The 256,096-nt window shown below is 35.3% G+C and overlaps 7 protein-coding genes across 14 annotated transcripts; 3 read left to right on the forward strand and 4 right to left on the reverse strand.

The window, feature by feature from the left end:
• Window positions 1-17,876: 17,876 nt before the first annotated feature.
• Window positions 17,877-52,943, forward strand: LOC106130481 (LIM/homeobox protein Awh). Its single transcript, XM_060953641.1, has 6 exons — window positions 17,877-18,050; window positions 40,465-40,646; window positions 50,171-50,388; window positions 50,835-51,077; window positions 51,673-51,768; window positions 52,071-52,943. Exons 1-6 carry the CDS (start codon window positions 18,045-18,047, stop codon window positions 52,148-52,150), a joined length of 825 nt encoding a protein of 274 aa, XP_060809624.1. The 5' UTR covers window positions 17,877-18,044; the 3' UTR covers window positions 52,151-52,943.
• Window positions 52,944-53,104: 161 nt separating this feature from the next.
• LOC106130608 (protein henna) lies at window positions 53,105-61,050 on the reverse strand. The gene is made up of 6 exons (XM_013329500.2): window positions 60,932-61,050; window positions 58,246-58,549; window positions 57,674-58,033; window positions 57,084-57,346; window positions 56,546-56,775; window positions 53,105-55,661 (listed from the first exon to the last, which is right to left on the reverse strand). Exons 1-6 carry the CDS (start codon window positions 60,986-60,988, stop codon window positions 55,505-55,507), a joined length of 1,371 nt encoding a protein of 456 aa, XP_013184954.2. The 5' UTR covers window positions 60,989-61,050; the 3' UTR covers window positions 53,105-55,504.
• A 2,043-nt stretch (window positions 61,051-63,093) lies between these two features.
• On the forward strand, window positions 63,094-71,257 carry LOC106130545 (ATP synthase subunit gamma, mitochondrial-like). The gene is made up of 5 exons (XM_013329400.2): window positions 63,094-63,185; window positions 63,547-63,761; window positions 66,883-67,046; window positions 67,612-67,776; window positions 70,991-71,257. The coding sequence occupies exons 1-5, from the start codon at window positions 63,094-63,096 to the stop codon at window positions 71,255-71,257; spliced, it is 903 nt and encodes a 300-aa protein (XP_013184854.2).
• Window positions 71,258-72,251: 994 nt separating this feature from the next.
• On the reverse strand, window positions 72,252-77,008 carry LOC106130535 (glycine cleavage system H protein, mitochondrial). Its single transcript, XM_060953627.1, has 5 exons — window positions 76,780-77,008; window positions 76,268-76,391; window positions 74,119-74,198; window positions 73,500-73,628; window positions 72,252-72,932 (listed from the first exon to the last, which is right to left on the reverse strand). The coding sequence occupies exons 2-5, from the start codon at window positions 76,374-76,376 to the stop codon at window positions 72,768-72,770; spliced, it is 483 nt and encodes a 160-aa protein (XP_060809610.1). The 5' UTR covers window positions 76,377-76,391; window positions 76,780-77,008; the 3' UTR covers window positions 72,252-72,767.
• A 2,480-nt stretch (window positions 77,009-79,488) lies between these two features.
• Window positions 79,489-89,418, reverse strand: LOC106130540 (uncharacterized). The gene is made up of 9 exons (XM_060953604.1): window positions 89,319-89,418; window positions 88,846-88,935; window positions 87,364-87,502; window positions 83,585-83,753; window positions 82,920-83,108; window positions 82,327-82,565; window positions 81,436-81,642; window positions 81,005-81,200; window positions 79,489-80,551 (listed from the first exon to the last, which is right to left on the reverse strand). The coding sequence occupies exons 2-9, from the start codon at window positions 88,924-88,926 to the stop codon at window positions 80,416-80,418; spliced, it is 1,356 nt and encodes a 451-aa protein (XP_060809587.1). The 5' UTR covers window positions 88,927-88,935; window positions 89,319-89,418; the 3' UTR covers window positions 79,489-80,415.
• A 1,845-nt stretch (window positions 89,419-91,263) lies between these two features.
• Window positions 91,264-228,348, forward strand: LOC106130562 (protein furry). 5 transcript variants are annotated; one of them, XM_060953642.1, is made up of 59 exons: window positions 91,264-91,435; window positions 92,725-92,769; window positions 92,998-93,101; window positions 93,583-93,798; window positions 94,669-94,820; window positions 95,141-95,340; window positions 95,699-95,914; window positions 96,196-96,319; window positions 96,633-96,854; window positions 97,150-97,384; window positions 97,634-98,255; window positions 98,684-98,867; window positions 99,050-99,255; window positions 99,565-99,764; window positions 99,953-100,026; window positions 100,130-100,251; window positions 100,340-100,427; window positions 101,621-101,712; window positions 103,270-103,398; window positions 106,673-106,840; window positions 107,197-107,346; window positions 107,762-107,925; window positions 108,158-108,315; window positions 108,623-108,733; window positions 109,461-109,615; window positions 124,585-124,745; window positions 168,321-168,440; window positions 179,449-179,582; window positions 181,230-181,331; window positions 185,829-185,963; window positions 191,343-191,534; window positions 192,170-192,261; window positions 197,700-197,817; window positions 198,906-199,087; window positions 199,485-199,601; window positions 199,836-200,005; window positions 200,905-201,000; window positions 201,354-201,545; window positions 201,827-201,993; window positions 202,394-202,652; window positions 202,885-203,007; window positions 203,210-203,313; window positions 205,826-206,029; window positions 207,582-207,779; window positions 208,173-208,352; window positions 208,467-208,595; window positions 208,928-209,062; window positions 210,745-210,889; window positions 213,864-214,027; window positions 215,475-215,549; window positions 219,838-220,011; window positions 221,575-221,712; window positions 222,099-222,264; window positions 222,605-222,747; window positions 222,963-223,196; window positions 223,814-223,960; window positions 224,535-224,665; window positions 225,409-225,539; window positions 225,934-228,348. In XM_060953642.1, the coding sequence occupies exons 3-59, from the start codon at window positions 93,032-93,034 to the stop codon at window positions 226,038-226,040; spliced, it is 9,123 nt and encodes a 3,040-aa protein (XP_060809625.1). In that variant the 5' UTR covers window positions 91,264-91,435; window positions 92,725-92,769; window positions 92,998-93,031; the 3' UTR covers window positions 226,041-228,348. The 5 variants fall into 5 exon arrangements, with proteins under 5 accessions (XP_060809625.1, XP_060809627.1, XP_060809628.1 ...); XM_060953644.1 differs by having other exon boundaries at window positions 124,585-124,742; XM_060953645.1 differs by having other exon boundaries at window positions 93,589-93,798.
• Window positions 228,349-232,523: 4,175 nt separating this feature from the next.
• On the reverse strand, window positions 232,524-254,935 carry LOC106130588 (H(+)/Cl(-) exchange transporter 3). 4 transcript variants are annotated; one of them, XM_060953647.1, is made up of 18 exons: window positions 254,791-254,935; window positions 254,173-254,249; window positions 248,910-249,072; window positions 245,414-245,446; window positions 243,246-243,275; window positions 242,434-242,570; window positions 241,699-241,902; window positions 241,284-241,434; window positions 240,816-240,974; window positions 240,142-240,281; window positions 239,853-240,035; window positions 239,435-239,649; window positions 238,757-238,962; window positions 238,045-238,182; window positions 237,357-237,567; window positions 233,925-234,088; window positions 233,092-233,302; window positions 232,524-232,910 (listed from the first exon to the last, which is right to left on the reverse strand). In XM_060953647.1, the coding sequence occupies exons 2-18, from the start codon at window positions 254,239-254,241 to the stop codon at window positions 232,820-232,822; spliced, it is 2,505 nt and encodes an 834-aa protein (XP_060809630.1). In that variant the 5' UTR covers window positions 254,242-254,249; window positions 254,791-254,935; the 3' UTR covers window positions 232,524-232,819. The 4 variants fall into 4 exon arrangements, with proteins under 4 accessions (XP_060809630.1, XP_060809631.1, XP_060809632.1 ...); XM_060953648.1 differs by lacking the exon at window positions 245,414-245,446; XM_060953649.1 differs by lacking the exons at window positions 245,414-245,446; window positions 248,910-249,072; window positions 254,173-254,249; window positions 254,791-254,935 and adding an exon at window positions 244,772-244,874.
• Window positions 254,936-256,096: the final 1,161 nt, after the last annotated feature.

Below are 256,096 nucleotides of genomic sequence, written 5' to 3' on the forward strand. Positions count from 1 at the left end.
TTTATGTACAAGTATAAGTACTTAAATGGGCTAGCAACCTGTCTCTATTTAAATCTCAATTCTGATTCAAGATTCAAAGCTGAACGTGGCCTATTAGTCTTTTCAAGACTGTTGGCTCTGTTTACCCCACAAGGGATATGGACGTGACTATATGTATGTATTAGTACTTAATAAGTAAAAGTGAGAACATTTCTTCGTGCACAAAGTATATGGAAAGGACGCCCTAAACTTCAGCAGCTTCAGCGTCCAACTTTGTCTCCAAGATATGCAGGGTCGGTTGACTAAAACCGCTCGATAAGTAATTCTGTTGAACATTATGCAAATAAAATAAGGGATAGACTGCAGCTTCAAAGAGTTCTGAGGATTTGCGATTTTTCTCCGCCCGCATACCTTTGTTTGCACTTGCAAACACGGTTAGGGGCAGCCCCCTAAACACCCCTATCTTTACCGTCTGCTTGAGGAGTTTCAGTGCTAAAAAGTAGGTGTGTTCTTTTAAACTTTTGTTTAAACAGTTTTTGGTAACCATTTGTGTCATCACATCACAAAAACATTGGCAACCTGGCTTGAAGATGCATCAAATAGCACACAAACCAGGAAGCTAAAGAAAAATCCATTTTACTCAAATGAAAAACAAACTTAAAGTGAAACAAATAAAATAAATAAATAAAAAAAAAACAGTTTTTGGTTTCATGGTTTAAATAAAAGTGTAAAGCACAAGCCAGATTGGAGTAGCTTCGTGTAAAAATGGTCTTACCCAATCCAACCGCGTAGTAAGACATGCGCGACGCCATTTTTTATCGCGTGAAAAACTATCGCTGTTTCGCTTTTTAATATGACGTGAAACGGGATAGTGAAAGGTTTTCTTGTGATAAAAACTGCGTCTCACGTGCCATGTTACGGGGGTTGGATCATGCATGGTCAAAGGCCCATAACGGGTGCCTTGAATACTAAAATGATAATAGGAATTCGTAGCTGGTTATCAAAGAAGTAAGAATATAGACTTGCTTGTGGCATATTATGCGATCATATTAGTTACAAGTACCTACTACATAGCACTTATAATTTTTCGATAACGAGCCGCGACTCAGAGAGGTAGGCAGGGTCTACGTCATCGAGGTCTACACCTGCTGTTTCTTGACAAAGAAATTTTAGTTCCTAATGTAATTCTGTATACTCTTAATCTTCATAATATTTATTAATTTCCTGATGAATTAACAACCAAAACCACACATATCCAGCGATGCTCGCCAGCGCGGCGGGGGCTACTCGTACGAGCGGTGATTACACATTCCTAATTCGATAATAGGGCCTCCCACCCTTCCCGGTCCATTGTTACAAGGAGCTACAATACCATCGAGGTTATACTTTAGAATTTGCTTTTTTATATTGGACTTAAGTACCATACCATGAAGTTTTCATTATGTTTTTATTTTGTTTTTTATGTGACAGTTTACAACTGCGCAGAATACTGAGTGCGTTGCAAGACAAACACAAAATGGCATTTCTATTATCATCTACCTGGCTATTGACCCTGTAATACTCTATCCTCACTACTCTGGAGAGGAGCCCGGGATACGCTTTTGACTATATATCCTGGATTGGACGAGTCAGGTTTTTATACGAATCGACTCCCGTCTGACCTCCGCAACCTTTGCAGGGGAACCAAACCTATTATTGGATCATGGCTGCCTGAATATATAGGATTTTTCACAATGATTTTTGATTGCTTATAATATTCTGTCTTCTAAACATAAGACACAGCGTACCCAATGGTACGTCAATACGTAGACTACCAATTAGATCCTCTATAAGTTTCGAGGCTCATTTTTAGGCGCCTTGTTACAACCTCGGTCTACTCGAGATAAACTTGATTGCATCATTTGTTTCATTCGCCATCATCAATTAATTCTTAGTGTGAATTGCACGCCGTGTGGTGCTCAGTACTTCGGAATAAGTCTGTTTCTTTCCCGTGGATGACGAAAAAAAAAATATGCAAAATGCTGATCTGGGAGTAAAGAAAAATGTAGTACCTATAGCTGCTTTTCTTCCCATGCTGATTGGAAAATTCATTTAAGACAATGGCTCACAACATTCATACATTTAATCACGTCTATGTTCCTTGCGGGGCAGAGAGAGCCAACAGTCTCGGAATGACCAATAGGTCACATTCAACTCTTTGACTTGATGATAGAATTGAAATTTAAATATTAACAGGTTGCAAGCCCATCGCATAAAAGAAGAATCCCAAGTTTATAAGCCTATCCCTAAGTCGCCTTTTACGACATCCATGGGAAAGAGATGGAGTGGTCCTATTGTTTTTTCTATTGGTGCCGGGAACAACACAGCAATGGTTTACAAACTTAGGATTATCCTTTTAGGCAAGTTTGTAAGCTTCTATACGACACATACATACATACGACATTAAAATTACTAAATCAGATCATTCACTTTTTTATTAACATGATGATATAAAACCTCGACAGTAGCCACATCATTGTAAAGTGCAGAGCAAAATTGGTCTAGAATCTAGATTATCTATTCAACATCTGTAAAGGTGTGGTCATTATGTACGTTTTACAGCAGCACTTAGGTACGTTTATTACCTGTAAATTCTGAAATATAATACTGCTAGCATTCACCATGCTGAAATTACGAGGCACAGACGCGCAGCTAAGGGCTGTAATAGGAGGTTGTAGAATTAAGAGTACTTAGTAAGTAGCACTAATATAACTGATATAATGAAACAGGGTGAGAAAAACTGAACGTGGCCTTACTGTCGAGCCTTGAAGGTTGTTTATTTTGTCTACCTTTTAAGAGACCTTTTGTTTACCTTTCAGAGATCAATCTTTAAGTATGTAGGTGTTTTAAAGGTAGTTAGGTACATTCAGGTAACTGGATATGTAGTCACGAGAGATAAAGAGGTAAGACGGGGGTCGCTTCCTCTAAAAACCTGACTTGCTCAATTCAGGATCGTGATTGATTGAATTCTGGATCATCGAAGTGTAGATTAAAAAGATTTACTTATATGAGAAAAAGAACAAGGTTTCATTATTTTTATATTTTACCGAATCTATGAAGCTTGAAGCGATACTCGCATGCAGCCCGCGTGGGCTGCGAGGGCCCGCCGACGGTCAGCGCACGCGCCGCCGCGCCACGCTTCGTTACCAATAAGCATGATTTAACTCGATCGCGATCTGACACGCCGCGACCGCGATTTATCCCTTCCACACTCTTCGCGACGCCCGCGCACCACGATTTACTACCACGCTCCGATTTTAGGAATATAAGCTGTCAGTGATTTACACCAGATAGCGCAAAGCGAAACTGTTTTTCAATTACCTTACATTGTGACAACGGACCTTCAAAAATAACCGGTCGAGCAGAACTAAAGGGATTTTAATAAACCGGCGGGCAGTAAATCAAAATTTGATTATGAGAATACAGCAAAAAGTGCGACGGATCTCATCTCTTCGCAGACGCTCGTAACTCAAGCGGCCGGGCGTTGATAACAGCTTAAAATGTTGTCCAACGCGAGGAGCCCTTGTGTTGCACTAATTTATTATATGCACAAATACTAAATATCTAAGTATTAAAAGAGAGAGTAAGGAATAATGTGCCTGCTCAAATGTGCTGCCGGAAAAATGTGGTATTTGAATTGGGAATCATTGGATCCGTAGAGACAGAATTTTTATACATCGTGAATTTCTGGACAAGGGAAATTTTAAGGATGTCGAAGTATAAAACACTAATAGATACTAGGTACCTACTTACTTGAAAGTTGACTCGTGATAGCCGTTCTCATAGTAAGATAGAGGGTCTTATGTGTCAGACCTGAAATGCTAACTATGTACGTACCTACACTGACGTCATCATCGTCAGGAATGATTATTTTAGGGTGTAATTTGTGAAATTAAGTACTATAAGTAGGATAGCTGTTATTGTAAAGTCAATCCCCTGGCCAATGTGATCCATTAACAATACTCCGTATGCTCTTTAAAAAATATCCTGTAAAATACTAAAAACTTTCCATTCCATTCACTTAACAATTATATTTATACGCAAAAGCGTCTGATGACATGTCAAGCCTTATCCGCCGGTCTCCTGCTATCCGTACGCGGATTACGAACAAACAGCAATAAATACAACCGACCATATTTCTGTCCGCGCGAGCGACGATAATTTACGACTGGTAGGGAATAAATCGCGCGGTGTGTAAACACCCTGCCCCTGCGCACTCCCCTGCAGCCTGGAGGCGGAAAATATCTTGTGAACAGATGTGAAACTCGATCGGGATTCAACTATTAGTATATTAAAAAAGCTAGAAGCTAAGCTAAGTTTTAGGAACGAATAGAAATGATTATACCGTCTGTTTATTCATATAATAACTAGTATTGTTTATAAATATCCTTGATTCAATTTTCTATGAATGGCTTCAAAGTACAGATATATTTTATATTATAAGCGTAAACTTTAACATTCTACTAATCCTATATGTATAATATACTTATACATATTTTTTGTCAAATTCCAACAACTACGTCTTTTGCCTTTAACTCATACATGTACATATTTTCCTATGCTATTACATCTACTTACATTATATTGGGTTGGTGAACTTGAGCACCTGAGTAAACGCAAATGTGTCGAGACTTGGCAATATGAAAATAACTGCGCTAAGTAAACTACTAGCAGCACTGAAATTGGTATAATTAATCGTTTCTTAATTCGATTTAAGGAGCAGTAGGTGAGAAATCTAAACATCGATAAGTAATGTAGCAAGCTACACATCACAGCCATTTTTAATTTGTTCTATGAATTTGAGACACACGCACATCGTTGGCGCATCCTATCGATACTTCGCCGATAGTTCTGAATGAATTTTATGAAAAACAACTATTTGAGTAAGTCATGTCATGTTGAGTATCTTTAAATTGTTAAGAAATTGACGTTCTTTTCTTAAAGGTTAAAGCTTATTATATTAAAAGAAATGTAATAGAAGTACTACCACCTAACTATAGTCAAAACCAATCAATTTCTGTTTGGGTGATTGTTGGAAATCCTTTTCCGCCAATTAACTTTTTGCGTTAATAAGTTAATAAATTGAATTAACTGAAGAATAGAAATGAGTAAATAAATTTAAAACAGATTAGTAAGGGCTCTAAGAAAGAAGAATCTTTAAGTACCTACCTAAATTTAAATCGAGGGAAAGCCTAAAATACGCTTCTTCTTTGAGACGATCAATAGACATCACGGTAGCATAGCCCTGTGCAAAAGTTACTTGAAAATTATGCACAAGTTCAAAGAGTTATATCTTCGCTTTTCTGTCAATCGTTTTAATTCTAAAAATCGATGCTAACAATCGTCGAATTTGTTCACCAAATTGCTAAAAGGGGCGGTTTTGGCAACAGTGGCATGAATTATTTAGCCAAAAAGGATTACACAATTGGCTTACGGGCGAATGAATGACAATTGTTTAGTTTCGGGGTCTATCGCTGATGAGCGGCCGTCATCCCGAATCCCGGGCCCTGGGTCCTCATTACCGCCTGTGTTATTCAAATTTATTCGTTTCGCTCGGGGGAGTTCCTATTTATTGGAACGCGGCTACCTACTGCTATAGATTCATTCAGAATTCGTAATGTGGGAGGTTTGTGTATTGTTTGAACAATAGAAAATAACGTTGTCTTCAAGACTCAGAGAGATAAAAGTTTACAAATTGTACATTATGGCTTTAGGCTTTAGTCCCGGTTGCATCTCTCTTTCCATCCACCACCGCGCACTTGTACCTATTCTTTATACGTAAATAATTATAATACATTAGTCCAATAAAATAAGCCGTAAAAATTTGATAAAACAAGGGATTTTTTTCATTTGGATTGCTTTCTTGTTTCATTTTGAAAAGTCCTTTGGTTTCAATCTGCAATTTTTTTATATTATCTACAGTTGAAATTCACGAAACTAATAATATATTTTGGACTTTTCATATGCTTTTCATAAAAGAAATGGATATTTTTTTTTGTTTTTTCTTCGCTACGAAATCAACACCAACTATTACCAGATCAAATTGAAAAAAGTAGTTTGCCGTTATGTTTGTTCTGTGGCGTCTAGGTAGGAACCTACTAATTTTTACCAGCTACAATATAGATTCGTTATCATTTAAAACGAGTGAGCAATCCTCGGTAATGATATTACCGGCAGGCGTAAGAAAGCCCTGGTAGAATTCGTTACCCGTCTTGTGCCATAACGAACTGTTTGCAACCCACCGGGCAGGTAATCTAATCTACTGTCTCCCTCCTACTCTGTGACATAGTATAGAAATGTCAGTGAGTCAACTGTTTAAATTTTAATAACTCTTTCTAGGACTGGAGACTAAAGATTTTCTTTTGCCACAATTTGCTTTTACTTTATACACATTCAGTTTTCAATATGACTTAGTACCAATGTTTTAAGAAAAATTAAATTGCATACCTGTACCTATTATCTAATAATAATGCTAATAATTTCTCTGGGTGAATTTTTATACACATTTTATATGTTATCTGGAAGAGATCGCTTTTAGGAAGGAAGACGCCTTTTGCTGCTATGTTTTTAATACATGTGAATTTGCTGTAATTTATTGTGGTTATTGTATTGTATTGTACTTACCATAGACCGACTTCTATGCATTGTACTATGCCCACCCCGCTGCCACCCGCTTCGCATGAAACTGTAGCATTTTTCCTGCTGTTTATTCCAGTATCAGAGACGATTGGCGCGTGAGCGGCGTGCGTGATCGATACGTGGTCAGAATACGGCGGCCACGTTACATTCAATTGCCAAGTGGCATTTACGCCAGATACAGCTCCGAGGTTTTGTTGTTCAAACTTTTTATTAGTAACTGCAGATGATATAGCCCAGTGTGAGAAAAAAAAATTCATCATTTCCCGTTTCTGGAATTTGGAGAAATCCTCACATTAATAGTATACTAGACAAGCAGCTCGCGACTTCGTCCGCGTGTAATCAATCCCGCGGGAACTCCGGGATAAAAAGTAGCCTGTATGGGATTCTGGGTTTTCAGCTACCAACATACCAAATTTCATCGTAATCGGTTCTGTAGTTTTTCCGTGAAAGAGTAACAAACACCCATACTGACATCCTGACATAGTCATAAATTTTTGCATTTATAATATTAGTAGGACTACATTATATACACAATTCAAAGAATATTCAGGCAAATGGATGTGTTTCGATGACGAAATACAGGCTATTCCATACAAAAGGGTGCGGTCAGACAGTTAGTCTCTTCATGTAAAAATCTGACGTATTCCTAAGCGTAATAATAAGCGGATCCTGTAAAGAGGCTACCGGGACTAACACCACGAGATTAATGATAAAAGAACTATCAATATTAGGTGAGAATAGACTGGATCAAATCGTTGTCGTCCAAGAATAATGAATATGGATCAAGTTAAAAAAGAATGCAGGGATTGTGGCGGGAGGAAAGATGCAGCTCCTATCTACCCGTGGAAGAGGCATGTTACCCGTCAGTAGAAGATGTATGATTTTAATGGGCATTATCTTGGTATGATTATATTCTACTCTTTGCATGTCGAATAAAGAACACCGGTCCAAGGAGACCAGGAATATTTGATATTCTGAACGGTCTTCGGTATCTTTTTCGAAAAATTTGATTGCATTGCCTCACGTAATATCATCCTTGTCGACAAGAATTGCAGATTGTAGTCCAGTATTATCATAGGATAATGCGAATGGTGAGACCGATTCACAATGAGGTGGCATGCCTAAAGCAAACTTTATTCTATTGCACAAAATGACCAATAATTTGCCAACGACCCCTACCTGAACCGTATTGTTATAAGATTTAAAATAGCATTTACTGTCTGCAACCATCGTTGTTCTAATACACGAGAAATCACCACGATAGTTTTGCTATAACTGTTTCTTTACTGCATCGTAACAAGGTTTAAAATTCAATATGTATTGTATAACAGTGCAGGTGCATTAAAGTGTAGAAGTGTCGCGTGCCAATAGAAATCCCACGCGAATCATTCATTATTTTTTTATATGTCATTAAGTAGTGGGTGATTCTTCATGTTCATTTTCAGTGGATGAGCGCGAACAATTTAATTCGGAAATTACCGGATGCCACGTGTATTATTTTGATTTGATGTTAAAATAAATACATTTGGACAAAATCACGATTGAACAGACCCGCTAAGTTATCGAGTTATGAGATACTGACAAAACGATACGACACTATTACTTTTATCTCGCTGAATTTAGCTTTTTATTCTAGTAACTTTTATTCTATGTTAGAATGTCCGTCCATAGACATTTAAAATTAATAAATTTACTATGTATGAAAATATACAACACATTTGAATAATATATTTAATAAATGTGAGCATACAATGTAATACACTTAGAAATGTAGAAGGAGTTATTCGATTAGGTATTATGTCATACTAGCTTCTTAAATTGAGATCTAAAATGCTTCTACGATAACTATAGCTTTCGTAGCAAACAAGTTCGTAGCGCACAGACTCGTAGAATGTCTACAAACGTCTACAAAATTTTTATTCAATTAAGAAAAGTAGGTAGGTATACCTATTTCATTCGCGCTTTCTTTCCTGGCGAAACAGAAACTGTATCTTTCCAGGCGCCATGAACCCTACATACTTTTTTTGTTTTATCCATGATGAAATACAGTAATTGTGAATTTCATAAACTGTCGGTTGTAAAAATATAAACGGCCCAGTATTTAAATATCACTTTAATATAATAATTATTTTGAATATGTAATAGTTTACGATTAGTCTACCTATGAGGAAAGTGCGTAGAGGTGTTGTGAAGTACTTACAAAGCCATTTTTATAAACAATTGTGGTTCTTTGGTAGTCAAGTAAACGTAGAAATGGGATAAAAAACAATCATACTTCTTTAGAAAATATAATGCTAAAATATTAGTTAGGTCTTATTTTTAGTTATTATTTTGCATCTTAATTTTAAATGTTAAAACTAACCGCAACATAAATATATACTACCCCACCTGACAACCAAACAAATAAAACATTTCTACAAATCCAAAAACATCGAAATTTCAAAGCAGACCGTCGAATTTTATTCACCCCAGAGTTGCTATCAAATCCAGTTAGAAATAAAAAACGGGGGTTGCTCGTTGCTCTTGCAGTAAGGGGTGTGTGGGGAGGGGGGGGGGGGGGAACACAGGGTGTAATAATCGCATTGCCCGGTCGGCTGCGCGCGCGCCTCCCGTATAATCTCGTTGTCCTAATAGTCTTAAGGCGCACAAAGGAATTGTGAAACCGAGCAATTTGACGCGCCAAATGTCGGCGGTCAGCGTTGTTTGCGAGAACTGTGGACGTTTTTATGAAGAAGGGTGTGTTTTGAAACTTATAAGTTTCAATCTTTGTTGCGACGATCTTGGTGGTAGTGTGACCTGATCACATGGTACCAGTTTCGATCCCCGGTCAGGTCATGCTGTCTATTTTTAATGATTGGTTTTGGATGTTTACTTTGGAGCTAGCTGTATATATGCACATTTATTCATTTATTTTATATACATAAGTAAGTAGTATTTTTTAAGAGTCTCGTTTGACCTCCGTGATACAACCATTCTTTCCCTTGTATCAAAATTAAAACCTATGCATTAGGCTTGGAACCCGAGTACCCTGGAGGTAAGTAATCTGGCAAGCTAATGGTAATTTAGTACAAAAGGTTACAAAAATTGATCTCAGAATATGCTCCACAAGACTTGGGCCGTGTGATTTTTGGCATATTAAAATAAAAACACATCATATCATTCTCATGGAAGGCGACTTATGGATAGCTTATAAACTTGGAAATCCTCGTCTAGGCGGTAAGCTCGCAACCTGCAACTATTTGTATCTCAATTCCATCTGAACGTCCCTTTCAATCTTTTCAAGAGTGTTGGCTCTGTTTACACAGCAATGGATATAGACGTCACTATATGTATGTAGACTTGGCAGCCGTCTATCGATAAAAGTGAACAACAGTTTTACACGTAAATTTATAACATCACATCGAAGGGGACGATTTAGAACAAACAACATCACATACAATGGAATAATCACAACAACAAACAAACGACAATGTCAACAGAAATTTCTCTGCAACATGCTGCAGTGCTGCACTTAAACCGAATCACGCGAGTGTTTACTGAATAACGAATGACCTGAATTCGGGTTAAATCTGACTTGAATTGTAAGATTGAAAATAAGGGGTAGACGAAGTAAGTCTACCCCTTAAGCCTAAAGTTTTAGTTGGATGTTTTTCGAAATCCAATGTTAGAATAGGATTTCAACATTGACGATTATTAAAAACAAAATATTGAATACAAATATTTTATGTTTGGTGTTTGGCCTTGTCCGCTTGATTGATAATTTTTATGGATTACTCATAATAATTTTTATTGCCGATCGTTGTATGATAACTTTTTGTTAGGACATAAACTCCGACGTAAAATGGTATAATGACCCCTCTGGAGAGTAACCCTAGCGTTTGCTTCAGATAACGACCCTAGAGCGGCCAAGTCAGTCAGAAGTAAGGTTTTGATATAATATGTATATTATAACTCTTACGAATGTACTTACTTCATGTTAATAATAATAAATTAAAGAAAAAAATTTAGGTAACTAACATTCCGACCCCACGTGAGTGCGAAAAGGTAGCGACGACAAAGAAGAAAAAGAATAAACTTGATATAATTGATAATGTATAAAAACTGCAAGGACTTATATTGTGGCAATAAAAGCGAAAATGCAATGAATTTGATGTTCTATAAATGAACAAACATGGGGTGACGATCAACTGTGTCCCACGAGACTTGTTACTGCAATTGGTTGCCAAATTGTGCTGTTATTGTTTCTAATATGACCTCCCAGGAGACGCCTGGTGGCGTGGATCGCATGACCAACTTGTTTGTAGACCAATCCGTCCTTTAGTTGTAATTCTTTGTATTTAATTATGACGTGTGTTAGACAGGCGTAATGTTTAGGGATTCAATGAAATCCGGGATGTTTTAATTATCATAAAAACGGTTCATTTATTAATATTAAGCCAAAAGGTAGCATACCTGTACTGTGACCTATAGATCAAAATATATTTCTTTATATTTACTACACTTTTACTATCAATATTAAATAGATTTCGAAAAATAATTAATTTTTATAGTGTCAGCTAGGATCTAACTAAGTAACAGTTTTTCTAAAAGTTGTAACATAGGTAGGTAATGATTTACAAGTATTCAATGTTCACGCCACTCGATATTCTGACCTCGCAAAACATAATAAAATAAAGTTAACACCGGGCCCACTCCCCGCTTCTCTAAATGTCGTTAATGGTCCCGCGGAGCCCCATTGTCCCGCTCCCATTGTCCCACACCACATCCTATGTCCACCAGATATGACACTTTATTAAAACCCACTTATATCTGTGTTCCGGCCCATTGTCTCCTTTTGACTTTTGTCAGCCACAAACCATAGTTTGTGTTCCGTGTTTTTCGTGATTCACGTAACACGCAAAAGGTGAGAAAGTTATGAGTTATGATGCGTTTTGTGAAGAAAGTTACACTGTATTTGTATGTATTTTTAGTTATCAGTAGATAGCTATTTTCTGCAATAGGATAATTGAGGTTCGACAATGTTAATTTTTAACGTTTATGTGAAGTAAAATGCTCTTCTTTGAGAAAAGAGAGACACTCATTGCGAATTTCTAGATTTTTTTACTTTTCTACTTGCGCACCTCAAATCGGGCTCAATTATGGAGTCCAGAGTCCGCTTTCAGATATTAATCTCGTCTTAAGTACATCCCTAGTCTTTTAGTCTACCTAAGCCCAACAAATATAACATTAACCATGACATGGTATTATGCAACATGTTCCTAATCAAATTACAGCATTGTATCTTTGCATAAAACTATACAACTATCCGCGCCTATCTCAGCCTCCGAGGGCGTAACAAGAGATAACTTAATATAGGAAAATACCATCGTCGGTAGTTTTCCCCGACTTTCCTCGTTGTTCGGTATTCACCGGGTCTGGGGTGCAGACAAACCAACAGTTGATTATTAATTCGACTCGTCCAGGGGCGCGGCGTTGGGGGCCGGGGTTCGTGCTTTGATCACGACTATTCTTGGCGACGGCAATCTCGTATTTTGCTTTTATAGTTTAACGTGAATAGTTTCGTGTACTCGTATAACATTTTGAAGTAATTAGTTTGTTTGTTTGTTTTATTTTTTTTTAATAATATTTCTATTGCACATAAATGTACACAGTTACAAGATAGTACATAGATATAAAAGAAAAAAATCACTTGCAATGACGGACTTATCCCGTGAAGGAATTTATTAGATTAATTAGTCGTATTTTTATAATCAAGGATTTTTAAAGGCGGACTTTCATTCTGCATAAGACCTACTTACAACGAATCAGAAATATACTAAATTATACCTACATAGATACATATAATCACGTCGATATCCCTTGCGAGGTAGACAGAGCCAACAGTCTCGAAAAGATTAATAGGCCACGCTCAGCTATTGTTGAGGTTCAAATGTGACGTGAAATGATTCACAAATCCTTGCTTTATCATACATATCTAAGTACCTATGTAACTGATACATTTAATAACTTATCTAACTGCTAGATCTTATTACATTAAATGTCCATATAAAGATGAATACATTAATATAAATACCTTACCTTAGTATAATAATAATATAATCCTTTATTTTCCTCCACAATAACAATACTTTTACATGTAAAACAATAGTATGACTTCTGTTACATAATTATATTGTGGAGAACTGGCTCCTAGGTCTTAGGAACTAGGTCCTAGAAGAACCTGTGTTACAGGTCACCGATATGTATGATAGAAGAAAACCTAAAAGAATGACTACAATTTTCAATGACGCAAGTGCACTTGATCTGATAAGTATTATCTATTTATCATTGGTTAGTTATGCACCTGCTAACCGCCAGATTGCTTCCAAACATCAGCATATCATCCAGATAGCGTAATTGTCATAACGAGCAGCTTTGTAACGAAAGGGGTAGATTGTAATCGGGCTCCAATCGTTCTATTAGTTAGTATAGTTATATCAAAATTGTTCTATTCGTGATTATTTATGTTACTAATTTTATATGTGTTTATTGCACACAATCTAAGATTGAAAATAAAAAAACATAACTTACCTAATGTTATTGTTTTTTCAGTTAATCTTTAGGAAAATTGTAAACTCGTGACTTTTCACTAATTATGTTTGTTGATTTTTTCAGAGAATCATTAAATTCAAGAATTGAGATTACACATTCATTCATATAATCACGTCTATATCCCTTGTGGGGTAGACAGAGCCAGCAGTCTTGAAAGACTTATATGATGTTATGTTTAATGATAGAATTGAGAAAGAGAGAGTCAAAATAGAGACAGGTTGCTAGGCCATCGCCTAAAAGAAGAACCCCAAGTTTATTAGCTTATTCCTTAGTCACATTTTACGACATCCGTGGGATAGAGATGGCGTGGTCCTTTTCTTTTTTTATATTGGTGCCGGGAACCACACGACTCCTGAGATTACACAATATAACTATTTATCTTCTTGAATGAATTATTAAGAAATATATCACACGAGTAAGTACTTAGTACGAATACCTTTGTGAGAGAATGTGGATAATTAATGTGCTATGAAATAAATATAAAATGAAATTAAAATATTGTAACAATTGGTTTATCTAGTTGTTTTTTCCAACCTTATCTCAGCTCAGCGTTCGTTACTCGACTCAATACAAATAATAACTATAAATTATAGAATTAGCTAACAACATACAAAAATATTTACGACTTTACAAAATAAAAACCAGGTATTCCAAAAGCGCCGTTGAGTTTCCCGAAACTCTGTGAATTAAAAGATGAAACATCTTCCAATCAGAATTTCAAATTCTTGATTTGCAATTTTAACGGCACGAATCGATCCTTCCGGCCAATCCGGCGCGCTTCCGGTGGTATCAAATATTCCAAAAAAACATTGTTAGGGTCTATTCACATAGGTTTAATATTAAATATATTTAGTTATAATTTAATGACTGACGTAACTCTTAAAAAAAGTGCTAAATGACAAGTGATATTAAAAAAATCAATTAATTTGTTTAATCTTATGTTAAGTTTAGTAGTTATAATTAGATTTAAGTTATGTGACGTCAATAAGTGATACCTTGTATCCAATTTTGAAAATAAATCTATTCCATTCTATTCTAAGTATCTGAGATATATCAGGTATGAAAATGAATAAGGTGAGAATATTGATAAATGGAGAAATACATTCCTCCAAGGAGGAGTTGGTAAGAGAATGAGACGGAGACGAAAATTATTCTTTTACGTATTTAGTATTCGTTTATTTTAAATAATCCCTGAGTTGCATTAATCTAAATAAGATTATTAAGTTTATAATAAATTTCTCTTATATTTGCCTCACTTTAATTTTTTTTTAAAAAGAAAATTTATAGGTACCTATAACATGAATTTACAGTTAGTGATTCGCGCTAGATATAGAAGGATAAAATATTTAGATTTCCAAGAGAGATCACGTATCACAATGATAATGAGAAGATATTTGACCAACCGACTGATTAAAAACGATAAACTCCGCTACAGAATACATACCTACATGATCACGTCTTTATTCCTTGCTGGGTAGACAGACCCAACAGTTTTGAAAAGACCACAAAAATATTACTGAAGACAAATACTGTCGATTCGGCAACTGTAAAAATGTAACAGTCAATATGAATGGACCTGAAACGTGAAAATTAAAAGTGTAAGCGTAGCGGAAGCCCTCTCTGAAATCTGGATGAAGGGTGGGGTGGGGAGGGGTAATTGGTGGGGGTAGGGGGAATCCCCGGCCGAAATATACGTATATGAGGAAGGCCAAATATCGGAATATATCCAGATTAATATTCATCAATTGATGCAGCCACTTCTGTTTTACATATTATTGGGAATTGTTTGTTTTTTACGTAATTAATTTTTATTGTTTCGAATAACGATGTTTTTGAATGCTGTTTTATTCGCAGTATATTTTGGTGTTTGAGTATTGGTAATTTTTGTTTTAAAAGGCAATTACTTATACAGATTAACTGGTTTTTTTAACATTGTCATTTGTTTTTCTTATAATACCATTTCCTATAGGTTTTTTTTTCTTTTCTTTTTCTTCTATAGAATTGAAACCTGCACATATCTAACACGAAATATTTTTAAAAGTTAGCCTTTTAGCCAGCAACATGTCCCTATTTAAATCTCAATTTACAGCTGCATGTGGCTTTTCAGTCTTATCAAGACTGTTTGCTCCGTCGAACGCGCAAGGGATGAACACGTGAACATTTGTCTATATGTAGCCATTTTCATTTTCTAAGCAAATGCCATCATAATCAGTAACTGTACAGCATTTAACTTTATATATAATAAGATAGTTAGTCATATCAAGATTTTTGATCAAATCAAATCAATTTTTTTGCATAGGTAACATAAGAAGTACAACAAGGTTATGATATAACATTTACAAATTTAGTTCATACAAAGTTAAACCTATGTCTAACTTTCAAAGGCTTATATTAGTGATCTAGATTCGTAAATTCCTCTTAAAAAACTCGACACACTTGTAGTGTATAATAGCGGTGGCTGTGACATAATCCTCACTCGGCCACAGTCAGGAGTGGCAATTAGTCAGTCATTGATGAGGCGAGTCACATTCACAAGCGCACTGATTGCAAGCCCCTGTTAATGCCACTCATTAAGGGATGTGCATGTTTCGTAGGGCGAGACTACACTGCACTGGCTTTCTGAATTTCCCTCTTTTGTATCTCGCATTGTCTTTTTATCAATGCATTTTTCTGTTAAATTTTTCACAAGTATGCGTCATTTTCTTTTAAGATCATACGAACTACCCAGAAAAGACTTAAAAATATTAAATTTTTAAGTCTTTTATTACATCATTATAAAAATAATCCAAATAATGTTTAATGATCTGGTTCTATTTTTTTTTTATTTCTGGTTCTATTTATTAACCTCGGCCTAGTGTACACAATGAACCACGGGCCGGTATTTTTTTCCGGTATTTTAATTCCACATACGATACATTTATCTACTAGCCGTCCGCCGCGGCTTCCCCTGTGCTACCACGGGAACCACTACATAGCTTATAAGTAGGTAATATCCGCAGATAATGGACTTTTGTTGAATTTGCATAATCGGTAGGTAGGTATAGTATATCCGAAGGTAAGCCCTTTTAGACCTTACAAACAATCACTGTAACAAATTTTAGCATTAGATAAGGTTAGGTAACCTTGATAACATGGTTACGGAAGTCAAATTGGAGTCGCTCGGTGCTATTCCCAGAATAACCCACTCCTGAATCGTGGTCGAATGCACATACCGGGTTCTTCACCAGAGATGACTCATTAGAATCTTGAACAAAATCATGGAATATTATGACTGCTAAATTAACTAAGAAAAAAAGGAGATATTACTGCTTACGGCTTCTGTAGGCTTAGGTATTTTGTCCCTATAAGCGTGGGTAAGTTACTTCTATCTAGGGAATCGTTGACAAGGATTTTAATTCTTACAATATAACAGGATAAGCAGTATAAAGTAGATTATAACATAAGTACTTCTCCCACGTACTAGCCTGTTATGGTATGAGCATTCTGCGTGGTTTGTCAGAGATATTACAGAATGGGAAGTTGGGAGTGAATAGATATTATCGCATGTAAGATGAGAGTAGTGCACACGGGTGATATCTATTAGGTAATATAAGAACAAATTATTATAAGGAAAGTAAGTAGGTTAGACCAAATTTCGAATATCTTGAAAAAGGGAGATGTTATGAGTGTAGAGGAAGCGGGAGAGGACTGTAAGGATCGTAGCAAGTAGAATTCCATAGTCTCTGCCTGCCCCAACGGGAAACAGGCGTGATGCTATGTAAGTTTGTAGGTTAGACCTAATTGGGTCGTTTCTTAGACTTCCAGGTTTAGTTGCAGAAAATGTCTATAAGGTTTCAACCATTAATTAGATGTAAGTCTTACTTAAGTGTATTATTAATTAATGACGAGAAATTATTATTTTTTGTTTTTCATTACATATTATTTTTATTTTTAATATTAATATTGAGAATAGGTAGGTACTTAAGTCATAAGCATAAAATCTTATTCTTTTATTTATTTTTGACCAAAAATCATCTTCGTTTTTATATTAAGTAAGTAGGTCCTACCGGTTTAGTGTCTATATTCCTTCTTAATCAAATGAAATTACCTCATCTAAAAAATCCTGTGAGTTGTAATAGGTATAACATAGGTAGGTAATACTTACTTACCTACCTACATACGTTATAAATTAAGTTTTCCATTTAAAATGGACTGCAAGTCAATATTTATCACAATAAGTTACCGCATTAAACTTAATACATTTTTAGAACAAATACCTAATTGAAAGTTAATGTTACAAATGAAAACTTTGTTAAATATAGGTAGTTAACACAACATATTTTATTCAATACGCCAATATAAACATAATGAAGTTAAACCTGTGCGTGCTAGTTAAAATTGTGCGAAAATATCGATAAAATAATTTAATTCAGTCGAGATGGGAATACGACTTTGACTGCATTAATCGAATACCTTACATAGGCGATGTCGAGTAGTGTTGTACTGAATAAAATAAGTGCATAGCCACGCCCTAGCGCCGTTGAAACAGCCAATGGTAAGTGGCGGGTAGAGTTGTGAACCTCCCGTGCGCCGCCTTTTACCCGGTAAAAACTTAGTTCACACGAATCCACAGTGACGCGCGCCCGCGTCTGACCCAAAGTGTAAATGCCATATACTGTGTTTTACCGTTGAAGTGTTATCCCGATGTAAAAGTATAACAGTTGGATGAAGGTGCGAATTAGGACATCCGTAGATGGTTTTGTTCTATTTTTTTGTGAATAGCTGAAGCCGGCAAAGTGTTGGGCGTAAAGTTAGAAATGAAGGTGAGTTGGGGGGGATGGAGAATATTATTATTCAGTGCCTACCTACTTACTATGTATATAAAATGTCGTTAAATGTTTAATATCTTATTTATCTTTAAGTCACTAGGTATCAACTATTCGTAAGATCTACAAATTAAATGATTCCTTTGATTAGTAAAATAGTCATGTATATTACTGAAAATGGGGATATTACTGAAAATGTTTTTGTATCTAAGTATAATTTTATTATCATTTATTTTTGTTTATATAAAGGATACTTACCTACAGGTGAAGATGGCATAAACATTTTTAAGGAATTAATGACTAATAACACTTGATCAAAAAGGTTTTTTTTAATACGTTTAAAACATATTTTTCATAAAAAAAATAGTTGCGTACCTACTATAGAGCCGCTCGCTGCTAACTTACTAAACACCAACGCAAGAACAAAACATTAGGATGCTCGCGCACTTACATTTACATGCATCACAAGTTACAATAATAGAAAAAAATGGTAAGTATTAATAAACTATACTATAGATTTTTTTAATTAGTAATTTATATCTTTTGAAATATACATAACTTAACTTCTTAAAATAATTTATAGTTCGTAGTTTGATATAATTACCAAATTCTTATCGTTATTTGTCACATATAATACAGGCTTTTCATTTTAGTTACCTCTTCTACTATTTACAGTTTTTTTTTTTTTTTCAATTTTATTTGTTTAGACTTTAGGCTGTTGTGTCACATTTGTTTTTAAGTCTTTAAAAGGCCTTCTAGTTTTACAATTAGGTTCTACTTACAACAACGGATCATTGCAGTCTTTAAGTAATTCAAGGTAGAAAGAATAAAATACAAATTAATCCCTGATATTAATAAAATAATTTTGTAAGAATAATAATAAAAACAATTGCGTTATATTTTATTACAGAATTAACAAAATTGTATATGAAAAAGCGTTAGTACCTACTTACCAATTTTTACATTTTGTCAATAAAATTATGCCTAGAAGAACTAGTGATTTAATGTTAACAATTTTGTTAGGTAGTTTACAATTATGTTAATAAGTTGATTGTATCATAAATTACATATAAAAAAAACTTTTAACTTTCTCCCTATACTCGAAATAATAACTATGTATTATATTAGATAAAAAATTAAGTAGTTTTGGAAGAGCATAAACTATACCTAGCTATACCTACCTCAAGATGAACAATGTCTTGCACATTTTTTTAATGCTTTTATTTGATGCACCCTTATTCCTGCAGTTTTATTGTTTGTTTTAATATGAACATGAACAATAAATATTTCCTTCCTTTTATTTAATAGGTAACTTTTTGTATAGGTAAATATACGTAGGTAGATAAGTACCTACCACGAGATTTCATAATTATAAACGAAAAGCATTAAATTTTCAACGAATCAATTTTTCACGGATAGTTATTTTAAAAAGAGTTGTCGATTAAGACATTATAGTTAAGGCATTAAGACGAAGGGAATAACGATTGAAAAAAAATATTTGAAGTACCGGCAAATTGATATTACACGTAAGTACATACAAAGAGGTAACGGTATCCAGATTTAAAATTAGTCAAGTATGTTTTATTTTTTTACTAGGCACATTTTCTACGATTTAGTACTAAGGGTTAGTTCTAGATTTTAGAGGCATATGCTATTTTAAACATTAATTTTTCTATTTATATTGAATGCGAATATGCTTTTAATAGAAAAAAACAATTGAAAACAATTGTTTTTTTCTATACACTAATAAATATTTAATTATAGTATCAAGGTAAAATATTAGTCAAAGAAGTAATAAAACCGAAATTTAATTTATCGAAATGTAAAATTACGTGAAAAAGTGCCTTCAAAGGCCTATAACTATGTTCTTGAAGTGATAGTTATTAAGTATATTTCAAATTTTGTCCCTATTATTCTAAACACATATTTTTTTAATAAATTTATCAATAGTTTGCCTTCAATTACGTATAAACACGCTATTAAGTATTTCCGGAAGAATAGGCAGAGACAATTTTTCAATTAGAACACGAACTCCTGCCCTCTACAACCTTTCCAGGACCTCACCTAATATGTGCTTATTTCCTTAGTCGACTTTAAAAAGAGATGGTGTGCTCCTATTCTAAATATCGGGAACCACACGCTATCAATCCACACCATAATTACGTTGCTAGGTCATGTTGTCTTCATGACCGAGGTCATACGATTTTTGTCCAATTACGAGAGAGTAATAACCTCCTAGGTATTACGGGCTAGACTCACTTATAGTATTTCCAGATTTAGCCTATTCATAAGTTTACTATAAGTGCCATTGACGTAGGATATTATCTTCTATCATCAGTTTTTCTATTCAATATTTTTATATTATATTAGGCGTAATACAGAATGCTAGAAAAGTGCCGTGTGATTTTCGGCATTTTAGAATAGAACCAATCTATATTTTTCCCATGGATATCGTAATATCTAAGGGATAGCCTTATAAAATTAGTATTCCTCTTGTAGGCGATGGGCTAGCAGCCTGTTACTATTTGAATTTCAATTCCATCATGAAGCCATACAGCTTAACGTGGCCTTTCAGTCTTTTCAAGACTGTTCTATCTACCCCATAAGGGATATAGATGTGACTATATAACAAGCGTTTTAATTAACAAATTATTGTAATAGAAACATATTTTAATAAAATTGGTTACTTACATTGCACTATAGCTTGCCTGGCCTTATATTATGAAATATAATGTTTGAGTTAGCTTTATTTTGGAGTTTTCTCGACCTTGTTATTAGTTTGTATTCTCAATCTATTTATTAAATTTTACTGTTATTATAAACATATTATTAGTGATATTTTCTCATCATATATAAATATAATTAGATAGTTTCATAACAATGTTTACATTCAAATCATGTATAGGCATTCGTAGCCGCGTAGCATCATATGAAAGACTTCAACGATCACTCTAAATTATTATAAATGATTTAAAATTATAAATATCAATTCTTATAAGTGCACATTTTACGTATTTATTTATAATGGAGAAAACGGAGCTAAAATTCACAAGACTAAATGATGGAATTCAGATTCAGAGACAGAATAAAATATTTTTAGCCATATTTGTATTCTGTGGATTATTGGGCATTGAATTTAACCGATATCGGTGACCAAGTTTGATAACAAAATAAACGCATAATTGGTTTTAATAATCCCACGAGAATAGTATTTTTTTCTGAAAGATACATAAACACAACTAGGTTAGTGCGAGTGCAAATTTCCAGAAGAGTCAATTTCAAAAATCATGAAGACCTGACAAAAGAAATAAGTACTGAAACATGTTTTCGCATTTATAATAGAATACAGTTGGTATAGGTACCTTATACATTCTCAGTTCTTGATTTTTGTGATCCGTGTGTATCGTGAAAATACACCGAATGCCGTTTCATAAGCGGTGAAATGATAAGTTAAAGTTTCAGATTCACATCAGCTTGCCTTAAAAGGCGTTCCCCTAAATGAAAGCGAATGTTTTGTTAACCTAAAGTTCAACTTTTCTAACGTACTGGTTTTTAATATCTTAATAGGATTCTAGTTCTAGTCTTTCTTATTCACAAATTTCGATTGTCTGATAGGTAATTGTTTTAAAAATCATATTACAAATAGGTGTTATAAATTCGATTCAATGTTCAAAAAAATCAATATAGGCGAACTCAGTGGCGCAGCGGTCGTGCGCTTGTCTGTGACACCGAATCCCGGTCAGGGCATGATGAGAAACGAACTTTTTCTGATTGAGATGGGGTCTTGGATGTTTAACTATATAAGTATTTATTATAAAACATAGTATACTTCGAGGCTAACTAAATCTGTGTAATCTATTCCGTAGGTATATACTTATTATTTGATAAACGATTTTTTTTCCATACACCTACCATAATATCTTACTGATACAGTTGGAGTAATGGTAGGATTTCTATAGTGAGGATAAACATTTCTGCAATAAATAACCCCGGTATACATTTATTTATTAGCTTTTATCCTGTGACCGACGGACATTGTTTTTCATCTTAGTTCGCCATACATCAGCAACAAACTTAATCCCGGCCAGGCCGGCACGCCTTCAAATCCGATTACTGTAGAATCGGGTGCTCTCGATAAATCGTCCACTGTCGTCGGCATCGATTCGTTACGATTCGATTTACCGAAAAACTTATTGGAGGAATATGCCGGCGGCTTTGGACTAATGTTGTAAAATAATGGGAGTCTAGAAGAGCAACTTAGTACCTACGTATATACTTAGTTTATCTGCAATGAGTGTGACCCTAGTTTCTTTAAAGTAAGAGAATATTGACTGATCTTTCACTTTACATAGTCAGGGTCGCACGCCAAGTCTTCTCACGTACTTAGTAATATTTTTAATAAGAATTCTCAAAGCAGCAATTACTAGTATATAAACATATAAGTATTCATGTCATCTTAAGGACACCAAATGACTCTGAATGTAAATGAATAATTATGTTGTTTGTTCCATTGCTTCTTCTACACGATTATTTCAACAATTTATTACTTTTTTACTTATATACAGTCGTAGAAGTCTGCTTTATCTTATTATTAATCGTTACCTTTATCTTCTTTTTCTCGTTGCGTGTTGTTAGCACATTTGATTAAAATTTTGACATAAAACAATACTTAGGATGTTTTCACATTTTTATAACAGAATCACTATTTTTTTTATATCTTCACTATATACAGAATAATTATTTCTTCACAGGGTTAAAAACACTACTGTAAAGTTTGTAAAATCCATAGTTTGAGCTAATATGTTATTTAAGGCCTCGCGAGGAGTCCCGCCGCGCTGCCATCGACTCAATGCCCATATTAATGAGCGCATGTATCAGGCGCGAACGTCTTCTTCCTTGGGTAACGCTTGACGGGTCAAATCGGTGCCCACCCGCCTCGTCGTGCTTACACGTCTTTGTCCCTAATGGGGTAGACTAAATACATAGGACAAAGTTAATAATGAACATGCTTAACTTTATAAAATACCAGTGACCCGCCCGGGCTTTGCACGGGTAGCATTTATACATATGTACACCTTTCTCAGGAAACCATCTTTCCAATATTTCAAACACGAACAAAATCCGTCCACTACTTTACGGGATTAGCGCATACATACAGACAGATAAAATATAGTGGAATATAATGATGAAAATATGGAGGAACGTCATTGCGATTTTTTTCTACTACCTATAGCGCATGTATCAATGCATGCGCAAACGAATTCTTGCTGGGTAAAGCTTGACGGGTGAAAGTGGTGCCCAGCCATCTCACCATGGTTACTCGAGAATAGCGTATTACGACTTTATCCCATACGGAGTAGACAGAGACAAGACTCAAATTGATAACTTCTTTCGTACATAAAAGTTTGCAAGGAAATGTTTTTATGTTCCCGTCGGTGACGAACACTTGGACAGTTCAGCTGCAAGGCTTTATCAAATGTAAAAATATTTTTTTATAATAGGTAGGAAGTAGGTTTTTTAATCTGGCAACATACACGTGAACGTGCTGAAAACAGAGACTTTTAAGTTATCATCCATAAAGCGTTTTAACTTTTTTTGCTGTCATTGTATTTCATAGACGAAACTATTCCATATTTAAATCGTCCTATATAACTGGCTGTCACCGGGGCCTGAGAACGGCTACTGGGGCCTTTAAAAACTGCCCGAGAGATGACAGGAGATGGCCGGGTAAGAATTGGGCTGTTTATTGAATAAACAAGGACGAGATGGACGGGCGCGGGTGTCGGGTCCATTGTGATGGGATGACTCGGGCGTTCTCCTTAGGGATCCGCGGTGTATGCAAATCTCGGAAAAAAAAACTTAAATAAATAAAAACATTTCACCGATTGAGCCTTTAAGCTATTAGGTATTATACTATTGAGGAATAGGTAGTAACTTAAAGATACTTAATATTAAGCAGTTGCATTGTATTCACTTGGTTCAACATGTGAGAAGTAATAGTACCTAATTCTGCCATACTTGTTTTCATTTGACAATAGTTATGAAATATTTTTTTTCCACCTACAAAATGTATATAAAGAAATTCTGAATTGATGAAGGATCTTAATTAATGCATAGTAAATAAAAAAATAATATTATATCCATGACAATTCTATTACATTCTTAGAGAATCTCAAACTTATTTTGAGAGAATTTTATTTAAGGATCCTAACGGAACCATAACCATAATGCGTTTCACCCTTAGTGGGTTTTAATAATAAGCCCGCCTCCCAGTTTCGACGTGTTGATACGTGGACGAGCATCTCACTAATCAATTGTCCTCTCAGAGGTCATTATAAAGAGTAAAGAAAAAAAAAACTCTGACAGGGCTTTGATTCCAATAATATTTTACATTTGCCTCGCAGTCTGACGTTCGGTCTTTGTCCAGTTCAAACTCTGCTAGTTGAAATGGCATGATTGGCTAGAGATCTCATCTAGCTGTTGAATCACTTACATTGTAACGTAATAGCTTCTTATCTTCCCTTTTTCTCTTATTCTGTCGTTAAAAACAAAGATAAGACATAATTTAGCCTTGTAAACGTTCGTGAAAAAGGAGCTGGTCAGTGTGAGCCTATTTTTAAACTATGTTCTAACTTAACTGTCGAACGAAATTCATCGTGACACGCAATAAAAATCAAATAATTTACCAGCATCAAGAATTAATATCTATCTTTTTCCATTAATTACCGTTAATTTTAAGAATCCAGCGCATCGTAACTCCGAAAATATCTTTAAACGCATAACTTTATATTATGATTAAATAATTATAATCAGGACATATTACACAAATTGAATTAGTCTCATTTCGCTCTTGGACATAATATTTGACCAAAGTGCACTTACAATCTTACTTGTTCAATTAACTCGTCCATTGTAAACATCAAACTTATTTTCTTTAGGTATTGGCATTTGATGAGGATGCATAAAGAATTTTAATTAATTTGCCGGCCGCGGTTTAACATGCAACGACTTTTAGTTATTTGTTTTTATTTTCTTATAATACAAATTAAAACAGATTTAAAATATTAATGGAATATTCATAATCAATAATATGAAATAGGAATATTTGTAGGTACATTTACGTACCTACGGTAAAATAAATTTCGGACTTTATTAGTTTTGCTGCATGTTAAGCAAATAAAAATATGTCTTTGATAATAATTCTGCATGAGATTACCCACCTACCACAAAAAAATTTACCCGTAAAAATGATTCATTCATACTCCCAAGCAAGTGTTGCGGCTACACGGTACACCACAAAAGACTAATCGTTTGTTAGACAACAAAAAACATTGCACAAATGTTACGGTCCGTAATTAATAACAATAGAAATCATATTTGTGAGATTGTATCGCGATTGAGCGGTCAAACAAAAAACAATCGACAAAGTCTACCACGCGATTTTAAACAAAGATAAGTAAGAGATGGTAAGGCGTTTGATCTTCTAGAATGCTTGGAATCAATCATGTAGGTGGTATGGCAACGTTTTGTTCCATAAGAGTGATTTGCAAGGAAATAATGAAAAATGAGGAAATCCTGTTAAGACATTAAATACTTATAGGTAGGTACTAAAAATGAATAATCGTTATAATAAGACATCGAAATAACATTAATTTTATTATCCCGCCTATTAAAAGCGCTCTCTATTAATGGCATTATCACATATAACAATTTCAACTTTAGAACTTCAAATAAAAAATAAAAACTGCTCAATATTTGAACATTTGTCTCTATCTTCTACATATTATTCACTTTTAGTGCGGCCAGTTATGAGGCCATAAATAATGCCATTGAACACGTCAAAATACGAATTTGACTTGACTGTCAGAAAACAACAGAAAAAAAGTTAAAGCGTCCGCGGAACGTTGTTTAATCAGCCCGCGGTCAATATAATTTATAAAGATTGATTGCAAACAAAAACTAACAACTATATAGCATTGTTTCCAGCGCCAGAAGTAGCGAGGGACTTAACAAAGTCATGGATTTCTTTATGGATGGATAGAGAATTTGGTTTTGATAAGTAAACTTTTATATTCGTAACAGTATAAATATTTCATAATAAGATTTGTTAGTTAGTATTGTGCATAATTAGATTGACTTAAAATATTAATTTAAACCTTTTTTTTAAGGACGACTTAAATAATTATTATTATTCAAACTTTTGCTGTTCATTTTCTAATAGGGTTTTTTTCGGTAAGTTAATATCTACCTACGTTTACATTTATGGATTGAGTTATTATTTTTCTTAAACACTTCCCTTTTTCTCTCTTCACATCACGTCTGTTACAACTACAAGTCTATGACAAAGAGGTGAGGGTCTGGAGTGTGTTTGGACAGTGACAGATGTATGTTGGTCGGCTGTAAACATTTAACACCTCTGTTTAATAATCGTGGCGGACGCGTTTAGGTGCGGGCGGACACGTGGGCTGTGCCACAGATTATAACTATAATTGTTCGATATTCAATCTCGAACGTAATACCTACCTACCAACCAGTATCTTTATCTTAATCAAATCTTTGCCTATTCATACATAGCTATTTGTAAAATTTTGTAGATTGTATTTTTTACATAGTTTATTTCGTAAAGATAGTTACCACGAAAGAACAACATGCCAAGAAAATTTATGAAAATGTTAAGTCGTCAGAACTGTTTTTAGAGAAATCCGATAATATATATCAGTTCATCATAATCCAGCACCTTCATCACTCAAATATAACTCTCAATTTTCACTTTCAATAAATAAGTTAACTTATTCTTCCACGATACGTTTAGCCAATGATCGTTCGTCGTCCGGAGCGCACTGTCCGCTCTTTTGATCATTTTCCCGCCACACCATCGAACAATACTCAAATGATTAATATGACCGCGGTCATCGCGTGCTCTATGCCCTAACACTCGCACCATAGACTACAGGAATCCAACCCTATTAATATTTCATCAAACAGATGGAAGAATGTGTCTCGATAATATTAATAGTGATCTCGATTTCTGCTGTCGGCTCCATTTATAAGTTTTATTCGGTGCGTGTGATTGACAAAAAAAAAAAGAATTGGAAACTTCTTTTTGATATTTATTTATATTGGTTGAGATTTTGATGTAAAATATTTTCATAAACGCAGATTCTTTGAGTGTTGATATTTAGAACTATATCCTTTTACAAAACACACAAGGAGACATTGTGAAAGTCATCATTTTTGATTGGAGAGGAATGTTTGAAATATTTGATATATTTTGGAGTAGATTTAATATTTATTTATTGTCCGTGGATTGTTACTCTTATATATCTCTGGTTCCTAGGTTATGGTACAGTTGTGTATCTTTGAAGCGCAGTGGTGATGTATATTGCGTCTGAGTCTTGAGAACCCAGGGTTCGGTCGCCGGTATAGTCAATCTAAAATTCGTCTGATTTATCTATTCTTATTAAGGTTTTAATTACGTCATTGTATAATATAACCCTATGGAAATCGTTCGATATCAAAAATTCGAACCTCGTAAAGTTAGAAATACAACCATAGTCCTTATACTTAGTTAACAATGAGGCGTGTAAGATGATTTACTATCCAGTTATAACTTACATGTACCTTCTTTTTTCCTTTACGGCATAGCAACAAGTGGCGAACTTTTTCAAATAATTCAGTTGTATAGATACTGACAAAAATATTTCAAATAATAGTACTGAAATATTTTAGGACACCTTTTTCTATAGAAAAAAAATTTAATATCTACATGCTAAGTATTGGCCCATTTTCTTGATATTTATCAATATTTGTTGAGAAAAACCCTGGATAAAAACTCAGTTAAGTTATATAGTATTTTTGTCACTTAAAAAATCTTTATGATTTTTTTATAAGGCTTTAATTGGCGGAGCTTGCTTGTTTTTAACATTAAGGTTCAATAAAATTTTCAATAAATACACACACTTACCATCATTTCGCCGGCTCTCAGTAACGTCTGATCGTTTTCATTACCTTAATTCGATTCTTATTTACTTTAGTGTCGTTAGTCAGGCGATGCTCGCTGTAATCCCGGATAAGTGGTCATTTCGTGAGGATTATGTGTGTAATTTATCAATTTTTGTTGTAACCGCAGATATCGGCTATTGTAAGTATTGTAGCCTTAGAATTATTACACCGCCGCGGTTACATGCAAACGGGGAGAAACTAGTTCTATGTTATAAATGTTCTATAATTTATAACAAAGTATTAAAGCAATGTATATTTAATCCCCGATCGATGAGAACGGGTGTTAAAGTTTTAGGTGTTTGTTTTTTTCCACAAAGTAAGTTTTAGTAAAACAGAAACATTGTCAATAATGATACATCTAAACGTTATAAGTAATTGACTAAGTTAAGGGTTTAAAAAAATACATATGTTCTTTTAGTGTTTGTTGTTAATTACTGACTATAAAGACCTCTATAATTGACTTGAAAATATTGAGACGTCTTTAATTAAATGCAGAAGGCAAATGATATCTCTTCAATACGATGCTGTTACACGAAAACTTAGCATTTGACTAGAAGTATACCTAACGTACCACACTATATTGCGTTTTATGAAAGATAACTTGAATAAAATACCTCAACAAGATAAAACAAATGTTAGAAAAATGATTTTGGTCATAGTTTGCTTCGTTTTTATACCATTTTTTGTATGACACTGGTGCTATTAATAACACATTACCTCTCATATTTCCAGCAGAGATACTTCGATATCTATTTAGTCGAGTCAATCATTATATAGTGATGACATCATCGCAAATAAATAATGAAGGATCATAACAAATATAAGTACTTAAATTACCGTAAAATTAGTTCATTCGTTATATTCTTATTTTTGAAACATACATATTTTATTAAAGGAATGTAGGTCGGCAGTTTGATCAGATACAAAATTGTATCGTGAGAAACGCAAACGATATATGCGTGTGCGCCGACATCAGTGACATCTATATTACTGCCATCTATGTATCCATAAGGTAACAACTAAAACTTCCCGACGATCTAATTACATCTTTAGCTTAATTAATATACGTTTCAAATTAGGATAGCTGCAGTGTATGTGTGTACAGTGTGTTTGCGATGCGCGAGAGTCACTTGTGTCAATTCTTTCATTCTTTCAGCTCGATCATGCTTTGTTTGGATATTGAATAAACAATGTCAGTTTCTACGTGTGTTATTTGGAAAATTCGCTATTTCTATTCATTTACCGCCATCATTTTATTTATTGAAGCGGCTTCTTTGTAGCAAGGACAACGAATAGCTTCATTATTTATTTAGAGACATCTGTTACTTACACTTAGAAATGTGCTTATATATAAGTCACATTATTTGTACAACTACTAAGTATTATAACTTTTGGCTCGGTTTTGCCGTTCTGCCAGCGATGTCAAAAACACAGAATTCATTTTAGTATTGTATATAGGTAGTTCCTCTCTTTATACACTCTTTACACTCTTATTTTTAGCTACATCAAAAAGAACGTTGCCTGCTTATCGCTAAGTCACTCAATAGATTCGTACCTACTACTTAATTCAACTATCGTAACATCAATATACTTATTATAGAATCTAGCCAGATTTTTTCACTTTTCACACTTGAGACTAAGATATTATTTTATAACTTATTAAAAAATAATTTCTTCAACGCGGGAATAAAATGGCAAGGAATAAGCTTCTTTACATGATTAATAGTTGGAAATAACCAATGAATATTTACGCAACCTAAAAATAAAGAGTGAAATATTATTTCAATTTTTACTGAATAAAGCGCAGGAAACATGATAATGAGATTTTTATGCGAGGCGTAGTTTTCATAGAGGTTTAATCTTACATATACATACGCTCCCGTGGGAATTTAAAAATAAAGTACTTTGTTACTCCTAAATGTTTTGTCTTTGCTAATGCCAAATACATATCATCAAAATCGGTGCAGTAGTTTGTGAGTTTATTAGTTCAAAACAAAATTGTATAACATTAGTGTGGATATTATTATTTTCTTTGCGTGGGGGGTTAAAAAAAGAGTGTGAATGGCGGCAGGTGTGTGAGCGATGCGCACGCGCGGCGACGTCCCGCTGTGCGTGGCGGCATTACGCGATGTTGCAGATGCCTTTGCAACAAACTCGTCATATACAAGGAAAATAATTAAAAATAATTCATCCGCTTATTACTTAATTTGAAATTACTAGCTGTTGAAATAATGAGAAAATAATATGAAGCCCTTGCGGCGAGTACTAAGGGGACCAATACTGGAAGAGTTTCTGCAGCTGGTGCATCTTCTCCTACCGTCGATTTGTTTGGTCGAAGTACCAGCACACTTTTGGGGAGAGTGTGTGTTTTGAGGAGCGTTTCGTTCTGTTCCTTGAAGCGGACGCTAGCCTCAACAGGGTTATGTGCTCAAGTGGTTTCTAGCTTTTTGACAAATACTAATATATTAGATATCACTTAAATGTTACTTATTGAAATGTAAAATGATGGGGAATGATGCCTGCGAAAGCCTATTTTCTGAATTAAATATTGATTTTGATTTTGTTGAAATGGAAATTTCAATATAGGTACTCATGTATAAGGATAGAGGCATTATAACACATGATTTCCCAAAATAAATCAAAAATACAAAAAAAAAAAAACACTTACGCACGTACACTTACATACCAAGTTTCATCTTAATCGGTTCAGTAGTTTTTATGTGAAAGGGTAACAAACATCCATAGTAGTCCATCCATTAGTAGGATTATATAGAAGGTAGCAATTAAGGTCTTATAAGCCTTGGGCATTATACGTATTATTGCTCTTTACTTAATGAAGTTATTTTATAGACTGTGAATTAAATTATGAAGCTGCTATATTGAAACCTAGGGACCTATTTAATGTACTTTTTTACTACGCCATATATTCTTCATATGAGTACTTAAGTTGCATAAGTTATACTTATTTTAATGTCTTGTGAAGTTATCGATGAAAATGAAGGGATTCTATTCTGTAAAGAATTACTTCATTTCTATGTCGTGTATATGGTAAAAGGCGTGAATGTGAACACGACGAAGTACTGTTTGGAAGGCAATTTTGCATAGCTACATGTAGACGTGTGTGAAGACGAAAAAGGATTAACTTTCTCACGCAGAGCCGACGGCGAAAGCTAAGTTACCTAGGTATTATAGATACTTACACAGGATAGTTTTAAAATAAAGTTTTCATTTATACATAAAAATATGCATTGCATTGGTTATCTCATTAAAAAAATCGTAAATGCCTAGTTAAGAAAATATCTACTTAGGTATATGACATAGGTCCAGTTAAATTGGATAATTTATGTAAAAAAATCGAGTTGGTAGATTCAGTGCCTCAAAGTAATCGAAATTGGTATCAATAATCTCGATTATTACTACGCCCAAACCGTATTCCATCCGGTCTCGATATATCGATATTATAAGCTATTCCTGTCGCGGCAACAAACGCAAATAAATGGAAAGGCCCCGAGCGGCTTCGACGAATATTAACACAAGTTTTAATTAGTTTAAAATTTTGTTTGAAAACGCTATGAATATTTAAAAGGGGCTCGCCGACCGTTAAATTTACTACTTTCCACTCATCGGTCGGTATCGAATCGCCGGCTCTGTCCGATGGACGCAATTAAACCCGAAAAACAGAACTAGCATGGCATTATTAATATTGAGAAACAACTGGCGCCTGCGGCTGTTTTTGAAGAAAAAAAAATTGGAATTTATACGTCAATAAGAGTTTGTTGGGCATTATCGTAAAATGTGAATAGTGTTTAATAGTTGGCACAAGGTAAGCCGCTCCTATTAACGTGTGAGTTATATGACAGTGGTGATGTGCCGCCTGGAACTACGACTAGGAGCGCTGCCCGACTCTCCTCCTGCTGCTACTCACAGGGGCTGATCAGCATCAGAACTATATATATGGATTATTTGAAAGTGTTAAGTGCAAAAAACAGTTACTTGTCAAGTGGCGAGTGGGTACTTGAAGCAAGACAATTTTTTTTTATAAATTCATGCTAGATTCCTTGAAATTATTTTGTAGGTGGTGCTAGTTAGGGCGAAGCTGCGAGGTGCTAGGTAGGAGTTGTATTTTTGGTTAGTCCTTTTTCTGTATTTTTGGCTTAATAATGATTCAATTGATTTTATAACGAATCTAGTAATAGAGATAGATTACGAATCTTTAATACAAGTAAAAAGTGAGTCTCATCGTTGCAATTCACGTGGTTAGTTGCATCGAGGACGTACTTATAGAAAAAAAATTTTGGATTTGTTAAAGCGGTTGAAAATGAGTTTAAATTCATTAAATAATATATAAACAAAACGCGCAAATATCGCGAGCAACCTGCGAGCAGTCTGATCAATTTTAAATTTCCTCAACACTTAATTAAGTACCTACTTACTTACTTCAATGATGTATTTCTTTGTTCAAGGCATCTGCTGTTAATAATTGTAATTTATTTGTTTTCACTTTGCCAAGATATATATGCCTACAAAATTTACATCTATAAGCGTATTTTTATGTAAGTAACGAAAGCTTTCAAAATCCCCAAAATCAAATCAATAATTAATATACATCCTTTTCCATTTAAGAGTATTCATTTTTATATTAGAAATGGATGTCTAAAACAATAATAGACGCAGGTCATTCTTTCCAATATGCAATAAATAGAGTAATAATGTGTGTTGAAGCGCGCACGCGCAGCGGGGGGCGGCAGTATGGCCCTTAATTGTTCGTAATTAGCGCTCCGGCGCTTGTCCCTTCTTCTTTATGGGCTGTTTATTGCTTAATATGTTGTGATTGTGTTTCTGATATCGAGCAACCCATCCCGAATGGGAACTCGATCGATTAGGTGTAGAAAGTTTTACTTTTATGGAAATTCGAGTATACTTAATAAGGTTTCGGAGTGCGTCATAAAAATGATTGTATGGCGTGTGTACCTAAGTACTTCCTTATGGTGATGGAAGAAAGTCAATCTCATTTAAAGACAAAAAAATGGTAGAAATTGCAGTGTAAATTGTTAACCTACCTAAGTAGATACCTAATTTTATGATAGGGATAACTATTTTGTTTTAATATTTCACAAACATAAACACACATCTCGCAATCCATTTAATTATATCTTATAATACTTAACAGTTTTTGTTAGCTACATACTTATAAATAATAACGACTTTTAATAATAACCGTCGGTCTTTGAAAATAATACAATCTTAATATCAAATGAAAAGTACTTAGATACTTACTTACCTACGAAATTGAAACTGTGAGAAAGACTTAATTACGAAAATTACGAAAAAGTTAATATGAAAAAGAAAACTTAATTCATTTATGGTTTTTACACACAATCGTGAGATAAAAGGATTGACAGAAGGTGTTCTAAAGGTAGCTAAAGTCAGTAATAATAGCCACGTAAAGCGAATCACGAAGAGTCAGCGTTTTAGCACAAGAAAACCAAACCACGCTACATACGTCTATACATATAATGGTCCATGAAACCGCCTGAAATCGCCCTTACACTCACACTGTGACGTCAGTACGCACACATCGACGCCGTGACGTCACACAGAGCAAAGCCACGCCCCGCCCCGCCCGCTGATGACAGGGGCTGCCGCGTACGAGACGAGTATCGTAAGTACTTACGGAGCCTTGGCGTATTGTAAAACTAGTTTATGCCCGCGTGTTCGCTCGTCACTTTTTTTTAAACCTAGAGCCTTTTCTGAAGTCGATTCGTGGTGGTATTGAACTCTTTTGGATTAGGTACAATGGTTACTCATAATATTTCTTTATAAAAGGAAGTAAGTTTATTAAATAATAACTTCTCTCTCTATCTAACTAAATGTAGTAAATGCGGTAGAACAAAATAAAAACAACTAATGTCTCTCAGTTTGCGCTCTGGTAAAAAAATATTCATATAAGTATTTCTTTCTTCGACACTACATTTCATAAAGGTCTGAATTTTTTAACTAAACAGATTCTTTTTTTAGAGGTCTGCCTATTTTGTTTACCAGGAGATCTTACAACCGATAAAATATAAAAGTATCACGATTATCAAAGTAAAATAGGTAAACAGTAGGGATAATTCGTGGAAATCTGTCTATTAGGAGTGAGGTTGATACACACATTTGCATCTGCATAGTCTGTGCATACCGTATGACGGATGGTCGCCCGACTGTACCCCCATCATAGAAAAAAGCTGGCCAAGCGTGAGTAGGATTTGTGTAAAGGGTTCAGATGAAGTTAAAATAATACCACCATAGAAATTTTCCTTTGTCCTCTTTCATATTATTACTGAAACCCATATTATGTTAAAAAAATATCTAAACTTTTTTGTATGTGCCACTAAAATATGCGTAATTATTTTATAAATTTTGTTTGCTACGTTCAAAGGTTTTATTTACTTAAAAAAAATAATTTCACTAAGTTTTTAAAAAATGTACAAACAAAATACATTTCAAACTAAAATTAAACTAAAGTTATGCTTCATCAAAAAAATGCATCATTAAATTACGTTTCCGTTCGTATCACTCCGCCGCGGAACCACAAAAACTGGAGTGCGATTGTGAATGGTGTGAAACTCTCTCCTTTATCCTGCGGCCGGCCCCCGCTGCGCTATTCTCCTCGGCTCTTTGTGCCCATCAGACACCTCGGCGAGATTCTTACACCGCTCATGTACTCACAATTTATATCCAATGATTTTTTGTTAACCTTTAAACATACAATCCGCCTTTGAACCGATGATCGATGAAAAACTGCCAACAAACTCCGACCCCTGCTCGGATCAAGGCGAAAACAAATAAGAAACAAGTATTGTATCCGCGAGACGTAACGGCCATCAATTTGCAAGCGAAAGAGTTGTTGCGGCAAATATTTTGAATAAATCACAAGCAATTTCCGCGCGATTTCTCCCGCCGACCGAAAAATTGATTCCTACTGAATACAAAACGGTTCCCGAACTTTCAAGTCGGTAATAAAAATTGCTTACTGTTATGGAAATAAGAAAACCGTTTCCGTTTTGCACAAACACATTCGCTTCCAAATTTGAATCGTTTTCGAATATAGCACCGTATGTGCTGACTCGTAACAAACGTCCGACTATAAATTAGTCTGTTGAACGAACATTATTTATGGAAAACGTATTGTGGCTGGCGATCGGAATAAAAATAAAGGATCGCTTCACACTTCACGCATACTTTACGAACACCGAATAACATTCTTTGAAACATTTGAATAGCTAAGCGCGCCCATCGAAAATACTCCAAAGCACACCCACCCACCGGAGTTAATCTCCCAAATACATTTATCATGTTCAGCCGATAAAAATGCCATTGAGATCAGCCGTACACAATGAGATACAAGCTCTCGGTACCTGATACGGGGCCGAAAGTCAATTATATTCAAATATAAATCGGATTTGCAAACGTAAGCTCATGACAATGGCGTAGGCAGGCGCCGTGATGGTACTTGGATCCCAGGGTAATGATCGGAAAGCGACAATAGTCGGGTGGCGCAGTTTGCTTCCCGGCACAATGAGAGTCCGGCCTCGGGACCCTGTCACGCCCGTCACGCCGTCACCCGCAGATATTGTGCCAAAGTGTATTCCGCTTTGTAAGTTATGGACTCAGTTAATATTCTGACATTTGTAATGCCTTTTGTGCTATACCATCGATATGATTTTTTTACCGAACAGATGTTTGTAATGGAGAAATTATAACCACCGTGCGATAGTGTCCTACGCAAAATGTCAACTAATCGAATTTTGATTAAGTCAGTAATTGTTGAAGATAATGCATGTTTAGGATTATGTCATTTTATTAATTATGTGTACCTACTGTTTCAACTGTAAAATCTCATTTAACATATATGTATAAAGAAATATATATTTTCAATTTGATCAATCAGTGTAACGTTTGAAAGTTTAGCTTTACCTACAAAAAAATATAGGTATTTCGAAAATGCCACGGTATCTATAGGAATTATCGGGATGATAGGGACTTTATGTTTTCTCCAAACTCTTAATTGTACATATCCAATGAAATTTCAAGAAGATTGGTTTAGTAGATAACGCATGAAGAGACAACAAACGTACTTTCGCATGTTTAATATTAGTAAGGATTAAATTTTTAAACAGATTTATTATCTAATTTCATGCATATAAGCCCGAGTAACTTTTGACGGACCTTGGCTTACAAATGTATCACATTTGCATAATTTCAACGAAAAAGCAGAGCAAACAGTCCCTTCTAAATGACGCGTTAAATACATACACTCAAACAACATTATTATACACGAGTAGCTGAATCTACGGTTTGGCAGAAAAAATGTCAGAAAAACACGTATCAGTCAACCGAAGTCATCTTACGACAAAAAGGTCTACAGGGGTTCCATTGTGGTATATGGGGCCCCTTAAGAAATTTGTTACGAAAAATTTTATAGGTAGCGCCTATTGTTCGTGAAACGTTACAAGTCCACATATCCCTTTTGAAAATGATTAAATCGAGACACACTGAATGATGCGACACGACACGACAAGATAAGTCGCACTATGTGAGCGTGCTAGAGACACAAAATCTTTGCCAAACAAATGCTTATACAGCGGAAGTAGTCATAGATAGCATGTGTCATCAAATCTTTGTTAAAAATTCAGGCAAGTAGGTAAAAACCGCACCTACTCTTAAAGGAATTCACAGAAATCAAAAAGCACAAACGTAGGGTTTTCCAAATAATTGGTCGAATTTTAGTTGCCGTATAAAGATTATTCTGCGCGTAAAATTCTGTGCCCCATTTTCAACGAACCCAACCCAACTCGACTTTAAGTTGTGTTGCTTGGCAGATGAGGTCGCGCGTCGCATCGTGTCGCGTCGCTTAGTGCGCTCAGAGCTTTATTATTTTATTTGGTGTAACGTAGGGCGATCGACAACTGCAAGTAGGGGCGGCTGCTAACATATTTATTGCTTACAAAACGCCGTGAATTTGTTTTAGGGTGGCTGAGCGTCGCTAAAAGTTAATGTTGTGGTATTGTCTGAATTGTTATGGGTTATGGGCCGGGTGTGGCTCTCGAATGGCGCCGGGACGGACCTGTCATAATAACGACACCGATATTATTTGGTTGTATCCCCTGTTAATGCCGCTTCATAAATAAATACTAAGGTGGTGTGCGATTTATGTTGCACGTTTGCACAGAAAATAGTTTTTATAACTTTTGACTGTCATAGATTATTTTATGTTATATTTATTTATGTAATACATAATAGCTTTCGAAACGTAAGTTTATTAAAAATCACACTCGTGGCTACAAGAACTTTTTAGATAAGATTGTAATACGTACAACATTTAACATTATTTACGTATTATTAAATTAACTTTGACGTCGGTTTCACCCAATATTACAAGAGAAATTCCTCTCTTTGGATGTCCATTTTATTTATTTATTTACTTTTATTTTATTAAATATATTTGGATGACCAAAAGAAGTTTTACAATCATTAGCTTATAATATAAACACATAAGAGCCAATTCACTGATAGAAACAGTATAAAAAATTAATTTTCCAGAACGCCATCTACACTTTCAGTAAAAAGAATGTATATTAAAACAAATGCATAAGTGGATACATACTATGAAAATGTAAAAACGTAAAGAAGAGAAATGTATAAACTTAATCGCTAAAGAATATACAAACAATAAACGTTTAGCCTTGTTGGAGAAGTATTGAAAAAATATCAATGTCTATTTTGTGTTAAAAGACTCGCCACAAAAATGAATTCTGCCTGTAATTTGTCGATACTACTGGAAGACTTATTACCACCTATGTTTTTGCAAATAAGCTTCGCATTTGCAAAAACTCAAATTGATGTATTTACTCACAGATAGAAAGAGTTAAAACAGCATTTGTCATGTTAGTCACAATAATCACTCTCTTACTTTCTTACTTCTCTAGAGATGGAACCGGGGTCCACCTGTGACCACGAACCTGGATTAATTTATAAATTGGATAAACCGGTGTTTCACTCCACATGCTTGCAGGGAAACCTGACTCATTTTGGAACCAAAGCATTTGTATTATACGTTGGAAATAAATCGCAATAGTTCGATTTATGATTGTGCTTGTAAATCTTATTAAGGCTGGCTGCGACAAGCAACAAGTCACCGCAACATTCATTGTTGTGTTGTCTCCTGCCTGTATTCTTAACACCACTCACCTGACTTAATAAGCTGACTTTACTAAGATAAGTGATTGGAGTATTTTGTTTCGTTCAAATGTTTATGTACCTTACCTGTATGTAGATTTAATACCTTTGAGATATAAACATGTTAAACCTGCTGAAGTTTTCCGAAGACTGGAATCTTAATGATTGAGGAGGGTATTTCTATTCGATGTCTAAACCGACATTTTTGTGTTTCATCTGAAACATTTTATATTACTTATTGCATCAATCAATAATGTAACTGAACAAAATCTAAACTGATTTGAGAAAACTGCAACTTACATGTTATTGAAAATATAAGTTAGTACATAAATCTTTTTAATTTTTCTCATAAGCAAAACTTATTACCTCATCATCTCCTCAGTTACAGTCAGATCGTCTATGACTACCTTCTTGGAATAAATAATAAAATAAATAATTCCCGTCTGATTTTCGCAACTTTTGCAGGTGACCTAACCTATATTGGAATATGCACGTTAACCGACCAGTTGCCTGAATTAGCTGGTTTTTTTACGATGTTTTCTATCACCGTAAGAGCATCGTTTGTCAGTAAAGTACTATTAGCCAAAGAAAAGTAGACCATCTTAGAAAGATCTTAGTTTTTTTACAAGGCGGCTTAATAATTCGACCGCCAAATCTCCTGCGTCCTAAATCCTCCTTAACAAAACCATCACTTTCGCCGATGTCACTTTGTGACGGACCGAGATTCCCATCTCTAAGCTATACTGTATTGTTGGCACGTGTCCAAACTAAATCTATGATAATGACTTGGTAGTTATCTGTCTTCGGCTCTGGGTTGTGTTCGTTCGTATAATCATACGAGTACTTCGTTCGCCTTAAATCTCTTTAATTTTTTTACTCATAGTGACATTCTAATGTCAAAGCTAACATAACTTTAAAAGTTTTGTGAAAATTTGTCTAGATAGTTTTTGCGTGACATATAATATAATTTTAACAAACTTTCGCATTAATAACATTAATAGGAAAAAGAATAGGAAGTTGGATTAGTAGGATTTACTTTATTTATGGGAAACCTACAAATAAAACTGTTATGGGGAAATATCGAGCGAGATTTACGTCTAATACATGCCTCTGTCACTTCTTGTTATTTTTTTTGTAGACCAGCCAAAGTGTATCGAAAAAATACAAAGGCCACATTCAACTGAACGACTTAATGACAAAATTGAGTAAAGATATTAACAAAAGCACATCGCCTAAAAAGAATCCCTAGTTTAAAAGCCATTCCTTTAACTGAATGTATATAAAATCAAAACTATTTATCTGGCTGGATGATTCTTTTTGAGTTAATAAACTCGACGTTGCGGTTCCCACTTCTCAAAGCCACACGATAAATAAATTAAGACTGTCGAACTTAACTAATAACAAGATTACACATAATAACAGACTGCGAACTAAAATCGACCGAGTTCGCAAGCGACGCGGCGGGACGCGACATGTGTACCGAGAGGGCGAAGTTACAGTTTATTGAATTGCACAGGGAGTGTCGCGGTAATTTAATAGAGCTGTTGCATAAATAGAACACCCTTTGCTTTGATTCGGCTATCAAACTTTAAATCCGTTTGAAATTCGCAAGAGAAGTGCTAATATTGACACTCTCTATCGATTTTGGGAGTTGTTTGCGAGTGTTTTGAATAAGAAATTTTCATCGTAATTACTACAATCAGCTACTCTTTGATTAGGATGAAAGGGGAGGAGCCCGGGGGCTGGATTCCACGTTCAACCGTATAGCTGATGGAGTTGAGATTCAAATAGAGACAGGATGCTAGCCCATCGCTTAAAGTTTGTTAGCTTTTCCTTAGTCGTCCTTTACGACATTCATGTTAAAATTAGAGTGGTTCTATTCTAAAGTACTGGGAACCACACGGTTTCTTCAATGTGCACGTGTGCTTATAATCACTGATATAATAGGCACATTAATTTAATGCAGCTTTTACCAAGATTCAATATGGATCAGGTTCCCCTACAAAGGTTTGGGAGGTCAGACGGCAGTCGCCCTGTGTTAAATCCTGACTTGCTCAATTCAGGAATATGGTTAAAAGGCGCACCCCGCGCTCCAGAGAGGTGAGGATGTAACCGTTCTTAACGCCAGGAAAAAGGAGATCTTTGATGTAATGCTAGAGAAACCTTCACCTAAACCCTAATTTTTCAGACGGAGCACCGCACATGCTGCGCGTGCGGCGAGCCAATTGCGGACCGCTTCCTGCTAGAGGTGGGGGGCGGCGCGTGGCACACTGGCTGTCTGCGCTGCTGCGTCTGCGCAGTCCAGCTCGACAGGCACCCCTCCTGCTTCCTGAGGGATCGCCAGGTCTATTGCAAGCAGGATTACGCCAAGTGAGTTGTGAAGTTGGCTGTTGTAGAAACTGTGGGGTTAGTGCGCGTTGCACCCGGTCAAACGCGTCGAGAAGTAAATGCGAATTTGTATGGAATTTGTATGTGGTGCCACCGCGTTACCACTAGTTAGCGCTAATTAGATCACATAAAAATTTACTGACTTGACTTGTTTGATCGAATTAGTCTCGCACTAATACCCCTGTACTGGGTGACCATTTAAACAACAGTAAAATTATCATGCAATTTGATTGATTACTGATGTTTCTTGGAATGGATTTTTTTTTAATTCTACATACAATATAAATCTTTCTATCGAAGTTTTTGCAATATATATACTTATATATGACCTAATTTAAAAAAGGCTGATGATTAAAAGGTTACCCTTTAAAATGTGAACTAGGATGCCGTTATGTAGCCTTTACTAGCGACATAATAATAGGTCAAAAGCTTTTTGATGTCGTAATTTTACCTTTATAGCACCTCCATATGTAATCGAAATAGCACTGTTACCTAATCATTATCCCATTTTCCTTGTTTTTATTTCTCGGATAATATTGTCACCATATTTCTATGATTATTATTAAGAATTATTACTTTTGTTATCAATAACAATATCAGATACCAATAAGTACCGACCAACCAACAAAATACCAAGCAATTATAAAGTGACACTTACTACGCAAATCACAATATACCGACGCGGATTATGCGCCTTCTGTTTTTTGAAAGCGTTTTTGTGTTACACAGACTAAAAAGGATGTTACTTTGTCGATTCTCGTCCTTTAAAAAGACATAAACGAGTCTTTAAAATTTTCTTATCAATAAAATTTCTGGCATTTCTAATACGGATTTTTTTCAAGTAGTTAGGTTTCAAATCCATTTATAGATCCCAAAACACCAAAAGATTGGATTGGAGACGATGAAATCCTAGAACAAAAAGTATAGTGTAGACGGAGCCACGGCCAGAAGTTAGTTGTTTATAAAACACGCACGTCTCCACACATCATCGTTTAGCTGGCCGCACGTTAATTCTTTTACAATACACTGCCTACGTCCAATTAACCTTCGACGTATTACAAATATCCATAGTCATCATTTTCCTAGTCATCCGTGAACGAAACAGCCGGCCGATTTCAATTGTGGTGTGCGATAGTGAGCGTGTTTGAATTATAGTTGTTCTTTACATGGCTGGGTAATATTTGGTATGTGGCGAGGAATGTGCAGGGTAGGCGGTCCAGTGTTCAAATGACCTATGACCTGGGCTCGCTGTGTGGCACCGTGATGATGCACTATCGACGCCTGCGCCGGCCTTTTTGTGCGCAGACATGGATACTGTGTTGGAAAATTTGGAATTGATATAGGCCCGTATCTGATCGATGTTCTTTTTTTGTTTCGACGTTGCTAGTCGACGGTAACGATAGTATCGATAATCGTCATGCGTACATGTATGATGAAATGTCAACAGGGACTGTGTGTGGTGAGGCACTGTGGTAACTCATAAAAGAAAACTGAGTAGGTATACTATCAAAATTATCGTAGTTAATTATAATTAATAAGTAATCACAGTAGGAGATAGGTTAAAACCTTGTATTTATCTTTCTTCATATTTCTATCTTAATATCCCATATCTATTTATCTATTCCTAAAAATAAAAAATAAAAATATTGAAACATATGGTACTAACGTCAAATAATTTTATTCCTTTCTTAAAGAAGTGTCTACAATATTATCATCAACTGCGTATAGCATTGCACTTGAAAACACAATGGTCATAAATAAACCCGAATAAGATCTCTCTATCTCACCTATTAGCATAAATACACTAAAGATTCTTCGCAACAGGTGTATGAGAACTCACTTTTGGATTCCAAAAGAAAAAAAGAGGCCATCGTCCCAAGGAGAGGTTTTATTGAAAATCTGTCGGCCAAGTGTGGCCCAACAAAGACGCACTGGGAATGTTGCTAGCCTAAAAAATACACCGGCGGGATGACTTGCAACACTGACGCTTTCATTTGTCATTTATTTTGATTGTGATAACTGGAATTAACTGGCCGCGACGTGAAACCATATTTTATTGGTATCACCGGGCGTGATAGTATGAACTAGATCTAAGACCACACCGGACGTTGCATGTATTTTGTATGCCCTTTTAAAGTTATTAAGTACATGGTGAAGCACCTTTGTTTATAAAAATATTTTTTGCAAAAAAAAATAATATTTTTTTTATATATTTACTTAAAGACACTTTGAGAACCATGATATAATATGGTTTCCCGGCAAAGGATGCGGAGACCAGGCGGGAGTCGCTATATAGTTTAGTATGTTATTATCAGGTAGTAGTAAAGTAGTGCAGAGACTATATTTAATTCGTGTCTAAGCCTCAAGCAATGTTATAACTTCGGGTTACGCAATTATATTGCATTTCACAGGGATAAACAATATTCTGCTAATAATATTTCAAAATTCGCATAAATTTCATTAGAATTTTAAGTGCTGTCATATTTCATTGTTAGCACCTTCGAGGTTTCAATAAAGAAATTTATATGAATGGAAAGCATGTCTTTTAAACAAATATCTTCTTCGTCTTGGCGTTTACCCTGGTTACATCTTGCTTACCCCTCTAGACAGGAGTCCGTGAAAGACAAGAGAAGGAGGATGATGATGACCCAGACAACGTGCAAAACCAATTTCTTATTCTCATTACCAGAGTCGAGCCAATAATGTTGCCAAATAAAAAGCCAAGCTCGAGCTCGTTAAAACGCCGTGTCACAGATTAAATAATATTTGTGTTTTGAGCGCACATAACGAGTGGTGTTGCCAGCACGTAAATCGACGGTCGCCGTTGGCTATAATCGTAATTGCCTTTGTTGATATATCATCTGTTTATTGTTTATTTAGCGCGCCTTTTTGCCTGGTAGCCGCTGCCACGCGTCTGGCCTTACTTTGGATCTTTACGATTTTATTTTTAAATTTCGTGTTTGTTTTGTCATTAAATGGAATTTTAATTCGAGGTTTATATAGCTAGTGCCGTGTGATTCCCGACACTTTTGAAAAGGATTATTACTTCATCTCTTTTCCTGAATGTAAAAGGCGTGCTTCTTTACCCGAGCAAATTTTTAAAAACCAACCAAATGGGCTAATGAAATTGAAATATGTGTGTGAAGTTGGGTTGCCAGTTCATCGCCCACAATTCCAACTTCAACAGACTAAAAGGCCACGGTCAGCACGCACAGACTTTTAGTGTTATCAATATTTATTTATCATTTGCAACCCTTTTTGGACCACAAAAAGGTTGCAAATGATAAATAAATATAATAGGTTTAGTTTACCTAGCAAACAGTCTTGTTTGACATCGATACACCTATATATTTTAACCATATTCTTGGATTTGAGCAGAATTTGAATCCACAACCGGATCCCAAAAAAAGGGTATAGAAAGTTACCAGATAATAAGTTATAGTTATAAGTAAGTTACCAGATACTAGTATGTGCAGATAATTATTAAAAGTAGCGACGGACTTCGGCATACGTGTTATATGTATAATTCAAATGGGGTGCAATTTTTAAATTGACTCACTCGAATGTGGGAGACGAATCGTTTTGATTCGGCGACGAATTTCTTTTTCTATCTGAAGTTATCTCATAGCGAAACCCTAAGCAGATTTCCCAATGGTCGATCGATTTTTACACCACATACCCAAAAATTAAATGAATAAAGTATTAACTTTGGCCCGCGGCTTCGCCCGCTTGATAAGTACGTATGTAAAAAAACATTTCACGGAGATCGGTTTATTATCGGAGGATGTGGTTTTGACATGAAAGTCGGACAATCAAACGTATTACCATATTTAGAAAAATTGTATTGATGATTCAGGATATTATTGATTACAATAGTCCAAAAACACGGATCGTATTCCTGTCATTTTCGCAACTGCACAATTCAAGAATAGGACCCCAAGCCGGGCGAGTCGCGGAACTCGGGAACAGTTTTCGCTCTCACGCGATGTCTTCGCCCACACTGTTTCACTGCAAATGCGCGCACCATGTCTTATGTTAATCCACCATGTCCCCTCAGAGTTTAATTAATCTCTAGCCGCATAAATAAACTCGCCCGAGATTAAATTCTGAATATTGAATGATTATTTTTCTCGATTTTGAACTGGTGCAATTGGCGTGTCAATTCAATGAAAAATTTTGCGACATGGCATAGGTGCATTATGCATGCAACTCACGGTTAGAAGACGAACATAAAGGTTCCTTTTGAATTAACAAATAACAGTCAGTCAAGTGCGCATACTTCACAAAATGAAGTCCCAAACTACATACATATAGTCACGTCTATATCTATTGCTGGGTTGACAGAGCCAACAATCTCGAAGAGCCGAAAGACTGAAGGGCCACGTTGTAAGGCTTGAAGATGGAATTGAGAGTCAAATAGTGACAGATTCCTAGCCCACAGCCTACAAGACTATACCAGCCTTTTTTATAATAAAAAAAAATGCAACGCAGATTGTAGTTTACACTATTTTATTTCTTCTGCGTCTAGACATGTGCTTTCTTTATTTCACTACCATCTCACCTGTACTGCGGCCTGTAATACCGCTGCTCTTGCGCATGTAATTCATGCCACATAAATAAAAGTGACCATTAAGTTGTCAATTCTACAAGCCATTTGCAAGTTTAGCTACTTTTTGCCATTTCATTTTTTCGATATCCGCTCCACACTTCGTAGACGCAATATAAATTAAAAAAAAAACTGACCAATTAAGAGTTCCATTCGCGTGTTGATGATTCCGTACGTTAAACTTTGATCATAATTTTATGGCGACTATTCTGTAAAAACACTAACAACTGTAAAAACAACATATATATTATATAACTGTATCGAGGGATTAAATTCACAAGGAGCAATAGTGTATGGCGTATCGTAAATTCTTAAACACCTATGCCTATTCAATAGGTGACTATCTTAACGGACTCCAAGCTTTATAGACAGATGATTTGAATATCTTTACGTTAAATAAAATAGTATCTATTTATAAAGTGAATCCCGTTTAATAATTTCGTAGCAGAATTCAATAGCAATTTTGCATTTATACTTATAAGAATAGGTGTCCCTAATTTGAAGAAGATACCAAATTATTAAATGATGACAGTGGATTCGACGATCCTACAGAATCATTTTCACCGCAACATCGAGTCTTACATTTTCTTACACGGAATCCTAAAAAAATATAACTTCTTTAGTTACGCCGCTTGCTTCTTATCGACACATTAATTTATCAGTTTTTGACAACTAATATTGCATTCCTGAAATGGACATGGACATGCCTTTTGCTGATAATAAAGGTAATGCAATTCGTGCATCTTTTTTTGACGGAAAATATTTAAAATCTATATAGGAATGTATTTATCGCTATTTAATATAACCATAAAATTTTTTCTTCAGCATCACACACACTCATACATGCATACATATAACCTCGTCTTTATCCTTTGCGGAGTAGACAGAGCCAACAATCTTGAAAATACTGATAGGCTAAGTTCAGCTGTTTGGTAAGAATTGAGACTCAAATAGGGTCCGGTCGCTGGCGCTGGTCCATCGCCTAAAAGAAGAATCTCAAGTTTATAAGCTTCTCCGTCAGTCGCCTTTTACGACATCCATTAGGAAAGAAATGGCGTATTCCTATTCGCATCACACAATCACGACAACATTATAAACCGGAGACCTACAAAGTAAAATAAAATAAGAATTTGACATATTTATTATAACGAAAGTAATTAAAAACGTTGAAACACACCGATACCTAATCGTTATTCGTAAAGTGCAGTTTATTGTGTCGGCACCATTCGTCAGACGAGGATCGAGCGCCCAGGGCTCATAACAGTGCTTGGAAATTGTTCAAACAAAACATCGTATAATATTCCAATGAATCTCAGATTGGACTTGTATCTAAAACAAATAACTTAAATCATGTCGTTGGATGAATGGATGCGTTGAATGGCTATTAAATGGGGGGTGCTGGGGGTGCCCGTGAGGGAGGGGGGAAAGCAATCAACGAGTAAGGATTTATAGCAGGCGCCTGAGGCGGAACGGGTCGAAGCTGGACGAGCGCTGCTCCCATCACTACGGTGCAGTGTTTTGGGTGTATTTTTATGGATCTTAGTCCGTTCAGAACAGCCTTTTGCCAACTGCCTGACTTAGTCTGATCAGTCTGATCAAGTGCCTTTTTAGTAAGGTGTTTGCTTTTCGGAATAGTAGGCGATCAAGAGGTGTTTTTTTTTGGTTGCCATCTCTAAGTTGAAAAGATACTTTGTTTCAGTTATAAATTTTGAATTTTCGGTTACATTTATCAGGCTTTTTAAACATTTAAGGTGGCTGAGGAATCTGGACATAATAATTTTCATTCACGCAGGATCAACTCAATAATGCGGAGAAGACAAATCCTTACTTCGATCTATGATCTTTACAAGTTTTAATATTATTATAAGTCTTATTCCTTATTAGTTTCAACTTATCTACTAAATACTGCATCTTTCAGAGGATTTTGGTTATTCTGCTTTACTCTGCCGAAGATCACTACTCCAACCAGATTGATCTTAACAAGGTCATATCAACGTGAGTAAAACTACAAAAAGTATTAAACATGTCTTATCATACTCCAGTTTGTGCAATAATTTATATGAAAGAGAATTGGTGCTCGGCCTCATTGTCGCGAATTTCATATACGCTCTGATAAAACTTATGCAACCAAAACAGTAGCGCTAGTACGAAATCGCGTGTTACCCGAATATCAATTTAATTTGGCCACTCCGCTATCAACGCTATCCAGAGCAATGTTTCAACTCTCGATTTGCATTTCAAAAACTCGACCGCACCACTTCTGCCGTTATCAACACTTATTAACATTTTGTCGCCGGCGGAATCAATTAACTGGCTCTCTCGCATTATAATTAACCAAGTGACAGACTAACAAGTTTTAACACTCTTCGTAATGAAGATGTTGGGTACCCCTGCCGATAAACATTCAACCCGTTGACTATTCATGGGGGCTCGGGTGGTCTTGAGTGCGCATTTTGTGTAACTTGGCTACTGTTATCATGAATGTTGGTTCCGTAACGTGTCGTGTAGGACACAGAGCTAGGTTACGCCGCGGATGGGCATTCTGGCTTCTGTGGTGTACCAGAAGAGGCCTGAATATTTTATTCTTCCATTTAACATTTTCCTATCTCAGAATAGTCTAGAATAGTCATTTTCCTGGTACTGTATTAACAGATCGATTTTCGATTGTCAGATAACATACAATAAATTAAATAAAAAGGTGTCCTAAGTTCCATAGTCGCTATAGTCAGGACGCCACATTGTTGTCGCAAGGCTCACCTATGCCTACGATCTATGGTTGAAAAATTATAATAAGTCGGGATTTCGTTATTCTGTCAAGAGTGACCTGACCCAACCCGGTTTAGGACCTAAACCGCACTGCCACGTACCTATATGTGAGTGTAATTTATTATGATTACCGACCCACTGCGCCGCACTTAGCTTCCAGATACATAATCAAGTAATAATGAATTACTTTAACATAAATTTAAAGTAACTCAAGCCGTTATCGATTGCCCGACTACATGCAAGGTGCATTTGGGAAACCCTTTTAGGGTTCCGAGTATCGCGGAAATCATAAAGTGCATACATATATAATCACGTCTTTATCCCTTACAGGGTACACAGAGCCAACAGTCTCGCGGGTTAGCTGTATAGATGGAATTGAGATTCATATAGTGACAGGTTGTTAGCCCTTTGCCTAAAAGAATCCAAAGTTTATTAGCCTACTCCTTAGTCGCCTTTTATGACATCCGTAATAAATAGATGAAGTGTTCCTATTCTAAAGTACCAGGAACCGCACGGCACCATAATAAAATAACATTTTAGGAACACAGAGCAAATAATACACTCAATGATGCTTAACTCTGCGGTCTCTCAAACTTTTGGACTATAAATTTGGAATGGGCGTTCAGGCTTATTAAAATTGTAATAAAATATGTAATAACAAAGTAATTGGAAGCACTGACCACCGTTGCGGAGCGTGTTTAAGGCGGTGTTCCACTGTTTGTAGAAGACATTAAAAACTACAATGCGTTTATCCAATAGGTAGGCTGTATAGGACTTGCCAAACTAGTAAAGTTACCGAATTCTTTTCTTTTGTAGCATACGAATAAATTGCATTGGAATATTCTTGGATTTATATTAAAAAAATATTCTTTCCAAACCCCATCACGAGTTTAATTTGATTTACTTTGTGTAAAGCAAAAAACTTAAATTTGAAGCACCATTGGTGCAAAAACAGTGCTATTTTGATTACCTTTTTCCAAATTGTAACAAAACAACAGAATCATCTTGTGAAAGTTCAAAAACTAAATATTAAATTTAGTTTTTGAACTTTCACAAGATGCATAAACAAATATATTTCCAGCCACGCATTAGCTATGAATTGTGACCTTACTTTAACACGCACAATAGCTAATCGTTATTCATGGAACAACAATGTTTTAATTTTATATCTGTAACGTAGCAATGCGAAATAACTTTTATTAACCACTCCATACTACGCTGGGCGAATTGCAATTATCCATTTTGTCAATAATGAATTGAATTCAGGCTTCACTGTTGCGAAAAATTGATTTTCATTTATTTGTATTCGAATTGGCAAATAATAAATGTGAAATGGGATTTCCATGTTTTAGTTGTATTTTCTTTCGGTTTCTATGCAGCTAGCAGCGGGATTATATCCGAGCTTTGATAAGAGAATGTCTCATCTTCTCTTTTGTGTCTCTTTTCTCTCTCATCTATTGTTCTCTGTCACAACAATGATAGATGAGCCCTGATGAGACAAAAACCTTAGCAGAATAAAACTGTATCGGTGATGATTCTTACCGTTTTATATCAAGTACCGGTCTACAGTACCAGCACTTACATTAGCATTAACAAATTAAGAAATTCTATTTCCAATTAGTTCAAATTGCAATATCTGCCTTGATGCCTCGGTAGAAGACTTTGCGTGCAATTCTTGACCTGATTTGTGCAATTATTAACTATTTTTGGAACTGGTATCTCTTTGTAATTACACCATAGATATAGGGTGTCAGTGCTCAAATGTATCTACCGGTATATAACCCTAGCCGTGGACCACACCGCATTTTCAGCTAATTATATCTTAAGTTTTGAACACATTTGAGAAACGACACGACAACATAAATTTCAAAATCGTAGATGTTGTGAGATGGAAATGCAGACGCACACTTCTCACTTTGTCTACTACTACCAAACAAAATTACTAAGTTATCTGTAGTCGCGTCATAAATGTGTTCAGTTTGACTTTTTCCGAATGTATACAGGCATGTGCCTTATTTCCACTTTTCGGTTCCGATTTAAAGCCTAGAAACACATAACATATCAAAGCCTTGAAAACCTTATCATAACGCCAAATTGTTATATATCACGAGTGACTGAAAAATGATGTGCGCAGGAGTTTCGGTGCGAAATGCTCGAAGTGCTGCCGGGGGATCTCATCTTCGGACTGGGTGCGGAAGGCCAGGGAGCAGGTGTACCACCTGGCCTGCTTCGCGTGTGACGCCTGTGGGAGACAGCTATCCACTGGCGAACAGTTCGCCCTCCATGAAGACAGGGTGCTCTGCAAGCCACATTACTTGGAGACGTTAGACGGCGGGTCTATATCTTCTGATGGTAAGTTGGCAGTGCATGTAAGTTTTCCTAAATAGACTTATATAAATCCTTTAGTACTGTTAGTTTTATAGCTAAATTATTAAAGTTTTGTACTTTATGCTTAATAATGTTGATCATGGGACTCGATAGTTGCTCATATACAAAAATCCCTATCACTTAAATGTCATGCCAAACAATTTTTAACTAGCTATGATTATACTTAATCAAATAAAACAGAATCACATCATCAAACAAATTAAAACATACTTATTCGAATAAACTTGTTTGGTAAATAAACTACCTTATTATGGGTATGCTAACTTTGAGATGTATTTGTATGAATGAACTAAAAACTTTCTGTACTATTTTCGCTTGAAAATAGAATATCATCAATGAATATTCATTTAATTATTTATCAGTTGGGTCACTAGAAATATATGGCATAATTTGCATATTTCAATTTGTAGATGGCTGTGATTCAGAGGGATACCACAAGAGCAAAGCGAAACGCGTCCGAACAACCTTCACGGAAGAACAGCTGCAGGTCCTACAGGCGAACTTTCAGCTGGATTCGAATCCCGACGGGCAAGACCTGGAGAGGATTGCCCAGGTCACAGGCCTGAGCAAACGGGTCACCCAGGTGTGGTTCCAGAACAGCCGGGCGAGGCAGAAGAAGCACCAGCACACGGGCAAGGGGAAACAAAGTCAACGTTAGTATGAGAAGATAACGTTTTCAAAGAAGCCTGAATAATAAGCAAATATTATTCGGTTTTTAATCTTAGCGTGGGGTCAGGAAGTTATTTTTGCCACTCTTGTCGCACAGTTCCTGAGTTAGCTCTCAAAGATAGCATACCAGAGGCACTTTTGGTTTTATTTTCGAAGGCGATTTTCACACGATGATGGAGGAAGTTTAATCGCAAATATTTTTATCATCTATAAATCTCTGCATGTTAATTGACTTTAAGTGATGAGATCCAACAATAAAAGTCACCCTGCTTGATTACATCCATCGTCATGAGAAAGTCGCATGATTGCACCTCTTCTAAAGTTCATAAAGTATGTTGATAAACTTCAATTTCAGATGGTGCAATAATTTTCCACTGTAAGTGGATGCTTTGCAAAGAAAGATTATTATAAAAGGCAATAATAATCTTTATTCAAAATTCTTTACTCTGTGCTTTGAAATTCTGTGTCTGCATTTTTGCGAAGTACTGCTGATGCGAAATTTATTACATTTTGTTGTTTTTTTAGTTTTAATTTATACTTTGATTATTGTTTGACCTGTAATCGGTGTGTTGTCAACAGTGCTGTCTCGCGAGGCCGACCCATCGGGGTTTGGGCGCCCTATCAATCTACATCTCACGTACTCTTTCCAGAACAAGCCTCCTTTTGTCCCAATAGGTAAGTACACATTTTTGCTTACTTCCTTACCTATGATTATTCAACTGCACGTTTTATATAAATATTTCGTGAGTAAATTACATCAGGAGGAAGAAGATATTATCTCTTGAACTTGAAAGTACAATACTCTACTGCAACCAAAGCCGTCATTCGGCATGCAAATTACACTACATTCTTAGACTTTACAATCGCATTCTCTTTTTCTCATTTTTGGGTGATCCCAGTTTCACCACAATAGGTATAACCTTACATCAAACTTATTTACACTGACAGTTTAAAATATCAACTTTATTTCGTTTCAGATGGAACTTCTTTCACCGATTCCTCGATGGATGAGCTGTCTGAAGACTCTTCCATCCACTGCATGCAGAGCGAAGTGTAACGACAAGACGGAATCTTTCAGACATTTTCAGGAGTCTGAAAGTAGTCACGAGTATGAGCAGATCTGAACGTGCTTCTCGAATTTTATGAAAAGAATACTGCCCCCTATGTCGTGGGAAGCTGTAAACATATTTCTGCTCCCGTAGCATGGCTCTGAATGCGTCAGTCTTTCGGCGTTCCGCTGTAGGAATCTTTACTTAGATTGATGATGATGATGATTTGTTTATTTATTTAAAGTTTAAAAAGAATAAAAAGGTAAACAAACGTGAAAAACGTACCAGCAAAGTCAGTGTTCCATTCAATTCTTTTGTCTATGTATTTTTTATATGTTTGAGAGAATAAATGAATGATCTAGTTAAATCCATGAATACACGTAAAATACAACTAAAACTTGACTGCGAGACTTGAGTTTTTTTACAGGATTTTTTGATGGCATTTAGATTTACTTACGTTCACTTTCATTCAAAGCTTCATGCATACAGTTTACCATCTCCTGTAACTCTTCCGTTGATGACGCCAGTATAACCTGATCGTCGGCATAGAGCAGTCATTTGACGAGTAACTCATTCATCCTTAATCCACTTTCAGAGTCTTTCAAATCTGTCAAACAACTATCCATTAATGGATTGAACAGCCCAGTGAACTTCGTACACCCGTAGTTTTACTCGTATTGAAGATTACCTTTTTGATTGATGAATGATTAATTAATGTATCCACAGCCATAGGATATATAAAATTTCTGTGATTATTTTCAAGTCTCAGTCTAAACTACCCACTTCGCAATATTAAGGTCTTTCTCATGCACTTCGAAATTTCAGTTTATATTTCGATTAAAGTTTTACAATTTGTTTTGTGAACTGTTGTAGATTACGTAGTTAAAAATGAGGAATGTATTATATAAAATTTGAAATTTATTTCTTTGTAATGGTTTTTTGGACTTGGTGTAGATAACGGACACCTTCGAGTCGTAACGTTTTATTCGTTCAATCATTCACAGTAAAAAGGAACAGGAACAATATGCAAACTTTTTAACAGAATCAGAAAGTAGCACATTTGTCACACTGTTTAGATATCGTAAAATACCTACATCATAGTAGATATAAATTATGTACCCATTCTTATAATGCCATGTCATTTTTGTGCTTCAATAGATTCATAACGAGATGTCGTCTTGCCGTCATATACAAGATTAAAGTAACATAATTATTTTTCATTCAATTTCAACTTAATATAACAATATTCCATATTTTCTTCACTACCCAGTATTGACTTGCGAAAAGTAATATATATAGAATACATACCTATGACAAATTTATTTTCTTTCACTAAAGTTTTTTTTTCCATGAAAACTCCTTTCTTCATAACCTAGCTTAAGTTACAGTCATCCTATTAAGCATCTTAAGCCTAGACTAAGTCTTAGCTTTTACTTTTATATGATGGAATAATGGATTTATGCAATAATTAATCAGCACATTTGTAAATGTACAGCTTTGAAAATCACTTAGTTTGTAAGTAATCTAAAAATATGTGTAATTACTTGGTAATTTATACTGTATTATTATTTATTGTAAAAAGTTTATATTTATTTATTTATTTCTAGTAACTGTGATACGTTCGCTGTCTTAACTTCATTGGTTTAATGTTTTGTCTTAATAACTTATTGTCGTAAGGATTCTTATAGATTTTTATGTTATTATTTTAAGTAGAATAGTGCCAAATTCTAACTTAAATCCTGTATCATATATTCGGAACATAGAAGTAGGTAAATTCAGAATATTTGAAATTAATCGTGATTATTTCACAGCGTCACATGCTCATACTTTAAAGTAATAATAAACAAGAGTACTTAGTAAAAAATGTACTATTAATTTATTATTACGAAAGTGAAAAATTTTGTAAAAAGTAATATAGAAATTTAATTTGCAATTTCAATAGTTTGTCAATTAATAAATTGATAGTGATCATCGAAATGTAGCTTATCATTTGTTCAGTATTGTATATAAACAATGACTTTTACTTTATTTTGTAAATTTATAAACAACTCTATTTATATTAATTAGTTAAGGTGATATGCGCAGTTAAAAGCTTCATCAAAATCGCAACGTTTTCTTTTTCTGGATGTCGAAAATAGTGAAGTTAGAATTTACTTCCGAGATTTTATGTACCTATATCTCAATGGTTTTTCTGTAACAACTGTATTTTTTTTATATTATACGCAAATCTTTCTTTTATGGACTTATACATACATAAATAGACATTTACGGTTCAACGAATGGCAAAATTTTTGTGAAAAATAACCTGGAGTTATTGTTATATAGGCGTAAAGGAGTAAAAGTAAACTAAATTATACATTATATAATAATTATACTTTAAGTATAAACTGCGTTCCGGTAATTCTTCTTAGTTTCAACATATTTCCATTTTGTCATATAATTACTATTAATAACTACTTAGAAATTACTAGGTAGGTATGTGCGAGTTTACTATGTACAAATTTATTATTGAATATATTATGTTGAATAAAAATTGAATGGTGTTTTGATATTCTAAAAACATAAACCTTTCGAAAATCTTAATATTTCGCTTTATATACTGTAAGACTAAAATTAGATTTTTTTTAATAAAAAATAATTAAAAATAAGTTTATAATAAGTAAGTATTTTCTTTATTTGCTTAATTAATTGAATTTCTAATTTATACGTCCTACATAAATAAATTGTTGACGTGTTGATTAGAATTTCAACCGTATTATATTATACATTAATTAAAAAGCTCTTTTAATAACAAAATAAATAAAAATAATAATTTCCATTTCAAAAAAAGTCAATATGTAATATTTTATTGTAAAGTAGGATAACGTATCAACCAAAATAAATAGGCATTAAAATTAAGGCATAATATTGATTATATAAAACTATACTACTATAACTTAAAATATAATAATAAATTCGACGAATTATAGTAAAAATTCATATTTTATACAGGTTACAATATTAACCTTTGTCACAGTCACAAAATTGTCAAGGAAATAACTAACACAAATAACATTAATGGATGAATTCCTACACCGAGGTAAGTAAATGTACCTACGCTGTTACTTTATTTAAAAATACTAAATTTATTAATTTAAAAAATTTGAAAAGTGGTCATGAAAGGTCACTCATGGTTTACCAAAACAAAATCTGGAATAAATAACCAAAATAGATACTGTCAGTGCAAGTACTAAGTATTTAGCTAAACGACCTTCATTTTATCGATATACATGTACACTGCGCATGCGCACGTATAAGTTTCCTGCCGCGAAGTGTACTGCATCCAAACATTCTTAAGCCTACAACAAAATACAACGTATTCTCTAAAGTTTCTCCATAGTATTCAGCAGTAGTCCCATTTCTTGGTGTAACTGCCTCATGAGATCCTTCATTTGTCGAGGGGAGTCCAAGATGTCTATGCTTTGGGTGTAGGGGTTGTATCTCACGCCGAAGTCCCTTGGGATCGTCTGGGCGAATTTACTGAAACATTAAATATTTTGTTAACAACTAAGGTCGCAATTTCTTCTTCACAAGAAGTATACAGACGTTTACATTAATAATTCGGATAAGTCCGCCATTGTGCATATTATTTTAATTCCAACGACTGTTTATTAATTTGTTTTATTATTTTCTATATACATTAAAGAGTTTACAAACAAACAAACAAACAATTTTTTTACATAAAACTAAACGATAGGTCCAAGTTTTCATTAAAAAAAGTACTGCAAATATTTTCTTTCTACAATATTAGTATGGATCTGGTTTGACGAGACTATAACTAGTTTTGGCCTTGAAACAAACAACATTGCAATTTTTCCCTTTCAATTCATCGACGGAATAGAACCAGTTTCAATGGTGATACAAATAAAAATTATAGTCGATGAATAGATTGATTGTGTGAAGTAATTTTAAAGCCTGGTATGTAAGCCTATATTTTTACACAAGCTCTTGCTTACAGCTTCGCCCGCGTTGTAACTTCATGAACGAGAAAGCTTTAACTATTATGTTTATCAGTTGTAGTTTTAAGGATCAACAATATACATACAAACATACGTACTATACTGTGTATGTCTTAAACTCTTACGGGGTAGACAGACCCAACAATCTTAAAAAGACTGTAAGGATCCATATATTTTGTTAAAAAATATATACTCTCTTGAGATAAACGCATCTAACGTATACTTGTAACTTACCAACAAATGGATAGTTTATGTTGTGTATATAAGAGTATTGTTTGTATTTCGAATAAAATGGAAATGTGTTGTATCCTGTTAGTTTCTGGAACACACCCTTACCCACAACGCATATACGACTCGTGGGTAAAAAAACAAAACAAAATAAAGGTAGGTATGTAAAATACTTACATCATTTTCTCCTTAGCGTCTTCAAAACTATTAGCGACGAAGTATACCGGTTGGTACTCGGTGATCGGATACTTAGTTATACCCGTGGTCTCAGGCTCGAAGTCTCTCAATTCTGGCTTGTCTGACAAGCAGTACTGGAGCTCTCCGAAAGAGGAAAGGAGGCCGGCCCCAAAAGCCTTCAGCTTGTCACCTTGCCGGCACAGGCCAAACTCCACGGTGAACCAGAAGCACTGAAAACCATTGTTCTTTATAGAAAATCATTTATTTCGTGCGTACCTACTTCTTTGGTAAGTATATAAGCATATGAAGCACACAATCTAAGCTCTTGATTTTTCTTGTGTTTGTGAAGACGCGCTTTGTCATAGCAGTCGCCATGTCGTTACTAATACATGGTTTAATTTTGAAAAAAAAAAGCTAATAACTGTACTGTATATTGACCTTCACTAAGTTATAGTACCTACCAGTTTGAAAGAAATGCACTACGACCATATTTTGCCTAATTTCCAATTAACTTTGAAACGGGTTTTCTTTGACTTACCGTTGCAAGTTTCTCGATATAATCATCGGGCGCTCCCAAAGACGCTAGTCCAATTTCCTGCGAGAATTGAGCGAACGCTGGATCAGCAAAGAGAGGCGCGTGTCCAAGTAGTTCGTGACAGACATCTGGTTCCGGCGTGTAGAGGGGGCGGGAGTGGTGGCGGATGTACTGGGTGCTGTGGAAGACGCGGAAGGCCAGCCCTGCGAGGAAGTCTCTGGAGGAGAGGAGGCCTGCTACTGGACGGAGGGTGAAACCGGTGCAGTCTGAAACGCGATAACGTACAATATTTAATATGTTATTTAGGAAAAGAGTAACTGCCTCTCCGGAAAGAGGCGCCATTTTTTGCATATATGAAGAGAAATTATTACAAAGTAATATTCATAACATTAGGCGTAGACATGTAATATCTATCCACTTTTCTTAAGTAACATAAACGTCTTTTATTAATTGTAATTCTCATAGGGATCAAGCACTAAGCAAAAGCGAAAGAACCATTACAAATGTAAAGTTGACGCCTTGAAAGGTATAACAAAACATGGGGATATAATTTACACAAAACTTAAAGTTATGATGAAGAAATATGTTGTTACCTTTCAGGAAGTTGGAAACATCTTCCAACTGAGGAATATTATCTTCCCTGTAACCGCAGTTCTCGATCAACAATGGGAACACGTGGTTATGTTCTTTGCACGCATGAGTTGGATATAACTCAGTAAGTTTCCTAAAGACCACCCCCCAAGTAGCCACTTCTTCCTTTGTATAATTGACATGAGGCAATGGTTGCCCATGCTTGTAGTTATAAGCGATATCAGCGAAGTATTTCCTGCGTGCGCGGTACACTGGGTCGGTGAATCCGGGGTGGTCAGAGTCTAATTCGGCTCCGTATGATAAGATTTGGTTTGCGAATCTGTCTAAGTCGCGGATACGTCGTGGGAACCAGGGCACGGCAGCTGAAATTAAGGTAAACGTCAAATTTGCCAGAGTTAGAAAACATTTTTGAGCAGAAGACCTTTTGAACACAGATTGATTTTAAAAGGTCAAATATGCTAATGCAACTATCAGTTTGCATTTACTTAATAAGATGCAAAACTTAACTGAAAATAGATAATGATTAATTTTATTTGTTATGATTATAGAAGAAACAGTCAACAATTCTACTTACAACGGTTGTCTTTGTAATTCCTGGAAATGATGTTCAAATAACCAACATTCTTTTTCAGCTCTTCAAGGGCAGCCCCGAAATCTCCGGCTCCATGCTCGCACTCCACCATGAACTCATACCCTGGTCTCCTCACAGAAGACCTGGATTCAATATGGCTGAGATTGACCCCATGGGAACAAAAGATGCTCAGGTATTTGGCGAGGTTTCCAGCCTCGTCTGGAGTTTGGGGGGAGAAGAGTAACCACGTGGACTTTGTGGAGTCCCTCCCTTCACGGATGTAGTTGCCACCTTCCATCAGTTTGGGCTGTAACAAATTACGGTGGTAAGAATAATTTGTCATTTATTTGAGAGGAAGCTCTGTGAAGCGTTCTCCATTCTATTCATTTTTCTGTAATTATTTTTATTTACTGGTAATAATTGCAGTGCAACTACCTTAAGTTTTGCTTTATTACAGTCGCTAGTGAGCGTTGTAACTTGTTTGGAACCAACTTGGAAGAAAATAAAATTATATACATTTTGACTAAAAGACATTGATTCATTTGTGTTCGAGAACAATACTATGAGCCTCCTGTGAACACGAAATTCTATTGTGGTTTCCTAGTCATATAAGAATATAAAAAATTATCAATACTCTAATGGAATATTAAAGAATGTTCTAAGCATAATAAGATCGGCGTAGATCCCCGGTCCATTTAGAATCGGTATTCGGGTTATGCGAGAAATTGTGCGATAACCCCCGACTCGCCCATTCACCCGCGAACGCCGGCCCTCGTTTCAATAACAATTGATAAAAATACTGTTATCGCTGGGATGAACAGCTCAACGCTAATCGCTATTAAGTTGCATCAGAATAAAAAAATGTGATTACGGAGGTTGGACGAGTATTACTATTTATATTTGACTCGGACCAATGATTCTCAGGTTCGAATCACAGTGAAACGATGCCTTTTATTTTTTTATTTAAACTTTATTAAGGTAAAATGTACAACAGGTGGATTTAATGCCACAATGCTGAAACTGGCCTTTGGCCTTTTGGGTAAATTAAATTAGAAACTATACATTTAGGCAATTTATTGACCATGCTCAAAGTTCCATTGAGTAGAACCAAAGCTAGGGCGTCGCAGTGGACTTCGATCCTGAGTACTTGGGTAAGGCTGCTTTTAAATTCAGGTCTCACGGAAATTCGAATTTCTCCTGGATTAAAAATCCTAAAGTTCTTAAAACGCAATCGAACCAGGTTACGAAAAAAATAATTAAAAAGTTCCCAGAAGAAGACAAGAAAAAGAAATGTAGTTGGCTACATTCCTCCCGGATTTTTAATTTAAACATAGTTGTGTTAAAAAAGTATAAAGGTACTACCAACTACCAAAAATAAAAACACCTAATACACTGTATTACCATGCTGGGAAATAAGAAATAAGTTTGGCAAATTCGTCCCGACTGCATCTGCATAGTTGGAAACCCTATTAATGGGGTCACGAAGTTCACGCGGCAGCAGCTTTGTTTAATTAAGTAAGTTTCACACTTCTGAATCGTGTTCATAGGCGGACCCCGGGCTCCTCCGTAAGAGGGACCCGAGACAAATGCTTGATGTATGATAGTAAAAATATGTTTTCTGTAAAGATAAGTTAGGTTTGACCTGTGCTTTGCTTTATCTATTTTATTTCTAAAGAATTTTCTTCTACTGCGAGTAACGATAAGATATGCCGCGCAGAAAGTTGTTATTCTTAAGAAAAAACTAGCTTGTACGCCGGGCTTCACTCCCATGGGACTTTCCAGTAGCCTTTTACTTTTTTAGGTTTAGGTATTCTATCTCTGTACCAAATGTTGTCCAAATCGGTCCGTAATTTTTTAATTACACACAAAAATTCCATCAATTCATTCTTTTTATTATTACTAGAATAGATTTGCTTAGGTATTCATAATTCTAAAAAGTAAATCGATACCAAATCGAGACCGTTCCATCAACAAAAGCTAAATAATAGGTATGTTCATTACAATAGAAATTGGGATAAATTTCAATATTCTTTACCTATCTGCCAGCATAAAGTCCAATACTTTTTATTCAAATGTAATTGAGAAGAATAAGTATAATATTAAATTCTGGTAACTTTTTAAAACAATTGAAGAAATGATTGCTACATATTTTGTAATAAGCAAAATAAAAAGAGGCAGAAGAAAACGATTTTTTATCAGTATCTATTATTCCTTTTAGAAAAGATACATTCGTGTCAATAAATCTTCTAGGTATTTACACAAGATTGCAAATTACAAAGAAATGTACATACCTATACACTTTACACAAAAAAATTTCGCTCACATGCAAAGTATTTCGTCAATAGTTTTGGATAAAATATTACGTATAATTATATCATATGAAAAATCGCATTTATTAGCGAAGCATAATTATTTAAAATAGTTATTAAGATACATTGATATGTATTAAAATAAAGATATTAAGATTCATAAAACTGCATTGCATAGGTTAAATTTTCCTCAACTTTTATATCTAAATAAGTTGCGTGTGTTTATTATTATACCTAATTTCCCGTACATAATAAAATACATCCAATACGCCAGTCATGCTACGTACACAAAGCTTATTTAAAAAGAATAAACCTACATATATTGCTCAATTTAATCCCAAAAAATACTACTGTTTTTCGGTGCAGTGAGAAAAACTCACCTTATCTGGTGGCGAGGTAGACAGCTCCTCCTGATTCGGTTGCACGGCTTTCATCATTTTTCTAATTAATTAAAAACTTAAACAACGAGTGTATGCGGCGTGCGTTCTCAGTAAACAAACCAACGCAGCGCATGCGCAGCCTTTATGAGAGGAGTCGGAGTGACGTCGCCGGGTTCAACAGATCTAACTCTCAATCGATAATAAATAATGGTATACGCAAATATTTGTGTTTACTTTTGTTTGTTGTGGGTTTTTTTCTTACTCGAAAAAAATAACCGTAGCTACTTACTAATTTAAGTACCTAGATGAAAACAAATAATATAATAGCTTATTCAATACTCAATGGTCTTCGGATACATGCATATAATCACGCACTTCCTTTACCGTTACTTGGTGATAGAATCGAGATTCTAATAGTGACAGGTTGCTAGCCCATCGACTTAAAGAAATATCCCAACTTTAAAAGCTCATCCCTTAATCGCCTTTTAAACAACATCCATTGGAAAGACATGGAGTAGTTCCTTTTTTCCATTCGTGCCAGGAACCACACGGATGTAGGTACATAATAATTAAAGTTAAACATCAAAAGCAGAAAGATTAGAGACACAAAAGTAAACTATCATCTTTTTAGTATATCTCGAAGTGTGCTATAAGCAATATCTGGGTTCTAAGAAATTGTAAAAGGGAGCAAATTAACATTTCTTGGTTATAACTTCCGCGCAAAGTCACAAGTCAAGTTATTAGCAACAACTGGCCGCTCTTTATAGGAGCAAGTTTTGCAATCAGTTTTCCTGTTACCTACTTATCTTGGCGTATCAATCGATCTTGCACATCTTGGTGTCACTTCCTTAAATTTATATATAATAAATAAAATTGCGCTACGGCTCCGCTTGCATAAAACGAAAAATCCCGTTAATTGGAAATTTGCGGATTTTTTTTATTTAACCAAAATACCCTGAATCTTGGAAACCTACTGGTATTAGTGCACCTTTAGGTCACATGAAACTTACTAGAGTTTAAATCGGTTTCCTCTTTTATCTTTGTAAGTTATGAAGGTAGATTGCATAGATTGTTACCAAATATTTTTGGGGCACTTTTTGTAATGTAAACAGCGGAATATTATAAAATAATATGATAAGTTTATAAACAGCGAAATATACCACATAGTTGAAGAACGCTAACTCTCTAATTGTTTGGTATAGTTAAAAATATTAAAAGCACAAAAATGGGATATTAAAAACACCCAGTATGGCGGGATACAAAAGGTACAAATATAATTACAAGTTTAATTTTTAGTTTTTGAGTATAGTTGCAAAAAACAGACAGACAAAAAAAATTTGTTCAAATTTTGTTTTAATCAAATTGGTTTTGTTATCAATTTAGGACCCTAGTGCTCTTTTTTATTAAGTACCTTCCAAATTAACATTTTTACTTATTTATTATTTTTGGCAAGGAATAATACAAGAAAAAACAACACAATGCATTATGATAAAAATAAAAACCAATGTCCGACTGAGACATACCTGAGCTGAACTGTATGTAGGACCAGTCACTAACTCGTTTGAGCGAAAAATGCAAGGCTCGATTGTAAAAATAATGACTAGGTTCAATTATAAACTAGATTTCCGATTAAAGTAGGTAACTGGATACCTATTAATTATTTGTTTCCTGTAGTCTTGCTTTATAAAGATCGCGCTTATAACTGGTCAAGAGCGAGTTAACTTGTGTAGAAAGGATTCCGTACCTTAATTATATACGCTACTTATAGTTCTTTCTTGGCGTTTGTATTGTCTTTTGATTTTTGAACAGCATAAAGCAAAATATAGCTCCTAAATTAAAGACCCATTGAAAAATTGCCAATATTTTTTTTATTTGCCATCAAACAAAGCTTTAATATTATTGATAATATTAAAATTGAAATACTATAGGTATATAAATAAGACAAAAAAAAGGTTTCAGTTTCAGTCGTTTCATTTCGACACTAATGTTTAATATATTAATAGCTCCGAGTATTTTTTATAGTCCACGGATTTCATTATTGACAATGTAAGTCAACCTATATACCTACAATTGACATACGATTGACATGAATTTATTCATGCGATAATTTGACCAGGACAAATGGTAATTTCATGTATTGGAAAAAATTATAAAATTCTACAATGGTACAGTTAAAACAGGTTTCCCTACGGCTCAAGTCGATCAAGAACATCCAAAAAATTACCAAAACCATGAAGATGGTGTCAGCCAGCAAGTATGTTATTTTGAAGGATTCTTTATCATACCCAAGTTTGTTTTGGCATTAAAATCTTATGCTGACGAAAGTAATGTAGTTGTTCGACAATAACATACACCTCGCGATCTCTTAATTATTTTCCAAAATTGTGAATATCTTAAAAACTACTTAACCGATTTTGAATTTTATCAAAAACGGACCAAAGATACATACATACAAAAATGCATTTTCGCCCCAAGTAGATTGGTAGTTAGTGGTCGAGAACACTCGCTTCGCCGCTCGGTCATCAAAGGAGCTGTAGGTATCAGAGTCTGGGATCTATTTTGAAAAGTCTGATAGGCCATATAACTGTGTGTTTTTGTCATAAACCAATCTTTAGATTCACAAAAGCTGAACGAGAGCTCCAAGCGGCGCGACCCTTTGGGTACGGACCTCGAAAGTTCTACGAGTCCAGTCATTTAGTCAAAGGTGCCGTAGACGCGAAGAAAGGAGACGCCAAGGATGCACCCCCTGAACCAGTGGCTCCGGAGAAAATTGAAGAAAAAGATGAAAAGAAAATTAGGAGGCTTTATATTGCTATGACGTCTGACAGAGGTATGTTTACACAAAATGTATTCATTTCAATATGAAGTTCAATAAAATTTTATGATGGAATATTCGCTATGATATGTCTCATCATGGCGTAAAAAGTAAATAAGCAAGATATGTTCAAACAATCGAGTTGAAATTATTCTAAAAATTTCATATAGAATAAGTATTTTGGTATCTAAGTATTATTAATCTGCTGTGCTCGCGAAAAAAGCCAGCTTCTTCTTTCCCGGCGAAGATTGTATAATTTAGTCTAGGGTTAAGCTTCTGGTTGAAATTCTATGTGAATCTCAATTCCATTATGAAGCCACCTGAAAGTGGACTTCTATTCTTTACGGGATAAAGACGTGATGTATTTATTATATAAGTCCTGCTGGGATCGCAAGGGCCGGCTTTCAAAAAGGGCACTCTTCGACTGGCATATTTTAACTAGAATTAATTAGTTCATGTAAAGCTCGTTCTCAAACACGTACCTACCTACGTGTATGTTTTGTAAAAACTTATGCCTATAAGTTTCAAGGATCTGGACACGCCACAACAATAAGTCATATTTTTATATTTGCATTACAACATTGTGACTCGCGATTGGTGTCAATGTCAACAAAAATGGAACAGCTCAAGGCAGGGAAAGATAAAGTATTCAGACGGCACTTGTTACGTACTCGTGTCCCTCTCATCTTGAATGGTAACTGATTTCTGAGTATCGTGACTCCTGAATTTGTCAACCAACTGTTTCCATCGGTTGCGATACGACGCTTGTAGCATCGCTGATTGCTTTTCCCAATCTGTCAGAGATCTGATCCGACCACTGTTTTGGACTCGGGCCTCTAGTTCTCGTTCTAAATTACTTCTTTTTTTATATATTGTTAATTGTGTTTTCCGACATTTTAAAATATTTCCATGGATGTTGTGAAAGGCAACAAAGGCATGGTTATGGTCCCCTGCAAATGTAACGAAGGTCAGACGCGAGTCGCATCGTGTAAAAACCTGACCTACCTAATACAGATAGGTACATGGTCAAAAATCAAAATGCACATTACGGGTGCTTCTTTAGAGAGGTAAGGATATAACCGGGATTGATCATTCTGAATTAACATTTTCCTTGTAATTGGGGATCTAAAGTTTCAGATTCAATCCCCAGCTACTGATGGTAACCATTAGGACATAAGCAATAACTCATCATCATCTAATAACTTCACGCACAAACAAAACGCTACGTAATTCATTTTATCTATGCTTTTAATGTGCTACGTGTGGCAAAATCACATTATTAAACCAAGTTATCAATAAGAAGGTCACAGTATAAATCTATTAGCGGTGATACTGCTGGCGAATACGTACGTACAGCTTGGATGTTGTTCGTTTAAGCACATTTTTATCATCATGTTTTGCAAACCTTAACCCTGGATTTGCCCGACTATGTTTGAAGATGAGTACCTAATGGGTAATGGGTAATTTTTTTCACTGTTAATATTGTGTGTTGTTGATTATCTGTTAACTCAACTTTACGATATGAATTCTATTGGGAAGAATCGAATTTTAAAGCATAGGTTTTGATGAAAAAAATATCTTAAAAAAAAAATTAAGGAAGAAAGTTGGGGGTAAAATTATAAGTTCTACCCGAATTTGTACATTTAGTACTTGTACCTATGTAATATTGACAAATTAGGATAGAAAAGTCTCAGATTGACAGACCAGCGTCAAAATTTACGAAAGCGTTTATAGTTAAAGACAGTATAATATAGGTATTGTCCGCGGCTTCGCTCCTGTGAAAATTTCTGACAAATACACAAGATATTATACATGTGACTACTTTAGATACTGGTCGGTATTTCAATAGCCTTCAGCAGGGTAAGATAATCAGTATTCTATAATAAATTCTAAATACTTAATCCAATTTTCCTTTCTCACATACATCACATGTTTACATTGAGTAAGGTAGTTATTTAGTTTAATTTGTAGATAGATTTATCATTGCTGGGTGGAAAGATTAACACTCTGAACTTTTTTAATTTTGTTACGCAAATCAAAAAAGGGGAATGTATAAAGAATCCTTACGAGAAAAGACACACATACAAGTAGTCACGTCTATATCTCTTGCGGCGTAGACAGAGCCAACAGTTTAGAAAAGACTGATAGGCTACCTTCAGCTGTGATAGAATTGAGATTCAAATAGTGACAGGTTGCTAGCCCATCGCCTAAAAAAAGAATGCCAAGTTTATAAGCCTATCCCTTAGTCGAAAAAGATATCGTGAGAAAACTTGAACATTCAGGCAACTATGTATACCTAAACATAATCGGAATATGTTTCCTTAACAAGGTGATGGCTGTGGCACGGGACGGGGGTCGTTTCGCGCAAAACCTAACTCATCACCTATGACCACGCAATCCTAAATATGATTGCCACTTCTTCAATAAGAATCCTTTAATGATGATGAAAAGTAGTACACTTGCTTATTTTCTCTCGTATCGTAGGTATCGCTGATAACTTACTATTGTCAGCTGACAAAATATTATTATTTTGTTGCCTGTATCTGTATGACAATAACAATGCGTTTGTGTTTGGACATATCTTTTTACGTCATTTTTTATACAAGGTTTTAAGTAGGTATATATAAAAACTGACGTAAAAAATTAATACAACGCAGACTTACCAGTAATAATATGACGAAATATAGTCATACTCTTACAGTTTCCAGTGAAACTAATTGAAAACAGCTCGTGGCGACCTGACATAGTTTTATCTATGTAAGCATAATGTTGTTAAACAAGTGCAAGATAAAATTATCGTTCACGACATATCCGAATAAAACCACCGCGATCCAATTAAAAGAGCCATTATGACGATTGAGAAAATGCCAAGAGAATTTTGATAATATAAATATTCTGTAGGACCGGATTTGATGCTACTTGGTCAGAGTTAATCTTCACTAAGTCCTATATTTGTCCTAAGTATACCTACATTTTGCAGTTTATTACACCTACTCAGGTCATTGATAAGTTTTCACATAGATAGCAAAATTCTGTTAAGGTCAGGACATTGAGGATGGCGGTAAGGCCTCCATTTGGAATTAGAACACGCCCATCAGGCCAGAAATATTACCCGATATTTTGAATACTACAACAGGACTGTGCGGTGGCGTCCACAGCGGAGTGGCGCGCCGTATTCGCCGCGAGATGGCAGCACGGCAGGCGGACGGGCCCAACCACAAGTTGGTCTGCGTGGGGGATAAATCACGCACGATGCTCCGGCGCACCTACGCTGATAACATGCTCGCCAGCGTCAAGGATGTAGGTTTATGCCTTTCTAATACCGTAGGGTTAGGTGGTGACAGCGAATCACCGCGTCGTATACCTACGTCGCAAGATGGCGGAAAGGCAAGCGTACAGGTATAACCTAACTAGAAGTTGGTCTGCGTGGGAGATAAATCACGCCCGATTGCCTGGCGCACATATGGTGATAAGACAACATGCTCGCCGGTGTCAAGAATGTCTAATGTTGCCTCTGTTAAAATTTAAATTGAAATTTCCCTTTTTTCAATCTTCCGTAAATATTCCATGAAAAAAAGAAGCCACGTAAACATTATTCAAATTCGTCTCGCGGTTGCCGGCGAATGTGAAACCTTCGTACACCGCCGCCATTTTAGGTCAACTTGTGAACCGGATTGTACTGAACTATACAGCACATGCCTAAAGCTACAAGTTAAACTGAAATGTTTTATGGATGGAAATTCATTTTAACTACATAAGAACAAATTGCTGCAACAAAACTTGTAGGCGTAACAGCAGGCTCATACTAGCGTCTGGTATATCGTTTAATGGGTTTTTGTTACCTGGATTTAATTAATTATTACAGATCGGGCGGATAGCCCCAGTGTTTGCGGACGCGTCGGTGATCGCGGCCCACATCACAGACTCTGGCTACATGTACGATTCCGGAGAGATCTATTATAACAAATACTTCTCCCCAGTCAAGTACGAGATGACTATAGTACCGGTCTTCAATAAATTCAAGATCGAGGTGTGTTCAAATATTGTTTGGTTTCCTTATATTTAAATGTCGTTGAAAATATGGTTACATTAGTGCTAGGCTACTATATAATCATTTCACTATCACTGTCACTACATATTATGAAGTAAACTCCCCCTATTTTATTTGTCTGTATGCATGTGCTAATCTCGAAAAGTTGTGAACGGATTTTTTTCCTGTTTGAAATGTTGGAAAGAGGGTTTTCTGAGGAAGGTTTATATCTGTTAATGCTACCCGTTCGAGGCCGGGTCGGGTCGCTAGTTCTAAATAAACTGCCTAGTTTAAAGCGACTCATTGAATACTAGATGTATTCAATTTTCAACCATAGTCTAGTATACTCCAGAAAAAAATGGTTGAAACATACTGACGGACGAGTTCCGTTTTTTCCATTCCGAATTTGCTATAGAATCCAAAAAAAAATCAAGTAAGTAACAACGTAACAGCGGACATTCACAGATAAATTTTAGTTCCTATCGATCACTAAAGATGGCGCTGTTCACAAGTTTTTTTGCAATAAAAATTCTATTTCTCAATTTATTGAAAATTTCATTTTTAAAATTTAATTATTAGGTATCAAAATAATTGGCACAATCGAACCTAATTCAATTCTATCCAAAGCAAGTACTGTTAATTAATCCTATTTCCAAAGCATGGTTGAAGGGTTCCTACATTTCAGTTTAATTTTAGTTCTCTTAATTTTTTTTTAGCTTTTTTCAGATATTGCATTGTTCCTTATAACTGTTAGTCCTACGAATTAAATTAAACCATATTATATAAAGACATAAAAATGTAGTGTCTGTGTTTTTAATATTTTAAAAAAGAAAACTGGAAAGAAACGTAACAGTAACCAAATAAACAATTTTTGGATGTTTTTTGCCTGACTGTCAGTTTGTCTGGTATGTTAAAACTTCAAAACTACTCAACACGACGGTAGGTAGGTTAAAAATAAAGTAGTCACTATGATTGTAGGTAGAAATATCAAAAGTCCCAGATTATTCATCTACTAAAAGATGGCGTAAAATTAAATATCCCTTATCAGAAAATGCTCTATGGGCTGAACAACATTTGCTAAAAGTACATAATTTCAATCTAAATTATAATTAGCGGGTGCTAAACGAAAGGTTTTTTTAAATTAATTCTATGTAAAGACACATTTTTTAACTGTTCTTCTGTTACTTAATAAATTAAGGATAAAATACGAATTGATTAAAAAAAAATTTTTTCTTTCAAACAAATAATTTTAAGATAAGCGGTTATAGTTAACAGTCTGATTCCTTCTTCCTTTTGAAGTCGGTTGATTTAAAAATATAAATGTAAACAAGTTTATATCGATCTTTTACTCGTTAATAAGTCAAGAAATAAACATTAGTCAACATAAACTGAAATCATCAATTTTGCCAAAAATCAAAAAAAAAATATGAAAGCCTAAATCGCGCTTTCAATATTTTTGACCGTTTTGAATATTTAACAAATATTTTTCTGTTAGTATGTCGGGTGATCCGTTTCTACACAGTAAGGCAGTCACTCGAGGAGCTGTTCAAATTCCTTGACGACTAATGTGACTATAGAACTCACCTGACATCGTACATGTTCCACGTATATATATATATTGGAAAAAAAAAAAAAAAAAAAATGCGCGAACCTAAACGAGATACGGTCTCAACCCCACTGCTATAGAAACTTAGATCACCCTTTTTTGGTTTTATTTTAATATGTTTTCTTTTATTACTTATTTGGCTCACTCATCTTTTTGCCGCCAATTTAATCATCCGCGGTAAATGTATGAAATAGGTAGGGATATGTCGTGTGGCCCCCAGCACCAATACAAAAAAGAATAGGCCCACTCCATCTCTTTCCCATGGATGTCGTAAAAGGTGACTAAGGGATATGCTTAGAAATTTGGAATTCTTTTTTATGCGATGGGCTTGCAACCTATCACTATTTGAATGTCAATTCTTTCGTTTACTGAATGTGGCCTATCAGCCTTTTGAAAACCGTTGGTTCTGTCTATCCCACAGGGGATACAGAGGTGACTAAATGTAGGTGACTAATGTAGGTAGGTATTGTTTGGTTATTCATCTTCTCTTAATTTGCATCCATACTTGAATGTTTGGTAGTATTAAATATTCAAGTTTATTTTCTCATCTTAAAGAATGTCACAGAAATAGGTATCTCTGTCCTATCTCGCTGTAATTTTCCTACTTTATATTCTTATTAAGGAATATATTGAGGAAATAGTAGTTCAATACTCTTATTAATTAATAAAGCTACGTATAAAAATCTTTTCTTTAAGTTATAAAAGCATATGTGCCGCCGGACTTTAAATTTAAAATAAAAACTCGTAAAAGCCAATCCAGAAAAAGGCTTATAAGCTTGGGATAGCAACCTGTCCCAATTTGAATCTCAATTATCTGGCTATCTACCCCGTAAGTGATATAGACGTGATATATTTAAATTTACAGCCATGGCGCGTCCGAAGCCAAGCATGCAAGCAAGGATTATTAATGTTATGTATGATAAAATCAATACATATATAAAGAAATGTAGTGTCTATTTTTTATATTTTTTATTTTTTTATTAAATAGGAAAGAAAAATAATAATAATGTTATATACTAAGCCACGGGTGAAAAGCATCAACTTTAATTTTTATTTTTATTCTTTGACTAACGTGCTTTCCCATCCCATGTCGTAAATATTAATCAGAAAGATCAACTTTTATTTACACGTGTCTCTTCCGTTGTAATGATTTACCTTTTTACTTACTTTTTTTTTATATGAAATGCCACGACATTACAGACCATTCATCACAAATTAAAAAAAATGCAAAGGCAAAGATAAAACTTTTACTTACGCACATAGATACGTCTTTATCCCTTGCGGAATAACAAGAGCCAACTGAAACTTATCATTATTTAAGTACGTGTAAAGTGATTTTACTCGTATTTATATACCAACAACTCATGAACACAAATATATACCCCTATAGACAACCTTTTTGTGTAACGTATCCTAATATTTCCACACGCAATACTCAATATGAACGCTTTTGACGACGATCAGCTATAATAGAATGGAATAGAATCTTTATACGCTACGCTAGAATGCTACGCTGAATGGACACTCGCTGCGTTGCCACACTATGCGCTGAAGGAAAGCGCAGCTAAGCTGTATATTTGTGTATACCGTATCCTTATATTTCCACAGGCGGCACCCAACATGAACGCTTTCGACGACGTCGACGACGACCAGCTAGAATGCTACGCTGAATGGACACTCGCTGCGCTGTTGTACTACGCGCTGAAAGAAAGCGCAGCATCCGAACAGTCAGCAAGGATGGCCGCTATGGACAACGCGACGAAGAACGCCGCAGAAATGATTAGGAAACTAACACTACTCTTCAACCGCACGAGACAGGCAGTGATCACCAGGGAACTGATAGAGATCATATCTGGAGCTGCCGCCCTCAAATAGGTTAATTTTGATGAACAATTAGGTACTTTGATGTTCAAATTGATTTGACGTCACGAGAAATTGGTTGCACAGTTTTACGCGGCTTAGTACTAAATTACAGCAGCTGCTATCCATTAGATGGGTCGTAACCCAGTCCGTCTTGAAACAATCAGGTTGCAAGTAAATACAAGTAGCAATACTTGACAAGACTCGTTATTGATTTTAGTATTTCCAAGGCGAAGGTTCAATGTACTAGAATACAACTTCTTTACGCTGGCATTAAGCAATTTAGTAATTTGATTGATAAACTAGAACCGCAAGTAATGGGAATACCTATGGAGATCCGCAGAAAATGTTTTGGCTTAAGAGAAGATAATAATTTCGTTAAGTAACCCCTGCTGATATAAAAACACCATAATGATGGGAGGTGAACGCACGACGTAGTATTTACTTGTAGGAATATACGTACAAAAATAAACCAATTTTGTTTAGTACTTTAATCCTTTCTATAATTTATGTTTACCTATTTATTCGCATTGTGAATTTGTGACTAAAATGTTATTAAATGAATAAACAAGTTTGATTTCGCTTTTTTAGCATGTCTCAAGGTCTTGAGAAGAATCACATGGATTGGAGGCTTCTGTGGCGAAGCGGTAGTGCACTTGTCTATAACACCGGAGGTCCTGAGTTCGAAACCCGGCCAGGACATGATGAGATGAGAGATGAAATGGCTTCTCTGATTGTCCTGGGTCTCCAATATTTATCCTAAAAATATAATATTATCATTGAATTAGTATTTCGTAAAACAAGTCTCGAACTAGTCTACTTCGAGGCTAACTTAATCTGTGTAAACTTTCCCGAAAATATAAGGAACTAAAAAAAATTGGAAATGAAGTCGTAGTAGACTTAGTCGTACTCTAGGTATATCATCCCCTTCCGTACAAAGGTGTGACGTTTTAAATATGTAGGTATGTCACAGTGTGTTGATAGTGATGTAAATGAGAAACACTGAATTAAAAAGTAAGAAAATTTAATTAAGTCACAAAACATCTATCACCAAGTTAAAGGTTACCCTGTTGTTTTAGCAGATGTAATTTCTATTATAATAAGGTACAATACATATCGTTAGCATCCTTTGATAAAAGTTATGGAATGTAATGTTACTAATTAAAAATCACATAGGCTTTTATTTAATAAAACTTAACTACTTAATTTTAAATTAATAGCTACAGTTTGTTCCCACGGGCAGCGATTAAGCGACTCTGGCAATTAGTGTTAGGCGTATGTTTCACAAGACAAATAATAAACAGACGATGTTAAGTGCAGAATTAGTGTATCGTAAACCCGCCAAATTTCACAGTACTGCCATATGCCGAAGAACCCGCGGCTTTAAGAGTAATAAAAAGTATCAAAAAGGAGGCAGGCCAAGCATACTAAAAGATCATACAATGGATGAAGGAAATTCTTGTCAACCTCTAAAGTTTAATTTTATTTCAAAATCGCAGCCCCCGGCCCCAAAAAGCCTCAAGTGTCAGTGATGCTCCTCTTCCAAGAATTTGTCGTAAGCCGCCTGGTCCATCAGTGCTTTGAGCTCGTCCGGCTTGGACAGCTTCACTCGGAACAGCCAGCCGTCTTGGTAACACGACTGGTTGATGAGCGCTGGGGAGGATTCTACGGAGCTGTTCTTTTCTGTTATCTGTAATTAAAATAATCACAACATAATATAAAGTAAAGTCGCTTTCCGCGTCTGTTCTTATGTCTGTTTGCTTAGCTGGGGCGGGTCGCCAGTGATTTATAATGAATCTCTTTTTGAGTTACTTCCACTTAAAGAAATTGGGTTATTATACCTAGTATAAAAAGTACTTTTGCAGTTGGAAACCCAGCTAACTCAAGGAATCTCTTTCCCGTGGATGTCGTAAAAGGCGACCAAGGGATAGGCTTATAAACTTGGGATTTTTCCTTTAGGCGACAGGCTAAGCAACCTGTCACTATTTGAATCTCAATTCTATCACTAAGCCAAATAGCTCTAGAGTTTACATTTAATAGCTATGACGAAATATAGTACCGTACGAGTTATTATGTAGGAAGTACTCTATGGAAAATTTAAGAAAATCCCAATTCACTTGCTCAACGCTGCTTTTATTTTCTTACAATATGTAAAATAACTCGTATCATATCCATAATAAGCAATTTAAAAAAAATGAGATTTTATTATCTTAATAACAGAAATGAGAATACAAAAAGTGAAAAAGGAGGAACTCACCGTGCCAGAGACAGGTGAGTAGATCTCGCTGGCGGCTTTGACACTCTCCAGGGCTCCACACTCCTCGCCCACCTCCACCGCATTGCCTACCTCCGGTAACTGCGCGTAGACCACTTCCCCAAGCGCGTCCTGTAATTCAAAATAGGAATATATATTGGCTTCTGTAAATCAGTAGATTTTAAAAAGTTTCTGGCTTAGAAAGGCTGTATAACTCTATCTGATACATCTCGGCCTTCTTCCATCCATGAAATTTTTAGTCACTTGACCTTGGCTCGAAGAGAAATGTGAGTTTGCCAAGGCAAGCAAATAAAGCTTTTCCCAACGTAATGGTTATCTCTGAGGTTTGAAAAGGTTTTTCTTTGGTTCACACCGAACTTTCAAACCAATGTTATTTTACGATTCTATCTACATAAATTAGTTGTACTTTAATAAAAATAAAGGCTTCTATGTTACGTAGGTATGTTAAAGTTCGCCAGCTTATTCTCATACCAATTGTAACCAACAACCTATCGTATCATAACACCATTTAAACGAGGCTTTTCAGTCTTTTCTAATCTGTTGGCTCTGTCTACCTCATAAGAGATTTATACTTTATAATATGTATGTAAAAAATACTAACCTGTGCATAATTAGATATTCCTACTGTGCCTATGTTGTCCGTGACTGTTACCCACTCGTGCTTTTTTGTGTAAAATCGGGCTGAAACAAACACAAATGCATATTTAATCCCTTGACAAAACTTGTGATTATTTAATTTTAGCTTTTCACCACAGACTATAATCACAGCTTAGTTATATAAACATAAATTCCATATTACTTCGATTTACTTTAACAGAAGTCTGGGAATATTTTTTTTTAAACAAATTATCTAAAAACCTGTTAACGGGAAAACGTTATGAATGGATTGTTTGTTTAATATCTAATTTAACTAATAATTTTATATCGTAAATTATTAGTAACGAAAACAAACAATATATTCATATGATAAATAAAATTAACTTAATTCGAATTATATCAAATTAAAAAGAATATTTCGCAGTATAAACCTATATTCCTAATTATTAAATTACGTTATCCTAAATAGTCGTAAAAATCACGCATGCGCAGACATAAACCAGAATCAATGAAATTCGCATTGGCACATTCGCTTGGCAGTTAATGTAATGTAGCTAATAATTATTTAAAAAACCACTAGAATATCAGTATTTCATTATATAGTAGACACTCGAATCTCATTCCTTATCAATAAAGGCCGGTCTTAAAAGTTATCAAAATACTACCATGTTAATATCTTTGCAGTATATTCTCGGATAGATGAGTCTATGTACCTATTACATCATGATTTTTAATAAACAAATTTGGTATGAAATGCGGTTGACAATCATCTGGCATTAATGAATACCTACATACTGTTGCCACAATAAAAAAAAAATCGGTGAAACCAGGATAATACGCAGAATATAACCTGAGGATATAGGTACTATCTAATTTACCTTTATTAACTTATAAACAATTGATAAAATATTTAAATGAGTAACTTTAAATTTATGGTTAATAGCTGCTAAGTTGGACCAATCAGACTTTAATAAAGTATTAAAACAAGAAATGCGCACAACATAACACGTATGCAAAAGGTCAGAAGAGTACCTACCTGGAACCGCCAACGCCATAAATGAAGCGAAATAACATACTTATTTCGCTCGTAGTAGTAGTAGTAGTAGTAGAGATCGTAGCAAGTGGAAAGATGTAGTCTCTGGCTATCCTTCCGACGATTTTTTAAGTATGTTTCTATGACATTTTCCAAAGATTCGATATTTTAATAAATGCACGGGACGTCGTAAGTACGTTAGTTAGTGCCGTTGTTCTCCCTGGTCTCATTGAGTTATCCCATAGTGGGACAAAACATTGTCCCACATGTCTAGCCAAAGCTCGTGTCAGGTCGTCGGATCCAGTAGGTACGAATTATTTTATCGCTAATTACCGCGGAGCATTTTTTAACTCTGGCCAGCTGTCAACCGACCAAAAGGTCAAATGCTGATGCGTTATCATTGTTCAAGTACTCACTATTTGCCACAGATTAGGGAACTTCGTAATTGGTATTTGAAATAATTTAATTCATAATCACGTGAAATGTTGGGAGTTAGCGCATGACATCAGATTTCTAATACATATAGACTTTTTGTTAAGCGGGTAGGTATGGCCTTTTGTTATCTTACTGTTATAGCAAACGTTTTGTATAATGAGTATTATTTTATAGTAAATGAAATATACAATACATGGTATAATTTTATGTCACTGACACTAGTTTAGTGAAAAAAGTAGGTACCTTAGTGTAATGAAAATATCATATCGCATTCGCACGAATAAACTTCATAATACGAGTATTTAACTTAATAAGAACTAAATTAACTAAACACAAAGAAATATACACTCTATAACTGCCAAAAACTTAACAGTATAAATGATATGAATGATTAAAGATACCATAATTTTTAAAACGTAAAATACCTAAAAGTCAACACACGTTTGATGCTTTTTTGTATACCGTTAAATGTTGACAGCCTGTTTTAACTAACACCATAGAAATTAAATTTATATTACTCCACTTTATCATTAAAGTTTGTATTAATCCTTTAATCAAACTTTCTGTCACTTTTCTAGGGCGGTTTCATTCAAATCAAAAAATTAAAATAAAAAAAATATATGGGTGAAATGAAAATATTTGATGATGAAAATAAATAAATAAATTTGGTTTCATGATTTCTTACCTCTGCTATCTTTTGTGGTGCTGAAGAAAGCAGCCTGTCGGCAGCAGTGAGGCTGCACCATACTCCTGGACATCTGCTTCGCTACACGGACCATGCTACGTAACGCCATTTTGCTTCGTAAGTACTGCAATAGCGAAGCGTAAAAATATTTTACTAAATATAAACTTTAACCATTATGTGAAAAATAAATTCTAAACTTCCATGAACTATATTATACAAATAGAAATTTAAAAGTACAACTGAGGAAATATCACTTTCAATTGTTTTTATAATACAAGTTTATTAGGAGTTTTCGTTCAATTACAACAACCAATTAAGTCTTCGTGGATGCTAATTTAAAATTCAATAATTACCGTACTTTTAACACCGATTATCTTAAATTAATACTTATTTAAAATAAAGGAACGAGTACCTATATCCCTAAAATTGCAGGTAGTTCATAAAATTCTGGTAAACACAAATACCCAAAAACCACAACCTGAAAATTTAAAAATCAATAAAGCAATCCTTACCTCGTGTTCTTAAAACAAATCAGTCTAGGCACGTGAGGTCCGTTACACTGTAGGTAGGGTAATGTGGTCAAAGAAGTCACGTTAACTCGCTGTCTTATCGACTATCTGTCTTTATTTTGTGTCAATGCTTCGATCAAGAGTTGCCCGCTGATCTTGTAGCAATGTTGTCGGGTAATCACACAATTAATTCAATTTATACGCAATGCGAATGCGGTGAGGACACCCAGGCGTCTCACTTACTGACTTGTCTTGTTAGTTGTAAAAAGATATGGAAGCAAAGCCAAAATGCTTTCTCGCACTGAGTCTATAAATTTTTGTATTATCGACACAAAGGAAGATAATAAAACAGAAAATTCATTTCATCGCACCTCTCTGCTTTGCAGATTTAATAATCCACAAAACAAAACCCAACTCAAACTGAACACGATTGACCTTTTTTATAGAAATAAAAAAAATTGTGCTCGTTTAGAACTAGTATATGAGTATTTTTATTGATAGATAGTAAATAAAAATAGTACATAAAAATTTTACTTTATTCTTGGTATAAATAAAGCATAGGCATCACGTTTGGTTGGCTGGTTCCTGAAATTTTTGTGGACCCATATCATAATGAATAGTTATAGAAAATAATTTTTTAGCAATAAGTCCGATTTGTACCTCATAACCCGTGTTTTTTTCTGTTTTTCTTTTTCTTATGGTGCCATCAAATCTCTATCTTTCTATATACCATGATAAATAGTTCCAGTACGAATAAAAATCTACCAATAATCGATACATTCTCATCGAGCATTACCCCATCCCATCTTGTGATCTCAAAACACATTTATTTGTTCCTTATCAGCGTCCTGGAAGCTAGTCCGCTGGGGGTCGGCTGATGTAACCGTTTACGTCAAAATATCGCCGTATTTTTCTAAACTAGTGGTTCGCCCTGGCTTCAGACAGATATTTACATATATAAAAAAAATCTGATAAAAGCATCAAAAATTTTGGGGGTTTAAGGTCGATTGCATTGAGCTGAAAAGAAACTTCAACAGGTCAAATGGAAGGAAATCGGGGAGACACTTTCGTATTTGTGGAACGTAACTATATTTATTATTCAGTGTTTTTATTTATTCGACTGTAATATTTCAAAGTTTCTTCTCTCTATGAAATGTATTCCCAATGTCTTGCACATACCTACTTCTCAAATGTTTTTTTCCATGCTGTCAAAAGTTTAATAATATTTTAACTATACTAGTAGTAAGCCTGTATGATGTTGATCCACCTTATATAAGATATTTTCGATAAACTAAGTGTTATTATGAGTACTTTTGTCTTTTAGGTGCTCCCGACTACAAGGATATATTTAGTGAATCTATTCTGGCTTCTAGCCACATAGCTATTCGGATGTTAGTGCTAACCAATAAAATAAATGTTAGAATCACTGTTTGAATCGTCACAATTTACAATGAAAACCAAGGCGCTGTATCTATAATTTGACTTGGGACGACAGATACGTCCATTCTCTTCGCACAATAACGAGTAGGTATTCATTAATGTTCGTAAACAAAATATGTATCTCTTAAATACAAAAGCACTATAAAAAAACCAATTACGTAAGGAAGTTTGACCCTGATTCAGCAACGTGACAAAATATAACATAATTTTTCCATCGATATTGTTTCGCCAAGCATTGTCAATATATAAGTTTACATGTTTACTCGTAGACATGTTATCAGTTTATATGTGCGTTATCAGTCCATTGGGGGTCGTCTGATGTAATTACGTCAGTACTAAAAGTCTTGAACATGCAAACACCAAGTACCCGGCTGTTCAGGTTCGAATCCTACTGCGGCCATTGCTATTTTTCATTATTTTGATTGTTCACAGAAAATATTATTTTAAAACTAGAGATAGGTAACTATGGGATAGGTTCCCCTGCAAGGTTGCGGAGGTTAAGCAGATCTAGCTTGCCGCAGATCTCGTTTGCCGCAGAATCATGATTATAGGCGGACCTCGGGCTCTGCATTAGAAACTGTGCAAATGGAACAAATAAAATGTTAGTACTTGTTTTTAGGAGTATCAAAATTTTATGTTGACGAAAAAAGGAGTTACTTATGAAAACGACCTGCACTAAAATTAAATGTAGGTATTTTGGCTTTCAGGTAGAAAATACTGATCTTGTAATAAATATCTTGAAAATATCAAGATATTTTGAGCTGACCTTTGGGGCGATCCCATTTTCATGTGTGTTATGAGATAATTAAGCACAACGCCATCTAAGTAAATTAGAATGTACTTATTAAACTTACTTTTAAAATAAACAGTACCGTTGAGTTAAAATATAACCTTACTAAATAAGCTTATCCAATTAACTTAGATGTCACTGTTTTCAATTTATGATTACTTTCCTCAATGTCAGAAGTACTTCATTCATTCAACCAAATACCCAAAGGTTTAGTACCTTTGGGTATTTGGTTCCTCCGATAAATCCAATTGCTACCCTCTATTTAGTTTTCTGTTCAACCAGGATTTTACCTTTTTTATCATTATCATTCCTTTTTGCTATTATTAAAAAAGTACATTATGTAATTCACTTGGGTACACAAACAATTCATTTTAACATTTGTACTTACTTTGAAGTATAAATTCTGACAAATTTGAATGTGCTTAATAAAACAATTTTCAAGATAAAAAACATTTATTGAAAAAATTATAATAACACGAAGGGCATTAAAAATATCTAACTTATTTGCCTTTAACTTACTAAATTCCTTGATATGGCATTTATCGTTAAGTCTTACATACATTGTAGGTACCTACACTTTTAGGTAAAATTAATCTTGTCTAAGTTATGGAATATACCTACAAAGAAATGTATGCAAACCTATTAAAAATAGACCCGTTTTTATGCTTTGATTGAGTAACTAACAAAGCTTTTTTTATACATAAGAAGTTTAATTAATATATAACAATAAAAGAATATTTCGATATTTATATCGGCTTTATACTTCAGGACTAAAAATGAATTTGTTAAACGGAAACCCATTTCTCTGTATTTGGGAAATGAATCCTTGGCAATTTAGCATTCGAGAAAGAAATAAACCTATACTAGCATATTGATCCAAATAAGGTTTTTCAAATATACAAAAAATATTAGGTTTTGGTTTACACTTAGACCAATAACCAAGGCTTTATTTAAAGATTGTACAAAAATACAACAGCTTAAATCTTGATTGGCACAATAACATTCTGTGATAAAACCACGTTTCCCTAACGAACGCTTTCTAAATATAGAAACCGAAATATTATAAGACAATAGAAATGCCAAATTGAACTTGTGACTTGCACGTGTAAACTTTAAATACATTTCATTTCATCATTTGCGCAATCTGCGCAGTTGTAAAACTGTCAACTTCACATTCTCCAGTGCTTACGACTTCTATATTATTAGATTTTGAAACGGTTGTATTATTAATGTTTAATTTCAGATGCCTTGTATCTTTTTTTAATTCAATATTGGATTAGACATTTGTCGTTCATATCACGAAAGTAATTTTATGAAAGTAATTACAGACGCAGGCAGTTTATTGTATATATATGAAATCCATTTCTATAGCCTTAGATTATTTCGCACTCTATGTGTCAGCTATAACTCTACCGAAGATAGCATGGCGTGGCCTGAGCAGTGCTGAAAATGGCGCTGACGGCACTGTACGTAGCTGCGATGCCGCCGATCACCCCCAGGGCTATCACCTCCCAGCACACCATCTTCATCCACCCGGGGGTCTCACTGGAATACATAGAATTTTATATAAATAGACAATCCTTTAGTGTAAATTCTTAGAATGTATTAGAAGATTTCTTTCTTATTTTCATTAACCAAAAGTTAAACAATACATAATTTTTAATTACAGGCCTGGTTGCATCCTCGCTGGAAAGGAGTCTGGTGACTGACTAATGGCATTCTTTTCTCTTATATGAGACTTGAGTGGGTAAGTCACGCTATATTGCAAGTTCTGTCTATATTCCGCTTTGGATCATTTTTGATAATTATAAACATTTTGTTTTGAAGCCTTGTTTTTTAAAATGTTTTGAAACTTTTTTTATCCTAGTTATCCGAGTACGTTGCGGAACAACTAACAAAATTTTGATTCAAATTCTATACCTACGTTATCATAGGTATATGTATACCAACTTATTTATTTCATAAAATTCTTTGTAATTGCATAAAAAAATAGCATACACAGGACTCTGTCCCTCCCTGGCGGGTTGTTCCACGAGGCGCAGATAACACAGCGAAGGCAAAACAAAGGTCAGCAGAGCGACGCTGGTGCCGCCAATGAGGGCCAGAATGGTGTAGAAGCGAGGGATGCTCTCGCCGATGAAGAGGATCCCGGCCATTATGGACAGACGGACGGCCATTTTCCAGCCTGTAGAGTCTGTAGAGAGAGGCATTGTGCGCATAATTTATAAGGTAATTTATCCTACATCAATATCAGAGTGTATAAGTTGCATTCTCATTGGTATGCTTTAAAGCTCGAATCCACTTGCCCCTTTTTTCTCGAATATTGAAAATTATCTAACCTTTTCCCTTTCTTATTAACTAGACTAGAAAGAGAGAGAAGATTAATACTAGTCTAGGTGTTTAACTTTGAATCATTGCAAAAATGTTACCTCTAGGCACATTGTACAGTTCCTCCATCTCCTGGCAGACGGGGTTGATGATAATGATGAAGGCGGCGACCAGGTGGAGGGCCATGAGGATGTTGCCCACCAGAGTGAGAGGAGTGGCTGAAAGGGAGGTGCTCACGTTGGGAGCCACTGCCTCGCCGTAGACTGCGTAGCCGGCGATCGCGATCGGCAGGTACAGCAAGAGAATGGCTGAAACAATGAAGACATTTAAGAGAATTGTGATAAGAGTATTGTCTTTACATATGTATCGAAAAAGATAGTCATTTTAGTTTAATTCCGTTGTTTTAAACCATTGGCTAGATTTCGTATCCTGATGGAACTAAGCCTTTGAAAATATGCAGTTAAAAATTATGAATCTTAAGGGATTAGAATATAAAATCTAGATAAATAGATAGGTATGTACTAGCTGTCCCGGCAAACGTTATTTTGCCAAATAAATAATTTTTAAGTAACTTCTAGTTAAAAAATAATGTTAAGGGTGACAAGACAATCCTTATCACTAAGGCATATGAAAAATAGATGTTGGCCGATTCTCAGACAAAATTTCTTGCAATCGGTCAAGCCGTTTCGGAGGAGTCCGGGTACGAACATTGTGAATTTTATATATAAGATATAAATAGTACCCTATAGCCTTTATTGCACATGAAATTATAACAATAAATTTATCCTAAGCTTATCTTTCTAGGTGTTTATCTGTAAGTTATAAAGTTTATTTTAAAATAAATTCCACTAAAATACACCAGCAAAGCTACTTGTATTATATTGCTTTTGCTGGCTTCGGCTGGCGGGTACTAGGCACTTTGGTTATTTTTTAAAATACCTATTACATACTTAAAATAATAGTTTCAGTTACCGTTTAACCCAAAAACTTACCAGCAAAGCTATATTGCAGACTATTGCTGAATTTGCTCTTATCAGCCATATCATTTTGGATAGTTGGGAAGGTAGAAGCTCCTCCGAAGGCAAACAAGATGGTGCCAAAAGCCAGGAAGAAGTCCTGGAACCCGTGGATGCCGTAGCGGTAGACAAAGGGTCTCACGTCATTCATCATTTGGATAAAGTACAATAAGCACGCGACGAATGTTGCCCCGAACGCTATCACTCCGGTGAAACTGAAAAATAGACATAAAAGCAGTTAGTTGATGAACCGATGAACAACAATTAATTTCCGTTAATGACATGATTAAGCGTTAGAAAATATTATTAGTTTTAGAAACATGAAATCTCCGCCAGTGATGACTCAATGATTTCTTCAGAACTTTATGTGTTCAAGAAAAATAAAAAATAATCGTTCTAAGAGCATTTGTAATTCTAGTATCAAAAAAAGAGGATCCATCACTAGCTATTAAGATACGTACTTACGTTTTCAAGCTTTAGAGCAAGCATGAAAGCAATAAAAATCTTTAATTACTATATAGGTTAATTATTCAAGTTAATTTTAGTGAATTATGATGATGAAAACTCACGAGATATCCTTAGGCGTTCCGTACAGCATGAGCGGGGTCATTGCCCCGGCCACGATGAGGTACCAGGCGCAGAAGGTGACCGAGGGGACCAAGGACAAGAACACGTGTTCTATGATCTGTGCGGCTAGCAGGAGGTACACCACCGCGCCTCCAAATAGAGTAACTGTCACTGCCATTGAGACGGCCACACTGGAATCAGTATTAACTATTACATTAAAGCCGAACTTACATTAATGAGGATTGATCATCAATCATCCAACTTGACATATAATACAGGTATGTGAAATCAAACGTTGGATGAAAATTAAGACAATTACCAAATGTACTTAGTTAGGTATGTGCCTTTATTTCATCTATTCCTACCAGTAGTTCGAAAGTCGAAATATTTGGTATTTTTTTTGGGAAGGGTACGAGGTTTGCTTGTGACGAAGTAAGTTTAAGACGTCACACCTCCGTGATCCCAGACGGACTCAGATTGGACTAAGCTTGTTACATACTGTAATAGGGCTTAGTCGTCTCTTGAGACAGATGGAATGATCTTAAGTGATGCGAGTGCGCAAAACACTTTAACACTGACATTTATACATAGCAATCATTTATTAGTATGAATAAGTACCACAATTTGAAATTAATGCGCCCACATGTGGTCACACAAAAATACTTGCCTCCATTTCTTGCCTAAGGCCTGATCGGCGATGATGGCGTAAGGATTCCTCTTCCTGCTCCTCATTTCAGGGTCTCTGTCCTCGATGATGGACCAGCAATCGCCGAGTCTTTTCCCGCTGAACGCCGCAACTGCCCCCATCAAGATGATGATTGGGACTCCTACCCAGCCTGATTGAAAGGAACCAAATAAGATACATATATATCAAATGTTTATACCTAAGCGGTAGACAGAGTATTGAAATAAGTTTTTCTATTACATAAAAAAGCTTCGCATAAAATAAAAAAAGATACTTCGCAAACAAAAGTGTAATTAGGTAGATACTTTGTTTATGATTATTGGCATTTCCCGCGACTTTTCCTCTGGGCTTGAACTAACACAAAATTTCTCAGATATCGGAAGTACCTAAGAACAGTTTAACCATGATAACAAAGTATGGAAATTTAATGTAACTAATTCTATAATATAAAAATGAATCGCTAAATGTGTTGGTAAGCGCATAACTCAAGAACGCCTGGATCAATTAGGCCAATTCTTTTTTTTTTAATATTCGTCGAAGCTCAAGGATGGTTTTTGCGGCGAAAAAATACCAAATAATTGCCTTAAAAACCTTAAAACAGTTCTTTTCTTTATCCCATACAAACGTTTTCTAACTAATACGTACAGTCAATTTGAGCTTTATTGCTAATGTATAAAGTTCACTGTTGTCTAAGCAATGTAGGTCTAATAGATAGGAACAAAAAACTGTCATATTTAAAATCTTTTTGACAGAACGAAGTCTGTCGGGTCCGCTAATAGTAAATCTATAAAAATATAGATTTGCCATAATTATTACTAGATTTAGAAAACTTCGTTAAGTGACATGTGAGGTGTCACGCAAAACGAGGTCGTTTCCAAATGTTTTCCACGGCCTCCAATGCGACCAGACCAGTTTCTCAGAATGTATAATCTGGTTAGTAATTATTCTTCAAAACAAGCGAGATGTGTATTTATTTAGGGACATAATTAAAAAGTATCTGAATTATTTTTGTTGTGCCGCTGTATTAGGTCTGTTGTGACATTCATTAAATCTTGGTTCACGGCACTTAAAAATAGGACCACTAAAACTCTTTTCCATGGATGTCAAGAAAGGCGATATCTAATACAACTTTAGCCATGGCCCAATATAAATTAAGTTCCCATGCAATGGTTGTGGAGGTTAAACGGCAGTCGCTTCGTTTGAAAACTTGACATACAATCCAGGATCATAAGACGGAAACTGGACTCCTCTCCAGACATGGTGTGGATGGAAATAAAACCTATACTGAAAAGTTAAGGGCTTTTGAAACAAGTAAAAGAAAATAACATCACCTTCTCCTAGCCTACTTAATAATTTGCAGTAATAATTGTAAAAAATACCTAAACAAAAAAACTAAAACTACTAACCACTTCGGTAGATAACTTATAATATGTGCGTACAAGCCCATATTGTGGTAAATGGCAAATACATCGATAAGAGACAAAAGTCCCACTGTTGAGTGCACGTAATTATTAATAAACAGTGATCTTTATATATTTTTTATTGAATTATTTATTTATGTACACAAAATTATTTAGAGGAGCATTTAATACAGTAATTCTAGTATAAAGGTGCTGCTTATTTCAAAAGAAATCTTTTCCAGTAGACCATGACACGAGAGGAGAGATTAATTTTGGAGCGGTATGGCGTGTAAAAATGAACAGTTAAATAAATGACAATTTGAATGGCAATGCTGCCAATATTGATTGTTTAAAAAAAATATTACCTATATATTTATCATATTAAATATTAATTTTTATTTATATTACTACTATCCGCCATACGTTCAAACATGACATCACGTGTTTATGCCTACGGGGTAGACCAAAGGGTTATTACCTATATAGAATATAGTAGATGGTAGGTTGAAAATCGTATGATACTATTTATTTATTTATATATATTTATTTATTCCTTATTGTAACATTAAATTTGTAAAGTACAATAGGCGGACTTAATGCTAAAAGCATTATATAACAGTCTACCATCGGGTTACCATACCTTCCTTCGCTTATGGATGTTCAGATTGAACATACAGTATGAATATACATATATTTTACGACCTATAAGGTCGTGTGGTTTCCGGCACTTTCATCACTCCATATCTTTCCCATGGATGTCTTAATAGGCGACTAACTGATAAGCTTATGAACTTGGGATTCCTCTTGTAGTCGATAGATTAGCGACCTGTCAATATTTTAAAGCTGAAGCCATACAGCTGATCGTGGCCATTCAGCCTTTTCGAGACTGTTGGCTTTGTCTACCCCGATATTGATATAAGCGAGACGATACATATATATGTATGTATGTATTACAGGTTCTAATAAAACCCAATGCAAAGAAATAAATATAAAACCACGGAAATACGATGCCACAAGCCTGCACCACTATAAACCGAACTAGTTCGACTTGTTTTTCTAATGTTTATCAACGAAAGAAGCAAATACCTGCCTTATCTAATTTCAACACAATTTATTTTTTTAGGAAAGATTTCAATAAACTGATCTTCAAGAACAGTCTTAATATATTTTAATGTTGTCAAGTGTACTGTTTTAACACGCAACTTCTCAATATCTTTATATGACTATTAGAAAACGTCTACCTACGGCTCTTAATACACCATTATTTTTCCAAGAAATTTAAAACCATGCTAATTATATAAAATGTATTTGTTTACCTTGAAATTTTGCAAAGGTAAATATAGCGTGGAGTATGAAGAAGGGCAAAGGGTGGGCAGTACCTACTTATATCGAGGACGCAGTCGTGGGTAAGTATCTTAAAAGAAAATGTAGGTAAGGAACTGTTAGATTTGTTTTTGTACTTCTAAACGTAATCCTATCCTATCTATGTAAGGTCTCTTATCTCCAACTAAACAAAGAAAGTGTGGCCTATTAATTGAATCTCATTGTTATTGTGAACATTACGCTATGTTTCATGACATCTTATCATTATCAATTTCAAAATTGTACAAATTAAAGTCATCATCTATCTATGTAAGTAGTAGTATATTGATGTAGTGGATGTTATAAATAATTACCTTAAATGTAGATACTTCTTCATGTGATAGATGAATCATACGGTAATATCTAATATTTTAACAGAGTAGGTACCTACTTTATGTTTTTTAATGAGCCGCGCTATACCACTACCCATAGCCTAGTAAATATTACCTAGTCACTAAATTCTCCTTCAAACTCGACCTCTTTTTTCTCAAACTGCTGCGACTTTGGTCCCTAAAGAACTATAGTTTTTTGCCCGACTGAACTGTACAACATTTAACACACAATCTTTCCTAATGTTCAAGAAATTAAGGCAAGGGTTGCACAAAGAGAGCATTTCCCGATATACCCACGGTAACTAAAATAAGAAAAATTTATCGTACCGTTAGGCGCATCTAGTACTCGTACACAAATAAGTTCGCTGTTGCAGTAAGTAATTAATAATTTCGCTTGTTTGCCACAATTAATCGAATACTTGTCAATGAACAGTCGCTTTAAGTTTTGGAAACATCACAGCTTCCAAGGACATCGCATAGGTAAATCTAAATTTATTTTAAGTACTATTAGTTACATTAGTATACTTACATAAAAATCACACCTCTTTCCTGGAAGAGAAGACAGAGGCTATATGTATTTGTGTCCACTTGCCACAATCCCTACAAACTTCTTTCGCCTCATCCACATTATCTCTCTTCGTGCAAATTCTTACTTTATAATACGTACCAGTTTTGACCAAAGCCCGAGGGAGCGCCAGGACTCCGCTGCCAGCCATCTCGCCAGCAATGAGGAATGCCGTCTGCGTGACGGATAGACCTCCATTCTCCGATTTGCTAGGGCTCCCATCGCCACCATCGCAATCCTCCTAATAAATAAAATACGGTAAGTAAGCCTGGAAGGTTATTACAATGTAAAATATTTAAGAAATTTTTTTTTGACGTCATTCTAAAAAAAATCATTTACTCAATATTGTGCTAACTACCTTTAACTAGTTTTCCAGTCAGTAGTAACTATCAGCTGTATCTACCTCGTAGGGAATATCTAAACATGGCTATGTATTTCCATTGGTAAACCAAAAATTGCTACCTACGTTGCGCCATATAGGTACCAAAATTAATAGTTTGTAATGTCAAATGCAGTTAAGGTAACGTTTGTATGAACAGGAGGTCCATGTTTAACAGTAGGCGACTGTAAACAATAAAAATGTAATTCAATATACATACCTACAATATTATTATGTGTGTCGGTGTCTCGCTACATTTTATGTGGTAATCCAATACTAGATCAGCTGTAGGACAGAACGCCGAAGACCCTCACATCGGCATAGAATATCATTGACCGAAACCACAAAGCAAAGAACAACAGCTCGGCGTTCTGTGCTCTGTGACCGAAGCCCTTCACAACTCGGCTAAATGTCTTTCGACTATTTTATAAAATACTTTACACATACATACATACATATGGTCACGTCTATATCCCTTGCGGGGTAGACAGAGCCAACAGCCTTGAAAAGACTGAATGGCCACGTTCAGCTATTTGGCTTTATGATTGAATTGAGATTCAAATAGTGACAAGTTGCTAGCCCATCGCCTAGAAAAGAATCCCAAGTTTGTAAGCCTATCCCTTAGTCGCCTTTAACGACATCCATGGGGAAGAGTGGTCCTATTCTTTTTTGTATTGGTGCCGGGAACCACACGGCAAATATATAAAATACTTTTGACGTTCGAAATCGATTCATGATAATTACCAACTATTTATTTTAAGATCGTGGTCACTGACGGACCCCGATGACAACCAAGAAAGAAGCTAATTATGTTTTTAATGAAATTGTTCAATAATCATTGTTGTCATTGTCATAAGTATTATTTTGGTAATTTGCATGAATAGAGGTCTGTAGGTATCTTATAAACTGTTAAAATACCTAGTTATATGTACGAGTATATGTATTGTGGTTGACTTCACTTAAAAAACTGGTCTTTATATAGTGTTTAAATTTATCTGGTAATTAAGCTTACTTGATGATTTGTATCATTAGACAATGACATAGTTTAAGTATTCAAATTAGTTGTACCTTTAAAAAAAGAATTTTTCTAAATGAATGTTAATGAATACGTGACAATAACTTTACCGGAGTTTACCTTACAAAAGTAACCGCGGTAAATGTTATCTATGATGAAAACCGGGAGAAGGTTGTTAATGTTGACTTACATTTTTAGCTACCAATGGTGTAGTTTCTGTTGCGTCATTGCTTCTGCCCGCTTTGGGCTCCAATTCGTTCTTTGTCGACATTTTCCAGACCTTCAATTAACAAAAAAAATGTTAAATTAATTAACTACTTAATTGAAAACACTTAGATATAACTTAAGCCTATTTATGTAGGTACCCTTACAAATTGTAACAAGCACCTATCAACGATAATTTAGAAAAAAGATCGACATTACATTGTAGGCTCACCTTTACGTTTAAAATATACCAGTCACACAACCGAACTATTCAAATAGTTTTACCTAATTCTAATAAAATAATTAAAACCGGTGTCATCAAAACTGGTTTAGGGTCCGAAGCACCACATGCATACACAGATATGTAGGCCCTTTGAGGTCGATGTATCTACGAACTGACCACCATTTCCTGTCCATCAATAAGTTTAAATTGAATGTCGTATCGTTTGGCTTCCTTACCTCGGAAACTGGAGACACTGCCGACTGCAACGAAAGTGTTCACTCAACTGCCATAGTATCGTCCCAAGGTATATCATACCAACTCAAATTCTATCTGACGCGAACAAAAATTTCAACTCTGAGTCGTCGTCTTTAAGTACTATTTTCGGTTGAGGAATAATATCTAAACGACTTAACAATCAAATGATCGTTATACCGTGGTCGGGATCTAATGATCTCTTTTAATTCATTGTCAGTTAATTAATTTTACAATTTCAAAGGTTTTCTGCAAGTATGTTTGAGTTACGTAGATATGAGTGTTTGTACGCCCAACCTAGTAGGTAATTTGTCGTGTTTGGTTTTAAATGTAGGTACCATGCTATGTAGTTCTTATTGTATTGATGCGCGCGCATGGGACGGCGCACCAGAGATAAATAAGAACATAACAAGGAGTTTGAATAACATCTCAAACTTCTTTGAACACATACATCAGAACCTCTCCTTTTTGAAGTCGGTATGGAGACATCTTTCCTATCGCCACGATTATTGCGCATCATCCACATTCATGGCTCTCTTCATGTTGTCAATTTCGTCGAATGCTTATTTTCATGGTCCTTGTTCTAGAACTTTTAGTTCCGCTCCACCGGCGACCGTTCTAATTCTAAACACTTACCTACTGCCGCAAATTTTCGACATATAGGTACTCTCGGCACTTAAAGTCATATTTCAACAGAATTCGGAAAAATATATGGCTACAAAAGTTTAATTAATAATATTATGTTGATAAAAGTACCGTACCGTAGTACCTACCAGAAACCGCCGAGCTTGCATGAAGAGAGTTATGAATGTGGATGAAGCGAAGGAAGTATGCAGAGATCGTGGTGGCAAGTGGAAAGAGGTAGTCTCTGCCTACCCCTCCGGGAAAGAGGCGTGATTTTATATATGTATGTATGTATGTTGACAAAATGTGATTATTACAATTCTTAAACTATAATAATAATAAATCTACCTAATAAAAAAAAAGTCATCCATCCAGCAGGGAACTGTAAGTAGAAGGAGAGATGTTATCCCAGGCTTAAAAAGTATCTTTGGTGAATGTGGCTAAATGATACCGTAACGTAACATAAAATTACTGTTTACTAGAATGCCATCTGGCGCAGGCAGAGTAGAATAACACCACCCCATATGTTCCCATGGATATCGTAAGAAGTGATTGACGGATTAAAGCGGGAGTTGGGCAGCAACTTTTCCGACGCTGATATGACAACAGAGGCCACTCCAGAATTAATAGTTTCTGCGGTGGTAACAGAAACTATTCATTCCAATTAACCCGCCTGTCCAACGCGGTAACTATGGGTAAAAATATTCCAATCTAAAAAATAAAAATCCCCCATTTTAAGGGAGGCTTTAGTTCAGTGGTGGATTTTAGGGGCTGTAATGGTAAGTGCAGCATTCCTTTCTCCTTACATTAAGGTACATATGTTTATGAGTAGGCAACTTTTTTCTTTTGAACAGCATAAGGCCATTATCATTTATGAGTCATTACCTAGATCTATAATTAAACAATTACTTGAAAATGGCTGAAAAGTTTTTTATTATGCCAATACTTTGTGAAGAAATTTTATTTTTCCATCTTTTAAAAAAATAAAAAACTATAAATTACCCCTAATCAAGGTATGTATGATTAGGGCAACACTGCTAGCACGTTCCTTTCCTATTAGCAACACAAAACAGAGATAGGTAGACCGTCATAAGACTCCACCTATTCGCACGATTGGTAATCTCAACGAAAACGAAACGTAATCCACAGATTATGCACTACATCCGGTGACATGACAATCAATCAAAGTGACAATCAGTAAAAATGACACAACTCAGGCAATATAACTCGGTTAAATTAAAAAGGTGTGTTAAGTCTTATTGCTTGCATAGTAAAAATAATAACTTTTGGTTTTGGTCATATTATCTAACGAAAAAATAATGTCAAAAACTTAATTTGCGATAAGTCTGTGTGATTGTAATTTTACTCTACTGATATTATTTCGTCAGAGTTCTGTTTAACAATTAAGACTATCTAATGAGGAGCTGCGTTATCATCATAAAATAATGCACCGTTACTTCTAACATGGAAGACAAAGGTACAAAATTGTGGCACGCTTCAATGCAGCTTGCGTCAAATTCTTACCTACATTGTTTTTATTTTAAAAGTTGATTATTTATGATTCATTCGTGAAATATTGGTTATCTACCAAATAATCAATAATCTCGTAGGTGTACAACGCTAAGCAATATATGTTTCCTTATATTATAGTCTGAAGTTTTTGTTAAGTAGGTACATTATAATAATTATTTATTTATCGTCAATTTAGCCTTAACTGTTGCGACTGATTTATTTTGTAATAAACCTTAATTTTTGTCTTTATAATATATGAAAAAACAATAAACTACTTTTATTGGGTATTTTCTCTTAGTGGATTAGCACTTTGACATTGAGTAACTGTTTATGATGAGTAATAAACCTATGTATGAGCTTTATTTTCCATCAAACATTACAAAAACAACATTATTTGTTCTTGCGGCATTTCAATTGTATATTGGTGTAGATGTAATAAAATTTTATCAAAAGACATGTTTTGTTCCCATTTCATATGTTATTCTATGACTCATATGGAAAAATACATTAAAATGACAGTTTTATTTCAGAGACATGGTTCAATGTCTGGTAATCATAAATTCAAATGAATTAGAAATAATGAAAATACAATTCTATTAAAAAAACAATTAAAAACTGTTTATTGTTGAAATAAGACATTGCCTTTGATATTCTTAAACCATTTTTAACATATCAAGGACAATGTAACCGAAAATAATTCTAAATTGTAAGGAGTTTGAAGATAATAAACCATAAATCAAAAAATAATTATGCTAACTCTTTTTAATAACTGCCACATTCAGATATAATACATCTGATTCAAATAAATATAAATTTTGTAAAATCTTTTAATACAAATAAACCATAACTATACATAGGAAAATACTTTTATTTTTCTAATTGGTTTTATATCTGTAGCTATTTTGTTATCAAATAACAGTTTAACTTTGTGTTTTAGTTATTAGCTAAGCTCATATTAGCCATTTTGTATCATTTATTGAGGGTCGTAATACCTATCTGGATTCTACATCATAATATACATGTAAAGCATTAGCTCTTTATTTATTTCACGCTCAGCGATTTCATAATGCTCTTCATTTGAAAATAAAAATATGATAGATGTATAGAAATTGGAATAATATATAACAAAGGAAATGCCTCTTTGTAATTAAAACTATAGATTGGTGTAGTGGTGATTACCATCAGTTGTGACAACACATTTACCACTTTACATTTACATTATTTTGAATTCTATGGATAGCTGTTATTTTTCAGGAACTATGAGTCAACATTGGATTGAATTCAGTTATGTAGTTAGAGGTAAGTTAATAATGTTTAAACTTGCTAAATACTTTTGAACCAGTATATTATTTCCTTGTTGTGTTCAGTACTAGCGGAGTGACTGTGACTTTCCTGTTGTCCTGCTATGTTTATAAAATGTGATAGTTTATTAACATTTACTTAAATCATTTACACTGTACTCGATCATGCACCTTCATATGTGTGTAATAGTTCAATGATGCCATCTGTTACTTCTTTACTTCACAGAAATATAAATATAGCTAGGAAAAAGATTGGCAAAATGATGACTTCAGAGGAATCTGATTCTCTGAGCACCGTGCCTTCGGACGGGCATCCTGAAGATGCATCAGGTAAGTAACCAAATATAACATTATTCTCATTTTTGTATGAGGAATATTTTGTTGCTCAATAGGAATCTTTATTTGTACCCTGGTCCTCCTGTGTTCTTAGCTATAGAATTTGCCCTTGGTTTTCGATTTCCCTTTTAGTGAGTGCAAATATTTGTGTAACATGTTTGCTTGATTTTCAGAACATATTAGAGATACACATACATACTCACATATACTTTATCAAATTACTTAGTTTCTAAAAAACTCAAACAAGTTAATTGTAAATTAATTACTTTCATATTGTTACAATTAATTATGCATTAATATTCAATTATTCAAAGCATTCCGCTGGCAATATGACAGCCCTCTAATGTTAAAATCTAAAGAAGATATAATTTGATATAGGCCTTGTATGTTGAATTTGCAACTGAATTCACAATTTTTGTAAAAACAATAATTATTTTTACACAAAAGTTATGTAACTTATGTAAACTTAAAACAGGTGCAGAAGAGCCTCCGTCATCAATGGTATCCAGTGAAGCAGAATCAGAAGGCAGTGCTTTATCTGAAGCGGCTCGGCACGATCTCTCTCAACCGGATGCCAGTTCAGCCACAGATGGTTCCACGACAGATCCTGCTCACAGCTTGGCAGATAAACCAGCTAATTCATCAGATTGGAGAAGCATTGGAGGCCTGTCATCATTGATCTCCACTAGAGGTAAGATCCGTTTCTCATTTTTGCATGTCCCCAGTGCACCCTCCACATTTATCTTAGGGTCTGGGCTTATAATATATGAGAGATATTGTGTAGATCATTATGAATTGCCATCTCAGCTGTTAATTACAAAGCTTGGGGTCACCTAAAAATATATTGTAGGTGACAGTGTAAATGTTATGGAATTTTAAAGAGTTGTCATGAGCGGTCTACTGAACAAATACACTATCTTGCCCAGAGATTTGTAGTCTGCTTTTGACGAAGCTCAGGCGAAAGATAAGAGCATACATAAACAGTAAGGAATCATACAAAATTAAGCTAACTCTTGGTTATGTGACTAATAACCAGCTTATAAGCGAGATGGACGAAGTACACAGGGAAACGTTGAAAGCAGGTGGACTGCAACAGAGCAAGATGGAAGTCATTGGGGGAGGCCTATGTTCAGCAGTGGACGTCCTACGGCCGAAATGATGATGAATCAGCTTATGACTGTTGTATAGTGCATACTCACTGTTTATTGATTTCAATTTATTGGTTGCTTCAACTAGTTTCAATTGACAGAATGCATACCCCATACACTTTGTAATTTAGGTAATTTTCATACATACCCATGCCAATTGCAAACTGTTAGTACTTATTATTGCAACTTGGATGTTGAAAGCTGTTTTCATTTTTGAACAAAAGATGCTCCCACACAAAGAAAATGCATACCATTAGCTTCAAATTTAGTCTTATCTAATCAAGCACCAAACATAGCACTGAAACTGAAATTCCTATTTGTTATTATTAAAATTCAATTCGGAACTAGCAAACCACATCAGTTCAGAACTTGCATCCAGTGTGCTCATAGTTAACTTCGTTTTGTTTTTCCAGGTCAAATGCTTCCTTGGGGTCCACACAAGGGCCCCATAGTGCCGCCGTCTGATACAGACTTGAGGCCCGGGGAGTTCGTCATGAGGTTGCTATTTACCGAGTTCACTGTGCAGGCTGAGCGTAAAATGGAAGCAGTTATGGCTGAGCCACTGGTAAAGATAATCACTCTTAAAAATGTTTTGTTTTAATATTTTGTTTCGATTATAATAGTTTTCGGAGGTATAAACTACAGACTAGACAAGTTTTCTTTCATAATTAAATGAGAATATACTTACATGTTATTTGAAAAAAATAATTGGACCAGACCAAGGTATGGCAAACTACAAGACTTGTAAAACTCCATGGAATTCGCCCCATTATGGTGCACAATTTGTAATTTATTTCATATTATTATGTATTTAACTATTAAAAGATAAGCAATATATGGGTAATCCTATCAACATTGTCACTAACTTTAATAAATTTGCGACAGGAAAAGCCACTGAACAAAACGCTGCAACGAGGCGAGGATCCCCAGCTTGACCAGATACTAAGCGCCTTTGGCACGGTGGCGGAACACTGCCTCCCTTCACTCCTGCGGGCGTTGTTCGGCTGGCTCGAGCGGCAGATGGCCGACTCGCCGCAGCTCAGCGAACAAGCCAAGAAACCACATCAGGATCTTAGGAATAAAAGGTTTGTTTTAAAATATATTTATAATGTAGACTTATGCTTAGTTGGGATTTTTGTAAATGAAGAAATTTTGAGGATAGTTTCACACTACCGAATACTACACATCTAAAATGTCTCTCTCATTAAAGTACATTTCCCATTCACTAGCCCTCTGGGCTTTAAAACTTGTGCAATATTTGCCAATGATTACCGCTGTCATCTTGAGATCAAAGCATCATTGTGAATTGTGAATAGTTAGACTTTGAAAAGGCAGGCCCTGTCGCGATATTTTACCAAAGCAGTATTGCTGTCTCAAAGTTGTGGAAGTGAAATTTTGCGTCAATTCAATTATGTATCTACTGAAGTTTCTTTTTGTCCTTAGCATTATCTACATAGTATCCGGCAGCACAGCCGGGGCAGAGACCACGGAGAGAAGCTGTGAAGAATTGCAAGCGGAGCGCAGAGACTTGGCTGTGGAGTTCTTGTTCTGTTTGGCCCTGATTGAGGTCCTAAAGCAGCTGCCTTTCCATCCAGGGCATGAAGATTTGGTGCATTACATAGAGAATGTGGCGTTCAAAAGGTTTAATTATAAAGAAGGGTAAGTATTTAAGCAACGTCCTCATAATATCCTATTATAAAGTCAGGGCAAAGACCTTGTAGTATAAATGGGTGAAAATGTTATACATAAAACACCTGTATAGATTGGTGAAAATGTTATATATAAAATTTCTGTACCTAATGGTCTGGCCAATTGATGACTATGTCACGCAAGAACTGCTAGTTTGAGAACGCCGAATTTCACTGCTAATCTAATCTATGCAGAATAAATTAGTAGTTTTTGGCACTTTGTTCTAATATTGATATAAGTACATTTTGCAGGCTCCAGTCCAATCCGAATGCAGCAAATGTGCACATTATCGCAGACTTGTATGCGGAAGTCATCGGTGTCTTAGCTCAGTCCAGATTTGCATCGGTGCGGAAGCGCTTCACAGCTGAACTAAAGGTGAACATGATATTAACTTTTCCATGTTTTCATTTCTAAATTCATAAAATCTACACCTCTTTATAACAACAGTAGACAGATACTTTGGTATAATGTTAACAGGTTTCTATGTTCATCACTCAATTCATATGTCCTATATTACGATTGCAGCTGTTAAAGTTTTTATATAAGATCTTACCGATGCAGATAATTTTTCAGGATGCATCCTCAAAATTACCATAATCCGCAGACATGAGTGTCAGATTACAGAGATCTATGATCAAACAGGTGTATATTAATTAAAAAAATAAAAATTAAACTTATTCTTATACAGGAGCTGAAAAGCCGCGAGCCATCTCCGCACACCACGCAAAGCATCATATCCCTTCTCATGGGGATGAAATTCTTTCGAGTGAAAATGGTCCCTATCGAAGAGTTCGAAGCCTCATTTCAGTTCCTGCAGGAGTGCGCGCAGTACTTCCTGGAGGCGAAGGATAAGGATATAAGGCACGCGCTCGCTGGACTGTTTGTGGAGATTCTGGTGCCAGTCGCTGCGGTGAGTTTATGTTGTCTTTAAAAATATTTTTGTATTCTTCCTAATGCAGGTGAGATCACAGTTCCACATCCAGTTACCTGAATGTGTAGGATTCCTCTCGAAGGTTTCCTTTGCCGTAAATGCTCGGTTAGCAGACAAACTAACGTAGATACCACAGAGAACAGTCCTTGGTACATGGCCGTAGAAGGATTCGAACATATGCCATCCTGTGCATCCCGCACGCTTTATTATTGAGAACTCTTCAACCATCAAATCTCTTTAAAAAATTCTAGAAACATAAAATTTCCAATTGCAGACCGTCAAAAACGAAGTGAACGTCCCCTGCCTTAAGAATTTCGTCGAGATGCTGTACAGCCACACCCTCGACGCCAGCACCAAGTCCAAACATCGCCTTGCTCTGTTCCCGCTGGTCACGTGCTTGCTCTGTGTGTCGCAGAAACAGTTTTTTCTTGCTAACTGGCATTGTTTCCTAGCAATGTGCCTGTCGCATTTGAAGAATAGGGACCCTAAGATGTGCAGGGTCGCTTTAGGTAAGTAATTTCTAAATTATCTAGGCCTAAAACCCTCCTTTAGGTAAGTAATTTCTAAATTATCTAGGCCTAAAATTGTCGGGTGTAGTAGATGGTTATTAAATTAAAAAAGAGTGGAGAGGATTTAAAATTATTTGTAACTGTTTTATTATTAAACTCTGCCTCATCAACATCATACAAAAACAGCAACAAAATTTATTTCTATTTTCACTACGAAAGATATAACGATTACAATGTTATTTGTTTCAGAATCGTTATTCCGGTTACTATGGGTCTACATGATAAGAATCAAATGTGAGAGTAACTCCGCGACGCAGTCCCGTCTTCAAAGCATCGTCAACTCGCTATTTCCAAAGGGTTCGAAGGGCGTCGTTCCACGAGACACTCCCCTAAACATTTTCGTCAAAATCATTCAGTTCATTGCGCAAGAGAGGCTGGACTTTGCAATGAGGGAGATAGTCTTCGATTTGCTAATGGTCGGGCGACCGATCAAGATAATACTTACTCCTGAGAGGATGTCCATAGGTTTGCGAGCGTTCCTCGTAGTTGCAGATAGTTTGCAGCAAAAAGAAGGGGAACCTCCTATGCCCAGAACAGCCGGGACTTTGCCCTCAGGGAATACATTGAGAGTGAAGAAGACATTTCTGAACAAAATGTTGACAGACGAAACGGCTAGGTCGATAGGGATGAGCGCTTACTTCCCGTTTGTTAGGCGAGTGTTAGTGGAGATCCTTCGGGCTTTGGACGCGCATTACGGAAGGCCACTGATGCTGACGAACACGCAGAATGTAACCAAAGAGCAGGAGATCAATACGGGGGAGAGGAAGCCAAGGATTGACTTGTTCCGCACCTGTGTTGCTGCTATACCAAGGTAAGGGTCTACGATTATAGTTCTTTCTTTATCTAACTAGGTGCTTCCCGCGACTTCAACTACCTTAAGGTAGTCAACAAAATCTGTGTAATTAACAGTTTACTGACATACTTAATTAAAAAAGGTGTTGCACTATATTTCCCCCTTAGAGGAGTGGGGGGAACATATTATATTATATATTTAGCGTCACTTTATTCGTAAGGACTATTCCGTCGGTTATTGTTTCTATGTTAATTGACGTTAGTGACATAAATGCTGCAGTATAATTATTCCATTGCTGTTGTAACGCCCTTACGCTTCATGCACTTTGAAAGCGATAGGGACCTTTATTTTTTAGTTAATTTATTTTCAAGTTAAATGATGCATTGTCGTGAAATAAAGAATCTCATAAATACTCTGTTCTTCAAATTACCTTTCACACCTTACAGACTGATACCTGAAGCCATGGGCCCCAGTGAGCTGGTTGACCTGTTGTGCCGGCTGACTGTCCACATGGACGAAGAACTGCGAGGACTCTCCTTCCAGAGCCTTCAGACCCTCATAGTGGACTTTCCAGAGTGGAGGCAGGATGTATTGGCCGGTTTTACTCAGTTCTTGGCTAAGGAAGTTCAGGTATGTACCTATACTGATCTCTCTCTTATCTTTGCGTGTTTCTGGTTGCACACGCCACAGCAATGATTCGGGGCCCAGGGTCCGCCTTCCGCTGCTGTGGGTAGTGAGGTATTATATAGCGAACTAAGCGACTTCCTTATTCCATAATTTATAAATAATTTATGAAACATTTCTTTATCCAGGACACATCGCCACAATTAGTTGAGAAAGGTCTTCGCATGCTTCTCCAACTGCTCACCAGTTGGAAGAACGGTGAACCAACCGCTACCACAGTTCCAACCAAGACTGAACCACTGGCCTCTGTGATCCGGGGGGTAGAAGCTCTGGGCCTAGTGATGTTGTGTCAGTGCAAAGCATACCCGAGGAGATTGGCTGTTCATGTTTTACTGTAAGTTTAACTTTTCTGTGACTTGTTTTTTTAGTGGCCAGTATTAACGAGCGATGTTATTTTTGTATATTACTCTTATTACTGCCTTTAAAAAATCTAAACCTACAGTTAAGGTGATGGATACAACTTCTTTATTAAAAAATATTACTTTTTATCTCTTTATCTTTTGTGTTAGTAATTGAATTTTTTTACACGTCGAATATCTATCGTTATGTCGAATTATTTTTTACTACGTCGCGGATAGCCACAACCACTTTATACCAGCATAGTTGCCAGCATCCTAGTCCCAACTCATTATCATTGTTACAGCGAATGCAAATACCTACTAGAGAAACTTCAGCTAACTCGCGATGAGCCCGCCCTTATAGACGCGGCGGACGCTCACGTTCCATATTTCGCTGAGAAATGTCTGCCTTTATTGCCGCCCGCTGAGAAACAAGCTATATTAGCGGCGGGACAGCCAGATTTGGTCTGGATAGCAGAGAGGAGCCACGCAGTTTGGACCGCAGGTATGTGTTTCTTTCATATTATAGTACTCAACTTGCTTTTACACGCGGCTTCTTCTGCGCGAATATAGCGCCACCTACATATACGGGAGCTATAGTTGAGAGTTCGACAAAGACTTGGCTGGTTTAAAAAAATATTGAGAGCTTGCACTTAAAATTCAAATACTTATAATTTTCATAATTTGCTAAAGGTATTCAACACGATGAAACGTCTTCAAAGAATAGTTGGAGCGGGAGCGCATCAAATGGTGCAGATCCTTGGGAAGTAAGTCATTTAATTTATTATTAATTTATCAAATCGTTTTTTATAAAGCTCTTCGGCATATTCATTGTTTTATTGCTTATAACCGTTTTTTTTTCGCCGCTAGGTGGTGCTATTCGGTCTTCTCGAGCGGAACCGCGTGCCGGCGCGATGTCCCGCCACAGTACTGCAGGCGTGGCCGATTCTACATGCGCGAATACACGCACTCTTCACCATTATAGAACCGGCGTAAGTCACGTATATAATAAAATTTAATTGTTCAGTTTTCTGCTATGTTAATAAAAAAATAATATGTACGTATGTCTGTATCTTACAGGCCCGTGAACGACAACCGGGCGTCGCTTCTGTCTCGAAGCCCAGCGTTGCCGAGGAAACCAGAAAAAGAAAAAGATAGCTATATGCAGGTAACGTTAATTTTATATATGCAGGTATTTTAATTTGCAAAATTTTATTAAACTTGCTAAATCCTTGGTCCAAATAAGAAAAAATATATTGTGGCGACATCTCTACGCCACTCGTCGCAACATCCAATCAAACAACAACTGTCAATCATCTCGAAGAAATCGACGCGCTCAGCCAATAGCAGCGAAGAACCCAAATCGCGATTTCAGAGATTTCACGGATTGGAGCTATATATACAACCTCCGACACAACATCGTCGGAGCCGCGGTTCCCCAGGCATAACACCTACCTAGCCTGGCGGAAGATCTTCCCTTTGGTGGCGGTCGAGCCGAATCATCGCTCCCGCTACATTGGTGACCCCGACGTGATTGGAAGCAACCTTCTCCATCATCATCAACTCCAATCCTCAGCACACTCCTCACTCTGCAAGCAGTCTCACAGCAAGCCAGCAACTGGGTATCGCAGCAGGTCCATCGCAGCCGACTCACCGAGCTTCCTGGTCCTGTCTCCACCCGCACTCACTCTCATCGACTTCAGCGACCGACGCATCTACCGCAGCCCACGCCTGGATCTCTTCGACGGCCGCTCTTCTCTCCAGCGTGGCAGCTCTGCACGATTTCTCCCGGCGCCAACAAGTCGACTTCGCTCTCTACTGTCTCGACTCACCGCAGACTACGAGCAACGCAACGGCTCACTCCTGACTCACTAGGACTTCGAGCAACTTCCGACTCACTGGAAGGCAACTGGCACTTGCAAGCTACTGAAGCACAGATTGCACAGCAAGATCAAGACATCAGACCTCCGGTCTTGAGGGGGAGTACTGTGGCGACATCTCTACGCCACTCGTCGCAACATCCAATCAAACAACAACTGTCAATCATCTCGAAGAAATCGACGCGCTCAGCCAATAGCAGCGAAGAACCCAAATCGCGATTTCAGAGATTTCACGGATTGGAGCTATATATACAACCTCTGACACAACATCGTCGGAGCCGCGGTTCCCCAGGCATAACACCTAGCCTGGCGGAAGATCTTCCCTTTGGTGGCGGTCGAGCCGAATCATCGCTCCCGCTACAATATATTGACGTCATATTTTATATCAAAGATAATTAACCCTGGAACCCATTTTAAGAAATCTAATATGATAAAGAACAACAAAAAGAATTATTTAATCACGAATTATTTTGTATTTCAGGTGTGGAAGTACTACATGACCATGGCGTACCTCGTAGTCCCAGCTGTGCCCAGCCCAGTGATCCGCTGTGCTAGCCCTGACCTCAGTCTCAGGTAACGTGGTCATGACCCGTCTAACGTAACTCGTCACATGAAGGTACATTTGATTGGCGCGGGAAACGTAGCGGTGGGGAATTGTGTTTAAATAAAAAACTATAAATAAAGAAAAACAATTACCTACATTAGAGGAAATTAAAGAAACTTTATTAACTTAAAGTACGAAGGGTTACATAGGAAGATAGTAAATTTTATTGCCTTAGTTAATTATTCAGTTACGAATAATTACATGATGATGTGACCAATTATTTATATTTAATCCTTATATTTTTGTACAAAGATAATGCTCCGTGTTACTCTTATGAGAAATAAGCACTTAGTTACTGTATTTACGTATTACAACATCTCTTGGAAAAAGAAGTTTTACTTTCTGTGCTAGTACGACATTACGAACGGCGAACGTACGGATACGTGAAGTAATTAACCAATCAGATTGCGTCCGCAGTGAATGAGGCTCCATGGTTTAGAAAAATAACGGTCTAAGTGACTATTCTATTCATCAAACCCACCGCTAACGTTTCCCCGTTCCCTTGCAAGGGCCACTCGACACAAACCAGTAAAATTAGTACAAATTGGCTTGATTTTTCAAATTATTTTCCATTCGATTGGCAGTAACATGTATTTATTGACTGGATGTGCTGTGTACGAGTAGCAACCCTTGTTTTGCTATATGTTTATGTCATGTGCCAAATTATCTATATTTAGTCTCATTTGCGTATCTAAGGATATCAATTAGTACCACTGATATTTATAGTATATAGAGGCGATTTCGAGTTGTATAATTCGATGTCTCATTTTAAACATTATGTATGGAACGCATGCATTTATATTATGATATTTATAAATGACGTATTATCTCTTACAGTTTTACCACACAAATATTCTGCACATTTTATTAATTTTATCGTTAGGAATGGGATAGTATTACAGTTGTTAGCTTAGATTTTGTGTGTAACACGTTTTGTTAGGGTAGAAGAATATTAGTTTATTCATTGATTAATTTGAAATGAAAACGAAGTGTAATAGTGAGAGAGTTTCCAGATTTGTCAAATAATATCATTTATAATAATAACCACAATTTTCGCATTATATGAAAAGAACTTACTCTGAAGGAACTTTTCAAATATGGAGTACATGGATTTGGGTGATATGCTACAGTAGGGGCGTGACATAATGGCGAAAAGTGATAATGTCTAACCAACGAAGGTTGTCCAGAATATTATGAGATACTATTTCGATAAATTGTTTATAATTAAACAACTTTCAACCGTCAGTTTTCATTAAAAAGTTATATTTTTTGTAACCGTATGGGAAAGACAAAGTTACAGCAATGAAATTGAAAGGTGGTCTTCAAAGGTCAAATTGACAATTCTGATATATTTTTATGTTACATATGAAACTGACATCTTTAAATGTGGTAGCAACTTTGTTTACTAAAATCGTATGTTGTAATAATGCTTTTTAGTAACGAAATTTAATTTAAACATTGACACACTTTGAATTTGCCGTCTTTTGTTGACATCCTTCGTTGGTCAGACTATATCTGTTCAGTAGCACTGAGACGGAGGGGTGGCTCGGATTGGCTGCCCTCAGTTCATCGAGCGAGAGCCTCAACGCGCCCGGCGGCTTCTTCACGCTGCCCTTGAGCTATGCGCGCGCGCACAGACAACACAAACGGACGAGGTGGCCAATTGACGCTCGTTATAATGTGCACGTCGCCTTCACTGATCATAAGGGGCGCGGATTGGTAGCGTAATGAGAATGTAAAACTTTTTATACAGTCAAACTACTAAAAATTAAAATAATATGTGTTATTTTTATACTACTACCTTGAGCAGAAATATATTCGCAGCTGACCCCGCCATATTACTGCTTCAAGAGTATACTAAAATATAAAGTTGCCAATAATTTACAACTCAATAAAGTAGTGGGCCTTTTTATGATTCCTTCATTGACAGGTCAGAAAAGTTTCTGGTCAAGCTTTATAAGTATTTATCTAAAAATAAAATAAAAGATTGACATTTTACCTTAATCTTAACAGTTAGAAAATTTAACTTTATAGTGTCTGACATTACGCTGCCAATACGTCAAGTTGCATCAACTTTGTCCGCGTTATAGCCATTCGATATGGTATCGTGTACATGGGCCATTTCATTGTGGGTCGTGCAGTGGACGCAGACGCAGTCACTACATCATGCCATAGATCATCTTCACGCATAGGTACTGTGCACAGCTAGAGCACATGCGAATCTCAATGTTACTCCATAAAGTTCATATTCCCACGGTGATATTTCTAATTTCATACATTGTCATAATGGACTGTGTTGTCTGTACACATTCGTGATTAAACGTCAATGAAACTGTACATTACATTACGTCACAAACGTCATACATGTACGTATACTCATTGGGATGATTTTTTTATATATATTTAGAAGCTAGTTATTGAGTGTTTATTTAAAAAATATTAGCAGCTTTTTTGAATACAGGATTGTTTAATTACTAGACTAAATGCAACGTTAAAGATAGGTTCTAGTTAGAACTGCATTGCTGGTGTGAGCAGTAAATTAATTTCTGTTTTATAAAAAAAAAAACCTTAGTGTTTTATACTGTCCAATAATGAATAGTCAATGGTTGCTTTTTTGAAGGATTTTAATAAATACGAATCAGCAAAACAGTTTCGTTAAGTTTGTTTCTTCGTTTAGAACTTTATAAGAACGACTGTAAATGAAGCTTCAAATAGTAAGAATGTATGCCCGAATGTTTTTCTTTACATAAATTACATTGATTTAAAAATTTAAATAATAAAACATTTTACGTGATGTTTTTCTACTCAATGGAATATGAAAATCCCTGGCTTTTATTAGTGAAATGTTATCCAGTTATAGTAGTGCATGATGGTACATATATTGAAATTAATAAAAAAAGTACAATAATAAAATAGAGGTGCAAAGCACATCTCAAGGAGATGTAATTTGGTAAATAGAATCCTCGAGGAAGATAGAGTAGCTGGGAGAAAATATTATGAAATATATCCTAAGACGGATAATATGAAATAAAAAAATTGGTTTTATATATTTATACATATTTTCCGGTGTTTTTTACTCCAACATTAATCATTCCTTGAACAGTGCTCTCTTCTTAACGGCGTGTCCAGAACCTATATGGGGGTAAAATTTAGTATTAGAATGTATGCTAAAGTCTTTGTGTATAATATCTAAAAAACCTAACGGAAGCTAAAAACAGGACAGAACTCAACCTTTTTCAAAAAACCCTGCATATTGTTATAATATGTAACAGCAGAATGTCCCTGGGTAGATTATTAAGCTGAAAAGCAAGCAAAGCCACACTTCAAACAATCGTAAGATTTTAGGAAAAGGAAATGTTGAGTTCCGTGCTGAATTGAATTACCAACAGTTTTATGTTTCATTATGTTATACGGCATAAATTTATAACAGCTAAGGCCTGTTTTGGATTGGTTAATGTCTCAACTCTGCGTGTTTACATCTGCAGCCGCTCGATGTAGATAACTTAATTTTGTTTGCATTCAAAATTCTATTTCCTTTTCAATCACATGAGCAACTTAGGAAGGAATTTACACTTATGAGGATAAATCATACCTACCTGCCATCTACATGTAAAGCTAGTCTGTCTCATTTAATAGGTGCTAGTTGATCAATCGATGTCGCACTACTACTATTTCAGAGTGTTACTTTAAACAGCTTCACACTCTTCGAAGTTTAATTTAATTCTCCTTTTTCTGTGTTATCTATTAGAGAAGTTGTTCATATCAGAGAATTGCTTTATATATTTTCATCATATTTGTTTTGGAACGCTATTTTTTTTTCAATTATGAATTTTTCTTCGAATTTTTTATAAGTTAATTTTGAATGTGTTTAATATACTTATACAATGTTTACAAAATTCAATTATTTTTAGCACCATGTATTCTCATTTTAGATCTATATGTTATTACTATGTGTATTATACCAGTGGGATTTTTGTTTGTTTTTGAAAACATATCCATATTATCCATTATATATGTTCATCCCTTTATGTTCCTATTACGCGCTTCTTAGATATTATGTACATACTTGTCTATTTGGTGTTTAATGAGTTTTTGTTATTTGAACAGAGGTTGGACGCTTTATCATTTGTTATGTTTTTCTTAGTATTTTTGTTTTCATTGGTAAATTGTATGAAGTGGCTTTGAAATGTGTATAGTAAAATAATTAAATGGCACTGTTATGATTTTTTTTTGTAGGAGCAACAAGTTTTTATTTTTTTGTAGATTTGATAATGCATTAAGTATTTTGAAATATTTATGTAATGTGTATCGAACCACATATATTATTTTAATAATACTGCTCATTTTTAGATCCGTAGTTAATTACAAATTCTTATGATTTCATTTGTGACTAAAGTAAACTTTAATTTGGCTAGAATTGTATAAAGGCCATTGTACACATTAGGTCAAGCATCAATTAAAACAAATTAAATTTAAAATGTTCATTTTGAAAACCATGCAAGTTTTGTAGTATTATTAAGGTTATGTTTTTCAGTAGAATATATGACACCTTTCTTAGGATAGGATGATATTTAAATTCGTACTTTAACACTGAGGAACAAGATCCTAGATGACATAACTGACAGAACTATTTCTGTGTATAGTGTTATTAGTAAGTTATAACTTGACAATACGACTGTTTGACACAGCGACAGCGCTTTGACCAATCTGTAGAGTGGCCTTTAGACACATGCATTTATGAATAATGTAAATAACAAAGGTATTTAGCGACCGTGATCACGCTACGTCTGTAGCAAACATATCCGCTGCAACGCACAAAAACTACGACAATAGAAAAGTACATAAAGGATAATACCTGTCATTTACATTATTTATAATGCAATTTAAAAATTCAAAAGGAGAAAGTATCAATGTTTACTGCATACACAGTTCGTCTCCCGATTCGCTGAGCGAGCGCAGCGGCGGGGAAGCCCGGGGTTCGCAAGCGTCGCCGGGATCTCTTCATAAGCTAGCGGTGCCCTTGGCCCGGTGCGAAGTGCCCGAGGTCCGGGACGCCGCCGTCAGTGCCTGCGGGAACATCAATCCGGATGCATTAAAGTGAGTAATTATGTCCAATTGGAAAAAGCATGCTTACAATTTCAAATTTAAATTATATTCAATAAACTGCGTCGAAGTCTCCACTTTTTCCAAAGTTTGCAATCAATTGAACTATAGAAATGGTAGTCATAATATAAAATAATAGAAATTTCATATTCTACTTGAAGCTTTAGGAGTGAGTCGGTGTCATCTTGCGTCACACGCAGTTTTCTGCGCTTTTGGAAAAACTGTCAAATGATTCACAGAAAGATGCAATATGAAAATATTATGTTTTCACAACCATCAGGTGTGACGTCACTTTGACCAGCACTTCGAAAGTGTTATTGCGACTTTTATGAGTGGAATAATTTTTGTAGAGATCTGATGGAAGAACTGGTGCCCCTTCTCCGGGAGGCAGTGGACAGGAAGCAGGAGAACATGAGGAGACGACGACGGAGAGACGCACTGAGGCTGCATCTGAATAAGATGCTGTTGCTTATAGCACAGAAGAAGACATTTGCCAACAGGTAATGAGTTCATAAATATAATGATAGTAATTTATTATACAAGAGAAAAATGACACAGATTGAGCCAGCCACAAAGAAAGTTCGACACTTGTGTTATGGGATAGGCACTAATTCAAAGATACTATATTTTCCTTCTGGCTGTTGCATCCTTACCTCTCTATGATTCTGGTATTAGTGAGATGTTTTTGCTAATCGTAAGAGTATCGTTTAGAAATCGAACCAATGTACATAATTCCAAAAAGAGTCTGTGTGCCTACTAACAACTGTATATCCTGCATGGATCTCTTTTACGTGGTAATAGAGGCGGATTTACAATAAATTTGGGTAGGTTGGATGTGCTGTTGACTGTGCTTTTATCGTTCGAACTCAGACGATATGGAGTAACTGAATTATTAATTTTAATTCTTATCCCCAGCCCATTCACATTGGAGAGTGGTAGTCTCCACCCGACGCTCACGGAATATCTCGACGGAGTGCGTCTGTGTCTCGAAGTGGAGGCGGAGAAAGATGCCCCGGCCGCGAGGGAACAAAGACTTACATTCGCAGACTTCGTCACAGAACTGATCAAGAGCTTCCCGTGTACGTATATTGACTGTATGACGAAAATATTGTAATAATGTTGATGTCTTGTAAAAACTCTTGCGTCGCAAACTATGTAGGGGAAAAGGAGAGTAACTGAACTAGCTAACGGCAATCTAAAAGTTATTGTAAAACGTTTTTCTTTTTATGTTTAATACTATTCACGAGAACTGAAGAGCTTACACCATTTGATTTTCCAAAGTAGGTACTAAACAAACTCTTTTTTCAACAGTGGAAATGTACGGGTCGCTGATGAAGAAAGAATTGTGTCGCAGTTTGTTCTCACTGTTCTCCGGCTGGTGCGGACCGCTGGTCAAATATCTGGGCAGTTTGGTGCCTCAGCCAGTCGTCTCCGAGATAGACGAGAGACTCAACTTGTCTGCTCTCAACGTGAGTATAAAATTTACCGAGTTTACGAAGAAGCTTATATAGAACACTATAATCTGGTCAAAAGTCGAATGCCTCGGTCAGTCGTCTCCGACATAGTGACTGTGTCGCTGTTTGTTTTATTGAGACCCTGGTCAAATACCAGATGTCTCCGAGACTGATGAGAGGCTCGACTTCTCTCTAAAGTAAGGGTGTATGTACTGGTTGATGTTAATAACTTAACATTAAGACAACAGATAACTTTACTGGTGTATCTTACTTATATTGGATCATGATGTATTATAATTTTACCGTTTTACTGGTTGAACAGGCAATGAGCGCGCTGGTATGTTGCGGGCCCTGTTTCGCCCCGAGTGCTTTAGCGGAGGACGGCTCTCTATATCCCTGGCTCAGCGAAATGCTCTCTTCTACCAACGATAAGGTACTTTAAGAATGTTTTTTTTATTATTTTTTATTATTATGTATGTAGCAAAGGTGTGAAACGAAATTCGTGTCATAAGCAAGAGGAACGTCAATCAAAACCACATGTTTTTATATGGAACTTTTGGTAAGACGCACATATTGGTTTGACCCATAGTCATACGCGGACCCTGGGCCCTCCCTAAGGCTCAATCGGACCATATGCTATGCTGATTATGATCTTGAAATCGTTATTATATACAACCACCTGTCCTATCAAAAACCAAAGATCTTTATTCAAAATGTGTGGAAAAGAACAGCAATATCCTAGCAATGTTTTGCTTCTTACATTTACGAAATGGCGCGTGAGACAATCTTCCTCCTACTGGAGTGTTACCCAGACATTGATCCACTGTTGGACTAGTCTGTGGAAAACTGCTACAAATACTACTTTAAGAAATTAACGTAGACAAAAGTATCCTAATCTATGAGCGTCAATATGGATCCGTCTCTGCCTACCATGCCGGGAGAAAAGCGTGAATAAGTATGTAAGTACTTAAATTTCGGAGTTGATACCATCTGATACCATCGTCCCTCATATTGGATTGTTACTGAAACATTGATCCACTGTTGGACGGGACAAAAGACAAAAAATATCCAAACCTAAAAATGGATCCAATATAGATCGTCTTCAGCTACCTTTCTAGCGAAAGAAGCATGATAAATAAGTATGTTTGTATGTACCTTAGATTTACGAGTTGGCACGTGAGACGATAGTCCTCCTGCTGGACTGCAACCCAGACATTGGGCCACTCCTGGACTGGACCGTGGACAAATGCTTCACGGGTCCGCCACGCGTCGCTGACGGCTGCTTCATGGCGCTCGCCACCATTTTTAGTGCAAGGTAACTCAATAGCAGCTTTTTAGGAATATCAAACTTTATTATATGGAATACGACACAGAACCGAATGTAGTTTTATAAATCATATGTAAGTACTACTTAGTATTCTGATGCGTGATAATTGATAAATAAACAAAAATGGACGACCTTTGTATGCGCGGAACAAGTGTGCGTGCTTTCGAAATCGCTAAGACGTAAGGAATGATGTTTGGAATCAGAAGATTTTGAGAACTTACTGCCTATTAACGGTAGAGTCCCGGAATTTCGGGAGAGTGGTAACCCTACGGTCTGCCTATGACCCATTAACATACCATGGAAATTTTTAATTCACTGTTTCTTAAAACATGTCAATTGAACACACAAAGAAAACTTTCTGAAGAAATGGTCTCATTCTTTCGCTATTGTGGTCATACTACTTTCATTAACGTCTGCCAAGTTGTTCCCAACATTTTAAAGTAAGTCATATTTGTCTAATAGGTGTTCTAAGTAGCTTCATTGCTTTGTCTTTCTCTGATTACAACCACCTCTATGCCAGAAGATGAATCGGGAGCTCCTTCGTGTAGTATTCTGATTCACCACACTGATTTCGCGGAATTCAAAACGATCCTCATATCATTAAACACTATGATAAATGATGAAAGTAATTCCCTCTAAAATTTAAAAGTAAAAATAACGTAAACAATTTATTACTACAATAGAAGCAATATACATATTCTCCCGAACAAACTTTAGCAAATATTATTTCGTGTTAAGGTTTAAAATCCACAATTTTCAGGCAAACTTGGCTTACAAAGGGTTAATAACACCGCACTTAGAGGTTTTAATAACTAATGTGTTACGAAATGCCGGGCCGGCTTCGCGAAACGGCGTGGGAACTGAAACCTGATAAATTAACAATTTACTTGGGCGGATTGGTTAAATTACAGTTGTTTATTATAAACGTACTGTAGATATTCAGTGCCACTTTATTTGTATTTAAGTGTTGCAATAAAACTAATTAGGAGGTGACACGTTTTTTGTTTTCATTAAAATTTCGATATGTAATTAATACGAGTACAAAAGATAAATAAATCATTATTCAAATGTATGACAACGATGTCTACCTATATAAAGCATGGAAATCGTTGTTGCATCACACGCAGGTGAAAAGTATTCATATGTAGTATATATATATAACGTTATGGTGTCACAACCATTAGTTGCCACATCTCATTCATCAGTATTTACCACTTCTATATCTATGTAGTCTAATATTATTTCAAATTCTATGATAAATGCGTTTTGTCTTCGGCCGACTACATTTATCAATCTAATCATACACGTTCGTTGTAATAACTTTTGTCTTCATAATTGAGTAATGCTTTCAATCTGTTTGGCTCTGAAATTTTCATGCCCTTTCAGTTTTATTGTGATTTTAAAGTTTTTCAATCTACTGAAATTCACATTATTAATCCGAATTTTGAAAAATTGTGGCTATAGGTATTTCACGAGGTTAAAATTAGAAGTCATTTCTTACTTTAAATTTTTCCATGAATTTCCAATATACTTAATTTACGTAAGAAATTATTTAGTAAAAACTAAACTACTAAAACTGAACACTTACAGATGTAATGTTTACAAAATATCATCAACAAACAAATAACGCCACCACCGTTCCATTAAGCAAATAAAAACTAATACCAACAAAGGTTTATCGATTATCATAGTTGCAGCCGAGAGGCATCATCTATCCGTATAAATGCGGCTTAATGAAAAAGCAGGCTGTTTGGATTGCAGTTGATCCATGTCCAATCCAATATGACGCCACGGGGACAGATCGTGAAATCCCATAACGGACCCCTGCAACACGGCTCGCCGCTTCATTTAATCCCATGACTTTAATTCCATTGTATCGACAGGCGATGAAACTATTGCTCCGCCAACAGGATAACAAACTATCCACCATTCACCCCTATTAAGGCGTAATAGGAACTAAATTGAAACGAAACTGGCGGGCTGGTAAGCTTATGCGTGTACACCTAAATCAAATAAACATCAAACGGGTTCAGCACAGTCTAGACCGGTCGAAAATTTCTAATTGCAGAAGCTTTTGTGTTTGCGATTCATATAACGGAATTTGGGGATTAATAAAGCAACCTTAGTTGCGAGCTTCATTCAATTCCCTGTCCGTCTATATGACAATGCTAGAAAACGCCGGAAGCATCAACCACGTAAAACAAAATTCTTTTTAATTGCCGTTTCCGTAGGAATTTTGAAACTATTGTGAATACTGTCTCTGTGGGGAATTATGGGAAATGCTCTCTTAGTGCAACACTAGACCGCATAAGAAACTCACATTCCAATTTTCAAATTTGTAGACCCAGCTGTTTAGGTTGTGAATTATATGCCAGTCAATCAATAAGTTTCTTTTTTTATATATAACAAACCATTGATTACTGAGCCATTTTGCCTAGCAGTACTTTACAAAAGTGCAGCGATCCATGTACTATTACAGGCATCGATTCACCAGTCGGCCTTATAAATAAGCGATTCTGATTGAATTGGCCTTATAAGATCGCCTTTGTAGACCAGCTATTGACCTAAACGCTTTGACAATGGACACGGCTTGCGATGTTCACACAACAATACATGTTACATAATGTCATATCATGTTGCAAGTTTATTTTTGATGTGACCTATTGGAATTATTTATTCAGGGTCTTCGGCGATTAAGGTCATGCGTTACATTAAGACTGCAGTTAAACATTACTAAGAGGTCACGCGGTGTGCATTTTAGATTTGTACAGTTTTCCTCGAGCTTTTACTAGAAAAGTTTATATAAATAAATGTCGGAAAGATCAATGTAAGATATATCTTTGCTTGCATACTTTTATTTAACTCATGTAACTATTGATTGACTTTGAATAAATTTGTATTTTGATGAGGTTTGATGATGCGTAATGAAGGAAAGTGCAGTAGGTATCATATATAATATGTATTATTTATAAAATTCTCGTTTATTATTAACCTTATTATAATTTTTTTATGATTATGGGTTTTGGATGTTTATCTATACATGTATTTATTATAAAATATAAGATCGTTGAGAATCTTGAACTTTTGAGGCTAACTCAATCTGTGTGGTTTGTCCCGTATATATTATTTACTTATAAACGGGCCCCGGGTCCGCTTGAAGGGTGCAATCGTTACACATGTTACGTTTACGTCCCCAACAAGGTAAACAGAACCATTAGCCTCTAAAAAATTCAATGGACAGTTTAGTTGAATGACTAGATGATGGAATTGATGATTATAATATATATATACTTTTACATGATCACTCGAAGAAGACGCAATCACGGCGGCGGTAATATTTACGTGTAAATTTATGCAAACTTTCTTGTAAAAGCTTAAGTTGTCTATTAACTAATATTAAAACCTTGACCCACTTATCTAGGGAACACTTCTAAGACCTTAATGACTTCTAAGTTTCTTGGCGCTGTAAAGGCTTTAAGATTTAATAAAACATCTCTTTAAAATGCAAATTGACTTGTAAGTGAAGTAGGTAAGTTTTTTTTCCTTCGTTGTCCTCGATATCAATATATGTTAGTGTACGTGGACTAATTAAAGGCGTTGACATCGTTCATAGGGTTGCACTTTAATATATTACATTTGAGCGTTGCGACAATAAAGGGCTAATAAAGGGTTTATTTTGCTTTACCTTGTTTTATAACAGAGCATTTTTTCCAAAAAATGTGCTCATGTATCTTATGATCAATTTTCATGTAGACGCTTCATATTTATAATTTTGAACCCACTCTTGCCCCCGTAGCATGGAACAAGCGACGCCGTTTTTATCGCGCGAAAATCTATTGCTGTTTCGCTTTTCATTAACGTGAAAGGGGCAGCGATAGTTTTTCGCGCGATAAAAATGGCGTCGCGCGATCTATACGGGGCTGGATTGTAGTATTTGGCAACCTTAGAACCAATATTATATGACCCTATCAAAATTGCTTTCGTGTTTAACGTTCAGAAGATGACAGCATACGGTAAATGAAGTCTGTCAAGAAGTTATCTGATATCATGTTTAGACAAGCTTCCAACTTCACATGCACTGACTTTATAAACAATCTAGTTTCCATCATGTAAATAGGTACTCACTCTTTGTTATAAGAAATGATGCATGCCTAAATTGAAAAATTGGTATAGATGTTATGTGACGAACCAAAAGTAAAATCGTGATTCAAGGGAATATCGTGATCAATAAGGGATTTAAAACATTTGATATTTTTTTAAATTTGTGACTGAAACCTTTATTTATGTTTTTAATGAATACAGGTATTTGTACTGGATCGATTTTGAGAATATTCAGCACAGAGACAAAGCTTTCGGGAGTATCTTAGCTTATTTTAGTTTCTGGACCGACTGGAACGCGAAAAACGAGAATTTTTATTTAGAATAGGCTATTTGACAAAGTTCTAAAAACTATCTTAGGGTATTTATTTGTTTTAAAGGAGCCCTACAAAAATACTTTTCTGCCTTTATTACAGCTATTTTATTAAAAAATCGAAAAAGAAAATGAAATATTCAAATATGCCGCCAAAACGCGACTTTTAGCAATATGGCGGCCATGGCATGCAGTGACGTAAATTTCGTATAAATATCATACAAAGTATGTTGGTGTTTCGAAAAGTTTTGATTTTCTCTTGTTTTATTTAACTTGTGCCACGTCATATGTGTGAAAATTATTGAAATGAGTTCCTATAAATGTTGTGCAGTGCCTCGATGCACTAATACAACAATCAAATCTCCTACGAAACTGTTTTTTTCTATGCCCATGGATTTGAATATTCGCAAGAAGTGGTTTCAGATCATGATCTAAGATCTGTGGTTACGAAAATATACTTACATTGATGTTTTCACATTCCTCAGTTCGGCAGCATAGAAATCTGGATTGTCTTTGAAGAAGGCGCCAACCATTATTGCGTCCACTTTTAGTAGGTTTCGACTGTCAGCTTTCGCGGAATTGGTTTCCATTATTAAATACCTATGTTATCTGAGTAATCCTGAGCGATCAAACACTTATAAAATCTTAAAAAATAATAGCGAACACTAAGGAACGGTACGATCCACAGTCTGTTTATGGATAATTGACGTCATAATAGAAATAGCCAATCACGTTCGTTTTTAGTCACGTGACAGCTGCATATAAAAACCTAAATTTCTGAGACTGATTTTGTTAAAATAATGCAATATTTTTATCTCGCATTAATACAAATCGCTCCAAAAAAATAATATTAAGACTGATGACATAAAAGAAATGTATATTTTTAATACAGTCAAATAGCCTATTGGCGAAGCTTCGATTTAATATAGACACAGGCCTATGATGCCAAATACCAATCATATCATAGCTTGCAACCTTTGATATAACCTACGAAATGTAAATAGTCCAAGCTTTCATTACTGACGGTTACGCCTTCGCCGGCCGATATGAAAGATGAGATGAAGCGCTCTCTATAGACAAACCGACTCTGTGATGCCCAGTTTCCCAATTTCATTGCCTAGGGCGCAGGGCTAACCAAACCTGGATGGCAAATATTGTGTTACACTGGCCGTCTTTGATGTTGCCGGCCGGCGGCTGCGTTTGATGTTTTGAGTAATAGCAGTCAATAGCATCACGTAGGTAATCTCGGCTTCAGCTCGTCATATGTTTCATACTTCTATGCTGATTTCACGTTGATTGAGTCACAAAGGATAGTGTAGATTCTTATTATGATTGCGGTTCGATTTATGAATAACTGAATTAGATTTTGTATTACGCTCTTGTGGACATTAAAAGATATCTTCATCGTAACAGTATGTATGCTAAGATGTAGCTTGGAATATATACTGATAAATGCGGTTTCGGCTTTAATATCAATAGATGCTTCGGTCACCTTTTCGTTTTATGTCTAAAAACAAATAAAAGGTTTTACAACGCGCAGCTGAAACGTTGACAAAATAAAATTACACTCGCACAAAGCCAAACCATTCCACTATTGCGAAGTTTTATTTTTTCGAAAATCTATAGTGAAAAATATATTGGTAATATTTGCTAACGCGTAAATATTTATTTTTTTGCAATCTGATGTAAAGCGTTTTTCCATCATATTGCAATTTAGAGTGCTCGAATAATAAATACTGGAAATTCATTTCGGTCGAAATGAAACTTTATTCAATACGCAAATAAAATAACATGAAATAATCCTATTGTACAAACTTACATATTGATATTGGCGGATGTAAATTCAGTATAGCCTAGCTAGTGGGCTGTTTGTCTGTCAACTTATGCTTTCAATACGCCTAAAGCTTACGAGAGTAGTGGATTCTATTAACACGAAACCTTGTTGCTGTAGCTTCTGAACCTATTGTCATTGTGTTTGTGAGCCTAAGGCGATTATTACATTGCATTTGTACCTACCTCGTGCGGGTTCACACTAGCAATACTAGGGTTTATATTGGAATGGTGCATGCCCAATAGATTGTTGAGAATGTTTGCCATAACTTAATCCCTTCCCTAGTAATTGTTCTTCCTAAGATGGGTCTTCTCTTACAAAACTATTGGCGTTGGTAGTTCCTCGTCATACTTGTCATATTGAACTTAACATATAATTTAATCATCATTTTATTGACGTTAATCTCGGTTGCGTTCTCACCGCTTTGAAGAAGATCTGAATTATTAGAATACCAATAATACCATTAACACTTGTCAGGTACTAAATACCCGCAATTCTTATTCGTCAGTTTTGGCTATTGGCGTCATTTTGCGCAGCTAGAAAAAATATCGCAATTTTCTACATTCACTGGTTTTAAATAGATCACAAATAATTTGGTCAGTTCTTGTATTGACATAATAATTTGGTGCCCAGTCTCAAAGGTCAACACCGGTCCGCAATTTACAGCGTCCAATACCACGACGAAAATGATTGAATAAGTTTGGCCACCCGTACCTTTATTATATTAATTTCGCAACATAAACAGATAAACATCATCAAAGATGGTTTATTGAAGTTACTAGCTAAACTGTCCACGAGTTACTGTGTCTCAGTCATGATAAAAGATTTTGACATTATCTAGATATACCTAACTGAGATAAAAATAATACGGTAATACATATGCATATTATATTTATAGCGAGTGGCGTAAGTGTATGACTATATGGGTTGATAGAAAGCTAACTACAGGCCCTTACGTACGATACTTATTCAAATAATTTCTAACAAAACTTTAACGGTCATGTACGCTAGCACTTGTCATTAAATGTCGCAGAACTATCATTAAGCCTTTTATGACTTCAGCAAAGAACAGTTTCTTAGCTCATAATTCTCCGTAGAAATCCCCTTTCAACGCTATCTTTTAATAATATCCACTTTCAACCATTTACGAAGTATTTCCTTTGGTGGAAATTTTCCATGAATGTGTTCCTTTTACATCGTATTTTTTATTTACAACGGTATTTTTATTAAAAATTTTGTTTTGACTAAAAAAGACAAAAAGCGCAACTGAATAAACTGGTTTGCAATAAAATTATTATCCTCCCGTAGATCCCCTTTCGAGGGCCGGACCAGTACGATTTTGGTCTGTTATTGTCAATTACACCGTACTGATATCACAGAGTTAATCACTGCATAGTATAAAACAAAGTCAATTTCTCTGTCCCTATGTCCCTTTGTATGCTTAAATCTTTAAAACTACTCACCGGATTTCGATGCGGTTTTTTTCAATAGATTGATTCAAGAGGAAGGTTTATATGTATAATAACATCCATAAAATTTTGGAGAAATACTGTTATTTTTGAGGTTTCTAATGTGATGTCGTTAATTATCTTATTTTTTTCGCTTACATTGCAAACGCAGGCTGAACCCTAAGACATTTATCAAAATAATGTGCTAATTATTTGTACACATTAAAAAGGTCTACAGAAAACTCCGCGATGGTATATGTCCTATCTCTCGTGGATATCCCACAATAACATTTTTTTTACTTTTTACGCCAAGTAATGGCAAATTTTGAAGCGATTTTAACCAATACAGCATTTATCCTTATCCAATTAAATAGCTTAAGTACATTGTTGATTTGATATAGATCTACATATATGGACCTTACAGCACAAGTTTTAAATGAATATTTTCGAAGATATTACAGATTTAAAATTACGGGAAGTAGCGCTTGCGGCGGTACTGGCCGACTTCTGTAGTGTATTTAGTATCAGCATTGCACCCGTGCGAAGCCGGGGCGAGACGCTAAGCAAACGACGCTAGCAAACAAAAATCAGAACTGACACTCAAAGCTAAGTTCAAATATAAAATATGCATGAAAATTTTCAGTTAGGTATAGTGGGAATCCGACCTATGTTCGTGTAAGCCTAACCAAGCTGCAATTTTTCCAACTTAGCTATCGAGGCCGCTGCCCACTCGGTGCACCGATATAAAAGCACCACATATGAACGTTTTTGTGTCAATGTCAAACAATTGCTTATCGAATGAAGGATAATCGATCTAGACCAACTTCAGTTTCTAAACTTAACCCCACACACAACCTAAGTGCCTTTCAATTATTCATCATCATTACATAATGCGCGGCTCTATTTTTCTTTATTTTCAACATTCATTACTTCATTCAGACGTTAATTCACATGTTATTAATGATTTTTCATACGGCAGGCGAAATCAAGTAATATACTAAATTATAGGGTAGAAATGCTAAATTATACACTAGACAGGCACTTTCAATATCTCTTCAGGGCATGCCCGTCATTAATAACTAGAACATGTAACATCTTCAACCCCGTAAAGAATAAAGGCGTAATTATGTCTATATGTTTGGTTGTTTATTTGGTTAGGCTCACCTATGGCGTACGTTTAGCTGTATGGCTTAATGATGGAAGTTAGATTCAAATAGTCATAGGTTGCTTGCCTTGCTTGCAAGTTTATAAGCCTATCCCTTAGTCGCCTTTTACGACATCCATGGAAAAGATATGTATGTTCTTTTCTGAAGTGCCGGAAATCACACGGTATTCATATATCTAAATACGGAAAAGAGGCCACTGACTGACTGATTGGGTTGCATATAAACGCACTGTAAAAACCGCTGGTTTTAGTGATTTGAAATTCGCTATGTGTTATATGTCTATTTCACGCGGGCAGAGACGCAAAATTAATGTAGAAATAAATACTTATTTAACATTTTATTCCAAATCGCGTGCAGGCGACAGGGCCAGACAATAGTGATACTGTGCATCGTCTGAATAACCACCTACGCACAATTGATTTGTCAATAGCAAATACCCACTTATCTGAGAGAGAACCAATAAATGTTAGAATTTATTTACAACACAATGTGGACAATATCCAGATTTGTGTGGCGCGAGGGAAAACATCGCGAGGAGACCTGCACATTCAGGCAACTAGATGTAATCATGATCGATCCAATACGGGTTAGGTTCCCCTGCAAAGGTTGCGGAGATCAGACTGGAATCGCTTCGTATAAAAACCAGACTCACCCCATCCAGGATTTAGGGTCAAAGGCATACCCTGGGCTCCTTTCCAGAGTGATAAGGTTGCATCCGGGACTAAAGCCAGAAGGAAGAAGAGTATAATATCCAAAGACACATCGACGTTATTTAGGTACCTCTGGTACCAACCTCTTACAACTTGCCACTTCTTTTGCTTCTATGGATTTCTGAATTATTTCTCATCACTCTTGTCAGCAACGATTTACCTAACGTCAAAATGGCCATGCGATTGGAATACATCGAATTCTGATATTGAAAATAAATAGTTTTTTAGTAACTGTAAACACTAGAACGTACACCGGATATGTTTTTTCATATATTGATAACATATTCAAATTCAACATGGAAATTGCTTTTCGCAATATGGAGCAAAGGAAATTAAAGTAAAAATTGATCAAATGCGTGTGGGGCCACGCGGTTCGAATCTATATAGTTTTAGTTCCCATCACAGTAAAATATTATTAATTATACTCAAATTCAGCGGCATTTTTAGATAAAATTTTGAAGCACATTATAAGTCGGTTGACTCTCTAGAACAAGTGATGCCTAGCTAGTCGTAATGGTTTTCCTTTTAATATATATTTTGAACATAGGAGTATAATGAAACAGAAAAAAAGAGGAGTTAACTGTTTTAAGAAGAAGAGTAAAATGTACTTTAAAACTCAGTTGTGTAATTTTTAACCCTTACCTCGTCACAGCTTAAAACCGATTTCAATCTCAGCTGTTGGTTTAAAAGTTAGTGTTCTGTTCGTCGTCAGAACAAAGTCCTTTACGTATAGTTGGTGAAATCAGTTTATCTACAATATGTGCTTAGTTGGTATGTTGTAATCTTTTTAGAACAGCTATGTAATTTTGTTTTACCTTTGTATATTGTTTAAATATGCTTGTAGCAATTAAAACTTGAACCTTTTTCCTAAATGAAGATACTTTTTATTATTATTTTATTTGTATCACATAATAAATCTTTATCTTTTAAACATAATTCAATGTCAGTGGAGGATCTTTGGCGGAGTGGTAAATTTTAAATAAGTACAAGCTGTATGAGAATACAAGAAAAATGTATTGACAATGCGGACACAATTTAAGCAGCGTGGTTGTTTTTTCCCCAACACGTGGATCATGGCTATAAATATTAAAATGTGAAGTGTGTTTAAAAGCCATTCTGTAGATTAAGAACTCTACGAAATTTTGTGAAAAATTAGTAGTTTCCAGTAAATTGATGTGATATATCAAAATAGATGATAGATGAGAGATATAGATGTACATAACTTCCGAAATAGTCATTTGCAATTTGTCATGAATTGAAATGATTGGTCTATTGAGTCTATAGTATTGACCTATCATCTAAAAATATTAGTCTATCATGTGGACAGTTATTGCGCCTACCGTCCGCTTAACCGTGCGACGGGTGTAACAATATGATAATCGGGACACGAGGACCCAATCATCAAATGTCCTGTCGGATACGCCGCGTCTCGGTGCCCCACATTGAAATGATATTGCTGTTTCAATTATTACATAAATGTATAACGGCTTCTCCCTTACGGTGTAGACGGAGGCAATAGATACAAGAGTCTTATACACACAATTTTGATTCCCAATCATTCTCTCTCTCTCTCTCTCATCTTGGCGTGTTCCGAGCTACCCACACTGCCATTAAGCTTCGGCACCAGCGGTCCGCTGTGATTCTCATTATGTTACTAACTAAAAGATGAACCCACCTTTGGGACTATTATAATCAAAGGTTCGCTACGTGCTGACCGAAGTGAAAGACATTAAAGAACTTACTACATACTTTGATCAAGTCGAGGTCGTCCTGGAATAGGCTAAATCTGACCTTAATCAACGACCTTGACGATGATGCAAAAGAAGTATGCTGGGTGTTATTGTGCCACTTTACAAAGGAAAAGGGTCACAACTGGACTGCAAAAATTATCGTGGTATAAGCCTGCTTAGCGTCGTCGGCAAATTGTATGCTAAGGTATTGATTAATAGAGTCAGGAATGAAACTGATGACAAAATATGGGATGCTCAAGCGGGATTTCGAAAGGGAATGGGATGTACTGATCAGGTCTTTTCTTTGCGGTGCATAGCCGAAAAGTTTTTGGCCAAGAGTCAAAAAGTCTATTGCACATTCGTGGATTTGGAAAAGGCCTATGACAGAGTTGAGAGGAATGAATTGTGGTCAGCACTTTCTATGCATGGGGTGAGCAGTCTCTTGATACGAGCACTGAAATCCTTATATGAGGATTCGAGTGCTTGTGTCAGGATAAACGGAGCGCACACTGAGTGGTTTAAGATTGAGAAAGGTGTTAGGCAGGGATGTGTTGCGTCACCGTGGCTGTTCAACCTATTTATGGATAGTTGTTTGACAGATTTGAAAGAGTCTGAAAGTGGATTAAGGATGAATGAATTACTCGTCAAATGTCTGCTCTATGCCGACGATCAGGTTATACTGGCGTCATCAGCGGAGGAGTTACAGGAGATGGTAAACTGTATGCATGAAGCTTTAAAAGAGAAAGGAATGAAAGTGAACGTAAGTAAAACTAAAACACTGGTTTTTGAAATGGAGAAAGAAATGACAGCATGTAATATTTTGATTGGAGGAGAAAAAGTTGAGCAAGTGAAAGAGTTTGTATATCTAGGATCAAAGTTTACATCAGATGGCAAGTGTGATAGTGATATTGAAAGGAGAGTGAACGCGGGGAACATGGTGAATGGAGCTTTGCATGCCTTTATGAGCAGTCAGAAACTATCCAAAAAGGCTCGACTGGCTGTGCACAGGGGCGTGTTGGTCCCGACATTAATGTATGGGAGTGAAAGTTGGGTATGGCAAAAGAAGCACGAAAGCAGAATAAATGCAGTGGAAATGAGAGCGTTAAGGAGTATGTTGGGTGTGAAATTGAGTGACCGGATAAGGAACAGCGTGATAAGGGAATGTTGTGATGTGAAAGAAGATGTAGTTACAGGAATAGAAAAGGGTATGTTGAGATGGTTCGGTCATGTGGAGAGGATGAATGAAAACAGGTTGACTAAGCAGATATACAAGGAGAGTGTGGAGGGAAAGGTCGGGGTGGGAAGACCTAGACGAACATATCTTGATCAAATTAAGGACGTCCTGGTGAAGGGTCAGGTCAAAAGTGCCCGAAACCGCCGAGCTTGCATGAAGAGAGTTATGAATGTGGATGAAGCAAAGGAAGTATGCAGGGATCGTGGCAAGTGGAAAGAGGTAGTCTCTGCCTACCCCTCCGGGAAAGAGGCGTGAGTTTATGTAAGTATGCTGGGATCGTGGCAAGTGTCGGCTGGGTCATAGGTACGTATTGTAAAAATACATAGTTAAAGTCTTGACTGTACAATCTTGAACCAAAGAAATTCCGAATTACCAATCGCAACATTCTTGAAAAAAAAAATTGTAATTTCCAAGTAATTAAAAGAAAAAGTTCTGAACCAGTTTATAATTGGAATTTCTTAAATGTTAACAACAAAACAGAACTTTTATGTAACTCGTGAGAAAAAGACTTTAAAAGATCAAAGTAGGTAGGTATATGTCCATCGTCAGAGATAGGAGTTATGATAATTCTCCACGTTTCATAGACGTGAATAATGATATTTTTAACTCTTATACTACTTTAAAATATGTATCATTTTGTAGGGACCTTTAAGTTCAAAATAGGTATAACGCAGCAAAATTATACCACGAATCATGAGTTCTATTTGCAGCGCCGATGCCAGATTAATAAATTGAGTGAATTACGTTCCTAGAATCTGCAATCATTCGGAAGGGGAGTGTGCACTGTGCAACGCGTATGATCTCTACCGCCTATTGTCAAATATTTATTCAAGTGTGATCCAAAACCAATTTATATTTCGCATGGAAAGTCACTATATCACATATATGAGTCAATGCTATAAAGTCATATACCTTAAAATGACCACTGAATATAAAAAATAAGTAAAGTTTGTACGGATAAAATTAACTCAAATAAGTACCTTCTCAAACATATGTCCAGAAAGTGGTAGGGAACACAAACAAATTAAAAGCATTAATTTAATTAACTTCTAATAAAAACTATCCTAAAAATCCAATAAGTTAGTTTAAGTCTTGTGACTATTGGCAGTTTATCCTATGTATGTATATGTTGTTAAGTTAGTATCTGTATGTCGACACAAAAGCACAGAATATGTTCCGGAAAATACAAACGACATAAAGATCTAAATACTATTTCTATTAACATAACTCTGCCTGCTAAAGCTACTCTAGTTTGCCAACTAATGTGTGTTTTGGTAAATAGCCACGTTTGCTGGGAAATTTTCCCTTTGCCGCCTGTCCGGGCTATTTATTTTTGCGGCTCTTGAATTATGATAAGCAAATATATACGGACGGACAGATGACACAGTGAAGCTTGCGCCAAAGCAAGTTCAACACTTGTGCCATGGGATACTAAGTTAACGATGATACTAGGCTAAAATATATATGGTTTTAGGTAGTTTATGAAGGTATAGATAAGGGAATAGGTTTCCATTCTTCGTGAAAAAATAATGGACATAAATCCTTTACATAAAATGTCCGAAATGTATAGCATAATTCTGATTATTGCATATTAATTACAAATTCTGTTTTATTTATTAAACTTTTATTTTACCAAAAGTAATGTACAACAGGTGGACTTTCTGCCTTGAAGCATTATTTTTATTGTACATTATACCCCATAACCTCGTATATGTATCTTACCTTGCTAAGGCTGTATTATCCCATTTAAAATCTACACATAATACAATTCTTTCACTACTTCCCTCTATGATTAAAATATTTACTTTATAGTAAGCTGCCAATATTCAAAATTCCCGATAGAATGTTACCACTATTTGTCGATAAAAAAAGATACAGATGTATTTTTACTTGTTATACTTACCTGTATTTTTTTTTCGGATTTACAACCTTTTTATATTCTATTGAGGTATCTAGCTAGCAATATTTACCGAACATAAGTCCCGTATATATTTATAATATTATAAATGTGAAAGTTAGTTTGTATTTTTGTCTTTCACGTCAAAAACCACTGATCTCCATGAAATTACATTCATTTTGTGTGGAGTTTAGCGAAAGACCTTTTTTATGTACTTGTCATACGTTTTACCCGGGCGAAAGCTAGTCGCATTATAAATGTAGTGTTTTTCAAAATGAGACAAAATATTTGATAATAATTGTTCAAATATTGAGTAATTGGATTTGTAGACTTTAAGTCGAGCGATACCCTGCTTGCCATGGAGATTTGTAGACAAAATGTCTTGGCCTTCGAAATAAAGCTTTTCATTTTCTGCAGCACTCTAGCAGCATTATAGCTAAGAATATTATAAAAGAAAAAAAAACATTTATATTTTATTTTGGAACGAAACCTCGCGCAAAACACCTGTATCTAATAGGATTGTGTTGCAGGGAATACCCGTGTGACCACTACACGGCCATCATCAACGTGACGCTCATGTGCACCGGCTGCCCCAGGGCTCCGGTCCACGAGAGCGCCCTCCAGCTGCTCCAACTTCTGGACAAGAGGTTCTTCGGCACGGTCGGCCCTCTGCCGACTGACGAGGAAGGTGGTGAGTTTAATGTATAATAAATCTTAAAGTCCAGCAACCCGTGGAATAGATATGTCGACAAAATCTTGATATCATATATATAAGATACTACTTAGATCCGTTACATGTATTTTCAGTTTTAAGATTAACGCCATAATTGTATATAGATTACTATAAAAGTTCATTACTAGTGAGATAAATGACTACGTGGTCCTACAGGTATGACACATTAGTATAACTACGAGGAAATGGCGATTGTGTATCAATTCAAAATAGGACAAGAAGTAACATTTAAAAATATTGAAATGAAATATTGTTGTCAGTGAATTGCCATCTTTTATTATGAAAATCCATAAACGCAAAAAGATACCTAGTAGTGACCCTTACTTAAATAATTCACAGTTTTGGACTCGCCCAAATAATGTATATTTACGTCGTTATATCTTATAGTATTTTTAATAATTTAACTGAGACTGAAGTTATAGACTCAAAAGAAAAATTTGTCGACATGCCTATTTCTATATATCTTTCTAAGCGGGCGACATCATATTTCTTTTAAGTTACACGAATTTTCAGCGCCGGTTTCTAAATGTTAACGACGAAAGTGGTAAGATACTTGTGTTGTACAAGTTTTATTAGGACCAGGCGTGGAGTTCGTAGAATTTCGTAGTTTTCTTAGCGGACGTCTACATCACAGGTATTTTAGTAAATAGTCTTAAAATATTAGCGAATAGAATCTGTTCAGTTAAATAGGATATACTTACTCGTGTATATCGCTGTTGTTCATACTAATATTACATAAAGGTAAGATTTATATTTTTCTTTATAATGAAATTACAATTTTTAATGACATTTGATATCACTGACCAAAGAAATCTACAAATTTTTTAGCATATGTAATTTTAAAAACATCATCCTCTGAACTCAAAGTATAACAGAAATTCAAGTGAGAGCGAAATTCACAGTAACATTATTTAGACATTTTGGGATAACTATTGATATATGAAAGCTGTCTTATGTATTGCAAACGAGCGGTGATTGTCACCCTAAATATTGCCGTGTTATATTACCACATCAAAGGACTCTTTTAACAGCGCAGCGGACTATTTCACAGCGATTATAGTCATGGAGGAGATAAATAGAACATCAATTAGGGATGGCACAAGAGACGAGAGACGATGAGTTTTATTAATTGGAAACTCTGACAAAGCACTTCGGTCAAAATTTTATAAAACAAACTCACAGCACAATCCTTTAATGGTCATTAGAATGTTTTTGTTAACGGAATCAAAGCAATGCTATAGGATTTTATCAAGAAATGGTGTCCATAATTTGCAAACTTTAAGTAATTTAGGGGCTGCCCTGAGATGATGGGTTCGAATCCCAGGGATACTTAGTGAACTTGTTTACAGTTTGATTACAACATTATACATAAATTATATTTATGTATACTGTTCGACAGTAGATGACTGTAAATCCTTCTGCGAAAACTTAAAACACGCCGAAAGCTATATTATAAAAATATATTTGTGTTACTGGCCTACCTTCGAATCTACTTAGTAAGTGAGAGAAGAGGATTCATATTTTATTGAAGGTTTACTAAATCTTCATATGGTGAACATCAGCAGGTAAGTTCGCATGTTTTCTTATTTAAATATCCAGCTCACCCTATATAAGCAACGAGCATTAAAAGTTGGGATCTGATTAAATATAAACATAATTAAAATATCTCAGTTCACCCCCTGACATCAAATTAATCAGGAAAACTGTAAACTATTTATGATTAGCATATTAAACTCAATGCCTAGGTCTTTAAATTATAATTTAAATGTTAGTGTAAAACAGAAAACTTTTAAATCTGTATTTAAATCCTGGGAATGTAAATTATGAGTTCTTCATTCGTATGGTTTTACGCCCTTTTCCGGCACAGACTTACAAATGCATTTATTACAAAAGTGTATGGAAATGTTGTTTCTGAATTTGAATTCCAAAGGCATTTACATAAACGAGACTAAGAAAAAATATTAAGAAGAAAAAGAAATAAAAGCCTAGGCTATCTCAAGGAAATCCAAGGCGACTGTTTTCGAGCTTTTCATGCGAAATTTTGTAAAATGAAATAAAACGAGTCTCAAACTGAAAGGATACAAAATATTACGTGATTGTAGCAACAAATATCCTTTAATCCTACTGCCACCCTAGGGAGATAGCCATAGTTACATTGAAAATGGAATATAAAATATGTAAAGGTAGTAAGTATATCTCCCGTTCGTCGATAAAAATATTTCCGACAATTTTCCATTAACCACTGGATCGGAATAATTCCATTAGTCAGTGCGTACGGTCCGTACTACGGGATTCAAGTTTTTATAAACTTGTGTTTAGTTTTCGTTTGTTAGATCCTTTTGACCATGGAACATAAAGAATTTATTTAAAAGTATCACTTTGTTATGTTTTAACATACATTAGATGTCTCGATTAATTTAAATACATGAATAAATTTGTTCACGAATTACACATAACTAAGTAAGATTGAGGCTTACTCAATCCGTGTAATCTTTCGCGTATTTATTTATATTGACCTAGCCCCAAACAAATTTCGAGACTTTTCTTATGAGATACTAACTCGACGATACTATATTTATTTTAAACAAATACACATTAAATTAGCATTTGACACTTAACCCAATTGAAACAGGTCTCATCTTAACTGTGTCAAGTCAAAATCCTATCCGAGTAACTGCATTTTTTGTACTGACCGTAAGGCACTTTTAGAAATGCTTTTTATTAAATTTCTCGGCACTATTTGTCTACATATTAAATGTAATTCTTATTGTAAAAATGTTGTAATGACTGCTTTTGCCAAAATAAACTAAAAAAAAGAAATATAATAAATAATATGCATTTTTGCCATCAAAGTAGTCGCAATTATTATATTTTTTTCGATATCATTCTTTACTTAACACCATAAAAATCTGAATAATGATACTCGCATATTATTCCGATTTCTTTACCTCGCCTTATCACTTACACATCGCCTATATTATTCATACATATTTCATACACATTGAGATCATAGAGATAATGTATTGTATATTATATTCTTGTTTTTAAGGCAAGAATACATGATCTTCTGAGATTCGTAAGCATAGTTATATCTAAATCGAGTTTCCATGATAAGAATGATCTTACTTAATCATTCGCTCAAAACAAACTCTCAAGGCTGATTGCAGCAAACGATCATAAAATTGAAATTCAATTAAGTCGAAATATTAAGTAAAATCGGATGTAAGTATTTATTTCTTTTGTTATATATACGAAAACATTTTTTCGGGACTAGGTTTCGAATCCGTGGGAACAAATAACCGAAAGACATTCGGTGATTTCGGATCTGAGCTAGTCATTATTTTTAATTGAACTGTGTATAGTATAGAATAGTAATGCAATCTCGAAACTAGAATACAACTTTTTGTTGGTCATGTCGTGTGAATGTGTATCTTGCAATGATACTGCAAGCTGTCTTGCCTAAAAGACTGCCTTCAAGCGATAACAACTGGGATTAACAGCTTGTCACAGCTTCAGAATCACGGAAATTGCTTAACTTTACAAACCCCAGAGCAAATTCCACGCCCGGGGCCAAAGAGATGTTCCTTGGTCTTTGTTGTAAACTAGGGCAGTTAGTTGGTTTATGTCCTTAAAACAAAAAGGAAGGTGTTGCAACGAAGAATATTTGAGTTCAAAGATCTAAACATAAGAACCCTTTTACCGCGAGAGAAGAGCACTTGTGATTCGGCTCGTATAACCGGAAGGTTGGCAGAGACATATACCTAGCTAGACGTATCCCTCTATCGTCTATCAGCCGCCTATTGCTGTACCCCAACCACTGCTGATTCAGATATGCTTGGCTAATTTCGTTCTTTTTCGGATCTCCATATTGCTGTTGTGACTCAGAACATAAAGTCTCTTCATAGCTGGCTAATCAACATGGATCCCTGTATAACATGTGAAGTGTGTGTGGCACAGGGTAACTCTTATATAATAAACCTTTATTCGGTTATGTCTCAAAATTATATTAGATGTATAACAATATGACAATTCTGGCATTCCACGTCAAAGTTGTCATGTTGTTATGTTTAATTAAGTAACTTGTGTCTGTGCTAAATTCAATCGATCAACACGCTGACGCCCTCTGGCGGCTAATTAGATGAAACGTACTTCGAACCTCGTATCAAAAGTGGCAAACAATTTCAAAAGGACCTTCTGGACTTTTAATTAATTTCCCTTTGATTTAGATTAATTCTTGTGTTCCAATATTTAAAATATTTCTTCGCTAAACTTTTTCTTAAGAAATTACGATCATTTTGCGTAACTTCGGAGCCATAATAACGGTTTAAATTTGCCAATTAAAATCAGATATTTTAAACCTTTAGTAAACATCGTATTAATATAAATCGAAAAATATGATATTATTGTTAAAAAAATGCTATATACGTCAACACTTTCAAAAGTATTCTTCACAAATATTAATGTTACAACAATAATAGTCTAGGTATAAAAAAGTATTACCATCACCTAGAGCCCAACAGGAGTAATCACTTAGAAATAATTGAAATTGTTTATGAAACTAACCAAGCATTTTTGCGGCAAATCGGGAGATTACCTCAACTGCTATTAAATTTTAATCTGTGCAGAGAATTGTATGTGTAATGTTTGTAACCGAAACAGTCCACGCGGTTCAATGGTAGATGTAGAATTTTAGATGGGATTGCACGAATATTGAAGCGTGCATTTAGTTTGCACAGCCTCTGTCTGTATTGAATTTATCCGTGTCCAATATGGATGTAACCTGTTCTATTCGCAGCTAAAGAGCATTAGGCCTGTAAGCTCCTAGAATAATTATTTTACCAAGCATTAATAAAGGTGTACTCTCATGAAAGCATAGTCCCGAGTGCATACACAAAGGTCTATTTCATATTCAAATCGAACATATCGGCCGTAGTGCAGTATTTTGTAGTCTTGCTACACACGAGTATATGAAACAATTTGTTTCCGTTCACTTATGCACGTACACAATTTTACAAGCACTGTGCTTTGTATTTATTCAATTGATGAATCATGAACAACTATGCTTATGTCTGGTAATTATATGAATGCCGTTTGAAAAATTAGAGGCATACGTACATCAAGTTAATTATTTGTATATTATATGTAAAAAATCGTAATCTGCCTGATCGCAATATCATCATATGTATGACGATTGCACATGTACTGTACAGTCAATGAAAAATATCGGCGATTAATTTTTAATCTTATATTACATGATAGATATATTTATTCTATGGATCAATATTAACACTGGGAGCTATATTTTTCGTTGACTATTTTTTATCATACATTGCATCATAGCCTCACTGCGCTTAACTAACCACTACGCAAGGGGCCTATTATTATATATATATTAGATAATTCGAATTCAAGAGCAGAAACATGTAATAATCAAAATGTTATTGTTTCTGTACACCAAAATTTTCCCGTCTAAATTAATTAATGTCTAAAATGTATTGTATCGATAAATAACTGTATCACCCTATCACCTTACAAATAAAGCGCTTTGTTTCCGCTAAGCTGTTTTATTTTCAAACACTCAACACAGAATAATTAAGCACTTGTGTAATCGCTTTTTGTAATGGTACTCAAGAGCTATTAGTTTCGGATTTAATACTATGAAGTAACAAGTGTTAGAAATAAACTGCATTACTGAATTTTCTCTGAAATGAAAGGCGATTTCCAGCTCACCTACTTTCGTAAGTTAATGGCCCAGTACGTTAAAAAATCTGCTTCAAAGTAGAAACATGATAATTTCTATTTTGTTCAGCTTAACGTGTTATATTTAAGCACAGTGCTGGGAGGGAAACTGGCGGCGCTAATCGCAGATTAGGGGCTTAGCCTTTGTTATTGAGAAACTGGCCTGAAAGCACTTGTTCGCCTAATATTTTAATGCTTCGGTGAATTTTGAGCGATTATCTAAGGACTATCGTAGAATCTGTGACAGTAAGTTCATTTTTCATCAATTCGGGTAGAGAAAGAAAAAAAAAAAATAGTGTTATGATATTTTTCTTCATTCAAAGGGCTTTTTATTATATCTATCTATCTATTTCAAATCTTAAATTTTATCAGCCATATATGTATCCTTAGCACTCTAGAATCATATTATGTACCTAATCTGACTAAGATTAGAAGTGTAATAGCTTATCAGTAAATAATTTCATTCATTTTGCTTTGATTAATTTAATAAATTCGGGTCTTTCAAGTGGACTCTTAAGCCGCCTATATTTTATATTTCCATTCGTCATGAGCAGCCTTATTTTGTCACGTAGCAGTTATCATCTTATACATTATAAGCAATATTTTCGGATCAACGTGACACTTTTTACTTTATTAAATATTTATAAATAGCTTTTGCCCGCACGAATTTAGCGCCGCCTTCAAAGGAATACAGGATTTTCGCAATTCTCACTGAACATACATAGTTTTCACCGGGATGAAAAGAACTCTATATCTTCTCCTCCAAATATGTGCGAGGCAGAATTTTTGGTGGTATTTACCTATCAGAGTATATTCTCTGTGATATGCTCTATGCTATGTCACAAAAAATATACTCTGATATATGTAGCATAGAGCATATGATTATTAAGTACTTAAGAGCGCCTACAGCTTCTTCCGCCTAAAACGAAAAATTCTGTTATCATCGATCTACCTTCCCGCCAAATTTAACATGCTAATGACTTCCTTGTTTGGTATATTGAACTGTTTAATGGTATTTTACCTTTCATGAAAGTACTTATTATTGCGATATACTTACCTGTCTGATACAATTACATTACGGCATCTGATAATATTTCATAGATAGTTGATAGGTGATAGAACATAGGCCAATCCAAGAGTCCATATTTGCTAAGAGAATAACAGGAAGAGTTGATGTATTTCCAAATCATTCTACTTTGTCCGGCTAGTACTACGGACGTACGAGTGAAATGATTCTGCACTTAGAGGGCTGTTTATGACGGAAAAATACTACAATCTCACGAGTTAAATACTACAATATCGAGTAATAGATCTTACCCGATATGAAACTAATTAAACAAGTACGCGCTTATGTCGCGGTGCACTATTAATTAGGCTTTGACCAAATTAAAGACATGACCCTATGAGCACGAGCGCATTGGCTACTACTTAATACTACCGGGCTACTTACAGTCGTCCCCACACGCTATGCAATGTGGCTGTTGTTCCTAGCAGGACGGCTCGGTTAGAACTTGTGAAGTTCTTGTGTGTATTTCATAATCTTCAGAATTATCTACACAGAGCTAGACTAGATTTTTCTTAGGTCTGGAGGGTAACAAAATCTAAACCAAATCTCCAGTAAGAAATTTTAAAATGAGACTTGTATATTCGGACTTTGATTACAACTTCCAACTTTTTTACCATACATATATGATGTGGTATAGCGGGTTTCATGGTGCGTCAAAACTGCTTAAGCACCTGGCCCGTAGCCTACAACGACCTTAATACTTACGCCGTTTCAATACTGCTAATTGTCAAATATTTACACAGACGCTATAGGAAGTGAAATGAAACTAACGGTTTCTACTACACAAACATATCTATAATTAGGAGTAATTTATTAATAGATCAAAATGAGTAAATGTTGACTACTCACTACGTATAACATGATTGAGAGTAATGATTATAACTAGGTCATTTCGACAATTACTTTCCTCGACACGGTGCACGCCAAACGCTTTTGTTGTTTTCTACGTAGAATGGTTGGTGGTACGCCTAGGGTCGTGTGAACGTTGCTGGTCTAGCAGAAGACACTGAACAGTTTTTATTCTAAAACCCGTGGAAATGACTACGACCGAATATTTCGCACCATATTATGAAAAGTTAGTCCCGACGTGTCACATTATCTTAATCTACATCAACTAGATAAATGAGTGTCGATTTTCATAAAGTGTGTATAAATATTTGGGCGTTACATCATCCTTGTTACAATCCACAATCCGCCGGACCGTACAAAAATCTATTTTAAAATACATTTAATGTGATAAAGGAAATTGATAAAATATAACTAATAAGAAACCTTCCGTCGACCAAACAATATAAACATAATATTTGTTTCTTCTTAAAAAATAACAAAATGATTTTACAACCTCTATCCAATAACAGTTCAATTCCTGCCAATCTTGTCTTATCTAATTTTGATGAACCTTGAGGTTTTATGTCATATAACATTTGTATTCCACGTGTTGACTTAGACGCAAACATATCCACGTTTCCAATTCTCGTGTAACCTGAAACATCCCTTATCACTATGATATAGATTAAACTCAGCTACGATCGAAACATTTTGAATAACACTAATCTACTCGTATACTTGTGTTTGCTAAGAATTTAAATATATATTGTCAATTACATTACGATATTATTCCTAGTTTAAATCACTTATAAGATATAGATTATATGTTATTAAGGTAAAATACATTTTAAGCCGCTTTCAGGGAGGCGCCGTGTGTGTGTAGTACCTGCCCCCTTATTCACGAACGTTAACAAGGAATATGCCTTAACTTTGCTCTCTTACTATTTCTGAGGTTAACCGCAGGGTAAGAGAAAGAGGCAAGATAAAACATGTCTTATGAACGATCGCGAATCGAATCCTTGTGCATTGATCGTATCGGTCTTAATTATCAGGCAATTTCCACTGCCTTGAATGCAAACATGTCAAATCTTCGTACAAGGCAAATCGGGCAATGTTTAATCAATTGTATTAATCTCTGTCTTATCTCTTTGGTTTTCCGAAGTGACAGAAAGATTGAGTTCGTGAGTAAGAGGGCCTAGGCGAATTACCCTGCACTACGCTCCATGAAAACCACCTAAAATTGTTATTAATCTTACTTTACTTCCCAAATACATGAATTACGTAACTAGGATATCTGAATAAGTTAAAATTGTTTAAAACACTTACTAAATGATAAAATTTTAACTGTAGTATTACATAGGTTTGGTTGACGTTGTAGTCGCAATGTAATCTAAGTATACTGTAACTCAGGGATTTATCAGTCGTTTCCACGCAATACTAAAACAAACGATTCCTTCATTTGTAGACATTATGTTTACTCCATTAAATATACGTTCCATTTTTCTGATTAATAAGGATTCCGTACCTAAAAGGTACAAACGGGACCCTAATTCTAAGCCTCCGTTGTCTGTCCGTCTGTCTGACAGACAGACGGACAGACAACGGAGGTTGTATCTAATAAACTGTAATAGTTAGAAAACTAAATTTTTTACAAGTTTTGTATTTATACTATTGCAACAATAACTAAATATTTAAAAATTAAGGGGAGCCATAAAACAAACGTTATTCATAACCAATTTTTTGGCAGATTTAAATAAATAAGTATGACCGTGAATAAAAAATAAATATTTAAGTAAAAAACATGAAGATAGGTACGGAACCGATTGGGCCCTTCGGGCGCGAGGCCAACTCATACTTGGCTAGTATTTTAAATGTTTTGATGGTTTTTGTTTGTTTCTTTACTGTTTTCTTCATGACTTCATTCAAGATGGAATCCTCCAAGACAAAATTACAATAACAATTTCTAAAGTTATTCTGAAGAAGTTTTGTAGCTGTCAACAAATCCACATCCTTACAGTATGGGAATGCGGGGGGCTCAGTTCCGCACATTCCAAGTATTTTAGATGTTTAATTCATACCGCTATAAACATTACTGTAAATACATTACTAACAAATAAATATTTAATAAACTTCTAGGGTGATTCAATAGTCTCATACCATGATGCCCTTTTCCCAAAATTACGTAGACATTTTTAATTTTCACAGTAATGAAACAACTTATGTTTTGTAGTTGCATTCTGAAAATATTAAAACGCTTAATTTTTTTCTGTAAAAAGGACATAATGCGACGAGTCTATTTCAAATTTCCTGATTTGCACAAAAATACATAGAATCTAATATTATCTTTGTTTTACATATATTTATTTGGCTATGCGGTCAATAAATATATTGAAACAAATTCACCAATCAGAGGAATAAATAAACTGTTTTGCGCCATGTTAAAGTAGGCTGAGGTTACTCAGGACCATTTCCTTAGTCACGTTGTACTACTTTCATGTGAGGAATTGCACAGTCTTTACTGAAGGGTAAACACACGACTAAGGTGTTATAAATATTTATTTACCGAAAACTTCATATTTTCCAAGTTCAAATTCCAATAAATCATTTTTTTGCAACATAAAGTCTATGTTCTTCTCCAGGGTAAAGTTATCTCTGTTTGAACGGGCCCAGGGTCTATTGGGTCGTGTCTGAATAAAAACAAAATTTTGCCTGTTCAATGTGCGTCTTATCGTCGTCTCGTCTTAGTTTCGATTGTCCTTTTTTTTCATAAGTCTGTCAGTTTTGGTCATCAAAATTGTCAAGTCAAAGAGTCTGTTTGTCCATGGAGGCTGAACGGCCGCTACACTGTTACTTTTGAAATACTCTGTTATTTTGTGTTAAAGCCATAGTAACCGTTACATCAAGTAAGTGGTATACTTTCTTAGTTGTATAGAAATTTGTTTGAGGAATCAAACATGCTCAGTCGCAGTTTATGCTATTCGCAAAAAATCATACGAGCATGACATTATATTCTCAAAATTTCTGTGAAAGCTTTATCACACAAAGATAAAATATTCAGCATATTTTCAGATAACATGCTTATTTCTTTGAAGAATATTGCATTTTTTTGTAATCAGGAATTTTGGATTGAATCACCATAGTACTTACATAATCTTATTTCTAATAAACGATTATATGGATTAAATGTTTGAACTACTTCTATTATTTTTTCTTATATTTCTATTACTACTTTCATAATATGTTTAATATTCTTATTTTCATTATCATTGATTCAAATTAATGACTTTCCTTATATCTGAAATAATGAAGAAAAACCGTATGACTACATTGGAATTGGAAGAACTGGAGCGAAATGTTAAATTGGAAAAATATTGTATGAATAAAAAAATTCGTTAAAAAATATGGGAATAAATAATAAACGTAAATAAGTGTATGTTAAGCTTTACCAGTAACAACTTTTCTCAATAAACTTATACAAAAAGGACTAGCCTTTTAGACTTTTGTATTTAACTTTATTTAAAAACGTATCAGTTTATTGAAAAAAGAAAAGTAATGTCTTGAAAAAATAAATATTTTAAAGCAATCCCTTAACAAGATTGCACTTCCAGTCAATGTAAAACGAAGAGAATCTTTATCTGAAAATTAATGTACTGTGTTTAATATAAATAAACATACTATTTGCAAAAATAATTTTAAGCAAATATCGAATCTGTAGTTATGCAGATAATTGCCTCGTAAAACAAAACCAGCGCTTTTAATGTCAACTGTTCGAATAACCTGTCAAGGCATCACTATCTGTTAAGATTTCTTAAATGTAATAAAAATGCAATAAATTAATAAATTTACAAACAATAACATCTTATAAATTTACTTCCATTTGAGGGGTATTTTATTATGCAAATTACCTTTCTTTTGAACGTTTAGGTGCTTTAGGTAAAGGTGACAAATGAATTTAAAAACACAAATAATTATACATAATTATTGGTGACTTTAAATAACATTGTATCATTGTATTCTTAAAAGATGACGGAAAACATAGATTTTCTTATCACTAAAACTACTTTCATAAAGCATTGGATTCATTATTATTCTTATTTCTATCGATTATATGTTCGAGTATGTATTAAGATTGAAATTCACTACACAAAAATGACTACTTTCTAACTTCTACTTAAACCACTTATCTAATCGAGGGTTCATATCTATCGCAATATTTATGCAAGCTTCAGATGGCCACCCACGCACCAAAATACCATCTGCACCTGCGCCAGGTTCAGATGGTCCCACAGATATCACTCCTCAAACCGGGCGCAAAAATCCATTCTCTCTAGCTAAATTCGTTCCATTTGTCCCCATCCCACCCCATAGCCCACGCCAGGTTCAGATGGTCCCACAGATATCACTCCTCAAACCGGGCGCAAAAATCCATTCTCTCTAGCTAAATTCGTTCCATTTGTCCCCATCCCACCCCATAGCCCACGCCAGGTTCAGATGGTCCCACAGATATCACTCCTCAAACCGGGCGCAAAAATCCATTCTCTCTAACATAGTACTTGCCCTATGTGCCGCCTCATCCCATCCACACCCACGCCAGGATCAGATGTTCCCAAAGATACCACTCCTCAAACCGGATTCACAGAACGAGTTCATTCTAGCATTTTAACTAAATGTGTATCCAATGAACACAGTTCTTGACTTGTTCTAAATGATAGCACAAATATCCCGAATGAAAATCCTTCCCCTTCCTATATAGGTTTTCGCCAGGTTCAGTTACTTCCACATACATAACTCCTCACATCGGTTTACAAACCAGTTCTCTCTTACTCTGAATTGAATCCGTAGACTGTGCCAGATGCCACATACTGTATATGTCTCAAACCGAGCATTCATTTCTCTCTAGCTAAATAATTACATTTAAGGATTTCGCACGCATGTTGGTAGACACACTCACTTTGATCGATAACGTTATTCTGCACTAGTACTTCTAATTCCGATGTGAATAAATAAAAAAATAATAATAATAATTTAGTGACGTCGTCGATAAATGCGAAAACCTTAACCAGAAGCCAGGTTCAGATGTTCCGATCGTTGTATCACTCCTCCAACCGGGCTTTGAATACTATTCTTTCTAGCTAAATCACACTAGAGATTTTCGCACGCACATAAACATGATGCCAACTTAAAATTAAAACTAAGCTATTCTAATACTGATTCTAAAAGGAAAACAATAATAATTTGGTTATAGCATACTGTCTGTGTATGCGAAAACCTTTGCCTTCCACCAGGTTCACATGTTCCATACAGTTTATTAATCATCAAACCGGGCTGAGCATTAAGTGAGCATCATTTTTTTTTAACTTTAATTTAACAGCCATTGATGAGCTTGATGCAATTAGCATCTTCTGTCAGATAATCTTTCTTTTCTCTCTAGCTAAAATCAAACCGCAAGACTTTAGTATGCACATTGACGTTAGAATAAGAATCATATGGCAATCCGGTAATTATTATAACCTACTTCGGTATTTGATTATGCTAATGTAAAAAAAATATATGTAAGTGGTCTATGTGCATTACTAAAGCCTTCACCCTCTGCCAGGTTCAGATGGTTCTATCGTTATATTACTCCTCAACCGGGCAGAAACACGAATACATTATAAGTAGTCAATTGGTCAGAATAGTAAAATAGTTCTGAAAGAAAATATCAGATTTCGTGTCAATCTTAGACCGGGGCGCTGACAGTTTTATAATAATGACTTCGTGTTTACTCGAACATCTACTAGTTTGACAAATCCGTTTTACATATGACATTTTAAAATCAACCTGTAATTATCGACGAAATCGTTCGGATTCGTCAGAACAAAACACGTGTGACAGTTATGATTTAAATTTAACTTTACATGTATCACGTGCACTATTTTATACAAATCTATGATATAAGACAGCTATTGTGATGAATTAGTTACAAGGCACAATCTTTGAAGATGCCACGGTTTATCCATTTTGAGCGACAAGGCCAATGCTTAATCTTCTTTGTAATTGACGGCTTTCCTCTGGAGTCGAATTCTGTATAATACGTTTCCATCCTAGATTTAAATAACTCTAAGTCGTGAAACGAAGCCTTGGTGTGGATTTTCCTTATAATTAAAATGATCAACTTAATTAGCGTTTTAGATGGAATCTTCATGTAAACATTATTTTCTTGCCAATTAAAATTAGGTTAACTTTTAGGTAGGAAGGTAAAGCTAAAAATAAGTCATATTACTTATATACATTTTTCAAAAATATGTGCATCCTATTTTAGACTTACCTTGTTCCCGAGGAGATTAGTACTTAAAAAATATGTGCAGAAACGGAGTCAGTATATATTATATAGACTTGTTATGAAATATATATATACTTCACTCAGACATTATGCGTAGGTACGTTATGCGTACTTTTAGTACGTATTTTTAGTAATATATGCCTAAATACTGATTATAAAAATAGATCATCATTATTTTTATAAAAAGACCCCCGTAAAAGCCAATTTGGGTGTCTTAAAACTAAAAAGGAATTTTGAAATAAAAAAATGCCAATTGGTTTTCAGTAAATTTTTCGTTTTTAATTTAGAAAAAAAAAATACATAATTTTTGAGCCGCCATTTTGAAAGCACGAACATAATTTTGTGAAACAATCCAAATATGTATGAAACATTTTAGATAAAATCTATCCTTGGTGATTGCAATGTAAACTAAAGTAATTTATGACCAGCATTCATGTGAAATAAATTATGTTTATGTGTCACGTATATCCTGGAAATTATAATCTGAAAATGAATAGTTACTATTCATACTAGAAAGTACAAAAAAGTTTCTTATATTGAAGTTTATAAATATATGTACATGCATATATCAAATATCAATATTTAACAAACTACGTCCCGTCCCGTTTTTTTTTTTTATTTTTTTTATTATTTCTTATAAAAGAAAAATAAGTGATAGAATATTTTCAATATCTATCACGAAAAATATTCAATAACTTCCTAACATATATTATATACACATATATAAATTTTTGTTTTCTAACTTACCCAAATAGTTGGCTATCTGGTTAAAGTCAGGATTTATTTTATTTGCAAATTGTAAATTTTCTTATGTCCTAAGTCATGATATGGTATCAATACTGTAAATTTCAAAACAATATTGGACGGTGAGTGTGCCAGGTCTAGATGCTGCAAGAGACTGATTCCTTTTAAACAGAACCGTTTTTATTTGCATATAGACGCCAATTACTGATCCACTGAACAATAACTTGTTAAAATATTCATAATTTTTGAAACTGTTGTGCTCGTAGGATAGATCAAGATATTTTCTTTTTTTTAAAGTAAATAAAAAATAAATTTTCCAACACAGCGCGCATATTTTATTTCATTTTAAGAAAAATACTTAATGAAAGTATGATAAAAGAAAGCCCATATTTACAGACATTATTATTTGATGTCACACTTGTAACAGTCGGACACAGAATTGTCGGGCTGTCACTGAAGTTTACCCATGTCAACAAAATCAAAAGATAATGTTATACCTAATAACAAAATAATAACGTAAGTATATTTCTTCGCGCATATATTGGACTTAAATGTAACTTTGATTTTTAGTAAATCTCGTAAATCTGAAATGAATTGCAAGGCTTTAGAATCTTGCATCAACATCAACCGGCAGTCATCTACTTATATTTCTAAAGAGCTATCATCATTGGAGCCATATTTGCAAGTGAAAACAATTTAATGAAAGTTAAGTCATTCTATTTTGTGCCATAATACGACTATAGCTGTGAATTCGGTCGAAGCGATTAATTATTTGAGTACGCATTCGTTTAATTTCGAGAAACAGTAAGACTCGACTATGTCGGTATTACATAAAAAGTGAGCAACCATATGTATATGTAGTGGGAATTCATTGTCGGCGAAACCTTTGTGACTAGAATATTATAAACAAATACACCAACCTAATATAATACACTTAATTAATAGACGAATTAAATACCTTATGAGTATACACGATTACTGCATAGCAGTGATAATCACACTAGTTTCCAAGGTTTACCTTGGGGCTTTCAAAAATAAATGTCCAATTTGGACATTTTTATACGAAATAACGCCATCTAAATATTTGGTATAAATACTTATCATACTTTATAAGTAATGCCACTTGTATCCATTTGGCATACTGATCGATTTTGATTTCGTCCGCATGATCATAATGCTAGCATAAAATTCTTCCAAATATGAAATGGTAAATGTGATCGCTAAATGTATAATGCGCGCTAGAAAAATGCTCTTATAAAAATATGTGTATACGTTTATAACATTGTGTATATTGTAAAATTTGCAAAAGGAAACGTTGTAAATCCGACCATGCGGACGAAACATAGTCGATCATAGAATCGACTCTAAGTAAAACAATATTATCAATAAAGTACAGTAGAAAGTCCAGTATTTTGAATCAGCATATAAAAACAATAAATGTAAAATAATATCCCAAGATTAATAAATATCACAGTTACGTACAAACTCACCAATAATGCGGAAAGTGCCATCAGATTTCATAACCCCATTTTGATCTTCCCCGTTGCGAAAGGGGTCACAAGGTTGTCATTACCTTAGAGACTATCTTGATCCGGTCTCCTTTCTAGAAAATAAGCTACGACCTTCAGATGCTTTCACAAGATTCATAACGATCTTACAAAATCCGATGTAAAACCGTCTCACCTTTGTGATTCTGTAAGAAATTTTGTTATAGAAAATTAAATCCTGTTTTAAAATATTAATGACTTGAATGTTTTACTTTGAGTCGATTCTTAATTGTACTTTGAATTTTAAATGTCTCTACGGGATTGGAACTCTTCCATCTGTATGATTTCGCCCGTGCTCCTGCGGGAGGCGGCGGCTTGTCTCTGGCGGCTGTTGTCGAAGGTCCAGCGTTTGATGAAGGTGTCCCGACGACGATGCCTTGTGGCCGGGGTGCTGACGCTCACTGCACAGTTGCTCGTCGCTTCCGTACAGCTCACGAAAGACGCTGTACAAGAAATATTCACATTAAACTTCCCTTTTCCAATCCGAATGATGAATTTGAAAATGACTAAACATTATCAAGTCACTCGCTTATATGAATCGTAGAAACGAGTAATTTTTTGGAGAAACCGCTCGTTATACATATATAGCAAGTTATTGTAAAGGAATTATAGATGTTGATCATTTGTAGAACAGCTTTTGTTTTTAATTCTCCTTTTTATGGCTACAAATTCTGAAATAAATAACCCTGTAAGCCTTAAAGCTCCTGATTGATAATACACATATAGTAGAAGTCAAATGGGCCAAAAAAGGTTTAATTAGGGTTGGCATCGTATTAGTGATATGGTCGTAAAATGCCTTTATATGCAAAATAGAAAAGAATGCGGACTACCACTACACCTCAATCAACGTGATTTCATTGAAAATAGTGAAATTAGACTATTAGCCTGTCCAGAGTATAAGTTTGATGGTATTGTTCCGGGTCATCCCTAAGGTACCCGGTGATACCTGATCTCCTTGACAACCAGCCAAGAAGATCGCCTCTCCGTTAACAGTTAGCAAGTTATTACAAATTTAACAAAGGGCCGGATCGACGCTGTGTCAAACTTTAGATTATGTAAAAGTTTACTTTAAGAATATTTTACTCTTCCCAAAAGAACGGTATTTTAATGTTATTTTAAACTTGTAATTATGTTTTGGTAACTACTATTGAGTGGTCAATTCACGAATAACCACATGTCTGCGGACGTCCCTCGTCTTTGTGTTCAAGACAGGGCTCTCCCAAAACATCATCCCCAATCAACATCCCTCACCCCGCAGCCGCAACTTCATCACGTTTGACAGAGTTACAACTAGTTACGCTATTGAATTAGAATAGGCCTGTAAAAATTGTTGTACGTATAGTAAATAAAAGTAAATGTTTGCTACTTTGTCCAGAAAAAATATTTCAGCTAAGTGAACAACATTAATTAAAATATATCTCTTTCGAACTCACTAAATCTCACTTTCATTATTTAGCGCACCAAGTAAATGTGGCCTTTGAGTGACTAATGGCTGTGAAGACCCCGTAATTGATAAAGACGTGATGTGTGTGTGATGTGAATCGGTGCCATGTGTTTACGTGCTTTTCTCATTTGAATTGAAAATACGGATACATTTGCGACATAATTCTAAAAACCCTTCTCTAGATTGTCGGGAATCGCCTTAAAAAACGAGTGAAATGGAGCAAATGGGTTTTCGAGGACTACAAAATTCGTGAATTTATAGCTTAGTCCCACAAATTATCCCTTTTCGCTGACCGCGCCTTTATCTCGGCCCTCCGCCAGCGATCTCTTGTCCTAAATAAAGCGGTTAATCGCTTCCCACGCCCTCTTTACAGAGCTAAGGTCAATTTACATCGCCAAATGACTAGAACAAATGCTTTCATTACATTGCTAATTACTAGTTTAAGTACATCACAGTAGTTTAATCGTTCACGTACTTTTATTTATATTTATTTGAATTAATTAATTAGTCGGTCTAAAAATGCCATTCTAATGTCATAATTTTTATTAACGTATTTTCTTTGCAAATGGTTCCTTTTATGTTACACTTAAGTTTTATTTTCTTGAATATAAGCTATCACCGTTTTTATCAAATTCAATGTGCTTTCGCATGTTACTTTTCGAGCAGTAATTGCGATTTACACGATTAATATTTACATTTTCGCGAGAAAGCATCACATTGATATTTAATTTTAGTTTACACCAGTACAATTTAGTGTACCTCCCTCACTTCTAGTAGGTCACGTACAAACATAAACACAATACAAACCCCTGTATATTTGCCTAGTTTACTTAAGCAATGGATATATGTAATTAAATATTCATCCCTCGCGGTGTGTAAAGGAGAAATCCTAATGTAATTTTCCATACAAGCAGATTGATATATGTTAATATTTACATAACCACGAGGAGCAATTTTAGTTCCCATTGGGGCTCTGCGGCTGCCCCGCCGAGACCCGTCTGAAGAAATAGTTTACATAACATACATAAAATCACGCCTCTTTCCCGGAGGTGAAGGTAGGCATAGACTACATCTTTACACTTCCCACGATCTCTGCATACTTCTTTCGCTTCGTTTATTACACTCTTCATGCGAGCTCGCATCACATTAATTACTCTCTTCATGTGAGCTCGCCGGTTTAGGGTACTCTTAACTGACCTTTCGCGAGGATTTCCCCAAAATTATTATACAACACGATAGTGAAGAATCTTTTCCCCATGAACTTTCTAATATCAGTCAGATGTAGTTATCATTCAAAAGATGCCACAAGTGAAGTGACTTAATGTATTTAAAGTATTTAAAGCAAATGCAGTGATATTCTACAGCGAAAAGTGATGTAACGAAACTTTTACGATGTTTTGTATGATTTGTCAGATATGATTTGAAGTTATTATTATAAGTTTGGTCCTTGTTTTATATATGACAATAAAACTACTATTTAACTAACTGAATAATAGGAAGGCGTGAATGAACATTTTATTTAGAATAGAGTCACATAAAATTGTGAGGAGAAATTGAGCTAGTATTAAAAACAATCTTGATTATCATGTGAGCAAAATGTCAGCAATCAGGATTTTATAAATTGCTGTTTGGTGACAACTCTTAAAGTCCTCAACTCAACTTCAGCCGGCTCATTCAAGAGGGTGGGAAAGAAATCCAATGTCAATTTTTGCACAATAACAGATCGCAGTACCGCTTGAAATTCTTCAAAGTAAGTAAGAGCTCAATTACATTAGCCCCAAATTAGGTTATTTCTAATTCTTGATTCGTTTTATTGCCACTTGTAATTTGTTCTTTTAAATTGAAGCAGTAAAAAATATGTCGAATTTCATCCTTCATTCTTTTAGTATAATTCATAAAGCGTAATTTTCTGTGAAATTCAAAAGCTATGAAACAGAGTGACGTGTTCTAATTTGTATTTACCTGAATCTGTTTTGCAATGCGTCCCGACTTCGTGAATTAAGTAAGCCGTTTCTCTGTGTTCCAGCTATTGTTGTAAGATGTTTAGGAGTTGCGAGTAATCCTTTTAAAATTTGCAATGACAGTTAGAATCTGAGCGTATTTGTTGTTCTTATCTTTGAAGGAATGTTGTGACTTTGCCTAAATGTCTTATTAATATACTTATTTACTCTGCGTCATCTTCTTTTGTATTTTTTGCCTTTTAATCTTTATTTCACATTAAATACATTTGTATTTATCAATTGGCTAAAAATAAACATTTTTTACAAATGGCCGCTACGTACAATATGTCACTGCCGATCAGGATTTCGGTTAGAATCTTCCTACACTTTTCACGAGGGAAAAAATACCATTTGCATCTAATTTACATTCCGATAATTTTATAAAAATGGTTTGAAATAAAACAATAATAACATTTTAGGACTAGTCGTGTTAGTCATTATACCATAAAGAAAATAACATTTTGAATGCAATAAATAGTTTAAGGCAATAAATAGCTTAAAGTAGAAAAGGACTTTATATCTTGCTGACGATCTCTCATGGAATACTATTACATCAAAAATATTCCCAAGGCATCATTACACATTTCATAAAATAAATTTCTGATAGATTTTAACAGGCCATACCAATTCTGTTATTAACTTTTAAACCGGAAACCCGATATATGATTTATTTGTAGAGCACATTAACAAATAATGAAGTATTTAATTACCGTAGGAAAATTCTCTCATAATCTTTGTTTCGATGGTGAGTAGCCGGAAGCTTACTGAATACAATCGAAAAATATTAATTGAAACGTCATCGAATGAAAACGATTTATAATGAAAATACGAGAACAGTATTTACCTTTCTTCGGTAATTTATTATTGAAAACGTGTGTACCTACGATACTACTTACACGTTAAAGTTAATATTACGAACCGGATGCATTAAGTATGTTGTACTTACATCTTTTAGTCAATTTTGTAAACTGGATGGATTAGGTCTGTTACTAATAGGTAATTCATATAAATTTTAGGTATAAACTGCAAAACTTATTGAATGATTCATTTACAATTTACCATGAGTGTACTATTAATAAACGATCTAATCAAATACTCATTATGTTTACAGCTCAAATAACTAAATATAGAGACATCGTTGATAATCTTATTGATATAATAAAACGTTATTAACTCTCATACGTCCCACTGTTAAGGAGGCGCGGGTCGCCGTCCCGAAACATTTCGCCATTTCAGGCTCATTTCGCCTGGATCCTTAAAGTCTTGGTTCGGTCCTGAAAGGTTTATTTTGCGTTCGTTTGATAGATATTTTTAATCCTCAGTGCACGGATAATAAACCTAAAAGCTTATTCACAGATTACCCGCTGCAACCCTGAGACCGAAAGCTCCAAGTTGTAAGCTCGAAAGTCACTATTATTGTTCACGTCGAGTTATAAGTCTAGTTTAAATCTGCTCGAGTTCCGGAACGAACAAACGACCCAGCCCGAGTGCTAGAGATATGAAATTTCGGTCATTATATTCAATTTTAATTGTCTTGTGAGCTAAATTTTAATATCTCTCTAAAGCACTCGAGACTGTTATGTCTTTGAAATACCAAGAGCGAGACTTGTTTGTGACGATTTCTCGTTTTACGAACATCACGTAAACCAAAAGTCCCGATTTGTTGGTGATTTATGAGACTATTTAAATATCATCTTCTTAGCCTTAATTGACACTATGACAGATCTTGACACAAGTGCGTATGCTGAAATGTATTCCTTATCAGGCCGTATTGAGCTGACATCAAAGGCGGCAAATTAATCAGATATTAGCCATTATGAAAACAAGATAGTGTTATTGCTTTGTCAGCTCATATCATGCCATGGAAATTATAAGAATAATAAGCCCTTTCAGGCATTCATGAAATAATTACATTTAGACCCGATTCTTTTTTTAATAATCGAATAAATCCGTTAATTCCAATTATTAACAATAAAAGTATTAATAACAAACATTGGGTATCCCGAAATTCCTGCTATAACATAATTTACTGGGATATTTCTTTTTACGCGTGCCGCGGGCGTACTCTATTTCAGCTATAAAAATGCGTAACAACGTAATATATTCTGAGTCCGTGCCGAAACAGGCATGTAAGGACACTACCGAACACAAACTTCTTGTTGTATCCGATGCGAAAAATCAATATGGCAGGATATATGTTCACGCCACTCAGCCGCCTATATTGTCAGAAAAAACAAAATTCGTAGTGTTAAGCTAATCTCGGGCTCTGACGCAACACAGCTTATAATGCAACCGGGTACACACTCAAAAAGCTGACAAGAGAATAGTTTAAATTGAAAAAAGACTTACTCGAGACACTGCTGGCGCGAGCTGGGTTGGAAGATTCGTTTCTCCTGACGGCCGCCCCTCGCTGGGGTCGCCGCCTCAAAAGAGGGATGGCTTGTCGGAGGGCCCTTCTAAAGTTCTGGCCACTCATGCAGTACAGGATAAAGTTGATGCCGAAATTGGTGTGGAAGGACATCAGCGCTAGTTGCTGCAGAGCGTGCCAACGGCCGCTGTAGCCGGTGTTCTGTGGGAGAAAACAAAGAGATTAACGGTGCTAAATCCAAACGGATTCAGCACCGTTAATCGGGGCTTGGAACCAAATTATTTTTTTTACCATGTTTAATGTGGTTCCAAGAGCTTTGCTTAATCCTAATTGCGAATTGCATCATAGCCTTGGTTTTATCCAATTAACTTTTATAGTAAAATTAACGGCAACAAGAGTATGCAAAATTAAAATGGTAAAACACAATTTTTCTCGACCGGAGATTTAACGGCCTGTCGGTATCGTTAGATAGAGATAGCATGGTGCAACTCACTCTTGATATGACGAATATTTTTTATTTTATTTAACGAATTAACTTGCTAACATTATGTTCAACGATTACATATTCGTTCGCATCATAGAATTCGGAATAATATAAGACTGTAATAAGAACTGCTGAATGTGATATTACACGTACAACTTATGGTACTGCATTCGGTTTTTATATTATTCCGATTTCCATAAGTTCGCATATATTAAGCTTGGCTTCAAAAAAGTCTTCGAATAACTCGTCCCATATGTTGTTGAGGTCAATGGAGACAAGATAACTCGCTGCGACCCCCCCGCAGATCTTATCGATTCTTACAGCGGAAGAGAAACAGCTAGGCATCTTGAATCACAACCGGTGGTATTCGAAAACGGTGCCACGAAGTTCTTCATGCCAGATGACTTCTTTTCCATATTTTGTGTTTCTTGTAAGTTAACTTGTAACATAAGTTTTGAAAACTGTACAAACTATTGTATAATCCGATTGTTGAAACAATATTTTATTTCTATAACAGATTTTTTACTTTCTTTTTCTGATTGGCATAAGTTTTCAATGGTTATACTTATATAAGGTAAAGTCCAGGGGCGTAGCTAGTATAAGGTATTTTCAATTCGTTGCGGCGGAAGGGCTTCATTGTCGTTCTACTTCAAGTGAAGTGGGTCACGTCATCTAAATACTGTATGACTGACCAGGCGGGGGTCATAATGCCCCCTCACCAAGCGTCGATCCACTGAGAAAGATTACTTTTGTAATTGGAAAAGTTCAAGTTCAATATACTTGTCTAATCTTACGTAAATTACAATAACCTTAAAAAAAGAAAATATTCCTTTGATTTCTTATGACTATCGGTTACTGTGGCATTCTCATCATCGTATAAAAGAAATGTCTTGACCTGAACTCTACAGAAGCAGTTTTGGACTCATCTTGACAAACATTGTATTTTCGGAAAACTTAACTGAACGTAGCCTTTCAGTCTTTTCAAGACTGTTTCTGTACTTGTTCTGTCTTCCCCATAAAGGATAGATAAGTCATATAAATATTTATTATAAATAAACAAACGTTTAAAATTATTGGTTTTATATCCAAAAAAAAAAAATACGCAAAACGGCTATTAAAACTTAATTTGCCCGCCCGTTGGTATCCACACAACGGTGGAAACGACTCATCAATTTAGTATTGACACGTTTAAAGGGCGTTTGCGGGTCATTGTTGAATATATTAGGATGGCTTGATCCACAATGGGAAACCCGTCCTTTCTGATATAAATGTGTGTGCATAATAATTACCGGCGAGGCTTTGGAAATACTGACAACAATGTTTGTTTTGACGACTTTAGATTTTTATGTCCAACGCATGTAGACCGTTCAGATTGTTAGAGTTATAATTGGACAGAAAAAGATTTACAAAATCGCAGTCAATACATAGTGTAAAGTTATTCCTATTGAAGTACAAATCACTTAATACATATGCAATTAATATAATTAATTCAACATTATAGTCACTCGATATTATTATGAAATCATTCGACCTCGATTCCTACGCAAGTAATCTGATCTCTCCCCAAATAAATCTCCGGATTCTAATCAGATATTAAAGTAATCATACAAACCGCGTTTCCTCGTTATTCTACTAATGGAAAATTGACGTTATAATTTGGGAGTGGACCGTTGATTGAAATCCATATATTATACATTCGAAAGTTAATACCAATGATTTACTTGATTTAAGGAATTCGTATATAACGTCTATGTTGGTCTGGGACTGAATAAATCACATTCATTTCCAGACGATTTCCACCTGTTCTTGTCGTGAAATGAGGCCAAGGGATTATTTTATTTTATTATTATATAAGTAACTACTCGTAGCTTTTGATTTACCTTCGTAGATATTTAAAAAATAAAACCTATGTAAGACATCAATCAGGTCATACATTCTATATAAAAAAATATTCAAAGTTCGTCAAACTGTTCAGCCATGAAATCGTAACATACAGTTTCAGTCTTGACTTAATTTGAGGCTAACTCGAATCTATGCATTTAACTTTGAAGCTAACTCGAACTATGCAATTTCTCTAGTTATTTATTTATTGAATTAAAATAACAAATAAATAGTATGATGTTTTTTTTTCGAAATACGAGTCAACTAGGTAAGTTCATTAGTAATATTATCAGGCAACTTATGATCAGGATTAGTCAAATTATTTATCGTTACTCATTGCTTTATCAAACACTGATAAGTGCCCATAACTAATTCACCATATCTACATTTATTTGCTCTTCTCATCGCTACTTATTTTGCTTGATTTCTTTCGTTTAAGTCAAGGCACGAAACTCATTTTTTGAGGAAAAGATAAGTATTTATTACACAATCTTAGCAATATATAAGTCTAAAAATATTCAGCTTTGTCATTTTACTACTGCGATTTTATACCATTTACTTGATTAGTAAATGGTATAAAATCGCAGTTAATGTATTAAAATAACTTACAACATAAACTATTTCACGTTGCCACTAATTAGATGAAACTACCTAAATGGCAAAAATGGAGTAGGTACTTAATACATTTCTAACGAAATAAGCAAGGCTGTTGTTGAAATTGAACCCGCACAACTTCTAAAGACACTTTCCATAGCTATCGATTTCACAACTCAGTTAACCACAGAAGTAGATGACAGTTGCATTACTCATGCCTGCTGAGGCGAGGTACAGTCAACGAGCATTCATAGCATTATGTAAAATGAAAGATTTTGCATTATTGTAAACGTGACAGTAATATCTTAATTTGTTTCATTTTTTTATGAACTACCTAAGTTGTAATCTTTTTTTATTTTCCTAAATATTTAAAAGTGAATTATGTGGTTTTTAAGTTTGTCTTGAAATCCATATCTTGTTTGGTTGTAAGTAAGTTTGGTGTCTTAAAATAGAAATAATAATTCGTGGGTAAAACCCAATATTTTTAAGGATTCGTTACTCTTATATGTAAAATGTTATTCCGAATTTAACAATGGAGATCTAAATTATTTCCCCGAGGTCAACATTAGTCCATACTGATATTACAAAGGTTTTTTATGTGACGAATAATATTAAGAACAACTAGTCTTATTTTAGCGCAGAGATAGAATAAACTTTACGGAGTAACACGGGCTCCATTTTTTAATTCCCACAAGGTCAAAACCCCGCTCAAAAGCTAGTATTAATAATTCAAGTGACGGGGTGGAGCAGTATGCTAAGTTTCGATTCCGTTGTCCCGCTCTGCCGCCGGCAACAGGTGGTTACCCCATTAAGTGGACTCACTTAGAAACATTGTCATCGATTTGTACTATCTACTTATTGTTCAAATTGAGAAATAAAGTTTAACAATTCATATAATGTATCACTTATTGTTGTCAATAATATTAATAAAGAATGTAGAAAGAAGTATTGCTGAACAAATTATACTCCGGAGTATTTTCCAACGACGTCAATTTATGACTCACGTGTAACGAATAATAAAAAAAAATATTAAATAGAATTAATGCATCAATAGAATTCGCATACATTATTAAATCGCTTAAATATATTTCGATATTTGAAGAACTAAAACCGGTCGTAATTTATTACTAAAAATTACTAGCATAATGTTGTACATTTTAAAGTCGATAATAATTTAAGCAAGTCAAACAAAAGTTATATTCAATATTCCTGATCATTATACTTCACTGCTGCCGGTCCACCCTGTCTCCAAATAAACCACCCACTGAAAACTAGTTGACACTGCGTTTTCAGTCGGGTGCTTTAAGGAGACAGTAAGTGGATTCTCCTAAATTTTTTCTTCCAAATCCATATCCTGTACGATTGTTTAGTGGTTTCATGATGCTTCGATTATACCCAGAATCGCACACACTGTTATATATTCGCTACCAATCGCCAACATATAACGCTGTGGGCCAGGCCAGCTATTTCTGACTCCGCGCAGATGATAAATCTCTTTCCCTTGTGAGGAAGGTAGAGTTAACAGTCTCGAAAATACTTTGAACCACGTTTAGGGTTTTAAATCATCGGGTAAACATGGTTTCCGAGTATTATAACAGTTGCCTCAGCCTGCCCCATAAGGTATAGAGACATTAGTGAGTGTGTTTCTTCGTTAAGTCCTCTTAAGTCTCGCTGGCTGTCGCGTGTTGATCTTCACTTGCTGTAGTTCCCTTTAGAGGACTAGACGTGATGATAACGAGAGCCAAGATGGATAACATTAGCTACCGCCAACATCCTATCTGTCATCTAAAGATACTTCTTCATTGTCATCAGAATTTGGAGTGTTCGCCCTGTTTGACTCCGCTCTTCATCCACAATTGGTACAAAATCCTAGCTACTTTTTTTTTACAAAAAAGACTGTAGAAAAAACACATTTTGGTACATTATGCTAGTAATCATCCAATCAGTAAACCAATAACAGATTTACGTTTATAGTGAAAAATATTGTGAACAAAAAAAAAATTTACGTTAAGTCAAGTAAAAGTATAATTGTTTAAGTCAATATTGAATAAGTAATAATATCGTATTAATAAACATGACGAATGTATTCAATTTAATTAGATATTATAATAATAAGATAAACAAACTGTAAATTATGAAAGTTTGTGAGAATAATTAACTGTGACAAATGACGAACCATTTTTCAGATAAATCGGTATATATGATTTCTTATAAATTAGATTTTAATTAAACTGTCGTGTGGTTCCCGGTAGGCTTATAAACTTGGGATTCTTCTTTTAAGCGATGGGCTAGCAACCTGTCACTATTTGAATCTTAATTCTATCTTAAAGCCAAATAGCTGAACGTGGCCTATCAGTCTTTTCAAGACTGTTGGCTCTGTCTACCCCGCAAGGGATGTAGACGTAATTATATGTAAGTATATTTGCAGAATTTAATAAGTAAGAACTCAGATAGATTAAGATATGCCAAGAAAAATTTTAACGCATCTCATTAACGTTTCAGTTCGACTGTAAAATCTAATTTATAATGATGATTTTTCTGGCCACCCAGCATACATCTTTCGGCTTTTGTAAACCGAAGACGAAGACTTTTTTATGTACGGTCATGGGGAGTAGACTTGTAACGGGACGGTCCCGCTACGTCTTCGTCTGAAGTCTTCACCTTGCTGTACAATCAGTGCGTCTGTAGCTTGCAAGCCCAACTCAACTCACAGATTCGGGAGTTGCTCGAAGTCCTAGTGAGACAGGAGTGACGTTGAGTTCGTAGTCTTCGGTGAGTCAAGATATTAGATATGTCACCAGAGTCTCAACTGTGCTAGTGTGAATTAGACACTGCAAACATTGGTATGTAAGACTTATGTAACAACTTCCTTTTTTAATAACAAAATATCCGATATAGGGAATGGATGGGCTCGTTCCCGTAATTGGACCCCACGAACCGAATTGCAGGATATTGAGTTTCCCGTTGATCTCCCCGTCAGTATTTGGAAGCAACTAATTATTGTTAGGTGCCGATGCATCGAAATGAAAAAGCCGATTTTCGCCAATCGCCGGAGTTATGTTTGCGAAAGCTCGAAACGATCCTTTCAAATTTGTTATAGAGGAGGAGCTTTCAAAGCTCGCTGGGGATTGTAACACACTTTCTGAGTGTTTCATTTTTGCGTTTGGATAAGCGCTATCAAGTTATTTTGCCCATCGGTTTTACTTGAGTTTTTCTGATATTCGATTCGCAGTGCGATTGCAACAAAAGTGAATAAAAATTTTCAATTCCAGATCAATCAATGCTGGCTTGTTAACTTGGAGTATCGTACTTGAACAAATAAAATGTCGATATACAAATGTAGCATTCTTTGCTTCGGTATATTTTGACGATTTCATTTCATCGCTTCGTTGTTTGCATTCGTTTAATATTTTTCACCGTTAAAACAGCAGAAAATTTGTGTGACGAGATTTTATAAATCTTAACATTACGATATGGAAATTACAAAGCCATTGCCAGGAGTATCGGCCACTGTAGCGCAGCGGTAATGTGCGTTTGTAAGACACAAGGTCGTCTCGGCTTTAAGTCCGGCGCAGGGCATTTTACAAAACGAACTTTATTTAATTGGCCTGGATCTTAAAAGTTTATGAACATAAATATTACTATAATAGTTGTATCGTTGATTTGGTATACCATAAAACAAGTCTTACTGTAAGACAAGCTTAGTGTGTGTATTTTTTTAATAATATATTCGTATGATTTCAGCCCCAAAGAATAGCAATAGCTAAATGTTTCAACTAAGAACTATACGATGAGAGGATAAAATTACAATACGAGTAAAATTCTTAACAAAATATACATTTTCATGTATTTCATTTTCATACATTTTTTCAATGATCGCCTCATTAAACACGGCTTAAGCGAAATTCGATCATTCGATGTTACATTCCGCTATTGAGTGTTGTCGAGAACGACTTTTATTTTGTTGTGGCCGTTTAGGCAACTCAATGGAGTATGACAGACGATCAGCAACGTAAATATTCGACGACAAACTCGGTTTGAGAATACTCACTCACTAATAAATAAGTGATTAATTTATTTATTCGAAAATTTTTACAATATGCTTCAAAATGAAATTTGAATATGAAATTTTAGTCCCATCCCATCATTTTGTAGAATTTTATTACAATGAAAGATGATATAAAAGCTTATACATACATACATACATACATACATAAAATCACGCCTCTTTCCCGGAGGGGTAGGCAGAGACTACCTCTTTCCACTTGCCACGATCTTAATACGCTTGATAAAAGCTTATCGCGAGAATATTAGGGTATTACCATTGAGAGGATGGAACATACAAGTCAACTTAAATAAAAGCTATTAAAACATTAAGTCTACATTAAAATAAAATAAAACCTAAACGTACAAACCTCCCAGCAATTATATAAAAACTACAGATATAAATCCAATTTACAAAGAAGCCTCATTGCGCTTGACCCGACATGCACTTAGCCTGTTTTAATTTTAATATTTTTAAGACATCCTTATTTGAAGAGAAAGATCTGGAAAATGAAACCAAATGAATGAAAGAACCAAATACGGATTCGAGAACCTCTTTACAGCTTGTTGACAATTTTCAATATAGGTAAACTATATAATCCCTATATAGCCCCACTTTCGAAAACAAATTTCGAAACCAGTTTTAAATCGAATTTTTTTCTTTTTTTTTCTCGCAACGGATTTTGGTAAAAGAATAATAATACCCAACAGCTAATAAAATTTACAGAAAAAATAATTAATATGAGGCGCTCCACTTAACTCCTACAAGAGCTTTTTAATATGAGAAAATGAGAAAAGGAAATAACATTATAAGTTTATTAAGCTGTTTACTTACGCGCGCTTATGTAAAATGTATATATGTATAATAACCATATTTAATGAAATAACGTGTATTTTCAAGTGCTACGACCGGCTACGAGTTTTCGTAGACACCTACGAGTGGTCGTAGCTATGGGCTTGTTCGTAGCCGCCTACACCTCGGGGCGCGGCTGTTTGACAAATCTAATTTAGATGTTTGGTGTAATCTATAATCCTAAAGAGAATAGTTGAATTTGTATTCAGTTCTTTTATTTCGAATTCCGTGGAATTTGCTGCTTATCTTTTCTTTTTTTTGCAACCCACTTCAAAGACATTCATAATTTGATTGCTTTTTTTGTGATCGATACGCGATCATTTTAAGATGTTTATTTTGATTATAAGATTTAGTGTATTGTCGCATTAAGTTTGATTTATCTTCACCAATTACGTATTTTTTTCTTTTTTTGATTTATGAATTGCAATTTTGAACTAAACCGCTAGGAATAGGGATTTGAAATTTCACTCGGAAAATTTTTATTTTTCGTGTATTTCTCAGGCAGAGCCGTAAACGTACTTTTATAACAAAAGTATACATTAAGAAAACCATTTTTTTATGTATATGTATATGGGGAATTTTTTATTGTAATAAAAAGTGATAAAGTGGAACGTTTTTATTCTATAGTAACAAACATATGCTTTTTTTTTAATATTTGTTCCATATGCAGAGTTCTCAAGTTGACCCTAATACGTTATTTTCACATTTATTTTTCTAAGCCAGAAAAATTTATTCCTAAACTGTAATTTATCCAGAAATAGAACTTCGCCGACAGTCTTTCCGCGAAAGCTCGGGAACTACACTAATACAAGTTGATACCACATGATCCCGGCGGCCTATCAAAATATATATTAGGTGCGAGCGAGCCTACCCTATTATTTATGAAACCGCTATGCTACAAATATATATAAAGTGACGGACAGCGAACTACTGCAAACACTGAATGGAAATAAAAAGAATAGTAAGCACGTTTTTCGCGAAACAAGTCGGGGTCTGAAACTAAAGTATTTTCTTTATCATCTTTGAAATAATAACAAATATTCATCGATTTTTTTTATTTAAAATGTTTTTTAATTTTATTAATATAGGTACTAGTTGTTGGCCGCAACTTCGTAAAACACATTTTGTATTATGTACACTAACAATCTCATTTAAAAAAGGTGACACCCCGATCCCTCTTTGGGGTATGGGGTATCCCCCTTTGGGATATGGGGGTAGGGTTGATACATTTTTATTATTTTTTTTATATTTTGTTTAGTATAAACATACAGCCAGAAATAAAAAAATTGCATATCTATCTTCTTTCAAGTACAGACATCGGTTACATTTGTAATATATGTATGGATGGATGTAAAGAATATATCTACTCGCCAGGCCCTTTCATTTGATAACCATATTGTAGGGTCATTAAACTACCGAAACGCCCATTAACAGCGGAGAGGTACAGCCTGACTTCTCGGTCATTATGAAATCTATCTTTCAATAAAAAATCGCCGTCAAAATGTTTTATAATTCTTAACATTACTGTTGTAAAATAGTTATTCAATTTGGATTTGATTTGGGTCCACCGTAACAATAATAATTTCTTTACTTATTTATTTTTCGTGTACCAAGTCCATTTACGATTCGCATTCGCATATTTTCGGTCGAGTTTGGCAGAGTCATATTTTGATTCATAATTATTACTGTGTAAAATTTGTTTTATGCGCTATAAAGTTAGTTAAAATTGTATTGTAAAGTCCTAGATAAAACTGGCAGTTTTCGCTTGCTTATTCGCTTCCGTATATATTTTGCGTTTTCCTTTCGTATACTAGATTTTTTATTGTGTTAACATTATTTCGAGAGTTTGACTGTACGTAAACATTGCATGAAAGTTTATTTTAACGTGAGACATTTTTTTTGCGGATATATATAAATAAATATATACGGGACAAATTACACTGATTGAGTTAGCCTCGAAGTAATTTCGAGACTTGTGTTACGAGCTACTAACTCAACGATAATATATTTTATAATAAGTACTTATATAGATAAACATCCAAGAATCAGGCCAATCAGAAAAAATTCTTGGTTTAAGATTCTTATAAATGAAGGTTACTTGCACCATAGCACCTTTGTACTAGAATTAATATATTAAATGCTCCTGTATATAATTTTGTGTAAATAAATAAAGGTAGTATAAATTCAGAGTTGAGATGCTTTTCAAAGGAATATAAAATAAAAAATCTTAGTTCTTATAAAAACTTTATTAAAAATAAACTTGTGATATACCTACAAACATTACATCTGTTCTTATATTTTGCTTTTGCAATATTTCTTTTCAAATCAAGTTTTGTATAGAATTTGCATTTAGTGCTCTTATTTTTTAAGGCTTTTCACGGCTATAAATGACCATATGAATTATTATCTTGGGCTTGTAGACGGTACAAATATATTTAAGTGCAATCATAAATTGCTAGCCCAGGTGCTTGTGATAATAAATCACTAGCTTCTTCTTTTTAGACGCTGGCATATTAAGATATTCTTTATGGTGCCAGTAACTCAGTCGGCGTTAATTTATATTTTTTTTATAGCCTGTCTTTGTCTATATTCGTTTTTGCGTTACTTATCAAATAAATACATTCTTTCGCAGCTATATTGTAAAAGGTGGTACACGTTAAAATATTTCGCTCGGCAGCTTAATTTTTAACGACAAAAGAAGGAATATCGTAGACATGAAGACGTAGAGCAGCGTCGCTTGTTGTAATCGCTGAAAAAACTACACAAATACTTGAAGAAATTCGCCGAGACGATAATAAGCAATAACTCGCAGCCAGCAAAGTACCTAAAAAGTTTAGAAAAATTACCGCCTTATTCATAGTTTCTTCTTTTAATCTTTGGAAGTTAATTATCTTTTGTAAAAAGTAAAATTAACACAATTTTAAATTTGCTTTTATGAATAAGACGATTGAAATTAAGCCTAAACTTACTTTTTGGTTCGTGTAGACGATGATGCGCATCGTGTAGGCTGGAAGGTTCAGGACCACGAATACGGTAGACACGATTAGCAGCATTCTGGTGATGCGCTGCTGCGACCGCGGACACCCGAACAGCCTGGCCGGCCGCGCGCGCCCCCCGAGCCCGCGCCCCGGGTCCCCCAATTGTTGGCGAGCCCGTTCCAACTTACATACCCCCGACATTATCCACGCGTTCAAGATAGTTATTATCGTCAATGGAATAGTAAAAGACACTGCCGTATCGGCCCAATTGAAAATCATCGCGTGGGACAAGTACTCCTCATCAATGTCACAATTAGCATTTACCGGCACTGCGAATCTTAGTACTGGCGTCGCCAACCCCACGGCCGTCAGTGATATGGAAAGTATGATATGCCTGGCTCTTGTCACTGTGCACACAATATTTCGTCGGAGTGGGTAAAGCACCGCTACGAATCTCTCTACGGTGAAGGATACCACGAGCCAGGAACTAACGCAACATGTAACATATGAAACGTACGTGAATATCTGACAGAACCCATCACTGATGAAAATATCCGTTATGGCCAAGGTGTTCAACCAGGGCGGTAGAAGTTGCAGTAAGAAAACCGTGTCAGAAATGGCTAGAGCTGACAAGTATTGGCTTGTCGACTGGTGCCGAAGTTTGCTGGTGAAAAAGACGAAAATAGACAGCAAGTTGCCGATGGAACCGAGGGTCACAAGCAGCGGTGTATAATAGATGGAGAGGGTGTGAACAAAATGTTCAGCGAAATAGTCGAACGCGGTGCCGTTAGCTCCATTTTCCGAATCGGAGGAGTTGAAGTCGGCCAAAGTTTCGAACATTGAAAAGTTGGAAATTCCCGGAGGGCTCATAGCATGGCGTGCGAACGCCGCGGCCGGCCGATTCCGACTGTGGGCTGGATGCGGCTCGCAGGGTTTATATAGCTGAAGATCCCGGTGCGCGGCGTCCTCACACCTGCACTTGCAGTGGTGCATCCTCCCTGCGCCTCCCGGCCCGCCCCGTCTCCCACTCGGCGGCCGCCTCCCACCTCACACCATAACCGTTCACGCCCTCATGTTCAACAAGTTAAGCTAGCCTCCTCCACTTGTTACACCTTAAAATTCTTAGTATTTTTTTGTTGTCTACTGAGTTGCTAGGCAAATATTTGTATTGGTCGTTTATGTATTGATTTATCGGTGATTTGATTTATAAATTTTAGTATTTTCTAAAATATTTTGGAATGCCTTATTCTTATTTTATTATGTATTTTTTTATAGCCCGATTCGATAAATTTAAAAAACGATTGAATAAAATTGAAAAAAATATGTAATCCAATTTTTTTTACCCACGCAATTATAATTTTTAAGACCTGCTTTCGTTAATCCGGTATGGTACGGGGTTCCAACATTTTTTGAAAAATATTTTTAAAAGGAGTAGAAATGGGAGCTTTTAAGTTTTTCCGGGATGAGAAGTATCCTATGTATGTCCAGACGCTTAATTATGTATACGCAAAGTTCAAAAAGATTAAATAACTCGTAAAGAGGTAACAAACGAATAAACTTACTTTCGCATTTAAAATATTTTTATTATATTTATGCTGAGATTAAGAATTTAATTTTTTTAAATGAAATGTATATCCATTGGTAGGTAGCTAATATCGTGAGAAAAGCAATCTCTCTACATAAATCAAATTCACTTATCAGCTGAACTGGAAATGTGAAAATAAACGACGATCCTACTTCTTCAATCCTACTTCCAAGTTATGGCTCCGTGGATAGACTGCTACTTTTATTGGCGAACCGTGCGACGACGCGTGATTTGTTTTCCAGAAACATCACCAAAACGGATACGTATTTTTGTAAGCAGACGTAGTGTTCCTGTAATTTTCGTGATTCACAGATTGTTTTAGCAAAACACAGCCACTTTGTAAGGTATGAAGGGGATTATTTTTGTTACAAACATACCTACATATTGTCACGTCATATCCCTTGCAGGGTAGACAAAAGGTTGTAAAGATGACAGATTTGAAAAGACTGATAGACCATGTTTAAACCTATATATGTTTTGGATACAATGACTGAATTTTCTTAAAGAAGCTGCTGAGTGGTTCCCGAAACTTTGGAATAGGACCACTCCATATCTTTCCCATATATATGTCGTAAAAGCCGATCTTCTTGGAGGCGAAGGGCTAGCAACCTGTCACTATTTAAATCTTATTGCATCCTTAGGCCATACAGCTGGACGTGGTCTTTCAGTCTTTTCAAGACAGTTGGCTATGTCTACCCCGCATGGGGTATAGACGTGATTTCCCACACGCAAATGGCCCATTAGCACAGAGTAAAATTATAATTGATGGGACCTAAGGTCCAAAGGGAAACCTTACACAAAACATGTTTAAGCTTTGACGCTTAAAATGCACTCGATAATTACATTTCACAAATGTTACACCCAAGAATTTCTCTTTTTCAAAAGATTTATTCCACTGACATTTATACATGTGCTTTTGTTAGCGACCTCATAGCATAAATCATTATTTAAGGCTAATTACGTTACATCTACGGACTTTCCTCCTATTATATTATCCCTTATAATTTCCAGAAAAAAAGACTGTTTCTCCGGACTCCTTTACGGGGGTAGACTAAAGGCTATAATCGCCACCTTACCAGATTTTATTCACTAATCATGCAAACCTTAGATTACCCATACAAATTCGGTCGAATCAACAAGATTCAACCACACACATATAATTCTATCTTACCTACGATATAGCTACCCTCAATATTTAAAGCGCTTTGTAAACATTTTAATCCCTCATTACACGCATGCAGGATTTTGTGACCATTAAAACCACAGATTAAAACTATGTAATACTTAGCCACAGCACTTTTAATAACATTTAATTACACTTGAATATTAAATCACGTTGTGAGACTTAACCTGTTTACTGTGTTTTTTTTTTCATTCTACAAGAAACCCATATTGGATCATGGTTGCTCGTTTACTGGTTGAATGTGCAGGTTTCCTAAGGATGGTTTTCCCTCACCACAGGAACCAAACTAAATTTCGAATCTTAGAAAGGGTAATTGTTACATTGCCATTGAAGGGGTTGAAATATGTACCGTTTTTTTAAAGTAAAACATTAACTACGAATGTGTATGAACTTAAGAAATATGCAAGGATCCTGGCAAGTGGAAGTAGTCTCTAATTACCCCTCCGGGGAAAAGGCACAGTTCTATGTATGAGTATATGCATACTTTAACTGTTTGACCACCAATTTTCGTTATTATGAAAATAGACAAAAATAAATATTACCTAAATCTCTTTATTAGTAGTTCCTAGTGCAACGTAAATTTAATTAATTAAGGCAATCCCGGTCTAGAAGGGGAGGCGCGCAGTAGCCGCGCTTCATGAAATGGACGACGCCACAGAACCCCACATATGTATGAGAGGAACCCTACCCGCCATCGCATACGTTCGACAATAATTAAAAACATCAAATTTCGTTTATAAACTACCTTAAAAAAGAATGGGGTTCAAATTTTGTCTAAATCTTTTTATGTTTGTTTCTTGTAAAAAAAACTGAAAAAATATTTTTCATTCATTATGTTTTTATTTTTTATTGAATTGTTCTACCCGATTTTATTTAACATTTTGTACATACACGATATATGTACAAAATAAAGGGATATGGTTGAACAGTCTACATTATCACGAAATCGTAGACGTCAACGACCACTCGTAGCGTCGTCGTAGTCAATCGTAGCTTGTAAGAGCTTAATTTATGTGTGAGAACACAAATGAGATTGTGCATTATCTGTTTTGTCTCTTTTTTGGATTTCCTTTGACCAATAAAGATAATTCGAACAAAAATGTGATATCTCTAATTTGTTCTTTAGGACTAAAATTATAATACTGGTACTAGCTGTTACCAGCGGCTCCGCCCACGCAAATTTAGCGCAACCTATAAAATAATACAATAGTTTACGAGTAGTTTTTACCGGAATTAAACGAATGCCTTTTTCAGATCCTTAACTATACATAACTATACAAGGCGTCTTTTAAACTAGTGAGTATTTTGTTGATTTTATTTTATAAAGTTAAGCATTTTCATTATTTACTATAGCCGATATAATATGCATTTTCCCAGACACCCTGTATTCAATTCAAATTATATATTATTATATATGCGTAATTTCAAGAAGATTGGTTCAGCTGATGATAAGTGGAAAAAGGGAACAAACTTTTTTCCCATTTACAATAATAGTTGGAATTAACCATGAAATTATGCAGGTAGATTTAATTATGTTTGATAATTATACAGTTACCTACTGCATGCAATTTAATACCTATCATTAATCTAGCCGCAAAATACAAAATGGTGGATCACAAATTTTAATTCCTTCATTATCCGTATCAATATGCTTGGCTAGTAAAATAAAGTAAAATGAAATAAATTAACATCAGCTAGAGACTTTCATGTACCGAAATAAACCTTGAATAGTTTGATTATTCAAAATAAATTACGAGTAAGTTATATCTTTACTAAAAATTTAAATTACATCGTTTCAATTTAGTAATTTTAGTACCTACATTATACATCCAGCCTACCTACACTCTTAGTTTACCTAACAATAGGTCGTACAGTACACCTCTTATCGAAGGATTATCTCGTCTATTGCTTTTGGATTCAATCGGTTTACTATCACAACACATCTCCATATACCGAACGTATTTTTATTGTTTCCCAAATTCATTTCTTTTTGTATTGATTCTAAGTATTCGACGATTAAAATTTGTTCGTCTAGACAGCGTATTATGAAAAGATTATGATTTCTAAAAGAATATTGTGTAACCTTTCCTTAATATATTACGTAATCAAAGTCATTGTTTTTTTATGCCAAATGAACGGAATATATTTAAAAATCTTTTTTGTGCCACTTCGTTCCTGTCACTTAAGAAATATAACTACATACTTGTCACTATACTTTTACTTTAAAGAATTTTTTTTTTATATATATTTGTATGTTAGTTTTATATATTAATATAATACCATTAAAAGTACCCGAAACCGCCGAGCTTGCATGAAGAGAGTTATGAATGTGGATGAAGCGAAGGAAGTATGCAGAGATCGTGGTAAGTGGAAAGAGGTAGTCTCTGCCTACCCCTCCGGGAAAGAGGCGTGATTTTATGTATGTATGTATGTACGTACCATTAAACATATACAAAGCTTATTCGCAACGGTCTCCGCGCTGGTCTTCCTGAAAGGACCATTCTTGGTTAGTGAACATGGTGCAATTATGGAGCTTAACTCCAGACTTTAGTCCGGGTTTCATCCTCCCCTCTCTGGATAAGAGCCCGGGGTATGCTTTGGAACATAGACCCTTGATCTGATCTCCGCAACCTTTGCAGGTAAATCGACCCATATTTGATCCACAGATGCACATCTAGTTGTCTGAATGTGCAGGTTTCCTCACCTTAAGGGCATCGGTTAGTGTTCAAACTAATGTACATGACTTTGATAATAGTCATTGATACATGACCGTGGTGGGATTCGAACCGGTGCCCATATTATATTATGCGCAATACGCGTTTTAACCGCGCACCTTCCCGATTCGACCACCAACGCTCTTTTTTAGAATAGTATCTTGATTATTTTGTACCGATCTTATAATCCCTTTTTCAAAAAAATATGGCTCAGTCACTCCTTCATAGCTATCACCCCCACACAACCCAGTTGGCCAAAAAGTTATTATACAAAATTTTTGTCGTGCGCTGTGTAGTCCAATAATCAGTATACCTATCAATATTTTAAGCGCGAGTTTCATCTGCTATTAGATGATTGGCTCGTAGAGATCATCAATTTTCATCATGCCATCTTCCTCACAATATAGAGCATTTTACGTGAAATATGATCCCCCCTGTATCAGTTATTAAAGTATTACGTAGAGGTACTCTCTCTCTCTCTGTTCGAGAATTTAAATATCATATCTGATGTTGCATACAATATCGACTATACATACATATATACATAAAACTAATGCCACTTTCATCAGAGAATACATCTTTATGTTATAAAATAGAATATAAAGGCGAACCTTGTCTCCTAGACAACAGAGGCAGGGATATGCAAAAGAATTTATAAAATTTCAGGCATTCGTTGTACAATCTTGGCCCGAGATATTCTTGGTATGCCTCTTGTCAATTAGCGGAGGAAATCGTACGGCGACACCGATTTTTTTATCCCTAATGCCTTCCGTTCCTAATAAATAGCAACGCGAGCTACCTAATTGGTCCTAGTGGGCGTAATTTGCAAAATATTCTTTCTCGTAACTTAATCAACAGGCGAAAACCAGACCGAGAGGTTTAATATTTTAATTTATTTCATTTCATTACAAATATATCTGACTTATCAGTAAAGTCTTGATGTAGGTTTTTCTTTCTGATCAAACCTTTTTAAGAAAAATCAGATTACGCAGTATATGGAAACCCATTTACGGGAACACCTTACATTAAAATAGTGCATATATTTTGATGCGCACGCTGATTTTGCAGTTATAGGGGTTCATAATTATTTAAAATACGTCAGACAATTCCCCGTGATGTATGGATAAATCTGATCTCAACCGAGTATCATTATCATACGCATAATTTTTGAAATTCAGAACTGTTGATTATTCAAGTAGTATTCAATTTGTGCAGACCTTTGATAATCTCGTTCAGACCAGACAGTGTAGTTTGTTTCCAATAAACCACGGAATGTTTGCTTTCGACTCGCCAGAGGAACAAAATGGTATTATTACAGCGCGCCGTAAACAAATGCTCAGCCATCATTTGTGTATGCACAGCGCGGTCTAATTGACGCCAGTGATGCCGCGGGGGTCTGTAAAACTATATGGATATTCAATATTATACTTTTGACCCTGGCTCTTCTGAATAAAATAAATATTTGAACAAATTACACATATTCATTTAGCCCCAAACTAAGTCAGATACTTGTGTTATGTAATATTCATTCAATGATTAGTATCATTGAGTGATTAGTATTTGGGTACTAGACCCAGGCCAAACAGAACTGAGACAAGAGATTTGAACTAGGGACAGATGCGCGAACACAACCACTACACCAAACAGTGTCAAGTTAAATAAGTTTCCAAATAAAGACGAAATATATGGACTACTGAAATTGATACACACGAGTTAGAGTTCTACAAAGCAAAGGACATCGCAGTGCTATCATAGTGATGGATGATGATATAGTGGGAGCGAAGTTTCGGGCTCGTCCGCAACAAAGGAAGATATTCCGTATTGCGAAGTGCAACGCATAGGAAATCGCATCTCAAACGGAGCTTTTATTTATACTTCAATCTGAATTAAAAGTTTGGCAACATGAATAAGTAATTTTTTGTGAATGTGGCAGTAGGGAGACGGCGTCACAATGATTTATATGTTAAATATTGTTCAATATCACATTTTAGAAAAACGGTCATGTGCGTATCGGGCCAATGCCAACTTTCGAGTTTATACTCACAAATATGTTTGTGTAGTAATAATTCTCAAAATTCACCTTTGACACATTATTTTACCGTCAAGCGCCTCGTGTCGCGAACGTTAACAAGCTTATTATCAATTAGGTTTTACTATTGTAAAGCTTATTTTATATTTCTTTTTACTTAACGTAGTACATAAATTTTATGTTCAAGTACTTGTTTTACCTACCATCTGCTGCAATTTTCAATCAAATATGGATGAAAATTGTTATAAGTTTTTACTTACTACTCAGCTTTGATACTACTGCTGTATTTTTTTCATACGTCCATATATAACCATTGATCAGATTACAGTAATTATCTGTAATAAAAAAGGAAAAAACCAAATGTTTCACGGATCCGTATATCAAGAAAGTCATTCCTTAAGCCATTATAGAGTCAATGGTATGTTAGGTATAATTCCATATGAACACCGAACCTGCAATTTATAGTCTCTCGAAAACCTAGCCAATATAAGTACAAAGCCCATAATATATATAAAATATTTAATATGGGCATGCAGCGCTTCCCTTCCACAACTCCTGTAATTACAGATACATTACTGTAGGGACACTACGTACTTTATAGGTACGTCCTCGCTGGAATTTAATTTTGAATCACAATCTATTTTGTCAATAGAGACATGATTACTTCCAATGTAGCGTCCAGTATAATTATCATACGTTTCCCGAAATGCGTAATGAATTGAGAACTGATTAAGTTTTCGAATTATACTGGAACGGTATGCAACAAACGCATATTTGCGATAGTTTGTCGATACAAAATGTCGAACTCACCCAACGCAGTATGGCAATTTTTCCACACCACAAGCTCTCCAATAATTACAACGCTAACGGGACCTAAAAATCGGATCTTTTACGCTTAAAATGCTTCGTGCCGTCCCGACCATAACAACATTAACATCTGCTGGGGATAAACGGATTAATTCGATGTAATCATAGTTTTGTTTTGCAATGCTTCGCGTTAGTAAGATTCTTGTCCATATGCTAGATTTTTCATTAGTAAAAACACGTTTTACCTCTGAAGAATCCAACGTTTTTTTAAATCGATATAATCAGCATTTTAAATGATAATCATGAGGCTTTTACATGTTTTAATTAGAAATCAATACCATAAATATTTAATATACAGTATTTTACCAATCTATAGACAAGAAAATTTAAATATTAGTGATTTAAACCATTTCCTCTATTATACTTTGCATTGTTTATCATTATTCGAGTCGTAGCACTAAACAAATTTAAAATGAACTAACTCGGACTTATAATTAGAACAAAACTCATACCACGTAGCTGAAATCACAGCAACTGATACAGTTTTACTTTGATTTCAGTGAAATCATTAGTCCGCCCAAACGAGATTCACTACGTGCAAAACCGCGACCAAAGGCTAGTCGTGAATATATTTATATTGGAACAATCGGGCCCGACGCGGCGCAGAGTTAATTGATTCCACGTCGATCAAAGCTTCGTTTTTAAGTGGACTTGTCCAATATCGGCAATTAGGTTTGCAACGGATTTCCCGGATGCGCTACAAAGCCTTCACAATTTTATTTCTGCACTATTACATCGCCGAAACTCAATGGAATGTCACAAAGGGCAATTCCGACTAAAATTTTAAGTGACTCTCAAAAAAAGCGTGCGTGCACGTATAGCGAACGTGAATTTCATTATTCGCCGATTTAGTAGTGCGATATCCCCAGTATAAAACTGGACAACAAACTTTTTTAGGCTTAGTTTTTTATTTCCGACAGACGCATTCAATTCGTTCAAAAATATTTATTGCATTTTAATCAATGGACGCAATCTGATTTGTTCCAAGACGAAATTATAAATTGTGATAACTAAAAATCAATTTTTTAATTAAATTCATCTTATCTATATAGAACACCTCTTCATCTTCTAGAAAATAGATATTTTAATTTATTGCTTCTTTGATTATAATTCAGATATTTCAATAAGTTTTCTTTGAAAGCGGTCTTAATTGTAATTGCATTCTCTACAAGATTCGAGATAAAAATACATTTAATAGGTGCACAAATAAGCAATACAGTCTAGAATATAAATAACGATGGCCATCTGATTTCCAGTATAAAGGTCACTTCACATGAGCTCCGACCCTGTAAATACCTGCGAAATTTTTCCACATAATTATTATATAATCAGATCTCAACCTATTCTTATATACCTAGCTTTAAAGAGACCTCTTAATAAATGCTAGTTGAAGGTCATTCCAGAATTGATCTCATGCTTTCTATGAATAACAAAAGATCCGTGCCTTGGAAAGTACATAAATTACTGATTCTTAATACATACATACATACATACATATGATCACGTCTATATCCCTTGCGGGGTAGACAGAGCCAACAGTCTTGAAAAGACTGAATGGCCACGTTCAGCTATTTGGCTTAATGATAGAACCGAGATTCAAATAGTGACAGGTTGCTAGCCCATCGCCTAAAAGAGGAATCCTAAGTTTATAAGCCTATCCCTTAGTCGCCTTTTACGACATCCATGGGAAAGAGATGGAGTGGTCCTAGTCTTTTTTGTAATAGTGCCGGGAACCACACGGCAAATGATTCTTAATATCGTCACGTTTTCTCTATAGAAACGGTGAAGGCACGGTGTGGTTTACACTTGAATCTACTTCTATCTACTTCACGGAAATCTTACTTACCGTCGACCGCTTGCCTGGCATTAACAAATAACAACTTAATTAAATTCAATAAATCTAAATCTTATTTGCTCATAAAGCCATAAGTATGATACAAGTAATACAGAAGATTGGAAGTTCCTCCTATATAGAAATTATAGCTAGCCCGCCATGCCTTCGACCTTGGTACATTGTCCTTAGATACACGCAGATGATGTATCTTTTATCGGTGAAATAAATTTCATAATCGGTTAAGTATTTTCAAAGATAAGTCTTAAAAACAATAAAAGTTACAAATTTTACCTTTTTTTAATATAGCATTGAATACAAAAATTACAAAGCAAAAAAGCTTAATATTTCAAATATAAAGTTTTTTGCCTTTTTTTTATAAAAGTTTATGTTGTTAAAATATTGAATAATGAAAAATGTTTTTGCCTACAGATGAGAAAGGCCGAGGCACCCTGGACGCCCTGCTCTGCACGACGTACTGCCGCTCACAACTGTACCTCTCCAGGCAATTGTCCCAGCTTCATCCCGAGCTCACCATGCCTATGTTCTCAGGTACTTATTGGTTCTTGATCTAACGTCATAGAGATACCGTCTTTAATAAATAAATTGGAGATTCTCCAATATGTAGAAAACTGGTATGTGGTATAGGAGGAACAATAAAATATATATATTTTTGTAATTATTTTTTGCCAATGACGTTTATAACATTAGACCGCCACTTTCAAATTCCGAGTTCAACTCCTTCGACTAGCTTATATTTCTCTCCCCATTGGTTCAGGTACATAAACCCATTTACAGCGAACAAATGAATTTTACTGAAATTGATTAACTCAGTGGACACCAAAAACAGAACGAGTGTGGTATAACAGTGCAATACGATTCAATAACGGATTTTGTCATTAATATCCGCTTTCGCACCGCTCTGCATTACGTGACGGGATTACATGTGTGAACTGTGAATTGTCACTATAAGACCAGAGTAAACACAGGAAACGATAGTGCAAAGTGCTTTTCATTTTTATCTTTTTCATTGGTTTTTGTTTTAATTCTATTGAATTTACAGGCGTTTTCCATAAGTACATAACAGCCACGCTTTAATATAGTCGAAGATCGAAATTGGTATTTAAATGTACACAGAATAGTCTGGGGGGTAGAGATGACATTATGTGGTATAAAGGATGGTTATAGTTAGAGAGACCAGCTAGCCCACATCGGCGTGGCCCTTTTAGCGTTTAGTGCATACGTTTCAGTCGCACCACCCCACTCCCTTGGACAGCGAAGCCCTGCGGATTGTGTGTAACATGCCTTAAGGGACGTTTCTCAAAGGTTTACTTCATATTGTAATGGAAAGGAAGAAAAATTTATTCCACTTCTTATGTTACACTTCAATGACATTAATGAATATTTTGGAGGGTCAAATGATTTTTATCATAACTCCATTGGTACTTAAGCTTGTCCATACTAATATTATAAATGCGAAAGTGAGTTTATTTGTTTGTTAATTTTGTCTTCGCGAGATATCTACTGAACCAATCGTGTTTACGTATATAAAATAAAGAGTCTGGGGAAGGACATAGAAGGAGAAGGACTTTTTATCCCGGAAAATACTACTGTTTTTGTGGAATTTTCGCTATATAGTAGGCGCCAAATTAGCGCGGGTCAAGCTGCGGTTGAAAGCTAGTAACATAAATTGCGCGCGTAAACGCTTTGTTTCTTTTCTCTGAAGGAAGAACAAAGCTCTCTTGACATATGGATTGTCGATATGTCAATGAAGAAAATTAACGGAAACATATCGACACATTTCGCTTTTCCTCGCACTTTCTCATGAGAAACCGCGAACGTTCATACGGCGGGAGATAATTGTCGACAGCCTGTCATTCAAAAGGGCTATTAACTCTACTAAATATAAATTTCTCTTTTCCATTTTTTGTTCAATGGGAAGTACTAATATGACCACCCCTTTATATTTTGCAGTGCAACACATGAATACCTACTTTACTAAATTTTACCTACATCTTCGCCTTACGAAAATTTGCGCTACTTACAAAAAATACAGGTTTTCGCAAATCCCACGGGAACTTTAGTTTTAACGGGATAATAATAGTGATATTTCAAGAAAATTAATTCGTTTTTTTTTTTAATTTCTCGTGCACACTGCATTTGTACAAAATGTTTAAAATAATGACAATACAATAGATTATAGACAAGCTACAAAAAATATACCGTTTTCAACAAAAATTGTTACCAAAAGTGCCGCTCTCTGACAAATTATATCACTACATAGTATAAAACAAAGTCGCCCATTTTGTCTGTAGTCCCTTCGTATGCATAAAACTTTAAACCTACGCAACGGATTTTGATGCGGTTTTCACTTATAGAAAAAGTATTTTCTCCGACAGGTTTTTATATATAATTGAAATACATTGAAACTATATTAGCTGAGTTATAGCGATTTATGTCCAAGAAGTCAGAAAAAAAATCTAATTGAAGATTGCATTTGTGCGTGCGCCGCTTATACCGTTGGATACAAGTAAGAACAATGTATAGCAAAAACATTGGTCTTTATTAGTTCTACAAAAAAGTCCGCGATGACATATATCCAGCTTTTTTATTTAAGTCACAAAAACTACTTTTCTGTATTAAAAAAACATTTAATTCGTTGGGTGATGTTTAACTGGTGATATAACCAATAATACATATATCTTTATCAAAATAAGTAAGTTCATCATCACGAGCATTTAATTTAGATTATTTTTGCAGTTTACAGTGTGTTATTTAGACATATAGTTTAGGAGATATCACGATATTAGTATTGCGGCACGGTACGGGCCGGCCGCGGCGGCGGGGGCAGCGACGTTGCAGGCTTAGATTTGAGCGTTGACTGTTTTTCACATGGCCAACTGTATGTCGCTCTTTCAAGAGTAACCTCTCGAGAAAACATGTTTGTATTGTCTCATGACAAAAAAGCTGTGAACGTTGTATATAAAGACATTCTGTAATATAATAATTGTTGTAAAGATAAAATAAAAATGTAAAAAGTAAATAAGTTTAAAATGTAGGTACACAACGTTAATCTTCTAAAAATTTTTTCCAAAAACTGATAGGGGGGCGGGGCGATCAAAGAAGAGTCACAGAAACCAAAAAACATTTTAATATTTTAAACGCGGTTAAGGGAAAGAGAGGTTATTGTGAATTGAAAATTAGTATCCAATATGTGTTGGTGCGTTGACTGTATTTGTCGAAGTAGCGGGATACACGTAAACGAAGTTGCGCGGGTCAGCTAGTTGTTGTATAAATCTTATTACATTTTCACATTACCCAACACTGGTTTATTAAAAGTTTTGATTCACATCCATAAAAAAGGCGGTGTAATTGCGAAGCCGCACGGCACTGGCTGCTATGGTTACCCGCCGAGGGCGCGGCTTCCACCAGACAGACGAGAAAATGATAAACAAGAAAAAATTGTGAAGAGGCCACCTGATACATATAAAAATTTAAGCAGTCTTGCAATTAGCCAAAGAATTCTTACGACTTGAGGTAAACGTACATACTAGCACTGAAATTTATAAAAAGTTCCGTCGGTGATTTTCTACCTTTAAAAAATATAAATCTAATTCAGTTTTATCGACAGGCAAATCATATACTGCTGTCTGGTATATTAAACCTTTCGGTATCTCCTATGACGAGGGGCGCCTGGGGAGACAAAAACAATAACGCAGCATCAAATTCCATAGACGAGTTGATGACTGATAGACAGTCGGCCGGAAAAACTTTGCCAAATAGATATTCAATTCAATATCTTTATTGCACATCTAAAAGTACATCAGTATTTAACATCGCGTCTAAAGTATTTTTTGTTTTAGAACCTACTTCCTTTTAGACATTTTCAAATTCTTCTGCTACCTCCTGCTGCTACCGATGATTTAAGTTTTGATAAAATTTTAATTGTAAAAATATGTACTATGACAGTGAAATAAAAAAAAATATTCAAGACTCAGGCTAGTCAGAAAAGTTCGTTTTACATTATGCCCTGCCCGGTATACTTTGTGTATCACAGGCAAGCACAATAACGTTTAAAAAGAAATTGACATAAAACTAACTTGCCAACTGCAGCCATATAAATTCCATGTATCCCGATTGATTCAATAAATACCTATACACAAATTCATATCACCAGCTTACACTCAAAATTGTAGCACTATCTACGCGTGCCTAATGCTACGTCGTAGGCGCTACAAGTTTGTAAACCACTCACACTCGACGCCATGGCTACCATGCATTCCGTGCATTACATAATCGCTACGGATTACTTAGTATTTGTAGACGCTACGAAGTGCTACGAGATTGTGCTACGAACTATGAGGAGTGGTTTTACATCAATTTGTTTTAATTTTAAGCGATATAGATAACCCAAAGGAAAAATTAAATATAAAGTTTCCCAGCTTTCTTTGATCCAAAATATGTTTTTTACTTGAATAAATCATTTGAGCTTACTAAAATTATATGTTCTAACTATAATATTTGACCGACGAATAGATTCAAACTAGGTACTTTGAACATCTTCATTCACAGCGATGATGATTTAGTTCCAAATAATTAGTAGCGCGGTCATTTAAGAGGTAATATCGTTTCTCCATACAAACTATTACATTTATCACTTAAAATTAAGAATATTTCTTACCAAAGTGCGAGCAATCTTTGCTGCCCAAGATGCGCAATGTTGTGGAAAAGACAATTTATTTCTCTAATGCCTATCTAAAGAATGATTGACTGACATATAAAAGTACAGCCTAAACTGGTCAAGAGATTTGGCATGTGGCCTTATGTGGTCTGTGGGTGCACTAATAAAGTATTTTTCGAAATTGTTACAGGAACGGAAATTTTCTAGTTAACCTCACGTAGGCTATTACTGACACCATTCTCTATTCCCTCTTAAACGTTCTGGAGATATCAATTACAAATACTAATTTCCACTGTGTAACTAGGGCCTTTACGAATCAATGCCAAATCTCAATTATTTAACCGAGAGCCCTTATAATGAGGTGAAGTTTATACTTTTGATATTATATCTCGTTTATTTCTTTTTTATTTATATCATTTATCTAAGAAGGTAATATGCCTACTAGGTATTGTGTTATGGCATAATATAGTTTACTTTTTTAATATTATCCTCCGAAATTGTTCAATGGACTAATCGTCCATTGCTGAGGAAAGGCTTCTCTTTTCTTCTTCCATAAAGAGAGATGGTATTTTGCAATCCACAGAGAAACATGTCAATGTGATTTCGTCCCGAGATCTCCATTCTTCTTCCTTCTTAATTTTATTTTTATAAGCTTGAACTTAGGAGGTTTATATATATACTATATCTTTGTCACAGATAAAATTTTCGTAAATTTAGTTCCCCTCAATACAGATAAACACACTACGCATCTAATTACATCTATATGATTTTCCTTTGTCGAAATATAGCGTATAGTTTCTGCATAGTTAGTAAGACTGACTCATCCCAACTGAACCCACCCATATTGTTAAATCATTATACTTTTTCTATACTCCCTCACCTTTTGCGAAAATTTATTATCTCACAATGCAAAAAACATATCATCAGATTAGTTACATCAGTATTATTGTCCTTTACTACCCTGCCGAAAATAGAGTATAGCTTCGCCATAGTTAGTATGGGTGACGGCATCGCAACTGTACCCTCGCATATTGTTACATCATTATACCTCTTCTATACGTCCGACGTCCCCCAGCGTCCGGATACATCCCCACGCAATCAAAATCCGTGCAAAACAAATTCAAACAAGGACGTCGCCGACGATGATTTTCATACATACATCACGTTTTTCTCCCTTGCGGGGAAGACAGAGCTGACGGTCTAAAGGACAGCTGGATAGAAAGGTTATGGTGGAATTGAGATTCAGATATGAGTGGTGACATGTTGTTAGATCATCGCCCAAAAATAAGAACGCCAAGTTTATAAGCATTTTTCTTGATTGACTTTAAAAGTGTACCGTTGGTTTCTGGCACTTTAGAATAGGATCCCTCTCTTTGCCATGGATGTCGTTAAGGGCGACTAAAAGGATAGGTTTATAAACTTAAGATTAACTTGTCACTATTTGAAACTCAATTTCATCATTAAGCCGTACAGCTGAACGTAGCTTTTAAGTCTTTGTGAGACTGTTGCCTCTGTCTGCCCCGTAAGGGATAAAGACATTATTATATGTATGTATGACTTTACAATCGCTAAAGCGCTATCATACTATATTCTTTCTCTTCGCTGTAAGACCAACATGAAATCTTGCACTAGATAAATTTACTGTTTTCCCATGATATTTTTTCGTACGCATTATAATCATAGCTCCGTCGTTAAGCTCCCCGATTGATTACAAACATAGGTGGTCACAATGAAGCTGCAATATGGACACAATGTTACAGTTTCGATATATATTAAAAGATTTCGTGGAATCATATTTTGAATCACCATTTAGATTGGTTTCTGTGTAACTAGTCTGGCCAGAAAAAGAGCTTGTGCTTTATTTTTTTTCTTTAGTTCAAATTTAGAAACTATATTGTTCAAATTCGGCTGGTACGTTTATAAAACTAATTATCACCGTTACTAAAGATTCCATGATGTATCAAAGAAAAAACCTAGTGTTTGTTTGCCAGCTACAGTAAATTATAAAAGTTAATTAATGGAAAAGCTTATAAACATGGGTATTCTAGGCGATGGGCAAACAACCTGTCTTTATCTTAATCTCAATCTCATCAAAGCCTTTTCTAGTTTAATCAGCTCAATAAGAAATATATACCTAATACATGTATGTATGTATTAATAAAGTGGACCCACCGCTACCCCTCCAAACGCCAATTTCGTAATCATCAGAGCCATCCGTAATTTCTTTAAACGCGCGATGACGTTGATGCTGATTGAATCCTATATTGTCCGATATAATGACATGTCCACGTGATTTGGCTTAACGACTGACATCTGCCGATAACACTCGGATCCAATTTGATCCACACCTCACAGTATTAATCAAAGTTACTGACAGAAACGGCTTTATACAGCGCATTTGAAACTGCGAATAAAAAAGTAATTGAAGGCTGCCACTAGCGCACCGGCGTATGTTAGGCTGTTTTATGTATGGGACGGTGAATTTGTATTTATGTTATCACTGTGCGAGTTCACTCAGGAAATGTTTATTTATTTTGTTGCACATATTAAGGTCAGGAAGGAAAGCTTGTGATATTTCAAAGGCCAGTAGAAGGCATTATTTTTTTTTTGTTTTTTTTTATATCACTTAATTGATAGGAATCGGAATAATTGTTGGAGTTCTATGCGACTATAAATATCATTTTAGTCATGACTTAAAAAATTTATTACTCATATATTCGGGTCAATACAATTAGAAAAAAATGGAAAATGTTGATCAGAAATACGAAATCGTAGATCAAGACAAAAAGTTTTATCTTCGATTTTCCTCGAAATTTGTGACGAGTTTCCCCACAACACAAGCTAACACGCCGTGGCTGTTAAAAGTTCTCTACTTATTTTTATGCGATAAGACGTACAATAACATTATTATTTATTAGGCACTGTCCCTTTGCCACATGTAACGTCCTCGGTTTCACACTCTCGGGACGTCTGGCCTCCTAATGAATTCCATTACATTCGTCTACGCAATTACATTATTAACTTTGACTTACGCTGTCTTTCCTAAACGCAATCGCACCCCCTGAGTGCTTGTATTAATCCAGCTCTCAAGAACACTAAGGTGTATGTATATGTTAAAGTTGGGACAATAATTAAGTTGCATAAAAATGTTTACTCTTTCGCAATTTCAGTTATATTTTGAAAAGTTTCCGAACCTCTGCAGCCGGCCAAAACTGTCTCTTTTTCTCTCTTCTTGTTGTTTCCAGTTTTTCTCTCCTTTTTAACCGGGCCTTGGCATTCCTTTCCAATACTGCGATGCATTTACTTCAACGTTGCTTTCAATGATGGCGGCTAAACCCTAATAAAGCTTACAAAATATCCGTAAATTTAAGTTGATTGAGCATTTAATTATAAAATTTAATTCAAAGTGTCTTGTAAAATCTGACTGACTTATTTCCTGGTCGTTTTAACACACAGCAAACTTACAGTAGAATAACAAGTTTCTTAAAACTTGGGAGTACCTTCCGGTAAAGTAATTATTATGCTTGTAAAATATTTTTATTATATAAAATAGTGAACTAAATGCAAATTTAATAATTGGCGAATGACCATGTCATAAAATAGCCAACGCGCTAAGGGGAGAACCCTTTTGCCGTCATTTCCCCCACCCTTTGAAGTCGACGCGTCATCATTGACATAGCGGCTTTACTATTTTATGTATCTATAACTATCACAGTCAAAACAGACAATGTAATGCGTATTATATACAAACATTCACACGAAACATTACTATTCTCCTGGAAGGGTGGGCAACGGTAAATCATTCCACTTGCGAAGATTATGCTCTTCATGCAAGCTCGACTGTTTCGGGTACCTACTCTTGACCTGACCTTTTGCCGGGACATCCAGGATTTGATCAAGCTACGTTCTTCTACTCGCACATTAAATAATAAATGATTGATTGTCACAAGTTAGCAACAGCAATTCAGACAAGGCGGGAAATTGCCTGAGTTAACCTTTGTAATAATAGCATAGTCTTTTTTAATAAGCGTGCGACGCCGCTCACACTTCTAAGAAATATGCAAGTGTTACGCGGCACGTTTTCAAAGGAGGAAATTTAAAGAAACATTTGATGATTAAATACTTTACAGTTTACAGTTACAGTTTAAGAAAAAAAATCCTATGCAAAAGCAATATTGTTTTTAATTAGTCTTTGAAAAAGTTTTACAGAGTTGAGATCAGCGATCGATTCGGAGGCGATTCTTGTTTAATTGTAACAATAAACCTAAGACTTCTAGCATTTCATTCGTACAGTATCCCTTAGATGTCTAGCAATTTCCCGTTTGTAACAATTGCTGTAATTAGATTTTATTGTTTATTAAAGTATGTTTTGACTGGACCTCGGCGCACTGCAGACAGGTTGCAAAAAACATCGCCAACAAAATGCTATAGTTTCAATAGATTTCACGAAATAAACGGTGCCAACGCTAATTAAGGGACATCAAAGGAATACATTATAGTCTCGTCGCTCCTGCCCGTGCCATATTAAAAGGGGCGATTCAATATCCGACATTGCAAGCTATTAGTGCCAGTTATGAATGACAAGTAATTAATTTTACTTGTAACAGTTTATTGTGAGCACACATATTACATAAAAAAAAACTTAATTCAATAAGTAAGGGGATTTTTAAAGAGATGAGGTAAAGGAAGAGGCAAAAGTGATTAATCAAGATTTCAGACTCAGTGAGAAATCACAATAGTACTATGGCTGGTTAGCCATAGTACTATTGTGATTTCTCACTGCGACTGCGTTAGTCGCTTTGTTCAAAAGAAAATACAGTTTGTGCTTTATATAAACGCACAAAACACAAAGTTATTCGAGAAACATCAACACATGTTTATCCGGTCGCATTTTGAAGATGGAAACCTTTTTATGGAATACACGAGGCCTCCATTATTTTATCGTGTTGCAAAGGGGCGACTAGAAAATTGCTTGCACACCAATCAGTTTGTATCATTATTACGATCCTTTAGGATCTATAATTTTCGTTACTGTTTATATATTCAGTCACCTTAAAAATCACAAACATGATGCATAAATTACTTTTATTATGCGTATTTTACTCTTTTTGCAGCAGCATTTATTACTCACGTGAATCCCATCAATTTTCCGAATCGGTATAGAATTTTTTTTAGCCTGATTGGCCAAACAAATGTGTAATTTGAGTTAGATTTCTCAACTCTCCTAATCCGTTTTATTTTTCACTTCTTCTGACTTGTGACGCGTCACATAGCGTAGACGTGCGTGGTCTCAAGGAAAATCAACTTCGAAATACTTCCACTCCTCAAGATTCACATTTTCTATCCTAATATGTTGAAACAAAATAGTTATTTCGTAGCGTTTAAATTACTCTGGTTACTCGTGCCTGCGTAAATTCGTATATCCATTACGCCACGCATCCTAGGTGGTTTATACGGCAGCTCACCTAACCACATTATACGGCCCTGGGGACCGCGTTAGGGCGAAAAGCTAAATGTGTGATGCGATCCGATGCGAATCCAACCGATATCTTTCCATAGGGCGAAATCACACGTTTTTAATTTCGCCCACCGTTTATTTCTGACTATGGTATTTTGAAGAGGGAGTTACTCTTGTGTGTTACAAATGTGGTCAATGTGTCAAACTATTTTTTGATAATCATAATGTTAGAAAGTCAACTTAGATTTTGTAAACAGACTATGTTGAAATCTATCACAAATTACACATTTGTTTGGCCTCACGCTAAAAAAAATTCTATACCGATTCGGAAAATCGATGGGATTCAGTAATTACTATAAATGTTTCATAGACGAACACCACAAAAAGATTTCTCGCGGCGCCGGGGCTTCGACGATATTTAGTCGGTTGTATTTTTACATCAATCCGTAAAAACTTTGCTTGCACCATATATGCATACCTGCGTTGCCACATATTTCATGAAAACTTGTAGACAAAAACATTAACACTACGTTGACTCCTTGTTTTTCAGCGTTATGGTCACAATAGATAACAATTATTCACCAACCGGCTGTGGCTTGGCTGTCGTAATCGAACGTGATGAGCACAATTAGTAATAAAATATTTTTTACAAGTAAGCAATAAATACTTAATGAAGTGAAACAATCTATTGTAATCACAAATATTAAATCGAATCGTTGACACATCAGTACCAATTATTTAATAATATTAAAACCTGGTAAACGATACATAACTGTGAATAAAAACATATCACTATATAAATAATTTCCGTCGATCTGCGCTGAAAGCCTTTAATTACATCCGCCAGGATTACATTAGCGTAACGCACATTACAAGGATGATCTACTTGTACACGTACAAGCGTTTAAGTTATTTCTTGCATCCAATCATTTTGTCATTGGAATACACACCTTTTATGCCAATACCACAGCTTTTAGAGCCCATAAAGGCTTATGGGCTTTAAAAGCTTTCGACCCATTAATATTTAAAAATATAATATCAATATCCATAGTGCTTGTTAATGCTAAAAGCCGCTAAATGAATTATAACATTTAACTTTACATTATTTCATCTAGCTATTTGCGTAACTACTAAAGCCAAGTTTTCATGCGTTAGTCCGTTTTTCGACAACTTGTTTCTTTCTTATTGAGTTTACTAGAGATTGAAAGAAGCTGATTTTATTATTTTTTTATTACTGATATCTGGCCACTAAAGCAAAATATTTGCGAATCCGGATAGGTTATAAAAGAAACAAAACTCTCAAAACTCGAGAATTAAAAAAAAACAGTGAAATGGGAATGTCGAAAAGGGGACGTCCGTTATTAACATGCAAAGATAAGTAAAAATTAAAAACAAATTATTAATGTGTTTTTTAAAAACAGAAATCACGGAGCGGTTCCAGACGGCTCGCACGGAGGTCAGGCAGCTGCTTCTCCAGTATCTGTACCCGTGGCTCGTGAACATCGAACTGGTTGACCCCAACGTTCCGCCCGCCAACCCGCTCTCCTACATACAGGTAAATGTAATCACTGCACATCCTGACTTGTATTGAACAGTCACTTTACATAGCTTGTAGATTTGTATTGTCAGTTGATATTTTCAAAGATTTCAGTAAAAGACGGCTTTTCATTTACTTCGCTTTGTTGTGCATAGATTTAACAGAACACTATTTGTAGCTAATATATATTATAGATGGTAAATAATAATAATGAACCCTGACTTTCAATAACCATTATCAGGAAAGCCTATGGTCATATCGGCATCGCATTCATCCCGCATTTTTGATCAACGCATAAATCAAATTTTTTAAAGGGTTCTCCCATAATCCACCTACCTAAAATGAACATAGACCGGTTGGATAATTGCAAGTGCGCTGTACTTAAAAGAATTTGTAATTTGATTTTGATACGCCAGCCGTCAATTTACTGATGGAGCACCCTCGGGCAATCGACGTCCCTACATTGTTTTATTTTTAAAAACTTGATTGCTGTAACATTAGACACTGACAAACTTATGATATTTTAACATGTCAGCTGGCGAAATTATCTATATCTGAATTGTATAATCACGAAATGCATAAAAACGTAGATGAAATAGTTACCTATATTTTTCAAATTAGTCCTCTTATTATAATATATTCCTCACAAAAAATATTTAAATGCTCACAGATTGAGCTCTTTCAATTCATCGCCGATTTCTTTTCAAAGTGGTTTTCTACGAAATCACTAACGAGGTTTGGAAATAAATTGAACAAATTAGAGGATATATTTACGAGCCGACCTTTTAATATTATAATAGACTTAATTCCCTTCTAAGAAATATAGAAGCGAGCAAGTCGTCCCATTTATTTGCCCTGAAAATAGAGAGTATTCAGTTTTAAAATGCAAAAAGATTTATAACAAATATACTTAACAGTAAAGACCAAGCCGGATAGGTATCGGGCTTGCCGATTCACAACACCAGAAAGCTCACAGTCTACTAAAGACGATAAATTACTTTCATCTCCCTTCCTTCAGTGAACTATGAGATTTACTTAACTGAGAAAAACAGAGGAGAAAAGTCGCGATAATGCTTCTCCTTCCTCCTGGAGCTATTCCCGGTTACATTCTCACCTCTCTCGAGAGAGGATACCGGAGTGCGTCCTTTAACGCTTATCGCGTGCGACACATTTTTATCTTTTTATGTCTAAGGGATTTCCCGGGTTGGATTGGGAAGTGAGTTTACACGCTGCTAATTAATCTCCCTAAAACTTGTGGCGTACTTCGCCCTCTTTAATTAAGTTGACCTTACTGGTCGTTTGATCTACGACCTTTTGTCTTTTGGAATTCCCTATGGGTAATTGCTGCAATTTGGTAGTATTTGGCGATGATTAATATGTATATCCATACTGATTATATTGAAAAAAGTATTTGTTTAACTTTTATATTCGTGTCTGTATCGAATTAATACATTTACTGCTGAACTGATTTTATAAAAATAGGCACATTTGAATAGTCCTCCTAGAGTAACAATGGCTACTCAATTCTAGGAATTACAGAAGCGAAGCCTAACAAACACTTTTTTATATGAAAAAGTGATATTGATCACATATTTATTTTCTGTGTCTCGGCACATGTACATATATTAATCTTTCTAATACCTAATGTTTTTGTAATAATGACAGCACTACGCGACGGAGGCGGGAAGAAGCGGCCGCAGGGAGGGCCTGGGCTCGGCTGAGGCCACGGAGATGGTCCTCAACAACTTGTTCTACATCACTGCAAAGGTAAATACTAGGAGGGAACAATACTGAATGAAAATAGCCGCTGTTTGAAATTATCTGAGCTTCCTATTTATTTTTGTGTCATATACAGAACCAGTATAGTAGGGTGACGCCTTAGTGATAAGCATAATTAAATATCAAAGGTCTATTGTTACAACTAACACAATGTCGCTGCATTTCAGCGATATTGTGTTAGTTGTATGAACGTTATATGAACAAACTAGTTTGAAATTTCTTCCTTTGTAACAGGATTTTCATTTAAAAATTCAGATGTACACTTATTATAAATAATTAAAATACAGTCACTCGTACTAGGTGAAGTTGTATGAGTAAATTAATATGAAACGCATTCCGGGAAAACGCGCGTGTCGCAGCCTTTTAATGCATAAGCGAATTGTGCTCAAAGCATACAATATTACAAAGTTGCGTCAATGCAAAGCTCGCGGAATTGTATGGGCCAGCGTGACTCCTTTCAAATGTGCCAGGCTCGCGAAAACTCGATCCGAATATTCTGGATTATTTGGAATAGTAAATGTTCGGCGACAGAACATTTTGATGTAAAATATTTCTTTCATTCGAAACGATATGATGAATCCGTGAGATGAGACGTGCTCCTCCCTAGGGTGGTTAGAACTGGGACAAATACCAAAAATAGATAATAAATCAAAAGAAAAGATGTACACTCGACAATGCTGACTCCCGTTCATCTTTAAAAATATTACATAGGTATATAGATACACAGGAAATACAGATTTTAAAATATTTCAACATGTCACGACCAGTTTTACTAAAACGCAATACGAAATTCAAGTACGGAAGTAAGTATATGGATGTGTGGCGACTGTTGGCGACGCCTCGCCGCCCAAGGCCCCAGAATTCTACTGACCCCGAGGTAAAAAGGGGTTAAGTCACAAAATCCAAATTTTAAAAAGAAAAATGTTTTAGTACTTATTAAATACAAGTTCGTTATAGAGAGCAAATCCTGAATTTAACCGTAGTTTATCCAGGGTTTCAATTTTGTTAGTTTCTGTTTACCATAGAACATAGCTGTAATTTTTTGTTTTAAATATCCCAGAAAAATACTTTATGTAGTTTAGAAAGAAACGCATTAGTGTAAATAAATCTATCTAAGATAATAAAAAAATTATAAATGGAATTGATTTTCGACTTTAATATATAATTATTATATGCTCAGTGATTCCACTGGGCATCAATCTAGACCACGTCACATAGAACTAGAGAAAGCATATTCTGTTGCCATTTTTCCCCCTCATGTAAAACAATACTAAATTATCGAAGATGCAATAGATAAAAAGAAGATTACAATTTAACCTCCTTTTATATCTGCGGCGGCAGAATCGGCAAGGGGTGGGCGGATAACACGGCGGGATTGCGCCCGCACCTATGTTTGCCCCATCGTACCCTATCCGTCAGCGCGACCTTGCTGCTTGTGTAAACTAACAAACTACACGCATATAGTCTACTTTCGGCACGATTCAATTACTTGGCTCTTGTGAAAACATGTTGATAATTTCTTCGTCCCGAAGATTCCGGTTTTATACGAAAATCCTTTGACTCAACTGATATATTTGTTATATAAATAAAAAATCTATTTCTATTCAGATTCAGAATCCTTTCAGGAATTTCGGATGTGTACTGAACTGATAGTTTTATGTCCTAAGGTACTTTTTGTTAATTTTTTTTTTCAGTCTTAGTCGAATCGATAACATCCCGAATTAAAATGAGTAATTCGCATTGAGGCTCAGATTTATATCCCGATGACTCTTTTTTGACACATTAGATTTATGAGGAACCCTGCACATTAGACAACTGAATGTGAAGTTTAACCATGATCCAATGATGCAAAATCCAACGTGTTAGCTTCCCCTGCAAATAGTGCATAGGTCTCTTCGTGTTAAAATCTAACTGACCCAATGATCATGGTCAAGGCGCACCCTGGGCTACTCTGCAAAGAGGTGAGAATGTAACCGAAACTCACACTAGAAGACAAAAGAAGTATTATAATAAGGCGAAATAAATACTTAACTGCTAAGATAATCTTTCAAAGAATTCATAATGAAATTTTTTACAATAATGGGGAACATTATAATTCTTGAAAGAACAATGAATGGAGAGGATAACAGACAGCTAACTGGCAGCGGTTTATCGTGAACATACACCGCTGGTGTGTTATTTTTTGTTCATTTTTAAAATCTGCACTTTTGCGCAATATTGGAAACTCCTTTAAATTTGGTTTCACATAAATACTTCTATATATATTCTCTTAAAGTACAACATTCGCTACACAAGATCTTCCTTTGATGCCGTTAGTTGTTCACGCAGTGAATAAGATTTGAAATGAAATATAAATTTCGTTTGCTGAAATAGTGAAAACGGTTCGTACGAACTGAGAAGTAGAAATATTTTAAAGTAAAAGGAATTCATATCTGTAGAAAGATGTTGTAATGTAAAGGGAAAATAGTAAACATTTCTTGTTTCCAAGAAAGGTTACAACCTATTAACTATTTCTAAACACTAAGAATTCATTTTTGTTAATAAATAAGCATAAACAGATTTTGATTTCAAGTTAGAACACATTACAAACAAAGAATTACATCTACTTGTATGAAGAAATGTTCCCAATAAAATCCGTTGCGATAAACATCTAAACGAATCTAAGACGCAACATAAATACAACCGCGAACGAAATGTACATCTTATTTGAACAACGGAAACGTACAGTTTATTATATCGCCTAATTCGTTCGTTCAAAGACACCTCTAATTAAAACCGGTGGGTACACATATTTTGTGGCTGTTGTTTACTTTGAATTTGTAGCAGTAATTGGTGGGGAGGGCCGAGATATGCGAGCGTGTTTGATACGCGCGCCTACTTACTGAACCTCGATAAATCGTTGACATTTTTGTTTCGAGTACATGTTTAAACTGGCTAATTTGAATTATATTTTAAGGGAATCCGGATCGCAAATTGGGATCCCGGTGTAATGTACTTTGTGCTGTGTGTTTGCAACTCAGATAATAAGAAATGAAGTTCGGTTCGGTCGTTCGGATTATGTTTACCTATACATTCAATGATTTTCACTGAACCGAATGAATTTTCTTTTTTTTACTTATATGATATGATCCAGTTCTCGGTATAAGTTTGAAATGATTTTTAGCACATGCTAAACGTATGACATAGTGATCTATACACGTGATCGCTCATAGTTTATACTACATAGCTCAAACGATCCGTTGTTTGTCAAAGAGACAATGCCGCCAGTAAAATGGGTGCCTTAAATCCGAAGTTGCTTTCACAAGTTTACCAAATAAAAAGAAGCCAGTTTAAAAAAATCTTCATATAATTAAGTCGTCTACTCATTTCAACTACTTCGTATAGTAAGTTCATAAATTTGTGGAAAATATAAGAGATATATTAAAGACGTGCGTCGATTCCATCTTATGAAATGTTCGATTGGTCTCGTCTCTATGGTGATACAAAATTTGTTGAAAACTTTTTCAATTTCTCTAGAAAGCTTATCTATTGACTTTTCATACCCACAGCGTAATGTATAGATAGCCGCGTATTTCTATTACGTCCCGAGTGGTTGTATTTTAAAAAGTTTTAAAAAAAGACTACCTTAAATTTGTCCCTTTCTTATTTTTTATTTAGGAATGTGTTAACACATAAGTTATCTGCTCAACCCACTGGTAGTCTGTTAGATAATGCTAGTAGCATCAAGTCCTCCAATTGTACCATACAGGCTATATTTGTACAATAAACTATGGATAAATAATTATGACATATAAAATCAGATATTTTTCCTTATAAATACATAAGTTATATAAGGAAATAAAGACGCGAATAGGGAATTCCAGATCACTTACAATAAACTACTTACAATACAACCTATAAGGTACCTCAAGGTTCCTGGAAAAATAATGTCTCCTTTTTCCAAAGATCATTCTGGAATACCCAGTATAATGACATCTGTTTAAATGATTCTCATAAATAGTTTTCTTTTATAAATACAAATAAACGTAGTAGACGATGGCAGGCCATCCTAATCTTTAGGAGAGCAGCTCGGGGTTCGCCTAACGAAAGTTAGGTTTTAAAAAAAGCGAGTCCAGTCTGACCTCCGTCATATTTGCCTTGGGAACTTTTATTCATTATTATGGGATACTTCATATCACTTAATAATTGTCATATCTTTTGGTTTCACAACATCTGATGACGTCAAATAAATTACTTAAAACTAAGTTTACCGCCGCTTCCAATGCGTCAGTGCAGAAGAAGCGGTAACAAACTGCACTGCAGCATTTTCTTTAACAACGTTAACCTCATAAAAGCGGTACGTCATGAATTTGCCTACTCCTAATTAGTCATCTTTTACATTATTAGGAAAGAGTTGGAATGGTCCTATTCTAATTTACTGGGAACCAAACTGCACGGGAGTGGTCAAATGTTTTTATGTATTAATCATCATTTTTTCGTTGACAGTTTTCCGACAACCACCCAAAAGAGATCGAGGAGCTGTGGGCGACTTTGTGCGCGTGCTGGCCCAACAACCTGAAGGTCATCATCAGATACCTGATCATAGTGTCTGGGATGGCTCCCAACGAGTTACTGCCTTACGTGAGTACCAACAATAGATTTACTTTACCGCTTTCTTTTGAACGTGCTTAAATATAATCACATCTTTATCCTTTACGGAGTAGACAAAGCCAACAGTTTCGAAAAGTCTGAAAGACCACGTATAGCTGTATGGCCCAGTTTTGAAACTGAGATTAAATAATGTCGTTGATAGCCTATCGCCTAAAAATAATCCTAAGTTAATTAGCATTTTCCTTAATTTACTGCTACACATATTGTAGAAGTAAATTAAGGAAATTGCTATGACTATGGCGAGAAGAGAAGCACCTGGTGCACACTATGACTTGTTCGCTACCGGACCAGACATGTTACATTAGGAATTATAGATGAACAAAGATATACCGGAGTTTAAAGTCTGAATTAACGAACACAGCGAACTTATATTTATACATACAGAAAATAGAGTACAAATAAATATTTACGAGTATTCTCAGTGTGGCGGACTGTATTCTCAGCGTAGTGTTAAAAACTTTAAATAAGGCAATCCATTACCAAGCCACGTCGCGAAGATTTTCAACGTACAACGCACTCATTTATTTATCGAAATTTTAAAACAGAATGTGTTGTAAATATTTTCATACGGTCGAAAATCTAATTAAAACGGCCATCGAAAAGTTGACGCGGCGCCGATGTCATGATCGAAGGCGGACTTAATAACTTTGTAACTTAGTTATGATTTCTTTTTCTAAAAATTAAATTAATTTCGTAACGCGGGATATCGATCATATTTTAATTTCTGTTTTTGTGCCCAGAGGGGCTGATAAATGTACGCTATTACCAAACCACCCTCGTTCGTCTGTGGTTTGATTGCATTGCATCAACCGTGTGTAACACGCAAATATTTTTCAATGGGTCAATGAAGCTTAGCTACCCGGCACACAAACGAATTGTTAAAAATAGGTATTAACTTGCTTAAATATATGAGTAAATGTTTTTATATAAAAACAATGATTTGAGAAAGTACAATTTTCTGTCAGACTGCTTTATAGACTTCTCTGTAGCTGACTGAATTGTAGGTCCAATAGTCCTTGTAACGCCTACCACGTTCCGAGAAATATTAAGATTAGGCCGTTTTTACCTCTGCTGGAAATCGTTTTATTTACGCGATTTGTAGTTTCTGTTTATTGTAGCGAAAACGCTGTTAATTAGTAGTTACAGATTAGTATATCCGGCCTTGGATACGTTATAGGCATTACCGGAATCACGACCTGATGAATAAAACATAATAAAAATAACGTTACTTATATAATTGTAATTAGGTAAAATATAACATCCAAAAATCCGGATTACTCCAAAGGAAAAACAATTGTAATCTGATTTCATCCTTCTAGAATATTGTAATGTATCATCCTGTGTTTATTTAATATTAATTAGTTAGAGTTTGAAATATGGAATATACTCTTATAAAAATTATGTAATTTAAATATATTGTTTGAAAATTGTAAGTCTTAATACACGTCTTGATACTGAATTAAAAATAATGCATGCACAGACATTTGAAGCAAAATAATTAAAGAAATATGCAATTGAAAATACATTATAATTTTTCCTTGCTCGACGTTACGCCCTTGACTAGAACAGGTGTTATGGAAAATGTAATACTCGTAAGAAATTTCTTTAAAGAGATGCTAGCGCTTTTTCCTCAGTGTACTCGACATCGTGTTCTTTAGCCGTGGCCTAGATTCCACAGGCACATCACCAGATGTAGTTTAATTTTAGAAAGCAAGCAAAGACAAAGCAAGAATTTGTTTAAAATTATAACACATAAAAACGAAAATAATTAATCTATTATAAATAACAAAACATGTATAGCATAGGTATGTTGAGATGGTTCGGTCATGTGGAGAGGATGAATGAAAACAGGTTGACTAAGCAGATATACAAGGAGAGTGTGGAGGGAAAGGTCGGAGTGGGAAGACCTAGACGAACGTATCGTGATCAAATTAAGGACGTCCTGGTAAAGGGTCAGGTCAAAAGTACCCGAAACCGCCGAGCTTGCATGAAGAGAGTTATGAATGTGGATGAAGCGAAGGAAGTATGCAGAGATTGTGGCAAGTGGAAAGAGGTAGTCTCTGCCTACCCCTCCGGGAAAGAGGCGTGATTCTATGTATGTATGTATGTAATAACAAAACATTCTAAAAGTACGGTACACGTACGTTTTTAATTACATTTATGTATGTAACGTGTAAAATCTAGAAATTCCAGTTCAACCTCGGGCAGGAACTGATGTAAAATAAAAAGTAAAACTGGCGCACAACGATCGCGCTGTAAACTAATCGACACATTCCGCGTATTTACCCGACCGTAACGTTTTGTTCAAGGGTATATAGAATCCGAACGTACTTCCATTTCATGCGTATTATGCGATTCACCCTTTTATACACGTAGCCCTTTTTGCAGTCAGGTAAAAAGCTGTTTGCTTGACTTGGTTTGTAAGTACATGAGACAATGCTTTGACAAAAAAAAATGAAAAGCTTTAATAGGAATTATGATTTAGATTTTACCACAAGTTAATGACTAATTGACTTAGAAAAAATAGTTTTAACTATTGAACCATTCCCCGGTATGTTACACATATTGAAATCCCCAATATATTTCAATATTAAACCCCATATTAAAACGCTCCTACGTTTTCGAAAAACAGCGATCATGTTAAGCAAACTATTGCTTGCAATTAACTTAATTTGCCTGAAATCACCTCATTTTAGGAAAAAGTAATCTCACAATACCGCTAGATTTCGAGATCAGTATAAATCGAATCGGTTTAGAATAATCGATACTTCTCGTTACCGAGACGTTACATATACGTATCAAGTGTTGTAACATGGTTAAAAATGATTATGTTTTTATCCGTATTAAATTCTAAAAAAGTAAATTAAGATACTCGGTTTAAGAAAGATTTGTAACAAACGCCAGAGCGATGATAAGCTAAGCTATATTGTATCCCGTGGTTTCATTAATTTCCAGACTAATCCTTGTATATCTTGTGTAAAGTAGTAGCTAGTTATTTCTGCTTATATCTCCACGAATTTCTTAGGTACTTTGATCTTGGCACTTTGATCTTAAGGAAGATCCCTAGTCAAATTACTTTCCTCATTATCACTTGAACCCAAAACAGTGTAATAAAATAATATGTAACTTTGAAATATGCTGTGTTAGCGGCTAACCACTTAGCAAGCGTAGGGATGTGTCAATGAACCGGGTTTGGTTAATTTGCTTTCCGCTCCGCGCTTCGAAGAAAACATCAAGGTCTTGAAGACTCACCTAGAAGCCGCAAAGTATAAAATGAAGTATTTATATTTAAGTATTTAAATACTTGTTTCACAAAAAAAAAATACTAAACGTCCAAATATAGAAATAGTTGCATGTTGTCATATCAATGACAGGCTTATAATTTACCTTCGCCTAAGCTTATATATTAGCTGATAAATACTACTATTACGATAATAAAATTCATAACATAATAGAAAATTAATATTTTCCTGAACTAAATTTTCATACTTCACAACTTTCCACTCAGCCTCTCAATCCAATGCTATCTAATACGACTCTTACATACACTCGAAAAACATTACCATCCATATGAAGCTTCAAGCCACTTTTGTTCAAATTCCCGCTCAGGTAATAACGCTCATGCGGTGGATTCATTAGAGAAATATCCCTGAAAAGGGGTTCCCAAATGTGTTTTCGTTAGAAATCATTCACAAGCACTCGAATACTAATTGCTACGTCTGTTGAAAATAATGTCGGCTATTGTCCCCTGGTTTTGAACACAATTAGTCTGCAGATTACGGTGCTCAAATGAGTCACACTGTGATATACCTAACTACTTTATTAATTAATCGTTGGCCATTTTAATGAAACCCTTAAGTAATATTTTAAATATACTGGGAATGATTCTGAAGGTCTATTTACTTGAAGATTATTCACTCGTATTTCCTTGCCCCTATCTATCTCGGCTATCAACTTATTTTTCTCATTTAGCTATCATTTTCCACTGCCCGGCCAACGCCAACCCGCACTTCTTTCAAACTTGGATATAAAAAAGAGTTATTTTTTCACTAGGTACATGCCTGGATTATATTAGCATTACATAACATTGATTTTAACTACTAAGACAATTATAAAGCAAATATTTGATCAAGCGAAAGCCCGCGTAAGTTGTCTGCCCCGAACCTCGTAGATTTGCTTCAAAGTTTGCCTAAAGATAACTTAACAGCCGTCGATCCTATCTCCCCATGATTTGACAAGTAGTTCACTTAAGTAGTACTCTATGCACAATGGCGGAGTTAAATGCAACTGTGTAAGTCAAATATGAAGTTCGGGCTTTGTATAATCTGCGACTAAGTACACTTAAGTACCTGTTTTGCTGCGAGCTAGTCTGTAATTGGGCATGTTTCAACTGATTTTAAACTAATGCGAAAGTTTAAAATCAGTTGAAACATGCAGCATTATACTATTTATGACTAATTAAGGTATTAAACGCGCACGTCATACGTTTATTTAAACGACTGTCGCTCGTTGACCACGGATCATTGTAACATGATTCGAAACGTTCAAGATAAAATAAAGGTACGTTACGGGCACGTTTAATACTTGTTTTATTTATAAATGGTCATGTTTCATCACTAACTGACCGTGTTATATCGCTACAAATTAAAAGTAAATAATTTAATATGTAAGTTAGTCACAATGACTGTAAATCCAACATACATACATATATGTTCCAAATCTATTTCCATATCAATTTTTTAAATATAGCGATATATGTATGTTAGGAATCATAATAATAATATTAATTAATTAAATATCTAAACTTTGCATGTAATGCCATTATTTTTGAAGAGCGGATCTCACCTAACACAGGTTTTTGTAAACTTAAATGGTGAGACCCTGCTACCCACTTGTACTGCACTTGTTAAAAGGAATAAATGAATTTTGAATTTTGAAATCGCAGACAGATTTAACTTTCAGTGAAGTCATATAGGTTTTGTAATTGTTTTTGTATCACTTTTGTGATACATGTGGCCGGGTTCGATCCCCGATCATAGTGTAATTTATTTCGATTGAAAAATTTTTTTCTTGGAAGCCCAAGGCCAAGACTGTTGTTTTATAATTTTACTAGCTTCGGCCCGCTGCTCTACCACCGTAAAAGCTAGTTATATAAAATTTATGTCTTTCTCTTATTTCATGTAGCTCGTTTCATTGGTTTAACTTTAAAAGGGTAACAAACAAACTAAGATTCGCATTTATAATATCGCTGTGGATAAGTATGAATGGTCCTGAAAAAAAAAACTGTTAAATTTCGAATTTTTATTACTTTTTTTATTTCATTTACAAATTCTTATTCTTATCCCCCAGGCTAAACGTGTAGTTCTGTACCTGGCCCGGTCGCGGCCCGAACGCCTTCTGGACGAGATGATGACTGAACTGCAGACCGTTGAGACCCTGAACTGTCTCATAGAACGCACGGAGACGCCGCCTTTCTACAGGCTCACTTCCATGAGGAAGGCCACGTCGGGACACAGCGACGGGCCAGGCACTGGCTCACAGGTACGCACACATACATATCATATCACTACATAGTATAAAACAAAGTAGCTATTTTAGTATGTTTGTCTGTATGCTTAAATCTTTAAAATTACGCAACGGATTTTGATGCGGTTTTTTGTAGCAGGTAGAGTGATTCAAAAGGGAGGTTTTTATGTATATTTTTTTCCGAATTTTGCACCCGTGCGAAGCCGGGGCGGGTCGCTAGTTTTGCATAAAGTAACACTGATACTGTGTAGACCGATCCAATATTCACAAGATTGGATAGGCCACGTACTGCTGGACGGATTGGTGACGCAAGATGACATCTAAATTTGTGCATGCAAGTTCAATGCCATATCAATAAGTCGTAAGTGATGAGCAGAGAAGCAGGAAGAGAATTTCAGGTTGTACCCGCAGACTGTATAGAAATGACTCAACATGTCATCAATCCCTTTGTCTTAGTAAAAAAGGCTACATAAAAAGGTATACCAAATTCGTATCGTATCGTAGGGCATATAGCTAATCGCTCATAAAAAATATTACGCTTATCAGGTACATTTTATTAAAAATGTTGTTTTAGATATTAGCAATGGTGTTAGCTTCCTAGGTTAATTATTTTGTTAATAAACAATCTTATTAAAAATCTTATCAAACAGGATGCGACTGGGCGCACTGGTGAACTTGCGCCTGTAGAAAAGGGAACTATTCACACAAAGAGACATAGTGGCGAGGATCCTACCAAAGCAAGGTATGTTATATATACGTACATTTAGTCACGTCTTTATCCCTTACGGGGTAGACATAGCCGACAGTCTTGAAGACTGGCTGTAATGTTCATCACAGAGGTATTACAGGTATTTTCGGCAATAGAATTTGCTGTTGTTCTTTTTTATTAGTATGCTTATTGTATATTCTTGTTTGGAATGAAATCAAATGAATTAAACTTAGCATACATTAATAATTCATATTGACATAGGTCGAAATTTCTTCATACTTGGCAAGGGTTTCTCAAAGTGACAAAGCCACGGCGCAAAGTTAACTGTACGTTTACTTATTCATAGCCAAATATTACTCCTTGATATTATTTTTATTTTATATTTCTGCCAGACGGTTAAAACTTTGTAAGAACTCAAAGGTAAATTGAAAGTCACAAATTAAAAAAAATACTATTAAAAATAAATTCCGCCCGCCGTCTGTTTTCATGCATTTGTAGGAAGTTCAAGTATTACTCGCAGCTCTTTGAAATAAATCCTGTCTGAGCCTGCTACTTGTACAAATTGTTGCGATTGAAGCACAAAACATTCTTCATTTGAAAAAACCCCATAGCAACACATAGTAACTGACGCCGCCCATAAAGGGACGCTTCCATCACCAATGGCTGAGCGCGACTCCAAAAGTTAACCACTAGTACGTTCATACTAGTGTTACCAGACTATGTTGCGAGGATAAAATTTTTTTTACAATTGGAGTATTTTTAATTAAAGACAGAATTAAAATTAAAAGTAAATAGCATCAACTTCGGTAATATGGTCCATAAGTTTAACAAATACTATTATTGCGGTAGTAGGTACTGATAATAAACCCTGAAGTTGGTCCTGGTTGTATGAAATCAAATGGAAATATTTAGCGAACAGTAAGAAAAAAGAGACTATCGTATAGGTGTAGGTATTTTTAGAAAAGTTCCCTTTTTAAGTTTTCTTTCGGGTTTGTTTTTAATGCGTTTCTATGAAACAATTAACATTCGATTTAAGGTATATCTGAAATGTTAACAAAAAATCCTGATAAGATACAAATAATTCCGAGTAAAATTCTTAGCAAACATAAATTTTATTACTGAAATATATACACAAAACTCTTAACTTTATTCGTAGAAATGAAAATATAAGAATATGAACAGGAGAAAAAGCTTATCAATATTTATTTTATATCTTAGTAAGCGGATTTAAATTGTGTTTGTACTACCTTCGTCTGGCGACTATTCAGATATTAAGCTGTCGCTTTTGCCCTCGAACTTGTTACATATTCACCCCTTTTGGAGAGTGATTTCCGAAATGGCGTTCAAGCTATATAAGGAATTACTCTGTGTGCGTTGAAATGGCAATCAATCGGGTTTTTTCTTACTTAGCATATTTTAAGTTCATAAAAATGTATAAAAATATCTTATATATATATATATATATATATAATTATATTTTCGTTTTTTTTTTTGCGCAATCATTGATTCCTATACACATGAACATTGCTCACATATTTGTCGAGAGCTCAAAACCTATCCATCCATAAACGTCACATCGTGTTCGGTGACAGCACCGGATAACTGATACGTTATGCAGGATGGGTGTGCCCTCTAAGTGATTGGCGTACACTGTACACATACGAATCTTCACGAACAAGTACAAATCTGCCACACTGCCTATTATTACGTTTGTTTATTATTTAGCTCTGCGCCCGGATTCGTTCTCGTGAAAATTTCCTAAAATGAATTATGTTATGTGGCTTCTGAAAAGTCTGTCGCTGCCAAATTTCACCGAAAATCCGTCCAGGAAATTCTTGAGTTTATCCCTACTAATAATTTAAATGCCAAACTAACTCTGTCTGTCTGTCGGTTAAAAAGAAAGCGTGAAAGCTCACGCGTAAACCATCGCGAAATAAGGTAGAAATTGTTGATGGAGGGGATGAATGTTTATACGGAAATTGATTGATACCTAATGATCATAATGGACTGGCGGAAGAAGTCGCGGTCAAAAGCTAGTTCGTCATAAACGAAAATAAAAGTCCTTCCTTTTCATAACATAAGTATAGATTAGATTTTTTCCTCTGGTATAATTAGAGTGACAATAAAATTAACTTTTATAAAGACTATCTCACTCCTATATAGCTAGTAGCCACCCATGAGTTTCTGGTTTTATTCGTCGTAAACAAAAATCCAAACCGTTTATCCTTTAATGTTAAAGTTGTATAATATGTAGTTTATGTTTGCCAACATAGTCGGTCGCATTATTTTGATGCGGTCAAGTGAATTGTACTCGAAGAAGGAACAAATAAACATAACAAATTCGTTTTCGCAAATCTTATTACTCGGAATATTAAACATTATAGATGTATGAGACACTCGCCATATTCCGTTGCATCACTGCTGCCTTTCAGAATGGAGTATTTTTTCCACTTTTCTTTATATATTCCATAGAAAAATGCAAAAAATAAACCTTGCGCTGCGCTCGTCTCCGCCGATGAAGGCGTGACGCAAACAATGACGAATGCACACGCGCCGTTCTTTATCAGTTTGGCTAAGAGATTACGAAATGGAACGCAGGATGGAATTGTATTCCGTCAGTGACGTGTGATTTACATATAAAGTAAGAAATCCCGAGAACACAATTTTAACCTTACTTACTATGAGTAGGATGTCATCACTCAATGATATTTTATAATAAATCATAAAGACTAACACCCAAGACCAAGGTTAATCATAATAATGACATGACTTGGACACGATTGAACCCCAAATCTCAAATACCAAAACATCGTCAAAATAAAAAATATGTTTTAACCGCACCCTCGCCCGCGCAAATTCATCAACATAGTACCTATTACAGGTTTTTTCGCAAATTCCACGGGTACTATAGTTTTTACCGGGGTAAAATTGTCCCTGTCATTTTCTAGACTCTTAATTATTTATACGCATAATTTCAATATTGGATCAATAGATAACGCATGAAGAGAAATAAAAACAAAAACAACTTCATTTCGCATTTATAATTTTAGGATTAACAATCTCTCAATGTATTGATTTTGCCTATGTCAAATAATGGCCTCCTTTATATTTGATAATGACATAGAGGAGTACGAATAACAAATAAATGCAATGTTCACGTGCACCTCTTAGTCAGGCGAGGAAAAGATGGAGTGTTCTTATTCTCAAGTGCCGCGCAACGCACGGCGCAGTGTGATTAATGTGGCCTATTTATTGCACTTAGTTTAATTTCAACACGATCGCCTCTATCACTTACGAGAAGAAATAAGGGCATGGCTGCAATCAGAAAACCGTTGGGTTAAATGTTCCGTTTGATCCAAACAATGTTGCCCGCCACCGTCAGTAAAACCTTCGTTCCCAAGCGGCCGTCTTACTCCAATAAAGATAACATTTTATTTTTTGAGTTGTAAAACCCTTCGCGTGAAACTGGCGTTGTTTTAAGACTTGCGCCGGATAGGCGACTGTTATGGGTGACATGTGATATAGGCTTAACATGCATAGCCTTGTTTTTATATACTTACTTACATTTCGCGAGGTTTCTCGACTTTTAATGAAATAATTACGTTAAGTGACACTTAAATGTAGTGAAATATTTGTTTAGATGTGAAGTGCTACTATTGTTTAAACCTTTTGCATCTAAAATTTCATAAATTTTTCGTAGGCCTATTTTAAGTTGTTGGCTTCCAATCCCGTTATTCGTTGCAAGTAGGCCGAATATAGCTAAAATTTACTTGCGTGAAATGGTTTCACACATGGCATCCAAAATTTCAAGTTTTTATGAAATCGCGATGTTGGTGAAATTTCATAATTTTAATAACAAACGCGCAGAGACAAATATAGTAAAATCTTGTTAAATACATAAATGAAGAAATTAAATAAGCAACACGGGTAAAGTCTTATCACTAAGTCGATCTCTTTCGACACGCAAATGAAAGCTTTTTCCTTGTTCCTCCATTAACATATAAGTTGAAGATTTTCCTTTGACATTGAAAATTTCGCGTAATTTTCGATCACATCTTCTTATAAGTACGTACGAAGATTTCATGATTTAATTGATGTTTGTAAGGAAATGATCTCTTCTCGATTTTTGGCAGGCTAGAATCAAACCTTCCACGCATTTAGTAGGACACTGTACCAGACATAATAAATAATTACTATTGTATGTATGTATAAGCAAATACATAAGGAGTGTGAGTAGAATCGTTGGAAGAGCGCTAAGATGATGCAGCTTTCATAAAAATAGTTACACACATATAATCACATCTATATCCCATGCGGGGTAGACAGAGCCAACAGTCTTGATTAGACTGACAGGCCACGTTCAGCTGTTTGGCTTAATTATAGAATTGAGATTCAAATTGTGATGGGTTGCTGGCCCATCGCCTAAAAAAAGAATCGCAAGTTTACAAGCCTATCCCTTAGTTGCCTTTTACGACATCCATGGGAAAGAGATGGAGTGGTCCTATTATTTTTGTATTGGTGCCGGGAACCACACGGTACTAGTTATGGTGCACTACAAGATAGTTATGAATGTGGATAAAGCGAAAGAAAGTATACAGGGATTGTGGCAAGGGGAATGTTGTAGTCTTTTGTCATGTTCTCCTTTGAGAAAGGATTGGTTTTATATTTTTTTATGTATTTACAAAAATATCCATATCGTATTGATATTACGGGCAGACCGTTGACTTATTATCTCTGATCTCAATCTCTCCATAGATACATATATATACATAACGTCTTTTGCAAACCCTTGTAAGTTTCGAAAACTGTGGATTTTTAATGCAACAAAGGCCATTGTGCTGAAATATTTTGTAATACTCTTAGAGGAGCTCTCTGCACAAGGGCTTCTGTTTATCTCGTTGTGCAGTACTGGAAAATGCTCCAGAGTTTAAGATTCCTTGATCAGCTTATTCGAGTGCCTCTTCGCACACAGCTCACTCAACGCCCTTCAATTAAAAAGCCACTTGAACAGATCCTACATTAAGTAAAATGTGTGCTTTTCACCCTAATACTAATTCATTTATAAGTCACAAATTTTAAAATTAGAATGTAACGACAGGAGGAAAATTAACACGTCGATGGTTACAATTTTCGAAAGGAATTTCAATTTGGTCGAGTTCTATTTTAAACTGTTTTTTAATCGGATTATAGGTATTTTTCTGTCGACAAGTCGATCAAAAATGGTAATGGTGAGTCCTATCGGCAAATCGCCCTATGATGGAGACGGAAAAATAAAAAAACCGTTCGCAGGCTAAACCATTAACGGAAAACAGTTTCTGACTGGTTAATTTAAGAAATTGTATGAATTATTATAAATTCATCGTCTATTATATTTTTTAACTGTCAGTTAAAATGCAAGGAAGCTCGTCCCTGAAAGGGAGTAATAGTCTCCCTACTATCTTTCTAGGTTTTAGTTTACAATTACTTTCCAGCGTAAAACCACCTGAGACTCCAGGATCCAGAGCCGCGTACAAGCGAGTGTCGGCTCCTTGTGGCACCCCGCCTGCTGATGAGGAACCCACGCAACCATCCGAAGGAGACGCCACGCCAGTGAGTATTTCTCGCCACTTGTACACATAGCTTTGAAAGCGATATTAAGTTATATGTTCTGAAACACAATATTATTTACTTGTATATCACAGGTCTGAATAAGAACTTTTAAATTAAGTAGTGGTACCTACTATGAACCACATCTCGGTCTGTGATACTTAGTATCCTTTTTTTGAAAATAAATTATATTTCTAGTTCTGTAACTACTCCAAAAAATTATGAAATATTTATTAAGACTGTTCATAGAAAAATATAGTACCTGTAAAATATATTTAAGGTGCATTAAGTATATACGAGTAGTTGTGAGGAAACTACGATGAAAACGGTCTGCTTTGGAATTGTATATTAAGAAAGCTTATTTCAATTAAAGTATTATAGTTCTTTATTTCAGTAAATATTCTGCCTACTCCTCCAGTAAAGAGGCGTTATTTTATGTATCGCAATTATTGCAAGTGTTTAGTTTAGCCAATTAGATAAACAACTTCCCCTCTGTCCTCCCTAAGAAATGCGATTACTTACTTGAAATCCTCTAACAAGTTACAATTACGAGAGACTAACCGGGGTTTACTTTCCCTGTTAAAAACAATCGATAGAGATTAAACCTGTCTGCGGCGGTTTCATTATCTATAGAGTGTGGGATTTTGACGGAAATTTGGAACATTATCGAGAAGGCACAGGGGATTACTCCATCAAGAATTATTTATTGGCATCGGTAGCTATATAAGGAAGTAAATTTGATTAAAGGCAAAAAAAATGAAAACCAGAATACCGCCTGCGACTTACGTAATAATTCAGCGTAAAAAATAGATTGATCTGTTAGAGTTACGCTGATTATATTAATCTATCTGGGGATGAGTCACTAAAAAAGCAACCAGGACAAATGCCAATATGTTGACAATGAACTAGAAGTACATTCCCTACATAATATCCTTCGACTACTTCTTGACGAACTGGTGATGGTGAAATGGTAGAAAATGCATTATTAAGACACACACACACAAAAGTTAATTTTGTGAACAGTCTTAAAAAGAGTGTTAATTAATTGCCCGCAAATATTATGCACCTGACATTTGAGGACATGTTGACAGACGGGCCTGGGGCCTGAATCTACTACAACGCCTACCGGAGGCAGCGTCCCCACGACCCCGCAGGAGCCCCGCATGGACGTGCCGCAGCCCAGGCCGCTACCGATGCCCGAGTATGGAGGGTTCTTCGCAAAGCTCACCGAGTACTTGCCTGACAGCAGCCAACCCATATCTGGCTTCCACAGGTATTAATCTGAACATTAATAAATCATGCAATATTTGTTAACCGCAAACGTAGATGTGACGATATTGTTCCTGTTAGATTCTTGTTACAGTTTTAAATATAGGTACTACTAATTAATCTTGATTTTTAAACAGTTGGGCCTAGCGGATGTGAAAATTATATTCAATATTTATAGCCTATACCTGAACACAAAGGTATATACAAGAAAATGTACAACTGGAATTTAAAACGTCATTTTTTCGCTCGTTCCGGGATAACTAGCTTGCCCGAGGCTATGCTTCCGTGGAAATGCACTAATGTCTCGGCTTAATCACAGAGACAATGATATAACCTTATTTATTTATCTATGCGTATTTCTCATGTGTCTGATTGGATTTTTTTTATTATTCATTTTATAGATGCAACGTAGCCGTGATGCTCCTGTGTGACGTGGTGTTGGAGGGAGGGGAACTGGACTGGTCCATACACGTGCCTCTCATGCTGCACATTGTTTTTCTCGGCATGGACCATACCAGGTACAGTAATTTTTCAGGAACATTTTTTACAAACTCCTTGATTTTTACAAACTTCATAGGTGCGCGTAAAGAACACAAGTCACGACTTTACTTTGGAGCTAGCTCAATCTTTCTAAGTTATTTATATTATTATATTTATGTACCTACGTTGTGATGTTTTCGTATGGTTAAGTTAGGATTTGGGTGTAGACAGAGCCAACAGTTTTTTATAAGTAATAAAATTATGTCCAACAGATGGATAGTCCACCAACATTGCCGTCAACTGCTTCTCAACTTGCTTGTAGCAGTGGCGGCCCACCATGACCATCTGACTGTAGCCAGAGTTTTACTCGCCAGCCGCTCGGCGCAGCTAGGCTTGGGGATGGCGCCACCGTCGCTGCCACTAGTTCCTCACAACTTTACTGGTAAGTATTTATATAATAAATAGTGGATAGTCTATGTTAATATGTCTTGCGATATAAATTCTAGTTAAAAAAAATGTTAAGGGTGGACAACCCCTTATCACTAAGGGGTATGAAAAATAGGTGTTGGCCGATTCTCAGACCTACTTAATATGCTCACAAAATTTCATGAGAATCGGTCAAGCCGTTTCGGAGAAGTACGGGAACGAACATTGTGACACGAGAATTTTATAAATAAGATAGAGATTATACTTAAAAGATCATCACATAAATGTATAATACCAAAAAGACTTAGGTATATCCTTTTTTTTTTAACATATGACAAATCTAACTTAGGTAACGAACTACGATGGCAAAGCCAATTAATCACTGCCTCACAAGAGCCGTTTTTGGAAAAAATATATCTCTCGTGTTAAAACAACGTTATATACAAAACAGATATTTTTTTAATAAAAATCACAGTCTGCTGTATAAAAACATGCCATAAAATTTAATTTGCAGTCAGCTTGAAAATCACCCATCATTTCCTTATTTCTCTGGAAATTGAATTATCGAAGCGGTAAGGTGTTCCTGGTTTATTTTTTGCATTTCCCTCTAAATTTATTAACTCGGCGGGTATATTAAATTACGCTTCACTTAACATCAATGTAAACACTTGGTAATGGTAATTTTAAATACATACATACATATAATCACGTCTACATCCCTTACGGGGTAGACAGAGCCAACAGTCTCGCAAAGACTGATAGGCCAGTAGTTTGTTAATCTGTTATTTTTTTCTTCTTTTATTATATCAAATAATACAAATAATATATCTAAATACATAATATGCCAATATTAAGTAATGTTTAATAATAGGTTGGTGGTTTACAGATGGCTTCAATTACTTTTTTTTTTCATAGAACCCGACGCAGCATTTGACAGCTTCCCCCAATGCGGTCATTCACCTCGCTCGCACGCTCGCTCGCTCAGCTCAGATCCACAAGTTACACCAGAAGGTAAACCACCTCTTCTTCTTTGTTCTAAAGAATATCTCTTCTCTCTCTATTCTTCTTAACGTGTGTCTAGTTGAACCGATCTGCCGATAATAAAGTAGCAATAAAACTACTTTATTTATTGAAAATAGCCTGAGTGTAATCAAAATCTGTGAAACACAACAACAATTTTTATCAATCATGAATAATTAATAATCTGTCAGCTTTGCAAACCAAACTCTGGATTTCCGAGTTTTTCCGCATTGGCATGTTAACGCCGCGAAATTAGGTAATTAAAGATATCTAGATAATTTTGTTTTTTTTTTGTCTTTATATCGATATTTCGTTTATCTTTAAAGATCTTATTCATTTTACAGCCGAAGCCGACAACTACCCGTCTCTGCCAGTAATCGTGACCGGCGAGGCGGAGGGCGAAGCGCCCGAGCCGGCACCTGAGGCCGAGCCGGCTGATCTGCCCGTTGCGGACGTGATCAAGTCTTTGGTCCACTTCTTAGCGAACAGACCGACGCATATGCCACTGTGGCAGTACGAGGATATCACTGCTAAAGGTAGCAAATATCAGTTCTTCTTATTGATGCCCATAACCTAATATAGCTTGTTGGTTATATGAATTATTAAGTAAATGATACACGAGTAACACAAATGCTTTAATTTGCTATGCATTATATTTTTTTAAATGCAGTATTGTTATATATCCGTATCCCACTTAGGGGATTGCTTAATTTTTGTTATTAATACATCAATACATATAGTAAAGGTTTCGTTTGATTTATTGAATAATCAAAATTTTCAGGCTAATTTATTTAAATTTTCACCTTTCCATTTCCAGTGTGGACCCTCCGCAGCTGCCAACAGATGTCGACACTGCTGCGTCATGTGTTGCGAGTGTTCCGGGAATCGCTCCCGCACGCCCTGGTGTCTGAACGATGGGCGCAGACCGCCTTGCAACTGGGGCTCTCGTGCCCTTCTAGACACTATGCCGGGAGATCTCTACAGGTTAGTTACTTTGCAAAGTTAAAGGAAATTACGTTTCTCGATGAGTAAGGGGTGATTTCAATTGATTTTTTAGGAATTAGGGGAAGAATCACTGTAAATACATACTCAGTTATTGAAATCGTTCTCCAAATAAATAATTTAATACACATAAATACGTGTCGTGAATATAGCGCAATTACCTATTTAAAAATGTGGGACACTAGATGGCAGCACAGTGATGTAAGGTCCAATTAGCTGATGTTATTGGTGAAAAGGAGAGTTGTTTGATCATTGAGAATTCCAAGTTATAAACCAACATCATCAACAGCCTTCCAAGACCCATTGCTGGTTCTTTGCACTTTCTGTAACATAATAAACAAACATACCGGTTGTTTAATTTTTATTTGTCATTCATTTTCAGGTGTTCAGATTCATAGGCGTCGCTATGACCGGCCGTATGGTGTCCGACATTCTCTCACGTTTGGTCGAGACCGTCGCTGAACAAGGAGAAGATATGCAAGGCTACGTCACAGAACTGTTGCTAACTTTAGAAGCCGCAGTAGATTCATTAGAATCTAACTTCAGACCGTTGGACTATATGCGAGACATCTTCAAGTCTACACCCAATTTGAATAACAAAGATGGCGGTACCCAGCCTAATGGAGCTGCATATTCTGGTGGTGAGCGCATTGGACTATAAAAATATTTGTTATTCGGCGAAAATTTAAAACGATAGATAATATACAATGCTACGTTATGAGACTGTTTCTATCCTTCGAGACAAAAGTCGACTTACATGCCGTGAAAATATTGCGTATAGCTTATACGGCCATTTGCCTGTTTGACACTAAATCTAATATGAACATTTCTAATGACGATCTTCCCTCAAAATGTTATCGGTATTGTTAACAGGCAAACGATCCCCGGGCGTGTGCGTGGGCTGTGTTACCAACCATACGCGAAGTACCAGCTACTCTGTGTCTTACTGCATGAGGAAGAGCAACGCTCCTCCTGCCTCCGCCGAAAAACATCACGGTAATAACATTATCTAGAAACATTTCTTCAACCATATTTTCCGAACCGTAAGATTTTTTAAGAATGATGACAAATATCAATTATCTTTTGAGGTAATTTTGAGTTTTACGATAGTATTATTTATTATATTTTTGTACACTAGAAATTAGGTAATTATTCTGTTATAAAATTCTCAAAAATAAATTACATTGTAATATTTCAGAGCGCCCGAGGCCCTGCAACGAAGCTGCGAAAGGCATTTGTCCAAACCTGTGCCGGTCACGATCGGCCCAATCACTCAAACTATTGGGAGATACTGCCACACAGGTATCATTTATTTTTCTTTTAATTTATTTTGTAAAAGCATTAACAAAAATATATATGAAGTAGAACTGCGATGCGAATAAGGAGTATAGGTATCTAAGTGACTAGTTAGAAATAAAAGAAGATTATAATTAAACACTGTGCGCTAAATTATAATAACTAATTCAATATCAAATTAGGAGGGCGCAGTGAAACCTCGGCGGCACGACGTCATAATTGGTTTCCTAATAGATGGCGCCTTCATATTAAATTGACATCGTCAAGAGCCGTATTTCCTGAATTCTTTACTCTTAGGAAACGTATATCTATCTAAAAAAATAACGAAGTCAAAAATAAATTCTATTATGAAATCAGATATTATAGATAGAAAAAATATATATTTGTCTAGTTATAGTTTGCCACCTACGATCTGTTACTTAACAGTGGCCCATGCTGATTGTAAGTAAGTAATCTTAAAAATGTTTGAAAAATAATACTTTAGTAATTAACATTTTCGTTATGCACTATTACATCTACAATCTGTTCTGACATGGGTGGAAATCCGCTCGATAGTATTAAGTACGCCTCTCCTATATACACGACCTACTGGCAAGGAGGCAAAGCAAGGAGGCATCTCATGCAAATGTGTTTGTAAGTTGACCTGCCAACACATAGACTAAAATTCTTTTTCGAACTTCCCACGTGTGTTACATACATCAAACGTTACGAGAATCAGGTCACGCACACGAATACATTTTATATTGAAACAAAGGAAAACGGTGTAGTGGCTGGCACACATATACAGCAGTAAAGATAGTATCACTTTATGTATAGGTAGTGTGCGTGCGAAATAGGTCACAAATACAGACGCGTTCCCTGCAGCATCCGGGAACGCCCGTTGGTGTGGTGGGTCCCACCACCCGTTGACCTGAACGGGAGACGATTTTATTTAAAAACTAGCTTCTGCCCGCGTCATTCGCACATATGTTTTTTTTACATAAGCTAAATTAAATGCAGTTAATGGTGGAATGAGCGAATCAAACAAGCGTCTAATTGAAGCAAGAATTTTTTTTTTTTGTACTTTTTGATTCTATGTATGGTTTTGGCCATAATATGATGATAGACATTTTTGCCAATATATTTTTTCAAGATATTAGAGTGATAATACTGCTACCACTATGGTTAATAAATTTGTCAACTAGATGGCGCTGCAAACTATCACAATGGCTACCTTCTCGACGAGCGGCTAGTAAAAATATAAGCTTCCGCTTTTATAAGTTTCCAATTAAAATCCTTGTACCCCTACGCGTATCAAATTTACTCATAGTTATATAGATATGCTGAAGAAATTAACATTCTCATTGCTACCGAGGACTAATCCTATCACCCTTGAAAAATCTTGGAAAAAAATTACTCACCTGATCAACTTATGTTGAATATTAACGTAATATTTCTTTCGATTCAAAACTCACGAGAAACACATTAAATTTGGTGTTTCTCAGTGATTATAGACCCATGGTAATAAAACAAAGTTCTCTAGACTGGTGTTTTCAAATTCAATTATTAACAAAATTATTTATACTATAGTTATTAAACCCGGCACGTAAATTGACCCATGTTCATTTACTAATGCCAATGCCTCCGTGCGGTGAGGTGTGGGTAGCTTTAGACTTTTGCATCTGTGCACTGATTTTTTTGGTTCTACTTACGTCCAGAGAGACGTAAGTAGAACCAAAAAATCTGTTGTTGTTGTCATGTTTTAAATACGTATGTTACATTTAAAACGCTTTACATCAACGCTCATGATGCCATGAGCGTTTTGTATAATTTTTGTGGGTGGGATATTCCTCATAAATAAAGAAAATAGGTCACCCCCTCATAGGAGGCGGGTGGAGGGTTCGGGGTAAAGGGGTTTGCATCCAGGCTCCCTGGTTCCGATTAAGGGCAGCTTCCATGTACGATAGATAGGTCACCTGCCAAACCAAGGTGGGATGGGTCCACAACTGCGCAGTTCGGTGCATGATGCAATATCTGCAATGCGGCGTTTGCTGCGCCTGCGTCATGTTACATCTGCAATGCGCCATTTTGACTACGTAGCTGGTTCTTTGTTTTGTAACTGGCCGTTCTTCGAGATTAAGATAATATGCTGAAAATGTACTGGATTCTTTAGCCATTTAATGATGATAAATTGTCCAATAGACGTCAGTTTCATAGATTTTCGTATGTGTATAAGGTTGTTGCTTGCTCCGATACATATCAAATTGTTATCATCCTAGGAACTGTTTTCATGTTCATCGGCCATCAAAATCGGTTCTGTCGATTTTAAGATGTTAATAAAAATGTTTATAGAAATCAATGCAAACATTTTGTACTAGTTCGCGCTGAAAGTAGTTGCGAAATTGATTTGGGTCCGATCCTCGGTCAATGAATGATCAGTTTGTTCCAGTTGTTGTTGGCTCTGTCTACACCGAAAGGGATAAAACGTGTTTATTTGTACGTATGAATGTATTATAATATTAATCTAAAATTGTCACAGGACGATAAGCTGACAATCCTGGCGACCCTATTCTGGGTGGGTGGCGCCCTCTTGGAGTCGGATTACGAACACGAGTTCCTGCTGGGTGTACGGCTTCTGTCCCGGGTGATGGCCAGACTTCCCCTGGATAGGCCCGACGCCCGGGATCGCCTCGATAGGACCCAGGCACATTCCGAGCCCTCTCTGCATGCCTTGCTGCTCAAAGTAAGTAGAAGACGAATTTAAAAAAAAAACATGTATACGAACCGAGTTTATACACACATACACAGCATTGCCAATTAAAAAAATATTCTTCGCTTAATTTTATGTGAAAAAATTACTATTGACAGCGGGGCTTGCGTCCCGACGTTTTTGTCTCGCGATAAGCTACCCCTGTTTCGCTTTTTATTATGATGTGTGAATGCCCCACAAATTTATAAAAAATATGCAATAATTTTAAAACAGCGAGTTGATAATTGGACGATTAAATTGTAAAAAATTAAACGCCATTGCCATATAGATGTTTGTAAATAAATAAATAAACCAACCTATATTTTCGAATTACAATATTTAAAATCTTTATTAAACACGATAATGTTATTGATTTACGCGCTTCACTGTAAATTGATACACGCATAAAACCGGATGCCTAACAGACTAACAGTTTAATTCTATTTCCGATGTCACTAATAGAGCCTGAGTGCCAACGAAAAAATAAAATGCTTTTGAGTCTAGACTAGAAGCTCGCAAATGCTTTTTTGTGTTCTAGTCAATTTATACGTAGTACTCTTGCTTAATGCCTCTTGATTGTAAAATATTTTTTACGTAGATAACGACAAGTTATCTCAACATATTTTATTGCGATCATACCTACTTAATGATATTCCCGCCTTTGTTAAAGAATTATACTCCAATAATCGGGCAAAGGTCCGATTTTTAAATTGTAATGCGTATACGAGAATAAAGATCTGCTTAATATGAGTGAAATAAGTAATCACCCGATGCTGTTCTGGTAGATTGTAAATAAACTGTTCGTATTGTTTGTATTCTTTGTATATTCTATTGACTTATCTATTTTATTGAGCTTTGTGCATACATACATATATCACATTTATGTTCCTTGCGGGGTAGACGGAGCCAACAGTCTGAAAAGACTAAAAGGCCACGTTCCGAGCTGTATGGCTTAATGATGGAATTGAGAGTAACGTTGATAAATATTTTTCTCCTATTTCTATTCTAATACGAAATAATACTAACAAATATTTAAAATATAGTCCCCAGACAAATACGTTTTCACGGCCGAAGCACCTACCTATAGCTTAAGTTAAGAGATTCGTGAGAAACGCGTATTTTCATGTTTTACGAAAAATTGAGAAAATAAAAATAAGAAATGAAACCTTCGTTATAATTGGCGTTAAGTACGCTTGACTTTTCCCAGAAAAAATAATAAGTAAGTTCTGCAAAATATATATGGAGTGTCTGATATATGATTTCCGATAATCGTAAGCTTCATGTTTCGTAGAAACTGTTTTTCTTGTTGCTAAGACGATCATAGTAAAAAATAATAAGAAAAAATTACTGAGATATATTCTATTGTAGATAAATCAAGTATTATTGTCAGTACATTTGGTCTAAATCACATTAACACAAAATCAAATCGTTCTGGGTTTTACCTATACCCTATTAATAAAGCTGGGAAATTTATCCATATTTTTACCGTATCTCATGCAAATTATACCTGGTCTTTTAACATAATTTTAACCGTTATCATCCCCAGGGCTGCACCCACCCGAACACATACGAGCCCGTGGTGGGAGTTCTCGCGGACATGATCCCACTGTTGGAGCTGCCGGTCATTGACCCCACCCAGTCTCTGGCGTTCCCCATGACGGTGGTGGCGCTTCTGCCGTACATGCTGCTCCACTATGAAGACGCTAACGAGTTGTGCGTACGAGCCGCTTGCCATATAGCACAGGTACGCATATTTATTTGTTTGTTTCTTTGAAAGGACACAGTTTGATGAACAAAGCCTTTACCCAGCACTAAGGCACAGAACAAACGGTCTAATAAAAATGGTAATGTTTTCACTACCTATAAAGTTCTCACCAATTTTTTTATGTAAGATTGCATTTTTACTATTTAGGACGTTATGTCAGAAAACTGTAAATAAATTTCCACAGAGGCGATTTTCTTACGATTTTTGATATTAACTGTACGAAGTGGTAAATGGTGCTCCACGAGACTAGACTACATCAACTTAGACATAGGTCATCCTTTGTCATAATTTTTACTTAGTACAAAAATGCCGTCCACAATCACAACAGAATTCTGCTTTTCTAATGTTATCGTCTCATAATTTCTTACCCAGTTCACCGCTGAAAAAAGCAAGAAATTGGAAAATCTAGGCACGGTGATGACGCTGTACTCCCGTCGGACCTTTAGCAAGGAGAGTTTCCAGTGGACCAAGTGCGTGGTCAAGTACCTGTGGGACACATACTCACATCTCTCGCTTCAGATGTTGGCTTTCCTCGTCGAAGTCTTGGAGAAGGTAATTTTTAGAACTTTTGCGAGATATTGACAAATATCCAGTTAAAGCTGATTTATTTAATTTGTAGCATAGTGTTGTTCATAATAATTGCAATATGATGTTTATATCAAACAGGGCTCTGTGAACCTTCAGCTGCCAGTGCTCTCCATACTGCACTGCATGCTGTACCACGTGGAACTGAACGCGCCGGCCGCGCAGCCGGTGAACGCGGATTTATTGCGGGCCGTCGCGAAGTTTATTGACGTGAGTACCTACATCGTTTACTGAAATGAAAAAATAAACAAAAATCTTTTCATAAAAACTTGCATTACGAAATTTGTTAATAAGAACCATTTAAGTATTATACCGAGATTGAGATCCTATGAAATTTCTACAAAGAAGAAATATTTAATGAAAAGTCGATGCTAACAGTCTAAACTTTTAAAATCTGACACCACACGATCTTTGGCCAACTACTTTTCAGAAAAATCCTTAAATTCGATGCACGGTTATTGGAATGACCGTCGAGTCATCGAGAACGAACTGCCTAACACGGTTTGTGACGTGCTTTTAATATTTTCTATTCCACATTCCAGCAAGACGGCAACAACTACAAGGAGGCGATGAAGATTTTGAAGCTGGTGGTCACGCGGTGCTCCACCCTCGTGGTCCCTCCTTACTGGGACACCCACGCCTCCTCCATATTGGACACGGAATTACATGGCAAAAAGGTGAGAAGTAATATTATTTTTTACAACGTTTATAACCAAGTACAGTCTAATATACTCGTTAATATAATATTTCGTAGTATATATGTAGAAGCGAAAATGTAATTAAAATTTTATCGAGATCTAATAACGCGGTATGGCAATAAAATTCGAGAAAATACGTTTTGGTAAATATATTACCTATATTAGCATTAGCACTTAGTGTAAATATTTGTTTAAGTAATGCGCTTTTTATATTGTTTCTTATATTTAACTGGTATATACAAGAACAATCAACATAGAAAATATATAGCAAATAAATACTATCGGTATTATTACTTATAAATATTAATGACTTGAGAAGTTAAATATGGCAAATTCTTCTTCTTTAGTTGCTAGTTATTCGCGTGACGTAATTACAATGCATAATTTAGAACACAATTATGTAATTTTTAGCTTTTTTCATGTGGTTTAAATAATAAAAACTGCATTAAAATTTCTGTATAATTTTCGCTAGTTTCCAGAAACTGCATTGACGTCAACCGCCCCCTGACCTATTTTCAATTAGGTCTTCTGCCCCCTTCTCCCCCATTCTACGAGATCGATAACAGGACCACTCGCCCAACATCCGTGTCTGTGTGCGATGGCCTATATACTATAATTTTTCAATGTAGTAGTGCGACCTGGCCGATGGGAGTATATACCCATTTCCACCGCGAGTGGGCATCGCCTGCCGCCCTGCCTTTTAAAATATATTTAAAATATATTGTAAATGTTCTAGATCTAGGGTTTTATGAACAGGATATGGTTATATAATAAATAAGGGCACCTATCCAGATGGATGAGGATGTTATCGGTACTAACGCCAGGCAGAATAAAAGGATGCGCATAAAATTATGTTCGTTTATTTTACAGCAATATGGACCGACAAAACTACGTACGACAGCTGAGCGAAACGAAATATTTGGCGTTGCAAAAATTGGGCATAAAATATTTATACACATTTTTAATTTGCATAAAAATAAACATTGATGCAATTAAAGACTTTACGACACGAAGTAGGAGCAGGGCGTAGTTTTTCTATTCAAGAACTAGATGGCGTTGATCGAATTTAGACTGCGATGTGATTTTTCGCACAGCTTGGAGGTTCTTTGTTTATGTAGGATGATTAAAATATTTGTACCCATATAAATTGATCCTTTCGCATGTATTTAATTTTTGCAGAAATAAAAAATAACAAAACTATATAACAATAGAATGACTTACCAAAATATTCTAAAATGATCACAATATCACAGAGTTCCCACGTGGTTTTGACTCAAGGAATCCTGACTAGTATTGATATATCTTAGTAATTTTTGATATAATTTTTATTGATTTAGCATATACTAGACACAATTTTATATGTTTGTATTGTAGAATGTTAACTTCGCAATCAACATCGTAAGGAATAAAAATGCGATATGATTTGTAACTCCACTAGGCAATAACAAGTTAAATTTATAATAAAAAAGTAAAATTTTCGCACTAAATAAGTTCGAACAGATTTACTTATCCAACTCAAAATCTGCAGCAAACATCTTGCTTCCGAACACGCTGTATATACTTATATTCTTGTGTTAATACAAGTGCTTTGGAAAGAAATTCTCGCCTGACCAAAGAAGTTTTTCCCCATAAAACTTATATTTCTAAATTGCTTTCTACAGGAGCTGCCAGGCCGGACAATGGACTTCACATTCGACCTCTCCCAGACTCCGGTAATTGGCCGCAAGTACTTGCCCAAGGCCGGCAGCCAGCCAGCCACGGGGCCAAGTTCGCTGTCCAACGCTTCTTCTACCACGCCCGATAAAGGTATCCAAAGTAATAAATAGTCGTTGGATATTGCTGACACAGTACGGGTCATGAACTTACAGATGAAATTGACAGATTAACTGATATATGCACAGCTGGGTCTTAAGATTAAAATATCGGCATGAACGTTCGTTATATGGCAATTTCACCAAACACTATAGTGAGGGGTAATTTTGTTTAACACGAGCGTTTTATCAATAATACACAAAAATAATTAGTTTCAATTTACACTTATTTTTCAAGTCGTGACAAATTAATTGAGAAATCGAAGAATATTTTTTTATAAATAAAATAGGGAGTATCCAGTAATTTAAGTGCTTACCTTAAAACCACTATCGAAACGGTAAATTCGTTCCGACCTCTGACATTTAACGTTACTCCCATCTCGGTGCATTCCCATCCCCCGATTTTCACTTTGCAACTAGGTCGTGCCCCCCTTTTTAAATGTTTGTAGATATTTCTATATGCACTTTCCACCCTAACAAGGTGGTAGTAAAGGTAGATATAGAAAAGCATTTATCTGTAATTTTTACACACAAAATTCACGAGTGGTTTGTTTGTTGGGTTAAATTAAAAAAAAAATAACTTGTTTATATAATTTTCTTAATTAATTTAATTTAACTATATCTGTTACCGTCGTCACTACCGAACTAGTAATTTAATCGTATAGGTATATTACAATAAAATTGAAAAAAAAAATTGTGAGTATTTGTTACACGTTCACGCAAAATCTACTGAATTATATTTTAATGAAACCTTACAGTAATGTAGCTTCTACGTCAGAATAAGATAAAGACTACAATTGCACGCGAGAGAAAACGCGTGTGGATGGCCGCATGCCAAATTTTCTTAGCTAAACCTGTGGCCTTTTTTATTTAATAAGATTTATAGATAAGTATTTCTATACAAGTACCCATCCATGTGTATATTGAAAATTAGTGCTCGAAAATTACTTATGGAACGATGTTAATAACGCTTGTAATTCCTCCCAAGTGGGGTAAGCTTCTTACCGGATAGTGCGGGGTTTAAATTGAGATTTACATTTTCAATTTGCGACCTATGTGGCGTAGTGGTAATGAGCTAGTCTCGGAGTCATACGAGGTTCCGGGTTCGAACCTCGGTCAGATCTTGAAAAAGTTTTTAAATTGTTAGAGTTACATGGTGTTAGATCTTTATCGAGCATGGTGTACAGTTAATCAAGAAATATTTTAAAACACTTACTTTATTGCTGACATCGCGTAGCGAAAACTACAGTGCGTAGGAAGCTGAATTTGTATGTATGTTCCTTGAGAAGTGTAGAGGTACTTAGAGAGGCTTTCTATAAATAAATGAAAGTTTTCGTTTGCGCTGAATAGTTAAATCTGTGTCTCGCCTCGTCTAATATTAAAGCTACCTCAAGTCGTGTAATTTGTGTATATATTTGAATATGTTTTTAATGAATGAAATTTTGTTTTATCAAAATTCTCAGGAGCGTCACCGCGGGAAACAGCTAGCACATGTATGCGGTTCGTTCGCTGACGTACGTGATTACACACACAACGCCTATGCGTACCCCACCTGACCTAATTTTTACAGTGTTGCATTTATTTCTTTGCATTTATATTGAAGTGTGCGTGTGTACACTACGATTCACACATAGACGCAAAAATAGGCCAGGTCAATTTGAACTGCAGCATTTACTTACAGTTACTGCCCCGAGGGTCACTCACGGTCGTCGTCCTCGCTGAGCTAGCGGTTTCTGATTGAACCCCCGGGCCATAGCACTCTTTAGAACGACACGGCGCTGGTTATTCTGGTGTGGTAAATGTCACAGGGATTGACCTGGTTTCTCGCCAACATTTAGGACGAACGCACAAGCATCATTCCGTATTCTGACGCGGTGCAATCAGCACGTTCTCAAGGTTCCCATCATTATGGGGAATATAGGTTGATTGATCCTTGAACGATGGGAATAGTTTACTCCGATTCGACCACCGGTAATGTGTTACTTTCGTATCGTTGCTAATATTCGTCGCTTGAGAATACGCGGATAAGCTTTCGAGTTTCGTGTTGACGGAAAGAAAATATAGTAGATTACAACCGGTTTCTCCTAATTAAAACCTCTCGTATAAATCAGTACTTCTCGTTTGAAAACGGAGTGTAAATAATCGGAAAACCTCAAACATATATATTTTGGTGCCAAAATGTTGTGTCTAGTGTTTTTCACTTATTTAACCTATACCAAAACACGAACTTGAAAGTGTTTAAGAGCAGTAGTATTGATGTAGCTGCTTCACATAAAACTGTATCTTGTGTCTTGGTGTTAAGGATTAATTTAAAAGAAGGACAAAAGCACCGCATATTTTCGCGGGATCGGTGAAGAATCGGAATATGGCGGGAGATATTGAATGGCGGGTCTTTGACTTTATCTCTAGTGGGGTAGACAAAACCTCAAAATAGGTAGATCATAAACCTAAAGCAGCGCTTATAAAAGTAGAATTTTTAAATAGGGCTAGTTTCACCGTCTGTTTAGAAATAATTACGGCGTATTGTGGCGAGAGGAAAAGTTACGTGACTTTATATTCCAAAAATATAATTACATCTTTAATGCTCGCCTTCGGAAGGTGTTTTAGAGCAAAATCAAGTATATTGTGCATAATGTGTTTATTAGTAAGTAAATTAGAATTCTAAAATTTTAATTTTCGACTACACGATCCTCGTTTTGACAGTCTGTTTACTCTATAAAAGAGGGACTAGTTTTGCGTTAAACTAAAATTCCCATTTTCTCATTCCCGTGCACATTTGCAGTAAATCTTTACTTTATTTGATCTCGGATAATTTACTATATTCGTATGAAATTTAATCAAATTAGGGTCAGCGCTTTCGTGAAAACATAACAAACACACAGACCTATAATTATCGTATATACATATAATATTAGATATGTAGGATTGTAAATTTATTTCGTGTGATTGAGTTTCTTCCTTCTCGGCAGGGTCGTCGACCTCGCAATCGGGGTCGGCGTCTACGGTGTTGTGTCACGACAGCGGCGTCGTCCACACGAGCCAACCACAGAGCGCAGCATCCCCGAGACGATCTCTATCCTTGTCTCCGGCAGATGCACTGGCTTCGGGGTGGAAGCGACCTTGGATGTCACAGGTGAATACCATTTTTAAATACAGCTTTGGTAAATGGGCGAACTATGAAATGGTTCGACGGTGTCCACACGACCCAACCACATCCCCGAAGCGATACCAATCGTTATTTCCGGCTGATGCTCTAGGTTCAAGATGGAAACCTTATAAGTCACAGGTGAGAAACATTAAAAGCAAACAGATCGTAATATTGACGGTCTATGAGAAGGAGTCGGCGCCGTTCACATAAGCCAGCCTCAGAGCGCAGCATCCTAGAGACAGTTGCTATCGTTGTCTTCGGCAGACGCTCTTGCTTCAAGATAGAAACGGTCTAAATATCACAAGTGAGAAACACTTCGCAAACACACTTACCTTGGTAAACAGGTTAGAAGATTGACCTCCTATGAGAGTCTTGACGCAGACGCAGACGCAGGTCTCTGGCAGATGCTGTTGCATCGGGTAGAAGCTGCCTTGGCTGTCGCAGGTGAGAAACTAACCATAAGCAACAATAAAGGATCATACCGTTACTAACGCCAAAAGAATAGCCTTAGATACAGGCGAGAAACACTACCTTGATATACTGGAACTATACAGACGATATCATACCTTTCGTCAATGTTTCAACTGGTTGGAGAATAAACACGTGACTCCGTTGATTCCATGGCTTCCCAGCCATAACAAACTTGGTGGAATTTCCTTCTGTGTGGTGCGGAAAAAAAAATCTGCCATTGTTTTATTTATTTCCTGAATATTTTCACCTACTTACATACCTTGCTCTGAATTTTTGATAACGATATATTTAAAATCTTTAATATAATCTTTCAATTCTTTTAAACTCATATAACGATCCTACAGTATTTCTAGAATCCTCTGTCTCTCTTTCACAAAACATTCATGGCCCCTCAGAACTTCTTACAGGATTGTTGAAACCCTCTTTCTGAAATCCTTCATCCACCTTCTTCCCTCCGATTCAAGACTCACTCAGTAACTTTTACATCTCTAAATTCATCAGAGCGTTGAAATCCTTTTCTAGAATCCTTCCAAACTCTCCCTCAACGATTTAAACTCTACTTGTAACTCTGACCTCTCTCAACAAAACGTTGAGACCCCTTTCCGAAGTCTTTCGAAACTCTTTATCGACTTTTCAAAACTCTCATAGTGCCTCCAAATGCTCTGAGCGCCCACGAACTCTCAACACTGTTACCCTCTTTTTGGAACTCCCGAAAACTCTCAATACTCACAACCCTACAACACTCTTTCTAGAGCCCCCCTCATCTCTCTCACAAGTATTCAAAACTCTAACAATGCTGCGGAATACTATAAACTATAATAGATTCTAAACACTCCTTAATTCTCAACTTTTCTTCAAAGACCCCTAGAAGATGATATTATATACCACATACTGACGTAACATTTAACTTTTTTCTTTTTTTTTTTTGCTTCGTTATCGACCTTCTTTTTTTGTTGTCCAGAGCCGCGTGCGGGAGTGCCTGGTCAACTTACTGACCACGTGCGGGCAGAGGGTTGGACTTCCCAAAAGTCCATCTGTAAGTATACTACACCTTTTATGCTATTACATATTATTACAAAAATTGTGTACAATGAGCCTCATGGAAAAGTATAACACCTTCGTTTCATAGAACGTATCGAGATGTATACTTATTTATGTAGCCCACTGTACATGCAAAATGTGCATACGCAACAGATTTGTAGAAGTTGAAAACAGGTATCTTGAAGTAACAATGGTCACTTTAATAAATTATTTTTCAGGACGAGAGTCATGAAAGGTTTAATTTGTGAAATTCAATAGAGTGTAAAATTTTAACATTAAAGTTTAAGCAAATGTTTCTTTCCTGTTGTTAAAATAATAATAAAAAATGTTTTAATACCATATTCATATAAGTACCTTATCTGTGGCATATGTACTAACCGAATGGTCAAAACAACCGGTTACACACTATGTTTGAAGAAAATATTTTTTTGTATTTTTTCAGAAGTTATTGGTCTATTTTAACCATTCGAATAAATTTCTATTTAGGTTAAAATTGAATTCTGAATATTTGTTATTATTTCTTCGCTGCGATTAGGATGATTTAATAACTACTTTAAGTTCAAAGGTAATTTTTTTATTTAAACATGCTTTTCAAGGTAATTTTATAATTTCACGCTATGTTTGTATTATGTTCAACATTATAAATCGTGCCGTCTTTTCAACAATTTTTGAATACGTTTAACAAACCGCTATTTTTCACAAACCCATCGTGTATCCATTAAAATTGAACCTTGTTTAACTTATTTTACGGATATTTATTGGAAATAAACAATATACATTTTGCAGTGTATAAATAACGAGAATCATTTAAAATATTTACAGTTTAATTTTTAGTACACTTTGTCTTTAGCAATAATGATTCATCTTTGGAGTCTTTTACCGAATTAAACCTGTCGATTTGTCGTCGAAGCCGAAGCGAGTCGAAGCGAAGATGTCTTTTAGTCAACATTAAATAATACTTTATTATTTAATCATGATAGCAGATCAGACAACATTCAATTCTGGTTTTTTAAACGTAATGTTGAAATTTCGGCTTTATAAGCGCACAAATTGTGGACGAGAAATAGCAATGCAAAATTTTTGTAAAAACTAATAAAAAAATTGACGGCGGCTCAATAACGTGTAACAAACAAAATTAAATATGGAAATCTTTAGGGTCACCTAGTCTGTTTCCTGCATTCATACATACATATGTACATGTTGAAATAGAAAAGCATCATAACAACGCGTAGAATGTCAAATGTCCGCAGCATAGTGACTACATTTTGAACTAACGCAGTTTTCTTTATTATTTGTTATTTCATATGTTCCAGAAGTTTTTTATTGTGAATTATTTTAATTTAATAAATCGATTATCTACTTTTAAATTTATTGCCCAAAAATGAATTTGTCAATGAATAAACTGAATCCATTTAAATTTCATATGAATTTTGTACAATTGAGTGATAAAATCTGAACATATTTTAATGTAACTGTTGTTGAAGTTTTATAAGAGCATTTTCTTTTATTATAATTTCTCGTTGCCGTCCCGTCCCGTCCACTGTGTGCAGCATCATACAAATTCACAGATTAGCAATCGAGTTCATCGATCGAAAGACAGATAGATACATTCATTGTCGTTTAATTTGCTATATATATATGCTTCACAAGCCATGCATTTCTGAAGTTAGCTAATCAAAGTGTCAATCTCAACTTTTACAATAATTCCACGTTTAGAAGACCCGCTGATATAGTTGAATCTTTACGTAACTAAAAGTTAATGCGTACACTTTATTTTGACAATAACTTACCAACGTCTTACTACTACGCGCCGCTAATCATATTTTTATATATCTTAATCTGGTTCCAGTGTGAATGAAAAACATTGACTGTATTTTAAAAATGTTCGAAATTTGCCAAGCTTATCTCGAAAAAGTTATGCTCTTCAAAAAAAAATATTAACGAGGCGATTTCTAAATGTGGTTTTAATGTACCTTGACCATAATTACCTAAAATAACATATTAATGGTGTATATTGTTCTTGCTCCCTCGCAAGTTTCACAACGAGGTGCGTGAATCTCATAATATATTGTAATTTTATGGTCTATATGTACGAACATTGTATAGTCATAATGATTAATATGTGCAAATTGTGCAATGATAAAATGTGTACATGTTAATGAATGTGACTGTACAATTTTTTAGCTAATTTTATCGGTGAATGGTTAAGGCAACGTTCTCTCAGAAGCGAAGTGGTGCAATGAAATACCAATCAGGTTACATTCGCAAACAAAACTGCACTATCATTGGTTGATCAAACTAAGATTCACTTCTATGAGAACGCTTTGACACGCATTAATATTAACAAACCATTTATAAAACTCGCCAGAACACAGATAGAACACATGAATTGGCACAATAAAACAACTAAAGTTTTTGTTTTAGATAGATACACATGAAATGTTATATTCGCTTATTTCGTATTATTATCGATACACGATTAAATTAATCTATTATTCTTACTCACTATGATATATATGCATATCACATGCAGATAATTCTAGTTAGTCAACACATGCACTAGATTTCATGACCAATAGATATATTTAGCATTTAAACACATACCAAATCTGCAATTTCATACTCAATTATTTGACCAGAAATTACTCAATTAAAAATGCACTAGAAGTATCTTATTTAATTATAAAAAATGTCTAAATCAAATAAGACAAACCATGCAATAATGTTAATGTTATTTTTAAGACGTAATACCGAGCTATTAAGCAATAGTTAATAAAGTACTTCCTCTTAATAATAATAATGGTTTTGGCGGCCTCTGTACATTGGCACAGTGGTCACGTCTTGTCATCGATATGTATCAAAAAAGCAAGTACCTGTTCTTTAATAAAAACAAAATTAATAGACTACTTCAATCTCGTGTCGGTGAACAAATAGACAAAAACTGAAACAATTACTACTCAAAACCGCAGACGAATATCGCCGAACACAATGTAAAACTTGACCAGAAATATAGCAGACCTGTCATGATTTCTCTGCGTTTCATATGGCAATACCAAAAGTTATGTCATATTGAGTGATAGCGAGGTGATTTGATAGTATATATGTATATATAATACACATACACACACTATTGTCAATTAAATTACCGACCTGTTTTCAAATTAAAATTAAATAATTTTTTTTCATTATTATAGGATACTGTCATATTGCTTAATAATTGTCAAATCTTTTGGTTTCACAACATTGGTTGACGTGAAATAAACTACTTAAAACTAAGTTTACTACTACCTTTTTAAAAGATGTATGGTAATAAAAAGATCCATCAACAAGACTGACTACTTAATAGTATCAGATAATGCTTATTTGTAAAAGGAATTATTGCCAGCTCAATTTTATCTCTCTATTAATTAACTTTTAATCTGCTATATGGCGAGGTGTACTTTATTTCTGGTTAATAAACATTTGTTAGCTACTAATCGAGGTCAGGACCCAGATGTAGCGACATGAAATTATAACCACTGCGCCAAGGAGGTCGTCATGAATGTTTATGTACATCATATCTTTTGTAAAACAGTGTTTTTCAACTTGGGTCGAGTTGTCTAGACTAGGGAGGTTACAAGAATTCAAGATAATTCTCTTATTAAAATGGATTATCGAGAATTTAAAGATATTTATTTTTAATACAGACCAAAGTAGAGTCTGCAAATCGAAAATATTTTTAATATTTATTGTAATTATATTAAATGATAATATAAATTTGAAAAACACTGATCTACAAATGTTGTGTAACATACCAAAGTTACTTGGTATGTTTTATTCGTGTTTATGTAGATATTTATTTGCGAAACAAACATTGACATCGATTATTATTTATGTTACATTATAATTTTTAGATGTTCGTGAAATTTAAAAGCTTAATGTATTCAAATCATGAACTTTTATTTTCGTGTTGATGATTTGGCTACTTATATTTAAAATTTGCCTCCTTTCAAAGTACAGTTAAGTGCAAAAGTCCAAACTGCAAATGGTATAAAAATGCACAATTTCACAATTTGAATCTCAATTTCATCATTTTTCATCATTAAGACATACAGCTGAACGTGGCCTTTCAAAACTGTGGGTTTCAACTCTGTGTACCCTGCAAGGAAATAGACGTGACAATATGTATTTTCTTTTTTTAATAACTGATCATTCAGATTTAAAAATATATTTGTGTATGGACTTTTGCTATACTTAACTAGCAATCAAATTATGCAAATAATCTAATCGCAGTATGTTTGCAGGTGATATTTAGCCAGAGTTCAGAACTCTTGGAGAGAGAATCATCGATGGCTTCATCCCTTGAGGAGGTCTCGGGAACCCCCGGCAATGAGCCCTCGGGCGGGGCTCCCCCCACAGACCACTTCGGGGTTTTTAAGGACTTCGACTTTCTCGAATATGAAAGCGAGAGCATTGAGGTAAGTTTTTTCAAAATTTTATTTCTTTATTCTATGTATTTCTAGCAGCGCCCCGGAGCTTCACTCTTGTGGGAATTTCGGAATAAAAAGTACACTATATGTTATTTCAAGTTATATTCTACTCGTTTATTTAATTTCGTGAAAACCGTCTTATAGATTTTGCATGAATGATTAACAAAGGCACATACTCGTGAATAAAATGCATTCAAATTTGTATTTTTAAAGCAGTTTTTCCTGCACGCTACTTCTTTTTAATTTTAAAATTACATAGGTATGTTGTACCTAAAAGTATGACAATCTAAATCGATCTAGCCATGTCGCCGGACATTCAGATGAATGAAAGAAATTTATGAAACAAAAATACTTTTTGATCTAAGTAAGCTTTTACCCGACTTCCAAATTATCCTATATTCGGAATTCATAAATAAGTACATCTTTCGTACAATCATGTGCCAAATTGCAACATCATTTATTAAAATGAGGGGTCATTCCCTTCGCCCGTTTTAACACTCATATAGAAAAATTGCAAAATATTAAAGCATTTACGATTTGAGAGCTAGCATACAACAACAGCTTTAAACTCACCTATTAATGATGAAATGTAGAAACAAAAGTATATATCATATTATGTCTTATCTTTAACAAAAACGATAATAATTTAGAAATAGTACTCATAAATTGATGAGATAAAACAAGAATAAACTTGATGTATGAAAACGATACTAAATATTATATGTCATTAAGAATTTTTAATGAAACAATCACTGTTACAAAGTACGCAGGTGTGATGTGAAATAAATCTATAAGTTCGTATTGATCGACATTAATTGGCCTTATTACATGTGGCCATCTGTGGTATTGTGTTTCAATTAATAAAAAAGTTAGGTTAGGTTATCAAGTGAAGTGACGTTTTTCGAGAGTACATGTTTTGTTATACCACAAATCTAATAGATGACGCCTTAACTACTTTTGTAATTAGTTAATGGTTGCTATATCTGTAAAATGTTGTAATTATGTGCACGGATTAATAAAAATTACGAACACAATATTGGCAGTTATTAAAAGGAATTATTTTTTTTTATTAAATTAATTTTAATTAATTCTCGTCTCTAGGCTATAGAGTTTATAGATTTTGTAAAAAAAATATTAGGTATTTTCTCGTTGTATACGTTTTATGTACATTGTTATTCTTAGAAGTTCTGTGTTTAATAGATATTATTAGAAATTACTAGTTGTGAAAAGCTTTGGCCAAGTTTTCACAGACGGCCGCCTGCCTGGCATCAACCCAACTTGGATAAATATTAATTTGTCCTAGAGTCCAAAATATTATTAAATATAGCGTAGAATTTGCTCATCTCTGCGACTTAAGTCACAAAACTCAAAGGTTCAGATATAATGACATGTTTCTAGCCCACCGCCTTAAAAAAAGATTTTACGTTAATAATTCCTCTTCTACTTTTACCGTCTTGGATAAATATAGCGTTGAGTTGGTATTTGATTCTCGGAAATTGATTGTCAGGTTAAATTAATCTGTACAACTTATTTAATATGTATGTGTGACAGGGGGAAAGCTCGGACAACTTCAATTGGGGCGTACGTCGCCGGCCGCTGAGCGAGGAGCGCGAGGACATCGGCGCCCCCGAGCGCAGCCCCCCGCCACAGATACCCCGCGCGCCAGATACGCCACACCCGCAAAAAATTGTAAGTCTTTTCTCACTTTTCTTCCTTTTGGATTGTAGTTGTAGGTTTATACCTGAGTCTCACCATATACTGTAATACCAAGGTAAACTTGATGGATGTAAAACGTATTATTTCCATTCACAAGAGATTTTGAATTATATTGGACTACATATACACTATATTGTGGCCGTACTTAGGATAGTGTAATCGCGTAACATCTCATAGGCAATGCACCCGCTTGGATCAGCTTTCTGCAATCAGATGATGAAATTATTTTTGTATAAATAACATCTTATTGGTGACTTCAAATATATTGCAATCCTTTTTGGTATTTATTTTGGCCGAATCTTGTAATTACAAAATTAAGTGTTATAATGGTGACTGAATGATATTTTTCTCGGTGTTAGTATCGCGTATCCTGGCAAACACATGACGACTCCTCAGACGAGGAAGGCGGGTGGGAGGAGGGGGCAGGCGGCGGCCGCGGGGAAGGCGATGCCGCCGCCTCCAACGAACATGCGCTGCGCCCGCGCACACACTCGTTTTCTAGCGCTTCGAGTGGGGAACCTGATGGTGAGTGTGTTTTCTTTTTGTCCAAGAAAGATTCCAGTCATTATTGATTTTGTTTTTCTTTTACTAGGTGATACCTGAGAGATCGCCCGCGAAATGTAATGGTTATGTTCGACATTGATACTCGAACTAACTCTTATTTTACATTAAATAAAAACAATTCCAACGTTTCAGTCTTGAAAATATAAGCAGATAGCTTAGACTACCTATTTATGACATTAGTACAGGTTGGTTTGTATGTATGTCAGTTGTAATATCGTGGTCTGTTGATCCAAAGCCATGGTTTAGAAACATTATTTATTTGCTAAATCTTCTGTGCAAGTACATATGTTAATGAAAACAGGTGACCGCGGTGACGTGACCCCGGTCCCAGGTTCGGCCCCGGCGTTACGCGATTCATGGCGCACCTCCGTCACGGCGCTCCTGCGACATGCCGCCAACATGCCGCCCATCGCGCTCGTGCACCGTCTACACACCGTCCTCAAGGTATGGTCATCATTTCACTACCATGAACTCTGCATAATATAGATTTTTAATATATAAGTAATCCTCCATTCAAAAATTTTAGGCTGTGCTTTGTCAGTCAATAATCATCATCCTCTTGTGAGTGAGTCAGGTTTATTTGCAGTGTTAGTAGCTTAGCTTAACCACTGACCTCCGAATCAACTTTTTATCCTTATCACATCAAACTACAACAACAGGAGGTGACCTGCAAAACGGTCTCCCTTTGCGCGGAAGGAGCTTCCTCTGCCATAGGGGGAGCGGTGGAACTGACCGCAGTATTGGACCGACTCAGCGGAGAGGAGCCCCCCCTGCTGTGGGTGGGGGCGGCGGCGGCAGACTGCGCCCGCGTGCGCGACGCCGTTAGATACGCCGCATTGGAAATCAACGAACATTTAGAGACCTATTTCGATAGGCGGGAGCACGCCCTGGAGGTTAGTGGACTATACGTACTATGTACATTGTGATTTGGACGTACCTTTGTATTTTTCTATTATGATAGCTTTCCATTAGTTCTTTCAATTTCTTTAATGACTATCCGTTTGCCAAAGATTGACTAATACAAAACACTTATACAACATATGACGTTATATTATACATTTTACAAATACTATATTATACATTTTGACGGCCTCTGTGGCGCAGCGGTAATACGCTTGTCTGTGACACCGGAGGTCCCGGGTTCGAATCCCGGTCGGGGCATGATGAGAAACAAACTTTCTCAGATTGACTTGGGTCTTGGATGTTTTTCTATATAAGTATTTATTATAAAATATAGTATCGTTGAGTTAGTATCTCGTAACACAAATTTCGAACTTACTTCGAGGCTAACTCAATCTGTGTAATTTGTCCCGTATATATTTATTTATTTATCTATTGTAACTTTTATTTATAAATTTATTTTATGTAAATATTTGACTTGATTTAATATACTTTAACGTCATCGCAATCATGATATTACGCAACAGGTTTTTAACTACATCGTTATTATCTTTAGTTTTTTATTAGTCGAATGAATAAATTTTATTGTTTTCTTAAATAATAAATGTAGACATTGGAGTGGCGCGGAGCTGAAGGCAGGAACGCGGCAGAAGAAACTGCCCGCTGCCTCTACAAGCTGATCTTCCAGCTGCTCTTATTGTTGGAGACCAACAACAAAATGGCGGTCGCTGTCTATCACGCAGCTCTTGATAATCGGGTGAGTTTTTATTCCTATTATTACAAATATAAATCAAATCACACCACTTTTCATACTACCTACATCTTTCAATCATGTTTCGACAAGGCTTTCCTACTACTGCTATGAGTTCAACGTTCATTCACACTCTCCTTGTAAACTTGCTTAACAACCTTCTTTTATTCATCCTCTTCACATGACCAAGCCATCTAAGCATTCACACGATTTGACTGCTAATAAAACGTACAACGTACTTAAGGAGATAGTTCAACTTTTGCTTATTCGATCTTTATACAATGTTCCAATTCGATCTTTATACAAGGCAATTCCAAAGTTTTGGTCCATAAGGGTTTCAGCAGACTTAATACAACAGAAACATACGATGGACATTTGAACCACTCTCCTTTTTTTTAAAGGATTATTCGCCACACATACACATTTTTATCACCACAACTAGCCTCAAAAATTATCACAATGGGATTGTGTCACGCCGTTCCGAGATTGGATTGGAGGATCTTGGATCCACATAGCCTGACCCATGGCTGCAACCGGAGCAAACAACACAAGAAATTGTTACTTAATTGTAAATTTTCAGGGCAAGGAAATGAGCGTCACAGTGTGCAGCGTCCGAAGCGCCTTGCTCGCGAGCACTTCCGACTCGTGGCTGGAGACCTCGCCTGGACCCCACGATGACAGCAGACTGCTGCAATTGATGCAGAGACAACGGTATGTTGGTTATGTAACTTCACTAGCTGTGCCCGCGACTTCGTCTAGAATAGATATTTTTGGGCATCTTTGAAGCCCTCAAGGATGAATAATTTTCCCCTTTATTTTAAATTTCCCATTATTTCTTCGCTCCTAAAAGTTGCAGCGTGATGTTATATAGTGTAAAGCCTTTCTCGATAATGGTCTATTCAACGCAAAAATATTTTTTTCAAATCGAACCAGTAGTTTCTAAGATTAGCGCGTTTAAACAAACAAACTCTTCAGCTTTATAATATTAGTAGATATAGATTGGAAGGCATGTAAACGGTGGAGTACAAACCTGATTACTGACTTCATTTTCAGGATGATTTTTGGCTATCGATTTTGTGTGTGCAAGGCAATATGCATGGAGCATCTAACCATCGTCATCTCCTAATTTTTGGAAAATAACTTTTACTCGCATCTTGTCTATGGCTGAAATCTCTCATTTGTGGATTCGTGTACATAGGCGGCGGCTGTGGGTGCAACGAGGGACACTAACAATGATGAGACAAAGGGGATTCATATATTTTTCGCTTTGTCGGAGTGCCAAATTTGCACGAACTTCATTCAATGATAACTTACATGTTGGAATTATGAATTAGTGTTTCAAAGTTATTATACTTATAAGCCATCCGGATCGACTGAGGCTAAATCACACAAAAATGGGGATGACTTTATCTTGTAATTTCCTTTTTTTTTTAAATTGTTTTTTTCTCATATAGCTGGGGAGCTGCACTCGCACTCGTCCGAGAACGCAACGCCGAACGTATACTGGAACGCGGTGAATTGCCCGAGGACGACGTGACCAGTCTCTTACATGTCTACTGTAAAGGGCTGGCCCAGGCAAACCCGGGTGAGTCGACTATCTTCTTCTAGGACGCTACGGGCCTGAGTGGGCCTTGAAAATACCTCTACCCACCTCTTTGGTCCAATCAATATTTTCGCGTTTAGTCCAAAAAGACCAATTGCGCAAAAAGATCGAAAAACTGTAATTGAAAAAAATTACGAATTCTTTTTTTACATTTGTTTCACATGTCTCTACAGTTTCAATCTGAGGGAACGCATACCCTCTGATTGAAACTGTAGCTGAGAGCATTCGGGGCGACGCTATAAAGTTGGTGTCCACTAAAAATTCTGCTTTGCTCTACCGTACCTCTTTTTTGTTTTTGTTCCAGATCAATATAATAAGTTTCCCCCACTTTGTCCTATTATTTGCTATTAAATAAATAATTAAACTTCTTTCACAGACATGGTGGCTATCACGCGCCCCGTCAACGAACTATCACAGAATCTGTCATTCATGATGGAAAGTCTATATAAAGTCTCTATGGTATTGCAACGCCACGATTACTGATGCCAGGACCCCGCGGCCTTCATGAGGTCGCGTCTACCCCGCCCCCCCACTCCCAACCTCAACCGCTACAAGTACAACCACCAATACCGACCGCTCACACGCCGCAGAAAAGAGACTATGAAAAATAAACCGGAAAATGAACCGCTATTGCCCGCGGGACCTTAGTGTGTATACGGCCTATGATTTTATAGCAAATTCTAGGTTTTTGTGAATTAAAAAGTGGTATTAAAAATTGTGTTTCTTCAAGTTTTGTTATTTAATTCGAGCATTTAAATAAAGCTGTGTTATAAAAATCTTAATTTGTAGTTGTATTTTAGGAAGGGATATATTGTAGTTTTTACTTATTTATCTGGATAGCCATTCGCCTTTTATTGAGCCCGCGGACAGCAAGTGTAATATTATATAATATTATAATAATAAGCATTGTAACATTTTACTGTTCGAATGAAGAACGTGACTTGACAATATTAACAGTTATTACTTAGAAATTTGAAGTCACTTTGATAGTCATTTTCTGAATGTTTAACAGAAAGTATGGAATTCCAAATAACTAATGTTAATTCGAGTTTTATGAATAAAACTGTTGATTGCTATTATCAACAATATATTTTACAATCCGATAGTTATAGTTATTATGCCTTGTTAAGGCATACAATAATCACCTTTATAAACATTTCAATGTTGTATGTCAACACTAAGAAGATTGATATTGTAAACACATATTTACAGCGCAATAAACATTCTATCTAATAATAATGAATTCTATGTAATAATAATACTATCTACTTCTGTTCTGGCTCTGTCTACTCGGGATTAGGGGCAAAGACGTGATAATATGTATGTATGTTATATGTATACCATCTACTTGGGCTAAAATCAAAACATAATAATAGGTCAATGTCTAAAACACTATAAACTAATAAACGGGCAGGAGTTAGTAAGAATTGTACGAATAAGTTTATGTAGTTAGCGTAGTTAAAACAAATACTAAAAAAACGTACTGACCTTAGTTCTCAGATAACTGATCTCAGATAGGTATCATTAATGCTTTTGGGTGTCTTGATCACACCGACGTTTTATTAAAAAATATTTTTTCTTTAATGTCTGACTGCGACAGCAGGTATTTTTTTTTTATTAGTAATATTATTGATCAAAATTAGTGTGAAATTATTGTCGAGTGTAGTTTGTTGCACATAGAGTTATATGGAGATTTTTTAATTACTATTTTGCCTTTTGTTATCTTCCAACATTTTACTGTTTTATGGCTCTGTCTGTACACCAAACTTAGAAATTTTGAGTTATTGCAGTTTTTTTTTTCAACAATATTTTAGAACTTCTCAGAGTCTGGGAAAAATTGATTAAGTTTGGCGATTGGATGAAGCCGTAAAACATGGAAATATGATTTTGTCTCTTTGAAATAAGCCTCAGGACGGCAAGTGTCACATTCAAATGCTCATATTGACCGATATAAAATCCAAATAATTATGAAATAAGGTATTATGTATTATTCTGGGTACCAATAATTGGACAAATAAACAGCAGCAACAAGCATTAAAGCTTAGGATAAATATTTTGTTTTGAGAAAATAAACTAATTAATAGATATATTTTTTATCAACTTGCTGTTTCTGCATTAGACGGAAACAAGAAAAAGTTTGCATATCAAGAGTATTAATTAAATATACAAAAAGTTCAGCAACTGGACAATTAAACAATAGTTTGAACAAAGTTTTCTCGTGTTTACTCAGCTACCGTTTGTGATATTATGTATTTTGTAGTAGTAACGACAATATTTATTATTTAGCTTTATTTTTGATTTGTTATTGCGTACCATTGTTTACATGAACTACCTATGTTTTCTCACTGTAATATTTTTTACACACACATACCTACCAAGTATTTAACAGAAAGTGCGAAGTAATGATAAAATGAAAATCTTGCTCGAATTACAAATATTATAGAAATATATCTTTTTAGATAGCGCTACGTATAATATTATAAAACATTAAAGACATTGTTAATGTCTACTGCGAATAAAAATAATACAATTACTGTATTAAGTAAGCATTCATAGTATTTCGTGCACCGTAATATTTAGTACAGTGCTACGCCCTGTCTGGCCGTATTAAGGCGCCATTTTGTCAGTCTTTGCCGTAGAGAGGCTTCAAATGTATAACGATAATGTTAAAAGGCTACATTAAAACAAATGTTAATAACTGCGCTTTAACATGACCAGATTTAGTAGAAAGACTAATGAGTATAACCAGTTGTACAATGTATTTAACTAAATAAACGAATCACTAAAAATATCTTTTCAGTTTTTAATAGACAACCTATATTTTTAACTCTTAATTTTTTTATCAAATTGGCATATGTTTCCTTCATGCTTGACACATCTTAGAAAGACATTGATTTTAGGCAGGCAGGCAATCGTGACAACTTTGCCGAATGAACTTTTTTACATCATGAAAAAAGGTGTAGCGAATCTAATCAATCTAAAAAAAACTTTTATTAGGCGACGTCTATGTTCTTTCCCAATGTCTAAACTATGTTTGTGCAAAGTATCATCAAAATCGGTTCAGTGGTTAAACTGTGAGAAGAAAACGAAACTACTTTCCCATGTATATTATACCTAATATTAGTTATTATTGGGATATTTGTGAACGTCTGTTGTAAATTTGTCTTATCAAAAAAGAAATAGCTGGGAGACGATCACGCAGTATATAGCGAAATCAATAGGATGTTAGTGCCATCGCCAAACTGGAGTCCAGAAGACGGACTTCATCGAGGTCTGTGCTACAAAGAAAACGCAAGCTGAAAAGGTGCTAGAAATGAGAGAAGTTAGATAAAATTTAGGTTTCTTCGTATAGTTTTATTTTCACTCACTATAATATATTCTAAACTGAAACATAAAACGTGAGAACAGTAATACCATAAAATAACTGACGTTATATGAAGTAGAATTTTTTATATTTCCATACATCACAGTTTCATTTATATTATGAAATTTACTTTGAACAAGCGACACAGAGAATCGAAAAGACGACAATATTTGTATAGGTGTGTACATACATATTTATTTCGACAAATCATTTACATTAATATTTTAAACATTGGTATAGATTTTCTTTCAATATAAAGGAAAAAATAAACCATTTTTCAGTTTTCTCTCAGATGTTTGTGATATATTCCAAACTGGCTTCGTAAAAAACTGCCCCAATATTTAACTACACAAGTTATGGTTCAAAGCTATGATGAAAATAAGGTATTAAATGATCATTATATTTAGATCCGTTTCTCGAAATAATCTGAAACATTTATTCGCACCATTGCATTTAACTACAAAGTTTCACACATCTTATGATTTTAGTAAATTGTTTTATAAATCGATGCCCCTGCGTCGACTGGACGCGGCCCTCGCTGTGTATAAGACAAAAATGTAAATCTATTTACAAATACTTAAATTTAACAATTTTAAATTCTCAGTCCATTTTATAAAAATACATTGATAGGTATAATAGTAACATTCGTCTATAATGAGAATAAAACCACCAAACCGACAGGATATTTTCAGTTATGTCCAACCACTTTGTATAATATAGTTGATAAACTTTTAAATACAGATGATGTAATTTTTAACTGAAACTCCCCTCTAGTTATTACGGACTTCGTAAAAGTGCACCAAATTGACGTATTTTCAATAAAATAACAATAATATTTCTTTATTACATCGTGCTATATAGCTTCCATTATTTTGGATCTGAAATATTTCATTTACATTTTAAAACTTATTGAAAACTCTCAACTTTCACTTTTATTAGATTTTACTGCACATTAAATATTTATTGATAAAAAGTGTACTTTCCAACCTTTTTATGATCTCAAATATTTATTCACTTTATTTTTTAATATTTTGAAAATTTCATATGTGCATTAAACATCTAACTACATACTTTTGACTTAATTTTTTTTTGTTTATAGTAATCACGTGTAACAAAATGTGGCTAAAATACTACAAGTTGCTTGTTATTATGTTTTCTTTTATAAAGCCGTAGCATGTATGTTGTAAGTGCGTTCAATTTTAATTATCTTTAAACCTTTATGACCAAACTACCACTGCCCTATAAAAGATTAGTACAACTCTAATTAGTGCCAGTTAGGTACCATCATGTAGAGAAAAACTCAGCATTATTTCAAATAAAATATAATCATAAACAATCTTTATTTCGGTTTTCTTAAAGTGCAACTAGTATTCCTGTATTTCTAAAATATATCACTAGTATATAATTGTACAGTGCTATTTATTTACAATATATACACGTGACATACAATATCTGATTTACACATTGATTGAAAAGACGCATCACCTAATTGCTCGTAAAAGAAAAACGACAAACCATTGCTTCTTATAGAATTGCTTTTAAATCATTACAAAATGTAAATTACTATACGAATTGCAATAAACATTGTAGTTGTACGCTTAACAATACATACACATACATAAAACATGAAAAGGCATTCCAAAAGATGACACACTAATATTAGAAATGACATGACTTCATCAATATTTGTTTAAATTGCATATTGCACAGTGTCACAATAAATATATCTGGTATGACACATAATATTAATTGTGATACCGTGACCTTATTTTTTACATTTCGGAACGCCAATAAGGCCTAAAAGCTACTTAAAATGAGATATCAAAGTATAAAATAATTATGCACATATAGGATCTTATATACATTCACAAAATGGCTTCAGCGTCAATGGCGTCGACTATGTTTACAATTAGCCCTAATGAATAATACTCTCTTAACTCGCGTCGATTATAAATAACGTCCCCGATTCCTACACATGTAACAATATTGTAAATAATTTCTGAAATTTAAGACATATTTGTTCATAAATTATAAAGAAATATAACATTCAACTTATTGAATATCAAGGTACTTTGAGAAAGGGAGATAGCGACAATTTGCATTACACGATATGAATTTAGTTATTTCAAACATGTAATTACTGACCTATATGATTGGATGAAGCGATTGAAATATTACAACAGACAAATGGGGATAACCCGAACGTCGCATGCTCTAAGTTGATAAAACGTATCTTTCTATTCTACAACTCATTAATACTATCTACTAAAAGGCTGCCTCTTTGCATAGCTCATATAATTAACAATAATTGGCTCGATACAACATTTACATAAATTATCCTAAGACCGAGGCGTCCAATAGTGTCCTCATTTACTATACAGCCAGAATAAATTCACTTCTGAATGGTCTATCTACTACACCAAACTATTCACCACATATACAATTAAATATTTATTTCATATAAACAATTTATTTCAGCGTTATTAGTCTCTTAAATTGCTAATGCGCGCGAATCCATTTCAATAGCGTCAGGTTAGGCTAATATTATTAAAGTTGTATAAAAATAAATAAAAATAAAATGTGACAAATCAATAAATTATGATTCTTTCATATACAAATATACGATAGATCAATACATTCCGAATTCATTAATATACAAATTAATAAAAAAAAAAGGAATAAATAATTAAATAATAATTATTACTTGTCTGATGTCTGTACATTGATTTGTCGTCACGCATAACCGATTGGTATCAACGCAAAAGCAATTTGTGATGGTGACAGTACATTCGTACCCTCAGTAATTCTGCTAAGTTATCATCTTCACCATAATTACTACAAGCTCTCGTTTTGGTGCAGTGGAGAGCGTGGGCCCGGCTTCCATGCACCAGGATTCGAACCAGAAGCTTAATACCATTTACATAATATCCTAGTACAGTAGATTGCTCAAAACATTTAAAACCTGTTTATTTTTTATTTAATACAAAAACTTGATCTTAACTTTTTTAGTGATTTAATAAATATAAAAAAAATCATGCAAGCGTCACAGTTATTTATGATTAAAATTACGGAATGGAATTTTGTGACCGTTTGATAAGAAATTTAAGTTAAATCTGTGGTATATCGGAAATCATAGGACCCATTTTTTATCAGTGCAACATTAAAAAATCAAGTATCTTTTAAAAATATAATTTGTTTACCTTTTTTGGTTTCGTCTCAGTACTCAAATAAAATTTGGCAGCAACAGAGACTTATTAAAATAATTTACCTAGTGTAAATTAATAAAATATATAATTAATAAGTTAGTGTAAATTAATAAAATATATAATAAATAAGTTAGTGTAAATTAGTGAAATACATATATAAAAAACCTGATGCATTTGACTCGAGATGTATCTAATATTATAACTAATCAAATTCACACGCTAAACCAACTGGTAGGTACTCATGAAACCATAAAACCCGCTTCAAAAATAACTTCAACAGATTTCATAAAATCAAACGGTAAAAATGTGACATTCCCAAGTTGTTCTAAGGGAATTTGCTACATAAATAGCTCTAACATAAAAAACAAAAATGCTTAGTGGTTTGTGTTTTTTGTAAAAAAAAATCAACCTTTGACGATCCCAAATTAATTTATAACGGATTGCCTTGGATTTGAAATGTCGCAAAGACTTAGAAATGTTTTTTTATACAAACTAAGGCGATTAAACTTTGGCAGTCGATGATACACAATAAACACATATGTCCTAAATTCATCTAATTGGAGAGTACACCTCAATACACTTCCCAGCAGCAAATAAATCACTAAAAGAGTTAGGTTTTTGCTAAATACAATCCCATTCTTAGTGGAGTGGGCTTAGAAGTCCGGACAGAACCAGCCGGGCTGGCCAAAGTATCAGTTGAACAGCACAGAGCTGGGATCCTCGTTGTCCATTTGTTTGACGTGTCGCAACACGTCCTTCTTGGTGATAACGCCGAGTAGTCGACTGTGGAATAAAACGTACATTTATAATGTATTCAGATGATCTCTAGATATAAATTTGTTTTGTAAAAAAATGCGAATGCGAGAATATGACAAATAAAATTCGGAGATCTTCAAATGTGTCACATACAATGCACATTGGCTACCCGTTTATCATAAGAGGTCAAAAGGTGTTTCCAACTCACCCATTATGCGTGACCAGCGTTTGCCGCAAGCCGAGTTTTCTGAACATATCGACGACCGTCTCCATCGGCGTCTGGTCGGTGACTGTGATCGGCGCCATGTCCAGGATCCTGTTCAGGGGCAAGTAGGGGGGAGGCCCGGGTGGGGGGTTTGTGCCCGCGAAGATCACCACCGATTGGCCGGTAATGCCTTCGATAGTGCGGCGGGCGTTAGCTGGAAATACAATATGATTGGTCAATCAACTGTTATAAAGTAATGAAAATATTTTTGAAATACGAATTGTATTTTATTCCTCTGCAATCTCGTCGATGCTAAGTTATGAAGCATTTAATTGATTAGCGGCACAAAAAAGAAATTAGAATCTCTACATCATGGTATTGAGTTATGACCGAGAGAACCAGAATCTAAAATTGTACTAAAATACCTTTGCATGGATTCCTGAGTTATTAAAGGAGGAACGCCGTCATGCAACGGGACCTAAAATAGGAGGGTGGTCTGGACGACTTCGTCTCCCGACTTATGAGGGTCATGTTCGCCAAGGCGGTGACACCTCGGCGGAGCCCCAACTCATGGGGATAGCGCTCCTACATGCGCGTCCGCCCGGCCGATTGCCTACAAGCCCTCGCTGAGAGGCCATCATCACACAGACTGCCCACAAAGGTGCATCATTAAGTGCAGCGCCTGCTGAAGGACCCCCAACATAGTATGACATCAGCCACCACAGGACCCGACCATCTAAGAGAACACGGTCCTGATAGAATTCCCGACTTTGCCCACAAGGCGAAGTATGCGACAACCCAGGTGTGTTGAGTTATAATCGACAACGTCATCTCACCTATTGCCAGGTTGAGGTCCCTTCTCAGCACGAAGCCGACCAAATATTGAGACTCCTTGGAGATCACGACCGGATATCCGTTGTGTTCGGTCTCCTTCAAAAGAGTCTCCACGTCGTCCACTGTCATCGAGTCCTGAGTGATGACTGAGAGCGTCTCGTTACGTCTGCGAACAAATGGGAGCAGTGATGAAACGATGATCCAAACTCTGTAGCCCAATTATAATATACGGGACGTCAAATTTATTTAGATGAGTCAAAAGAGTGTCGATGTAGTGTGTATAGTTTCAGAGGAATTTGGTATTTATTAACTAGGGTATAGACTTCCGAATGACATTAAACAAGTATACAAAAAAATAGTTAAAAAAAAAAACAATTTTAAAATATGCAAAATAAATAATGCAAGGTAAATTAAAACAAATACTGATATGTAACGAATATAAATACAGCTGTGTTGCTACAAGTGAAATGTTAAATGCCTTATTCATTACTAAGCGCGGGTAAATCTCGCTTATATTAGTATATTCGCAATAGCAATTTCAGTTCAAAATATTCGGTTTATAGATATTTATTGACTCATAAAGAATACAATAATTCACTTACAATGAGTCTAAAACTAATTTATAAATAATTCGTAAAAATATTGACGCAAATAAACAATGTAGTTTTCGAAAAAGTTAAGTAATTTACAAAATTTTGGTGTAGATATAATTTTTAAGTCTTCCTTTAAACAAAGTCAAAGATTTTATGTTTTTTAAGTCCTTAGGTAAGTCATTAAACATTTTTGCTCCTTCATATAATATATCACTCTTTCCATATTTAGTTCTAGGTGTGGGTAATTTTATTTTATTTGTATTTCTTAAATGGTGTTTATATTTATTTATCGTAAAAGTTATTTTTGTTTGAATTTTCTTCTCAAGAATTTTTTTTACAAGAATGCACATTTTATATTTATATAGTTGATTTAAATTGAAAATTTTGGTTTTTTTATAAAGAGTTACAGTATTCATTAAATAGTTAAAATTAAATAGTGTTTTTATTACCTTATTTTGGGACCTCTGGATCAAATTCATATTTGTCTTATTTGCACTACCCCAAATTTCAATTAGATATTCGAGGTGGGACCTTACTAAAGAATTATATAACATGTACTTAACCTTAAATGGGATGCAAGAACCAACTCTCCGTAAAACGCCACGCAAAGAAACTAGCTTTCCTCTAAGATGTTCGATATGAGGTATCCAGGTGAGCTTATCATCAAGATGAAGTCCTAGATACTTTTCTTCGTTAGAGCGATGTAATTCTTCGCTATTTATAGTAAGACACGGGTAATGCGGTATTTTTTTATTTTTTGCAGCAAATATCATGTAGTTAGTCTTTTTTGTATTTATGGTTAATAAATTACATTGGCACCAATCGTGAAATTTGTCGAGGTCTGTTTGTGCTGTATGAATTAGCTCCAAAAAATCAAGTCCGAAATAAAATAAACATGTGTCGTCTGCATATAGAGTTATATCGCCTGTAAGCCCGATTGTAGTGATATTATTAATATATATTAAGAATAAAAGGGGTCCTAAAATAGATCCTTGTGGAATTCCACAAGTAATACTTTGTGGTTTACTCTGGCAGTCCCCTATTTTAACAAACAACTTATATATTAAACTTATATATATTTAATCAAACAACGAGAAATGATAGGAAAGCCCTATTCATTCTGCTAGAGTTACACAACATTTAAAACGTGCCATGTGGTTCCCGGCACCAGTACGAAAAAGAATAGGAGCACTCCATCTCTTTCTCATGGATGTCGTAAAAGGCGAGTAAGGGATAGGCTTACAAACTTGGGATTCTTTTTTTAGGCGATGGGCTAGCAACCGTGGCCTATAAGTCTTTTCAAGACTGTTGGCTCTGTCAACCCCACAAGGGATATAGACGTGACCATATGTATGCATGTATGTTAAAAAGGTAATTCATAGATGCAAAGCTAGTTTTCTCTTCTATTCCTTTATTAAAAGCCCGTCATCTAGTTAAGTTAGCTGCCTTCGAGACTGAGATAAATCGTGATATATCTATGTGTGTGATATTTTTTCTATAACTAATATTGTTTACATTCGCCTCAACGCGCGGAGCATTACCTTTAACACTAAATATAACGCTTGGCAGTCGAGCGTCGATGGCCGAATCGGTAAGGTTCCCGGTTAAAATGCGCATTTAGGGCGCAGGTTTAAATCCCACCTCAGACATGGCTGAGGCTGACCAAAAACTATTTTCGAAGTTATTTACATTAGTTTGAATACTTGCCGGCGCTCTTACAGTAAGTGAAAACATCGCGAGGAAATCTGACAACTGGATGTGTAACCATGACCGCTCCAATATGGGTTAAGCAAAAGTTGTTGTCAGATAAGAGTCGCTTCGTGTACAATCCTGACTCACCTAATCCAGGATCCATGGTCAAAGGCATAGGTACCGGGCTCCTCTCCAGAGTGGTGAGGATGCAACCGGGACTAAAGGAAGGAGGACATTGTTCATGGCAATTAATGCTCTAGCTCGGAAAAAAACTCGCTCGCATTAAAAATAAATACGCAATAGCATAAAAGGGACGTATAAATTTAATATTATTAAATTGAATCCAACGATTTCTAAACTCACTTTAAATAATTTCTTTTTCCAAAAATATATCCCAAAATGATACTAATATGTTATTATAGTATGACTAATGTGATTATTTTATCGTCTCATATTTATGCAGTAAATTTTCTTCAATTCCTGAATTATCGATTTATGACTGATCAATAAATTAATGACAGTCAGGAAAAAAGCCGAAGAAACAAACAAAAAGTTCAACGCTTAAATTTGGCATGGGGTATTAGGGACGCAAACTTTTTTGTTACACAAAATAACCTTCTGTTACAGAGAGTAATTTTGCGCATACTGTGTCACGACAAATATTTAGCAATATGTAAAAAGTTATTTCGCATAGCTCAATTGAACACAATTGACTAAACTGAGTCATTAAAAAAACATTTCACAATTTATTATGTTGCTAGCACGTAAATTAAACCATAATGGCAGAGACCTACGCAGACACAGTAGTCACGGGCAATAGGTACTTTTAGCTAAGAAAAATAGATAATTACACATTGAAAATATATTTTAATCGGGCAACAATGACAAGTATTCGCACTTATAGCAGCCAATTGCAAAAGACTTTACGCAATGAATTAAATGTAAACACAAGCATACAACGATCATGAGGCTACCTACACATCAAGGCAACTGAAAGTGTAACCATCATCCAACGTGTTTCGTTCCCCTGCAAAGGTCGCGAAGTTCTGACGGTACAGAGCTTACACGACACGAGGTTTTAAAACTAGTCATTTAAAACAAAAAACATTCCACAACATCATCTTAATAGTAAAAAGTATGCACACTCACTTCGGCTGCATAACATCCGCCGCTAGCGACGTGTGCTGGAACTCGTCCTTGCTGTCCAAGAACGGGTACCCGTTCAGTGCTATGTGGGCGTCATATATCCCCTGCCGCCCCAGCGCGTCGCCGACCCACTTGGAAGCCATCGCGGCCGCCATCAGAGGCACGATGTACCGCACGCCGCCCGTGAGCTCGAACATTATCACCACTAGCGACACTGGCGGGGGAACATTGTAACTTTAATAAGGCTGAAAGTACTGTAAAGCTTTTGGTTTCAAGAGCCACTTCTCGGTGGTGGAATTTTGATTACCGCTCGTCTCACTTAGGTGTGTGTTTATACATACATACATACATAAAATCACGCCTCTTTCCCGGAGGTGTGTGTTTATCTTTCATTTATTGTGTATATTGGCTATCTCTTGAAGCTGTCATCGAAAAAAGGATTTGGAATAATATAAGTGAATACAGATAAATAATAAATAAATAAATATATACAGGACAAATTACACTGATTGAGTTAGATGGTAAGTACTAGTGAATATGACGTGACAAGTGATGGTTATATCACTGTAATGTTTTCGCATCACCGATCAACACAATGATGATTATTGTTCGTGTTGATGATTGATATTTTTAAAATGATGCTATTTCGAATTTGAGTATTGGTAACATCCCTGCAGTATAAGCCACAGACCTGTCATCCTGGTGACTCCGCCCAGCACGGCCGCCGCGCCGACCATGGCGTAGAGCCCCGGCGTGATGCAGTCGTCTCCGGTGGAGCACTCCCCGGAGAACAGCCAGTTGTTCGGGTCTGATGCCAGTTGCTCCACACCTGTGGTATATTTCGCAAATTATAGTGTTTTCATTATAATAATAAATGCGAAAGTCTGTGTGTCTGTACCGTTATCACAGCTAACAAACTATACGTATGCATATTTTAAAAAACCGCGTTCGGCATAGGTACTTTGAAAAATCAACCTCTTAAGTATTAAAATGTAGGAGGAAAGTTTGTAAGAAAATACAAAAATGCTACCTATGCAAGGCCGGAGCGGGTCACTAGTATAAAACTAAAGCGACATAAAAAAGAAAGTAAATTTGTAAAATTATTAGAAATAGCCAACACGAGAGCAGCGCACGCCTCTTGTGAATCCGCGACACTAACCGTAAGGTAGCAGCCTTTGATTAGCAGTGATGAGATTTCATCATTAAACGACATTGAAGAGCGCTGGATCATTTACCATCCCATAACGAATTATACAAGTACCTTACCTACTTATATCTTATTGGGTAAAAAGAGTATTTTCAAAGACGTCACTTTCCCAAGGATTACCCACTTAAAACTACACGAGCAATTCTTAACCACACAACCAGATTTTTACTAAGATGAAAATTATTTTTCCACTTACCAATTCCCACAATTCTGCCAGCGATGGCTCCGAGTGCTAAACTAGGTATGAAGAGCCCACACGGCACTTTGATGCCGAAAGTGAACACTGTCATGACCAACTTCACAATGAGGGCCAGCACTAGCTGCCACATGGCCTGGTACACCCCGTCGCCGGCTACTTTCCTCACGGCGGACGTGGCGTCTTTGAAGTTGCGGCTGTAGTCACTGTGATAGGAAAACATATTATTATGAAGGCATGATTATTTACTGAATTGATTATTATAATTAACATACGAGTATTATTTATGATTCACAAATTCAATCTTCAAGCCGTCATTCATTTCTAAACATCATAATTCTTTGTCAAGTTTTAATTATTTGTGTTCGCACATTTCTGTTATAGAAACTGAAATCTACATTTATGCAAATGACACGAGATTTAGAATCGTCTTTTCCGGTAAACGAATCGGCAGAGACTATATCTTTCCGCTCCTACAATCCTTGCATGTTCTTACACTTTTAATAATATTTTCATGAAAACTCGTACTAAACGTTGGTATACTCGTTGATTTGGGGTATCAAAATGTCCCTAATTTGATCAAGATTCGTTTCTTCTTCCAAGATTCCCAAACTACATACTATACGGATAAATACCTAACAATTACAAAGTGACAAGTTTAACACTAGTGAGACTCACCACATGGGATCAGTATTGGAGATGCCGCACTGGTTGAACAGCAGGTATATCAGCTGGCTCGTGTTCATCCTCGTGTAGGGGTTGGGGTACGCGATGACCGCCGTGATCAGCGTCACCACCAGCACCTCCGTCACCGGGTACTGGCCCAGCTTGGAGTATTTGCGGTAGCGGCACCAGTAGATGTTCGCCTTTATGAAGATCGTGGCTATGCAACCCTGTACATATAAATAACATGTGTATAATTCCTAATTTCTAACAATGCTATACTTTTTATATATTCTATGAACACAAATTAAAATTCAGTGTATAAAAGAAAAGTCAGTTGCTCTGACACCAAGCAAGGTTTCTCTATCAAGCTTTTCTATTTTATGGGTGTCAAGATTTTATTACAACTAAAAATATTAAGTGTTAAACTTACACCAATAATCCCGAGTCCGATGAAGGGTATCAGCTCAAAGAATATCCAGGGTTTGTTGTACTCCACGAAGAACAACACCGAATGTTCGTTGCCGAACGGATTGATCGAGCGCAGTATGAACGCGGCGATCAGAGCGCAAAAGAACGAACGCCACAGCGTCTTCAGTGGAAAGTAGTAGGACACCTGTATGGATAAATAAATATACATAAAAATTAGCTCTGTCAAAGTGAAAAAAAAAAAAACAATTCTGTTTAAAAATAGCACGTCGCCACAGAATACACTATCTTACCTCTTCCAAACTGAAGAGGACTCCACCGATGGGTGCCCCGAAAGCCACCGAGACGCCGGCCGCGGCCGCCGCAGAGAGAATCTCGCGTTTCTTCGCCTCGTTGCGACCGTACTTCGGAAACAGGTACGATAGAATGTTGCCTGTTCACAAAACATTTATTGAAAATAAGAAAACATACAATATGTAAACATACATATCTAATTTCCTGTCTCTTTCTATTTTATGGAAAAGTAAGATATTATATGCCTTCGTGAATTTTTCGTGAATTCATAATTTTCGTGAACGTAAACGCAGATAGCCAAACTCTATACTGAATCTTTGTAACTTAACCAATAAATCATGCTAACGGGGCGGATTACACAGATTTAGTTAGCCTCAAAATAAGTTCGAGACTTGTGTTACGAAATATTAACTCAACGCTGCTTTTTTTATTAATAAATACTTAGATATATAGATAAACATCCAAGACCCAAGAACCCGGCACCTTCGGTGTCACAGACAAGCGCACTACCGCTACGCCACAGAGGCCGTCAATCATGTTTATTTTTATTTCATTTTTGTTGCAACAAAGAGTTTACTGTAATTGCCAACATCCAGCAGTAATCATGGAGTCCTGTATTCCATACATAAAAACCTGCACAAAACACTGTATTATAAAAAAAAACAGAACTTACCAAGACAACTGGCAATGTGCACCATAGGGCCTTCCTTCCCTAGGGAGAGGCCTGATGACACCGATAGGATAAGGCCCACGACCTTGATGATGAGAGTCCACTTGCCCAGGTAGCCGCGGATTATAAAACCGCTCAGGATTGTCTTGATCTCAGGGATACCTGGTGGACAGTTAAGTTGTAGTCTGGTCTAACGGACTGATGTTAGAATAAGTATGAAATGACAAACACAAACACAAGAAAAGATGGACAGAGTACTTTCTATTCGGGTAAAAACAAAAGTTATAGGATTTGCAAAAAGCTTTTGTGGGTGCCGCTTAATTCGCCCGTGTAGGTCTAAGCGTGTCTACTTTATTATACATAAATCGTGTAGGTGGGAACTATTATCAAATCATCTAAATACGCATATGTAGATAACGCTCAATTCGTGCTTCAAGAAAATCCCCTGCCGCGTAATATCCCTCCACTTACCGGATCCACAAGCATAAGGCGCGAACATGCGCACGAGTGAGGCGGATAAAGCGGCGAATACTAGCGCCCAGGCAATGTAGAACAGGTAGCTGATGACGTATGCGCCGGCGCCTTCGCGAGACTCCCCGAACACTTGCGGCCACGTTTTCCACTACAATGTTTCATTTTAAGAATAGGTTAAGATCACTTTCAAAGTCAGAAATTATATAACGAACTTCTAAATAGTAAAGAATTTATTAATTACACATTTCACTATCTTGAAATACATATTTTTATGACTTGTTTTATTAATTGATACTTGTATTTACTCTCATCATACAACATATTTTCTATACTAATTTTTTTAACATTTTTTTATAACTCTATAACTCAACACTCAAATTAATCAAGTAAATAAAAATAGAAAAAATTTCACCTGTGAGCAATTTCCATGGTCAAAAGTCGTGTCATTACTAGACCAACAACACTGTTCCCTGTTGAACCAAAATGCTTGAGGGCATATTCCGAACTTCAGATCTGTCATCCACGACGCTCCAATGTCTATGACGCCTGCCACAACGCCGGTACATACTCCCACTAGCAGCACGCACACCCATCCTGACCATGCGTCGTGTGCACCCTATAGAAACATAAAAATAATTATACTAACTTTTGCTCCAAGCTGTGCACTCGAAGGAATTTCCATGTAAAATAGCCTTGGGTTACCTATCTTCCATCTTTATATAAAAAAAGAGAAAACTGATTGCCTAGATGACACAACCCAACCTGCAGGGTCCAGAAATTTAAAATTTGGCATATGGGCTCCTTTTGTAGTCTGGAAATGCACTAACAGACAATTTCCCTAAATAAGGGAACTGGGGATTTCCTGGAATTGGGTGGATTAAAACCTTATGGACAAAAGAACTCAAGTTTTTTTATGTATATAATACTGATATAAAACATTACTCATGAAGTAATAATTTCCAAAACTCAATGCACTAAAAATTTGTTATCAAAGACAATAAACCATTAACTGTGATAAAATAATGATAAAACACAAGGCAGCATTACCCAAATTTTTTAAACATTGAAAGGAAGTCCATGTATATCATTGCAAAGTAGTTGTTACTAAAAGTAGACTTAAAAAAATTATATACAAGGAAGTACATACCTTGATTAGATCCCAAATTGAGTCCTGCCGCTTCTTGACAATATATCTGTGGCGCATGCGATCCCGGGCAATGTCCCGTTGCCAGTCAATTGTGTGGAAGTCATCATACTGACCAATACCAGGGATGTCGTCATCTCCTGCATACACATATAGCATTAAAAAACAACATATAATAGGTATAATTTTTAACTACCTCTTTATTTTTTGTTATTATTGCATATCCAATATATCAAAATGCACTTTTAAACAATGTAGAGTTATAACATTCAGTTTATTCCTTTGCATTACATGAGAAGCCTTAATAATAAATACTACAAGTGCTCTTTATTTAATTTTGTATTTTTACGCTAATTATATTTGGGTACAAATACATTAAGTAATAATTAATCCAACCCAATTAACAATTAATACTACATATATTATTTGTGACATAAATAAATTCATCATACAATTAAAATTATAAATAAAAGAAAAGTAACAGGCAACAACTATCTAGAAATTCAGGCCCAAATAAAAATAAACATGATGATGACTCACAGGTGTCACTAATAACACAGGTGTTAAAGTGTATGTAAATAACTATGTACAAAATAATAAAAAAATATGATAAGGCCAAAATTTTGGGAACAGTGCAAAATGTTAGAAAATTTGTAGCAATAGTTAGATTTAATCTCGCTGGCAATCTGTCATATTGTAAAAATCTTCAACGACAAAGCATTCGTCATTGATATTCAAATAACTGCGATCATTAAAATACTCAGATAATTAATTATTATTTAATAAGAAGTCCTTATGAAGAAATTGTATCTTACCTTGCATCCCGGAGAATATAATTGCGTCCCCTGGAACAATATTGTGCATTTTAACACTGGTACTCATACGAAAAAATATACATCGTCACTCAGCAGAAAAAGGTCTTAAATTAATTGAAATACATACACTATAATAAATACGTTAATGAATATGGATAAATAATGTATATAATTAACTAATGGTAAAAGAACAAATAGAAATTATGGCGAAGTTCTTAGAAATTACTATGATGAAAAAATATGCATCGGATACAAATGTGTTACAGCTGTGACGCAAGCAAACAAATGTCAGTCAACTGTCAAGGAGTCATGGATTGTCAAATTTAGTGTTGCTATATCTATACCACATTTACCATTTTTTTATTCAACTGCACCAAAAGAAGATCTATGTGATCTGAAGATAAACATGAACAACTAAAAAATCTAACTTACGGACATACAAATACCTTTGGCAAAAAATTATTAAGAGTTTTTTCAGAGAGGAAATTAATAAAAAACAAGTTATATGATGTGAAAACTGCAAGGAACATTTTGTAAAACAACAGTTAGATGAAATGCAGTATTTCTTACGAAAATTGTCATGGAGTAGGTCTGTATGGAATTATTTACGGGAGAAGATTACAGATGAATAATATGTAACGTAAAATACAAAACAATAAAAAAGAAACAAAAAGTATAAGAATCCAAGAGGAAGACAAGGGACCGATTTTGTTTTATTTTTCCTTAACACATAATTTCACTCAATTTTTAGTAAAACATATTTGTTCTATAATGGTCAACACTATCGATTGTTGTAACTTAGTAAAACTGAATCACGTGATTCGACATTCACCGGTTATAGTCGGGTCAACGTGTTGAAGAAAACCTTATTGTTACAGCGCTTGAGTTCAAAATATGTTGTAATTGCAATCGCGGATACAAATAAAAGTTGTATTTCTACGTGCAATGAAATTTTTATTTCAGGCTACACAGTTCAATGAAACCTGCGTGTTATTTTTATGAGTATTATCAAGGAAGTAAAAGAAGCCTACCATGATGGTAAGCGGTAATCGCGGCCTATGGAAATCGTCGAATTTTCTGATCCTAAAAACTATGCATGCATGTTGAATTTATTTTCTTCCGAAATACATGGCATATTTACTAGTTTTATTAGTCGTTTGCTGTGATCTTTTTACTGATATTACTATACATTGACAGTAACACAACATATTATTTTACTTTTAAAACCCGACTACTTAAACACGTTCTAAGAAGCACGAAACAAGAACTTAGTCTCCTCTGAACTGTTCTGAAATATAGAGTATATTGAAAGGATAGCCGTGGTTGTATGAAATATAAATAAAAAAACTCTAAAAATGGGACTTGTTGAGAACTTTCTAAGAAGATGAGTCTTTAGAATATTATCATAGTTACTCCAACTTTTTGTTTTTGCTCACATAAAGGGCAAACTTAGTTCAAAAGCACATAGAAATTTTATGATTCAAGGGCCGACCCAAAACTGCAAAAAATATATATTTTTTACCTACATCGCCGATCAAAGGTTCTGTGTCCTCAGTTGAATTAGACTCCATCATTATTATTTATGTACACAAACAAGCAATGACATCGAATATCAAGCGGACACTAAAAAACCCAATAGGGCTATCTAATCAGTCACGTTCTGCGTTGGCACTGATATCCGTATGATTTTTATGCCTAATCGTTTACTGCAACAAACACAGTAAGTGATTATGAAAATAAAACAGAATTACTAGACTTGACGGATGTATACCCGCGAAATTGTCATTGGTTTAGTTAGTCATACGCGTTAAAATTGATTGATACGTATTCTTTTCTACTAATCATTTATGATTATTCCACTCGTTATGTTATAATATTCCCACGTTAGAAATCAATGATTTGATCCTTTATGTATTGGTAGTAAATGATGTTGGTATTATATGAGATTTGTCAATGATTAAAAATAAAGCATGAAATGATATGAACCAAGCATCGTAATACTTATCTACCCATTAGTAGCGATAGTAATTTTTAAGCAAAACCAACTAGACATTCGTAAACATAACTACAATAACAGACAGACAACTAGATCTATGTAGATTTAGATACATGTCTGGGACTGTATGATTTGCCTACAAACTTGTAAGAAGCCATAATGCAGGGCTTACCGGCTGAAGAACTGAAGTACTGAGCGATGTACGCTTGAAAAAGAAAAAGGAGAATTTAGAATTGTCGAAACGTAATTAACAAGGCACAAGAGGCATACTTATAGTTCCCAAATTTAGTTTCTGGTAGACGCCTAAATTATAAAAACCATCTCTGACGACAAATTTCAGCTTGGCTAAGTAGATTGTACTGTGGTGATAAAGTCAAGAAATGTCATGAAAGATTTATTTGGCTTATCTAACTCTATCAAATATATAGCTCTATCAAATAATTAGAACTAATCAATTATTATTTAACTTGAAGTAGAATAGACATAAAATCCTGCGTGTTACAATACCTTTCGGCCGCGTTTACTGTGCCTATTTAAAAGCCAAAAAATCGTATTTGTTACACGCAAAAATGTTAACAATTTACTGTACAAAATAACAAATAAAAGCTCGATGCTTAGATAAAGTGTATTGTGATTTATAAATCAATCGGCTTACGGGATTTTCGCAGAAAATACCCTTAATTTGTAAACATCTCAATATGTTTACAAAGCTTTTATAAGGAAAATCAATTACGGCCCGGATTTCGATCGCCCACTTTGTTCAATCCGTGAACAACTTAATTTTTTCTAAGAACAATAATATGAGAAAATTGAAAGAAATACTTTTTGATTTTAGCTATTAAGTGGCCCATATTTATCTGTCTGAGCGGCTTTCCAGGAATTCCCACTAAGTCAGAAAAGGGATATTTTATTCTTTCCCGGGTGTACTCTAGTTCTCGTATATTTAGATAAAAATATAAAAAACGGCCAAGTGCGAGTCAGACTCGCGCAAAGGGTTCACTAAAGTACCATCATCACGTTTGTTATTTAATTTTAATTTTTTATAGTCACGCATCTACCTGTTTATTGAAATCAACCAAAAAATTGCTTAAATATATGGGAGATTTTATAACAACTCTAGCGCAAATTGGTAAAATTAGAACGCGGTCAATACATACCACGTTGCATGTGCACTCCTAATACGTTCAGAGATATTAATTACATGGCGCTGTCGCTAGAAAATACGCTTGTTGTACGCCCTTTAATAATAATTTAATTGTTATTTAATAATTAATTTGATATACTAGTTGACATTCTGTAAAAATTTTAAGCGTCTACCTTTTGCCGTCATTATCAATGAGCAAAAAAACAGGTTTTTTTTGTTAGAGCGGCAACGGAAATACGTAATTTTAAAAATATTTTTATGGCCCGCCTGGTGATAGACAAACGGAGGCTTAGTAATAGGGTCCCGTTTTTACCTTTTAGGTACGGAACCCTAAAAATTACTGGATCAACCAGATTAAAAGATGGCAATTATATACTGTAACTACGTACTATTAAAGTAATTATTGCATGCTTTAATGTGGTTGATCTAAAATAGTAGTGTCCTCATTACTGTGATTTATATTGAAGATCGATGATAGCAGATAATATAAACAATATTAAGTTTATATTTATAGAAACGCTCAAACATTATCGTAATATCCAAGTGTTATTTGCAAATGACATGTCATTAGAAAACATTCACGGAGCCACAATGTACAGTCAATCGCATAACAAATTACCCAGAATAGAATTCTATGACGCGGTAAAAGTGAATTTGCGTAGGTTGATATACTGTTGACCGTTCAATTAGTTTAAAAATTAAAAATTACAACAACTTAATAATTGTGCAACCGATTGCAGTCAGTCAAAATTACCAACCCATTATGTAATTGAAAAGGCCACGTTCAGAAGGATGATTGAATTGAGATTCCAATGGTGACAGGTCTCTAGTCCATCGCATCATCTCAATGAAAAATCCTAAGTTTATAAGTTTCCCCCAGAAAGAATCTATTGTCTCTTTCTGCCCCTTGAGGGATAAAGATGCGCACTCCTTTTTTAACAGCACCAGTGCACAATGCACATTAAAAGCCTACAAAACAGGATATAAGTAACTTGTGGCAACATCTTCAGAAATAAAACCTAAAAGTCGCCTGATAGTTAAATATTCATATAATAATTAGTTTCCTCAAACCAGAAATATTGGTAAAGTTCTTGTGAAATACACCTTCGACGTTAATGGTATGTTACATTTCTAAACTGCTGCCGGTTATATATTGTACAGTTAACGAATATTTTGCATTTTTAATATGTTACTAGGTACCTTTATGTATATTCATAATTGATTTAAGCCCCGAAATCAATGTATTGAAGGAATAAAAATGGTTGGCCTTAATTAGTTGGATTTTTTTCTACAATACTACGTTTTACATATACAGTGTAAACTCCATGTAACGTCACTAGATTTAACGACAAACTCTCTAAAGCGTCGAAATCAATTGGCTTTGGTTGGTTTAGCTTGTATTCTATACAATGATTCACTCTAAATAGCATTACAATTTGTAAAAACTACCTGCACCTGTGTACGTTTTTTTGTCGCTTTATTATCCTAGCCTAACAACTCTATTATCGGGCATCATTCATACGGAGCTATTTAAGGAATTCGTTCTTTTGTTTACAAATTGGGATTGCTTGCAGGTATAGACCATGACTAATAAGTAAGAGTCATAGATTACAACGTTATCATATTCTTAGTTGCTCACAACTTTAAACTGTATTGTAACTGTACTGTACTGTAAACATGGCTAGTAAAAGAAAATCGATTCTTTTTTATGTACAACTTACACTAGACTAAAATAAACTTTTTTTTTTCTAGTTCTGATTTTTCTTCTCTCTATTTAACGACCACTCTCTATAACGCCAAAAAATGCTCAGTCACTTCAATGTCGTTATATAGAGTTTACACTGTATATGAATACTAATTCATATATATTTCTTTTTCCTCCTGACTTTAGTCCCGGTTGCATTCTCACCACTCAGGAGTAGAACCCGCGGTGTAACTTTGACCATTGATCTTGAATTAGGTCTCATGTTTTTACACGAAGCGACTCCCATCTGACCTACGCAACATTTGCAGGGGAACCATACCCGTATTGGATCGATTATGGTTACGCCAGTTTCCAGAGTGTGCAGGTTTCTTTACAATGTTCCTCCTCACCGTAACAACATCGGTTAGTATGAGAACAATTTCTACAATCTAGCTATCATTGCTACATCTATTAGAGCACTAACTGCTCCTTTAACAACTGGAAGGTCCCGTAAAATCCCGTGCAAAGAAATCTAAATAAAATACTTCTATTATTCCGAATACGATTGAATTGATGGGAGTCGTGTGCGGGTCATACTTTGACATTACAAGTAGGTACCTTACAAATATCAACTGAGTAGAGCACATTCCACCAATACGGGTTAGTCGGTTTCCCTGAAAACGTATTTTCTGTATGTATAATATTCAGATGAAAATCGTTTCGTTTAAAAAATCCTGACTTACCCAACCCAGGTTAATGTTCAAAAGACCGTCTTACATGTCAACCTGGCTGCTGTAAGTATAAACCACAACATGCCGTGCAAACGATCAGGTTACTTACAGTTGGCGCTAGCAGCAGAGTTCCGCCCGCCGTGCTCGTACAACTGGAAGGTCCCGTGGTTCGTGGGAGTGGTGTCCGCGGCCTGCTGCAGCCCGGCGGTGATGTCTACCATGTCATCCTCGCTGGGGGAGTGCACACCGCGTCCGTTTGTAGCTGATGTGCCCTGATCGATAATTACATTTTACCACGGAACAGTTTTTTATTGTCACAAGCTTTTGTTCGCAGCGATACTACTGTGAACATATATACTAATAATAACGTCTTTATCCCATACGGGGTAGACAAATCTGACAGTTTAGAATTATTAACAAACGGCACCCGGTCATACTATCTTTTAAAAAATGAGCTATCATATATTTATCTATGTATATCGGTTTGCAGGTTTACATTAGGAATTCATCGTTATGGATCTTGAGGCTCTATGAGAGTAAATAGGAAAGTAAGTGCATTGGGATTTGGAAAAAAGCTTGTTTTTCAAACCATAAAAACTATTTAAAACAAAATTGATATGCTTAAATCAAAATAACCTCCAATACCGCAAATTGCGACTCCACTTAATAATTATAAAAAGACAAACATACAGAAATATTATTTAATGCCTTTTCGTATTCATTGCTTCCAGAAGAGTATAGATTCTTTAGCAAATCAGCAGCACTGTTGCAAATCTAAACAGAATTTGTTGCGCTACATTGTTTAAAGTAATATATGCACGTACATTTATGCCGATTTAAAACAAAATAATAATAAAATAATACATCCTTGACTTCGTAGACAATGTAAGAACAAAATATGCTTACATTATTACCTTTCATTTCCACGTGGCATTATAACAAAGAATATTGAGGGTCTGAGACCAAACCGGTAATAATCGAGTGTCTGTAAATATTTTTAAGTAAAACCAATACGAGATATACTTACAACAATATTTAGAATTTTTTATCTGTCTGTCTTGTACGGTATAACTTCTAAACTACTCAACGAATTTGATTTGTTTCGTCAAATCGGTCAAGGGAAAAAGAAGTTATGGTCAATTGAAAAATTATTTCAAGTATGGCTTCAAAACTTTTATACAGAACATATATATATAAACGTCCTACTAATATACTTTACGTGTAATTTCTAGGCCCTTATGGCCCTGTAATAGGCTGCGCTTTTAGAGACAAAGATGTGATAGTATGTATGTTATTATTTTCAGTATGAAATCGGAGCAAGTACAGGCTATATGTATAAAATTGGCATGGGAATAGGATACCATAGAATTAACTATAAGCCTATTCTATAGGCCTGCATAATTGTAGTTGCCACAGATTACGCGAAAAGCGACCTACACGCGGGCGGAGCCGTAGGCAACGGCTGGGTAGTAGTAATTATGACATTAAATAATAAAGACACATTCCCACGAAATTGAATCTATATAAATTTCGCATTCTGCATCCCATACCTGGTCCATCACATTTGTAACCTTTGAGTATTCCACATTAGGTATATTGAACGTAATCACATTTATAATGAGAACTCAACAAGACATACGTGTACGATTTGTGACATATGTTCTCGAGTGCACTTACTCGAATGAACTCATTGCAGAAAATTCACAACAATTCACTCGATACAGTTTTGCATAGAGAAGAAAGATAGTATTGGATCGCGAAGGCGGCACGTTGCGTTCACCGAATCGCGTGTAACACGGATGTTACAATTTCTAGCTGCGTACCGAGCTAAAATCAATACAAGTGCTTCCTCATACGACACTTATACCCAGATAGACAACCCTTGGAACTCTAGGCGAAAAATAAGGATGCAATAAAAGCCCAGTAGTACTACGCATCATGCGACTAAATCACGATGGCGTATAGAAGTTGTTAGGACTGGGTTAACGAGGTGGTTTTCAATTTAGTTGCATAGTGCGCAGCCGCGGCACATAAAAGAAATGTACGACGTTGTATACATAAAGGAGGGTACGGCTGCGGCAGACGGCAGGACAATAGGACAATGCAACAACGAACTAAATAGAGAACACTACAATGCAACTTTGAGCCTTTGTGCTGATCTAATAAAAGACCTTAATAGCATTTAGTTTCAATAGACATTTGTTTGCAGCTATTCGTAGTTTATGAATGTGAAGCCCGAATAATTAAACGAATTTATAAACGGCTAATATATATTTAAGAAAATTGTCTTTTTCACCATTACATTATGTGATGCAGAGTATTCTGTAGTTCAATAAATCTAAAAGACCTATGATTCTTATTTTTTTTTTCTCTTATTATATGTAGAGTAGAGCCGTATTTAAATAGTTTCTGAGTTAAACCCTTTTCAAAACGTATATCAAGAAATAGGTTTAGGCCACAGTTATACAAATAAAGTGTCTCGAATATATTTATTTCAATTATATACTAATAATGTCAAGTATTATGGAAAATCATTCTCTTGATGTATAATGGTCCCGATTTTGTTTTCTCTGTAGAGAATTCTGCGGTTCATCTAGTCCAAGATCCGGCAGTTGAAAATGTTATGTACTAGCTGAAACGCGTAGAAAAAGGAACCGATTCTTGTTCGCGTTTGAAAATCAATCAACAACAAAACAAAAGCCGCCTGGGTTCGTTTTATGGAAACCTGCTTAACAAGTAACGGGATCAGGTAGAAAAAAAATACCTAAATTTTCGTCGACAAGAGTGATATTCGTGCTAATTGGCTCAGCGAGGTATGATGCCGAAAACCGGTCAAAGCGGAGTGGATCTTTTGACGTCTAAAGATCCAAGGCGCTGCGACACATGACGCAACAAAGAACATGCGAAGATGGAAGTGTTATACTAACTGTCCTAATGAACATCTGAGAATCACAAACTCTGTAGCTCTTAAGACCAGCTCTCAAAAGCAGGTCAAAAACAGTTCGAAAGCCGGCCCGCACCAAGTTGTAATGTTGTAAGAAACTTTTCGATCTCGACACTTAAAATTCGAACGCGGGCCCGCAATTTACGATTCCGCCGCCACGTGGCCGCAGTGTGATGGCTTTGAGAAGTTTCTTGTATCACACCTTGGTGCAAGGCCGCACTCAAACTGCGCTGCTTCTGGCCTGCTTTTAAGTGTAATCTGCTCAGGCCATCACATCTCCTGGTCCTGCCAATTACTTATGTCGAATACGTGAAAATCGGACTCTAGGATCAGCAGCAGAAATTTTTCTTTGTCTAACTAGCTTATACACGCTACTTCGCCCCCACGAATTTAGCGCTACCTACAAAAGAATACAGGTTTTTTCAAAAGCCACGGATATAGTTTTTACCGGGATTAAGAGTCCTTCTCCAGACTCTTTCATATGTATATATGTTAACGGAAATGTATGTAATCCGTCATTGTATACAATTCCTAGGAAATGTATGTAATTCCTAAAATAGCCCGGAAATGTGTGAAATAAATTATATCAGTCACATTTCCTAGGAAATCTATACATTTCCTAAATAGCAATCGGAAATGTAAAACCCGTGGTGGTACGCGGGGATAGCGGGCCGAGGGGCATCATTAACTGAAGAATGTTAACAAACGCTAAGAACACCGCTTACCTATATCGAAGATGAACGTTACAAAGAGTTAATAGAAGAAGTTTCCACGGCAAAAACAACAGCTAGAAAAAGGGCATCGTTGTTAAGCCTATCATATCGTCAGAATTTAACTCTAAGCAACTAATATTTCTTTAAAAAAAAAATAACCTGACCTAACCTAAAAATATTATTTTCATTTAAACAAGGTGTTTCATTACAGAAAGCCTTCTTTTTATACATTTCCTAATACGATATAGGAATTATATACAATTCCTAGGAAATGTATACATCTCCCAGGATATGTATGTATTAAATAATTTTTAAAACAATATTTTATACATTTCCTAAATAGCTTCGGAATTGTATACATTTCCTAGGAGTTGTATGCAATTCCTAAGTTTTATACATTTCTGTTAACATATACACAAAATTTCAAGAAGATTGTTTCTTATTGAAACAATTACAAACAACTTATGTTAACGCATGAAAAGAAAACAAACTTACTTTCGCATGTATAATATCAGTTCCAATTTAGTCGCCAGTGTCCACTAATTGTAATTCATCTTGAGCCCCTCTATCCGCTGCAGAGAACCCGGAATTAATACGACGATCGAGCGTGCACGAGCACTCTTGTGTTGCAATTTAAGACTTTTTTTTTTAATCTAGCTAGACGTTATGTAAAATTACTTAAGGAATATTAATCTAAATTTTCTAAAAAAATTTTCTAAAATCAAAAAAAATGACATACGAGTATGACAGAAGTTTTCTTCTAGAAATTTTGGATAAGATTGTCTTTTTTATTGCCAGGATAGTATTGTAATCGACACTGAAGCAATAAGGGATGGAGTGGAAAATTCATATCCTAATGTACATAAAATGCTTTTTAATAGGTAGATTAATAAATATATACGGGACAAATTAAACAGATTGAGTTAGCCTCTATGTAAGTTCGAGACTTGTGTTACAAGATACTAACTCAATGATACTATATTTTATAGTAAATACTTATATAGATAAACATACAAGACCCGACAGAGGTAAAATAATTATTTTCAAAAACATGTGCAAGTGGAATGCCAAATAGAATAGCTGTGACATAAGAATAGACAGCCGGACATGACAAATCTATTTGGGTTCCAATTTAACTATTTGACCATGGAACACTAAATAGAAGCATTTTTATGCACATGGCATTACTTTTCATATTATAACCTTATTTGTACCTGATTATTATTCATTGCATAAAGAACAAAAAATTAATTAATGGCATATAAAAACAGGCTTGTGGAATTAAGTGTGCAATGTATTTACATCTAACTATGACGCAATTAGACAAAGTCATTTTCTCCATCACTGTTACAAAGGAAGACATTACGAAAACCTGCACAGTGCATATTCAATCGCTGGATGTCACCTTAATAACAACTGGGTAAGGTTAATCCACTGAGTCATGTAGAGGACACAACTGGGACTCAGATGTAGATTACTGGATAAAAATGCCTTATGAAAAAATTTAGAAACAAAAGCAGTTTTTGCTTTTAAATTTGGAACCCACAAACATATGTATGTCAGATAAAATTAACTAAAAAAATTGTATGAATTTAAAGTAAACAATTATTAGGGGTATTAAGCTTTAGCTGCTGAATGGGTTCCAGATAGTGTTACAATAAATTCTTATATTGGATGTAAATTCTTTCAGATAAATAAACAGAAATAATATTCACCTTCTTATAAACAGACTGGTATGTGCTTCCCATCTTTGGTACAGATGACTTTAGTGGAAACCGTTCCATGACACTCCCTGAAAACAATATTCATATAAAGTAAAAAGTTAAAAATTATTGAGGTTGCGACCGTAACTTTCTGCCAGGAGGATGTTTGAACTGCACACAGTTTTTGGGGGAAATGTGAGTGTGTGTGTGAACGCAAACCACAAATTATCAATAGATGTTTTTTTCAAGTTGGTCATTTACTATAAGACTATATTAATTAGCTCTTGTTTAAAAAATATATGTACTTTTATATTAACATTGTCAGTGACTTTGGGTTATGACTGTTAAACATATACGTTAGGAAAATAAAATATTAGTAGGTACTGGGATGTCTGTGAATATCTTACACCCCCAATTGTTACGCCCCCATAATATAAATAACAATAACAATAACAGCAACAATAACACATAGTCAAAAGTGGAAATCTTAACACATATTTTATACATAATACCATGCCAGTTTAAAATAGAATCACGTTTTGTAAGACGCTCTCCTTCACTTGAATACAATTTTCTTGTAAGGCAATTTAGAGGAAATTAGATTATTTCCACAGCTATATCGGTACTTACAAATTCCTTCTAAACGTTAATATTTCCTTATTAGTTACTGGTTACACATTTTTCACAAATAATATTATAAAAACAAGTTAACACAGACGTTTTTGTAAAATAGAAAATTTGTAAAATTTTGAGGACACAACTGGTATGACGGAAATCAAACAAGTTTTCTTTTGTTCTATAATGTCATTAATGTCAAATGTGAAAAGACGTTCAAATACACGACCAACAAGCGAATCGTGCATGCATGAAGTACCATAACAAACCATGAAAAAAAGCCTTAAAAATAAATACGTAGAAATGATAAAGGGGCCTCTGCAACGTGCCAACACTTGCTGTGTTAAGTTAGTCTTAACATAGTATACCCGGGATATTCTATCCACTATCTTGTCTTGATTCACATATGAGAACAAACTACATTACGCAAACATTATATTATTTGATGTTTCCTAGAGATTATAATTATACACGAAGTAATAACTTGAATTTATTCACTCTACTAGTATATTTGCTTATTTCACCTGCCATTCATCCTCTTTACAAGACCAAACAATTTTAGCATACCCTTTTCTATTCCTGTTACATACTACATATATTTTTTCTTTCTCATCACAACATTCTTTGAGGCTGTTTTTACCTTGTCACTCAATTTAACGCCGATCAATATGGCCTTCATGTCCATGGTATTTATTCTGTTTTCGTGCTTCTTCTGCCATACCCGCCTTTCACTACTATTCATTAATGTTGGAACCAACATGCCTTTTTACACAGCCAGCCGAGCCTTTTTGGACAGCTACTGACTACTCATAAAGGCATGCAACATACTTTCAGTATCACTAGAACACTTTCCATCTGATGCAAACTTTGATCCATGATAAACAAACTCTTTCACTTACTTCACACTGCTTCAATCAAACTATCACAAGTATCACATGCTATCATTATTTTGTCCATTTCAAAAACCAATATTTTCGTTTTACTTACATTCACCTTAATACCTTTCTTATTTATATCATTCATACAGTTTCCTACCTCATGTAACACTTCGGCTGATAACGACAGTAGAGAAGAGATTTCCCAAGTAACTTATTCATCCGTAATCCTCTTTCAGACATTTTTAAATCTGTCAAACAACCATTCATAAACACCAATCTATGTGCCCAGGTAGAATAAACACGGTGAGTGGGGTCACTGTGTTTATTCTACCTCTCCAAACATCCTCGTCTAAAGAACTGTCTCAATTTTAAACCATTCAGTGTGAGCTCCGTTTATTCCGACACAAGCACTCGATCCTCACATAAAGATTTCAGTGCTCCTA

Source organism: Amyelois transitella, chromosome Z (genome assembly GCF_032362555.1).
Source record: "Amyelois transitella isolate CPQ chromosome Z, ilAmyTran1.1, whole genome shotgun sequence".
In the NCBI taxonomy this organism is placed as follows: Eukaryota; Metazoa; Arthropoda; class Insecta; order Lepidoptera; family Pyralidae; genus Amyelois; species Amyelois transitella.

What these genes read in the sequence shown, in the direction of transcription:
- LOC106130562 (XM_060953642.1), top strand. Translation starts at nt 93,032, where the DNA reads ATGATGACTTCAGAGGAATCTGATTCTCTGAGCACCGTGCCTTCGGAC. An exon ending in CCAACGAGTTACTGCCTTAC is followed by an intron (nt 185,964 to 191,342) that starts GTGAGTACCAAC and finishes CTTATCCCCCAG; the next exon opens with GCTAAACGTGTAGTTCTGTA. An exon ending in ATGCCGGGAGATCTCTACAG is followed by an intron (nt 201,994 to 202,393) that starts GTTAGTTACTTT and finishes ATTCATTTTCAG; the next exon opens with GTGTTCAGATTCATAGGCGT.
- LOC106130535 (XM_060953627.1), bottom strand. Translation starts at nt 76,376, where the DNA reads ATGGCGTTACGTAGCATGGTCCGTGTAGCGAAGCAGATGTCCAGGAGT. An exon ending in CACCACAAAAGATAGCAGAG is followed by an intron (nt 74,199 to 76,267) that starts GTAAGAAATCAT and finishes TGTTTGTTTCAG; the next exon opens with CCCGATTTTACACAAAAAAG. An exon ending in ACTCACCTGTCTCTGGCACG is followed by an intron (nt 72,933 to 73,499) that starts GTGAGTTCCTCC and finishes TTTTAATTACAG; the next exon opens with ATAACAGAAAAGAACAGCTC.
- LOC106130545 (XM_013329400.2), top strand. Translation starts at nt 63,094, where the DNA reads ATGGTACAGTTAAAACAGGTTTCCCTACGGCTCAAGTCGATCAAGAAC. An exon ending in AAGATGGTGTCAGCCAGCAA is followed by an intron (nt 63,186 to 63,546) that starts GTATGTTATTTT and finishes ACCAATCTTTAG; the next exon opens with ATTCACAAAAGCTGAACGAG. An exon ending in TGCTCGCCAGCGTCAAGGAT is followed by an intron (nt 67,047 to 67,611) that starts GTAGGTTTATGC and finishes TAATTATTACAG; the next exon opens with ATCGGGCGGATAGCCCCAGT.
- LOC106130608 (XM_013329500.2), bottom strand. Translation starts at nt 60,988, where the DNA reads ATGATGAAAGCCGTGCAACCGAATCAGGAGGAGCTGTCTACCTCGCCA. An exon ending in TGTTTCCAACTTCCTGAAAG is followed by an intron (nt 57,347 to 57,673) that starts GTAACAACATAT and finishes ATCGCGTTTCAG; the next exon opens with ACTGCACCGGTTTCACCCTC. An exon ending in ATATCGAGAAACTTGCAACG is followed by an intron (nt 56,776 to 57,083) that starts GTAAGTCAAAGA and finishes AATGGTTTTCAG; the next exon opens with TGCTTCTGGTTCACCGTGGA.
- LOC106130540 (XM_060953604.1), bottom strand. Translation starts at nt 88,926, where the DNA reads ATGTCGACAAAGAACGAATTGGAGCCCAAAGCGGGCAGAAGCAATGAC. An exon ending in TCGGGCTTTGGTCAAAACTG is followed by an intron (nt 83,754 to 87,363) that starts GTACGTATTATA and finishes CCTTTCAATCAG; the next exon opens with GCTGGGTAGGAGTCCCAATC. An exon ending in TCTGCAATATAGCTTTGCTG is followed by an intron (nt 81,643 to 82,326) that starts GTAAGTTTTTGG and finishes TCATTGTTTCAG; the next exon opens with CCATTCTCTTGCTGTACCTG.
- LOC106130588 (XM_060953647.1), bottom strand. Translation starts at nt 254,241, where the DNA reads ATGGAACGGTTTCCACTAAAGTCATCTGTACCAAAGATGGGAAGCACA. An exon ending in TGGCAGAATTGTGGGAATTG is followed by an intron (nt 238,183 to 238,756) that starts GTAAGTGGAAAA and finishes AATATACCACAG; the next exon opens with GTGTGGAGCAACTGGCATCA. An exon ending in GGACCTCAACCTGGCAATAG is followed by an intron (nt 233,303 to 233,924) that starts GTGAGATGACGT and finishes TTGTATTTCCAG; the next exon opens with CTAACGCCCGCCGCACTATC.
- LOC106130481 (XM_060953641.1), top strand. An exon ending in TGCAAGCAGGATTACGCCAA is followed by an intron (nt 40,647 to 50,170) that starts GTGAGTTGTGAA and finishes TGATGTGCGCAG; the next exon opens with GAGTTTCGGTGCGAAATGCT. An exon ending in CGGGTCTATATCTTCTGATG is followed by an intron (nt 50,389 to 50,834) that starts GTAAGTTGGCAG and finishes TTCAATTTGTAG; the next exon opens with ATGGCTGTGATTCAGAGGGA.